At 45.5% G+C, this 284932-nt stretch overlaps 11 protein-coding genes across 35 annotated transcripts; 8 read left to right on the top strand and 3 right to left on the bottom strand.

Annotated features, from left to right (window-relative positions):
* The first annotated feature begins 6345 nt into the window (after positions 1–6345).
* Positions 6346–11490, top strand: LOC146668880 (uncharacterized). Its single transcript, XM_085408149.1, has 4 exons — positions 6346–6468; positions 9430–9741; positions 9905–10037; positions 10538–11490. The coding sequence occupies exons 1-4, from the start codon at positions 6417–6419 to the stop codon at positions 10680–10682; spliced, it is 642 nt and encodes a 213-aa protein (XP_085264275.1). The 5' UTR covers positions 6346–6416; the 3' UTR covers positions 10683–11490.
* A 12937-nt stretch (positions 11491–24427) lies between these two features.
* Positions 24428–27009, bottom strand: LOC146668879 (uncharacterized). Of its 2 annotated transcripts, XM_085408769.1 has the most exons (5): positions 26824–27009; positions 25921–26004; positions 25420–25740; positions 25226–25322; positions 24428–24804 (listed from the first exon to the last, which is right to left on the bottom strand). In XM_085408769.1, exons 1-4 carry the CDS (start codon positions 26849–26851, stop codon positions 25228–25230), a joined length of 528 nt encoding a protein of 175 aa, XP_085264895.1. In that variant the 5' UTR covers positions 26852–27009; the 3' UTR covers positions 24428–24804; positions 25226–25227. The 2 variants fall into 2 exon arrangements, with proteins under 2 accessions (XP_085264895.1, XP_085264896.1); XM_085408770.1 differs by lacking the exon at positions 25921–26004 and having other exon boundaries at positions 26824–26983.
* Positions 27010–30066: 3057 nt separating this feature from the next.
* Positions 30067–34030, top strand: LOC146668878 (E3 ubiquitin-protein ligase TRIM68-like). Its single transcript, XM_085408861.1, has 3 exons — positions 30067–30129; positions 32852–33215; positions 33900–34030. The coding sequence occupies exons 1-3, from the start codon at positions 30067–30069 to the stop codon at positions 34028–34030; spliced, it is 558 nt and encodes a 185-aa protein (XP_085264987.1).
* Positions 34031–43009: 8979 nt separating this feature from the next.
* On the top strand, positions 43010–45772 carry LOC146668877 (uncharacterized). Its single transcript, XM_085408768.1, has 5 exons — positions 43010–43053; positions 43173–43218; positions 43306–43421; positions 43694–43729; positions 44438–45772. The coding sequence occupies exons 2-5, from the start codon at positions 43216–43218 to the stop codon at positions 45504–45506; spliced, it is 1224 nt and encodes a 407-aa protein (XP_085264894.1). The 5' UTR covers positions 43010–43053; positions 43173–43215; the 3' UTR covers positions 45507–45772.
* A 6410-nt stretch (positions 45773–52182) lies between these two features.
* LOC146668876 (uncharacterized) lies at positions 52183–55912 on the top strand. 2 transcript variants are annotated; one of them, XM_085408147.1, is made up of 5 exons: positions 52183–52317; positions 52617–52678; positions 52766–52881; positions 54092–54124; positions 54832–55912. In XM_085408147.1, the coding sequence occupies exons 2-5, from the start codon at positions 52676–52678 to the stop codon at positions 55649–55651; spliced, it is 972 nt and encodes a 323-aa protein (XP_085264273.1). In that variant the 5' UTR covers positions 52183–52317; positions 52617–52675; the 3' UTR covers positions 55652–55912. The 2 variants fall into 2 exon arrangements, with proteins under 2 accessions (XP_085264273.1, XP_085264274.1); XM_085408148.1 differs by having other exon boundaries at positions 52311–52881.
* A 3289-nt stretch (positions 55913–59201) lies between these two features.
* On the top strand, positions 59202–65253 carry LOC146668875 (E3 ubiquitin-protein ligase TRIM21-like). The gene is made up of 2 exons (XM_085408767.1): positions 59202–60319; positions 60863–65253. Exons 1-2 carry the CDS (start codon positions 60221–60223, stop codon positions 62171–62173), a joined length of 1410 nt encoding a protein of 469 aa, XP_085264893.1. The 5' UTR covers positions 59202–60220; the 3' UTR covers positions 62174–65253.
* A 51-nt stretch (positions 65254–65304) lies between these two features.
* LOC146668874 (uncharacterized) lies at positions 65305–87048 on the top strand. 10 transcript variants are annotated; one of them, XM_085408144.1, is made up of 56 exons: positions 65305–65646; positions 68590–68672; positions 68776–68846; positions 69040–69081; positions 70500–70937; positions 72057–72104; positions 72182–72235; positions 72344–72391; positions 72477–72620; positions 72970–73059; positions 73951–74025; positions 74116–74190; positions 74324–74362; positions 74473–74631; positions 74779–74850; positions 74925–74969; positions 76375–76506; positions 76592–76882; positions 76966–77016; positions 77091–77117; positions 77193–77219; positions 77297–77359; positions 77446–77550; positions 77625–77687; positions 77812–77847; positions 77938–77991; positions 78590–78661; positions 79242–79304; positions 79385–79456; positions 79586–79612; positions 79698–79733; positions 80024–80059; positions 80149–80265; positions 80350–80403; positions 80495–80578; positions 80631–80681; positions 80801–80863; positions 80951–81010; positions 81112–81138; positions 81213–81263; positions 81375–81437; positions 81582–81620; positions 82133–82249; positions 83170–83301; positions 83383–83478; positions 83578–83703; positions 83782–83865; positions 84030–84176; positions 84266–84424; positions 84580–84714; positions 84796–84933; positions 85413–85550; positions 85632–85766; positions 85841–85921; positions 86021–86074; positions 86869–87048. In XM_085408144.1, exons 3-56 carry the CDS (start codon positions 68789–68791, stop codon positions 86916–86918), a joined length of 4743 nt encoding a protein of 1580 aa, XP_085264270.1. In that variant the 5' UTR covers positions 65305–65646; positions 68590–68672; positions 68776–68788; the 3' UTR covers positions 86919–87048. The 10 variants fall into 10 exon arrangements, with proteins under 10 accessions (XP_085264270.1, XP_085264265.1, XP_085264261.1 ...); XM_085408139.1 differs by lacking the exon at positions 82133–82249 and adding an exon at positions 65684–65776 and having other exon boundaries at positions 65310–65503; positions 68779–68846; XM_085408135.1 differs by lacking the exon at positions 82133–82249 and adding an exon at positions 65684–65776 and having other exon boundaries at positions 65310–65503.
* A 1397-nt stretch (positions 87049–88445) lies between these two features.
* On the bottom strand, positions 88446–108388 carry LOC146668873 (STE20-like serine/threonine-protein kinase). 2 transcript variants are annotated; one of them, XM_085408146.1, is made up of 19 exons: positions 108094–108388; positions 107481–107989; positions 105859–106023; positions 101808–101856; positions 101401–101550; positions 99801–99873; positions 99496–99690; positions 99179–99260; positions 98334–98465; positions 97162–97911; positions 96953–97083; positions 96688–96811; positions 95464–95643; positions 92459–92588; positions 91512–91636; positions 90093–90284; positions 89888–90013; positions 89696–89809; positions 88446–88995 (listed from the first exon to the last, which is right to left on the bottom strand). In XM_085408146.1, the coding sequence occupies exons 2-19, from the start codon at positions 107628–107630 to the stop codon at positions 88849–88851; spliced, it is 3015 nt and encodes a 1004-aa protein (XP_085264272.1). In that variant the 5' UTR covers positions 107631–107989; positions 108094–108388; the 3' UTR covers positions 88446–88848. The 2 variants fall into 2 exon arrangements, with proteins under 2 accessions (XP_085264272.1, XP_085264271.1); XM_085408145.1 differs by having other exon boundaries at positions 107481–108388.
* A 2170-nt stretch (positions 108389–110558) lies between these two features.
* On the top strand, positions 110559–118212 carry stn1 (STN1 subunit of CST complex). Of its 4 annotated transcripts, none has more exons than XM_085408131.1 (10): positions 110559–110793; positions 113553–113648; positions 113771–113848; positions 114018–114188; positions 114409–114520; positions 115209–115359; positions 116507–116584; positions 117317–117439; positions 117514–117586; positions 117872–118212. In XM_085408131.1, exons 1-10 carry the CDS (start codon positions 110661–110663, stop codon positions 118027–118029), a joined length of 1173 nt encoding a protein of 390 aa, XP_085264257.1. In that variant the 5' UTR covers positions 110559–110660; the 3' UTR covers positions 118030–118212. The 4 variants fall into 4 exon arrangements, with proteins under 4 accessions (XP_085264257.1, XP_085264259.1, XP_085264256.1 ...); XM_085408133.1 differs by having other exon boundaries at positions 114015–114188; positions 117514–117666; positions 117872–118008; XM_085408130.1 differs by having other exon boundaries at positions 110560–110793; positions 114015–114188; positions 117872–118195.
* A 1005-nt stretch (positions 118213–119217) lies between these two features.
* On the top strand, positions 119218–219248 carry sh3pxd2aa (SH3 and PX domains 2Aa). 6 transcript variants are annotated; one of them, XM_085408123.1, is made up of 16 exons: positions 119218–120316; positions 133581–133661; positions 152627–152702; positions 154521–154597; positions 156711–156802; positions 172534–172559; positions 179905–179949; positions 183056–183184; positions 196736–196849; positions 200355–200438; positions 206426–206543; positions 208406–208803; positions 208890–208904; positions 209303–209352; positions 209776–209895; positions 210278–219248. In XM_085408123.1, the coding sequence occupies exons 1-16, from the start codon at positions 120221–120223 to the stop codon at positions 212411–212413; spliced, it is 3657 nt and encodes a 1218-aa protein (XP_085264249.1). In that variant the 5' UTR covers positions 119218–120220; the 3' UTR covers positions 212414–219248. The 6 variants fall into 6 exon arrangements, with proteins under 6 accessions (XP_085264249.1, XP_085264251.1, XP_085264250.1 ...); XM_085408125.1 differs by lacking the exon at positions 179905–179949 and having other exon boundaries at positions 119219–120316; XM_085408124.1 differs by lacking the exon at positions 208890–208904 and having other exon boundaries at positions 119220–120316.
* Positions 219249–226205: 6957 nt separating this feature from the next.
* neurl1aa (neuralized E3 ubiquitin protein ligase 1Aa) lies at positions 226206–275672 on the bottom strand. Of its 5 annotated transcripts, none has more exons than XM_085408117.1 (7): positions 267978–268236; positions 256212–256345; positions 255679–255929; positions 255098–255419; positions 239758–240486; positions 228646–228795; positions 226206–227716 (listed from the first exon to the last, which is right to left on the bottom strand). In XM_085408117.1, the coding sequence occupies exons 2-7, from the start codon at positions 256300–256302 to the stop codon at positions 227475–227477; spliced, it is 1785 nt and encodes a 594-aa protein (XP_085264243.1). In that variant the 5' UTR covers positions 256303–256345; positions 267978–268236; the 3' UTR covers positions 226206–227474. The 5 variants fall into 5 exon arrangements, with proteins under 5 accessions (XP_085264243.1, XP_085264247.1, XP_085264246.1 ...); XM_085408121.1 differs by lacking the exons at positions 256212–256345; positions 267978–268236 and adding exons at positions 261350–261441; positions 261802–261884; XM_085408120.1 differs by lacking the exons at positions 256212–256345; positions 267978–268236 and adding an exon at positions 275462–275672.
* Positions 275673–284932: the final 9260 nt, after the last annotated feature.

The raw sequence follows: 284932 nt of genomic DNA, 5'->3' as shown, positions 1-284932 counted from the left end.
GGTTCACTTTCCCTTTGGTGTCACATGTCATGGCGTCATGGTGAGTTTTACAGTTTGGTCTAGGTTGTGTTAAAACACATGAGGTGGTGTTAATCTGGTTTACCCTGAAAAAGCTCTTCCAGGCTCAGAGGGACTAAGGGCTGTTCATCAGAAACATCAAACACCACTTTGTGCACTTTAACATCTGCGTAATGAAACAGTTTTTCCTTTTTTTTGTTGCATCACTCGTCCGAGGAAACCATGATACCCGAGTGTTTCCTGCCTCAGTGACCCACTGTGCATATTTCCACAGTGGCTTGTTGAATGAGTTGAGGATTGTGGCCGACCTCCCAGCGAGAGCTGGTTGTCTGCACGGCACTTTAAATGCACGCCGCAGACTTCCACAGTTCCTGTCACAGTGCAGACGGGATAATCAGGTCAGTCGTGAATTTGGACCTCTCAGTGTTTTGGCCTTTTAATCCGTCTCAGGTTGATAAGCAGCAGCTAGATTCTCTCAGTGGCTCAGTTTAGCAGTAGGTGAGTGAGTGGAGAGAAAATCTCCAGGAGTTTGGAGTCAGGTTTGTGGCTGCTGGCTGTGTTTTCTATTTGGTTTTTATATCCCAAACCAGAAGCCATGGCTCAACAGTGAGGTGAGAGACCTACTAAGAGCACGTGACAGCGCCTTGAAATCAGGAGACCAACAAGTCTGCAAAGAGGCACACCAATCTCTGCTTAAAGGCATAAAAGAAGCCAAGTGCAAATATAAACAGCGTATCGAGGAACACTTTAACACAAACAACTCCAGAAACATGTGGCAGGGGATCAAGACACTCACTGGCTACAAAGACAGTCGCACACAAACCTCCCAGACATCATCTGACACCCTAAACCATTTCTTTACCTGCTTTGACCAAGAAAACAGGGACACCCATCCTGCCGTTACAAAGAGGGACGATGCCCCCATCCAGCTGGAGCAGCATCAGGTTGGAGCCACACTGTGCAGAGTCAACGCGAGGAAAGCAGCTGGACCTGGCGGTGTAGCCGGTAGAGTGCTTAAAGCATGTGCAGACCAACCAGCAGAGGTTTTCACTGCTACAGTCTGTAGAACCATCCTTCTTTAAGTCAGCCACCATCGTTCCAGTGCCAAAGTGAGCTGCTTGAATGACTATCGTCCATAATACCCATAATTACCAAATGTTTTGAACAGCTCAGTCCTCTTATACTCACTTTTCACCCATGACTGTTCCTTAATCCACACCAGTAACACCATTATAAAACCTGCAGGTCCATCAGGTCGAAGACAAACAGACTCAATAGAAGTTTTTACCCACAGACTGTCAAACATGCCCTTCCTCCACCCTGATTGGAGGATAAGTGCGCTGCCAAAACTCATGGACATTACACCTTATTTATAAAACGTATTTGTATTTATATTTTAATGCAACCAACATCCAACATGGAGAGATGCCAAACTGCCTTTCATTGTTCTTGTAACAGTGACTATAAATAGCTATTCTATTCTATTCTATTCTATTCTATTCTATTCTATTCTATTCTATATGACAGACAGCAACTTCATGTTTTCTGTTAAAAAAGGACCACGAGCTGCTGTTACTGCAAGGTCAGAGCCACACAGCCTGAAGCAGGTGTGGGGAGCTCCAGGCCTCGAGGGCCGGTGTCCTGCAGGTTTAGATGTGTCCTTGATCCAACACAGCTGATTTAAATGGATAAATGACCTCCTCAGCATGTCTTGAAGTTCTCCAGAGGCCTGTTGATCCAGGCCTCAACTGTGATACGATCAGGTGACTGCATCAAGAATATTCCTCTCCTTTGCATGTGCACTGTTGACCCAGGGTGAGAAAAACCTGCAGGACACTGGACCTCGAGGCCTGGAGCTGGGCTAATGGAAGCACAGACATCGTTTCCTGATAGAAAGTGAACATATTGAAATAAAACTGTTTACTCATCTGTCAAACAGAGAGCGTGCCGGCACGAAAGAAAACCACAGACTGTGGAATTCAAGTCGACGAACAACATTATGAAACAAGAAACTTTCATCTTCAGTCAGCTCTGGTTTCAGTTCACGTACACGCCTGGGTGATACTGGACAGACCAAGCATGTCATTGTGTCACATGATTATGGTGCGCTCTGAGGACACCTTTAACTTCGTCCACAGAATTTCTGAAACGTGCTTCTGCGTTTTGTTTCCTTTCTCACTTTTATTTTGAAATTTTCACCGTTTATTGAAACCACTGAAATCATAAACTGCAGTACTGGGATGTATTTACTACTTACATTAACATTTTATTTCAGTAATTACTGCTTTTTTTAGTTTATCTTATTCAAACTTTTAACCATGTTTGGAAATCAGATCAGGATTTGTCTCATTTGTATTTTCTAGGAAGTTTGAATTAACTGCAGCAGGACTTTGTGCTCGCTGTTATATTACAGTGCAAACATGCAAGTCTAATATTACATCTGCAAACTGGTCCCAGAGCTGCTGCTGCTCGGAGGATGAGTCACTGAGACGGTGCCTCCACTCAGGGGATTTTTACACCAGGCAGAGTGCAGTTAAAGCAGCAACGTTAATCTGTAATAAAATAATGTTTCATATTCAAGTTAAAAAAACAAATAACTGTGTGACTGATACTTTGAGTGCGTGCTTAGATTTTGGACTTTTTACACTGTCGCTGCAGGGATAGCTCAGTGCGTAGAGTGGTGGCCCCATGATCGGAAGGTTGGGGGTACGAATGCACTGAACGGCTACCCTGAGGTACCCCTGAGCAAGGTACCGTCCCTACACACTGCTCCCCCCCCAATGGCTGCCCACTGCTTCACTGAGTGAATTTACTGACGAGGCTCAATAAAGTATACATAAAGTACATAAATCAAATGAATCAAATGAAAGGGGAGAGTTTGGGCATCGATGTCAATGACAGTGCTGTAACAGTGCTGCCTGAGCACTGTCTGCTGGCTGAGTTTCTCTTTTATTTTCCTCTGTAGTGCTGTGCAGTATGGTTGACCTTCACAGATAGTCCTGATAGTCCCACAATGTGGTGAACAAACGTGTCACCGGCATTATTATCATTAAACTGCATTCAGATTCAACCACTTGTTAACTGAAAGTGTGGAAACTTTTCCTCTGGTCCTCACATGTCTTGAAGTCGTGGTTGAATCAACAGCGAGCGGTACTTCTGTGAACGGGTCTGACTAGTAACCTCAGAGTCAGCGGGAAGCAGTAACACAGATGTAAGAGAGAACCGCGGTAAAGTGAGCCGTCATTTGTGAGCCGCGGTCAAGCCAGCCGCCTCTTATCCGCCGCATAAATTTCCTTGGCAGCGCCTTTTCGCTTTATGTGCCGATTGAAAGCCTATACCCGCGCACACGTGCACGCGCGCGAACAGTCGCACACGCATGCGCGCACACAAATTACAATGAAACAGCCCGATACAGTCAATACAATTATGGAAATGTCAGAAATTCATTAAAAATCATCCTGAGTAGTTGAGGTTTCAACCCTTTTTCTAGTCAGTGGGTGTGTGGGCAGACAACTCTGGCTTGTCACCCAGTTAGATTTCCTGGTATTTGTAAGATGGCACTATCTACAAATCAGGACACATTAACTATGATATTTAAAAAATGACATGATGACATAGTCCTAGGTCAGTTTACCAAGCATTTCTCAGTTTTGTTCTTTATAGTTCTGTTCATCATATCATTGTTTGTGAGTCCTGGATTATTTGATGATATGTTTACATTATGTATTCTTTTGTTTTCAGTTCCATATTGCTTTTAAGTGTAGTTATTTTTCAGCGTTCCACAAGTGGATGGAAGACTTGTGAAAACACTCTAGTGTTAAAGCCAGTCTTGTCTTCATGTCTGTTTATGGTTTTGTCTGTGTCAAGCTCGTGTATCTTAGGTCTGTGTTTTAGTTTGGTGGCCTCTTGTCTCTTTCTTGTGTTGAGTCTTACGTCCACTGTCTTCTTATTCCCAATGTATCCCTGCTGTGTTACACAGCTGTCTCCAATTCCCCTAATCGCCACCCTATTTCTACATTTTGCCAATCTCCCGGTCTGAAGTACTCGATTCTATTCTATTTATACAGGGAGTGCAGAATTATTAGGCAAGTTGTATTTTTGAGGAATAATTTTATTATTGAACAACAACCATGTTCTCAATGAACCCAAAAAACTCATTAATATCAAAGCTGAATGTTTTTGGAAGTAGTTTTTAGTTTGTTTGTAGTTTGAGCTATTTTAGGGGGATATCTGTGTGTGCAGGTGACTATTACTGTGCATAATTATTAGGCAACTTAACAAAAAACAAATATATACCCATTTCAATTATTTATTTTTACCAGTGAAACCAATATAACATCTCCACATTCACAAATATACATTTCTGACATTCAAAAACAAATCAGCGACCAATATAGCCACCTTTCTTTGCAAGGACACTCAAAAGCCTGCCATCCATGGATTCTGTCAGTGTTTTGATCTGTTCACCATCAACATTGCGTGCAGCAGCAACCACAGCCTCCCAGACACTGTTCAGAGAGGTGTACTGTTTTCCCTCCTTGTAAATCTCACATTTGATGATGGACCACAGGTTCTCAATGGGGTTCAGATCAGGTGAACAAGGTGGCCATGTCATTAGTTTTTCTTCTTTTATACCCTTTCTTGCCAGCCACGCTGTGGAGTACTTGGACGCGTGTGATGGAGCATTGTCCTGCATGAAAATCATGTTTTTCTTGAAGGATGCAGACTTCTTCCTGTACCACTGCTTGAAGAAGGTGTCTTCCAGAAACTGTCAGTAGGACTGGGAGTTGAGCTTGACTCCATCCTCAACCCGAAAAGGCCCCACAAGCTCATCTTTGATGATACCAGCCCAAACCAGTACTCCACCTCCACCTTGCTGGCGTCTGAGTGGGACTGGAGCTCTCTGCCCTTTACCAATCCAGCCACGGGCCCATCCATCTGTAGAAACATAGGTAGAAACATCTGGCAGAAACAGGCTCAAGGAGAGACAGCCATCTACTGTGACTGGCTGAGGTTGATGAAAAGGAGACAGGAAAACATACACACTGTGCAAGAGATACATACTAACTAATGATTAAATGCAGAGAGGTGTATAAACACAGAACGAGCAAAGAAGGAAAAAATTCATACATGATGGGAAGCCCGCAAGAGCCTAGGCTTATTGCAGCACAAATAAGGGAAGATTCAGGGGCACCTGATCCACTATAACTGTATTATTTGTCAAAACTGAGGGTTTTAATGCTAATCTCAAAAGCAGAGATGGGTGTTTGTCTTCTGAATTAATTTAGAATAGAATAGAATTCAACTTTATTGTCATTGCACATGTCACAGGTACAAGGCAAGAAAATGCAGTTTGCATCCATCCAGAAGTGCTTTAGCCATGATATAGATATATTAGAATATATATTAGCAATAATATAGATATGTAAGTATATTACAGAAATGGATCTATTATGGTATGTTACAATGTACACGGTATGAAGGTATGTTATGAATATGCTATAACTATAAGTATAGTTACAGGCTGTAGTGAGTACAAGCTATGTACAGGCTATGAACAGGATATAAATATAAAAAACTATACAGAATATGAGATATACAGCTATACAGAAACGTGAACTATGCAGGTTATAAACAGTTGTAGAATTAAAAATGATCGTATTGTACAGAATGATGTGAGCTGCATCCACAGAAGAGAGGTCTAAGAGATGAAGACTCTGATTACCGTTCAACCTTAAAATTCTATAGGAACCACAAGTACACCTAATATTCCAAAATTAAAATCTGGATTTCAGAGCGAGTCAGTGAAGAAAAGCAAATATGCTGTCTCTTTATAGTCCCTGTCATGACTCTCTCCGCAGCACTTTTGATCCATCAATATTAAACAATTATTGATGCAGCAGATTGAGATGAAACCTGGCCCAGAGGTACAGTAGGTGTCCCAGAGAAGGAATCTGTTGAAAGTTGGACATCAACTATTCTGGATGATTTTTAATGAATTTTTGAAATTTCCATATTTGTAGTGTATTGGCTGTATTGAATTGAATATAAGTTTCCTTTAATTTCTGAGGAATTCTACAGTAAATCTGGATGAAACTTGGCACACAGGTACAGTAGGTGTCCTAGAGGAGGTATGTGTTGAAAGTTGGACCTCAACTATTCTGGATGATTTTTAATGAATTTTTATATAAAGCGAAAAGGCGCTACCGTAAAGACTGGTGTAAAAGCGCAAGGAAATTTATGCGGCGGATAGGAGGCGGCTGGCTTGACCGCGGCTCACAAATGACGGCTCACTTTACCGCGGTTAAGAGACAGTGGCGGTCACACTGGAGGGCGGGTCTTGTTTATAAATAGCCTGCAGGTCTCACACTCTCTCATTCTGCTGCTGCTGCTGAGGAATGAGCTGCTCTCCAATGCACCGCTTCTTCTTCCTCGTGTTTGTCCCTCTGTGTGAGTAATTCTCCTTTTTCATCATCGTTTGCCTTTTTGAATACAAATCTGTGTTTGTCAAACTTAGCGACTTTGTCGCTATATTTAGCCAGTTTTCAGACCCTCTTAGCGACTTTTTTTTCTAAAAAGCGACTAGCGACAAATCAGGCGACTTTTTCTGGTGTTATTGGAGACTTATTTATGACGACTTTTTGACGTGAAAGCGCGGATCGCTCTTACTCTCAACAAGCAGCGGTGCTTTGGCACGGTGCACCTCCACCCGTGCCAAAGCGCTCACGCGGGTTGGTGGAGGATAGTCCTCCCCCAGCTGCTGTCAGGGCAGGAGACGTTCACACCTGTGCGTCCAAACGGCAAATGAATCGCGCACGAGTGAAGCCGCTGCTCCGCACTGACTGTAACGGAGTCACATCTTATTTTACTGTTATGCTGTTCGGGTCACTTTTGCCGGTCCAAGCCCGGGTAAAGGAGCAGGGTTGGAATTGTGACATTAAAAAACAATAATTGCTAAAAGAAACTTAATTTGTAGTTCTAAATAAATTCTAAATGCATTTAGGACGTTTTTCTACTCACTTTGTATTTTCCACGATGTTATTTCTCTCTCCAACAACGTAGGTTACAATTACTTTTAGGACAGCAATAGTGATTTTTCTTACTGAGGAGTTGGCAACACTGCCAGTCAGCAGGTTGAAGGCGCGATCAGCTTTTGACTTTGTTTAGTTAAAACTCCAGTTAAAATTGTCGCTGACATTATAAATGTCTCTCTAAGACAGATTTGGCCCAGAGGAATGTTACAGTAGTTCTGTACCCATATTTTAAGAGGCCAAAAAGAACCGGATTGGTAAAAATGTAGGTACAATATCACAGTTATAAAGATCCTTGAAAAACTGGTGAGGGTCAGGGAGTGTGGGGATCGGGTGGGTGCCGTTTGGGGTCTGCTGTCTCGCTCGTTTGGGGCTGGGTCGTGCCGCCCGGTACCCTGCTTGGGCTTCGGTGTTCTGAGTCCTTCTCTCTACCTGCCCTTAGCAGTAGCGGTTTTTAATACGGGCGACATGTTGCCCAGGGCGGCATCACGGGCATCGGGGGAAAAAAATGGTGCCCGCCCTCATGCTGCCGACGTCACGCCAGCGCATATTGGGAATGGCTTAGGCACCCAGTAGCGGTCCTAGCCTGTTTGGCGCCCCGGGCGAACACTCTCTCTGCACCCCCCCCCCCCCCCCCCCCCACACACACACACACATAAAACATTAAGGATTGTACATGAACATAAAACTGTTGTCGGAACCACACTGAATTTCACCAGAGAAACACACAAACACACTCACGTTTCTCCTCCTCTTCTTTTCTATTTTTTCTAAACTGAGCACCTGATGGCTTTGAACTTTTTGTGTCCATCTTCCATTGGTTTTAATTTTTCACTCCAGTATGAACACCCATCCCCCAACACAAGGATCAGCACAACATAACCTAACACACCTACACCTTAGTTCACAGATTCACTTTGTCTGAGGTGCATTTCTGGGATTTCACACAACCCAGGATTCAAATCATGAATACATGATGGGCTTGGATTTACAACATTATGAATGAAATGTCTTTTTGACGGCTTGTGTGAGACTTTAAATCATCAAACTGTAAATTTTAAATTGTTATTGATCCTTTACTCCGAGTCCTAAAGTGTAGATTTATTTTCTTACTCTTCTTATATTTATTGTTTGTTTACTTGCACTGCTGTAGCTGGAGCCTCGTCGTCTCGTCTCTCTATATGCTGGACTGTAAGTAGCGGAGATGACAATAAAGTTTACTTTGACTTCAGCAGCGCGCAGGCGCACCGAGGGCTCTCGCGCTCACTCTTCGTGTATAGAATTTCGAAAAAACATCGGTGCAAATTATAAGTCTGTATTATGATGTCTGGTGTTTTCGTGTTTGTTGGTTTGATTTTATTTTGTTTTATTTTGCGAGTTGGTTATTAGACGCTGCTCTAGCCGGTCAGAGAATCCCCCGCCGCCCCGCCCTCTCCTCCCTGTGCCGCAAGCAGCAGGCGCAGCTCGCGAACGGAGGGCGCCCTTACTCCCAGCAAATGGGCAAAGGGGCCGGCTGCTTCCAAATGGAGCACATTTCATTCATAATGTTGTAAATCCAAGCGCCGGAGGGAGTGTTCGCCCAGAGCGCCAAACAGGCTAGGACCGCCACTGGCCCTTAGCACATCTGTGGAGCCAGGATGTGCTGACTTAAATTTCCGTGGGAGCTCTGGACACCGGTGCAGTACGCTGCTGTTCTGGTGTTTGTGACCTTGATGGAGGTGGAGATGTTCTCACAGAACAAGCTCCCACACTACCTGGAGTTATCTCCTCCAGCGTGCTCACCATGCCTGCATGTTTGGTGTCGAAGCCTCAGCAGGCTGAACTTTAAAGGATGTGTTTATAATGATGCAACCTCACGAATGTCCATGCGCACACAAGATGTGTGTGTGTGTGTGTGTCTTCTTTTTCTTTAAAAACCATCAGTTTCTGGATGAGATGAAAGAAAGCTTCATGTAGAAGATGTGTGATCTGTTTTTATTACTTATTGTATCATTGCTTCTCATATCAGTATATAATTATAAATGCCTGATGTCTGTTGGTGAAACTAGGTAAACTTTAATGAGTCTTTAACAGACAAAAATAATTTACAAATGATTTTCATCAAACTAATCTGCAGGCAGAGACATGTTGGCCTGATGGAGACCCGGCCTGCCAAAGATTTCTTTTTAAAGCTCACAGTAATATGGTTTCAAATATCACAGCTGAGATATCACAGTTATCGCTCCCCTTCTAGCATTAGCATGGATGAATTGCTCTTTAATGGCAGGAAAAATGTGACAACGTGAAAAGTGAAACGTGTTGCTTCTAAAACAATTCAGATCAAATAAGGACGAAAGAACAAAGGTTTGATTCCCGTTGCCCTGCTCTGTGTCTCTCTCAGGGGCAGCTGTTCGATCTGATGAATCACTGACTGGGAGCTTTGGGGAGACCCTGAAACTCGACACTCCAGATACTCAGCTGATCGGTGAATATGAGATCATCTGGTCTCATGTTCAAGGGGGAACCACTACCGTCTTAATCGACTATGATGCTGGAGAATGGAGAAAAAATGCAACAGACAAGCACCAGCTGGATGAAAAGACCGGCTCACTCATCATTCGGTCCCTCACTGCTAATGACAGCGGACTTTATCAGAGGCAGCTCTTCAAAGGGAGCGAGCTGATCGAGAAAGAATTTAACCTGACTGTTGTGGGTCAGTAGTGAAATAGTCACGCAACACAAACACACTGGGGACATACTCACTTTAGTTAGCATCACATTATTTACCATTATTTCTTCTTATTATAGAAACGTCACATCATGAAGTCACATTAACAACCCTTTCAGCATGCTTGTCTCCTTTTCGTCTGTTCCAGGTCCAAAACCAACTACGCCTCCAAAGAACTGGATACCCTGGATACTCTGGATCGTTGGTGTTGCTGTACTGATTGTGTTGGTCGTTCTTGTCGGCTGTGCTGTGTGGAAATATCGTGAGCGAATCAAAGCTCAGTGTGAGCGTAAAAGTAAGAGTGTGGGTTAGGGTTAGTTTCCTGTGGGGTTACCTTCATCTGTGATGAATGAACTTTCTCACTATGAGACACGATGAGCTGACAGATTCTCAGTCTGTGTCACTGAAAGCAAAACCAGGAAGTCAGATTTCAAAATCCTTTGAAGGTTTGATCATTTCTAGCTTTTATCCAGATATTACAACAAATACCATCACACGCTGTGGTCAGCAGCCTGCAGGCATCAGCTGCAGCTGGTTGTTAATATGAACTTAATGAAGTGTCCACCACACTGAGAGACATTAGGAGTCACAGTCAGCATCTCTTGTGTCCGTAGTTTTCAGTCTGGATCTGTAGAAAGAGCTCGACTAAACCTCAGTGAGATGTTCAGTGTTGATGCATCTGCAGAGCTGCTCTTCTTCTTTCAGACAGATGCTGTGACGTCTTTAACACGTGATCCACTGTCATCAGTCGTATTTTGTGTTTTCTTTTGTTCACAGAAAGGTTTCGGGTTCGGTACGCAGAGTGTGATCAAGAAGATCCTGGAAGATCCTCCGGACAGGAGAATGTAACACAGGATACAGCTGTGCAGATACAGCTGTGTAACGGACCTCCCACAGACGTCCAGCGTTACAAAGGTCATGTTTAATGCTGCGGACCTGACAGCGAGCAGTAAATAGCAGTAAATATGGCCTCTGTCTTTACTGTCTGTCTCTTTAAGACATTTGTCTACAAAAGATCCAAAGAGCAGCTGCTGCACTGTGAACCTGTAACATCCATGGAGAGAGTCGTAGGTTTTTAAAGTCTGGCACATGTATCTCAGTGGACCTGCTCTTTCTGATATGCAGTGCTGCTTTTACATTTTCTTCATCAGGTACTAAATATCTACATGTTGCACTGATTCTGGATGTCAGTCTCTGATAACACCAAAGAGCCACAATATTCCTGTAATTTTACGCATTAATCCTGTAGAAACGCTGAGATGTTCTCCTGTACTGGCACTTCTTCTTCTTCTGTCATGTTAAAATATCTCAGGGATTAAATGTGTAGTTAGCTTCACTCGTCTCGCTCACTTAAGATCAACGTGGGCTGTAAGTGGCCCTGGATGTCAAACCATATGGATATTCCTGGATATTTAAACCAAACAGGAACGACGTCTTTCCAAACAAACCAAAACTGATTCTGAGGAAACTTGAAAAGCTCTGACAGACCGGGCTGTTTGGTGTTTACTGTTGTAATAATATTGCAATAAAAGACATTTCCAGTGTGTGTGACAGACTTTACATGATTGATCTTTGGCAGTTTTTCCTTTTCTTTGATGTTGTTGTAAAAACCACAGTGAGACTGAATGATGCTGATTTACTGAGAATTTCATGTGTTTGTACGGCTGGTGGATAAAATTCTGGTTATAAACTTACATTTGCATCCATTTAAATAAAGACTGTGATTAGAATCAATTCACTTTTACTTCATTTGTTTTGTTTGATCAAGTTGATCCTTGAACATCAGGATTTCTGTTGGCAGTTTGTCAGCTGTCATGTTGTTGATCTTTTATATACAGTCTGTGGTTTGAAGCCGCGGGGCTCACTGTTGTCACGGACCGCAGATGTAATCAGTAATCTGTGTCAGTAATCTGTAATCCTGACTGAATTTGACGCCAGGAGTAATTAGGGCTTCTGCTCTGACAACATTCAGGACATGTAACCGTACACTGGTTGGTGGTCACATACGTACAGCTACACTCTGTATCAGCTGTGGACACAAAGTCTACTGTCATTATAAACACGAAGCATTTTTACAGATGAGCCATCACCAGGAAAGAACTTCCTGACTGTTAGAACAGTGTACGTTTGATTTCTATGAAGGGACCTTTGCATGAAGTGTGAATGATAGTGAGGAACAAGTGTCCAACATTTGGCTCCAGTTCATGGATGAGTGACTCGCTCACAAGTTTGAAGTGGGCGTCTCTCTGGAGATCAGTGAGACTGAGCGTGGGCGGGTTTTTGGACACCTCCCTGATATTCCTCAGGTTGGCAATGACATGTTTACCCTCACAAAGCAGGAAAATCCTAATTCCTTTTATAAAGTCCTGGTAAAAAGAAAGTCCGAACTCTTTCATAGTTCTGTTGCCAGACCTGATTCTGGTTACGTTTTACTGCAGCTGTGAGACGGGTTACAGTTTTATCGCACACACTGATGGTAACTCATTTCTCTTGCTGTGGTCACACTCCATGGCTTCATGTCGTCTCCTGTCTCACTGCTGGTCTTAAACATTTAAATACGATGTGTACAATTAAACTAGCTTCAGGCAGCATCAATCCAAACACTGCTTTCAGCAGCTGATTGTTTAAATATTAACTTGTGTGTAATCTTCATGCTTTTCATACCAGCTCTGTGCCTGTTGTGACCTGAGGCGCACACACTGCTGCAGGAACAATGGATGCCTTCAGTCTGGGTGTGACGGCGAGCCCGGCTGGTGGGGAGCGGTGCACATAATGACGTGACTGAGGAGCTGTCACATCCCCCATGATGTCCGCTCCAGTTTATAAAGCACTGGTTTCAATCAGCTGCTTACTTTCATAAACAGAGTTTACAGAGCAGCCGTGACTGATCTGATCAGGTCACACAAAGTGTAGATGATAAATGTGTCATTAGGAGCCAAGTTCATATCAGATACAGGAGATTATCAGCTGGATAATGAGCCACACACGAGCTGCTGAGTCCAGATTGAAGTTGGTTTAACCACACAGAGCACAGCTCCCTCTTTGCGACACTGAGCCTCTGACAGTGGGTCAGTCAGTGTGGATAAAAATGTTTTAACCAGCTTGTGTGTTGTAACACATGAATCAGAGATGATGACTTTTTTAAGTCTGCACATTTACACGACTGCATGTAAACTGGGTGCAGTAAGAATTCCTATCGTACACTACAGTGCAGGTATAAGCACACTGACCTGTTTTACCTGAATCTCATCATACTGAGTGACGTCGAGAGGCACAGCTTGGCTGAAGCAGACCCAGGTGTAAATTCCTTTGGTGTTTACCTGATATATGTGCTGATCCTAACTGCTGTATAAAGTGAGAAACAATTAGAGTCAAACACCTGTCTGACAGCTTTGAGCACGCGTTACAAGTTTGTCTGTGAAGGAGTGCCTGAAGATGATTGTAGATGTGACGCTGCTTTCTCTGTTCTCCGTCGGCTTCTTGTATCTGGGGTAGATTTCCGATTGGCACGAGGAAACGAGGAAGACTTAGGAAGTCTTAAAAGCTTCCTGAGAGTGAAAGCTGCTGGATCATAAAGGCTGAGTCAGCTTCAGACGATTACTGTGTGCAGCACGCTGACATGCTGTGTGTCAGGGAATGACAGCCATCAAAAAGAGTCTGACTTTATGGCTCAGCCGCTCGGTTTGTAACAGGACAAAGATTCAAATATAAGAGCGCATTATTCCCGGAGACACTGCTGCTTAGGAATCGGCCTCTTTTCCTTCTTTCTTAAACCTGGATGTTTGCAGTGTGGAATCAGGCTGTCACTGAACACCAACCAGTAACTGCTAAAGTTGTGACCTGTGGAAACTGATCACTGAGCACCGCTGAGTAAACCGGTGAGCTGCTGGAGTGATGATGTAATGCTGCATGCTGAGCCTCTTTATCACAGTAACACTCAGGAACAGCAGCAGGCAAGTCGTTTAAATAACGGAGCTTCTCCAAACACAGTGAGCTGTGAGTCTTCATGGTGACTCACTGTGAATATCTGGATATGTCAAACATGTGCAGCAGGTAGGAAATCCTCAGGGTCATTTCCAGCTTTTAACCTGCCTAAAAGCAAAAGGTCACCTACCCAAATACTGCAGACAGGAAGTTCAGCTGTGATTGTGTAACACTGTGCATGCTGCGTGTGCTGCATGTCTGAGTCACAGCACACTTTCTTTTGTGCCTGATTGTTTATCTGAACAGTGCAAATACTTTGTTTGTCTCCAGGTGGTTTCTTGTTCCTGCTGCTGTTCAGGAATAAGTGCATGAATCTCTGTGTTACGCAAAACATGCTCGGGGTATTTCACACTGTCAGAGCAACACTGCAGCAGTACAGCAGTGAGACTCCATCACAGTCCGGAGTTTAGACTGTAAATCACGGCAGACGCCACGTAACCAGACTGTGTGACTGAGACGTTTCAGAGTTTAAATAATAAATTCTAAAGAAACAAAAGCAAATGAAAGAGTTTATGCTTCTGATCCTCTGAGTTTTAATAGAGTTTATAGTTTTAATAAACTCTGAACTATTACACCACAGCCACCGCCTGCCCCCCTCCTGAGTGTGCAGCCATGTTTGCCTGATCAGGTCACACACACACACACACACACACACACACACACACACACACACACACACACACACACACACACACACACACACACACTCTCTTCATCACATTTCTCCTGGAGATCATCAGCACAGTTAACAGCCGGTGAAACTCCTTAAAGGTGAAATGTGTTTGATGACACAGAGCTGCTCTTTTCATCACTCGTGGTTAAACAAGCTCACGTTCTTATGAACAGTTTGACAAGCAGGTCAATGCGACTCATTCAGTGCAGCTCTGTGTGCTCTCACGTGCTCTTGGTCACTATTCAGGTTTCAAGTGTCGACGTCTACGGCGTGTGTGTGTGTGTGTGTGTGTGTGTGTGTGTGTGTGTGTGTGTGTGTGTGTGTGTGTGTGTGTGTGTGTGTGTGTGTATTCTAATGTGATATTTACAGTATATGTAAAATAAGCATATCTGTATAAATATTAATATAAATTGACACAATAGGAGTGCATAATCACAGCCATCAGATAAGCCTGAGTAAGTGTGTTATTATAACAGATGAGTGGATCAGTGAGCAGGGCGGCGCTGTTATGTAGTCAGGCAGGTTTTACTGGAGAAGATTTTTCTTCTGGGTGTGTTTGGTATTGTATGTTCAATATATTATACATAGTTTATTTCAAGAGGTTCGTGGGTTTTTGGAAAAAAGACAGAAAGTAGCAGTAGTATATTTCCCAGCATGCCCTGCTGCTGTTTTGTAGTAAAGGCAGAAACATTTGCAGCTAAAATTCAGCTCACACAGATAAATGCAGACTCTAACAGGACCGTGACTTAAACAAACAATGGGACTCTTATAATCTGTCTGAGTCATTAAACATAGCAAACTGTGATGTGAAGCATAACAATCATGCCAAGTGAGCCACTGGGACCACTGGGACCACTGGGACCAGAGGAATGTCCCCGATAAACTGCTGAGATGCAACAACAGCACCTTTCATCCAACCAGTCGCTGACAGGAAGCTGATGTAACAGTGATGGTGTGGAGTCCTCAGTAAAAGACTTCCACAGACGGACAAACATGCCCCTCCCCAGAGACAAGTGAGGGCAGGGTGGGGTGTACCTTAAATGTGATGCCTCAGGTCAGTGTCGTTGGTGCTGCTGTGTGTTCGTGTGTGCTGTGCTGTGTGAGTAACTCTTCTTCATGATGCTTTTTTAAACTGAAGCCTGTAAACTTTCACACAGAGTTAAATCCAGGTCTGTTTTTGGACAGTAGTGAGCATGAGTCTGGATGTCTAACAGCTGACAGCAGGGACACAGTAACTCAAAGGTCTCACAGGAATCTCTTTACAACCTCGGTTCTTCATTTCTAATGTGAAACACTGATCAACAACGACGCTGGAGTCTCTGTAGAAGATGATTTTGCAGCAGAGCAGAGAGATCAGACGGAGGAATGTATTCAGCTGTTTGTTTAGTTATTGTTCATTTCTCATCATAAAGAGGAAACGTGCTAACAAACCACCGTATGATTCATTCAGCTGCATATTTTGGATGTTTTGCTCTCTGGTGTCTCCTCGGTCACTGTGTGCTCTACAAACAATTAAATGTTCACAACTAAACCACCAACAGTCCTTTTCTCAACAGTCTGTTTACACAGTGATAATATCTCGGAGAGGACACTGTCTCTGAACACAGGTGCTAACGTGTTAGCACGAGTGTGTGACGACATCTGTTCATAGCTTTACATGTAACTCTGTGTTTTTACATATGTGGTAGTTTTCACACAGTAATTTATTTGTTTTGGCTGGGTTGGTGTGGCCTGACTGAGGAGAGGGTTTTATATTTAGAAACCTTCACATCCTCTTAATTATTGCAGTCTTTTCAGAAACCCACGGGTCCTTCAACACTGCTAACTTGTTCAGGAAGAACCTAAAGCTGCTCTGACTCTTCTAGCTCCCTTCCCCTTTCTTTCCCGTGATCTTTTCCACACTGCGTTGTGCTGGCCTGGTCGATGGGCCTCATCATGGTGCCCTTTGCTGGCCTTTCAGAAGTGTGGATATTTTGCAGATCAGGGGCACAACTTCACAAATGTGCGCTTGCACAAAGCAGAGATAGCAGAGAGGGTACTGAGCGCCTTATTCCACTCAAAGATGGCGACGTACTGTTGCTGAGTCATGCTGCTCGTGTTGCCCTGCATTCCTCTCGCCTGCTGTCCTGTGGGGGGAAGTCTGCCGTCTGCAGCTTCACACACATTTCAAACAGCAAAGAACGGATCAACAGATTTTTGTCTTTAGCCCAGAAAATCATTACATCATGCATAACAGATGAGTTTAGCAGCAGGCACACACGTGTGTGTGTGGGGGGTACTCTGGTAAGTGTGTTATTTAAGTCCTCAGAAAGACAGAGGAGGAGCGCAGCAGCCAATGAGGAACACACCAGAAGCTGTGTTTTCTCAGAAGAGTAAATAAAAGAACCCTCAGCAGGCTGATGAGGAAGTGTTTTGGTTTCCCCCCTCATGGCAGCTGTTGTATGTGACCTCTGACTTTGATGATGTATTTTTATCTCCTTTGCTTCCTTTAAAGAAAATCTGCTAAATTGTTAAACTTTAAACAGTGAAGGTGTGAGAGATGCTGGAGAGACTGGTGCACGTCTGACAGTCTGTGGACGTTGGACTGCAGTGCTTCCTTATCGTCCTTTAGTTACTGTGACTTTAATAATCAGAGTACGCATGTGTTCCTGATTCATGTTTCCTGTTGAACGCCTCAAAGATCTATGCTTTAGTGTCCTTCTAAATTTGTAAAACTTTACTTAAACATGATCCTGATTTGTCTTTGGACTCTTTTGGTTTGTGTTTGAACCAAAAGGACTGAATGGATCCATCTCCATTATCCATGGCTCACTGTGAAAGTGTCCTGCATGCTGAAATGTTTAAATTAGCTCCTTCAGAAATAATAAGAACAGCTGTAGATAAGAAAAGATCTCTTTTATTGGTTCTTTGGGTGCAGAGAGCTTTGGGAGGGTTATGATGAGTCTGCCTCAGAGCTTGTTATGCACTCAAATCGTTTACACAGGTTTACACATTGTTTTGGGGGTTTCCACGACACCGCATTTCCCCCCGAGGTCCACAGAGCCGCTGAAAAAGCTCTGGAGGTCCCTGTGTGAGCACGTAAACCTGTGACACAAATTTCGTCCAACTCACACAGTTTTCCTTCGTGATTTGTGATTGATGTGACATTGATCAATCAGCTGAAAGGAAAACATGGGGTCAGTATCCGTACTTGCAAGTTGAAACTCACACAGAGCCAGGGAAGTGCAGAGTTTTATACGTAGTTTTTTCTTTGTATCTGTAACCAGACGTTAACAAAAAGCATTTGTGTAAACTGGTCAGCTCTTTCTTTGTCTGCAGTGTGTGCTGTGACTGATTTCTGGTGTAGTTGTTTCATTTATTTCATTTTTCCCTCCATAAGAGACGTTTTCCACACAATCTGTATCTGCAAAGTTACCAGTGAGACACACACACACACACACACACACACACACACACGCACACACACACACACACACACACACACACACACACACACACACACACACACACACACACACACACACACACACAGGAGACTGCGAGGTCTGACTCACTTCTTCCTTTCTCTGTCTTTTAGCCCCGCCCTCCTGTCACCCTGCTGCTCTCACACACTCCTTGAACACTTTTGATAGAAATGGGTTTATGTGCTACTGCCCTGTTTCGGGGCTTCAGTTGGAGAACTGTTTCAAAGCCAAAGGCCAAAAATACATCAACAAATAACACTCAGTCCATAAGTATTTCCTCCAAACCTGATCCAGGGTAATGTGCTCGAGTGATTTCCTTTGACTGATGTCACAGCTCCAGCAGCAGGCAGTCAAACGCAGATCCTGAAACAAAGCTTGATAAAGGAAATCCTAACGAAGCACTCACAGACCGGTGGGCCGCTGCAGGGAGCTTTAAGTTCCCTCCTCATCACCCACAGCAGCAGCAGAGAGTCACATATGAACACAGCCAAGCTGAGCACAAGACTCAAAGAATCAAACTTCCACACATGTTTTCTATTTTCTACCAGCTCAACATAAGAAACAAGCATCAGCATCCATAATCCCAATAATCCAAAGTAAAGACTGATGAAGAAAATCACTGAGAAAGAACTGCTGGAGTCAGAGGATTTGACATCATACAAGATTTTTACCACCACACTGCACACAGTACCTCTTACTGCTACTGTCTGTCTGTCACTGCAGCTTGTTTGCCCTGTTGTCTGTTTCAAAGAGCCTTTCATCATTTTCATCATTTTCATCATTTTCATCATTTTCAGCTGAAAGTTGTGTCTAACCTTTGTTTTTGCTGAATTTGTGCTGCAAACCTCTCAGAAGGTGAAGCTGAAGAGCTTACAGAGTTTTTCTCACAGTGAATAACTTTGAGCCGAAACGAGTCAGTGCCTTTGAGCAGGGCAGTATCAGACCAGCTGAGTACTTTCAGCGAACAGCAGGATGGCTCTTACAAATATTTGGTTCTACGTTAAAGCTTTTTTCTTTTTCTATGATTCCTCAGAAATAATCTACTGCAGGTCAGGCTAATGCACATTCCAGCATGTAATATGTGTTCATGCAGGGCTGCTCTGGCAGAGGGAACTGTAGCTTTTCTGCAGTGAGGTTAGAAAGGGAACAACGCGTGTGTGATGTGGTGAACCACAGACACGGTTTCCTTATCGAGGATGATTTAAGGAGTGTGCAGTGCAAACACAATCTATGTGTGAGGTTTTTATTGGCTACAAAGTCAAAACACGTACTGTCACTCAACTTTACATACGCTCATTAAACGCTTACAAACTCTCAGACTGCTAACAGTCTGCCTTCATGTTTGGCCTTTAAATAAAAGCTGCATGCAGTCATTGCATGAATGTGATTGAGTGAATAGAGTTTAAACGACAGTAACATGCTGTCTGAATAGAAGCATGGACTGTTGTTTCCAGGCTCTTTATTATGAGGCTACCTCATCTCTGCAGGCAGCCACAGGCTCTCACTCTCTGTGTTCTTGTTCTGCATCTCTGTGTCTGAATCTATTTCAAACAGAAGGTAAATGCAAAACACAAGAATGTGTGACAGCATAAAGTGGACGTGTTGTACTTTTCCTTCTTCCCTGACACATGCTGTGATCCAGCATTATTAGATGTATTATTATTAGACATGTAACAGACGATCAACACAGAACCACATACAGTGGTGCAAGAACTGCAAAATGTGCACAAAAAAACAAAGACAGTGCAACACCAGACAGAACGACACAGACACACAACTGTGCAATGGACATGTGCAACAGTGTTCAGGAGTCTGACAGTTTGGGGGAGAAACTGTTCCCCCGTCTGGCAGTGAGGGCCCGAATGCTCCGGTACCTGCAGCGGGGTGAAGAGTGTGTGAGGGGGGGAACTCCAGCTCCACGTGCAGTTTGTCTGGGTGGAAGGAAACTGAACTGGAAAGCAGGAAGTAGTGAAAGACTTCTGTGTCTGTTATTGTTGTAGCAGGAGCTCTATGAGCTGTGTGAGTGATTCAGAGAACAAGGAGCAGCTGTTTACTCCTCAGGGCTCATTTAATGGTCTATCAGCAGAAACTGGGACTGTTCAATAAGCTGAGCTCATTTAATTACTCTAGTATTCATTTGATCTCTTTCTGAACTGCTCCTGGTAAGAGTCCATATTACAGGTACAGTAAAAACACCAGAGTATTATTCTTTAATCAACATTCCCCTAAAGAACTGAGTAAAATGTGCATTTGTTTGCAAAATTACAAAGACTGAAATTCATACAAAGTGTGATTTTACTTGTAGTTTAATTACTTCATCTCAGAGGTGGGACCAAGTCATTGTTTTGCAAGTCTCAAGTAAGTCTCAAGTCTTTATCCTCAAGTCTCAAGTAATGTCAGGCAAGTCAGAGTCGAGTCTCAAGTCACTGGTGTAAAAGTCCGAGTCAAGTCACAAGTCTGAAACTTTGAATTTCAAGTCCTTTCGAGTCTTTAAAAAAAAAAAAGAAAAAATAATGTTGCAGTTATGCTAAATGTAAATATTAGACCATGTAATTTTAAAATCTGTGTTTTTCTCAACACATGACAAAATAGTGAACTTAGAAAATATACACAAATTGTGAAATTGCACCTCTTTAAAATGCAGCTCAATTAAACCTAGCTCCAAGAATAATTTTCACCGACAGTTCTGAGATAAGCTGCATGTTATTCTTGGATGCGGTTGTAGGACCGGCTTTAAAATCGCATGACAAAAGTATCATACACATTAAAAAAACTGCATCACCAACGTAGCCTGGACAACATTTGCTAGTTAGATGAAGTCAGCTATCTCATCGTAGCATATTTATATGCATATTTATAATCATACGGTTCTTGGAGTGAGTGCATACACTCATGAAGTTTAGTAACTTCAGGTCACTGCAACAAGCCCAGGTACAGTTTACCGACGGATGGGTGCAGGACCTTGAAATGCACCGTGTAGAACGAAAGACCATCGTACGTATCATAAGTTTACCAGTCTCACAAATCGTCGTCATAAATACACATTCCTTAACCGTTTATTAATAGGACCTTTGAGCTCAACGGTAATTAATTAGCAGTGGAAATAATTTCTGGTACCCATCACAGAAATGTAGCAGTGACAATAATACTGTATGCTGTAATCGTACTGGGCAATTAGTGATACAAAAACCCTGTTTTATCCTGTGAATAAAAGTATATGTTTTTGTCAGTGTACCATAATAACAGAAGCGAAACGCAATATTGTGTCAGGACAATTCACTATTTATGCACAATAAATAAAGGAGCATAGCGCGACCATTTCTGTTCAGCGCCAGACTTGCTTGTAACCTATATCACCAATTATGTTATGAAAATGACGTATTAACTACTAAAAAACACTGACCTTCGTGTAAATGCTTGGAGCAGACTAACCTGTGAGCTGGAGTGTTCTGGGACGTTATATTTGATCTTTGAATGGCTGCAATCCAGGCCATCCGTCGCGTCTTTGTTACTTCGGAAACATGGCTCGAACAATTTCTCTTCAACGACGTAATCCGATAACAACCGATCTCTTTACCCGTCGGCTTCCCGTGGCTGTCATGCGACCGGCTATTGCAGTTAATAATACAACAGCTTCTTGACATTTTTGTGTTTCTTTTTATCGCTGTGTGACTGATTTTAATTGAAAGCCTGCGTGCGCTAGTACCGCTTGCCACGAGTTCCCAGAATCCTTTGCGGTTCTACCCGTGAATGACGTCACATTTTCAATCTCTATATAATATGCATGTTAAATTTTATATTTGGGGTAAAATATCAAGTCTTTTCAAGTAAACCGGTTCAAGTCCAATTCAAGTCCCAAGTCATTGGTGTAAAAGTCCAAGTCAAGTCACAAGTCTTAGAACATTTTTTCAAGTCAAGTCTAAAGTCATAAAATTAATGACTCGAGTCTGACTCGAGTCCAAGTCATGTGACTCGAGTCCACACCTCTGCTTCATCTCCTTCCTTTGTCTGTCATTCCCAAATTGTTAGACCTGCGTTTGATTCCCGATAAAGCATGAGGTTCCACCCATCCATTATCTTCCACTTATCTGGGGCCGGGTCACAGCGGCAGCAGCCTCAGCAGAGAAGCCCAGACCTACTCCAGCCTTTCTGGGGGAATGCTCCGGAAATGCACCAGAAATGCCCCAGCAATGTCCATTTATGGACATGGCTATGTCCTGATGCAGTAATGAAATACTTTTCTATGTCTCACCCACTAACACACGTGCAAACACAAGGACAAGCACACCACTACACCCTCCCGACACCACTGTGGCCACATCAGGGGGAAAACAAACACAGCGGGAGCAGCCGCGCCCTGCAGCAGTATGCTCCCAGGAGCAGCATCGCTCAACTAAAGGGCTGATTAATGTCCCCATGCACCATTTTCATGGCTCACATTTAGCTAATTACAGCAGATGGCAAAGATTACCATGAAGTCATCTGTGAAAATACACAGATCAGGACTGACCTTTGGGAATGCAGCTATTCTTGCTCCTGTTAAAGACCTGAGTGTTTCAGTGAGTTCAGCTGAGACATTGCAGATGTCGACTTTGATCAGAGCGTCGTGTGAAATGCTTACACAGCAGATTTAGGAAGTACAGACACCCAGAGAGGCGTCTGCATGAAGCCGTGGCCTGCTGATGTCTGAGCTTTAGTCGTGGCAGCAGCTGGAAAAATCACAACTGAGACTTTCAGGTGAACACGATGGTTCTTCATCGTTTTCTCTCTGATCATCATCATCAGCAGTGAGTCTTTTTATTCTGATGTTTGTGAATGAGGGATTTTTAAATATGTTTTAACATTGAGACAAATGCAGGTGTGTCTGCAGGTGTTCAGCCTCCCTGCTCTGAGCTCTTGTTTTAAGCTGGGTGCAGATGTGATGAGTGAAGGTGCAGCTTTGTCCATGCTACAGCACAGCTATTCATCTCCATGGTAACATTTAAAAATGTGTGTGTGGGCGTGGCACCAGCATGTGAACTGTTTATCACACCACAAACAAATAAAAAGGAGCGACCTGCCCGCATTTACACAAACACTGAAAGTTACTTTAAACCATTATTCACCATTTACATATCCTCAGAATAACATGTTAGCAGAGGCCATGACTGAGGAGGCACTTCCTCTGTGTGTGTGTGTGTGTGTGTGTGTGTGTGTGTGTGTGTGTGTGTGTGTGTGTGTGTGTGTGTGTGTGTCAGGGGAAATCTGCATTTTCCCAGTGTGGGGTGTGTGTGGGGGGGGTGCACACAGGCCCTTCACTGGTAACTTTGCAGATACAGGTTGTGTGGAAAACGTCTCTTATAAATAAAATGAAACAAGTACACCAGTAATCAGTCGCAGCACACACTGCAGAAGAGAAAGAGCTGACCAAAAACCACACTGACATAATCGCATGTCGTTGTGCGACAACCACAATAAGTGGCTCTCTTCATGTTAGTGTGTACACACTGGCACATTAACACCGCAAGCATGTTGGCAAGCTGACCTTCAGTATCTCGGGGAACACATTCAGACATTTTTTCTTCCTATAGATTTTCTTACGCTGACGACACGGCTCAGCTCACCTGTGTCTTTTGTTGGCTCTAAACCGAGACAGTAAAAGGAAGAGGGGGATGGTAAAGCTGAGGCTTGGAGTTTTCTTGGCCTGCTTGTGTTATATTTCCATCTTTAATATTTCCTGCAAAGCGTCTTTATCGGGGAATCTGCAGCCAAATTTCAGCCACACTACACACACGTGGGGCTGAGGGCGAGCCTGTGATGTGCTTCCTGCTTTTTGTATTTTGTGACTCATCATTATGTTTTGCCTGGTGTGAGCGACGACTCGCTGGAATGCTGTTTGAATGTGCACCTAAATGTGCTCATTCGGGCCCAGCAGCATTACAGTGTGAACCCTGATATCACCAGGTGCAGTGCTGTCAGTGTGTGATTGGCTGAAACACCTCAAAGAAGAACGAGATCCATTTAGCATCAAAAACTAGCTGCGACCATAAAAACACGGAGAGCTTTTCCTGACCGAGGACCCACATTCCTCATCCTTCCCCTGAAACTGCCAGTGTCACGGTCTGGGTGGAGTCTGGTGGTGTCGCACAGATGTGGCTTTTATGTGCAGCCCACAAACGTTCAATATCGTGTGGAGATCGTTGTGTATTTGGGATCATTGTCCTGTTAGAGCTGTGGATCTGAAGTGAAGTCGAAAAATTGTGATAACAAAGAGTCTGAGATGCATTTACACAAACACACACACAGGAAACTGTGAGGGGGAATGGCCCCCTTTGTTCCTCTGAGTCTGATGCTGGTCTGACTCACATCTTCCACCAACAGGGTCTCTTTTAGCCCCGCCCTCCTGTCACTCTCCTGCTCTCACCCTTAAACATCCTTAAACACTACTGATCTTATGTTAATGGGTCTGCTGGGAGAACTGGATTTCTGTCCTGCTTTGGGTTCAGTAGGTGAAGTGTTTCACAGCCGCAGACCAACAAATAATAATCACAGACAGGTTCATGAAAGATTGCATAAAATTTATTGCTACCATTGTGACTGGATTGAAGAAGACAACATTTCTCCACCTGTGTACCTTCAGACAGGTGTGCACACTCCATATGAAAGCTGATGAGTTTAAAGCTCAGATCAGGGCACGTTTCACCAACTCTGCACAAACTCACAGCATTCAGTGAGAAATGTTTCAATAATATCACATAAGTTCATTTGCTAGTGTCATGGTCAGTAGCATATCAGCACCGTCAGTCAAACATGGGAATGATTTGAACTGCGGAGTACAAACACATTTCTCCTTATTGGCTCCTTCATCTGGCCTCAGCAGGACTTTGGTGAGATGTGAGGGAGGCTGAGGTGATATTTGGCCCAGAGGTTTGCAGACATCAGAGGTCACTGTGGGAACAAAAAGAAAACATTTTGATTTCACAGAGAGATCTGTGCCACGCTCAGTCAGCTGTAACTGTAGGTTTGCTCCTTTTGCCTTTTTACACCACTGCACTGGGTTTAAAAAGAAGCCGTTAAAAAGTGCCGACTCGGCTTTGATTCGAATGTGAAGAACTGTGTCTGCACAGCAGCCCGGTGTCAGATTGTTCTGGCTATCTGGATCATTTTTAACTGTGAGTCTTTAAAGTTTGCTCAAAGCTCCCTAATGAGAAACACTTCATATGTAACCGTCTTATAGACGTGTAGCTTCCTTTCATTCGTTTCTGATGAAGTCGTTTCTTCAGTTTTCAGCTGCTTAAACCAGACTAAATATCCCTCTGAGCTTCATTATATGCGTCACAGCTCCAGCAGGTGACTTCCTCCTACTGACCTTCAGCTGCCGACCAGCACACAGCAGACAGCGGCAGCTACGACGAGCCCCCAGAGGCTCCCGGGGTCAGCAGCAGAGTTAAAGGGAGCTCCAGCCTCTGAAACAACAGAGCAGGAGGCAAAGTTAGCAGCTGGCACATCGAGGAGCGCACAAAGAGCCGTATGTGGCGTAACACAGCGTATTCTAACACTCACCCACAACAGTCACGTTATAATCAAACACGAGCTTTTTGTTTTCTTTTAACATCTCCCCTCTGTAAACGGCGCTCTTCCTGATGTTGGAAATAGTAAGGCAGCCAGACGACTGGTCAAGCTGGAGTTGTCCAGCATATTCCTCTGGAGGCCCACTGATGTCTCTCTCATCACAGAAGAGAAGCATTTTGTTGGAGCCATACATCCAGAGGATATGCTCACCATTCAGCCCGCTGAGTCCCGTCTGTAGAGTGACCGAGCCTCCAGGCCTCACCGTCAGATTCTGGATTTCCTGATTCATTGCCTCTCCCAGAAAAGTGAGAACTGAAAGGAAAGAGCAAGGAGGAGATGATGGGGGGGGGGGTCATAAATAAAGAGGAAACTAATTACTCGCATGGTGCAAACAGACTTCTGGTAAAGACAGCGTTAGGTGTGACCGCCTGCAGCCTTGGTTTTAAAGACAGTTGAAAGTGGAGTGTGTTTGTGTTTGTGGCATTTTCCCACCACTGACTGCTGCTCTTTTTTTCTGCCCCTCGCCTTCTGTTAACTCTCCTCCCAACCTCTCCTTCTCTTTCCTGTTTCTCAGCCCTGAATAAAAAAATAAAAAAATAAAGGTTGAATAAAATATGACAATAAAGTGGACCAGTATAGCAAATGCTGTAATAGTCCACATGGGAAAATAAATCTGCTGGGCATTCTTCTTGGGTTTAAGACAATAATTCTGGTTTCTCCAGACAGACAAAAGAAAAGAAAAAAAGGATGTGTTGGCCAGAACAGCCAGAAGCTCTAACTCTTTGTCTCTAACTCTCTGAGAGTTAGAGACAAAATCCACAGAAGAGCTTTTGTGGTTTTTGCTTGACAGCGAGGAAAGCCCCACTTGTGGCTCGTGCGCGGATGAAAATCTCTTAACATGAATGGCACGTCGCACTTGATCCTTTGACATGATGCTCCCTCTTCACCACTCTATCACATCGTTCATCTAACATCCTCACCTTTCTGTAACATCAGTGTAACAGGAGGTTTCCCACATCAGTGCCCGGGTTAACAGCCAGGACCTGGTAGTTCGAGTCCTGTTGGAACTTTTGAATAGAACCTATTCTATTCTATTGTACATATTGCATATCTTATTCCTCTGTCTCTGTTGCTGCATTGAGCATGTGTATGACAAAAGAACTTCCCTCGGGATAAATATGGTTCTTCTTATCTTATCTCCGTGTTGTGCGCATCGCTCTGCCCTTCTCCTCTCACTTATATCAGCATAAAGTGAGCAGGACGATCAGACTGGAGCAATGTGCAAAGAGTAACAAGGATCTCTGTGGAATCACTTCATCTCTAATCAAACTAAACGACACAATAAGAAAGATGATCCGCTCATTAATACCGTAGAAAAATCAATAAACTACTTACATGCGAGGGCTGCCACCCACATGGACATTCCCTGGCTGATCGCAGCTGAGTGTCTGCACACCGAGTGAGCTCTGAATGAAATGGCTGGCACATATGACAAAACATAATGAAGAGGTCGCGCCTCTTATCAGCGTGCAGGATTCAATGGATCCCACCTGGTGTCAGTGACCTGATATTACAACTAATCGCTGATTAAGCGAAGCTCAAACCAAAAGAGCATCACTGCAACTTCTGTCACTGAGTGAAACTCTGCATTTAAGACGTTTTATAGAAGGGACCACATGTGATCGTTGTTTCCTCCAATTAAAGCAAAGGAAATGCGACAAACAGACACGAGCACAGACTTTCATTATAATTTTTCCTCAAACTTCATGTGCTTTGTAACACGAATAGTTGGAGCCACCTGGTGGATAAATAACGCAACTACACTGTCAAGGTTCCCCATCGCTGCACAGTGCATGCGACAGGAGGTGGGTGCGCGTGAACGACGTGAATTTCTGTATGCTTCATAGTAAAAACATTCCCTCGATGGTAATGTTTATGTATTTTCATTATAAGCACTGAAAATGCTTATAATGAAGCTGGATACCACCACCGCATGTTGTCCTCTGTATGATTGTGTGACCAATAAAGCTTGTTTCTTAAGTGCACCTGGAAGTTACAGCCATCTCGGTGGACAAACAGTAACTTAATTCTCGAGTGGAAATTTTGATTAGCATGCTAAGTTAATACAGTTAGTATGAGATTGTAACCGTTCTGACACAGATGTGGTCCCCAAACGTTTTTGCGCCACCGACCGGTTTAATGTCAGACAATATTTTCACGGACCGGCCTTTGAGGTTTCGATAAATACAACAAAATAAAATGATATGACCGAGACAAAAACTGCGGTGTTTTGTAAATATAATAATAAACGTGAATTCGCTTTGTAATTGTGTCACTTTATTGGCAGCGTCCTCCTGAAATGCGCCAACAACGTTGAGAGTAAAAGACCCTCTCAACCCTGAAAACCATTAATTTCACACCCGAGCCTCAAGTCTCGCAGCCCGGCAGCAGACGCATTACGGACGCGGGGTTTGGGGCCGCTGCTATAAAACACGGTTGATGATGACTGTGTGCCGTGTGTGTGTTTGTGTGTTTAGAAATAGAAATAGGCTTTATTTAATCCCACAATCAGGAAATTCACATGTTAGATCAGCGCAAGGGACAAGAAGAAAAACTGAATCAGAGATATATTCCAAAAAAAGAAAAATTGTGTACAAAAAAGCCAAACTACTATACTATGTAAAAATGGATATATACAGTAAAAAACACCAATATTTTCCTTTTTATACATAAAGTGCAGTGGGGATGAGGCTTACTCTCGTTCTTTCTTAATGTCTTTGGGGCAAAACATGATCACAAAACGGTGCATAACTGAAGACAGATCTTTAACCAGGTCTTCCCATTAACACCTGACCTGTTCAGAGGGTCAGTCAATGAGCTCGTCAATAGCTTCAATGCTAACATGTTAAATGTAATGGACACTATTGCTCCCATTAAGGTGAAGGTTATCTCTGGAAGGAAGATGTCTCCATGGAGAAACTCCACACTGGTGAAAAATGAAAAAAGAGAGTGTAGGAAAGCTGAGCGCAGATGGAGAAAAACAAACCTCCAGGTTCATTATGACATCTATAAAGAGAAACTTCACAATTATAATTTACAACTGAGGAGTGCAAGAAGGTCCTACTTCTCTGACATCATCACTAAAAACAGCCATAATGCTCGGGTCTTATTTTCTACAGTTGACAGGCTAACAAACCCTCCTTCATTCGACCATGGCCTGCAATGACTTTGCCAAATTCTTCACAGACAAAATCCAAAAGATTAGACAAGCAATTACATCAACAGCAGATCCAGGATATGTACTGTGTCCACCAAAAAACTGTTTAAACACCATGAAACAGTTTCACCCGATTAACAGCAAAGACCTGGAGGACATCTTAGGTCAGCTGAACTCCTCCTCCTGCTGTTTCAAAGACTTTGGAGTCAGACCTGTTACAGATCATCAACGTTTCTTTAATGTCAGCTGTGTTTCCAGAACCTCTAAAAACTAAATAAATAAACTTGCCTTGTAATCTAAAGAACTGTGCTAGGGTGGATGCTGAAACAGTCGTGTGATACCAAACACCAGAAACCAGAGATTTGTTGCCTGACCACAGCTGAGTCACCCTTTTATTGTACTCGGTGTAAAACACTCCTTTTTCTTCTTGAAGTTCACTTAATCGACAAAGAGCGACAAGCCTGGCAGAACATGATCACGCTTCCTGGCACTTCCTGGCTTCCTAAACTTGTCCTGCAAAGGGCAGCCAAAGATTTTAAAAAGGAATGAAACATGAATCTTTTTTCCTCCTTTTTAAAAAGTTATCCATAGAAAAAGTGAAGACTTGTTTAAAAAGTGCCAAAGCTCTGTAAGTAAAGATAATGAGCTATATTGAAATGAATTTAGGGTTTGCATTAGCTCTGTTTGTTTCTGTATTGTACTTGACTTTTAGAAACTTCACAAATATAAAATATCGAGCCCTTAACTGCCTGTAGCAAGAAACGAACATCTTCTTAGTGGAAATACAGAAGCAGTTCTGTGAGCATACACATCAGCACTGTGGGAGGCTGCACCAGTCTGCAGCATCATCGAGCATTAGAAATGCGTTTAAACCCAAACTATCTGATGGCCCGTCTGTGGTAAACAGGTTGAACTGCGACAGTGGGAGTATTCCTGGGCAGATTTAGTAATGCGCTAGAAACTTTGATGCAGACATCTTGAGTTTCTCTGAATCTTTTGATGCAGGTGTACAGTGTAGATGAGAAGAGTTGCAAAGCTGTTGCAATTTGTCTTTGAGGACAACACTTCAAAAACAATCTTCTTACTTATCTTCCTCTGTAAGCCATCTTTTTTTTGTTTCAGCCAATCATGTTACAGACTTGATGTCAGGTAATTTAATTACTTGCTAGAAAATCTCCCAGCTGAATCCTTTTGAACTTTCACCTGTTCCAACTTTTTTGGGAAATGTAGCAGAAATCAAATTTGAAATGAGCTCATTTAGTGGATGAAGTTGTATAATTTCTCAGTTTAAACATGTTGTGCTATTTATGTGCTGTTGTATAAGAAATGTTGTCTCATGTGATTTCAGTCTTTTAGTTTTCATTTTGTTCCAATTTAAAGAAAGTCACAACTTTTATGGAGATTTGGTTCTAAATAGAAGAATGAAAGCAAGGCAGGAGGAAAAGGAGAGCAGTGAAAATGACGTACACGTCCCCTTTACCATGGTGAATTAAAGAGGGCAAAACAGGAAGGAAGTAATGGCAGAGTTACTGTACTGTAGTTGAAGTTATGATTAAAATTATAAAGTTATAAAGCTGTCACTGATTGGCCTGATAGGTCTGAGAGCTGAGTATGAAAGTGGGTTCAGAAGAGACAGGATCACAACAGACTTTCTTCTTTGTCTGAAGAAACAAAAGCTTAATGAGGAAAACTCTCACAGCTGTGGTTTTCCACATGGAAAGCGTTTTACATGCTGTGAAGAGTCGCAGTAGTCCAGTGGGCTGAACAGCCATCACGTCTCAGATTCTGACACAGCAGGAAAGAATTTGCTGATATTCCTCAACTGATAAAAAGAACAACAAACCGAACCCTTAAGATTCAAATTCACTGAACACATGTCAAACCTCTGGGACCAGACAGGAAAATCCCTGTTTGTGGATATGTAGGTCTTTAAAATTGTCTAGAAGATAGCACCAGGAGAAGGTTGGGGAAATGTCACTATGGCTTCGGAGGCAAGTCACAGCAAACTACTGGATAAACCTGAAGGGACTCGACAAAAGTAATTCAACAATAACAAAGATGTTTGATGATTTGTGGGAGCGAGTGAAGGAAGAAAAAACCAGTTTTGGTTGGAGAGACATCAGGATCAGAACATCTTCAACCTCACTGTAACAAGTACAAAGGAATTAAGTGCAGTCGTCAAGTGAAAACGTTTAACTATGATTACAAAAGAATTATATTTAAAAAATGAGGAATAGCACAGTCGTCCTTTGCACTGTCCTCATCAGGCTGAACTGGAGGTGAGTGCGTGTCATTCAGTGCTCTGACAGCTACAGGCTGCTGCTCAGCCTGCACGGACATATTCCTGCTGGGAGCAGCTCACAGTTTAAAGGATGCAGTTTCCCAGGGACACTGTCGTGAATATCCTGTGTTGTTTGGCTTTGTAAGTAACATATAACATAGTTATAATGACTATATATATATATATATATATATATATATATATATATATATATATATATATATATATATATATATATATATATATATATATATATATACACACACTCAACAAAAATATAAACGCAACACCTTTGTTACTGCTCCCATTCCCCATGGGATGGACGTAGAGACCTAAAATTCATTCCATATACACAATATAACCATCCCTCCCAAACAGTGGTCACAAATCAGTCCAAATGTGTGGTAGTGGGCACATCTGCTATATTGAGATAATCCATCCCACCTCACAGGTGTGCCACATCAGGATGCTGATCTGACATCATGAGTAGTGCACAGGTGTACCTCAGACTGCCCACAACAAGGATTTGAGTAATCACCCTGATTTATTCATAAATCAGGGTGGAAAATAAGTATTTGGTCAATAACAAAAATACAACTCAATACTTTGTAACATAACCTTTGTTGGCAATAACAGAGGTCAAACGTTTACTATAGGTCTTTACCAGGTTTGCACACACAGTAGCTGGTATTTTGGCCCATTCCTCCATGCAGATCTTCTCGAGAGCAGTGATGTTTTGGGGCTGTCGCCGAGCAACACGGACTTTCAACTCCCGCCACAGATTTTCTATGGGGTTGAGGTCTGGAGACTGGCTAGGCCACTCCAGGACTTTCAAATGCTTCTTACGGAGCCACTCCTTTGTTGCCCGGGCGGTGTGTTTTGGATCATTGTCATGTTGGAAGACCTCGTTTCATCTTCAAAGTTCTCACTGATGGAAGGAGGTTTTGGCTCAAAATCTCACGATACATGGCCCCATTCATTCTGTCCTTAACACGGATCAGTCGTCCTGTCCCCTTGGCAGAAAAACAGCCCCATAGCATGATGTTTCCACCCCCATGCTTCACAGTAGGTATGGTGTTCTTGGGATGCAACTCGGTATTCTTCGTCCTCCAAACACGACGAGTTGAGTTTATACCAAAAAGTTCTACTTTGGTTTCATCTGACCACATGACATTCTCCCAATCCTCTGCTGTATCATCCATGTGCTCTCTGGCAAACTTCAGACGGGCCTGGACATGCACTGGCTTCAGCAGCGGAACACGTCTGGCACTGCGGGATTTGATTCCCTGCCGTTGTAGTGTGTTACTGATGGTGACCTTTGTTACTTTGGTCCCAGCTCTCTGCAGGTCATTCACCAGGTCCCCCCGTGTGGTTCTGGGATCTTTTCTCACCGTTCTCATGATCATTTTGACCCCACGGGATGAGATCTTGCGTGGAGCCCCAGATCGAGGGAGATTATCAGTGGTCTTGTATGTCTTCCATTTTCTGATGATTGCTCCCACAGTTGATTTTTTCACACCAAGCTGCTTGCCTATTGTAGATTCACTCTTCCCAGTCTGGTGCAGGTCTACAATACTTTTCCTGGTGTCCTTCGAAAGCTCTTTGGTCTTGGCCATGGCGGAGTTTGGAGTCTGACTGTTTGAGGCTGTGGACAGGTGTCTTTTATACAGATGATGAGTTCAAACAGGTGCCATTCATACAGGTAACGAGTGGGGGACAGAAAAGCTTCTTACAGAAGACGTTACAGGTCTGTGAGAGCCAGAGATTTTCCTTGTTTGAGGTGACCAAATACTTATTTTCCACCCTGATTTATGAATAAATTCTTTACAAATCCTACCATGTGAATTCATGGATTTTTTTTTCACATTCTGTCTCTCACAGTTGAAGTGTACCTCTGGTGCAAATTACTGACCTCTGCTCGCCAGGTTCGAGCTGAGGCGGGTCCAGAGCTACGCAGCTACGCAGTGGACGTGACGTTTGATCCAGACACAGCAAATCCTTACCTCGTCCTGTCTGACGATGGGAAACAAGTTCACGATAGTGACGTGAGGCAGAAGCTTCCAGACAACCCAGAGAGATTTTCTTACTGCATCAATGTTTTAGGAGAGCAGAGTTTCTCTTCAGGCAGATTTTACTTTGAGGTTCAGGTTAAAGGAAAGACCGAGTGGACTGTGGGAGTGGCCACGGAGTCGACCAACAGGAAGGCTCAAATCACACTGAGTCCTGGGGACGGTTTCTGGACTGTGAGGCTGAGAGATGGATACGAGTACAACCACAGGTTGATTTTTGGTAACACCAGCAGTAACCAAAAGTTACCGTTGGTGTTAAATCTGGTGCTAACAGATAACTAACAGTTTATGGGTTTGAAGCTTGCAGCATAACTGCACAGGATGGCGTTATGTACAGTTGAGATCTTTAACTCATCTGGATCATAAAGAAATCATTTCCTTTTTTTTTATTTATTTATTTATTTATTTATTTATTTATTTATTAATCCTAACTCTGAAAGCATGTAGTTTTGTGTATATGGATACAATTATACTTATCAGAACTATTTGAAGTCAAACTGAACTACCTATAATTTCCTAGTTGTGCCACTAGAGGGCGTCATTGTTGAAGCTTAAACTAAAGTTCTAGTTCAGCCTGGAAAAAACTCAGCAGATAATCCAGTAAACATCATGTATTTGAATCTTTGTCTGCTACAACAGATAAACAAACATTATGACGATGAACTGTTTCACAGCTGGATTTTATTTTTCTTTGTACAAACCGCTCGGCCGGAGCTGTTTAAAGCTAAGAAGTAGTCCCACCCACAAAGCAGGGTAAAGTATTTTTGGATGTTTTGTGATGTAAATAATTTAATCATGTGTTTTCTTAGGCAGACTGTTATCATGTAACTTGGCCAATCAGCAGTGGACTTCCAGAGACACTTGCTGTTGACCTTGATCATGTGACCTTAATCTGCATGCACAGAATTCATCCTGCTCAGCCGGAAGTCAGGAAAGTCGGACATCTTGTTAGCAGAAAAGCGTCAGCTAGCCGCTAAGCTAATGGCTACAGTAGAGAGAGGACTCGTGCTGGCAGCATTAGTGTGTGAAGTGTAGGGATGGGTATTGATAAGATTTTCACGATTCCGATTCCATTTTCGATTCTATTTAATGATTCGATTCTTTATCGATTCTTTTTAAAAAAGGAGAACACTAAGGTCGATTAGCTTAGAACTTTGTTTTATATCTTCTCTTTGAACAAGACAGACATTTAGGAGTAACATGGCCTTACAAACCCAACAGTGAGATCTTAAGAGATCCAGCCTACGGCTCTTCAATGGGGTGTCACAGGGACCCCAGGAAAAAAAATTGTAAATGTAAAATAATAAAATAAATATTCTTCTGTAGCAATAACAAAGTATAACATAAATTATTCTGTAGCAATTACACAAGAATATCCAGAAATGTCCCTGCCTACAATTAAACACATTCACTTACATCTGCTGTGGCCAATGGGTGCAAGCCTTTGACCACAAACTGAGTCACTGCTCGGTGACATTCGTCTATCCTGCCTGAAAGGAGACGCTACCGGTAGACTGCAGCAAGAACTGCCAGCATCTGAGCCAGAATCGTTTGCAAAAATGGCAAACACTTCCAAGGAATTGAAACAGTGGGAACCGGTTCTCAACAAGAACCTGGTTTCGATACCCATCCCTAATGGTGACCCTCTTGGCGTGGCTGGTGTTGTCGAAGAGGCTGACCAGGCCTCCTGGTCTTGCTGGCCTCCTGCAGAGCCATGATGGTGGAGCACTGGAAGCGCTGGTCGGTCTTGAAGTCCTGAGTAATCTCTTACACCAGGCCCATTAGGAGCAGTTTGCATATGAGCAGCTTGGAGGATTTCTGCTAACAGCAGACCTCTCAGAGAACCACGGGCCAGGGCCTGTAGCAGTGAGGCTTCTGGTCGCTGCTTCAGAGGTGCTTTGCCTCCAGTGGCTTTGCAGTCATCCTTTCTTTATGTCTGCTGTCAATAGGAGAATATGGAGGAAGAAGAGTGCATGCACTGTGTGCAGGAGCAGCTGTGATGCTGTGGATCCTGATTGGTGAGGAGACCCCACCATCTCAGCGTGCACTGCTCATGTATAGCAAGTCACTAGTGCCATATATCGACACATGTCCATCCCGTCCAGTGAACAAATCAGCACTATTTGCTTAACATACTTGTTAAGTGATTCGTTCGACTGCAGTTCCGCGTGGGTCGTGTCCACCGGGGCTAGCCAGAAACGCTGCCCGTGGCAAGGATCATACGGATCATACGCACAACAACGAGGGGCTCAACAAGCTGCTGGGTGGAGTCACCGTCACTCAGGGTGGAGTGTAGCCCAACAAACAGACAGTGCTGCTGCTCAAGAAGACCAACAAGTCTGTGAAGATCCAGGAAGCACAGCAGCAACAGAAGTCCAGCTGCAAACAAACACAAAGACTCTTTTAAGAACTGCACACTGTTCTGTCTCAGCAAACATCGTTACCAGTCTAAACTTATTCATCATTCCTTTTTGTTTTTTCATTTTATACTGTTTTCCAAATAATCCCAAATAGGTAGAAGAAATTAAAAATACATCCCGAAAGTTAAACTGTCACTGAAACTACTTTCAGCAGTAACTGAATGTCTAATAGTGTCATTTAATGATTTATTCATTACTTATTTTGGCGGAGTGTGCCAGGCTCCCGGGATCTATATGCCAGTAAAAGTGCTGTAAAACAGAAAATACAGTTAAAAGAAAACTTCCTTTTTGTTTCTGTGGTTTGGTCCTGGTGTGTTTCTCTGTGGCTGTGGATTTTCCACTTTGTTTTTCAACGTTGCAGGTTTGCTGCAGTGTCCTCGATGCACCTCCTCACAGTTCTTACATTTCCCCTGACATTCTCAAACACAGTCTCCCTGAATGATAAACTCTGTCAGAGAACGTTTTTGGGACGTTTTGGAAAATCAAAAATCTGGTGTCGACTGCTCCATTCTGGATGTGCAAAGCTTGCTCAGTCTCATCATCCAGATTCAAACTGTAACAGGCTAACAGCAGCAAACTCAGCACAGCTTTATCTCTGACATCACTGAGTGAGTCTTTAGACGCCCGGGTCAGCTGATGTCATCTCTCATAAACAGCTTTTCTAAACATTTAGAATAGAATAGAATAGAATTCAACTTTATTGTCATTGCACATGCACAGGTACAGGGCAACGAAATGCAGTTTGCATCCATCCAGAAGTGCTTTAGTGATATAGATATATTACAATATATATTAGCAATAATATAGATATGTGAGTATATTACAGAAATGGGTCTATTATGGTATGTTATAATGTACACGGTATGAAGTATGTTGTGAATATTCTATAACTATAAGTATGTACAGGCTGTAGTGAGTACAAGCTATGTACAGGATATGAACAGGATATAAATATGAAAAACTATACAGAATATGAAATAAATAACTTTACAGAATCTGGGATATACAGCTATACAGAAATGTGAACTATGCAAGTTGTAAACAGTTGTAGGATTAAAGATTATCGAATGTACAGAATGATTATTTACACAGAGCTATACAGTAGTGCAGTTAAGATAAGTGAGGGTGTAGATAGTTTCTACAGAGGCTATATAAAGTGCTAGTGGTTGTGAGTGGTGGTTCAGTCCATGTTATTATTGTGTTTGAGGGTACAGTTGTCCATTGTGGGTGTGTGTATGTTCAGTCCATGAGTTTAACGTGGGTCAGATGTCAGGAGGCAGAGTTCAGGAGTCTGACAGCTGTGGGGAAGAAGCTGTTCCGGTACCTGGTGGTCTTAGTCCGGAGGCTCCTGTGGCGCCTCCCAGAGGGCAGGAGGGTGAAGAGTCCATGTGATGGGTGACTGGGGTCTTTGATGATTTTCCCAGCCCTTTTCAGACACCGCTTCCTGTAGATGTCTTTTATGGCAGGAAGTGGTGCTCCGGCGATGCGCTGGGCAGTTTTCACGACCCTCTGCAACGCCTTCCGGTCCGAGGCAGAGCAGTTCCCGTACCAGACTGTTATACAGTTGGTCAGGATGCTCTCGATGGTGCAGCGATAGAAGTTCACCAGGATGTCTGAGGACAGGTGGTTCTTCCTCAGAGTCCTCAAGAAGAAGAGGCGCTGGTGAGCCTTCTTGACCAGCTTGGAGCAGTTGGTCGTCCAGGTGAGATCCTCGGAGATGTGGACTCCCAGGAACTTGAAGCTGCTCACACGCTCCACAGCCGTCCCCTTAATGTGGATGGGTGGATGTGGGTCAGCATTCCTCCTGTAGTCCACGATGAGCTCCTTGGTCTTCTCGGTGTTAAGCAGCAGGTTGTTTCTGTCGCACCACTCAGCCAGACGATCCACCTCCTCCCTGTAGGCGGCCTCATCGTTGTCACTGATGAGGCCAATCACCGTGGTGTCATCTGCAAACTTAATGATGGTGTTGGAACCATCAGCAGGTCTGCAGTCGTGGGTGAAGAGGGAGTAGAGGAAAGGGCTCATCACACAGCCTTGTGGTACACCGGTGTTCATTGTGATGGTAGATGAGCAGCGGTTATCCAGCCGGACATGTTGGGGGCGGTTGGTCAGGAAGTCCAGTAACCATTTGCAGATGAGGGAACTGATGCCCAGGTCTGTCAGTTTCCTGATGAGTTGTGAGGGGTGGATTGTATTGAATGCTGAACTGAAGTCTATAAACAGCATTCTGGCGTAGGTGTTGTTGTTGTCCAGGTGTGAGAGGACAGAGTGCAGTGCGATGGAGACTGCATCCTCTGTGCTCCTGTTCCGGCGGTATGCGAATTGGTGGGGGTCCAGGGTGGGGGGGAGACAGGATTTGAAGTGTGCTAGGACCAGTCGCTCTAAGCACTTAGCGATGATGGGGGTGAGTGCTACTGGGCGGTAATCATTGAGGCAAGATGGGTTGGAGTTTTTGGGTATCGGGACGATGGAGGTGGATTTGAAGCAGGCCGGTACCACAGCATGGGCCAAGGACAGATTGAATATGTCTGTGAGCACTCCTGCAAGCTCCCCAGAACACGCTCTGAGAACACGCCCGGGGATGCCATCAGGGCCTGCAGCCTTGTGGACATTGATCCTGCTCAGCACCGCTCCTACATCGGTGGGGGAGAGAGTCAGAGGTTGGTGGTCTGGCGTCATGTCTGCTTTGGTTGTGGTTGTGGGGTTCCCTCGCTCAAAACGAGCATAAAAGTTGTTGAGCTCGTTGAGGAAGGAGACATCAGAGGATGCGGGGGAGGGTTTGGTGGTCCTGTAGTCTGTGATGGTCTGGAGTCCTTGCCACATGCGTCGGGGGTTGGAGTTGGAGAAGTGTTCTTCTACCTTCTTTTTGTAATGGTGTTTGGCTTTTTTGATACCCTTCTTTAGATTAGCCCTGGCTGTACTGTAGGCGTGTGCATCTCCTGACCTAAAGGCAGTGTTGCGGGCCTTCAGGAGGAGATTTACCGTGAAGCTGCATTTGTTTGCACATGTGTGTACATGTAGTGTTACCAGAGATGGGCAGTAACGTATTACTTTTTACCGATTACTTTTTTCAAGTAACAAGTGAAGTAAGGGATTACTATTGCAAAAAAGTAATTAGATTACTGTTACTTTTTTATTGCGTTACTAAACTGTGATGTTGTTTGTGAGAGCGTCTCATGACAATGACGTACGAGTGTGCGACGTCCATGGCAGCAACAGACGTGTGCAGATCAACAATGGATAACATGGCGTGATGGAGAGAGTACGACCATGCATCGTTTAAAGTGTGGAAGTACTCACATTACTTTGAGTTTGATTCTGTAAAAAGTGTCTGAAACTTCTTTTTACAGCGAAAAAAATCCTAAACTTCTGACCAAGCAGCGAGCACGCTGCCACGGGAATGTGACATTCACAGAGAAACCCCGGATCCTCCCACTGACATGACCGCTGTGGGCAAACCTCCACCCGCCCCACTCCTGCTAAACAGGTGACAATAGATTAGACAGATCTATGATTTTAATTCTTTTCTGCTGTGTTGTATTTGCATCTATTTGAAAGAGTGTAAACACAAAACATGATTTTATTTTATATGCTGGATTATGCAGGAAATAGGTTTAAATGTTAAACACATTTCTTCAAGTCAAAGACTGTTGCATATAATATAATTGTTGCCTAATGCAATGTGCAGTAAGTTAAAAGATTAAAGCTGATAAAACAATTTTAAAAAGAGATTTTTTCATTTGATTACATTTCATTTGATGATTAAGCAGAAAAAATAGAATGGGGCTGAAAGGTCTGTCGCTTCATTACATATTCAGGTTGTGTATCATATTTAAAAAAAAATACAAAGTAATGAAGCAACTAATTACTTTTGAAAATAAGTAATCAGTAAAGTAATTGGATTGCTTTCTTGGAGAAGTAATCAGTAATTAGTAACTATTTACTATTTTTAAGTAACTTGACCAACACTGAGTGTTACACACTTACTCGTTAGTGTTACTCGTGTGCTGTCGCTCATTGTCACCTGGAAACAGGAAGATGATAAACTATGTGTTGTGTTAGTGTTGGTGAGTTTCTTTAGTGCACTTCTTAAGTTTTTCAAGGTAACACTTCAAACTTCTTCTTTTGAGTTGAACTGTTGTTTCTGCTTTATGGTCAAATGTCTACGGTCATTACTCGCGTCACAATGATGAGTTTAATAATTTAAGTTTTACTAGTTTGTTGAAAATGTGAGCAAGATTTAGAACAACTGAGTTTACACACTGCAGGGACATTTCCAATAGACCAAGTTCAACAAAGGACAGACCTGAGTGGATTTTTACTGAGTGGTACTGGTTTGGGGTAAATGTTACATGTTGTTGGATTTTCATAACATTAAAGCTCTCAGACTCACTACCCGTGTAGTTTATGTGGTGTAGAATTACACCATGTTTTCACCACACAGTAAAGATGTGAGGTGTGGGCTTTCAGCTTTATTCAAAAATGCTACATTACCTGTTTAGGACAGTCCCCTCTATTTGAGAGGTTCAAAAGTATCTGACAAGCAGTTTCAAGGGTGGGTGAGGCCTGTTCTAATTATTCTATCATTTGATAATAATCATCATCATAATAGGGTGCCTTTCTAAAACCCAAGGTCACCTTACAAAGAGGAACAAAATATTATTACTTAAAATATTATTATTATCATTATCATTAAGGATACATCTGTCACCATCTTACAGTGCTATGATTGCAGCCATTCCCCAACTCTCTGTGTGACTGGTACTCATGGCCATTGATCAGTGGTCATGACAATTTGCATATTAATGATCATAACCTGACCTCCCAGCCATTGTTCCATCACTGGGCTGGTTCCAGTCAAATGTGCTGTTTATAAGGTTGGAAACCTGCAGTCAGCTGAGACTGAAGGAGTGGGTGAGTGATGAAACGTTTCTCCCACTGAAAACATCCAGATGAACAGAATCAACTTTTGGGTTATGTGTAGGCAGTCAGGATTTTTACTGTGTCACCAGCTGCACACAAATGACTCTTTATTGGATGCTTTTGTCATCATCAAGACTCAAACGTTTTTCACTCCATAACGATGATTATTCTGACCCTGTTTTGGTCTTTAGGATGGCCTGGTTTATAAGATTGAGTCTGTAACAGCATCATGACAGTTTTATGAAAAAGTAATACATAAGCTTGTGCCCCAGTCACAATTTGTTGTTTTTCTTTATTTCAAGATGCATAATGACCAGAAGAACTAGTCATCCACCAAGCAGAAGTCTTCATCTTTATCTGGTAATGACTAAGAAGGTTACAGCTCGCACAACTGAGGCTGTCGCAACAGATTTATGATCACAACGCCTTTGCTCATCTGCTTCCTGCTTGTTTTCAGAAACCTCTGCTTTCATTTGAGACAAATAACCGAGAGCAGGGTGACTGTTGGGGTGAGAGTGTTAAAGTGTGTTAAGCTTTAAAGCTGTGCTGCTTTGAGTGACATGAGGCTGTCAGCAGCTCCCACTGCTAAAAGTTACAGTGGGGCAAAAAAGTATTTAGTCAGCCACCGATTGTGCAAGTTCCCCCACTTAAAATGATAACAGAGGTCAGTAATTTGCACCAGAGGTACACTTTTTTATTCCTATTTATTCTATTTATCCCCTTCGTATATTTTATTTATATTGTCTCTGTATTTATATATATGTGTGTGTGTGTGTGTGTGTGTGTGTGTGTGTGTGTGTGTATATATATATATATATATATATATATATATATATATATATATATATATATATATATATATATATATATATATATATATATAAAATATTCTGTAACTCTGTAACTTCTGTCGGTGCTGTGCTTTTTTGGAAATCGAATTTCCCAGAGGAACCCACCCGAGGGATTAATAAAGTTCTATCTAATCTAACTTCAACTGTGAGAGACAGAATGTGAAAAAAAATCCATGAATCCACATGGTAGGATTTGTAAAGAATTTATTCGTAAATCAGGGTGGAAAATAAGTATTTGGTCACCTCAAACAAGGAAAATCTCTGGCTCTCACAGACCTGTAACGTCTTCTGTAAGAAGCTTTTCTGTCCCCCACTCGTTACCTGTATGAATGGCACCTGTTTGAACTCATCATCTGTATAAAAGACACCTGTCCACAGCCTCAAACAGTCAGACTCCAAACTCCGCCATGGCCAAGACCAAAGAGCTTTCGAAGGACACCAGGAAAAGTATTGTAGACCTGCACCAGACTGGGAAGAGTGAATCTACAATAGGCAAGCATCTTGGTGTGAAAAAATCAACTGTGGGAGCAATCATCAGAAAATGGAAGACATACAAGACCACTGATAATCTCCCTCGATCTGGGGCTCCACGCAAGATCTCATCCCGTGGGGTCAAAATGATCATGAGAACGGTGAGCAAAGATCCCAGAACCACACGGGGGGACCTGGTGAATGACCTGCAGAGAGCTGGGACCAAAGTAACAAAGGTCACCATCAGTAACACACTACAACGGCAGGGAATCAAATCCCGCAGTGCCAGACGTGTTCCGCTGCTGAAGCCAGTGCATGTCCAGGCCCGTCTGAAGTTTGCCAGAGAGCACATGGATGATACAGCAGAGGATTGGGAGAATGTCATGTGGTCAGATGAAACCAAAGTAGAACTTTTTGGTATAAACTCAACTCGTCGTGTTTGGAGGAAGAAGAATACTGAGTTGCATCCCAAGAACACCATACCTACTGTGAAGCATGGGGGTGGAAACATCATGCTATGGGGCTGTTTTTCTGCCAAGGGGACAGGACGACTGATCCGTGTTAAGGACAGAATGAATGGGGCCATGTATCGTGAGATTTTGAGCCAAAACCTCCTTCCATCAGTGAGAACTTTGAAGATGAAACGAGGCTGGGTCTTCCAACATGACAATGATCCAAAACACACCGCCCGGGCAACAAAGGAGTGGCTCCGTAAGAAGCATTTGAAAGTCCTGGAGTGGCCTAGCCAGTCTCCAGACCTCAACCCCATAGAAAATCTGTGGCGGGAGTTGAAAGTCCGTGTTGCTCGGCGACAGCCCCAAAACATCACTGCTCTCGAGAAGATCTGCATGGAGGAATGGGCCAAAATACCAGCTACTGTGTGTGCAAACCTGGTAAAGACCTATAGTAAACGTTTGACCTCTGTTATTGCCAACAAAGGTTATGTTACAAAGTATTGAGTTGTATTTTTGTTATTGACCAAATACTTATTTTCCACCCTGATTTACCAATAAATTCTTTACAAATCCTACCATGTGGATTCATGGATTTTTTTTTCACATTCTGTCTCTCACAGTTGAAGTGTACCTCTGGTGCAAATTACTGACCTCTGTCATCATTTTAGGTGGGGGAACTTGCACAATCGGTGGCTGACTAAATACTTTTTTGCCCCACTGTATCCTGAAACACAAGTCTCTGTTTGTGTGTCTTCCTCCTCTTACACCCATGGCTTAAAGACATGTTCAAATAAGGGCATGAAGCCATTCAGAGGGTTTGGCCATCATCAGCCTGCCCTCTATAAAGGTGTCTTCTCCTTGTAGCTGCATCCACTGCAGCAGCATCTCGTCCTGAACAGAGCCTCCAGCATCCCTCAGACCTTTCTCCACCACTGCAGGTAACAAAGGTTTAAACTGGCACAATATTGATTAGAATTCAGAATAATGTCTGACATGCTGCAGACTGTGAGAGTTTTTTAGTTTTTTTTATTAAAGACACTTTAAAATGAATTTTTAGACAAACACCTCCTGAAAGAGCAGAGCTGTTAATCTGGTTAATTATGGTGAGTTTTGGAGAATAGTCTGCAGATATTTGGACACTGTTATATATTCACTCATCTAATTTTTCCATCCTTGTTAAACCCACTCAGATGGCTGCTCCTTACTGGGTTTCTGTAGCCGTCCTTGTTTTGATGACCGTTACAAACGGCGAGACTGTTATTGACCCAAACCAGCTCGCACCAATTGTAGATGACATTCTGAACAGGTGAGTGAACGTTCTGTGAAATACAGAAGAAAATCTGATGATGATGATGATGATGATGTTTACAGCAGCTGTTTTTAACAAACAAACTGAGCATACAGAGTAACATGTGACAAATATGCTATTAAAAGTGTATCACACTGGACTCTAACACAGATCAGCCTCTGTTTAACTCTGTCCAAACTCTCAGTGAAACAAACCAACACTGTTGTGGTTTCATGTAAATCTTTCCAAGTGAAATCAACATCAGAACCTGTGTGTGTGTCTTTTGGCAGGTACACACCTAGCTACATTGGTGCAAACAACAACAGGTCAGTAACAAAGGTCACTTTAATCTGCAGCACAGTACTTACAGTGTGCTTTATAGTAACGTGGCAGAAACAGAGATATTTAGAACTACATGTAGAAGCAGAGACTGGAAGAACAAATGCATCTTTACAAACTCACTGTTATTGACAATAATAGTCTCTGTTATGTTCTTTAGCTCTGACACGCTGGGTGTTGGTGAGACGAACATGAAACTGTCGTTAACCACAACCTGCCAATGGAACATGCAGACTTTATAGATCAATAAAACAAGTGTTGATTATTGAAGCAGGAGCATAAACACACAAACACAGCCAAAAGCAGTTTGTGTGTAATGGTGAGGTGCAGGTGGTAGAACACTTTATCCCAAACGTTGATTCTGTTCATCTGGTAGAAACGTTTCATCATCATCCAGCTGACTTCTTCAGTGTCAGCTGACTGCAGGTTTCCAACCTTATAAACATCCAGATGAACAGAATCAACTTTTTGTGGATTTCCTTACCTGATGCTTGAGCTGCATGAAGATGTGTTGCTGTTACACTTTCAAAACAACCAAAAGATTTTAATCAATTTTCCAAAAGTCAGAAAAAGACTGATTTCCTGAGCAAAAGGAGACTAAACTCACTTTGGCTGGTTTAACACTCTGGATACTTTTGTCTTCACGTTATAAAGAAAATGTTTTACAGGTGAATATTCTCTGTTTGCTTTGACAGAAAGTTTCCCATGTTCAGTGTGGCCGTGAGCGTCCCGTACAATGAACAAACAAACACGTTTGATATGAATGGAGTCACTGATGATGATGGTGAAAAAGTGAAGAAGGACATTCTAAACTGTGACGTATACATAGGTAACAGAGTGATGGCAGCCACAGTGCTGAGATGGCCCAATGTTCTCGAGCAGTGTCCTAATGCTTATGTACAGTGGACCGATGTTTTGCGGAAATGTCGTAAACAGGACATGACATGGAATGATGTTAAGTTGTGTCGTAACATTAACATGCGGAATGGCAGAGCTGATCATGCAGAGTTTCGAACCCTGCAGCATGTCAACACTTTGGTCAAATCAGAAAATGATCTGATGGTTTTCTACATCCGTGCCTCCCCATGTGATCAGAGATGTACCAACCAAGATAATCGTCTGAATATTCTCACTAACATAAAAAAGATATGGGGGTGGAAGAATTATGTTGTTGTGTTTTCAGATGTATTTAGACCTCGTGATGGTGGGAACATACCTGAGAATAACCTGCGTGAATCACTTAAGAGGCTTGGGAATGCAATCGCAGATCAAGGGTCAAATGGTCTTCAGCATATATTCCGATGCTACCGGCAGCAAGAAATGAAGTGCTTTAGCTGCGATGACGTTACAGATGGTGATACAGATGGTGTTACAGATCAATGTGTTTCAGATCGTAAGCAACCTGACAGAAAACTATCTGATGTTGGGAAAAGTCAGGAAAGAGGGAAAATACAGAATCAGAGCAAGAATGTTGGGAAAAGTCCGGAAAGAGGGGAAAAACAGAATCAGAGCAAGAATGTTGGGAAAAGTCCGGAAAGAGGGGAAATACAGAATCAGAGCAAGAATGTTGGGAAAAGTCCGGAAAGAGGGGAAATACAGAATCAGAGCAAGAATGTTAGGAAAGGTCAACAAAGAGGGGAAATACAGAATCAGAGCAAGAATGTTAGGAAAGGTCAGCAAAGAAGGAAAAAACAGAATCAGAGCAAGAAGAAGCAGAAGGGTAACATCCAGAGAGGAGTGATGAGAGAAAATCATCAGAATTAACCAGAAGAGGGAAAAAGAAAAACAGAAAATGTAACCCATGCTTTGCATCGTTTTCCTGCATCCATGTCTAACTTTTAAATGTGTGTGTTCGTCACAGCAAGATTAACATGTGCTCCTGAAATCACAGCTGCATCGTGCACTCTGGTCATTCTGGTCCACGATACTGTCGGCGCCTCTGATTGTGTGAACTGAAACACAAACAGTGTGTGTGGAGCGAGTGTAATCCATTTATAGCCTCTGATACTGTCTCTGATTAAAGCTTAATAAACTGCATCAAAACATGTCACAGCTTGGATCTGGTCTGTCCTTCTTTCAAAGCTCGATGTTGTATCTTCTGTTTCTATGATTGAATATGAAGTTTGAGGTAAAGATGCTGCAGGTTTCCTATTCACGGGTCACTCCACAGAAACTCTGTCATACAAACTGTCGGCTCCCAGATTTGAAAGCCAACATGATAACCTCCTCCAGCCAGCGGTGTGGAGATCCAGCCAATTACAATCAAATCACTCAAAAGGATCCTCTGGAAACAGCAGAGTTATTGAAACAGAATAAACAGAATCACATGAACACTGAAACATTACAACACACAGCAAAGCAAGCTGAGCAAAGCCCGGGTGTAGAGCCCGATGTCACCTCTGACCCTCCATACCTCCTGCAGCTGCTGATGGGTAACTTCCCCTCCTTGTCATCCAGACAAAAACAACAGATGCAGGTCAGGGGTTGGGCCGGGCACCATCTTCAGATGGGGCAGCTTTGCTTTGCTTTGCTCTGCCACACAGCCGAAACATGACAGAATGCATGTTTGTAGTGAAGGGCAGATGAAGCTTCATGAAGCACTGAAGCTTTTCATCCAATTGGTTCACCCCAGCACAAAGCTTCTTGAAGCTTCATTTGCTCTAGCAGGACACCTACTGGACGTAAAAATATTAGTTGGCATGAATTTGAAGAGTGTGGCCTTTTGCACACAGCCTGTAAATGTCAACAACAAAAGGAGTGTGTAAAACATCTATATTGTAGTGATGCAGTATACTGTGTATATTTATGCTGGCAGTATGGGAAATGATCGTTTGGAAATGCTTAAAATGGAAACGATCATTTACTGTGAGGTGAGGTGTGGTTGGGGTGTGGACAGTAGTTGTGCTTTTGTAACGTTGAGGTATGGACAGCTACACACTGAGGCTTTGAGCCTCAGTCCTGCCTGTTCACATTTTATTCTGTAAAAACTAAATTTTCACTGCTTTTATGACCTTTTTAGTGGGGAGAGCATAGCTAGAATTTAATGATTTAACACATCTTTTGAATCCTTTGTCCTCCACAATGCTAAATGGCTGGGAGTCCTCAATCACCATGGTAACCAGGTCTTCATCTATTTGAGATTGTTCTCCTGAGGAAAGACAATAAAGACAAAGCACAAATATAAATATCACACACGTAACTTATAACAGTTGTATAATATTGTTATATCATTTAGTAACATTACTGCATGCTATATTATCATGGCATTTGATGGCTCACCTGGTCTTGCTCCACAATCGGTGTCCCCCTTACTCTCATGCAAAGCTCTGTAGTGCCTAAGCATGGATGAGGTGTTGTTGTTATATCCCAGCTCCCTGGCACATAGCAAACACTTCACCTTGTACAAAAGTCAAGACAGCTTAACATAAATTGTATTGCACCATCAGTATTATGAAAATACATCTTCTGTAGAAATTTACATACCTTGTTGGGAGGAATAAGATCAAAATGTTCCCACACAGGGGAGGACATCCTCCTCTTCTTAGCTGGCTCCATTCTCTCCTGACTTTCTCTCCTCACTCTCATAAACCTCCAAACTGTCTCCAAACTCTCACTAACAACTCTCCATCAAACACCCACATTTTGAATAAAGTCTGAGGGGTTTATATCTGTCATAGCTCGCGGCAAAGTTCGAACCACTTCATGAACCAGTCACGTGGTACAGCCGGGCAGCGAGGCTTCGGACGTCATCATTTTCAGCTCCTCCCATAAATAAAGCAAGCCTCGATACGCGCATCGCGGAAACGCCCCCTCCATTACTCGACACAAGCTTCGAAGCCTCGATACAGAACGTTCCATCACTACATGTGTGTGCCTGTTAGTGATGGTAAATTTGATTCTTTTTACTGAATCGAGTGTTAATGAGTCACTCACCAAAGTGAATCGGATGTTTTGAGTCATTTGATTCACTGAGTCAGTTGACCAGAGAGTGCAAAAATTTTACATTTTCACTCAAACTTAATTTGTTTGACTTTTCATGTAAATCCCACTGCTAAGATGAATGATTAAAAACAACAACAACAACAACAACTATTTTATAGAGAACAAAGAGCCAAAATATTTCTAAAATTAAGCAATTTCTTATCAAAATTGCTTAATAAACATTTATTTTGTTTATTTGTATTTTATTAGTATTTTCCTTAAGTGTGTCAAATATATATTTTCTCATCTAAATGTCCACTGCGTTGTGAGCCAGGGGGCGGTAATGCGCCTTAACATTGGTTGCCAACCAAGAAGAAGAAGAAGCTGTGAGCCAGGAGGGGGGGGGGTGAGTGAGTCCTGAGTGATTCGTTCGCTCTTTGATTCAGCACAGTAGCTCAAATGTGCTGTTAGCATGTTAGCAGCACGATGCTACTGTGAACCGAGGAGCTATTTTCTTGATGTGAGTTCAGAGCAGAAATGCTTTTGTTACGAAACTGGCTGTTGTTTCCCCCCCCACAATTTTAATTATAAGCTAGATATATTTCTACTAATGGAATTAGTTTGCTAACAGCAACAGGGATGAGTCAGTGAGTCAGTTGGGCTTGTGAATCATGATTCACGAGTCAGTAAAGTGATTCTCGAGTATTGAACGATTCGTTCATGAATCGAACGTCACTAGTACCTGTTTGTCTGTGTCTATATGTCAGGTCGGGTCTTAGACTCCACCTCTCTGGGAACTCCCAGGCCCTTCTGGAGGCCTTTCTCCCCTCACCACACTCCCTGCCGGTGGCTGATGCCCTCAGAGGTCGGTGCGTTGGTGGTTCTTGGTGTCCGGGGCTGGGCGCTCAGGTATGTACCAGCTCACTCCCGGTGGCTACTTGGCGGGGCCTAGGTGCACACAGGTGTTCACTGTTCGTAGACTTAATAACGTGATGGTGTTGTGTTTAGTATGTTGCTCTGGTTTTTTGTTTTGCTTGTTTTCTTTTGTTTTTCTCTCAACAGGTGATCCAGGAGATTTTTTTTCCCCTTTCTCACTGTCCCTCGTCCCTTCTGTTTTTCTTTTCCTTCATCTTTCTCTCTCCCTTTCCTTTCCCTCAGTCATGTCTGTCCCGTCTGTAACAACTGAAAATATAATAAATAATAAAAACAAAGGTCGATCAAATGGACCAATACGGCAATGCCATGATGATCCATTTGGCAAAATAAATCCATTGGGTCTCCTTGTTGGTCTTCAGACAACAATTCTGACGGCTAAAGAACCAAATGGGACAGGCGAAAGGAAAAAAACAAAAACGAATTGAATTGCATTAAATTGAATTAACGAAAAAGGGGATCCGGCTACTCTGTTCAATAAATGATGTTTTACCCCTTTTTCCCAGAAGGCAGGAAAAGGACATTTCACTGTGTCCTTGTCAGGGGCGATTTTAGCCCCAAAGATTTCTTACTTTTTTGACAATATTTGCTGTTTTTGTGACACACTACTAAAAACGATAACAAAGATGAAGACAACAGACGATGAGGACAGGGAGGAACAGGGGTTTAAATGCACCAAGGAGACAGTCACAGGGAACTCTGGACAACTGGAGACATTTAAGGATGCAGGGACTGACAGAGACGGGGAGGAAGTCTCATCGTGACGTGTAAAGTTTATTTTGCCTGGCTGGGCAGCTCTCTGGGTGCTCAGCGCCACCAAAGCTCTGATCCTAGAATCGCCTCTGGTCCTTGTCAAGTAAGCATTTATAAAGAAAGACCTGTTCACAGGGTGCCCCCTGATGGCAACAACAATTAATCGCTGATAAAGTGGACTAACTGAAGGAGAATAACTGTAACATCAAATTCCTTTAAGGAGTGGACTTCCTTTGTATTACTCACTCGCAGTTGTCAGATTAAATTTTTGTGATGACTGGTTTTTACTGATGGACTGCTGTCACTGATGGTGACTAATGAACTAATGGTGAGCAACCCAGTCTTTAAATCCAGCTGGAACCTTTCTCATGGTTTTTCCACCCACTTTCCATTTTCACAGTGAACGATGACTTTGTTCTCTGGACCATAAAACCAGAGGCTCTGATATCTACGGTGCTGTTCTGTGATTTCACTGACCACAGTGATCTCTAACCTGGACTGAAACATGTTACGATACTGGTCTGAGGGGTTTTTGCACTTCCAGGTTCTTTCACTGTGTTTGTTCTTTAGCAGGAGTTTGATTAGAGGAAAGAAACCGGAGTTGTTTTAATGTGGTCGTAGATTTTTGTTGTTGTGACATCATAGTACAGGTCACCTGATGTGAAAATATTGAGTTTTGCCAGCAGGTGGCAGTGGCGGCTCAGATAAATAAGTAACTGGCAAAGTAATCCCTTATTACAAAAGTAATGCAGGCCAGTCAAGGTAATGGAAACCAACACTAAGACAGAACTGCTATTTTGCTGTTTCAGAACACCTGGACGAACGCTGCCTTCCTTCAGTGTGTAAAACAGTGTTGGCATTATTTTAACACATGCTAAGTAATGTCTGTAAATCTTAATTTGTAGGAGTTCTAGAAACAACAGCTTGATCTCTTCAGAAAGTTAAGACGAACTCTGTCAACTAAACTACTTTCAGCAGTAGCTGAATGTCTAATACTGTCATTTAATGATTGACCTATTACTTACTTTGGAGGAGTGTGCCAGGTCCCGTGGGTGTCTTTGTCAGCAAAAGTGCTGCAAAACAGAAAAATTTTAAACAGTTTTTACAAAATCTGCCTTTTTGCTTCTGTGGTTTGGTCCTGGTGTGTTTCTCTGTGGCTGTGGATTTTCCACTTTGTTTTTCAACGTTGCAGGTTTGCTGCAGTGTCCTCGATGCACCTCCTCACAGTTCTTACATTTCCCCTGACATTCTCAAACACAGTCTCCCTCAATGATAAACTCTGTCAGAGAACGTTTTTGGGAGTCGACTGCTCCATTCTGGATGTGCAAAGCTTGCTCAGTCTCATCATCAGATTCAAACTGTAACAGGCTAACAGCAGCAAACTCAGCACAGCTTTATCTCTGACATCACTGAGTGAGTCTTTAGACGGGTCGGTCTCTCTTTAATGTCAGCTGATGTCATCTCTCATAAACAGCTTTTCTAAACATTTAGAAGCTGCGTTTACACATGTAGTGTTACACACTTACTCGTTAGTGTTACTCATCTGTAGTCGCTGAGAAACTGGGAAGATTTGCTAAACTATATGTGTATATATATCAGTTTTACTATGTAAACTGAGTCGGAGCTTTTTAAGACACCTGGAAAAAAAAACATGTTTAATTACCTCATATTAATCAATATATGTAATTATCAATTACTAAGTAATAGTGTATAGCTTTAGTGCAGTTAAGTTTTTAAAAGTAACGCTTCAATTTCAAACTACTTCTGAAAAAAATCTGTTGTTTCTGCCTTATGGTCAAATATCTATAGTCAATATGTGAGTCACGATGATGAGTTAAAATGTTTGTGGCAGCTGCAAAATAAACCAGCTTCAAATACCATAATTCTGGTAGTTTGTTGGAAATATAAAGAGGATTTAGAACAACTGAGTTTACACACAAAACGTCCCCCATGCAGGACTGAGTGCCATTTTGGGCACATTACTCTTTCTGATATATTTTTTTTAGCATTTTCCACCTTTGGATGGTGTAGAACAGAGACTGCACAGGAAACCAGGGACAGAGTGGGGCTGATTTGACAAGACACCACCTCATACATGAAACAGAAAATGCCGTCTGATCTGGACTTTAGGCCTCGGTTGGTGACCTCAGGAACACAGCTGCTTTCCCATCGTGCCGTTGCTTAGATTTGTACAGTTCCTTTAACTAGTTTACTGTTTTCATTGGGTTTTTTTAACTTGTTCTTTTGTAGAAGTTGTTCCCGTTTGCTTAATTATAGAGGCACCGGCTCACATTATACTCAGCTTTTTACTTCTCTCACTTGTTTTGTTTGTGACTGCGCTCACTACCTGTGTAGTTTATGTGGTGTAGTTTTACAACATGTTTTCACACACAATAAAGATGTGATGTGTAGACTTCAATTTAGACTTTAATTCAAGGAGATTATAGAAAATACTAAGACCAAAGACTTGCATTTTAGGTTAACTTGTCATTTTAGATGAACTTATTACTTTAATATTATAAGCAGACAATCTTCATATCAAATGCAAGATACAGACGCAAAGAATAGCTACTAGTGACTACTCTCTACTCAAATGTATGGTAGTGGGCCTATGGCAATGATAAAATGTAATTTTTCTTGCTACATTCTCTTCCCACAAATATCCTCAGTCACACAGCATGAGGGTGCAATGGATGGTTTCATGAAGATTAAACGCTGTCACTAGAGCTAAATCCAGGTAAACACCTCTGTCAATATTTACTGATATAGATTGAAGCAGCTCTTCCTCCTCTTACACCCATGGCTTAAAGACATGTTCAAATAAGGGCATGAAGCCATTCAGAGGGTTTGGCCATCATCAGCCTGCCCTCTATAAAGGTGTCTTCTCCTTGTAGCTGCATCCACTGCAGCAGCATCTCGTCCTGAACAGAGCCTCCAGCATCCCTCAGACCTTTCTCCACCACTGCAGGTAACAAAGGTTTAAACTGGCACAATATTGATTGCAACTTAGAGTAAACCACACAGAATATTTTTCACTACGTTCAAGTGATGAGTAAATTTGTCTCTCTTTAAAGACAGATAAAGTAGAAAACAGGCAGACAGATTTTTTTCAGTGTCATTCCAGGAGAAAATAAAAGTTCAGTGAAAATCTGCACTGAAAAAATGTTCAGACTAAGACCAAACTCATGTCTGTGAAACTGAGCCTAAAACTCTCATTTAGTCCTGACATCCTGCAGACTGTGAAATATTTTTTGTTTTTTGTTACAGACACTTGAATTTTTAGACAAACACCTCCTGAAAGAGCAGAGCTGTTAATCTGGTTAATTATGGTGAGTTTTGGAGAATAGTCTGCAGATATTTGGACACTGTTATATATTCACTCATCTAATTTTTCCATCCTTGTTAAACCCACTCAGATGGCTGCTCCTTACTGGGTTTCTGTAGCCGTCCTTGTTTTGATGACCATTAGAAACAGTGAGACTGTTATTGACCAAAACCAGCTCGCACCAATTGTACAAGACATTCTGAACAGGTGAGTGAACGTTCTGTGAAATACAGAAGAAAATCTGAACATGATGATGATGATGATGTTTACAGCAGCTGTTTTTAACAAAGAAACTGTAGCAAGGTGTGAAAATGAATACAGAGTAACATGTGGCTAATATGCTATTAAAAGCTGTATCACACTGTGTTGAGCAGTGCAGTGTCAACTCAAAGGGAAAATATTGTTTACTTCTCTGGAAACACATCCATACACAATACATCCTGTTAGAAAGTCCTCCTGTCTGGTCATGTGTTACCTGCATGGGAGGAGCGTCATCCCAGCAGTTGACGGTAGAAACTATCAGTTGAGAGCGTAGTCGGAGAGTAACGCTGCTGCAGGCAAGTTAAGGATGCATAATCAGTGAAAGAGATGTTTATTTTATTTCTTATTTGCACTAATTTCAGAAGCACATCCCTACACACCAGCTAGAGTGTGTGTTCAGTGTGTGCCAGTTATAAATAAAGTTCTTTAATACTGTGACATCGTTCCTTGTCTCTGACCGGGCCTTATTACCAGGGAACAGTGCAGAATCACGTTTCAGAGAGATCCTGTTATGGGATGTTACAGCATCTCTCACGTTAAATAATAAAGAGAACACCAAACAAGATTAAGCATGAGCAGAAACAGATACCATGAAAGGATTATCATAACAACATTACAGGATGGCATAAACAGAATTATAGCCAATTTAGTTTAAATCTCTCATTTGTGGGTCAACATCACCCTCTAGTGGACACAATTGCTCACTCAAATGCTGCTATGGTTACGGGTGCACACTCTGATTGGCTGATGGATTGTTTCTATCGTCATGCTCCTTCTGTGCAGGTAACGCCTGACCGGGCAGGGGGACTTCTTAACACATCGTTTCTTTCAAGGCTACCATTCCTCTGACCGCTCGCTTACTTGATCAGTGGTGTGATGTCACAGCATACGTTCATTCACAGTGGAACTGTGCCCCCTTGTGGTGACGACTAACATACTGCGTCCCAGTTAAACAACAACAACAATAATGCACTCCAACACGTTTCAAAACCTGAGTACACAAATCGAATATCTCATCACACTGGACTGTAACACAGATCAGCCTCTGTTTAACTCTGTCCAAACTCTCAGTGAAACAAACCAACATTGTTGTGGTTTCATGTAAATCTTTCCAAGTGAAATCAACATCAGAACCTGTGTGTGTGTCTTTTGGCAGGTACACACCAAGATACGGTGCAAACAACAACAGGTCAGTAACAAAGGTCACTTTAATCTGCAGCACAGTACTTACAGTGTGCTTTATAGTAACAGAAGCAAGCTGAGATCATCAGAGCTGCACGTAGAAGCAGAGACTGACAGAACAAATGCATCTTTACAAACTCACTGTTATTGACAATAATAGTCTCTGTTATGTTCTTTAGCTCTGACACGCTGGGTGTTGGTGAGACGAACATGAAACTGTCGTTAACCACAACCTGCCAATGTAACATGCAGACTTTATAGATCAATGAAACAAGTGTTGATTATTGAAGCAGGAGCATAAACACACAAACACAGCCAAAAGCAGTTTGTGTGTAATGGTGAGGTGCAGGTGGTAGAACACTTTATCCCAAACGTTGATTCTGTTCATCTGGTAGAAACGTTTCATCATCATCCAGCTGACTTCTTCAGTGTCAGCTGACTGCAGGTTTCCAACCTTATAAACATCCAGATGAACAGAATCAACTTTTTGTGGATTTCCTTACCTGATGCTTGAGCTGCATGAAGATGTGTTGCTGTTACACTTTCAAAACAACCAAAAGATTTAAATCAATTTTCCAAAAGTCGGAAAAAGACTGATTTCCTGAGCAAAAGGAGACTAAACTCACTTTGGCTGGTTTAACACTCTGGATACTTTTGTCTTCACGTTATAAAGAAAATGTTTTACAGGTGAATATTCTCTGTTTGCTTTGACAGAATTCCCCCCATGTTCAGTGTGGCCGTGAGCGTCCCGTACAATAAGCAAACAAACACGTTTGATATGAATGGAGTCACTGATGATGATGGTGAAAAAGTGAAGAAGGACATTCTAAACTGTGACGTATACATAGGTAACAGAGTGGTGGCAGCCACAGTGCTGAGATGGCCCAATGTTCTCGAGCAGTGTCCTAATGCTTATGTACAGTGGACCGATGTTTTGCAGAAATGTCATAGAAAGAAGGTGAAATGGGCTGAAGTTGAAAGCTTGTGCGGTGCTGATACAATCAAGTATGGCAGAGCTGATCATGCAGAGTTTCGAACCCTGCAGCATGTCAACACTTTGGTCAAATCAGAAAATGATCTGATGGTTTTCTACATCCGTGCCTCCCCATGTGATCAGAGATGTACCAAGCAACAAAATCCTCTGAATATTCTCACTAACATAAAAGAGATAAAGAAGTGGAAGAATTATGTTGTTGTGTTTTCAGATGTATTTAGACCTCGTGATGGTGGGAACATACCTGAGAATAACCTGCGTGAATCACTTAAGAGGCTTGGGAATGCAATCGCAGATCCAGGGTCAAATGGTCTTCAGCATATATTCCGATGCTACCGGCAGCAAGAAATGAAGTGCTTTAGCTGCAATAACAATGGTGGTGTTACAGATCAATGTGTTTCAGATGGTAAGCAACCTGACAGCAAACTATCTGATGTTGGGAAAAGTCAGGAAAGAGGGAAAAAACAGAATCAGAGCAAGAAGAAGCAGAAGGGTAACATGCAGAGAGGAGGAGTGATGAGAGAAAATCATCAGAATTAACCAGAAGAGGGAAAAAGAAAAACAGAAAATGTAACCCGTGCTTTGCATCGTTTTCCTGCATCCATGTCTAACTTTTAAATGTGTGTGTTCGTCACAGCAAGATTAACATGTGCTCCTGAAATCACAGCTGCATCGTGCACTCTGGTCATTCTGGTCCACGATACTGTCGGCGCCTCTGATTGTGTGAACTGAAACACAAACAGTGTGTGTGGAGCGAGTGTAATCCATTTATAGCCTCTGATACTGTCTCTGATTAAAGCTTAATAAGCTGCATCAAAACATGTCACAGCTTGGATCTGGTCTGTCCTTCTTTCAAAGCTCGATGTTGTATTTTCTGTTTCTATGATTGAACATGAAGTTTGAGGTAAAGATGCTGCAGGTTTCCTATTCACGGGTCACTCCACAGAAACTCTGTCATACAAACTGTCGGCTCCCAGATTTTAAAGCCAACATGATAACCTCCTCCAGCCAGTGGCGTGGAGATCCAGCCAATTACAATCAAATCACTCAAAAGGATCCTCTGGAAACAGCAGAGTTATTGAAACAGAATAAACAGAATCACATGAACACTGAAACATTACAACACACAGCAAAGCAAGCTGAGCAAAGCCCGGGTGTAGAGCCCCGATGTCACCTCTGACCCTCCATACCTCCTGCAGCTGATGGGTAACTTCCCCTCCTTGTCATCCAGACAAAAACAACACATGCAGGTCAGGGGTCGGGCCAGGCGCCATCTTCAGGTGGGCCAGCTTTGCTTTGTCACAGGTAGGGTTGCCAATTCCCTGAAAAATAAATAAGGGACACCTCGTGGCCAGGGCTGGGCGACCCAGTTGTCTTCACCCTTCCCAGTGTGGTGAATTTTCTAGCTCTTTTTTTGTGTGTATTAGTCATCTATTTGTTGTAATCATCCATCCTTGCAGTTGTTTATTACACAAAATAAATTATATTATCACACTTCTGGCCACATAGCGCTGATATTCACTGCACATGCCCATATTAACCTTAACCAGAGGGTTTAAAATAACAAACCAGTGTTTACATACCATCTGCTTCTGCTGTGGCCTGGTGGACAAGAAAGTGGTTACGCCCCTCATGTTCTTCATGTGCCCACCATTAGAAGCATGCCTATAGGGCTTTGGAGCGTGATGTCACGGGGGTGGGCGTGGAAAGGATTTTGGCCCCATCCGCCATTTTGGGGGTCTAAGCTAGGAGCGAAAGCATAGCTATGGTTCGTACTTGCTGTGTTGTCGGCTGCAATGTTCGATCTTACGACCGGCACGGGAATAAGTTTGGATTGTCTTTTTATGCTTTCCCAACCTGGAAGCAACATGAAGGAGCTCATGTATCGGATATTACCAAACGAAGGCGTCTAGCCTGGATAGAAGCCGTGAGACGAGCTGATATCAAGTTCTGTTACGTCTCCAGATATCAGTTGGTGTGCTCAAGACATTTTCATTCCGGTAAGTTCTAAATATGTTCACATCACACTTTATAGCTGAATAATATCATCGTTGGTGGTCTCGGAAGTTATAGAAATTGCGATCAAACATAGAATGGAGTGACTTGATTGGTTGATGTAAAGACAATAAATGAAATGAGACAGGAAGGACACAAATTGGCGTTAATAATTTACCCGATTATCAATGTGTTAACTTGCATGTACTTTACAATTACGGGCATATAATATGATAACGATATTTTAGCAGTTCAATGATAAATGTATAACATTAATTATGGTGGAGGGTGGAAAATGGCTATTTCACTCGATGCACTCCAGCTGACTTACTTTGACGACGTACTCAGAGTTTGGCGGCTTGAAAATAGCCAAATCTTGCACCCAGCCATTTGTAAATTGGATGTGTGCCTCCAGTGACTTGTAATTACGAAACTGGTTCGCTGTGTAAGCGCTTACTCCACAAACAAGATACGTGAAGATATCAGGGTAGGACAGTGGCGGGAGGTCGTCTGGGTCTTTACTCCACTGCCGTATTTCATATGGGTCCAGATTTGCGATGCACTCTATTTTTTCCAAGTACCGCTGCTTCGCCTCTGGACGCAATCGGTCTCTATACCGTCCGTTTTCTTTTGAGCTGCTTTTAAGCATCTTTCTTGTCGTCGTTGTTCCAACACAGTGTCTTTGTTTTGACTCGTAGACCCCGAAAATGGAGCTGCGCTCCCACAATGCATTGCGGCGTGACGTCAACTCCAAAGCCGTGCAGTGCAGTGCGCGTTATAGGTGTTACCATGCATTTTCCCAGCCAGGTGTTTTCCTTTTCCCCTTCCTCCCTGTGCTTTTGCAGCCTTTTTTTTTCTTTCTCTGAGCGAACAAACATTGCTGCTCTAATGCTGGGCTTACACTGTGCGATTTTTGGCCCATTTTGAGCCGATTTTTGAGTCGTGCGACCGATTTGGTGATCGGCCCGATTTTGGCCTTCATCGTGCATCGTGTAGTATACGTGGGGTAACGAGAAGCGATTAACACCTCGAGCAGCTCCCGATCATCAATCGCTCGTGAGGGTGTCACCGCAGCCGCTCACACTGCTCACGCGCAAACACGTAAACGTCGTGAAAAAGACGGAGCAGCACGGCTGTGCAGCGTGTGATCTGGACACAAGCGATGGAGGCACAACTTGTAGAACTTTGGAAAGCTCATCCGAGCCTTTTCGATGTGGCCCCACAAAATTATCACGACCACAACAACCATGAAAATAGTTGGATTTACACTGCTGCTCAATCACAGCTGATCATGTTTTTCATTAGCAATTTAGCAAAGTTGATGGTGGTGGTGTGTCTGTGTGAGTGAAAGACGGAGAGAGCGAGCGACAGAATTTCTGTTATAACCTTCATTTTATGGAGGCACAGTGTGAGCACTCAGGTCGCATCAGAGCATCGGGCCGTATAGTGTGAGACCTGCATCGTGACCTATGAACTTCTAACCCCTGCGAGTCAATCGTGCAGTTTGAGCAGGAGCTGAATAACGCGACTGAAAAAATCGCACAGTGTCTGCCCAGCTTTAGGTGTACTGTCGTCCGAGACTTGCACCGCAGTGTCGGCGTTTGTTTCCCTGTTGGCCATGCTTCTTGTTGTGGTCATCTGTTGTCTTCCGGTATTTTCTCCGTAAGCGACCTTTCCTCGACCAATGAGATGAGCGGTAATCTGAATTGTCATACTCGTCATAAGTGTGCTGTCAGCTCATTGGTCACAAAGCAGGAGAGGGGCTGGGAATTATGATTTCAAACAAAGCGTTAATTCCATTAACATTTATAGACTACTTTTGATTCTCACTGTATTACGGGACAAAGTGCGTCCCTTATTAGCTCAATACGGACGATTCAGTTTTTCAAGGGACGGTTGGCAACTCTAGTCGCAGTCGGCCATAACACGATTAAAGTTACACATCGGTCCTACTTATTAAATCTCACTACAAACAGTGTACATCACCAGGTGGCATAAACCTATGATATACATGTGAATAATACTTGACCAAAGTTTATGGGTCATGTCACAAACCATTTGATTGCTGTTCCCAGGACTGCGCTCTTCTGGACAGAGATCTCCGATGTTGTTCCCGGGATCTGCTGGAGCCACTCGCCTAGTTTGGGAGTCACCGCACCGAGCGCTCTGATTACCACGGGGACCACCGTTACCTTCACCCTCCACATCCTCTCGAGCTCTTCTCTGAGCCCTTGGTATTTCTCCAGCTTCTCGTGTTCCTTCTTTCTGATGTTGCTGTCATTCAGAACCGCTACATCGATCACGATTTCTGGGTATCAGCCACCTCCTCCTCCTATCTGCTGGTGGTAAATACCTCACAGGGGCCTGTCCTGCCATGTTGGTGCCTCTTCTTCCTCCTCTTTCTTGGACTTATGCTGCCTGAGGTATTCACTGAGCACACGGACGGTCGTGGCCATCTTACTGATGCATTCGTGGATGTTCGTTGTCTCATCCTGGTCTGTGGTGCTGACACTCACCAGTCCCCGGCCTCCTTCCTTCCACTTAGCGTACAGCCTCAAGATGCTGGACTTGGGGTGAAACCCTCCATGCATGGTCAGGAGCTTCCAGGTCATCAAAAAATCCACAACAAAACCTGCTTAAATTGTTCCCTTCTTATAAATCTCACACTTTTCATGGTAACAACTAGCTTCATCTGCATTGATTACATGATTAAATATTTTTCTCACTTTTCTGATTCAAAATAAAACACAACGTTGCTTATTAGCCACACAAGCCTCTCCACCACAGTGAAATAGCGACTCCATGTCCAAGTAGCTTTAGCATGTGTTCATGCTGCTGTTTGTTTGCTGTTGTCCGTGTCAGAGTTTGGGCTCGTCTTTCCTACTGATGCTAACAAGCTCATGACATGTATTTGTGTATCTATGGTGCTGGAGGATATAAAATACTAAAGTTGATGAATGAGGTTCATCTGGTAGTAACTACTTCACTGTTTCTCTGGTTTGTTGGATGTATGATGGCAGTAATGTGGTTTATTGTTAGAAAACTGGAGGCTGGAACAAATTTCAGAGGGCTGAAGCTTCCAGCTCATAACCAGGCACCAACACACAGTCTGATATGAGGTCTCCAGCAGGAGGAGGACAGGACACTAACTTTCACATCACAGGAGCTGCTCAGCTGACACTGCAGGAGGCGGAGCTCCACAGGTTACAGGAAGTGATCCAGAAGCACATTTACTCTGACACACGCTCAGTTCAAACACCTGCTGCGCTCTTCGCTTTCTCTTTTCTTTTCAAACACACCCTGAGCTCACTCTGTCATGTTTGCTTAGCTTTCACAAGACTTGTTGAAACTGCTTCATGAGCTCAATAATACACAAACACTGTGGCAGTCTGCTGTCACACACATTTAGCACAAGTTAAAGGGAAGTAACAATACAACAGAACGAGGAAAGGTTGTTGGATATGAGTCTTTGTGTGGATGAAGTTTCAGAAATATTTGTAAAAATCAGCTGTTAAAAGTCTTATGCAATAATTTTTAGTGTAAGTCTTAAATCAGTTTATTCTAAATGTTTTCATTCAGAGGAAATTAAGCAGAAACATCCTGTCGGCTTCAACAGGTTTGATAACAGGTGTAAACTGGTCGTTCACTCAGATCCATGAAGACGTTTCCAGCAGTCACAAATAAACACAAACATGCAAACAGCTGTGTAAACATCTTAGACACTTTTTAATATTCCTGACATCTTTCCCGTCTCAGTGTCCAAACATGGCTGCTGCCGCCCATCTGCTGACTGAAGATCAGCTTCTGTGCTTCATCTGTCTGGATGTGTTCACCGATCCGGTCAGCACGCCGTGTGGACACAACTTCTGCAAAGCCTGCATGTGTAAATATGCAGATCCTGACGTCCCGTTCCAGTGTCCCGTCTGCATGAAGATGCTCTACCCAAAGCCCGAGCTGCAGGTCAACACTCTGATCTCTGAGATGGTCGAGGCCTTCAGACGCTCAGAGCAACGGCCAGGTAGACGGGTGGAGGTTCGCCATGGGGAAGGCTTCAAACTGATGGCGATTGTCTGCATGGTCTGCCTTTCATTACTTTGGGACTGCGTGAAATTCAATCATCCTCTGGAGGAAATGAGTAAAGGAGAGAAAGTGGTGAAGATGGAGGCTGAAATCCAGCAGACGATCGAGGAGATGCGACTGAAGATTGAGGAGCTCAAACGCTCAGTGGAGCTCGGTAAAGAGGACGCAGACAGAGAGATGACAGATGGTGCTCGGGTCTTTGCTGCTCTGAAGAAGTATGTCGAGAAGCTCACGGAGGCCATCAGAGAGAAGCAGAGACAAACAGAGCTGCAGGCTGAAGGCTTCATCAGAAAGATGGAGCAGGACATCCGTGAGCTGAAGAAGAGGAAGACGGAGGTGGAGCTGCTCTCTGTGCTTCAGCTGGAGGAGCCACTCTCTGAGGAGATGAAGGAGAAAGTACCCAAGATGCTCGCCAGGTTCGAGCTGAGGCGGGTCCAGAGCTACGCAGTGGACGTGACGTTTGATCCAGACACAGCAAATCCTTACCTCGTCCTGTCTGATGATGGGAAACAAGTTCACGATAGTGACGTGAGGCAGAAGCTTCCAGACAACCCAGAGAGATTTTCTTACTGCATCAATGTTTTAGGAGAGCAGAGTTTTTCTTCTGGCAGATTTTACTTTGAGGTTCAGGTTAAAGGAAAGACCGAGTGGACTGTGGGAGTGGCCACAGAGTCGACCAACAGGAAGGCTCAAATCACACTGAGTCCTGGGGACGGTTTCTGGACTGTGAGGCTGAGAGACGGATACGAGTACAAAGCTAAGGCTGACCCTGATGTCGCTCTCTCTCTCCGGTCTGGTCCTGAGAGGGTGGGGGTGTTTGTGGACTATGACGAGGGTCGGGTCTCCTTTTATGACGTGGATACTGCAGCTCTGATCTACTCCTTTACTGGCTGCTCCTTCACTCAGAAGCTCCACCCATTCTTCAGTCCCGGTCTGAATGATGATGGTAGAAACTCTGCACCGCTAATCATCACCCCCATTGATTAGACCGGCCCCACAGCACCAGAGTAATGAGGTCAGGTTTCCCAGCCTTATCCTACACCACACTGTGAACTTGAAGCTCCTGTTGCTCGGTGCATCCTCTGGTATTCCAGTAAAAGAATAATCAGAATCAGAATACTTTATTCATCCCGAGGGAAATTAGGGGTTACAGCAGGCAGCACGCTAATGGCGCATGCGCACTTACAAACCTTCTGACCAACTTTACACAAACATCACATTGGGCAGACATGTCAGAAGGTAGGCTGATAGGAAAAAAACAACGAAAATACACTACATGAGGTAAGAGGAGGAGAAAAAAAACTCCACTCAGACTGAGCTCCTAGTGGGAGAACAGTTTGATAACAGAAAAAACACCTCAGCACAAAAGCACATGACTATCAATACACCATAGAAACACGAGACAAGCAACAGGGCGGGTAAAGGGTAAGAGAGAGCCGGCGTAGACAGCGCATCTGGTCCTGCAGCATCTGTGCTGGTCCAGTTGACTGCTATCATCCCCGGTAGGGCACAAGCATCGAAGGCGTTGGAAAGGGAGGGGGATGAGTGAGTGCTTATCAGTGTAAGTGTGTGTGTGTGCGTGTCCATAGTTTAGCTGAGACAGTGTCCTTCGGCCTATCTGTTAGGTTTTAGAGAACGACAGTGAGAGACTGTTCAAGGGAAAAGTAGTGCACGCGAGACAAGACAGGACACAAGAGGCTAAGCAGGGAAGATAAGGGGAAGGAGGAGAGGAGAAAAGTGCGACCGCCTTCACCGAGAGCCAAGTAAGACAGTGGATTACTTGTGTTTCCTCGAGTTTCTATAAGTAGAATGGGAGGCAGCTCCCAGTTTGGCTTCAGGGGACAGACCCCCTCTCTACTTAAGACTCAGCTTCAAACTTCTCTCTTTCCAAAACAGCTGGGACTGGATCAGGTGACTGAGCCAGCCTTTAGTTTCACTGCCATGGGCTCAGGCCGAGTGAAAGATAAGTAAAGATTATTTGTGAATTATGTAACGCTACTCTAGAAATGCAGAGCTGATTGGGTCAAACCAACTAACTTCTTTTTGTCTTCTTCTTCACATTAAATCAATAATCCGACGCTTCCTGTTTATGTCACTGATTTTATTTAGAGATGTTATTTCATTATTCATGTTTCCACCCACGCAGGTCATGCTACTGCCAGGAATAACACACACCTGACTGATAGCATTTAGCCTCTGGGAGGTTTAAATGCCACAGATTCATTTTCCCCTGAACGGCACATTTGTTAACAGAGGCCAATAACTCATATATTTTTAATACCTGAGCTGTGGGAACGACACTTTAACCTCATCAGCACGGCTGGTGTTAGAAGCCTGCAGCCTTTCTAGTTTGAAGAGCAGCTGACTCAGCTAAGACAGAAACAGTGACCTGAGATTTTATTTAACTTTATTAACGAGCATTTATCATAGCAGAAGATTCCCGTCAGTGAAGAATTCATTCCTCACTCCAGTTTCATTCAGTTTCAGACTTGTTCAAGCAACAGAAGTAAAATCGAAAGATTGCAGCAGATGAGCCAAAATATGACAGGAAGCCTTCCAAACATCTGATTCCTGTCATATTAAAGCTCGTCTGTTCTGCCTTGTTTTCATCTCTGTCAGCTCTGAAACGCTACAGCGGTGGAAGTTCACAAAGTTTGAAATGTGTCTTTGTTAAAGTCATCGCTGTGAGCCGAGAGCTCGGGCTGCAGGCTGCTGTGTGCTGCATCCTGTGATCTGCTTATTAGAATGAAGTCACTGATGGATGCTGCAGTTTGGAGCCGACTGAAAGGTTCATCAGCATTTCCATGTCAGACTCAGAGAGAGTCAGCACACTCTCCCTCCATCGTGAAATAAACTCCCAGGTATTCCCCCTCAGTGTGGACTGTCACAGCAAGTGGAAATGTCCTGTGATAGAAGAGGAACTTTTCCATAAGCAGGTGAGTTAGAAGGAGCCCCTCACTGATAATACACCTGCAGAGCAGCTCGCATCACTGCACGGGGAAACCGGTACTTCCAGTAATGTAAACTGGTTTTCTGTTAGTCAATGGGGGAGGATCCTCACAGGTAAAGGCAAACATTTAGAGCTTTTACACAGAGCACCTTATAGCAACGTGACGCAGCCACGGACATCCACACTTTCTCTTCACACACAAACCCGTTTTTCTTGTGTTCACAGAACAGCTGGTTGTTTATTTAGTCAAAAAGGCTGAACTCATGGAGGAGGCGTCCAAAATATTTTACCCAGTCTGGTGTTTATTCCTCTATCTAGTGGCCGATTAGACTTACTGCAGGACGTTTGCTGGTTTCGACTCAGACTCGTGTCTGAGGAGAGCGAGTCTGGAGTCATTTATGTGAATGATTTCGTTTCCGGCCACTCGGTGCTTTTGGGTCTGACAACAGAAACAAGAGATTTGAAAACCACCTGGTGGGAGGAGTCTTCATCTCCTCTGTGAGATTCAGACGTTCGGGTCAGAATCTGGTGTGAACAACATGAGTTGGTGGTGTTTCATGGGATGGATCTTTCGCTGGAACACTTTGGGCCCTCCAGCACCTCCTGAGCATCGTTTTAACAGCACGACCTACCCGAGTGTTGTTGCTGACCGTGGCCACAATGTAGCATCCTCTGCTGGCTGCTTCCAGGACGGCGCACACATCTCACAGCACCTCAGACGGTTTCTGGAACCTCACGATGAGTTTGCTGTGCTCAGACGGCCTCCACAGTCCACAGAGGTGGAACGACAGCTTCACATCATGTATATCTGTGTGATGGTATCATGTCAACATGGATCAGCGTGTCAGAGGAATGTTTGCAGCACTCAGTGAGTTTGTGCCACGAAGGACTGAAGAGGCTTTTCAAGGAGGGTCCAACCTGGTACCAGCAAGGTGTACCTAATAAAGTGGCCTACAAGCATATACACAAAAATGAAAAGTGCGTGAAAGTTTCTCATAATTCCTGGTGTGAACTGGTGGAGATCATGTTGTGAGCTGCGTTTCTCTGCTTCACTGAGAGTAAAAAGAGTCGGGAGGCTTCACTGCAGCTGTAAGGCCCGCTGCACGAGCACGTAAACGCATGCACGAGCACTTATACGGAGAAGAATTTTTGTTTTATTTAATCCAACATAAAAACTTTCAGTCTGTTCGCCACAAACAGGTTTAATCGCAGCTGTAAGTCAGTGCGTTCGTAGTGTATTTGTGCAGCATGTTGTTGAGCGGCTCTCGTGCGAGTGTGTAAAACTTTGATTCCCGTTGCCCCCGGGGGGCTGTCAGGCGCTGAAATGAAAGCACGTTTGACTTTGTTGGAACTTGTCGGATGAAGCTGTGAGTCACACAAAGCTAATACATAAACTCTCCAGACACACGCATGCATGCACATCGCTCCCCTTCAGCACCTGGACTCCACGTCTTCTTTATTTGTGCTGAGGAGGATGAGACGCACTGGTTTAGCGCAAACGAGCTGAGAGGTAAAGTAAAGCTTCATCTTCATCTGCTTCATTTCAGGTGAGACTGAGGCTGGTGTGAGTAAAGCTGCTGGTTGACCCGTGTGTTCCTGATCAGAGTACCAGCCTGTGACGGAAATATTCTTTTTAAGCTGTAAGGTTTGTTAGAAAGTGAAAAATAACTTTTTAAACTTTAGTGAATGTTTGAGGGAAGCTCAGACCCTCTGTGTACTACAAAAACAAGAAGAATCACAATGTTTAAATACATGTAGTGTTTGAAGAGTTTCATGTGTTCATGTGGCATCACTGTGGCATCACTGTCCAAGTGTAACCAGGCTCTTGTTATGAGCAGATTTGAATCTCGTGTGTTTGCCAGCACTGAGCTGTTAAACTGTGCAGGGACACATGTGCAGCCTTTGCAGGAGGTTTTGGGGGGAGTGTGAGTCACACTCTGCCCCGTTAATAGATTCTCCTGTTATATCAGGATCATTTATTTCCAAAACGATGCCCAGTCATCTGAAGCAGTGGAAACATCTCCCTCCGGTCCAGCGGTTTAGCATCATGTTGGTCTGGGTTTGCAGAAGGCTGGTGCTGAGAGGGCTGAGCAGCACTCAGATATCCAGCAGCTGTTTACAGAAGCTCCTGTTCGGACCAGCCCGTCACTTTCTCTGGCATCACTGAAACATTGTTTTCCAATCAGCTTCACACATCAGCTGAGCTGGAGGCACCAGGTTTTGGCATTAGTGACAAAAACACTTGAGGGCACCATTTTTTAACTTTTCCTTCTTTAAGGCCTACGAGGAAGTGAGGTGTCGGCGCCATGAGGGTATCAGATGTTGTCTTTGCAGGGTGACTGCTGTGAAAGCGTTTGTTTCATCCTGAACTCTGTCGTTTCCTAAATGAAGCCAAATAAGTTTTAATGCTCAGACACAACCAGAGAATGAAAGCTGACAGCGCGATCTCAGTGACGAGGCTGCTAAGGATGTTATTTTCAGATAGGCAGAAGTTAAAATGTCCTTTAAAAGCTCTAAAACTCAAAGTTCTCTGAGCATCTCTGACCCACAGAGGCTGTTTGTTTTGGGTCTGAATTTAAAGATGTTTTTGAGTTGATGATAAAAAAATCGCAGCAGTGAGGAGTTAATCAGTCCAGGTGTTCCTAATAGACCGTCTCTAAATATGTTTTATTCTAATAAAACCTTCAATGTTTACATTTCAAGATTGGGAAGAAAAAACTATCAGCGGTGCTTCATAATTCAGTTTAGGGTTTAATGAACCTGGAGATTTTAAAAATGTGGGTTCAGAAGAACAAGGAAGCAACCAAAGTGGATTATTTTAAAAGGTATATAAAGGTCGTACATGTTGATTCTGCTTCTCTTCAAATGACCCAGAGTTTCCTACGTGTGATCCTGTGAACGTCCCGTCACAGTCGGAGTATTTTTAAATGTTTGGAAACTCACAGGATGAATATGAGGTGCTTTAAAAACGTTTTTACACCAAAGCCTCGAGGTAGTATTTTTATGTCTTTAAAGCTGTTTGTAATTCTTGTGTTTTAAAAACCTGAAGAAACAATGACTTTATGTTGGCCTGTGGAAGAGATAAACAAAGGCTGGACTTTTCTGTAATACCACTTTGTTCCACAGCAGGGCGCAGCAGCTCCGTGTAACCTTTATTTAAACTGTCACAAAGTTGGCTTTGGAAACATGCAGGACGACGGCCAGGAAGGCGACTCTGTTCATCTGGACGTTTTCACTGAGAGAGACATTTGTTCACTCAGCTCAGTCACTCCTTCAGCTTTGACTTGGTTACGTTGAGATGAACAGAATCGACTTTCTGGCGTTTCCTCACCTGGATGTCTGAGCAGCATCAAGACACGTAAAGAAGGAATTCTGGACTTGTTCGCGAAGCAGAATAAAAACTGAGACGTACTGTTGGCCCTTCCTTTTCTTGTATTGTGATATCTTGGGGACTAAATGTGCAGATAACCTACTTTACACTGACAGGAAGTGGATTTTCCCCAGTCTGACCCACTGAAGGTCACAGTGGGCTGTATGTGTGCCTCCGTGTCACGTGAGGTGGCGTCCCGTCCTAGGACCTGGCGTCCACATATGTGGACATCACATCAAATACTACATTTTGCTCTACAAGGGCCTGAAATCCTCTTCATCAGGTCCCAGTCTGATGAAGAGAAATTAAAAATGCATGCATGGAGAGTTCGGGTCTTAGGAGGTTAAAGGCTCTCTGCACTCGTCTCCAAGGTTACGCTGACTCAGGGCGCCGTCGTGTAAAAGTACAGCCCGACCCGTCTTTAACTTCAGTGAACATCTCTTAAACACGACACACTGACTCGCAGTCCTGAGACCTCAGCACTGTTGGTCAAGTTACTTGAAAAAAGTAATCGGATTACAGTAACGCGTCTCTGGTCCTCAGTGAGGTTATGCTTTAGTTTTGATGATGCTGTCAGGGATTGTGTCCTCCAGGTTTCACTTCCTGTCTTAGTAGTCGCTCTTCCTCAAGTCAACTTCCTGTCTTTGGTTCCCTGACTGTTTGTCTCACGGCTCTTCTCCGAGCTCCCTCCCTTCTTTTCTCTGTATGAAGAGTCTCATCCCTGTGCCTTCCTTTGTGGTTTCTGTAGACTTTAAACTTTTGCCTCAGTCCTCGGTTCTTCTCCCTCCATCAGATGACGGATGGGCCACAGTGGTTTGTTTTCAGCATTGATGCTGGAAGCCTTTAAATAATTTCAGTTGAGGAGAATTCAGGTGTTTTCAGTCCATTTGTTGGACTGTTGGAAAACCTTTGATGCCACCTCCCAGTTCACCAGTAAAACCTCAGACCTGCTTCAGTTTTGCTGAGGATTGTTTTTCTACATTCGTCCCATCTGTTAAAAGCAAAGCCACATTTATCAGGAGAACAAAGAGCTGCGTCCTTTCTGCAGAGCTTTCAATCATTCTAAAGAGCTTTTTCCACCAGAGACACAAAGGAGAGAAACACGAGCTCAGAGACATATCGGTGTGCAAACACGGCCTCGGGCGTGCAGCAAAGTCCACTTCACTGTAAGAAAATCAGGCTTTTTACGAGTCGCGCTCTTTCATCTCTCACACAATACGAGAGCTGCTTTGTTGTGGACTGACTGCAGCAGCATGTGTGTTGTTGCAGCAGTTAGCGTTGGATGGACAGGTCGACGGCGGAGAGGACGGTCGGCTCAGGCAGAGGCGCCGTAAACAAAGGTAAGACCAGAGAGGTTTGTTCTGAAATGTTGGTTAAAAGAAACTCAGTTTAATCGAATCACAGCTGAGAATAAATCATGTTTGGACTGAATGTGAATGCACGTTAAAGGCTGTCAGGAGTTTGGGAAACATGGTGGAAAATCCTGTGAGAGCATCAGAGACGACGTATTAACGACTAAATATTTCTTCACAGTCTTCAGAAAACCACCAAAGACTGTTCGACTGACGTCGCCAAGTAAGTTTAGATGTTTTTACTTTCATGTGGATATCAATCAATAACTCCAGGGACATTATTCATGGAGACGAAACAAATCACATCAAACACATTAATCATCATTAGGTTACAGGAATAAAGTTGTTTTCTGAATCATTTTTCTCTCCACTTGGAGACAAACGAGTAAGAAAAACATTTGTATCCTGTAGTTATCACACATTTATCATCATTACATGTTTTTATTGGTTTTGAGTCTGTATCCACTCTTTGCTTCAGCACATTCATCATCGTTTTCCTTTATTTTTGCAGTGGAAACTTGAACATGTAAAAGTGTTAAATCAAAAACTTCCTATGAAGAAACTAAATGTTGTTTGTTGTCTCGTTTATGTCCAAGTGGCCACAAATCAACAAAACCAGGTTTACAGAAATCCATGACAAAGGAGAGTCAGCTCTCGGTCAGTGTGTCGATGATCAGTCATCCAGGAAACCACAGAAAGTTTGTTCGGTTCACCAAAATCAACTTTTCAGACTTTCAGTGAACAAGATTTGCGCGGCTCACGTGGGTTTTAAACCGGAGCCCTGTGACAGAAGCCCACAGGAGGCTCGCGTCTCCGGCTGGAACTGAACCAGACTGAAGATTTAGGAGACAGAAATTTACAACCACATCTTTAACGTTGTTTAACATTCAAAGATCAACCAGCTGAAGGATAAACCTGAACGTCTGGCAAGGTTGGATCCTCTCATTGCACCACAGGTGCCAACACAGAAGCTCTCGACTCATCCAAATCCAAACCTGAGCCTCGGGAATCATCATGTTTGTTCTTGGAGTCGTACCTGCAGAACAGAGCCTGTGTAGCTGCTGCCACGTCAGTGTTGTGCTGCTGAAGCTAAACGCTTCACTTTGCTCTCTTCAGTGTTTTCTGGCGATGCGTTGAAATGAAGAACATGAAGCTGAACCACAGCAGCACGACTGCGAGCTGCGAAACTAAAGAAAGACCTGAAAGGTGTTCAGATGACAGGTCTTCATAACTGGCACCTGCTCTGTACTGAGAGTGATGCCGCTGTGTTTCTGTCTCGTGTGGTTCCTGGCACAGGCTGGCAGCTGACAGCTTATCATTGATAATAGAAATGGAGACGACTGTGGGCAGCACCTGCTGTGTGCCTGGCATAAGTCACACCTGAGGCTGCAGGGCTCACAGTCATAAAGCATGCTGAGACACAGAGAGGCAAGCGGAGGATCATCTGAGGAATGTTGTTACTTTTCTTCTTTTTTAAATTAAAGGTCAAATATGAACTCTGCCAGTTCGGTCTTGCAGTCCTCGCCTGGCTCGGTCGTGGCAGGCAGACAGTTTGATAAATTACTGAACCGATGACAAGAAAAACAAAGATTAAAGAAGGAAAAATATTCATTTGGTTTTAACTAAGCTGTTTGTCTGCAGTCTCTTTGCCTTCAGGTGGTCCATCACTGGGTGTCAGTGGGTCAGGTGGTGGAGCTGCACCAGGAGGCTCTGGAGCGACCACATCCAGCAAGGGAATCAGCACCACCTCTGTAGGAGCTTCCTCTGCTGCATCTTCAGGCGGAGGGTCTCTGGTTTCAGAGGCTTGGGAGGCGTCGGGTGAAGAGTTCAGGGCTGCTGCCGGCTCCTCAAACATGTCCTACAGTGCAGGAAGCGGTGGCAGAGAGGGGGCGAAAAGGGACGGAGGTTTGGGCGCTGTGACAGTTTCCACCGTGAACAAACCCGGCTACAGCTCAGGAAGATCAGGGGAGGCGAAGAGGGGCTCCTCCTCCTCCTCCTCCGTGTTCACTTCTTCACCTGCTTCAAAGGAGAGGAAGAGCATCACCACCATGGCTGCAGCGCTGTCAGAGGCCTTTGACGGTGAGGGTCAAAGGTCAATAAGCAGTAATAAGCCAGCTTTATGTTACTGAGAGACGTGAAAAAATAAGATGCTTAATTATGGAATCAGAACCAGCAAATTACAATCAGCGCCAAAAAAGTAAAAGCAGACATTTTTCAGGAATCGACCAGTTCCTGTAGAAAACATGACGAGTCGTAGTAAACATGTTAAATCACTTTAATGAAATTAATGTTTTTAATAAAAAATCACAGAAATCAGCTAAAGTCATAAACAGCCTGAATCATCGAAGGTTCAACCTTCACACATTAACTGGCTGCAGTTTGGTCTGAGTTGCAGCAGGGGGCGCTGGCAGGCTAATCCTCGAGTCAATGAAGCTAAACAGCTAAAATAATTGTTTACATCATCTACTAGAAAGAATCAAACTATCACATTTATTCTAACCGAACGAGCTTCTCGGGTTAGAGGTGAAACATCTTCAACAAACTCAAAGACGTCCGGTCACTTTCTCTTTAAGCTCCGAAGACTTTTTATTTTATCTTCGTGAACATATTAATTGTTTGTCCAGCTGAAATAAGTCATTGGCAGAGCATTTTGTTCACTGCAAGCATGAAGTGAGTATATTTAGATGCTATTGCATCAGTTAGATTAAAAATATGCAGCTGAAGTCAACCGGAAAACGATTAGCACGTCAGTATCCAGATGTTAGAGGTAAAAAAACTGAACCTCTAAGCTTGTTCGGAAACCTGGAACCTCCATCGAGACCGGAGGCCTCAAGTGGCCATTTGAGGAACTGCAGTGTCGGTGTTTCTGTATTCATAGTTGTAGTTAAAGCCCAGCAGAAGCTTCCACGGCTGGTTGTGGTGATGCAGCTCCCTCTGCTGCTCGGGCTGCTGCGATGACCTTCACTCACAGAAACGAGTTTACATCAGCTCAAACTGTAAAGAAGAAACTGAGCTTCAACTATTGTCTAAAACACGTCTACTGAACCATGATGGACATTTCCAGGAAAACAAAAGAATATAAAATATCTATGTTTGGACTCTTCAGGTTCTCGTTCATGCTGGACGGTCTCGATAGCGCCCCCTGTGGAACAGGATGTCCAGCTTTCTAATAATTAGTTCTTTAATTTTATGTTTCAGAGAGCTCGAGTCCAAACTCCTCTCCAGAGTACAACAGGAAGGATTATGGTGAGTTTATGCTTGAATTTCAGATTAAAAGTTTACACGTGCACTATAACAGATTTTTGGACGTTGTGTTTTTACAGGCAGTTCAAGCGCACCATCCACTTCTGTCACTAGAGGGAGAGCTCAGAGCCGAGGTGACACGCTGAAACCACATGATCAATAAAAATGAAGCACGACACCGTTTTGTTTTAATCTAAAGGTATCAGGTTAAAGGTCAACTGATTAGTTTGGGTTGCTTTCAGAGAGTGAGATCAGAGTCCGGCTGCAGAGCGCTTCTCCTACAGGAAGCTGTGAGTATCGCCCTCCATCACACATCCAGACCGTAAAGCATTCATCCATCAGTTTGGTCCAAATGCACCGGTTCCTGTGCTTCAGGGACGGAGCTGGACGACGTGAAGCGCCTGCTGAGAGGAAACCGCTCCACCGGCATCAGCCCCACCCAGTCCCCTAACAACACGCTGCCCATCCCCAAGAAGGCCAGCGTGGACCCGAGGACCCTGCCTGACAGCTCCGGTGCAGGTTCGGTCACTTTAAAGGCCTCACATGTCACTCGTGTAGCAATTTAAACTCTGAGATGATGCAGAGGTGGACCTCAGGAGTTGCCCACCTCTACACAAACGCTTTAGACGGGCAACAACCATCCTGGATTGAGAAGATTGATCCAGGATGCATCTAACTGCTGGACTCAACCAACAGGTCCAGCTTATATTTGTCAGGTGTGACATCGAGATCACATCGAGTCCATGCAACCTTTGTCAGAGCTGCGACTGAGCAATGAGGGCTGAAAGGAGGCCCAGTTAGGCCCAAACATGTCTGCCATGTGAGAAGGAGGTGAGTGGATGAATATCTCCTCTTTCTTCCCTCTTAGATCAGTACGGCAGCCTGTGGAGTGGCTCGTCTGTGAGCAGCTACATGTGCAACCCCAACCACAGCAACCTGAGCAGCCTCTACCAGCCAGGTCGGTGACAGGAGGGTTTGTGTTTGCCTCAGAGAGGATGGAGGTCGCGAACTTTGTTTGTTAGGCCAAACTTTCTGCTTCACGCTCTGTATGGATCCTCTGCTGTTTTCCTTCAGCAACAGTAAATAAAAATAAACATGAATCCGCACAATTTCAAAATCCTGCTCCAGATCAGCTTGTTACCGTGGTGATGCAGACAGGTCGCAAGGTTCAACTTAAGCTTCAGATCTGATCTGTGTTTGTAGCACAGCAGCATAGAGAAAAGGTTCGTTTACTTTGGTGAAGAAAGACGAAAACTTTCACCATTCAAACAGAAGACTTTGTTTCCTTTAATAAAAAACAATGTTTGTGTAAACACTGTTTATAAACAAACCGTGGGGCAGTTTCTGAAAAGAAAAATCTATAAAAGCTTGTTTTTATTTTATAAATGTTTTAATATAAAATCGTCTTAAATATTGAACATATTCAGAGACGTCATTTTAAATTCACCTCAAACAAAAAGAAAACGCTGCAGACTTTACAAACCTATAAAGGAAGATGATGAAGATGATTTTAACCACAATACTGTGATGCAAGGAAACAAAGACAACAAAGGGAAAAATAAGCCACAGCAACCCTTTGTAAACCTTTGTTTACTGAAGACATGGATAGATAAAGCTGCTGGGCATTAAAACACTGCATATGTTACATGCTGCATGCGTGTCCCTGTTATAGATGAACGGAGGTATCATCGTTTCCTCTGGCAGTAACAGAGTCCTGTGATGTTCTCCCTCAGTTCGCCCTGCACTGCATGTTTCTGCTGTAGACCCGTGCAGGCCTCTGAAGCCTTTTCTTTGCCGTCGGTGGCAGATAATGATGATAAGACTAATGCGGCTGTTCTGTCACGTACAGGAGCTCAGAACAACCTGACACTCGGCTCTCCGTCTGTGAGCGGCGGCCCGTCTCCGGCGCAGAACGGCAGCTCCGGTGAGCCTTTTCCTGCCGTGTCACAGCGCAGCGTTCAATGCTGAGCTTCACGCTGTCACCGGATAACGACGCTGTTTGACTCTGTTTCAGCTCCAGTGTACGGCGTGCAGAATAACCTGACCACTCCCACTGCCTTTTCTCCCACTGCAGCCAACACACACATAGGTGAAGCACTGATCCTTTATCCAGTCTGTCCCACTTCACCTCCTAGACGTGACACTAAAAAGCACCCGCACACATTAGCTCACAGCTTTGCCCTCTCCCTGTTTAATGAGGACGTGTTCCTGTCTCCTCACAGTTTACGGCGTGCAGAAGAACGTGTCTGGAACGAGCACAGGTGAGGACATGAAGATAACGCTCCAGCTGCTGGCTGTGAAAAAGATTTAAGATGTTTAATTAGGCACAGGTCATCACTGACACGAATGTCCCGCTGTCTGTGTCTGACAGTGAGACCCAGCAGCCCCACCGGTGACGAGGCCTCGGGGAAAGACTTTAAGTTTGTGCTCACGGAGAAGGAGAACGCTCCAATCAAGCCGACAGAGCGGCTCGTCGTGGCCAAAGACACCGGGAAGCAGTTCATGTCTGCTGCACCTGCCAGTTTACCCGGTAACACAAACTGAAAATCTGAGCTTTATTATTTGGAGTTAAATTTGAAGGTCTAGAGCACAGCTGTGTTTGGCTCTTGTAGATATATTATTACTTTAATGGTCCTGAAGATCTGATTCTTGATCAGGGGTCATTGATGTGTTGCAGCTTTGTTCTCTGATGACACCCTGAAGACTGAGAAACTGAAATCCTTCAGCACAGTGGACAGAGCAACAGAATGTAGGCCGGATAACTGTCACACAGGTTATACGCCTGGTTTGCACTTATTAATGTCATCTCTGTTTCTGCCGTAGCTTCGACCCTGAAAGCTGGGACTAAAGACAAAGCCACCTATGCAGGTATGTTAACAGTCTTAATAAACTCCTGCAGATTTAGATATTCTGACATATTTAGGGTGTGATGTTACCCACACATCGTCAGCTGTTAGCTACAAAGCGAAACACTTTACATGTGCACTGGGAACTGCTAGCCTGGGTCTGTGTGGAGGTCTCCTAGGCCATCTGAAGTTGATTAATTATGTTTTAATAAATAAGCCAAAAGGAAAAATCGTATCAACTAAACAGCAGCTTTAACGTCGTGAGCAGCAGCCTCTTGAGCTGAACAGTGAAGCCTGCAGGCTCTCAGACTCTCAGGAATCACGCTCACATGTGAGCAAACCTTTGTCCTGTCTTCATCCCCTCACCTCAAACGGTCGTAGCAGATGGCCCCGCCCCTCCCTGAGCCTGGGTGAGGTTTCTTCCTCTTAAAAGGGAGTTTTTCCTTCCCGCTGTCGCCAGCGGGGACCACTTGAAAAATGAGAAAAATCATATTTTGCACGGTTGGATCTTAACAAGGTTGCAGGTAGAGCTTCAACATCCAACAAGAAGAAATGGGAGTGACGCAAAACATTTTCTGAGCGATTTATTGAAAATAACGCTTAAACTGAAACAGGCTGTTGCAAAATGTGGATTCATTGTCATTTTCGGTCAGGTAGTCACACTGCCGTGACGTTCTGGTGGCAAAGCCAAACAAACGTTAGCTTTTAGAACATGGTCGGGTTGTTGAACTGCAGCAGCAGGGTCACGGTGCCCACAGGAGAATAACATCACTCTCTTGGACCATCCTGCGTGTTCCTCTGATCTAAATCCAACTGAGAACTTTCAGGATGGATGGCAGGGGAGGTTTACAGAAATGGACAACAGTTCCAGACAGTAGATGTGTTTGTGCAGCCGTCTGTTCCCCCTCACCTCATGGAAGCGCTTGAATCAAGAAGCCACAACGAATGTTTGAAGTGATCATCAATAACAGTGGAGCTGCTCATGACTGAGTTCATGTTTGATTTCTGTTTTGGGGGGTTTACAGGTTTTACAGGTGTAAAACAGCCTGTTTCAGTTTAAACGCTGTTTTCAATAAATGGCTAGAAAAAAAGTTTTTTCTCGCTCTCATTTCCTCTTGTTGCACGTTGAAGCTCTACTTGGAACCTTGTTACGATCTTAAACTTTTGATCGGGGCTGCATGATGGTATGATTGTAGGGTCTGCCTTACAATAAAAGCACCTTGAGGCAACTGTTGTTGTGATTTCTTTCTGTATAAATAAAACTGATTTGAATTGAAATCACGAAACCGGACTTTTGTAAAAATCTGGCTCATTTTTGCAACAGTCGCCCCCTGCTGGCCGTTAAAGAAGAATGCAGGTTTATTTTTATCTTGTATGTAAAAATAGATCCAATATGACTAAACAACATGAATCTGTTTATTTCTCAGACATCCATATAAAAGACATGAAACAGTCCAGTTTTGGCTTGTGCTCCTGCTGCAGCTGGTGGCAGTGGCTCCTGGGCCTCCTGCTCAGCCTGTTGCTCCTCTTCAGTGTCCTTTTTGGACTCATTGCTTTGGGTAAGATGGAAAGACTTCACCATCACAGGGGTCTGTGAGAGTGATCTGCACAGGTTTACCTGCCAGCCTGCGTCTTGTCTCACAGGTGAAGAAGTCAGACGCCTGAAAGGCCGCGTGGACGTTCTGGAAGCCATCACCAGATCCGCGTCAGTCAGTCACTTGACGTCTTCTGGCAACAAAATCTCCGAGCGGGTGGAATCCACATACATCGAGAAGAACGCCGCTTCAACCCTCATCGACTCCGACAACGGGCTCAACCTGGATGGTGCTGGCAAAGGCGGAGGCACGGGAAACAGCCTGGTCCAGGACAGGGCCACCCTGGAAAGACTCATACAGCAGCTGGTCAGGGATGAGCTCCGCTCAGGATCTGTAAGAGGTGTGAAAATGTAACGCACCGATCAGCTGTCTTCAACCATTTCTGGACATTTAACAAATACTGAAAACTTTATTTGGGTTTAGAAACTCTGGCATACTCACTGAAAGGAGAGAGAGGAGAGCCGGGACCTAAAGGTTTGAAATCATTTAAAAATCGTTTAGAAATTCATGTTTTGTTTGTATTTATCGTCTCGGCTTCTGCATTACAGGTGACCCAGGGCCATTAGGACAAAAAGGTGAGGAGTACTTCTAGGTACACATAATAACGGTGTAATATGTGCAACTAGCTGCTGACACTTGTTTTGTTGCAGGTGATATAGGAACGTCTGGCCCTCCAGGTAAGCCTCAGAACTAATGTGTTTGTTTCCTCCCCGGTGAGCCGACAAACTTCTTCTTTCATGTCTGTCTGCTTTAGGTCTTCCTGGGCAGATCGGGCACCCAGGTTTGGAAGGACCAAGGGGACCAAAGGGAAGTGCAGGTATATTTAATAATTAATATTTAATAACTTTTGTAAAGACAACACTAAAAGGAAAAAAGCCCTGACTCCTCCTCTTCTTTGCTCAGGTGAACCAGGTGCTGAGGGACCACAAGGTCAGAGGGGTCGGGAAGGACCGGTGGGCCCTCGAGGAGAACCTGGATCACCTGGCTTTGGAGCCAAAGGAGACAGAGGTTTGAAACTATACAAGTAAGTCAGCGAGCTAAATACATGAGAGGATTTATTGATTGTATTTTGGCTTTGAAAGGATTCCAGGGTGAGCCAGGACGACCGGGTCCCGCTGGTATTGCTGGACCTGCAGGTCCAAAAGGTAAAGTTAAGCTTGTGATGATCAGACCAGATAGTTTAGATTCAAAGAATCAAAATGTTATTTAGCAGGTTTTAGGTTAAATGCTAATTAGCAGCTACAAGCATGTTTTTCTTGTCTGCTTTAGGTGCCACAGGAGAGCCGGGTGCCGCAGGAAGTCCTGGTAAAGACTCAGTTTCACATCTATATTAAAAGTGTTGATTTGTGTCGACCAACGGTCTTTTCTTCATTAAATCTGTCAAAATGTATCCAGGTGCTCCTGGATCAAAGGGATTCCAGGGGGAGGCGGGGCTTCCAGGAACCAAAGGTAGACGCTTTCTCTTCGGTTTTTTAGACTTGTGTATAAACTGGGATGCTGACACTTCTAAGTGTGTTGTGACAATATTACCCAAAATCCATAGACCGTGTGTACATTCAGTGGCCACTTTATTAGATACACCTTGCTCATACCTGGCTGGACTCCTTTTTGCTGCTTAAATCCTTTGTCTCACTAACATATTGGTCCATGTTAAGATGATAGCACCATGCAGGTGCTATGGTCATAAAGGCTCAGTAACAATACTCAGCTACACTGTGGCGAGCTCAGCTGGTACTAAGGTGCCCAGAAAATATCCCCACACGGCTACATCACCACCAGCAGCCTGAAGCTTTGATCCGATTGTTGTGCGTTCATGCATAGCTCAGTTTTAACGAGCAGTTCTCTGAGTTGGTGCCTTCCTATCAATCAGCCCTGGCATGATCCAAATCACTCGAATCCCCTTTTTTCCTCACTTCTGGTGCTCCGTTTGATCTTCAGCAGCTCATGTCCATGTACCTGAATGCACTGAGTTGCTGAACGGATAAGCTTTTATCCACTTTGTACAACTCTCTGATCACCCCACCTTCTTCCACTGTCTGTGACGCAGGGGAGCGAGGAACACCTGGGCTGCCGGGAACCAAAGGAGACCACGGAGAGAGGGGACCACGTGGACCGGCAGGTGTGTCTCAGCACACGTCTGTGATCCACAAAGGCCACGCAGTCCTTCTGTTGCACATGAAGAGTTCACTCACATGGCCTCTCTGCTGTGGCCACCAGCACATAACTAATATTAAATATTTGAAAATCCTACGAGATTATCAGGCACATTGACCTCTGACCTTGAGGTCAAGGTCACCAGGATTCAGACCTCTCTAGTTATCGTTTTCACAAACTCTGGTCTCCACAATGCCCGCCTGCTGGCAGGCTGACAATCCCATCAACCTTTTACAGCTAAAGGGTAAAAAGACTCTGTCGGCAGAAGGGGGCAGTTTAGTTTTAGATTTTAGCCCCTCCCAGATTCACTCTGCATCTTTAACAATAACTGAAATACAGTCATTTTGAATGCTGATATTTCGCCATGTTTGGCTTGTAGAGATAAAAGTTACCAAAAGTGTGTAAGGACGTGCCACGTTGTCAGCCAATGCAGGCTAGCAGTACATATGTATGTTGGGTTGAGGTTATTCTATTACAAGACGAAGCAAGAAATAACTAGTGAGACTTAAAAATGTCATCTTCAAACCTCAACCCTTTATTTTTAGGTGAACCCGGACAGCCTGGACCTCAAGGACCTCCAGGATTAAAGGGATCTAAAGGAATTGCAGGTGAGAAGTTTGGACAAACACTGAATAACTACAGAACACAGTGTTGTAAATGGTATAAAACATCTGTGTATAAACTGTAGGTGACCCAGGTTCAGTAGGACTTCCTGGTGCCAGAGGACCACCTGGAGTTCCTGGAGATGCCGGTCCCCCAGGTATCAAATGCCTGTCCACCAAAAGTCCTCTGCTGCTACTGGTTACATGTTCGGTTTAATGTTATCTGACTAACCTGAGATAAAAACCTCAATCTCTCTCACGCCTTACAATAACACTTTTTTCCTCAGGCCCCCCTGGGCTGCAGGGACCCCCAGGTATGATAATATACAAAAACTAAGGTACAGATTCAAATGTACATATTTAAATGATCATGTTTTGCTTTTGTGATCTGTTGTTCAGGTATTGCAGGAATCCCAGGCCAGCCTGGTGGTAAAGGTGAGGTCGTCTTTTCTTTCTAGTCAGTTTATTTATTTCCTATGAAAATGAAAAAAGTTTGGACCAACAGGGCAGAAGATCTGGAGCTCTTAACCTTAAAGCATGTGAGGCTACGCTGATGAACAAAACTGGAGCCAAAGTTCCCCTAAAAAACTCAAAGACATTAATAAATACTGTTACTTATTAAAATGTATGAAACACTAAAGAGTGGTTTTCTCAAAAGCTGGTGGCGGCGTTGATATATGTCTAGACTGCATAGGTGCTTGATGAAGCCTAACGCTGTGTTTCAGGTGAACCAGGAACACCTGGTAAAGTCGTTTCTCCAGGTAAGAACAGCAGGATTTGTTACACTCGCTACATGTCGTTCATTTTTGGGCTTGAAAAGCTTTACTTGGTTTTGGTTTATCTTTTTGTGTTGGCTCTGATACTGTGGCCATCCCTGGACCTCCAGGACCAGCTGGACCTCCAGGTCCTGCTGGATCACCTGGTCTGTCGGGTCCAATTGGCCCTGCTGGTATCCCAGGACAACCAGGTAAATCTGCCATCTTGTCCAATGCGAAGCATCTGGATGGAATAAAAATGTGGACTGATTTTTTCCTGTGATAAAATCATTTAGGATCTAAGGGAGAGCGAGGAGAAAAGGGAGAGAGGGGGCAGAAGGGGGAGCCAGGTGAGCGGTACAGCTTTAGTTTCACCAAATCCACTACTGGTTTCAGCAAAAACATATTATATTAACACGTCCTCGGTGTTTTCTTACCTAGCAGACACTTCCTCAGTGGTTGGATCTCGTGGTCCACAAGGACCTCCAGGACCTCCTGGAGTACCTGGTCCTCAGGGTCCTCCTGGTACGTTTAGAGCTATATGTAACACAAATACTACTTTATTACTTTCATTCAGGTGAGTCTAAAGAGGGTCCCCCAGGACCCAGAGGTCCTCCTGGAGAGCCAGGTAAATAAGTATTCTTCTCCACGGACACAAAGATAAATAAATAGATGATCAGCATAAAAGATGATTTTGGCAGCATCAGAATATTTTTCTCCATCTTAAACCGATCTGTGTCCTCACAGGTATCGGCGAACCTGGACCTCCAGGCGAGAAAGGAGCACCTGGGAGCTTTGTTCCGACATCAGGTTGGTAAAAGAAAACTAATTTCACACAAACACACTGTCCTCTGGTGTCTTTGCATGGAATTTGGTGCACTTTACTTTGTATCTCAGAAACCTTCTTTGCTGGACCACCCGGACCTCCAGGACCCCCGGGGCAGAAAGGGTCACAGGGTAGGTGCAGAGGACCAGATGAATATTGACGATTGAATATTTTTGAAAATTAACTGGCCAGTGTTGAAGTTTGAATGTTTTCTATAATTCTTTCGTCTTAGGTGACCCAGGACCACAAGGGTACCAAGGTGAGGAAACTGCGTCGTACTTTAGAAACTCCAGGTTTTCACAGACAGTCTAAATGTAATGGTGGCTCTTCCAGGTGAACCAGGACAACCAGGCCTTCCAGGAAGCCCTGGAGACCCAGGTGTTGGTATGTCAGGAACCTTTTACTGTCTCAATGTGTTCAGGTGCCCCTGAGGTATTTCTGGGGTCAGTAACAAACAGTCGAGCTATGATTGGATATGAATGGTTTTCATTGCAGGTTTCCCAGGTCAGCCTGGAACTCAAGGCCCACCAGGTCCAGACGGGCCACCGGGACCTAAAGGTAAATTCAAATCATTTCTGAGCTTATTGAGCTTTCCGACATTATCTTTTCATGTTTGCACATTGGTTCTTCTTTCTGTCCGTGTGCTTCCAACTCAGAAAAGGCTCTAATTTACTTTAATTTGATTTATGTTTCCTTTCACAGGTGATACGGGAGATCCAGGACCTCCAGGAGTCTCCGCAGGTAAAGTCATCCCTCACATATGCTATATCTGTGATGTATCTTCAAAGTCTCACAGTTTTACATTATTGGAAGTAATTTGTCCCAGGGTGGTGTAGAATAATTAAAGGAAAGCCTTCATTTACAGCCTATTCGTCTCTGCCTGATTAGCTGCTGCTAGCACACCAAACCCAAATTTTCCGAACCCTCGGGCATTAGTTGCTCTGTATCTAGTTTGATCCTTTTTCTTTCTTTAAAGCCTTCCCAGTGTGAGTTTGACAGTGTTAGATTATTAGAAATGTTACTTAAACTGTTTCAAACATGCTTTCCTTTGAACAACCAACAGGGGGCGACTCCTGTGGTTGTAAAGTGTTCAGCACACTATACAACTTGTGGCTGTATAGAAGTCGGTGTCACTGCTCGGCCAGCGTTTGAAGATGTGGATGTTCTTGTCATTAGCAAATATTTTTAAACTGATATTTGAGCTTATTGTCTGCATGTAAATGACATTCTGGGAATTCGTGTTATCGCACCAGGTAGCTTGCTCAATCCTTGCCCCCCAGGCCTACCTGGACCGCCCGGTCCACCTGGAAGAGATTGTCCTGGATCGGGATCACTTGGTTTGACCCCGTGCATTGCAGAATTCCTTAAGAGTAAGCTGTGCACTGGCAAAGCTGCGCAGGCACGCTGCTTCTCCCTTTTCTTATACATCTCCATCAAATTCTTCTTCTTTGAAGCTCCCTCTGGAGTCCATGGCAGACACTAAAACATTAACAAATTTGGCAAAAAGTTCCTGATTTTGTTTTTTTGTGTGTGGTTTTTTTTCCACCAAGCTTCACATCTGCGCCTCAAGCACTCCAGCGCCACCTATGGGCTAGAATTGGACTTGTGTTTATGCATGTAATTTTGAACTGCTTTATACAAATGACGAAACTTGGAATCCTTGGATCGTGTTGATTTTAAAGCATCCAATGAAATGAAATTCGGGATTAAAGAAAAATTCAAAGGTCACAGTTGGGATAAAACTGGGATAGATGATCTTCGGGCCAAGCCTCGCAGATGTTAGGGTTTAGATTTTTCCTTTTTTTAATGTCCTCATCCATCACAGCTAACATAAATCAGCCACAAAGTTGGGAAAATTGGAAGTATTTGTCAAATTCCAATTTGGTACATATACTTGAATCACGTTTTAAGATGGCACAAAACATCGTGCAACTAAAAAGGATGCAGCAATAATTAAAAAATAATTCTTTAAAGACCAAGACATGAAAAGTTGTACCATCAGCTGTCAGTTGTCATGTGTCCACTTTGTTATTCTTTGAGTTTAAATATTTTCCAATCCACGATCTTGGACTTGTCGCCCCCTCATGAGCATCACCTGAACACTGGGAGGTGCTGCGAAAAGCAAAAGGTGCTTTCAGCCTCGCTTTGGACATGGCGCCCTGCTGAACTGTATGGCTGCTTGTAGCTTTCATTCTACTTTGTCGCTGCTTGCAACTATGTTTGAACCTGGTATTTCAACTTGGTATCTACACATGGATAAAAATGTTGAATAAATGTGCTTTGACATCAGGTGGTGGCATCAGAGAGTACTTCGTTGGACCTCCTGGGCCTCCTGGGCCTCCGGGGGCACCAGGCACACCTGGACATGCAGTGGACGGGCTGGTTGATGATGTCGCCAGCAGAGTCATGGCCTACATCCACAGTATGGTCAATCACATGATAATGCTCCACAGGATGGTACACAAGACGTGTGAGTGAAGGTCCGTAACTGTTGCTGTTTCAGGTTCAGGCAGAGGTTATGACGGGACCCCAGGCCCTCCTGGTCCTCCGGGTCCTCCTGGCTCCGTCTCTCTCAGTGACATGATCAGCCTCTTACAGAGTAAGTCTCTGCTACACAGGCAACATCTGCTACAATGAAAGAAATTCAAAATTGTTTCATGAGAATCTAAAAGTGATGAATCCTATCATTTGTTTCCAGGAGAGGACGTGAGGCGATACATTGCTGGTCCTCCGGGTCCACAGGGACCTCCAGGAGCTCCAGGCTATGGCAGCTACAGCTTTAACACACAGGAGGTGGCTGAACGTGTCCTGAGTTTGATGTCTGGTAGGTGTGACAGTCTTACAGGCGACCTACCAAAAAGGTCCTCTGTTGTGTCTGACTATAATCCTGGTCTCTCTGCAGAGAGGGAGGCGCTTGCTGTCCCTGGACCTCCTGGACCTCCCGGACCACCTGGAGCTCCTGGTTTTCCTGGAAACTTTTTACCAGGTAAGAAGCATCACAAATCTCTGCAGTTAGACCAGATGGTTTGGTCTGGGTGAAACAATGTTGACCCACAGCCAGAACCCAGCTGAGTGGGTCGACTTTAAGATACCTCAAGTTCACCGTGATTTAGTACCATTATTAATCCAATAAATATATTATCCAACTAGATGGGTATCAGACTTTAGTTGGCCCTCAGGGGCCTCCTGGTCCCCCGGGTATCCCTGGCTCACAAGGTCCACCTGGCCCGGAAGGTCCACCTGGTCCACCTGGATTTTTTAAATACATCAGCTCAGACATTCGTGACTACCTGCAAAGTGAGTTTGACAGAAATCTTTCACTCCACCTTCTCAAAGAGAGAAACTGCGTCTCACTGTTGGTCTTCTTCTCCACTGCCCTCCTACAGATGTTGCTTTCAAAGGTCCTCCAGGCCCACCCGGACCCCCTGGACCTGAGGGACCCCCTGGACCTGAGGGACCCCCTGGACCAATCAGTGGGTTGGTTACTTTTGCTGACCATCTCAACAGAGACACACTCAAAGCTGAACTACAAGAATATACCAAGAGTGAGTTTAAAGCAATGCTTCGCCCATTTAAAATCCAGATATTCTTTGGTTCTACGTCTTTGTGGGGAATAGATGGTGACAGCTGTTACAGAGAATCGTGGGTAGAGAAGAGGCTACAGTTTAATGAACTTAGACTGTGCTGTGTTTTCCTCCAGGTGATGATGCGAGTGCCGCCATGTTTGGAATTCCTGGTCCACCAGGTCCTCCTGGACCCCCAGGACACAAGGGAGAGCCAGGTTTGCCTGACGACTACTCCAGTATGGCTCTCAAAGTAACTGATTACATCAAATGTAGGTGGCCGCCACGCTTTATAAAAAATATGATTGACTTCAGACTGAATCTGTTTAAACACATTTTCTTAAATCATGCAGCCCACGGTCTGCTCCATGATGCCATGAGCCACTCTGAGCGCGTGGTTCAAGGACCTCCAGGACCTCCAGGAATGCCTGGAGAGGCCCGATTGGTTAGTTCCCAACAAAATGTCATGGATGTGGTGGAATACTTAAAATGTAAGTCAACCTGACCTTTGGTTTCCTTTATAACTGACACTGAAGTGCACGGTTATGTATATAAAATGGTAAATGGACTGTTCTTATATACTTTTTTCTACTCTGATCACTCAAAGTACTTAATACAACACTTATATCTAACATTCACACTCTAATGGATGCATCAGAGAGCAACATGGGGTTAATATCATTCCCACGGATATTTGGCATGCAGACTGGGATCAAACCACCAACTTGATTAGTAGATGAGCTGCTCTACCTCGGGAGATACAGACAGCCCATAAACAATGGTGTGTCCACTGTGATACTACTGGCGGATTTGTGGACTCTTGTGTTGAAGCTTTAAAATGCTAGTTTAATGTGTGAGGCTTTGTTTTGTATCCAGAGGTGCTGCCCCCTGCTGGACGTTTTTTAAATAAACAATGCTAAACACTCTTAAATCGTGACATTTGTATCACCCTGTTTCCTTTGATCTGCAGCTCATGGTGTAGTGCGGGACATTATGAGGGAGTACAGACATGTCTTTCAAGGCCCTCCAGGACCCCCAGGTCATCCAGGATACAGCCACTGGCTTCATTCCCATGGAAACGCCACAGATCTGGTGGAATACATCAAATGTGAGTGACTGTCCTATCGGGCCAAAGTAAAGCACGTCTGAAAGGACTGCTGGTTAACACTTCTTCTCGGTCTGTTTGCAGCTCGTGGTCTCCTCCGTGACACTGAACGTGTCATCCAGGGACCCCCGGGGCCACCGGGACCTCCGGGTCCACCAGGATACAGCAGACTGTTTGGTTCTGACACCAACGTTTCTGATTTAGTGGAATATATAAAAAGTAAAGGACATATAGCAGCAGCATGGTACAGCAGAATGTGGATGTGTTTTAACCACCGAGTGTGTTCTCCACAGGTCATGGAGCCATCGTGGGACCACCTGGGAGACCAGGCCAGAAGGGGGAGAGGGGATTTCCAGGACTGAAAGGAGAGAGAGGTGCAGTAAAAGGAAATCGTGGACTTCATTGGTAGTGTCAGAACATTTAACGCATCGGTTTATAATCTTAAGATGTGTTTTTTGTGTGTGTGGACACAGGTGAGCGAGGCCTTCCTGGACATGACGTTTACAGAGGCCCAAAAGGGGACAGAGGTCAGTGTTGCTCGTGGGAGTTTAAAAGAACAGTTAAAGGTTTTCCTCTGGCCTGTTGTGCTGTTCATCCATCCAGACTCTTCTGATGTTGTTGACATTTCTGTAGCTACTTCACCAAAACTGGCAAAGTGCTCACTTCTCTTAAACGCAACTAAACAGCTCATCAAAGTGAGCAAACAGGACGTAGGCAGCATGGTAATGCAGTAAAGCCCTGATATGAAGCCTCGAGCTGACGGCTGTCAGTGAGGGAGGAGTCTGAGAAAGGGCGGGACTCGACACGCCCTCGGGGTAACAAACTGTCAAACTGGTAACAATGTTCACTGAATGCAGTCGTTACTGCGAACCTTTGCTTCTGCAGCAATAAGCTGTGTGTAAATGTTCAGCATAGCCTTCATCAGCCACTGGTTGGTACTCTAACATAACAAAAAGCCACAAACATGCTTTTTAATGCAGCTTATTTGGCATTTCAGTGGTAGCTGAACTTTTCTTCTCTGGAGGCTGATTGTTTGCAGCTAGACGAGTCGGCCCCTGCTGGTCGTTTGAGAGAATGCAGGCTCAACACGCTTCATGTTTGAGTCAGCAGACTTTCCTGACTCAACCTCGAAGGCATTTGTGTCTCCTGCTGGAATAACGCCAGCGACCTTTTGCTAGACAAGCAGATGTCTAAACCTCTACACCCAGAACTGTTTGTTTTTCTTTCCACAGTCTGTGAAAAACGCAGAATTTTGACTGAAATGTTTTTGTGGGAACGATTTTCTGTCAGTGACGTAACTGAAGGTTTTCTGCTGTTTCAGGAGAATTCGCAGTGACGAGTAAAAGGAGGAAGAGGAATGCTGGTGTTTGACGCCTGAGCTGCTGAAAGTAGTTTCGCTGGTGTTTTAACTGTAAATGTTTTGAACATGAAACACATGAAATCAGGGACGTCGTATTGAATCATGTCATCTGTGACGGTGTTCAGTGGTGACGTTACCATTTCATTTTTTACTCATCAGACCAACGAGTATTTTATGTTTTTTGGAGTTTGTGGTTCAAGTCTTGGGATCCATATAAAGAACGAAACAGCACAACGTTAGAGAGAAAAGTTTATTTACATGAAAATGAAAATCAGCACTACAGGCCTTCTAAAAACTATACATGTTATAAAATGTGATGTTTTTTTTGTTTGTTTTATAGTCAACATTCAGAAGTTAAGAACCAGAATTTTGTAACTGTTTGTGGTGGACGATCAGCTTTCGTACATAAATAACTGCTGAGGCCGTTTTGTAAAAGGTGCACAGCACTCCTTCACCGAGTTTAGTTTTTTTGTACATATGATATGAAACACCTTTGACTAACTAATAACAGCCAATCAAAGAAGATGAGATGATCAAATGAACCAATCAGAGGAGGAGATGGCCTAAACCAGTCAGGTCCAATTTTTTTATAACATTACATCAGATTTAATAATAATAATAATAAAAAAACTGCAAAAAGCTCATGTTGTGCATTTTTTAATAAAGAGCCGTCCCACCTCCTCAATAACTGTTAATAAGCTTCAGAATTCCTTCAAAGGCAGTCGCAACAGGTATGCAGGGTCTCCACGTCTGTAGCATTAAGGCTAGTCGCTAAAACAGTGTTACAGTCCGAACCTGCTGAGCTGCGTGTGGCAGCAAAAATACAGACGAGGCAAATATGAGGTGTGAAGGAGTCATGTGACTTGGTTTGACCGATCTCTCAGTTGAGATCATCTCCTCGTGCACCTCGGGACTATTTTCTACAGCAGTGGCAGTCACTTTGTATCACTGTGCCGGTGTGAAGCGCCTCCATCAACAAACCTGCCGAGGACGACAGGTGGTGAGCTCTGTGAAAGCATCCTTCAATAAATCAATAGCGGAGGAGAGACGAACACTGAATGTGGAAGAAAATAATTTGAGAAACAGGCGAGAACGTGAAAGTCAAATCTGTGTGAAGCAGAAGTGTTTGTGGGGAAACGGGATTTCCATCAACGTTTTAAAACGAGCAGAAATAATCCAGAGCAACACGAGGAGATGACTCTGAAGGGAAGCTCGCTCTAACCCTAAAATCAGATCGCCCTGTCACATCATCGTCCGGTTATTTGTCTTAAAAACTGCAGCTTGTATTCCTTCTTTATCCCTGAATATCATTCCTACAAACAACAACAAGGAAAATGACCCGGCTGACGGGTAAATGCTTTCCACCTGTCACCACAGTGACTTCCTAACAGTCTCCACCTTCCTCACAGGGTTTGTTCCTAAACAACTAATAGTCTTGAGCTCAAGACTGAAGGCATTCTGAAGAAAAACCTGCAGTAAAAGTTCCTAAACGCTGCATTAAAGTCATGCATCAGATCACGAGCTAAGGGCTGATGACGTTCATCAAACGTCATCAGCCCTTCGACAGGAGGCTCCTCTTTTATCTGCAATACATTCTCCTTCATCATCACTTAAAAGTGATGCTTACTGATCTTATTTATTCAGATTTAGTGGTAAAACTAGTTTTCATCATTTCCTTTGTGCAAAAATCTAAATGGGAAAAACGTCGAGCAGCAAATAAAATTGGGAACTAATTGAATTTAAATGCAGACACTCTGCAGGCACTGCACTGTTTAGAAAAATACTTCAGGAAGGTTGGACTGAGCACTTCACACGAACTCTCCTTCAAATGGATCCTGATAGAAAACAGAGGTCAAAGGTCAAAGGCAGCACGGCTCCGTCTTCACCGTCTCCGTCGGTGCGTCCGTTCGTTTGTCCGTGTGTGTGCAGACGTCGTGTCCTCTAGAAGCCGGTGGACTGGACGCTGGGGATCGGATAGAACTTGGAGATGCGGGTCTGGGTGGAGGGATTAAGGCACTCCGACTCGCCGCTCATCTTGAAGAACACTTCCTGTTCCTGCAGCTTCCTGGCGAACTCCTCCTCCAGCGCCTGCAGAGCACACACATGGAAATGCTTCAGTTTCCTTCGTGTAATGAGCCTCAGGTAAACTGTGGGGTCACCTGACTGAGGTGATACGACGCACAGTCTACACCTTTAAATCTTTCCTAAACACATTGTTAGACGTTACGTGTAGGGCCGGGCGATATATCGAATCGATGTATCGCGAGTTTTTCCACGAACGATGGTTAAAATGACGTCATTGTAAATATTGAGAATAGGTTGCCATGCAAATATTAAGCTGTCTGCACAGAATTCACTGAGTTTTGTTTCTCCCGACCGGAAAATGCTCTACCCAGTGTTTATCCTTCCACACAGGGACAAACATGGCGACATCGGGAGTCGTTTGGATTTCAGATGTCGAACAAAATGCAATCATTTGAAACGCATGCCGTAAAACTGTTGCCACAAAAGGCAGCAGAGCCAAGTATTTATTCCAGAGGCTGAAAAGTCATGCACTGCAACATGAAGAGTGTTTTAAACTCAGCACGTGAACGTCACACCAAAGAAACCTTTGAGTAAACCAGCTGTGATACGAGCTGCAGCAGCTCATGATATATATCATGTATCAGGATATAGCCAAATAAAATACTGCGATATTAGATTTTCCTCGTATCGCCCGTGATGTCGCCACCCCAGAAGGTTCAAACGGTTCACCAGAAAACCTTTTGTTTCAGTTTTGTTTTGTTACCTTCTTCCTGGGTCGCAGTTTCTCCCTCCACTCCTTCAGCTCCAGGCTGTGCTCCTCGTCCAGCTCCTTCAGCTTCTGGGTCTCGTGTTCGATCAGCAGGTGGCACTTCTCGTTCTGAAGCAAAAACAGAGTTACGTTATTTTACTGCAGTCTTTTATCAAACGGGACTTTGGCGTGGTTACCGGAGCCGACCTGCAGCTGCTGCAGCTCGCGGATGTTGGCGTCACACTGGAGCTGCAGGTCTCTCATCTGGTTTTCGTGCTTCTGCTGTTGGTGCAGCCGCTCGTTCTTCTGCCTCTTCTCTTCCTGAGCTGCGAACTGGAGACGCGATTATTGACTAAAGGCTGGAATTCTTTGAGGGAACGTTTCACTCTCCGAGCTGAAGGCGGCGGCTCACCTGTTTGACCTTCTCCCTCTCCTGCTCGGGGCTGATGATGGCTCCGGTGATGCGGAGGCTCTTCTTGAACATGGCCATGCGGGTTTTGGCTTCGCTGCGCTGGATCTTGGGCAGTCGGGCTTTCTCCTGCGTCTGCTTGTTCTTCATCTCCTCGATCAGACGCTGGTTGTAGCGCTGCATCTGCTCCATCTCCTGTACGGTCGACGTGAAACACATTCATGAGGGTTTTCATTCAGATAGAATAAAACGTAGCAACAAGAAAGACGACAGAGTTTTGTGCATCTTTCAGTAAAGTTGGCTGGAAAAGTTTGAGAGGAAGCACAAAGAGAAGAGAGGAACAGGCTGGATAAAGTCACGACGGGTTCAGCAGGACGTCAGCAGTTGGCTCAAGAACAATCCTACACTCACTCCAGCGACTCAGCTTCTAACAGAGCTGAACAGGATGTTCAGAGGATTTGATGTGTTCAAAAGGCCAGAGTTTAGAAATCACTGGATTTAGTGGGAAGAGCCACTCGGTGTCTGTGAAGTTTTGTTGTGACCTTCAGCAGAATTTCAAAAGCTGGACATTTAGTCTCTAAGGGAGCGCAGTGTTAAACTGACTCGCTCTTCATCCTGTCCATCCCACGGACTACTCTCAGATCTCGTGGTGATAGAGCCTCACACGTTAATGCCATTTTCATATTGTTAAGCACTTTGTGCAGCATTGGCTGTTTGAAATGTGCTATATAAACAAATTGGACCTTGACCTTAGATGCAGCTCGTGCCGACTAAAAGAGAATCAACGGGATCCGAGTAGAAGTAAAACTCTCGGGGTTCGAGAACAAGCTGAAGGACCGGCTGTGGTTACAGTGGCACAGTGGTTAGCACGAGGGTCCTTCAATCCCACCATCAGACTGAGGTCTTTGTGTGTGGAGTTAGTGGGGTTAGGTTAACTGGTGACTCTAAATTGCCCATAAGTACAAATGTTTGTCTGTGTGCGTGAGCCCTGTGACAGACTGGTGACCCTGCCTCTCGCACTAAGACAGCTGGACAGGCTCCACCCCCCCGTGACCCTGACAAGATAAGCGGAAGAGAATGGATGGATGACTTTGGTTAGTAAATCTGTCGTGTGGGTTTGATGCAAACGTCCAGTGAAGGCGGAGGTTACCCCTACAAGACGAGCCTGACTAGCCCCAGGAAGCATCTGTCCTCCTTTATTCCTTTTTCCTAATAACGGTGTTAAATCATCAGTTTTTCTTACACAGAGCTCGAGTCAAACACTTTAGCTTCTCGACCTAAATGAAAAAACATCAAATAACTAAAAAGTGACTCAATCAGGAGAACCTGACAGATTTTCGTCCTTTTAAGGTGGACGATGTTTCTCCGTGCACGTCTGAGGTCACCTAACAAACTGAACCAGCAGCAGCATCCACGCCGTACCTTCTCGTGTCTCTTCAGCAGCTGATGCCTCTGCATGAAGTACTGGTCTTTGAGCTGCTGTTTGAGCAGCTGGTGTTTCTCCTGCAGATGGCGCTCTTCCAGCTCCCACATGGCGGCCTCCCGTGCTGTACGCAGACACAGATCAAAAGACAAAGCTGAAGCAGTGCACAGAGGAAGCGTTCACAGGCTTCACTACATAAGCAGCTCCAGATCTGTCCTTCTTAGAGAAAAAGGCTCCAGACCTCAGCGTTAACTTTACTAATGACGGTTCACATTTGACCTCTGCTGCCAGCCGGAGCTCGTCCTGAGCTCCTGAAGCACAGCTGCAGCCTCCCGTGACCTGCATTTCTGAGAAGTGTTATTTGTGCCGCTCCTGGAATATTAATCATGGGATTAAGTCCCAGTCTGTGCCAACGGGCAGCCGTCCACCTCGCTCTGACTGGAAGGGGTGACGGTCAGAAACCTCAGTTTTTATGTTCTGAGGTGAAAACAGCTGCTAACATCAGTCTGAGTGCGGTTTACAGTGTCGGCACAGCAGGAACCATCTCAGGGGAGGAATGCTCTTTGTTATATAATACTAACATTCATCTTTCTTGAGTCGGGTTTATTTTATAAACAGTCATAAAAACTAGAAAAACACTGTTGGGGGGGTGCAGCTTATGGTCGCAGTGAGACCTTCCAAGGCTCAGCCATACGAGTGATTTCTGCCGTTATCACGGAAATCCAAACCATCTGGGAACTCAAACCCAGACGTAATCTGCTTAGTTAAGTTTAAGTACTACGTTTAGTTGTGCTTATCATCATAAAACAGGAAGTATTTGTTGCGGGTGGGACGAATTTAACACTGTGCACATGACTCAGACAAGCAGACCGCGTTGGAAAAGACTAAAACTGTTTTTCCGTTTTAAAGTCCATCCTTAGATGGTGATCTGTCTCCGAACGTTTACCTCGGAGCAGCTGCTGCTTGTGGTTGAGGCAGTCTCTCTCGATGGTGGCGAGCTCGTGTTTGTGCTGCTGGATGATCTTCTTCAGGGCGCTGTCCAGGTCCTGCTGCTGCTTCTGCAGAAACTCCTGTTCCTGGATGAGCCAGATTAGAAATGATGTCAGCAAATCACAGAGCATGTGATCATCATCCAAACGCCCTGGACGACTTAAATAGGGAACTTCACATTCACACATGACAGTGAGTGTGTGTGTGTGTGTGTGTGTGTGGACGGGTATTAACATCTTCATTGGGACCAAAAATTGGTATTTTACTATACTTGTGGGGACAAACAGCCCTCGAGCCTCACAAGTTTGAAGGCCTTTTAGTGTCAGGGTTACAATGAGGTTATGGTTAGGTGTAGGGTCAGGGTCAGGGTCGGGGTCGGGCATTCATTTTTAATGGTTAGGGTCAGCGGCCAGGGAAAGCATTATGTCAATGAGATGTCCCCACAAGGATATAAATACACCGCACGTGTGTGTCTCTGTCACAGGCTAAGTGTGGTTTGAACCGATGAACTAGACACTTGCAGCTGTCCTTAGAGGACATTTCACCTGCCTGTCACATTAATCTGACCTACTTGGCCCGGTGAACAGAGAGGAGATGATCTTTGACTCCAGCACGGTGACACACAAACGTTTGAAAATGAGCTGCTCTTAAAGAAAACAGAGCAGACATATTTATGTCTTTATCCATACAGTGGACTGCATTTCATTTTGAGCAATGACACCAGAGTGATTTTATTTCATGTGTTTGTTCCAGTTTGCTCGCTCTAAACGAATAAAATAATTATGTGAAGTTTTAATTCTGATCGAGATGAAAGAAGGGCTTGTTAGCGCCGTTTCCTGTGTATGATACTTTTACATGCACATCACATAATCGGTTCCAGCTGTTTTTTCCCTGAAGTCTAGTTTTTCGTGTTTCCAGTTAGAGTTCGTTTCTCTGCTGTTTCACAACTTCGAGTAGCTCTTCTTCGTCCTGCTCTGAAAGACACAGAGCTGCCACGTCTGGCTGGTGCTGACGATTGTCTGCTTTGCTAACTGGAGTCACTAAACTGGACCTTTCCACTAGGGGTGGTTTTGATTATCGATTAAATCGATTCTAGCTTGGATAACGTGAAATCGATTCATTAAAATCCTGAATCGATTTTTCAATATAAATAATTTTGCCTGAAACGCCAGAATCTCAGGTTAAACCTCACAAAATTTCACCAAACAGCTAAAACAGTAAATGAGAGCAGGAACACGGATTCTGCACAGACAAAATGCGGAGCCGCCGACGGATCAGAATCAGTGAGATGTGACTTTCTCACCCGACGGCACGGTCACGCTCGGGGCTGAAAGCCGACAGCTCGCTGATTCTGATGTTTCGGCGGCTCCGCGCTTTGTGTTCACGCCCTTTTTGCGCTGAGCTGCAGGTTTTTAGTTCCACCATGATAAAAATCACACTCATGCACAGCTCGCTCGCTCTCTGTACTTCAACAAAAGTTTCCAGTCTAAAAATCTGTTTTCTTCATTATTCGCTTGCTTGTTACGCACAAGTCTACCTGTTTACAGGCTGTCGGCCGACGTTTTTTCCTTTTCCTTTTTAAAATTATCCAAAATTGCAAAACACTGTCTCTAATCAAACGTCTGTAACTTTGCTCTGCTTCACTTCAGCAGCATCAGGTAATGTTCATGTGTTGATTCATGGTTTTCTTTCGTTTCTGATCTACTGTAGAATATTTGTATAAATCCCAGACCAGGAAAATCTCCTTCATGTTTTTCTGTGTTTTATCCGCAGCTGCTTTGACACAAAGGCCTCGCTGTGATGCTCACACCTTTGACAAAGTTTCACAAGTGTCAGTTTTCTTTTTATAAATATAAAAATATGGAAATGTACTGATGCATGATCTGAATTATAATATTTCTGACTGTGTGAGGCAAAATTTCCCAGATTCAAATCGAATCGATTCTAGAAATCAGTGACGACACCCAGCCCTACTTTCCACCGTGCTGATGCCTCCTGGTTCATTTTTAACTGAATTACATTTTTTTAACACATTATTACTGTGTTACTTATCACTAATCATTAAGTGACTGCACGCCTGTTACGCTCAGGTTAGCTAAAAACATGGCCAGCGTCTTGCATGACATCAGTTCTGTATGTTGTCTGCAGGACGTGACTTGGTGCACCGTCCTGTGATGGAAGCGTTAGCACAGACTAAAGTCCAGTCCAGCCGCAGCTGAACTTTGGACTTTGAGTCACGTTCAGATGATTGGAGTCATTTTAGAAGATTTAAAACGTTCTTTAAATACAGGAATTTACAACAAGTATCTTTGCCTGATTTGCTTTTCCAAACAGTTTCAGTCGAGTTTTATTTAAATATTATAAGATGAAAGTCCAGAAATGATCTGAGGAGGCCTCAGTGACACAGAGCAATGTTCACATCCTGCACAACGTACACGAGGACATCTGAAAGGACTGAATCACACCGTGAGCCGCTCCCTGTGGATCGCAGCACTCTGAACCCGTGTCAGGTACAGCAGGCTCAGGATTTCAAAGACGAAAGTCAGATATCAACTTCCTGTTACTTTTTTTACTTTGAAGAACAAGTTCAAGTTCAAAACAGCTTTTAAGATTTCAAACTCCACAGACGGGGTTGGATAATATCGTCTTTAAGCTGTTTCACAACCCTTTGGAGAAACTCCAGCTGCGAGGAGCACATGGAAATAAAATTAGAAAAAGCTGCGGGTAGTTTAGGACTCGATGAGAAAGTAAATGAGAGGTGGCAGCGTAGACCGAGTTAACCCTCACCAAGATAAACGCAGGTTACGCAAGCTGTTATAAGACAGATCAGAGAAGTGGGTGTGTGTGCGGGTGGGGGATGGGGTAGGTTGCAAATGTCAAAACAAGCTACTATAAATAGAAAGCTATCCCGTCCTTCTGAGGGCTACGTGTGGAGGTGAAAGGCACGCAGACGCGTCTAACCTCTTTCTTGCGGTTCTTCAGCACGTTCTGGTACTTGGCGAGTTCCTTCTCCTGCTCGCCTTTGATGCGTTTGGCCTCGTCTCTGAGCCGGCTGGTGTGCTCCTGCTCCAGCCTCTCAATCGTCTGCTTCTGCTGCCGCTCCAGGTTCTCCACCTCCTGGTCGTACTGTCGCTTCTTACTCTGGAGGACAGACGGGAACCAGTCACCTCAGATGGAGAATCCAAACGTGAGCGTATATATTACTTACTAAACCTGCAATAGTATCTGCATCAGATAAAAAAACAAAAGACTATCAGGTGCAACACTTCCAGCAGTGAACTGAGCTTTTCCTGCAGCACCTTCACAGGAAGGGAAACAAGCTTTGCAGGTTCTGTGTTATTGCCCCATAAACAGGCCGGGTGGCCTTCACAGAGGAACACAGGTCTAACACAGGCCAATAGTGTGCGACAAATCGTGACTCATTTGAATATTTTCTATGCTGACTATAAAAAAAGCTAAATTTGACTTCACCACACAATGAGCTGGATTTTAAACATACAGGAGAAACGGTGATGAGATGCAAGGAGAGCTCTGCAAAAAGATCCAGATTCCTCTGCAGAGTGTGAGGAGTATCTGTTCTGCTCACACACCACATATTTCACCTTTTCATTCAAAACTCTGGACCTTAAAACATTAATCATCACTGAGCTGTTCGGCGCATAAAGCGAGCGTATGCAGGTTATCAGGCAAACCGACGTCCAAGCACGACTGCAGGTGTGAGGCTGTAAAATGTGAGCGTTCAAACAGTAAAGACAGTTTCTGAAACACTGATGCAGGAAATCCTTCCTCTTTATGGAGAACTCATCAGCGTGCTTGGTCAGATGAGGCCTAAACTTTAACGGCTTTTCTTATAGTTATATCACGTTTAAAGGCAAATTAGATTCAGTTATTTTATTTCTACAGCACCAAATCGCAACAGTCGCCTCAAAGTGCTTTATACTGTAAGGCAGCCCCTACAATAATACATGCAGAGAAAACCCAACAATCATATGACCCCCTATGAGCAGCACTTTGGCGACAGTGGGAAGGAAAAACTCCCTTTTAACAGGAAGAAACCTGCAGCAGAACCAGGCTCAGGGAGGGGCGGGGCCATCTGCTGGTTGTGGTGAGAGAAGGAAGACGGGATAAAGACATGCTGTGGAAGAGAGACAGAGATGAATAACAATCGGCCTACGAGAGACTGACCGTGGTCTCCTGCTCGAAGCGTCGGTAGATCTGCTCCTTCTGCTGCTGCAGCTTGTTGCTGAGCTGCTGCTGGGCCCTCTGCTCCTCCTTCTGCAGGAGACGCAGCTCCCTCAGCTCCTGTCGCCTGAGGAGGAGGGAGGATGTTAATCACGTGTCATTTTTTAGCGTGACACAGTCGGGTTGTGCTCTAAGCTGCCTGTATGACTCATTTTCATAATATTTGCATTGAAGTGGCGCCTGCCGTTTATGCAAAAGCAGGGACTACCTGAGGAATCTCATCTCCTCGTTCTTGGTGTCATTGTCTGTGATGATCTTTGATGTCGTGACGCTAACTTCCACTCCATCCACAATGAATTTGCGAGTCTTCTTCAGCGTCTTCTTCTGCCGCTTGGTGTCCTGAAAGACCCCAGAGGCGAGTTTTTAGATGCCTCTGTGACATTTTGTCATTGCGAGTGTGTGGACTGTGTGCGTTACCTGTATGGAAACAGATCCAGCCTCTTTTGCTTTGGACAGGAAGCTTGAGATGGACAGATTCAGGTCTACGCTGCTGTTATCTGCAGCTGAGCTGTTTCCAGAATCAGAATCTCTCTCTTTGTTGTCCTTCGCTCTGTCTGGCACCGTCTTCTCATCCTTCTCTGTGGGCTTCTCTCCATCCTCCTCCTTCAGGACAGCGTTATCTTGATCTGGTAGTGTCAGAGTCACTTTTAGATGCTTGTACCGATCTTCCTCCTCCTCTTCCTTCTCTGCTGGAGTGTTTGCTTGCTCTGTGATGGGCGTCTTTTCCTCCTGAGAAGCCTCAGTGACCTTTGAGCGCTCCTCATCCTCAGCTGTGTCCACCTCCTTCTCATCCTCCACAGCTAGTTCCAGCTGCTGTAGTTCCTTAGCAGGTGTCTCCGGCTCAGACTCTGGTGGGGAGATATCAGCCAGAGGAACTTCTGGGACTTCTTCCTCTACCGGCTTCTTTTCTGCCTCTTCATCCTTAACTGGAGTGTTTAATGCCTCCTCTGCAGGCTCTGCTGCAGTGGGAGTAGGAGCAGGAGCAGCAGGTTCCTCTACGAAGCTGGTGCTCACCACGTGGTTGGCCACAGGGAGATCAGCAGGTATGGGCAAAGGAAGAATTGGCTCTGCCTTCTCAGGGACTGATTCCAAGCTGGAGGGAGAGAGGGGGAGCTTCTCATCCTCAGAACTGCCGACGCTGACATCAGAAGGAGCGCGTTTATGACCCTAAAGAAGAGGAGGAGGAGGAAATGGAGACAAATTACTGTGTTGGAACTCACTGTGACCGTTCTCCTTATAAACTAAAATCCTGGCTGCATTAGACAACGTTGCAGATTCTCCTCCACAGTCGGTGTGATTGTGCAGACAGACTAACACTAAAAAGAAGGATGCTCACTGTGTTTCACTGCAACAGCAGGACATTAAAACTTGCATGCACCTCTTATCCTTTAAATGCATTTCCAAGTAAGGCACTTCATGCAAGCTGTAGATCAATCACTGGTTTATAACTGAAATAAGTTGCAGTTGCAGCTGTAAGTTAAGAAATGAAACAGCAGGAAGCTCTTTTCTGGCATTAAGCTTCACGTATTTGTCACACCTACAAACACACAGATTCACAGTAGTGCAGCACAGGTTCCATATCCACTCACCAGACGTGCCTCTGTCTCTTCCTCCTCCTCTTCTTCTTTGTGCTCTTCTATCTCCTCGGTGACCTCAGCCTTCGCCTCAGCGATCAGCTCCCTCAGTGGCCTACTGTCCGCCACACTGGACACGAATGAATGCTGCTCGTAAGAGAAAGAAAAACAACACAACAGGAAATAAAGACTATTTAAAAAAGAAGCACCCAGTGGGGGGAACATGTTGTGGTAAACTCTCCATTTTAACTGCCGACCGAGATGCAAACTCTTCACAGTACATCAAAACAACCTGAAATAACCATTTCAGCTTTTACTCTTCACCCTTCTTCTTTCTTGCGGTCCGAGCGCAAAAACCAACAAACAGATCAGCACGCTGTTCAGAGAGAAACGCTACAGCTCACCTTCTTCGGCTTAGAAACCTGCTGCACATATTCGATCGCCGGCCTGAGAATATGTAACTTCTTTGATATCAAAACCTTCATCGGCGGCAGACCGCTATTTTCTATTTTCAAGCCCATTGAGCTCTTCGTCCGCACAGAACAATCCGTTAGCCTCGGCGTGCTCCGGTGTGTACCGACGTGTCCTCTCTGTGAGTAAGTGGCTCAGACGTGGCCGAGCACCTTAAACCCTTTGGAAAAAGAAAAGCCCGCTCTGCTGACGTCAGCTCAAGCACACGGGGATGAGCCTCGCTGGGACAGTCAGTCCGACGCCGAGCAGGTAAACAGATGCCGGCCAGCTTACGCTCTAACGGCAGGTGGGCCGTGGGTAGGGGTTGGGGAGTGTCCAGGTGTGGGGCTTAAGGAAAAGAAAACAAGTGCTCAGGGGTTTAGCTGGAGAGATGTTTGAAACAAAGGTACCTGCAGAAGCTGCATCGCACTCCATCTGTTGTCGATGTTCTTGTCCAGGCAGCGCTTCAGGAAATCGCTAAATTCTGGAGACCTAAAGGTGGAAGTCATAAAATGATGCAGACTCCAGATTTACAGCAGAAGTTCACATTTACAGCCTGACGCAAAAATAATTTTGGTTTCTACAGTTGTGAATTTATTTATTTAAGTGTGTGTGTGTGTGTACTTTAAGAAATAATATGGTTATGGTTTTGTGGTAGCAGTAAAAAAAATCCAACAACATAAATAAAGAAGATGTGCAGGAAGTAAGAAGCAAAGTTGTGTTTTACCAGCGTGACGGCTGCATCAGCGTCGGAGGATCGGCCTTGGCTATTTTCAGCAGAACTCTCATGGGGTTCATCTCATGGTTTGGCGGCTCAACCTGTGCCATCTCGATCAGGGTGACCCCGAGGGACCAGATGTCAGCCTTGTAGTCGTACGGACGGTCCTTGGATGTCTCGCACATCACCACCTCTGGAGCCATCCTGGAGTTAGACACAAGAAGAAAAGAAATCTGAGCTCCCCTCTTTTTAGTGCTGATGCGTGTGTTTCAGTTTTTATAAGCAAAAGCTTTTTTGTTTTACATTTGACTCACCAGTACGGCGTTCCAATGAAAGAGTCTCTTCTCTGGAGTGTTTTGGTGTTCTTGGCAGACACACCGAAGTCCGCTGGAAGTCATGTGATTCAAGCAAAACCAGAAATTAGCCAGAGGAATGTCACTGTCATCACTTATTTTCCAAATGCAGCCTCAAAAGCCAAATGTTCAAAACGGAAAACGGGTCCTGAGAGGTTCAATCACAGATTTCTGGGCATGAACACGACATAAAACCTCATCCTGCAGCTACACGTGCATGAAGGCATCATTCTTTGTATCATGAGTGAGTCACGCTCATCTGCGTCCCAGCAGGCAGATGCACAGGCACCTCTGTGTGTGTTATGTCACTGGACAAAATGCTTGCTGTGTGTCATTTCCCCAGTGACTCATCCCCGTGTAAGTAAGCGTCAGCGCTGCATCTGCTGAGGATGTCGGCCCAGACGCTGAGCAGCTCCAGCGAACAGCCTCTGCTGTTACAAAGGCTTTCCAATTTTTGGTCCCCACAAAGATATGAATACACGCTTAAAAACACACACGCTCACACACACACACACACACACACACACACACACACACACACACACACACACACACACACACACACACACACACACACACACCTGTGAAACTGTTATATAACATGTTGAAGAGTCTGAGCTTGGACAGGAGTGTGAAAGAACTGAACCAGGCACAGTCTTTATCGCAGACTAACAACTTTTGCACACACTCTTCTGTTAGTGTGTATGTGGTGTGTTGTGAGTGGTGTGTATGGGTGTTTACTAGCTGACCTTTGCTGTGCAGCCAAACTACAGCTGACAGTTAAAATGAGAAGTCAATGAGGCTTAAAACAGTCCCTGACAAGTTAATCTGACTCGGCATGAGAACAAATCAAAGCGTTTGAAGAATATTCCCACAGCATGGTGAGTAACCATCAGCCTGTCATTGCATTGATCATATTACTGATGTCAGCGTAACGCTGATGGGAACGGCCCAAATACACCTTCCTGACGTGGGAGTCGACCAACATCATTACTCCCTCCATCATCATCATCGACAATACAAGAAGATACTAAAAGCCAGAAGATATTCAACGAAACATCTGGATGGAGCTGTGCCTCTCTCTGAATCATAAAGATAAAACCACATTAGCAATGAAGCTCAAAGCACCAGCAGGATCGAAGGAGTTTAAACAAATCTCCCTTTAGTTGTGACCATCTCTCCTCCCTCCAGAGACACAAGGTCATCATGTCGTTACCAGCAGAAAAAAAATCAGGTCAAATTTCTAGCAAATATTTGTGTTTCTGGAAAAACTGTTAGAACAAGCTGCACAGAGTCATGAGACAAGTCACGTGATCATCCAAGATTCTTGTATTAGAAAGATTAAAAAGAGGAAAAATCTAGATGATGCCATAAAAAACAACAGTTTTCATGCTGGTTCATCTATGTCAGACTGAACTGATGATTTCTCATGAGAAACAAGCACAAATTCTTTTCTTGGGTTTCTCCCTCTCCATTTTAAACATCCGTGAACTGAGGGTCTGAGTCAGAGTCTCGATCCTGGACTGTTGTTGTTAACAGCTGGGTGTCACTTGGCCCTTACCCAGCTTGACGTCACCGTCCAGCGTGAGGAGGATGTTGCCGGCTTTCAGGTCTCTGTGGATGATTTTGTTTTCGTGGAGGTAGACGAGCGCCTGCAGAGTCTGCCTACACACCACCCTGATCTGAGGCTCTGTCAGGGGTCTCTCCAGCTCTGCGGGGAAAGGGTGAGGGAGTCACATGAAAGCACACTTACAATTCCTCACATACTAATGCAACCTAATCATAGGTGGTAATGAGGGCTAAAGTTGCATTTAGTGTCTTGGAGAAGAACGCTGTAACATGTGGGTGGCCTGCTGAGAAATGTCTCAAGTTTAAAACTGGCTCTTTTCCCTTAGCTGGTTAGCGCTGCCATGAGAGTAGCTTTCTTTAATGTTATAACCCGTGTGCAACGTGGGAATGCTGACTCACCGAGCATAACAGCATCCACGGCCCCTCCTGCACAGAACTCGATGAGTATCTGCCAACACGAGGAAAGAGAAGTGTGAACACATGCATTTGTTTATGTAAAGCACACGGTGTACCAGTATGTGCAGAGAGGACAGTGCTGCAGAACATCTCCAACAGAGTGCAGGTCATTGACGAGGCGGCAGGCTCCGGTCGAACCCGGTCACCTCTGAAATCTGCTGTGAGGCTCTGGAAGCTTCTCATCAGGGGTCCACATAATAAACATTGAGCCGATGGCCCAGGGCCAGCAAAAAGTATGGAGGGCAGTTTGACTGGATTTCCACAACTCACAGCTACGTTCGCCTGTGAAGCTGAGGTGGAGCTGTAGTCAGGGTGAAGGACTCGGTCACTGTAACGAAGCCTGTCTGGGAACACTGTGACTGGTTGGAGAAGGTTTGCTGGCTGTTGCAAAGAGGCTGCTACACTAAAAACCTCCCTGTGACTGCACTGGTTACCAGCAGGTGTCTGGAGTTTGCATGGAACACATTGATAATCGCAAACTAACGATAAGCTGCAATGAAACTTGAAAAAGTGTGAGCAGAGAATGTTCACCTCTAAAGTAAAAGGTGAACAATCCCAAGAGGAGTCTGCATTTCTGCTTTATGTCACACTCCTCACAGTTTCCTCCTCCGTTGTGAGGAGTTTGAAGTGAAGTGAAGAGGCAACGATCACCTCTGTGTGATCAACTTCATGCCAACAGCTCCCAGCAGTGCTGAAACAGGTCCAGCCTGGTTCTGGTTCAGACTTCCACGCCCTCGCCGCTCTCCCGGGTTAAACGGGGCGGTGGTCACACTTAATCATCTCTGAGCTTCACACAGGATGAAGATGAGATTTCCTTCTGCGTCCTCACTGATTCACTTTGACGTTCAGATAGTTTATTGGTTAAGGTGGATTGCACACTAACAGTTATAACATTATTAAATCCCAGGACGCGGCTTCTTTTTTAAATATGAAGACGTCACAGCAATTTTATTCTTACATATAAAACTGAAAGTTTTACATTTACTGTAAATGACTTTGAGGAACACCTTCATGGCCCAACAGACGCTGGCTCAGAGAAATATTACTGGAACATCCACTGTACACATTAAAAACACTCAGCAGAGCTCCTACTCCTCCTCATCATCATCATCATCATGTACCCTGATGAAACCACTGTGAGAATGAACGCCGCCTCCTGCATGAATGAAACACTCTGAGCTCTTAAAGGCATTTAGGAGCTTTGAGTATGGCTGCTGATGTAAGAGGATTGGCCCAGTTGGGGCCACATTGTGGAAAGGCTTCACACAGCTGCTACCTAGCCTGCTTAATCGCTATCTTTCCAGACCTTATTCTGCTAACAGGATTATCTCTGGGCACAGAGGCTCAGGTAGCAATGAGGATGATGTGCAGGAGGTAAGACAAAGCATCTGGAGCGTCTTTTGTGAGCTTAGCTCAGCCATGTGGTGTGACGTTCACTCACACACCTGCGGAGATTTGGGGAACATTTGGCTGAACGCCACACCCACAGAAGAGGAAGTAATGCTGCACTTCTGCAATTTTGGAAACCATTGAGAAACGACTTGTGGTTGATCCGTTGGTTATGGCCCAAACTTTTCACACAGGGTCAGCTCGAGGTTAAAAATGGAAAATCTTTCAGGAAGTACAGAGGAAGGGGGAAAAAAGACGGGTTGTAACGTAAAGTTTGAATAGCCCTCCAAGACAGCTGAGCTTTTCAAGACTGCTCCACTTCCCAAAACAAAGCCCTCACAGGACACACAATGCCTCCAGTATCAGAGCGGTCTTGTGCGCGCACACACACGGTTCTCGTGTTTCTCTGTAGGCGTGTTGTTGTTTTAGTGGCTCCGCTATCACACAATGGTCCTCACAGTCGCGGCGGCGCGGAGAGGAATCGTGGGCCAGGGCTGTGGCTTCCTCTCCTATTTGTTTATTTGACACATACATGAATGCATGGAGAACTGCGCACCCGCATACTTTCTAATCCATTCATGTGGCACAGAGAGGAAGGATGTGATCTCACCTGCAAGTTCAAGGCCGGGAAGCGGCACAGAAATCAAAGCAGAGCCTCGGAAGTGTTCAGTTTAGACAGCGCAGTGAAAGAGAAACAAAGGTCAGCAGGTGGCATCGATTCACGAGGCAGTTATCAAGAACGTCACCTGCCAGCTCCTCCTGGGTTAATGTGGGATGATTCATGCACCTCCTCTGTGCATGAATGTGGCACCTGTTCAGCACCTGACAGACATCAGCCTCCATCAGGCGGCACTTCTTGTTCACAGGACAAAAGGAAGAAAAGGGCAGAACGCTCACATGTACAGGTGAGCGCGAACGCTCATGAAGGCCCAATCTTCCTTTGAAATGTTAGTGCAGACTCACATTTCCTGATTTAAATCAGACGTGCTTGAGCTGTTTCAGTATGAACTTATACATTTCAGGCTTGGTGCAAGTGGCAGGCTACCTTTTCCCATACGTCTGTTTGATTTGTGCAAAAAACGTTTGTTAGAGTATGGCTATATAAGCTCCAGCAGCTCAGGGGACGTGTCTGAATATTTTATTTGGATTTGAAAAGCTCCCAAATGACTGAGGTGAGCCTGCAGCCACAATAGCTGCAGCATGGCTGAACCAATACTGAGGAAAGGTGCTTGTAGTACAGCTACCATCTGTTAATGGAAACACACAATCATAATAACTGACAAGTGACTGAGTTCATCATCAGCAGGCTGCAGTGTTTCAGTGGCTCTGGTGAAGTTGTTGCCTTATGTGCTATAAATAAAGAGCGTTGTTTAGTGTAACCCAATTTGCATTGGTTATTGCGCTCGTGCACACACGCAGCTTAACTTAAACTTCGGTGCTGACTTTGTGCAGTTCCTGTGATGCAGTCTAGGTAAGAGCTTCCAGCGTTTATACTTGTGGTGCGCCTGCTTTGCTCTGCAATTTGAAAGCCACTGGAATGCTAGTTTAGTTAGCAGTGAGGGTTTCTCTTCATCCTTTTCCTGAATGTTCTCTGCTCGTCTGAGGCTGTCTGATAACTTGGCTGTTCATTTGTCATTACTAGTGTATCTTTGTAGCCAATGCCATCGTTGTTCCCTTATTAATGCTGAGGATTTCTTGTTCAGTCTTTGTCTCTGCCAGAGAGTCTAAGAAGCTGGGAAAGAAAGCGACAGGACTTCTTTCAAGAAATGTAAAGAAGTCCAGTTTACTACCAGGACCTGGATGACTGAGAACCTACGCAGACCTGTTAGAGAAGCACACCCATCAGCTACAGCTGATTATTAACGTTTGCCTGACTTTAATCACTTCAGATAGCCAACAGTGAGTCTAGGCTTCCTTCAAAGTAACGATTTGAGCATCAATCCAGCCGTCACCAATGACGTAGGAAATCTTAAAACAACTAGAGACAATATCGGCTCTGATAATCAGATGATTCCCAGTGTCATACTAATGCACATTTTCCCCCTCCAGTACTCTGCATCAGTCATGTGACTGAAAGCTATGAGTCCCCCTCACAAGCAGCACATTTATCCAGGAACATGGCCTCAGTCCTCAGGCTACAGTCACGTGTGCTGCCAGCACGTCTGAAAAGCTCATCAGTGTTTACAGCGATGCATAAATCAGCTTCTATGATGTGAAAATACCTAAATGGGTTTTTTTCACTTGAATTATAAATGTCATCAAAACACACTCATCTGTGTTACATAAATAGCTGGGGAGAAAACAAAGGCATTAAATATGAGCTCATATCATAAGCGGATGGATTATAAACCAGTATGATGATTAACAGCACTTTAGGCTCTTAGTTTCGGCAGCTCGTGTGAACTTTGGCCACACATTTTGATAAGAAAACTACAGCAGCGAATACTGGAAGAGCCTCGCACCGACAGCACGCAGCAGTGTGTCCCAAAAGCTGCACTGACATCTAGCCGTCTCTAATTTGTGATTCTGCAAGCTTTGTATTGGACCCATAATCCCCCTCATCAGGCAGTCACACAGTGATCACACAGCACATCCTTCTACTCACCCACAGTTTGCTCTCGTAATAGAAAGCATCGAGCAGTTTGACAATGTTTTGGTGCTCGCAGGAGGCGAGGATGTCAATCTCCACCATGTAGTCCTCCAGCTCCTCCTCGGTCTTTGTGTCAATAACTTTGGCTGCAGCGAGGACGCCCGTCTGCTTGTTCTGAGCCTGTAAGATTAAAATATTTTTGGAAATTATGAGAACAAGTAACTTTCCACTCCTCTAGACACTTGTCCTAAAGACTCAGGAGGCCAGAGGTGGTTTATATTAGATCTGAAGTGCTGTTGACCCCAGACCTCAGAGAAATACCTCAAACTGAGATCAATGGCTCAACAACCAACAAACAAACACTGGGCTGTGCTGCAGGTCTGAAAGTGTCAGCAGAAGATGTGACACGTCTCGCCAAAGTGGAAAATTCTCCTGTTTGTTTTGGCTTCTCTGCAGACAGGAAGCTCTCGATGAAGTCGCTGTTGCGATATGGGATTCAGCCACTTCCTGGTGACCTGAGTGCCAAACACTGATGCACCCCCTACAATATACTAATACTAATCCATTCTTCAGAATGGAGAACTCGTATCGCTCTATGAATCAGAGTGTGGGTACTGCCCTGGTGATGTAATGCATAACCGCGATGGCCCAAAGCCCAGACGTATAAACATAAAACTGCAGTTTACTATTTGTGGATCTCCTGCAGCTCGACTCTGAAGTGCAGCACAAACATGCAACAGTTCTTTGGTTTGTCTTTCAACAGAAAACAAATGTAACTAATCTGATCATTTAGGACTTTAATCCATCAAAAAAGACACAGCTTTAGTCATATCTCAGGACCCTACAGTATTAGAGACCACGGTGATGTGTCTGACAGAAAAAGACCTCCAACAGAACCTGGATTATGGAGGGGTGGCGACTTTATACCCTTTAAAGGTGTATAATATTAAATGTGCAATACATGTGAGAACAGACTGATGGAAAAAAGGTGGGGGATTACTTGGCATGGTCAAATTTCCATTATCCCTGCAAACTCCTGTAAAAGGAAGTTTGGAAGTTTACAGTTAAAATATCACAACAGCATATAGAAATATATAGATGAGGACAAAATAAGTGATGAAAGGCTTGCGGGTGAAATGCTGGGAAACTAGCAACCCTGAGGCTGAATGTGGAGGAAGATTAGGCTTAACGTAAGTATGATACACTGGCCTGAAGTCTTGGGTAAATCCAACTATTTAAAAGTCTCCAAATATAGCATCCGGCAACAAAGGGGGCAAACAGAACATGCAGACTTCCTGGCGTTGGACTCCTGTGTGATAATATTTACTGTCTGTCATGGTAATGAGGCTCCAGCTAGGATCAAATCAAACCACGGACCTAAACATCCAAACCGAAACCTGTCAGCACAACAGCATCAAAGCAGCACTCTACCTGACACCATCTCTGGCTGTTACAGAGCAGGTGTAGGGGGTGGAAATGACTGAGGTGGCCCTGCTGCTGGCAGGGTGCCCCCAGAACCAAAAGTTCATGCGAGTGGGAAAAACACGAGACACTCCAAAGGAAACATTATCATTAAACCCGAGCAAGAGACGTGTGGCACAGAGCAACGAATGGGTGGTGGAGCACAAAATGCCTACCTTGAAGACTTTTCCAAAGGCTCCATCTCCCAGCTCACCGATGATCTCCCAGATCTCCTCCGGGTTTTCATCCCTGCGGACGTGCTCGTACTGTTTCTTCTTCTTCTCCGCTCCCAATTTGAATATTTTACGAAAATTAAAAAACGACATCGTGGTTTATTCTGCTGGAAAGTTCCTGAAGGAATTCAACTTTAACAGAAGTATGGATTCAGCGTCGGTCTTTGGCTGACCATGTGTGTCATTAGTTATAACGACTATGAAGGCTTTTCTCAGACCTAGCTTAGCCTTTGACACTGTTCTGGACGGTCCACTGAACGCGCTTTCTCACATCACGGGTCATTGTTAACGCCTGAAAACACCAACGGATCACTTAGACGTCTTCTAGTATTTAAAATTCGTCCAAAAAATATTTTCTGTTGCTGTAAAGTAATAAAAGTGTTACTGGAGGCTCGTCGTTGTTCCAACTCCTGGCGACCCACTGGCCCGACAGCCCTGCGGAGCTCTTTCTTCTGCCAAAAGACAAAAAAACACGGGATAAGAGTCCTTCAAAATGACCGAGTCGCTTTCCACGGAGTAATTCATTAGTTTGCTTCAGGGTATAAAAAACACGTACGGTTGGTCCGTGTATTATTATTCGCTAAAACGGTTAAAAACAGTCATCTTTCCCTGGTGTGGGACGGCTTTAGTATTCTAGCGGATTTAGTGTCGGTGCGCGTCCACGAGTGCGCGTGCCGGTGGTCTTTTCTTTCCCAGCTCCTCGTGCCTGAAGGTTGGCGCGCGGATTCCGGTCTCCTGCTGCCCCCGTCTGTCCCAGAGACCGATCACAGCTGACGGTTAAACGGTTCCCGTGCTGCATTCCCACCAGGAAAACAGCCGACACACCCAGCTTTACTCAGTCGTTGTGGTGTTATTGCGTTCAACGGTCTCTGTCATTTCTATAAACGGAACGGTCGGGGTTCTTTGTGTTCGTGGAACTACATTTCCCATCAGCCACTGCAAACGTAGACGCGCCGAATTGGCGAGACAAAATATGCCTTGAAATATTTAGTTTCACACACAGAAATGCTGCTAACGTACCTTTTTTAATACTTTGTACAAACACGAAAGCCTTCTAGCACTTAAGAAAAGTGAAAAAGTTGATTAAAGGTCACGTGACCGAAAAACCGCTATTTCCAGGATTCTAGTCGCGAAATAATCGAAAATGAATTATTTTTTTTTAAACTTTATTTATCACATTATAGACATACAGTGAAGTAAAACAGGGATCACATAAAAGATAACATTGTGGTAGTACAATGAGGAACAGAAAGAGTGACAAGGACAGTAAGACAAAAGTGAGTACAAAAAATTAAATAAATTAAGGGGAACATAAATAAACAAAAGTTTGCAAGAGCCAAAATCAAGTTAGCAGTTTCAATCGGTTACAGATGTTAACAGTCTTGAGAGCCTTCGTGTTTTTTGATGAGGAGATTGTCCTTATATATTGTGCAAGTTCCATTTTTAATACAAGAAGTTCAGGCTTTCTGCCGAGGACTTTGCTTTTGTGTATATGAAATTTTGCCAAAAATAAAACCAAATTTATAAAAAAGAAAGCATCATTGTCCTTGTCTTTAAAATTATAATAGCCAAAGATAACATCCTTATAGTACAGTTGGAGATTAGGAAGAACAAAGTCAGTAATAAACTTGTGGAAATCCTTCCAGAATTTACACGTAAATTTACACGACCAAAACAGATGAGAAACTGTTTCAGGTTGCTCTTGACAGAAGGTACAATTTACATTTATTTCAGCCATAAATTTGGACAAATATTGTTTGGTAGGGTAAAACCTATGAATCAACTTAAAGGAAATCTCTTTAATTTTGTTTGTCAAGAAAAACCTTTGTGGTAAAGTCCAAACTTTTTTCCATTCAATATCTGTTACAAAATTGGCCCAATAAAATATGGCTGATGGAACAGAGACCATTGCATCCTGAAAGAGAGATCTTATTTTGGTATTTATAGACTTATGAGAGGAAAAGCAAACATTGCCAAGAGAAGAATGTAACACATCCGGGGGATAATCGAAAATGAATAACACTCTACGGATTGGATGAATTTCGTAGGGTTAGCACTTTTTTCTGTTAGCGTTGTTTTATATGAGGAGTTTGGACATTTTATTTTGTTTTTAGATTGTGTTTATATATTCTCGTACAGTTTAAAAAAGAAATGAAAATAATATTTATATTAGGGACTTTTCAGCACCTTGTTCCACTTTACGGCACTCGCCATTTTGCTTTCAGGCATGAAGCGAACAGCCGCGGAAAATCAGTAACAGCGTACGCCTGAAACAGTCGAGTTCACCCACCACCACCAGATAACTGTTAACGGACACATGATCGTGTCTGTTGTGGTTGAACTTCACTGATAACGCCTGATTGTTTTTTTTAATTTGGCTGCCATCAAGGTAGTGTGTCCTGTCGTAAATCCTGACTTTGTGGGCAAAAAATCTTCTTCTTTGTAAGAAAAGGGGAAACACGTGTTGTTTTACTGTATTTTGAATGCATTGGGAAATAAAATTTGTGAAACCTAGATTTTATCTTCTGGCTGAAACTGCACATTAACCCTTGTGTGGTGTTCGTATTTTTGTTACTCAGCCAGTGTTCATGGGTCTGGTGGACCCGCTAGAGTTTTGGCTTTCCAAATTAACACTATCAAACAATTTTATGTTAAATTACTCAACAGATGTTTACTTCATCCCAATTACAAGACATATGAACAGCAAACATGGTTAATTTTTTCCCTTTACCTTTGTTAGATCACATTTATGAATTAATGTGCTTCTCGTTTTTCTTTTATATAAAATGTTATAAATAAATCAGTTATAATCAAGTGGAGTGAGTGGAAAGACACAACACATTTACACGTGAAAAAATAATTAATTGTTTAATTTTTCTTTTGAAAAAAACTGAACACGGGTCTCACAGACCCGAACACCATACAAGGGTTAAGTTCGGTCCACTTTTATTCATCGTGAGCGCCCTCTGCTGCGCTTCCGGACGAACTACAGGTTCATCTACCGTGGAATTAACAGGAAGTGACGCCACTGAAACTAGCTAACTTTGTCCTGGAGACGGTTTGTGTGGCTGGCGGGAAACCAGTGAAAGCAGGTAAACCATCAGTGTTTGATCCCAGGATGAAATGCAGACAGCTGCGATGGATCCAGCGGAAGAGCCTCCGTCGATGTTGTGGGGACTGGATCCGGTGTTTTCCGCCTTCGCTCGGCTGTATATCAGAGACATCCTGGAGATGACGGAGTCCACCCAGGTACCAGGTAACAAACTGGACCTGTACCTCACCTTTTACTTGGTCGTCACTCCTGAAGCTCTAATTTTAAATTAGATTTTGTTAAAGCGCCTGTTAGCCTGCACCACGCATTGTGCAGAATTTTACATTTATTGAGCTCCTTTATTTTTATTTTAGCATTTATTGTACTTATTTATACCGTTTTAAATCCTCCGTTATTTCATTTCAACTACACCACCTGATGGTGCCAGGTGTGATGTGTTGTAGTTCCTGTCAGCGCATAAATGTAAACCCTGCAGGGGTGATGGAGTGGACCAGGTACCCCAGCTCAGAGGTCCACGGGGTCAGGCCCCATGTGATGACGTGCAAAAAGACAACAAAGAAACACAAACATTTGCAAAGTTGTGCCAAATAAATCTGTGATATCCAGACTATCACAAAGTTTTTACTGTCTGGATGTATTTTAGAAACCATAGTCTGTAAATCAAAGAAGGACATGAACCATTAAACACAGCAGCCATATTACTGGTCATGTAATTGCATTAAAAATAGTCCAACAGTTAGGGCTGGGCAAAACGATTATTTTCCTAATCGATGAATCTAGCGATTAATTTTTCGATGCATCGATTAATCTAACGATTCATTTTTCAATCCGATTCGATTTCGATTCGATTCGATTAATGATTTTCTCCCCCATTATTTGACTTGTATAGCAATTTCACATTTACTAATTTATGTATATAAATGAAAAACACAAATTTATTCATTTGAAGACCTTTTAATAAAAAAAAAAAATTGCAAAATAAAGTTGTAGAGGTCGTACAATCAATACAATAGAGATAGCATTTAACAAGAAATGAAATGTGCAAACATATATAAAATTAAGGAAAAGTTAACAAAACATTTCAAATAAATAGCAACAATGGTGTCTTTAAACAAACAAAATGTAACATTCACTTTGCTTTCTGCCAAAAAGTGCTCTTCATTCACAAAACAAAATCCACAATAACATTGTACTACAATCTGCTGTTTTTAACAAAAAATTTAATGTTTTGCAAAACAAATATAACAAAGGAAATCATAGCAAAAAATTAATAATATACAAACAGCAGCAATGGCGTCTTTGAACAAATAATGAAATGACAAGCTACCCCTAAGTAGGACTCTGTGACCAGACTTGTCCAAGCATCAGTGGTAAGGGAGATTTTGGATGTTTTGGAGGCTTTTTTTAGTTCATTCCTTAGTTTCTCCACTGAAGTTTCATACTTTCTCTCCATCATGCTTGTAAAATGACGCTTAGACAGCAGAGTGTAACCTGGTTGGAAAGTGGTCAGCATTTCTTTGAATCCCTCACCCACAGCAAGTGGTCTCTTGTCTTTTAAAATCATAGCTAAGACGCTCTCAGTAAGTACAGCCACCTCCTGGGGGGTGCATGGTGTACTTCTTCTCTGACAGTAGTCCTCCAGACTTTTCTGTTTATTCCTGAAATCATAAATCACACACAGCACACAGATGAATTCGAATAATTACTAAATAATTATATGGAAAGCATAATATCAAAATAATCTGATAAGGATCTGGTTGAGATAGATAGATACACACATACTGTTATGCCATGTGCTTTCATAGCATAACAGTAAGAGGTTAATGATAATCCCCAATGTTGAACATATGATATGCAGTAATCATGATGGCTGGAAAAGATAACGTTTAAACACCCAGGGCTGATGGCACCTTTACTGGTGCACTGCTTTCTAGTCATTAGATGGCATAACTTTGACCTATAAGATCAAGCTGGAGAAGCATTATGTATAAAAACAGCGTTCAAATAGGATGAAACGCATTAAATTTGACAAATCAAGAGTTCATTGTCATTTTGCTTTTGCAAGCACTTTAACAATGTTGTAATAGTGTCCACGACGGCTACGTTTAGCAGGTGGTGCATTATCCTTGTTAACATTTCTCCTGCGGCCATTTCGCTGTCTCACATTTTTGTCTTTCGCCGATTCTGATAATCAGCCTGCGTGCATTCCGACTCATTTTGCCAGCATGGGCCACAAACAAAACAACAACAACAACAACTAAACAGCAGCTGCTGTATGTTACTGCTCAGCAGCTTAAATTAGTTTTGTATTTACGGAGGTTGGGTCTTTATCTCTGTGTCTATGAGTGAGTGTACGTCTACGTGGGGGGGGGGGGGTCTGGATGAATTAACGGGTAAAAACTAGCGTTAGTAAAAAAGTTGAAAACTTACGGTGGTTTGTCCTTTGCAGAAGCTGCTCCTGGATGCAGTTGTTTGAGGTGCTGGTGCATAGCCGTCGTGCTTTTATGATAGGCCATTTCCACCTCACAAAGCCGGCAAACGACTGAATCACTTCCTTTTCTGTTAAAATATCCCCATACTGTAGAGCTGCGTGTTCGGGTGGAGTGATTTAAGTTGACTGCAACTGCCTCACTCATGATTTCGCTACTCGCTGCCGCCATGTCTTTTTTTGAAAGTGACGACGCATCGACGCAGATTTTTTTACGTCGACGTATTTTTTGCGTCGACGTAATCGATTATGTCGACGCGTTGTCCCAGCCCTACCAACAGTACAATCCTGGTCCAGAGGACCAGTTCAGGGACTCCAGTTAGCTCAGGTGAAGTCTAGCTAGACTGGACGATCAGGAGCAGCTTTGCTTCAGTGTCTTGCTCAGAGACACTTCAGCACATGGAGAGGAGGACACGCTGCTCTCTCACTGGAGACACACCTTCACCTTTAATTATCTGTTGTTTTCCACTCAAAGGGATTTACTTCTACAACCTGCACCCGATCTCCAAAGTCGACGTGCTGGGAACGGTGGTCTACAAGAGGGAGAGGGAAGACTTCTTCTGCTATGGAGGTGCTCGTCCTCACTCACTCCCATTGTGGAGTTGTGCTCATCACTGCTGTAGTCGTGAGACCTCACGATTGTATTCTGGTCACATGTGCTCTGTTTTTGTCTCCGCTGCTGCGTGCTCACAGTGGATGATGGTACGGGCGTTATAAACTGCCTGTGCTGGAAAAGTGACGTCCTGAAAGAGGAGCGGGAGCCGAGCAAGTGTGAGTTCATGTTTGTATCTCAGTGTTAGCCTGGCGTTGCTTTCAGTTTGTTCAGTAAAATGAAGCGCTCTGCCGCCTGCAGACATGTCCTTGTCCTCCTTTGTCAGCCTGGTGATGCTTCAGATGCAGAATCAATACAGAGCGAGTGTCCTCGTGTGATCTCCAGCAGGGGCACAACTCGGCGCCGTGGCTCAGGGAGGCTTCGACCCGGTGGCGGAGCTGCAGAAGCTGAGACGAGCCCAGCGGACGCGCTGCCGCCTGGAGATCGGAGAGCTGCTCCGAGTCAGGGGACCGGTGAAGACGTCGAGGCAGCAGAGGGAAATCAAGGCCTCCACCTACTGTGAGCGGAGACGGCTTCATCCGCACACGCTCTCATAACCACCATCACTGCAACACCGACTGTCTGCAGCTGTTTATTCCACAGTTAGCCCACAGTCCTCCACAAATAACACAAAGAACCACAAACAGAGCGACACACACACAGAAACACACTCACAGTGAATATGTGGATGTGGGCAGGCTCCGCCTCCGTCCTCACCCGTGTGCTTGTGCGTCCTCAGATAAAGTGAGCGACTCGGTGATGGCGGTGCAGATTTCCTGGATGATGGAGGCTCCTCAGCTCTACAGACAGTGTTACGACAAAGCGCCTCAGCTGGAGCCCGACGCGGCGGGGTACGAGCATCCACCCAACACACCAGAGAGTCAACATTCAACCCCACACACACACACACACACACACACACACACACACACACACACACACACCCCCAGTAGCTGAGTCCACATCAATAAACCACGTCTGACCCAGGATCAGCTCTTTTAAAAACAAGAACTTCAGTATATTTAATGAAGCCATTAAAAGTTTTATCCTCACACTCTGAGTGATTTCACAGCTGTGGGCCAGAGTACACACGGGTGGGTCAACGTTTCACAGTTATTTTTTTCTCCATAATTACAGGAGATTTCATCATCACATTCTCAGGCTCTGTTTGAAGCTGCAGTCTAAACTCCAAGTGTCACAGTCTAAAGCCCAAATCTGTTCAGAGATCAGTGTCACAGGAGTTCAGTTGGTCTGCTTTCTGACGATTCGCTGCAGAGAACTTCTGAACGTCCTCGGAAAAAGAGGAGAAGCTAAAATAGATGCAGATGTTTCTTATTCCCACATCTTGTTGTGCCTTGAAATCCTCGGGCTGTGGTTATTTCAGGCTTACAGTGAACCTGACTAAGTTTTCAGTGGCGTTCTCAGATTTGTTGGCAGGACAGAAGGTGAAAGAGGTCGCAGGCTGCTTACACGTTTGATCAGCTGTTATTTTTTTTATTAGAGCAGCTCGAAGGGTCACGACGAACATCTGTCTTTCAGAGACTCGGCTGTCAGCTCCCTCAGCAGGGCAACAAAGATCTTGAAAGACTTTTTAAAGCAGAAGTCTGTGAGCAGGTTCAGACCCTACGATGTCCAGGACCTCCTGCAGCCTCTGATCTCCAGCCCGCCTCAGGCAGCATCCGCTGACCAGGTATGAACTGGGAGGGGACGTGGGACCAGTCGTCACACCTCGAAGCCTCCTTTTGAAAAACTGAAATAAACACCAGGATTTGATACTTTGCAGCAAAGTAAAACTGATTCTTCTGACATCACATTTTAAGGTCTCAGAACATGGTGTGCTGCATGCTAATACCAGTGTTAGCATGCTAGCTAGCAAAGGTGTGAAGATGTGAAAGCACGCCATCAAACGGCGCGTGCATGTTTGATATTTTCCCCAGAGAGTGTTTCTGATCTGGCACAGAAGGAAGCTGGAGCCTGACATGTTAGCACTGGTTAGTGTTAAAGCCTCGAGCAGGCGTCGGCAACCTTTCTGAGGATGAGTGCATCTAAAATTCCCTCAGAAGTCAGTGTGCCATATGGTTGCATTAGCAATACATTTAGTAATGCTCTATATTAACAGTTACACACTATATAGAACAACTTTATAGAATTATATTAATACAGAGACACACGTGTTAATGTGATCTCTGGTCTCAGAGTGTCCAGCGTTCAGACGGCTACCTGAGGACTCGTGTGAGAGAAAATCTGCTCACACAGACATGTAGAGCCAAACACTGTCAATAAGGCCTCTGCAATGTTCTGAAGACAGTTAAACTTGTCAGGTAGTGACGTCCAGCAGGTGAACATGCAGCTCCATGAACACACACAGCTGTGGATTCCAGCTGCGTTCGTAGTTCTGCAAACTTTGACCCCCACAGAGTCGAGCTTTTCAGTTCAATCAGCTGCATGTCGATGTCCTCTGTGTCCAGCCAGTTAATGCGAGACAATCCAGCTGCTCATTAAAGCTTCTGGTTTGATTAGAAAAGAAAACATTGGTCCAAACACCTCAAAGTCCTGAAAGCACATTGTGAATTCTGTCCTGGTGCTGATGCTGCGCTGAGCCGACAGCTGCTGAAGCTTTTGAAGTGTCGGGACGTGGAAATTTCAACATCGCTTGAAAAAACTGTCAGCTAGCAACGTCCCTCTCACCGGTAGGCTAAGTTATTTTTAGTCTGGTAGTTGGGTTGTTAGCTAAGATACCGTCATTAAGAAGCAGCACAGCTAATGTGTCTATGTGAGCTGATTTGCGATGTGCAGCACTGGCCCGGCCATTTATTTTTTTTAATGCATCTTCTCAGATTGATTCACTGCGTGTCGTGTCCAGGGCTGGACTGGGACAAAAAATCGGGCATTTTGACGAGAGACCGGCCCCCCAGGTATTAAAGCCATGAAGCCTTTGACTGAAAACAGACGCTGCTGTGACAGTGATGTACAGTCTTGTTGGTATATGTGTGATTTCTATACATTTCACATCAGATAAAAACTTTGGTTGTAAGATTCAGATAATTATTTATCAAAAGCGAGAGATTTTAAATGAGAATAAGAAAGTATGTCTTTGTGCCCCACCTTTCCCTGTTAATGTCCTACCTGCCCCCCTGGCAACACTTTGCTAGACCCGCCCCTGCACAGTTACCAGCTGTCAGCTACATAAAAAAGGATCCTGGTGTTATTTGTCTCTCAGAAACTGTTCATAACTTCCCTTCAACTCATCCATGTCACCTAAAAGGTGAACCTGTTTCTCCATCACAGCTCTGATGGTTCAGTAAGGACATCTCCTGGTTTCATCTTCAAAAACCCATCTGCCCATAAAAATGAAAAATCACCATTGAGCATAGACAAATGCCCAGTGGCCAGTCCAGCTATGGTCACCAGTTAACCCTCCACGTGCCAGCGGTGGCACGCGTGCCCAGGGTTACGACCCCTGGCCTACACTAAACCTCCAGCAGTGATTTTAACACGAGTTCCTCGTAGCATTGAAAGGTCTAACTCACGTGGAGGTGCAGCCGGCCTGTAAGCTGAGTGACAAATGTGTTCAGATCTGAAGCAAAATTCCTTCTTTCTTCGTTTCATTGGGTTTTTCTGTCTCGTGCTCCTCTGATGCTGATTAGGAGCCTGTCGCGGGTCCGTCTGCGTGCCAGCAGCTCCGTCAGCTCCTGAAGGAGGCCCTGCAGATCCTACAGGACGAGGGTGCCGTGTACCGCAAGGTCAAGTCCCAGGACGAAGTCTATCTCGTAAGAAACTGCAGACACATTCATCTCTGGGAGCTTTTTGCTGTGCCGTGCGTGACGCTGTTGCTCCTCGTCAGGTGACCGTGCAGGACAAGGACCTGCTCGTGGCCGTCAAAGACGTCATCAGGGAGGACTCGAGGAGGGAGAAGTGTGCGTGGACACGCTCAGTGCAGTACAGACACAAGTTTTGATTAGCGATGCCCTCACAGCTTTTCTGACCCTCCTCAGAGGCACGAATTATTTTTCAGAGGATGTAATTAAGAAAGAAAGCTTTTACCTGCTTGTCAGAAATCAAATGAGCACAACAATTACACCTGTTGCTCTCTGATCACAGCTCCGTTTTCACTGTGGCACAAACCCTTATCGTACTTTTAGATCTCACGTCTGTGTGTGTCTGTCTGTGTGTGCATTCATTTCCTCCTCCTGCGCCTGCAGATGTGGAGAAGGGCTGCCACGTCCTGCACATCCTGTCAGCAGTCAGGCAGCGGTACAGCCTCAACGTGAGCCGCGCCGCTCTGGAGCTCGTCCTCAAGACGCTCGAGTGCAACAGTGACATCATCAGCACCAGCGACAGCCACTACACCGCCATCTGAGGAGCCGCTGCCGAGCATCAGCGCTCGGTGCATAAATCATGTTTAGCTTTTATCCAGCTGCTGTATGAGCGCACAAATGTTAAATATTAAGTTATTAAAGTTTCTAAAAACCATGACAACCACATGTAAACAAACCATCACTGTTATAAATATGTTTTTAAATAAATAAGAAACAAAGATGGGCCTCGAGCTGGCTGAAGTAGCCTGGGGGAGGTTCCCCGGCCAAGTCTCCCGGGCTCCACTCAGCACGTCTGCTCAAGAACATCATCAGATAAGAAGAAACCCCACAGACCATTTCCCCCGTGGCCTCCTCATAACATCAGTCCATTACCTCCTTATCAGCCCGGCTCCCCCCACAAGCTTCATTAGTCATAAACGTTCCATCCATGGAAGATAAACACGGAGAAGATGGTGTTTAAAGCAAAACTCGTGGCTTTATTGTCGCTAGAAGGAGGCTGGAAACACGTGATGACCATGATTAGTCACCTGCTGCTTCAGGCCTTCAGATGCAACACAAAGAGATGTTTAGGCCTTTGCAGCATCGTGTCAGGTGGAGGTGTGGGCGTCTCTACTGCGACCGCTGTGTGCGCAACCAGGACGGAGATGAGAAGGATGGACGGACAGGCGGACCTCCTGCGCGTGAGCCAGAGAATCAGTGTTTCCTGCACCCCACCCCCTCCCTGTGCCACCTCCCTAGAAACACGCCTGACTGAAGGTTGTCTCCTACATTCTTCACTAACTTCCACAGCAGCTCAGAGTTTCAGTTTTTCTGAAACCCTGGAAACATCCCTGTGGCGCCAAAACAGCAAAAACACACAACGGCCTCATTGTCACGGCTCCAGTTCATCATGTGAAACTGGTGAAGCGCTGCTTTCAGCAGAGATGCGTGTTTCTTTCCCACAGACACACAGGTCCTGAAGCCTCCGAGGATTCAAACACCTGGGGCAGATTTGTGCATTTTGCCTGCTTGGTAATCTAGCCTTATAAATGTAATTAGATTACCACGGAGCAGATGACCCTGCAGCAGGAAACCTGCAGCTTCCAGGCAGCTGCCCAGATGTGCTCCTGCTTACGGCAAAGCCTCAGAGATGAGAGGGTGTTTTTTTTAAAGTGATTTCAAACATTTTGAGGTACTTGAGTGTTTTCAAGGGAAATTATTATCTTTAAAAGTAATTTATTTATTTCTAAATACACTGAAACTATCATCAGATTGTGAAAAAAAAATCGCTTTGAGTTTGTCGACGGAAAACTTCTCCGGAAAGCAAACTAGGACCTTGCAGCGCTGTGGTGTAATACCACTTTGTACCACAGGGTGGCGCACACAGTGAGTCAGAGTAACTTATTTTACCAGGTCAGTCTTATTTACACGCGCGGACTGGGGAAGAGCTTTGAGGAGATGTAGGATGTAACTTTTGTAACATCAAAGGTTAAACAGCGCACTCATAAGACACGTGGAGCGGCACCACACCGCCCCCTGCTGCTGGGAGTTGCAGCTGCAGTTTGCAGAGCGGGATCACAAAAAGCATCTTTAAAGGTGCTGCTGCGTGCGCAGGGGGGCAGTGTTTAGTCACTAATTGGCTCCTTCATGTGGAGCAGAGGGGCGGCCGCTGATTGGTCGCCAGTGAAACATCTGTATCCATACTTCCACTTGCGCGTGTCTCTGGCCAGAAAGCTGCCGCTGCGTGGGACAGTGGTGGTTGTGGTGTTTAGCCTGTGACGTTCCCAGCCGCACGTGCTGCCAGATGTCCACAGCATTCCCGGTTCTCTGAGAGGGGGACGCTCGGGGGTGGCCGTACAGATTCCGGTTTCCGTGTCAGGGCAGCGGGATGGAGGCGCAGCCGGTACCGGCTCGTTCTAGTCTTCAGCCGTGAGGACGCGCGTGAAGCCCCGCCCCCCTCCGCCGGCAGCTCCAGGTATGCAGACCGCAGACACAAAGGCAGCCGCCGCACGTCGTTTCCGTTTGTGAGGTGACCGCCCGCCGCCGGCTCAGCCTGTGGAGGCTGCAGGCGAACCCGCTCACGGGCACGCGCTCAGATGGACCGTCGATAAGTTTGGGGTCGGATCGGATGCTGGTTGCGTCACGAGTACGGAGCGCCGAACCGTTAGCCGACACCGGCGATGCGCGCGGTGATTTCTCTGCCGTGATAAGAGTCAGCTGACCGGAGCCCCGCGGCCGCACGCACGCGCCTCCATGCAGAGCCTTTGCAGGGTGAAGATGCAGCTGCGCACCGTGCTGGACGTCAAGGTGGTGGACGTGGAGAAGAGGCGCAGTCCGTCCAAGCACTACGTGAGTCACCTGCACCCCCGCACCTGGTCCCGCTCACGAGTGTGTGTGTGTGTGTGTGTGTGTGTGTGTGTGTGTCCCTGTGTGTCTGTCTCTGTGTGTGTGTGTGTGTGTGTGTGTGTGTGTGTGTGTGTGTGTCCCTGTGTGTCTGTCTCTGTGTGTGTGTGTGTGTGTGTCTCTGTGTGTGTGTGTGTGTCTGTGTCCCTGTGTGTCTCTGTCTGTGTGTGTGTGTCTGTCTATGTGTGTGTGTGTGTCTGTGTCCCTGTGTGTCTCTGTCTGTGTGTCCCTGTCCCTGTGTGTGTGTCTGTCTATGTGTGTGTGTGTGTGTCTGTGTCCCTGTGTGTCTCTGTCTGTGTGTGTGTGTCTGTGTCCCTGTGTGTGTGTCCGGCCTGTTCACAGTCACAGTGTGACTCCTAAACGCAGCGTTTAGCCGTCTCTCCGTGCGGCCTGGCTGCTGGGGGAGAACAGCCGCTAAGCTCGTCTCGAGTTGCGGCTATCAGCGAAGGAGGCGCCGGAGCTCGGGCAGCGCTTCAGCACAGAGAGCACGAGCACAGGTGAGCTGTCACACAGCCAGCCTGCTGCCTCTGCTCATCAGCTTCATTGTTGTTCTGAGCTCCTGACATGCTTTGGTGCAGTGTGGACACACGGGCATCACTGTGGAGACACTGTACCCACAGTTTACCTTCAGGGGGGAGCTGTGCTCACGAGCATGACACATTCACGGTAACGAGTCCGTGTTACCGTCCTTTACAGACAGCTGAGCGTTTCCTCTTACTTCTGTCAAGATTCTGTTTCATTCTTGAGGAAACGATGCTCCAGTTAAAAGAAGTTTCCTGCAGATGTTCATGTGTCAGCCTGATGACTTCCCTGTGGTGGAAGCCCCAAACCCTGGTGCTCCGTTTGAAGCAGCATTTTCCTTCAGAACTCACAGATGCCTTCAAACACACAAGGAAAGGCGAGCAGCGCCTAAACGCTGCAACAGTGAAGACAATACTAATAACACTACAGTAATGTGTCCTCATCGTGTGGGGTTAGGCTGCTGTTGGTTCTTGATGGAGATTTTCTCCACTTAAAGCAATGCAGGGTGTAACATCTAGTCCTTTTACTGAATCTGACTGTTTCTACAATGTGTCCTTTGCCTGTTTCTGAATCTCTTTTTAACGCATATATTTGTGTTTGTGAAGCACTTTGTAACTCTGGGTTTTGTCACACAAACAGCTGTCAGTATTTATTAGAAGTTACTGTAGAGTGACCTGTACAGAGGGTCTCTGCCTCTCAGCCTGTAACAGCTCAATGAATCAGTGGAGGATGATGGTAGATGGATGGGTGGATGTATTGTGAGATGATGTCCAGGCAGGAGCAGCAGGAGACTTTCAGCACAGGGTAAACATGATAATCTGCTCGCTCCATGTGTCTCACGGCTGTGTTCGAGCAGCTGCTACTAGAACAAAACCAGATTCTGTTTAATGCAAGAGGACGGCGATAAAGTTGCTGCTCGCTCTGCTGCGTTTGTGCTGCAAACCTTAAAGCTGTTCTACATCGTTGTGCGTTGGATCCAGGGGTCGGATGGCCTGTCGTGGACTCACAGAGCGGTTCCTTCTTATTTAAAAGGATCTTCTCGCTTTACCTTCTGACTTGCACTCATCAGAAAAGTGCAGGAGGTTATTTCGCCCGTCCCAGGACTCCGGCTGCTGTCCCCAAAGCTCCCCCTGAGTTTGTAGGAGTGTGCTCTCACCGAGTGACCGAATGAGTTTAAGGTGATGTTCGGTGAGCTGTTATTGTCTGTAATCTCAAGTGTAAAGAGCAGAGCGCGTCCTCGCTGACAGGCCATTCGACGTGTCGGACATCGCAGCCGTGATAAAATCTCGTACGGCCGTCACTATCAGCTCCGTCTGGAGAAGAAGCTCTTTTTTAACCAGGAAGCTGAAGTTTAAGTTGATGTCAAATCATGAGAGGATAAATTCTATACATTAAACCTCTTTGTTTGAAAGCTCGTGCCAAGGTGAGATGACCCTGCTCCGCACTGAGCATGTGCAGAGCAGGTTTGTGCACAGTGGCTTGATTTTATTCCTTTGAAAGCCAGATCGGTTCATCCTCGATAACCTGTAATAATCCTTTTTGCAGTCATGGCTGAAAAAAAGCCAGTTGCTGTTAATGTTGTATTTAATCTCTTAAAGGCCTCGTTGCATCAAACCTCTTTCCTGTAGGAATCTCGGTCACTTTATTCTCCACTTTCTGGACCAAGCGAACCCTCGTGACAGGCTCCAGTGGTTATTATTACTTTCCTGAAGCTCACCTCCTGTGGCCTCGCTCATCAATACCACACTTGTTATAAGCGTGACAGCGAGAGTTTGTGCCGGAGCTCTGCACCTCACATCCCCGCTTCAGATCCTATTTCGAGCTCATAAACAAGTCAAAATAAATGACCACCATGAAAGGAACACGATCTTGCTCATATGCAATTACATTCCTGCAGGCCCTTAGGCTGAGTGATATGTGGACACAATTAGCGCACTTATTCTCCTCAGTGTGCCGGGACACAACGAACCTGCTGCAGAAAACGAAGGAAGATAAAAAACCTTGTTTTCAATCATTTAAGGCCTGTTTAGGAGCACGTGACACGTCCAGCGTCGCAGCACAGTTCTGCAGTGCACACAGACTGTAAATAAAAGATGCAACTGCCTCAATGTCACCAGTTGGCTGCCACCGTCTTAGCTTTCTGAAAACCAGGAGTGAGCATGTTTGGAGATGGGGCTGGAATGCTAAGTTAGTACTAATGCTAGCTAAGCTAGGGCTAGCTAGGGTTAGCACGGTGCAGAGAGCTGCAGTGATGGTTTGGAGACGATGGAAGATATTCAGATGTTTACTGGGAGTGAGCAGCATGGACAGGGTTAGAAATCAGTCCGTCAGAGTGACTATGAGTGGATATACTGGACAGAGGACGATGAAGGAGGAGCTGCCAGGCAGGAGGAAAAGAGGAAGACCTCAGAGGAGATTCGTGGGCTGGACTGACTGAGGAGGACAGTAGGGATGGAGGGACGAGCGACGGCTCTGCTGTGGTGACCCAAAAGAAGACGACCACCCTGTGTGGAGCCATCCGTTGGACCTGATTGGAGCGTTTTGGTTGCTTTTACCTGCAGTGACACTTCAGTCAAAGCAGCCACATCTCCTCATATGGATGAGTTTCAAAAACACACAAAATATTCCTTTACTTCTGTTCTGTTGGGATAAGGTAGAGCTGGGCGATATGAGATTTTTTCATATCACGATATGTTTTTTTCATTTCAGGCGATAACGATATCTATCACGATATAAGCCAAATAACTATATTTGTAAGATTTAAATGTGCCGTTGCTCACAAGTAAAATGTGAAATAATCAGCAGCTTGTTTTTATTTAAATATTTATTTCCCATAATAAGTTCAACAGGGTAGATGTACTTAAGGAACATGAGACTTTTTCAGATAAATAAAGGCAAATATTGCAAACTACACAAAAGGCAGCCGCTAAAGCGTTTAAGTTTCAAAATAGAACAAACGAAACAGACTAAATTGTCAATTCCACTTAGAAACAAAATATTAATTCTAAAAATAAATCTTAGTTTGTTTTACAGAAGAGTAGACAAAACTGACTAACTTTTGTCAATATCAAATAAACTGAGAACTAAAAGGAAATTCTCAATCTCTCCTTGTTGCATAGCTGAGCTTTTCAAACAGTTTTAACAGTTACTTTAGTCTGACAAAAGCCGAATGACGAATTAGCGCTTCCAGTCAGAGACTGAGGCTACGTCCACACGTCCACACGTATTTTTGAAAACGGAGATTTTCCGTTTCTGTTTTAAAAAATAATCCCGTCCACACATAAAGGCAGAAATGAAGGAAAACGCCGCTATGAACATGCCAAAGCAGCAGGTGGCGCTAGATTCCTAACCGTACCGAAATGTTGGCCAATCAGAAGTCTAGAAGCCTCGGTGGGAAAAAGTAAACAAAGCTGGGGCATAGAAGCAGAACCGAGTCGTATGTGTGGAGGGACAGTAACTGTGTGTATATGTAAGCATTTAAACACTGCAGAGAGTAGAATTAACAGTAACAGTATTGTAGAAATTCATTTCACCGAAACAATAACGTGGCGCACAGTGTGACGCATGCACCAGTTTATTGTATTTCCAGACTTGCTTTCGGCACAATTTACAGTGCAGCTACTCTGTTTTTTGTCAGACTTGAAATAGCCGAAATACCTTCAAACTACGGAGCTTCTATGGCTCTTCCGTTCGACAATCTCTCCGGCGTTGGAACCATCATCTGTTTTCTCTTCGGTCACGCTCGGTTGATTTTTCTAGTCGGCACACTCATTTCCTCCATTACCCGCTGGCTGCTTCCCAAACAAACACACGTGCAGCTTGGCACTTGTGCTGCACGTAACAAGTCACGCGACGTGACGCTGCGGCTGTGATTGGTTCGGCTCTGCGCTACTTAATTTGGATTGGCTGACCTTTTTTTTTTTTTTTTTTTTTTAAGAGGACAAGAGCGGCGAGGTCTATCGCGATAGCTTAATTTCTCTATCGAGTAAAAGTTATATCGCGATACATATCGTTATCGTTCTATCGCCCAGCTCTAGGATAAAGGCAGGAAAACCAGGTGGTGCAGATGTAGTCAGCTGTCACTGCACCAGATCTTTGCCCTGTCCTGCCTTATCCACTAATACATTAAACATAGAAGTGACAGATTAAGAAGCAGGGATGGAAACCACTATCTTAGCTTAGTTTACGATATTAGGATGGTAAAAGTCACCGTCTCCTGTGTCCCGCTGCTTTTGGACGGAGCTCGGCTGGCCGGTTGCTCCTGTCTGCAGTGTTTGTGCTCATTAGCATGAAAATAACTGGAGCTAAGCTGATCTCTGTGCGCCTCCAGCTCCATACTTAATACACAGACAGGAGATCAGTCTTCTAAGCTCGCTCTCGGCAGGAAAGCGAATAAATGCACTCCTCAGAACGTCAAATTATTCCTCAAAAACACACACGGAAAGCAAATAATTATTCTTAGCAGGCTAATTGAAAATACACCCACGGGCAGGTGCTCGGAGACACTGAATTAATGGTCTACTGTTGATAATATAGACACGGTTTCAGTGCAGCGCGGGCTCTTTCTCCCTTAGAGTGGATTAGTCGTGTAACACGAGCTTCCCAAATCGGTCCTGCTCTATAGGAAGGCTTGCTGAGCGCGATCCAGGCCACTCGTGTGTGCAGTGAAGGCGTAAGAGGAGCTTCTTCTCAGAGCCGTACTGTGTTTGGAGCTCCACGGTCTCAGCGGGCTAGTCTGTGGCCTAGTTTCCCTAGCTACCCGGTCTCAAGGGACGAGGCGAGTCACTGTGAGGAGAGAAAAGTGGGAGGTGGGGCGAGAGGGAAGCGGAGAAGACGAGAGGAAGACACAATCTGTGGAAAACACTGAATCCCATTTGTAATGTTTGTGAAACCAGCTGGAAATGCTTATCCTGTGGGAGGGGAGGGGGGGATTACAGCCTGGCTTTTGTCAGAGGGGAAACTGGACCGCTGAGTCGCAAACACGAATCAAACACACACTTTTTTTAAAGGGTTTGTGTACTTGCAGCAGGAGGTGATAAAAGAGAAAGCAGGCCGGGCACGGCCATGTTTACTTTAAGCTTCTGTTTCCCTACAAGTCCCAGTCCCATAACGTTTCATTTTCCAGAGACTCCTGCGCTGCGCCGAGGCCCAGGCTGGAAGACGCTGTTATTTGGCGCCGTAAAACATCTCTTCAGAGGGCCGTCCACACTCGCATGTTTATTGGCCTATCAAACACAGGCTGATATCTCAGTAAAAAGAGCGCCTTTTTCCAGACTCGCCTCTAACTGGGAAGACGACGGTTTACGAGGCCGCCTGCTTTTGCTGGTGTCAGCGCGTTTGAGGCGGGCGCCGTCATGCCGTGCTGATATCACCAGGACCTCAGGTCGTTTTCGTGCGTTTGATGATCGAGGAAAGAACGACGACTGTGTTTTTGGTGAAGGCACGTGTGTGAACACCTCCTGGCGATGACGTCATAACTGGAGCTGATGAGAGATGGCGTGCGTGTGGACATCATGTGTGGCCTGCACGGTGCTGGCTTTGGTTTTGTTGTTTGGGAAACGGTTGGATCTTATGTGAGCGAGCAGGCGGAGTGATGGAGGGAGATGGAGTTGGCTTGCAGCTCTTTTCATGAGATTAACAGATAGTCAGGGAAACTGGTTAAAACATTATTAGAATTAGATGCTGCTTCTCTCCCAAAGCACAAGGATGATTTACGAGGAATATTTGAGCGCAATCAGCTACAGTACAGCAGCAGTTAGACTCAGTCACACGAATACGTCAGTTTAAACAGTTAATCCAGTGACTTAGACTGTTGCTGTAGCCGGCAGTTGGAAGATAAACTCCCATCAGTTTGGTTTCCAGAGGCAGCGGTTAGCAGCTATCAGCAGGAAGCTGCAGACAAAGCCAACAGACATCACCTGTCAGATTAAAGCGCAGGTGTGCTGGTAGTCTGACGTGCACATCCCTGGGAATCACTACTGTGATTGGCCTGTTCAGTAACGTTTGGCTCCTCCTCAATTCAGTTTTATTTATACAGCTTCAAATCACAACAGCAGTCGCCTCAAGGAGCTTTATATTGTACAGTAGAGCCTACAATATCACCCAACAATCATATGACCCCCTATGAGCAGCACTCTGGCGACAGTGGGAAGGAAAAACTCCCTTTTAACTGGAAGAAACCTCCAGCAGAACCAGGCTGAGGGAGGGGCGGGGCCATCTGCTGTGATTGGTTGGGGTGAGAGAAGGAAGACAGGATAAAGACATGCTGTGTGTTTCCTGCTCCTATTTCTCTGCTGTTTTTGAATTTATCAGGAAGCAAATAACAATCGTCAGTATGAGGAAGAATAGTTGTAATATAAAACACATATATATGATATAAAACACCAGGACGTGACAGTACTGCGTCTGCACAAGCATAAAGCTGAGCAGTGATGGCGGCCTCTTACGTGGGCTCTGCAGAGACGTGCTCCTCACAGGTTACCTCCAGCGCCTGCAGACGCTCTACAGCCCTGTGCCACTGGCGTCTCAGGAAGCCCAAAGCAGGGAGAGGAGGAACATGATTGGACTCGTGCTGCTCTGTCTGTTCTTCGTCTTACGGTTTCCTGTTGATGTGCTGAATCTCTTCAGGCCTCAAATGAAGGCTCGGTGATCTTCCGTGGAAACAGCGGCTCGCTCCGTGCTGTCCCTGCTTTTAGTTTGACCTCACGTGTCTCTGCCCGTCAGGCTGCACAGGTTGTGAAGTCTGCAACTTGTGTTGTGGTGCTGTCAGCCGTCTAACGTTGCTCTGGGTTTCTCACACGAGCGCCGATGTTCAGACTCAGACCAGCTAAAATTCAATAACCGGGAATCCGCCGGGCAGAGCCTGCCTTTGAAGCGGCGTTGGCAGAGTGATTTATTTGAGCGCACGACCTTGTCTGCTTTTTCACTTCGCTGGAATCTAATATGGAATAACTTGAGAATTGTTCTTGTGTATTGTGCAATTGTATGAAGGAGGCTTCAAAGCTGCACAGGACTTTACCTGCTGAGCAGACACTCCCTGCGGCCGCAGCTCGGGCACGCGAGGCGTGACCGGGCCCCTTCAAAGCGGCTCGCTGACAGTTTCGAAGCATCGCTGCGGCGTCCTGCTGCGTGGCTGCTAAAGGCCACAGCTTTGGCTGCATCTGTGGAGGGGTTTCCAGAGGCTCGAGAATGAGCCTGTCCTACAGTTCGCGTCGCTGCTTTGACATTTTTGTCAGCAAACAGCTTTAAAGCTTTACCGTCAGTTGCTAACCTCTCGACTAAGTGACCCTATTAGACTCGAGTATATTTAGACCAGCTCCATGTGGAAAGACTTGACTTTTTCCAGCTCGATTTTTTTCTTTGATGGTCTGAAAGCATGCCGCCCGTCTGTTTTATAAGTTCCTTTAAATATAGTTTAGGCGGGGTTCAGCGCATTTAGTGGCTGGGCCCACATTCAGGGCCCCACCAAGAGCTCGGCTCCTTTGCCTTCTTGTCCTGGAAACGGCGAGGCTGGGTCCTGGCTCTTCTCCGACGCTGTAAGTTTTGTTTTTGTGTTTTTATACGTTCTCCGTGATCTGCGATTGTCGATGAATTATTTTAACGTCCTGGTAATTAGAGGAGCGCTCTACAGAGGCGAGGCGGGGGGAAATAAAGCGAGCTGTAAGCTCGGCGTGAATATTCATAACCGGTTCAGACAAACACGATGAAATAATCAGAGGTCCAATTTGTTCAGTCGTAAGAACTCGTGTTTCTGTCGTTGCTTCAGAGCATGAATAAAACTTTTGTTTTCAAGCAGCTCTCCCTCTGTGGGATTAGCAGATGTGTGAGTGCTTTTCTTCCTATCTGGGACGTGCTTCCCTCCCAGGCCTTGTTTTTTGGGAGTTTTTTTCCCCGCGTTGTTGTTTACGCTCTTTGTGAATCTTTTTTTCTGACTGGTTTGAAGGACGAACACGTCAGTGCTGTGGCGCCTGATGAGAAGCTTCTATTCTTACATATATATCTTATGTATTTCTCCTATTCTGTAGCAGCTGTGGGCTGTTTCTCACGTCAGTCTCATCTCATTGTTTCCTAATCTCGTGGTTTTAGCGTCAAACTCCTTCCTGTTTCCAGATGCAGGCCTGGTTATTCTCAGCTCACTGTCAGAAACCCCGAGATCACGCAGATGTTTTAATGTGGCCTCCTCACACAAATCTCAGCCTCGGTTTTGGCCTTGCAGCAATGCCTGGTCCTGCTGCTGTGCAGCAATCGCAGCTTTTTTAGCTCCCTGTCTGTGGTGATGAAAAATGTATGCGAGTTAATTTGCAGATTTGCATTTATTTAACAGGCAGACAGATTATTTCCTAACTGACATTTGAGTGAGTCAATCAAACAGTTGATTCGGGGCATTTATGCTCTCACGACTGGGCGGACTCGAGCTCTGAGTCATCTCAGCTCGCCTTATTTTAGTTGCATGAGTGTCTGGAAAATGCAGCTACCATGTAAAATGCAAACAGAAATGATACAAATGTAATTAGCAGCCAATCAGACGATGTTTGCTGCTAGATTTATCCTGAGAGGCGGCAGCGGCGGGGCCGAGCGTGTGCAGTTTATTCCAGGGAGTGGGAGGGCGTTCGGTTAAAGCGTGATATTTTGGGCTCGAGCAGACCCGGGACCTCGTCGGTTGTGTTTTTCACTGCGGTTGCCATCACATGCCCATCTGCTTCTGGGGTTTGGATCCTTTCACTGAGTCCACGTCCTCCCGCCTGGCTCACGTCTTACACTTAAGCTCAGCACGGATTTTCATCCGAGTCGAATTAAGTGGTCCAGATGCATGATGGGAGGATGATAGTCTGGCATGCCATTAAGGTCAGAGGAGTTTATAGAGCACTCATATACACACAGCCACTTGGTAAAATTGCACTGCTGCGTGCTGTTAGATCCAAGTCTGTGTTGGCTGCTTCATGTCGAAGTACTGCTGCAGAGACATGACAAAGACTCGCTTTACGCACACAGTTTGCTCCCACACTCGATCATCCAGGCTGATCCTCGTCACATGGTTCTGTCTGACGTCAGCATGACATCAGCATGACATCAGCATGACATCAGCATGCCAGCGCTGCAGTTTTCAACTCTGGAAACAGAGAAAAGTCCAAACTCTATCATGAGCTGTTTTTCTAGGACTTACCTGACTGATGTCAGCCCATCTTTAACCTCCACACTACAGCCTGACAAGCCCGTCGGCGTGACATCGACCTGCACTGATGGAGGACAGGGCAGCTCCCTTACTTAACCCACTCAACAGTGGGAATGCGTCCACAGCAGACCGTGTCCAGCTGTGTCCTACATATTAGACAGTTGTGGAAAACATCCCCAAATTATGCAAAGTTCATGGGAAAAATGTCTTTTGTAGCCTAGAGGAACGTGGAACTCTTTTTTTTTTCCCTGGAAGTTTCAAAGTAATTTGAGTTAGAAAAGGTCGTGGAGGAATCGCATTTCATCTTAATTAAACTTAAACCTTTCAGTACGCCTGGAATCAGATTTGAGTTCGTAGAAACTTCATTAATGGCAACGACTTCATGTCTTTAGGCGTGTAGGTCGAGCTGACCTGCTGAAGATCAAACAGAAAGTCAGGATGGAGAAAAAAACGACGATCAGCAACTCAAATGACTGCTAGTTACAGCTACGGTATCTCTGAACAGCACAGCAGATAAGAACAGGAAACTGAGGCCAAGCTTCACGCAGACTCCTCTAAATCAGAAACCTTTGCCTGGTCTGATGAGTCTCAAAGTTTAAAGACGGGAGGGTCAGAAGTCTGAATGTTGTTTTTATGGTCTTTATCATGGCTGAATCTGAGCCACGGGAATGAAGCGATCTTCTTTGGTGACCCCGTCATCCAGGTTCAGCATCACGTCACTCTGTAGGTAATCGCATAGACAGCGATGCCGTAGTTATTTAGACGTTTTTACATTCAGCGCCTCGTCGTCTTCATCGTGCTGCTCAGCTGTTACTGAGCACAGTGACTCTGATGAATCTAACAGTGGTACAGATATTTGAATCGCACCGGCTTAAACACAGTGATGGCACTGCTGTTATAAACTGCTTAAAAATAATCGTCATTCAGCAAAAATAAGCTGTGAGAAGAGCCGGGGGCAGAACCTCCATCCTCCCTCAGGCCAAGTCTGATGTGAGCTGCCAAGAGCACGTTTGTGTTTCTGCTTCCTTATTTATGATCACATGAAGCTTTGAAGGGACGAGGCCTCGTGTTACCCGAGGACACCTCAACCAGCAGCTGATTTAGTTTCAGAAACTCTTTTCTTTGATATTAAGGAGCAGTAAAACGAGCTCTTTGCTTCTTCTCACAAATGCTTGTTACGCTACAGAAGTCACACAGACACTTGGATGTTGCTGACGGTGGCTGGAGCCATTTTTGGGACTCAGCGTGACCCCGGGAGCACATTTTCATAGCAGTAAATGCCAGAGCTAATCACTGTGGCGACACCCCACCGTGCACGTTTGTCGTGTGACAGTTGCAGCTTCTGCATGCCAGCAGCCGTGTTTGCATGAGAGTGAACGTACCGCAGCGGCGAGGCCTTTTAACCCTCCGCCTTTGTTGTGGAAGTTCCTTTGTTCGGGCTGTTGCCCTTCCTGCGTCAACGTTGAGGCTTTTGACTCAACCTCATTCATCTCGCCGCTGCTCTTGAGACTCTTGGCAGGTACGGAGGGTTGGAGTGACGGCGTAAGATCAGTCCCAAAAGATGGCATCTGCTGAAACAAAGAGCAGCAATGGCTCACCGGGGAAACGCACACCGCCTGTTTGATGCTATACGTGAGGCAAAGGCAGTTGTTTGCGCTGCGTCTAGGCCACTTTACTGAAATGCTTTGGCTGGGTGACAGTGCTGTTTTACTTGTATGTAGCTTATAAGTACAGCAGCAGCACCACAAGTGAAGTTTGGATCGTCTCTGGCAACAGCAGAGGGAAAAACCTTCATCCTAGATTTGAAACCACGATAAACGTCAGTGTCTCTTCATCATAGTTACCATCGTTACCTTGACTTCAGCAGCTTTAGTTGCCTCAAACCTGCAAGAACTAAAGTCCAGAGATGACGACCACGAGGATGACCGGGGGTTCCTCCCACAGCCAAAATACTTTAAGTGTCTAAACGTAACAAGAACTACAAACTGAAATTCCAAAAAAAGTTACAAACCTTAAATAAAACCAATACTTTTTTCCCACTACGACACAGAAAACATGTCAACGTCTAAACGCACGTTTGAACTGAGACGTTTTAATGTTTCATGGAAAAAAAGAGCACATTTTTAATTTGATGTCTCAAAAACGTCGTGATGGGGCGACGACTGGAAACTGAACCTGAACTAAAAAGAAACAAATCAAGTTAACTGGTAACATGTCACACGATCGGGTACAAAAAGAGCATCTTTGAGAATCAGACTGTGCATCTACAAGCTGTGGAAGACTTTCAGTTTTGAAGAATCAAAGTCACTTTTGAACCACGAAGGTGAACTTTTATGTAAAAATGAGCCTTTTTTCTGTTAAGGAAACATTTGTAATGAAGGTTTGTGTCTGACTTGCTGTCCACTGTATTTCCATCCATCCTGAATATGTGTCCTCAGCATTTCTGTATTTGCATTTAGCGTGTTTCATATTCGGCCTGCACAGAACAGGAAGCACTTTGTGCAGCCTTACGTGTTGCTTGGTGAACAGCTGTTTCACATAAATTGCTAATAAAAACATTCAGAGATAATTTTAATATTTATTCTCACTTCCTGTCATTTTGGCGGTGGCGTTGTTTTAACCTTTTTTCTCGGGGCCGACTAAAACCTCTTTGGGCTGCGCCAAAAACTCCTTTATGCGGGAAAAAACGTTGTTTTATTGACCATCTTCGATTGTGCCCACGGCAGCTCGAGCTTGCAGTCTGTTACGTAACAGCTTATCCACTCGAGTAATTTCACATCCAGGTCTTCTCTGAGCGCCTTTATAACAGCAATTGAGAGATCCCACCTGCTCTTAACGTCTCTGATGAAAATTTCCTGGCCTCTGGATCCGTTACCTTGGTTATCTATGTTTCATTAGATTAGAGATGATGGCAGCTTCACTTAGCTCCTCTTGACAGATAAATGGACTCTATCTCAATCTTATCAGGCCTCTCAGGGCTGCAGCGTGGCTTCATCTGGCAGGGTAAAGGCCGCCAGGTCAGTGTGCGGGGAAAAGAGGGATGATGTCACCGTCCATCCTGTGGCTGGATGGCGGTTTTATGACCGTCAGCTACTGTGATGCATCAGTGCTTTAGGCGAACGATTGCGAGTTTGTTTCCAGCAGAGCAGCTGGACAGACAGAAACCATCACGAGTACAGTTATTGATGATGTGTTTGCCTTTACCAAGCGTCCCTCTATCAGCCCTCAGCCAGGCTGTTGTTGTTGCATTGAAACCCAACCTTGTGCAACTTGAAAGAACCTACCACCGTAGGTGCATCTGTGTGTGCATCTGTGTGTGCATCTGTGTGTGCATCTGTGTGTGCATCTATGTGTGCATCTATGTGGTGCTTCGTTTCTGTCACATGTGCTGCGTTTGTGACTTTCGCAGTCCAAGCTTGTGCGCTTTTGTTTCAGGTGGAAGTGTTGAACAAGTCTTCTGGATTTAAAAGATTAAACCAAGCTGCAGTTTTAACTTTGCCTTCTTTGTCTTTGCAGGTGTATCTCATCAATGTCACCTACTCGGACAACACCTCCCACATCATCTACAGAAGATACAGCAAATTCTTTGACCTACAGGTAATCCCCCATCAGCCTCGCCCCGCTCTGCTGCCCTGTGTGGGCCGTGCTTGGATTGAAGTCCCCGACGCTGCCGCCGCTCGCTGGTGTATTCTTCAGCAGGTCGAGCGTGTGAACTTGCAGCATTGTTTTGTATAGATTAATGTGTAAACCTGGCACCCGTTTGCTGCTGCTGCCGTGTCTCTGGCCGTGTTCGCCACACCTCGCCGCCTCAATGAATCGATGTGTGAGTTAGTAATTGGCGGGGGAGCGGGGGAGACGTGGCTTGTATGCCTCAGCCTGCACCTCTCTCTCCTCCCGCTCTTCTTCCTTTCTCGTCTCGTCGCTGGCTTGGCCTCAAAACGTCAGGGAGCTGACAGGCCTTTTTTATGGTACAAGCAAGAAAGCCACATGGAAGTCAAATTTAATGTACCAGGCTTTGCAGTGGCTTGTCGTTAGATGCTACGCGCTGCTCTGATTGGTGGCTTCTTTAAATAGAGCCTCGTACGGAGGAGGCTTTTTTCTGCTTTGCTGTCTTGGCTCAGACGCTTTACTCCCTTGTTTAAAATGTTGTTGCGGTGTCTCTTTGGGACTATTTATTTTGGAATGAGGCAGGAGTGGGAATGAAAACCTTTCCTGTATCTTTCACATGGACTCTTCCATACTGGGAGAATGTTTATGTGCACTCCTTCAGCCCCCTCGCACCTTTGCCCTACTGCAAGCTGATACCATATGTAGAGTGCACCAGGGGTCTACCAATAACTAGTAAATATAACAGAGCCACAGTGTGAGAGTTACAGGGAGCACATCTCAATAGCTCCAGTGTGCTCGTCCAGCAGGGAACGATGTTTCAATCAGCAGAGGAAAAGTCCTTTCTGAAAGGTCCCATTGATGACCAGTGAAAAATGGACCCTCACCCCTACTGCAGCTGATTAGTCCCAAACTGGAATAAAGAGAGAGGTAGAGTAATAAACACAGAACAGTATGAATGCTTCATACACTCAGAAAGAACAAAGTTCCTCATTGTAGTGGTTGAACAGCGGCCCTCTGAGGCACTACTTTGTGTAGGTGGACTTATTCACACCTTTGTGGTTTGTACTCGAACCTCTGGTGACAGTTTTTTTGGTTTGGTGGCAAAACTAGTTACAGTCTGTGATTAAACCTGCAACTCTAACAGTGAAAATAATATTTATCCAATGTCTTTGTGTATTTTGCCAAACACAGAGATCACAGATTGTGCAAGATGTGGTGCAAATACGCACCTTTTTAAAAACGTGTTCCTTTCTGGTTCTTAAATGTCCACAAATGCCATAAGTAGCCTCAGACGGCACATTTGTGGCGATTGTACCTGTGGGGACGTGAGTGGACTGTGGATTTATCACAGCTAATTGCTGAAATATCAGAAACAGATTGCATTAATTTCTAACTTGGCATCATTCAGCAGTAGATTGGCAGACTGAATGCAGACTGAATGCAGACTGAATGCAGACTGATGGCAGACTGATGGCAGACTGAAGGCAGACTGATGGCAGACTGAAGGCAGACTGATGGCAGACTGATGGCAGACTGAATGCAGACTGATGGCAGACTGAATGCAGACTGATGGCAGACTGAAGGCAGACTGAATGCAGACTGATGGCAGACTGAAGGCAGACTGAATGCAGACTGATGGCAGACTGATGGCAGACTGAAGGCAGACTGAATGCAGACTGAATGCAGACTGAATGCAGACTGATGGCAGACTGATGGCAGACTGAAGGCAGACTGATGGCAGACTGAAGGCAGACTGATGGCAGACTGATGGCAGACTGAATGCAGACTGAATGCAGACTGAATGCAGACTGATGGCAGACTGAAGGCAGACTGATGGCAGACTGATGGCAGACTGATGGCAGACTGAAGGCAGACTGATGGCAGACTGAAGGCAGACTGGCTCCTTCTTATGGCAGCATTTATATCAGGTCTTAGTGACAGTGAGAGAAGTTTTCCTATTTTCTAAAACAGTTATTAATGATAATCATTTTGTACTGATGTGGTGTTTGGTGATTCATGCCTCTAATATTCACCTCGCCTTCTACAACAGCGAGGTCCTCAAATTGCCTGGGAGGAAACTAATGAGCCTTAATGGTTCCTGGATAGCTTTGTACAAAATGACTCCGTCAGCAGCAGCACGATTGATTTTGTTAGGTATGTGAGATGTCACGGGGGCAAAGGTCGTCTAACTCGGTTCCTTCATTGAGTCAAATAAAGTCGTGTCAACAGAGTTTGGCTGCTTCTCAGTCAGCTCTGTTGTGAAGAATCTTCTGGTAAATATTTCAAACATTTACCAAATGCCGTCTTTAAATCACACTGCAGTGCATCAGCTCCAGCACGGCTCCCCTCCTGATGTTTCCATTTCCACGGTGACATTCATGAATAAAACCACCGCTGGCAGCAGTGACAGGCCAGCTTTCTAATCCTCGTCTCTGTCGGTGTTTGCACTCAGAGTGAAGTTCTCCCTGCCGGACTTTGATCTCTCTCGGTGGCTTTGATGGAGCTTTTTTGATCTCATTGTTTCCAGTGAGACCTGGAGCCTCTCCTGTCCAAACATTTATCTGCTGCGGGGTCCCCGCTGCTTTTAAGCCGCCTTGCTGTAACCGTAAGGGAGAAAAACACAGACTGGAGCTCTGAAAACTGCCGGAGAGCAGTTTAACCAAATCCTTGGCAAACACCGCTGGGATTCCAAGACAGTTTCCTAGTAATAACCAGACCGGGCTGTGTTCCTGGAAACACTGGCCCCGCTTCCAGGCTGCCATCCAAATGAGAGGGACCACAGATGTTGCTTTGACTGACTTTGTATAGGATGAGTCACGGAAACAGGCTCTTTATGTTGTGCTGAATGCACGGGCAGTGAAGCTCACCTGCTTTGATATTAGACACATGGAGAGTGGTTTGAATGTAGCCAAAAACTCTGAGAAAACTGAATCTGAAGTTCACAAATCCTTCGGTTTCAAAGCGCTTCTGTCTGCACAGCGCAGAGAATGTGTTAAGGTAAAAATAATAGGAGCCATATTCGTGCTATTTTGTGTCCCTCTGTGAAAAAGGAAGTCATTTACGGATAATAGAACGAATATATTAGTGCAAAGTGTTGCCAGAATTGCCCTGGAGGGAACCATTTTTTCTGCACTTTCACTCTGTTAGGAGTGTGTTGGATCCCACACTCTTTAGAGAAAAGGTTTTACCTCCGTCTGCCACCTCGTCCATCCAGTGTCACTTTATTGGATGGTGTTTTTCTTCTGGCTGGAGCTTGGCGTTTCCCAACATTTCACTCGATGGCGTTTATGTTTAAATAATGAAAAGAGTCAAAGATAAACTGCTGCTGATGGAAGTCACAGACGTCACTATTGATTTGCCATAGCATTTTAATCTAGCTGCCCTCACTATCTGGAACCAGTTTGCCAAACTGATTAATGCTGTGATTGGTGTCCAACCAGTAAAAGAGCAGGGCTGATGTGGGCTGTCAAACCAGCATCCTCCCAGTGGTGTCTGGGCCGACTCTCAGAGATGGAGAAGCTCCGTCATCTTGAAAGTAGCAGCTCGCATCTCCTTCAGTATGATTGCTCGATGTCCCGGTGAAGCTTGTTGCTGTTGCAGACGCCGACGCCTCAGCTTCGACCAGCTCACATTCATCAGGACGACTAAAACCCCAAGTCGTCATAAATAGTTGGGCTAAACTTTGTGTTTCACAGCTCGCTGGGCTCTGCTTGGTGGCAGAGTCATTGTTTCCACTCGTCCTGGTCGGGCGCAGGGCTGTGATGCCACATGCGTTCACTTTGAAGCCTCCAGCACACATACCTGAAGCATAAGCACATACATGTGCACCAGTCCTCCTCACTGACTGGCTCTTGCTGGCTGCACGGATGTGGTTTTGACTCAGACCTGACTCGTGAGCAGCTCTGGCAGAAGTGCCCGAGTTAATCATCAGGAAACCGGGACAGGGAGCAGCCCGGGTCAGCCAGCGGTCCCGGGAGGAAAGGTGGAATGATGATGACGAGGTGATGAAGCAGTGGAGAGCTGGAACAAAAGCTTTAACGGTAAGTGACGGTACTGACGCAGTGATGCAGACGGAAGACATGAGTATTCTGATCATCTGCGTTTCTTCGAGGTCACTTTTTACAAAGCGGCCTTTTGTATTCCAGGAAGCCGTGAGGAGCGGGTGATGGCGCTCCGGGTGTCCTTGGGCCTCTGCTGAAGTTTGTCTATTTAAAGCTGTGGCGTGGCTCTCCATGTGAAAGGAGGCCTCTGACTCACGCCTTTACGAGGCTCTTCATTTGTACTCTGTCGGCACGCGCCTTCACAAGCACTCTTTTTCTTCTTCGTCCGAGTCCGCACTCGCACGAGCTTCCCTACAGCTACTGAATGTGCGGCTCAGGGAGGTTTTCATGCTACGGCTTTCCAAAAATCCCTTTTATTAGTTGCTGAGTCTCAAGGCTGGAAGCAGCTTAACAGATGCTAGCAGCAGGTTTCTGGTAAAACGGCAGCGCGTATATATTCAGCACAGCAAATTACACAGTCGCTGTGGTCAAATCGCTTACAAAGAAGGTCACTGACTCGTGAATCTCTAACCTCTATGTGGGCCGTTTGATGGAAACGTGTGTCTAGACCGCGAGGCGTTATCGGTATGCCATCCTCGAGGACAAACTGCTGAATGGACAGAGCGCTAGCTCAGCCTCGTTGTCCTTGAGGTGCTTTGTGGACGAACTGTAACTCAGCCCATTGTTTCAGGTCGAGGCTGCTTTATTTTATTTATGGGCGTGTGCGCCTGAGAGAAAAGAGAGAGGCAAAGGAAGGACACCTACACGCCAAACACTGGACGTGTCCCTCTGAGTTACAATCAAGCAGTTGAGAAGACGGCTACAGGCCGGGTCCTCACTGGACCCAGAGCAGAGGGGGGGGAGTATGCAGCGTTTCCCACAGTCACAGCGAAGCGGTCGGGAGAGGGGCTAAATTTAGGATGAATGAGCACAGTTCATTTGTTTGTGGGACGTTTCCGTGGCTTGAAAAAGTCAGCAGTGTGACTGGAAGTGTTTCAAGGAGCGAGAGAGGCGGCAGAAGGAAGCGCGACAGTCGACTTGAAACACGAAGCGTCCGTGCTGAGCAGAAATGCTCCGCGTGGTTAAGCTGAAGGCAACGTGAAGTAGCCTTTATAATGAGCACAAAGCCTCCCAACGCCAGCGTCTGTGTGTCGTCACCAGCAAACAGCCGGTTAACTGTTTCTGTGTCCTCACTCGCTTCTGATTGCTCTCGCTCCCAGACACTGGCAGCATGAAGTGCATGCTGGGAGTTGATGGCTGCACGTCTGTCACTTATTCTGTTTTCATGCCATTTTGTGGCTCGACTCAGGGGTCAGTGCAGACGTAAAGCTCTGTTTTTACAGTAGTTTTGTGTTTCTGTGCAGCGGTTTGCAATATTTGATTAGATACGCAGGCAGCCTGCAGATAAAGGCCTCTGCACGTTCCTACAGTGTGCTTCCTCTGTTTCCTTTGCTGCCTGTTACCTGCGATGTATGTGGTAGCTGACAGTCGGCTGTCTCACTCTGCTTTTCTTTCCTCTCTCTCCTCCACGCTCAGCTGGTCAGGTTTGTGTTTCTTCTCCGCCGCTGAGCTCGGAAGGAGACTCGATGAGAACTCGGGAGAGCTCCGGCAGCTTCACGCTGAGCTTTGAACAAAGAAGTTGCTCAAGGTTCTTTTTGCTATTTCATTACATTTTTGCCCAAGAATGACGAGCATTTGTTCACCGTTTGGTGAATCACACAGTATTTATTTTACACTCCTGCGGCGTCTGTTGTTCAGAGAGGGCGGGTGGCGTTCTCTGTATGTCCGGATATTGTTGAGCACAGAGCAGCTTTCACTGTTCAGTGACTGAACAACATGTTATCAGCAGTGGGGTGAAAAATAAACACATGAAGTATAAAACATGACTCCGGCTACTGGTGAGACTGAGACGTGGAGGAAGACGGTTTGGCCCATCTGAAGCAACGAGTGTGTTCAAACAATCTGGGACTTGGTGCCCAAGCAAGAAGAACCAGGAGCTGGTGGAAGGAGACTGGAAAGTGCTCAGAGAGGCTTTGCAGGAACGCCATTCTGCAAAATCCTCCAACGACTGAGCCAATCAGGGCCTCAGTCTGTGAGGAGACTTGATCTGTGGTTGGTTGCTGGTGGGATGCAAGCCGGGGCTTGATTAATCCCGGCTGGGTGTAATGTTTAAAGACACTAACCCCCCCGTGACCCCACCACCGCAGATCACTGAAGATGCATCCCAGAGAGATCATCTAGAAGATGGATAGATGCATCTTTCACGCGCTGCCGGGAAGCCGCTTCGCTTCAGGAACCAGATGGTGGGAATGTTTGCAGGAACGGGTCCCAGCTGAGTTGGGGGAGAGAGAACCGACGTGCAACCAGATGTTGTTGGTTTTGGTGGCGATGTTTAATGTCCACAAGCAAGAAGGGGACAAACTGAAGGGCCTGAGAGTGCTGCTAAATCAAAGACAGGAAGTAAAGCAACCAGCTCACAGGATGACTAAACTACAACCTGCTGACTCCTCGCCAGGAAGAAAGCACCACTGCCTTTGCTCCTGGTGTGTGTGCAGTGTGTGTCTAAACCTGGCCCAGCCTCAGGCAGCAGCGAGTAACTGCTCCCAGTATCTGCCTGTTAGCAGAACACATCCTCCCAGTGTCTGCCTGTAGCATTTATGAACTGAATCACAGGCAGAAGGTGCACTGCTCACATTAAATCACAGCCCACCCTGAGTCACAGCCCTGTTGGGCTTAAATAGGGCAGCAACTAGGAGGACCCACTGATTGGTGGGTTGGACTCGGCTCCCGTCCAATCAGTAATAAATGCAGCGAGGAAGCGGAGCGACTGGCAGTAGCGTCACCGGGGCCAAAGGACGGCACGGTAACATCTACACTTCAAATCGCTGTGATAGTGGACGATTCCCCAGAAGAGATATGAGTGGAACTGTGAGCCAAACTAAGAGACTGAGATCTTATTTAAGGTTGAACCAGTGAGCACGAGGCCCAGCAAGGCTGGCGCAGGACTGCACTTTGTGATAAACTAGGCCCACGCATAAAAACGATGCACCACTCGTGGTCAAAACGTCACTAATAACACTTTGCAGCCTGGAGATGCCGTTAGCATGACTTAACATCACGTTCTTCTTAATGGCCACCAGGGGGCAGTACCTGCGGTCCTGCGGCGTCACAGAGCAGTGGAGTTTATGCGCCCGTTTAAAGTCGCACTGAATAAAACATTAAGCACATTTGTAAATTATGATAATTCCAAGAGTCAGAAAGGAGATTATTCAGGATTCATACGCTAACGATTTATCACTCACGACTCATTAACCGAGGACTGTGCTCAGTCTCTCATTTACTCAGGAGCTCATAGCAGGAATGTGCATCCATGTGCCACACAGTGTGTCCTGCAAATTAGTGACATCAGGCCTCCTCAGTTGTTACTAAGATTCGCTCTTTTTAGTTTTAAAATGTGGGCTCAAATATGCCCGACACAGTCTGCTGTTTGCCCTTTAATGCTATAAACGTGCTAAATGGTAAAAATGGTAAATGGCCTGTATTTATATAGCGCTTTTCTAGTCCCTAAGGACCCCAAAGCGCTTTACACTACATTCAGTCACACACACATTCACACACTGGTGATGGCAGCTACATTGTAGCCACAGCTGCCCTGGGGCTCACTGACAGAGGTGCTAAAGGAAACCTCAGCCCAATCCTGTGTATTTGAAAGTAAATCGAGCGTGCTTCCTTAATCTGACGCCATCTACGCTCTGCTAGCGCCTGGAACGTCTCCCATCAGTCATTCCAAACACAAACTTGTGCTGAATCCAGGACTGAAGTTCTCACAGTGCTCCTTATCTGCAGTATCGGTGGCCGGTCCCAGCACAGCTTTATCTCGCTGCCTGTAGCTTAATAAACAAGGACTGAGTAAACAGCAGGCAGGATAGGACACGTGGGAGAGGTGGAGGTAGAGGAGCACAGAGATAACAGAAAATCTCTCACGCCGTCGTCTCCCTTTTTCGTTTGCCTCACACTCCTCGTTCACATCAACTTCCTGCGACTTGTCGATCTGCGTCTCTGCCTGCACATCTGTTTTCTTCACCCGTCTCTGGCTCTCTGCAAAAACGCCTCCCTGGCTTCAACCTTCACCACCTGTGCACCCTCCTATCTCCTCCCCAGCCGATCCAGCGCAGCTTCCAAACTCTCGGGGTCGAGCGCTTTGGCCAACTCGGCGCACGTCTCGTCAGTTTGCGTGTCCGTGGACGTGCATGCACACGTTTGCATGTGGGTGTATGCGTGACGCCTGAGTTGCTGGCGTTTTCTCCTGATTACCCAGGCAGTCTTTCTGTTACGGCGTGATCCAGTTTAACCCCGCGGGGAACTCTCCATCTCAGCCGGATTACATTTTATAGTGCAGACACAGGAGGAGCTTTAAAGGAAATAAAAGACCTTTGAATTAAAGCCCTTTAGCAAACCATGATACCATTTACACTTGGAAAGTTGGCCTCTGGAGGCTGACCCTATGGACTTAATTATGTCCCTAAAAGGAAATAGTAAAAATGTGAGCGTGCAAATGAAACAGCAACGCAAAAGTGTTACCGCTGCGTAATAACAAACGTTTACATTTTAATGCACGGAAATATGCATGCACATTTTTGCAGCTTTGGCGTGATGGTCTCACCTGTTTGAGGATAGTAAGTTTTAGTATTCATTGATTAAACGTTTCACTATTGGAAACCTGATGTGGTGTGCTGCCTCTTCTATGGTTTAAGACACACAGCTACAGTACTGTGCAAAAGGCTCAAGCACCTCTAATTTCTTTATATTTTGCTCTGAGCACGAGGCATAGGTGCATGGATGTGCTGAAACAGGAGCAAATATATATGAAAATCCACTGTTAGAGGCAAAAACAGAAAAGTCGATATTTGGTTTGAACGCCTTTATTCTGCAGCACAGCTGGAAGTTTCTGAGGACGCCGTGGAAGGAATAGTTAGGAGTAGTTCAGGAACAGTTTTGGACTGACGTTCTTTGGATGTTTCTGCCTTCTTGTTCTGTTCTCTGTCACGATGATCCGTCACTGCTTCATGATGCTGAAGTCTGGGCTCTGACGAAGCTGATCCGTGACTAGTATGTGTGTTTGGGATCATCGTGATGAATTTTATGCTGGATCAGAATCTGATGGTATTTTCTCAGGTTCATGATTCCTTCAACTTTAACGAGCTCTCCAGCACCTCTGGCTGAAGTGCAGCCCTGCACCGTGACCGAGCCTCCACCGTGTTTCAGCGATGTCTGCAGGCAGCTGCTGCTGTACCTCGCTCACGACCCTCCTTACATGTTGATTGCTCCCTCAGTTCTTGTGTAAGTTTCATACTTCAGCCTTTGCTCTCTGTGTCCAAGCCACGCAGACATTTCTGTTGAGGCTTCAGTGAGCAGTAGATGGATCAGCTGAAGGAACAGATCAGTCGTCAGGTCTCTGTTTTCTTTATGATGTGATTTTTAGATATTATTCATGTGCTGTAGTTTTTTGTAGCTCTGTCACTTGTTCTGTTCTGTATGGACACGCTGCACACCGTGCTGAGACCAAGTTTGCAGCTAATAGCACTTCTGCAGTCACCGTGCTTCTGCAGAAATGCTATTTTATGCCTGTCAGACTGTGTTATCTTTGGCATTTTTCATAGTTTCAGCTAAAGAAATGGAAATGAATGATGTGTTTTTGGCTTCTCGTAACAAAGAGCCTAAAGATAGAATTAAACCTTTGCCAGCTTTGTGTGTAGACTCGTTGGTTGATCTTCTGAGTTGGAGCCTTTTTATGGTTCGAGGACTCACTGAGTGAAAAAGCAGCCAAAGTCCAGAGAAAACCGTGACAGACCTTCAAAAAACCTCCAACTATTACTCAACACCACAAAAATTATGCAAACGATATGAAACCTTGCCCAGTTCTCATGAATGGGAGCAACTGGTTTTACAAGCACAGTTATAATCCTGGTCTCAGTGAGATTTGTTTTCCGTTGGCGTGCTGTGCGTGACCACTGGTGGACATTAGCAGCAGGGTTGGTATTAGTTCACGGCACCAAGTCCACGAATGTGTAAAACACAAAGTTTGATTTCACATAAAACGGACTTTTATCCTCTCCACGAGTTCCTTGTGTATAAATAACTTGGCACCAATCAGGGACGGCTAATTCGAATCCACATTTTTCTGGTTTCTCCCACTTGGTTTCCAGTATTTTCTGCCTCCTGCTTCTCTCAGCCCACTCGTGGTTGTATTCCAAACCTCACGTCTCATATACCATCCCCACCCTCAGCCATGGAGTGCACTGAGAACCAACACACACCGATTCACCCCGTAGGGAGGAGAATGAGGTTTAGCCACGCCGCCCGAGGTCGGTCCTGGCTGTCAGCACGGAAACTCTGGAGACCGCCAGCACGGCTAAATTAGGTCCTCAGCTGCTTTATTAGCGCTGAACTCTGGCTCAGGTGAGGGCCTCTCCTCTCTGCCTGTAGTGTAACTGTAAGCTGGCTGGCCTACTTTCTTAACCCAAACTAAACACGCCCATGTTCTTCGTCCTGGACCGAGGCTGCAGCTGCTCTAAAGAGCAAAGATATTGTTGGTTTACTCCGCAGGACTCAGCCAGGCTGCTGAAGCGATGACTGGCCTGAAAATGCCACTGGAGCATTTAGCCGGTGCCTCTATTAAATGTGAAAGGAGGTTAAACTGCTGGGTGCAAATAAAGGGCAGAGCTCGCAGGATAAAATAGTCACTCTGATTAATTTTGCCCTTCAAAACTGCTTTTTATTATGGATTAAACGTCAAGTCGTCGCAGCTCAAACGCCGGTAAAATAAACCCTGTGAGGGGGAAAGCAAACAGCTTCTTTTCATTCTCCTTCGCACTCAGCGCACCGACTCGGTCTTCAGAGGTTTTCACAGCAAATGCTGTTTTATGTCTGTGATTAATGTATTTTTAATGGCCGTTTGTGAGCGAAGCACCCACTTCTCTGAACCTTAACACCGCTACTCGTGCCGAACTCTTGAGATCGACACGGAGAGGCGTGCGGATTGTTCGAGTGCCTCACAAACCGCATTTTTCTGCCAAGCTTCTCCTCCAGCACAGAGTTGACACAACTGGCAGTCAAGCTCACGAGTGCTCGGATGATATTACCCACTTCATCTTCAGAGTAAAGTGCGCCGAATAGTCAAAGTTTCAGTCGGAATTTGTGGCCGCACGTTCACCTGCTGATCTTTAAAACCAGCTAAACCAGTAACTACTGGAGTCTGACGGATAGCCGATGTTTTTAGGCCGATACCGGCATTCAGTGATTTTAAAAAGGGAAGCATTGATATATGAACCAGTTACACGACGTCTCCACAGCTCGGAGGTCACATGACCAGACAAACTCCTGGCTGATTAAAACTGCAGAGATGAAAGCTTTAAACCTCAGTGGGCTGTCCTCTTCCTCTGGATTCTGACAAAGCTGACAGCTGATTATATTTGGCCCTACATCCCGACTCTGGGTGGCTTTACCCCAGCTTCCAGGAACACTGGGAGGAACCTCGGCGACTGGGATATGTCCTTCAACACGTGCATTAAACAAATGTAGGACCGCTTCCAATCATCGACAGGATGATGCTAAAATTAGAAACATCTGCTCTCAGAGTGACTCTGTCGCCAAACGCTGATTGTTGGCGTGTCTCTCAGCGCTGGGTGCTAATAAGATAAAACTGAATTGAGCTGATGTTGATTAATTGCTAAAAACTCATAGAAACTTAGTCTGTATGCTACCTAAGCTTGGTGAGGGACCTGCAGACGTTACACCTCGCACAGCTTCCTAAAACTGCAAACATGCTTCAGCGCAGCGTGCAGGAATATGACTCAAAGCTAACATTTTTATATCAGCGTTATTAGAGACACGATGCTTGGTGCTCATGTGAGACTACAGAAGAGGCAGAAAGATGCTGTCTGAAGCCCTTTAATGTTGCAAAGATTAGAGGTCTTCCTGTTGGTCTGATTGTGAGTATTTGTGTGACTGCAGATGCCACAAGGAGTTGAGATAAGCTGGAATTCCGGTTCATCCTCTAGAGAAAACAGGATCTCATTCCAGTGAGGGAGTTTCCCGGTCAGAGTCCATTTCTCGAGCCTTGTTCCAAAGCTCACAGCGGGCCCTGCAGCCCGGGGTTGGGCAGTGATGACAGAGCGACTGCAGATGGACGAACATCAACACACGTCTGCACCTGTTGTCGTACTGAAAGCGAGGGGAGCCCGGCTCGCCACGTGGGGTTAAACACCCTGCGGCGTCGACATATTCATGAACAGAGCCTCAACTCTGAGACAAATCCAAGCCCCCCGCCTTACTCCCACGCATGCATTCGCTGCTTAAAGCGTTCAGGAATCCAGCATATCATGTTCCGACCTGATCTAATGCGCCCACCGCGGGCAGCGATCTGTCCGGATCTGCAGCCAGGGTGCCGGTCTAAGTTTAGAGACACAACTGTGAGTGATTGTGGTTGGAAAGGAACGCCTTCCCTCCACAATCGGAGACATCTGCCTCTCTGAAACTGAACACTGCTGGGTGCTAATGCATGCTCATGCTTGATTCATGTGCTCCATTAGTTTCTGCTCGTTGGATTCGAGCTGTGATGAAATAAAGATTTCAGGAGGCTCTCTAATGGAGACCCGCCATGTTTCTCCTTGTTTTCTGTCATAATGGTGAATCTTTTTATTAAACACGTCCAGATTTTCAATTAATGAGGTCGACATTTGACCCAAAAGCTCAGGTTACACACTGCTCGCTTCTGTTTGGGAGGGGCAGCCAATCAGAAGAGGGTTGGCTTGAAGAAGGAGGAGCTTGTTTCAAACAGTTAAACAAACAAAGTGTTGCATTCATGTACATAAGGATTATTTTGAACTGTGAGTCATGGCGAGCTTCTCTGGTAGCGTCCGAGTTATAAAATCTGGGAATGAGCAGAAGGAATCTGACAGCTCCGGGGTGTAAAAGCGAGCGCCGGCATGTTGACTTTGTCTGTGACGGGATGTTTGCATACTGACACGACAGCGAGGGCAGCGACCTTATCGTGCGCTCGCCAGTGAGGAGAAGCATGCTCGAGCCTGCGGCCTCACTCAGCAGATCATATGGTTGCTTTGTCAGGACAGTCATGAGTTGTTCCAGAAGTTCGTGTGTGTGTGTGTTTCCATTCCACTCTGTTCCACTCCTGCAGAGCTCGGGGTAAACCCACAACAGGAAGTGAGGCATCAGTTGGCTGTAATGGCGCTGTGGCATCCCCCAAGTTTGTGCCAAGTGACTCTCACAGCTCCTTACAGAGCGGCTCTATTCTTAGCACATGTGCATGAAGCAGAGCTGCTGTTAGTCTCTGAGCCCCGTCGTTCCTCAGTGAAGCTGAACTGAGACTAAAGCGCTCTTATAATAACTGTGTCGCTGCTAAAGCTACGTGGACCAAACGCTGAGCTGGAACGTTCTCTTGAAGGTGGATGTTTCCATGTTTTCAGAGACAGACGTCTTCAGGTTTCATGTGGATAAGATGAGCGACCTCTGCTGGTTACAGTTACATCTTCCTGCTTTGTCTCTGTTTTAGTCACAAAATGATGGAGCACATTATATGATTTTTTTCTTTAGTCGGCTACATGAATGAATAAACAGTTGAATCATGGTGAAACAAATGTATTACTGGAGCCTTTTCATCACTGCCCAGTTCATTTTCGAGAACAGTCCAGTCCTGCGTCTCTATGCCAGCCACAGAGGCTGAAGTGCATCCAAATATGTTTCTAAATATCTCGATTTTCTGACTCTGTTTGTCAGCTGTAGAACAGAATTGGGGGAAGAGGACTGAATTCTCCTTTTATAGGCAAAGTTTAATAAGCTACACTTCCTCAGTGACTGTGTGGAAATCAAAGATGGACAGCGATGTTTGCGGCTCTACAAAATTCAAACTGCCTTCATGTTTTTATGAATTCAGCCATTGCACGTGTCAGCCCTGTGGGTCCCTGATTGGTGGAAATTCTCGTGCAATCAGCGCACACAGACTCTCCTGATTATTAGAGACTGTTGATGATAAATGTTAGTTTTCTATATGCGTTCTGTTTGCCGTCATCCTAAAAAGAGGCAAAATAACTCAGTGGATATTTCACTTACCCACAGGTGTAGTCCGGTGTCATTAATGGTGGACGGTTTACTTTCACTCACGCACAGCACGAGCCGTCAGCGTTCACGTGTGTTAGTTAAACATGTCTAATATTGTGGCTGTGACCATCAGTGATTAGGTTTTAGATTTCACCCTGGGTCAACACACCTGACTCACATGATTAGTTCATTACCAGACCTCTGGAGAACTTCAAGACATGCTGAGGAGGTCATTTAGCCGTTTAAATCAGCTGTGTTGGATCAAGGACGCATCTAAACCTGCAGGACACCGGCCCTCGAGGCCTGGAGGTCCCCACCCCTGCTCCAGCCGATGTGCTTTGTCCAGTGTTTTCCTGTGTCAGTACAGAGTCTTCCTCCATGGCCTACATGCTCGTCGTGGTATGAGAAGTAGCCACACCCTCACACACACAAACATTGGTAAAGCCGTTCAGCATTGTTGGGTTTGGAAGGCAGGAGTCTGTCTTTTCACATAGATGTATGAAATGTCTTTTAGAACGCCTGACGTTAAAGTCACGATGGGAAACACAAGCAGAGTCATTGATAAAGGCTTTCTGTATAAAGTGGGACTGACCCCACTCATGTCATTTACACTTGATAAACAAGTGTCTGCTGTTGTCAGATCCAGTTTTTACCAGCTTCGCCTTATTTCTAAGGCCAGGCGCTATATCCCGTATAAAGACCTAGAAAAGCTCATCCACGCCTTTGTAACGTCAAGGCTTGATTACTGTAATTCACTTTATTGTGGTCTCCACTCTTCCCTTTTACATAGATTACAGACAGTTCAGAATGCTGCAGCACGCATTCTAACTAAAACCAAGAAGTTTGCCCACATTACTCCTGTCCTTGCTGATCTGCACTGGTTGCCTGTCAAATATCGTATTCAATTTAAAATTTTGTTGTTTACTTTTAAAATTACCAATAACACTGCACCAAGCTATCTTAAGGAACTTTTAAACCCATATGCTCCTGCTAGGGCTTTAAGGTCATCCTCACAGTTGCTGCTGGTTCAGCCCAGATCTCGACTGAAATCTAGAGGTGATCGATCGTTTGCTCTAGTTGCACCGGAGCTGTGGAACAATCTCCCGATTGGCATCTGAGCGTCTGATTCTATTCATTCTTTTAAATCACAGCTAAAAACATATCTTTTTAAACTTGCCTTTTCTACCAGTTAAATGCTGGCTTGCTTGCAGTGACCTATTGACCTATTGTATTAAATTCTCTGCTTTCTTTCCATTATTGGTGTCTTTTATCATGGTGGTACAGTCTTACCTTGCTATAACCTATGTGCTGCAGTTTACTCTTATTGGTGGCTTTATCTGTGAACATAATTCGTTACCTTTATGTATTTGATGTTAATGTGTGAACTGTTTTATTTTTTATTCTTTTATGTAAAGCACTTTGGTATGCCCAAGGCTTTTAAATGTGCTCTATAAATAAAGATTGTTGTTGTTGTTGTTGTTGTTGTCATCATGTCGTCGCTGAAGGAGCTCGGCTGCTATTTTTGTGCTGCTTCATTTTCAAGGTTTTGTTTTGGACTCTAAACCCAGAGCTGCTGAATCGTAGTCCCGAGGCCGTCTCAGGACTACAGACCACCTTCCTCTCAGTACCTACACTCTGATCACGTTTATGCTTTTAGCTCATGTGGTAATGTGGAAATAAGACTAGCGTCAGCGCGAGCCGGACAGTAAGCATTACATCATCGCATCCTGGATTCACTCTGAGGGGAGACGAAGAAGAATCTTTTTTTTTTTTACCTGACTCCCAACATTTACACCAGTGGTCCAGAGCTGCACCGCATCATCCAATCACATCTCTTCACAACTCTTCTTCACACTCTCTCTCTGCTGGTTACCAAGGAGACAGTGGAGTCTGAGAAGTGGAGCGATGGTTTGGCGTGGATGTGTTTCTTTCTTTCCTTTCTCTTTTGGCATCCTCAGAGTGGAATTTTACCACCTGGACTCCTGATCGTCTGCTATCGTGCTGCAAACGAGCACGCTCGCAGGCCGTGCACGTGCAGCCTGTGTGCATGCATCCATGTAAAAGAGCAGTTGCGCCTGTGGCTGTGTCACCTGATCCCCGCCGTCCCACCTGTTCTCACCATTCTCTCTCCCTCGGTGATCCTGTAACTCCCGGCAGGTCGTGAGCACGCTCTCTCCTGCCAGGAATCTGTCAGCGGCGACAGGAAAACGTGTATTTCAGGACAAGCTTCGACCAGCCGGAGAGTGTCTCGAGTAATGAGCTGACCTTGATCCGAGTGGATCAGTTCAGGCTGCACCGGCAGAGTTTGAAAAGGAGGGTGGGGGTGTAATTAGTTTGTTGAACTGAGAAGGAAAGCTGACATGACGAGCCTTACGGTTACGTCTGTCCTCTCAGTGTGTCGCACCTGCACGCAGGTGAGCACCTTACAACTTTGCCTTCATTAAGAAAGTGGAAACGGTGGCACAGTCACACTTCAAACCTGCGAGTTCGGCATCGGTGAAATGTTTGGGGGCCGTCCATCATCCATCCGTGTGTCACGGACACAGATCCTGTGAGCAGGATCCAAACCGTTTAGTGCCGTGGCAGCGTTAGAGGAAAAGAGTTGGGTATGGTCATTGGATGAGTGGGAAAAAATAAGACAGGAATTCAATGAAAAGGTGGAGGCAGACTGACAGATGGACGGGGGAAATGGGATCAGGCGACGGATGTTTCCGGAGTGGGCGCTGGGGATTAGTGCGAGTGTTTTCTGGGTATCTTCTTGCATCCAGACCCACCCGGCTGTTTGCTCGCTCGGTTCCCCGAGGTCTCTTACAGCTTTCAGCCATCACACACAGACACGGCCGACAGCTCCCATCGCCTGTTATACGTCTTTATGGACTTCAGCCCCCTACACACACGTGCACACATGCTCCGTGCACACACACACATGCACACACACATGTGCACACATGCTCTGTGCACACACACACATGCACACACACACGTGCACACATGCTCCTTCCGTCTCTGATTCTGTAGGATGTTTGCTGCAGTGCTGTGCAGCCTCCTCACCCTCTGCATCTGCCCCCTGCTGTTTTTGCTTTCTCTCTAACCTTGATTGATCTATTTGAAGAGTGGAAAAGAGCAGGAATCTGCTGCGTTCTCCTCTTTCTCTTGGCTTTCTCCTGTTTTTGTTTTTTCTTTGTCTTAATGCTTCGCTCTGCACGCTCCCTCTCTCTGCACCTCCTGCTCTGGTGTCAGCACTTCTCTCGCCGTCTTCATGTCGTTCATGCTGGTTTGACCCCCGTGAACCCCCGGCTCACTGGACTTGTTTTTTTTATTGATACCAGCGTGCAGCTTTGGGACTGAGGTGTGACGCTCGATATGATGCACAATCACCCCTGAGCAGAAAAACCGTTTTGTGATGGTAAAGAAGCGTTTTTAGTAGATTAAAAGGTAGTTACTGTTTTGACTGAGACTCTCTTACTTCATATTTAAGAGTTACCTTCATTCTTTTTGTTTGGGAGACTCAGAGGAGGAAGTTTGGTATCCGCAATAAGTTTGCTGCTAACATGTTCCAGCAGCTAACCAGATACAAAGAGATGCTTAATGTGTTGAACAGACACTACTGTGGTGATGCTAAGCTAACTGCTGCTGGTCTTTTTCTTTTCTTAAACCTGATTGGTTACCAGCCCTGTGGTAGCTGGGATAGGCTCCACCCTGTGCTGTGGGTGTTTATGTTAGCTTAGCTTAGGTTAGCATAGCATAGAAACAAAACAGAAACTTGGCAGCGTCAGGTCTTAACCTACATCTGCACTTTAGCTCACCTTCATATCTTCCTTTTAAAAAGGAGTTTTTTCTCACCACTGTTGCCAACTGCTTGCTTGTATGTTGCTGTAATATGATTGGAGGGTCTTCACCTTACAACAAAAAGCACCTTGAAGCAACTGCTGTTGGAATACAAATAAATACATTTATTATAAATAAAAGTGAATTGAATTCATGTCCAGGGTTGGTTTATAGCGTTTACCTTTTTGTGGCTGCTGTGACAGCATTGCATCATTTCCCAACTGTATGGTGTTTGAGAGACTGAGTGTGCACACAGGAGTGTGCACCTCGTTGATTTCTTTGATTAATAAATATTAACTTTGTGACAATAAATCAGCTGCCTCTCCACTTTCTTTCTGATCGTGTGTCATTGTCTTGGATAACTGATCTAAATCTTTAAGTTCAGTTTTGCGTTACTCTTTATCCCCCAGTGTTCCTCCTACATGGTGTTTTGTCTTTACATCCACACATGCACAGCAGATCATGTGCATTTCTACTTGTATGAACACACGGCTAAAGATTTACTGCTGCAGAGGCCTGAGGCTGAGCCTAACCCATTTTTCTATATAAATAATTAATGACAGTCAAACATTTTTGAATGTTGCTCACAAATAAGGAAACAGTTTATGTCTCTATAACTAGAGCCAAAAAAGTAACGTGCACACAAGCTGACGTCTAAGACGTTTTGCTTTTAAGGAATGCCATCCTGGAATGATTTCATGCAGGGTCGTTTATCTTTGGTTTTTCTCAGTGTCGGTGAAAATGATCTCTGAAGCTGCTCTCAGGAATATATTTGAGCTAAAGAGCTTGGCTAGCTGTGTTTATGCTAAGCTAATTGCCTCCCGGCTTCAGGTTTATACTCGACATGACACACGAGATTGATATCGATCTTTCTTATCTCGCGCCCAGGAGAGACGCAGATGATTCCTAAAACGTGAAGCTGAGCCGAACATAAAACTAAAGCCGTTTCCTCTCCTCGTGTTTCCACAGATGCAGATACTCGACAAGTTCCCAATTGAGGGAGGGCAAAAAGACCCGAAGAAGAGGATCATCCCATTTCTCCCAGGTGATAGCCTGCTCCTGAGCTCTCGTTATCTGAACAGGCTCCCATATTAATAATGTATGACTGGCACTCGCAGGGCATCTGTGTGTGTCTGTGTGTGTGTGTGTTACTGCTGATGAGGCATTATCTGTGACTTTCAAATCTCAGCTGTGTTTTCGTGCCTGTGCGTCTGTGTGATGTTCATTTTTGGATGTGGAGAGTGTCTGAGTCACATTATGATCGTGCATGAATGTGATCACTGGATTATGCTGTGCTCGCGTGTCTGTGTGTGAGAGATCGACAACACGCACACACACACCCCCGTCACATTCAGGTTGATGGTGACCTGCAGCGGTGGGCACGATGCTGCCTGTGTGTGTCTGCCTGTGTGTGTCCTCCATGTAGATTCTCCAGCTCTGTGTGTGCTCAGGCAGTAAAAGGCTTCTGTGTGTTCACAGCAGTTTATTTTGGTAACCGCTCTGTTTAAGCTCCGCGGCCAACACGTGGTCCCAGCATCAGCTTTATAGCCCCCCCCCCCAACCCTCCTCATCCTCATCCTCACACTCACAAACAAAACCAATCTAGAAACCCACCAAACACAAACCTCCCACTTTGCTAGAAAGCCAGTGGCGCCACATGCAAACATAACCGACTGTCTGCGGATGCACGCTCAGCTCGGACTCTTAATGGACTCTTTCAGTCTGAAGTTGCAGGACAACGTTTAAGTTTCAGAGCTCGGCAATAAATAAAAAAAAATCACCAGGCGTGCAGTTTTTCTACTGTTTTGTGTATGGAAGCCAAAAAGCGCCAAAAAAGATTAGATTATTAAATAAATGTAAAAACAAGAGTGTTTGGGAGCCCACACGGTGAGTGGGTTTAAATTAGTTTATATTCAAGAGGAGGCTCACGGCCCCACAGCAGGGACTGTGGATACGTTCAACATATAAGGTCCACTTAGCTTCAAACCATTCTCCTGTCGCCACACTGAGCTCTGAGATCTTCTCTAATGATCACGCTGTTTCCCTGAGCCGATTGGTCAGTGAGCGGCTGTTTAATGTGTGCTGAGCTCCTCGTTGGCTCAGAGGCAGCTCAAGCTCAAACACCTGCACAGGACCAGAGACGGTAACATGGAGGCTTCAGGTTCTGTAGAGAGAATATGTGCAGTTAGATGGTGTTTAAGGTCAAACTTTTCAGGCTGCAGTGAAACAGTCATGTTGTTGTGGCCTCTGGCTCATTTGTCTGGGATCAACTGAAAAGGATCCTTTACAAAAGTGCGACTGAGTGAAAGTTACTGTATGATCTTTGCATTTATATTCTGGTATCACTGCATGTCTTCATGCAGCATTTAGCATTTGAAAATGTCTGCTTCTCTTTACTGTGTGTGTGTGTGTGTGTGTGTGTGTGTGTGTGTGTGTGTGTGTGTGTGCGCGTCACAGTGTTGACTGAAGCCTCGTTGCTGTTGTTGCTGTAACATCACATTAGTGCTGCTCCAGCTCCAACGTTGCACTGTTTTTGTAACTCACGGGGAAAATGGGACTAAAGTCTGTGCTGGAGGATTCCCCTTTAAACAGTAATTCCAGGGTTCCTCACACAACAGAGTGCACGACCCCGGGCCTGCCGGGGTGGGGGGGTGACACAGCTGGAGTGTGGGCCTGAGATGTCATTCATTACTGACATCTCCTGACAGGTCTGAGTATTACAGGAAGCTTTGGCTGCTCTGCAGAATCAGCTAAATGTGTATTTTTAGGGATGCTGTGCATGTCTCCAGTATTTACTCTCCTTTCCTCTGTTGGCCGTCACCTCCATCCTTATTATTTTTTGTCCCCTTTCCTCCCCTTCCAGGCAAAATCCTGTTCCGGAGGAGTCATGTGCGAGACGTGGCCATGAAGCGGCTGCGTTTCATCGATGACTACTGCAGGGTAAACGTCCCTCAGCTTCTCGTCTGTCTGTGGGGGGGCATCCCCGAGCCTGTCAGGGGTCAAGGGTCACGATCCGTGCTGTCTTTCACACGCTGTTCGGGGGGGGGGGTGCATAAAACTTGCACACCTTAACCCTGGAGAACCCACTGGGTCAGAGCCGACCCCATTGGTTTTCTAGGCAACCCACGGGGTTAAATTTGACCCCGTGGGTTCTCCAGGGTTAAACTGACCTCCATTATTTTAAAGTCCATCTCGCTAACGACCTCCTCCCCTCGTTTGCTGGTTTTGTTTCCAGCAACAAAATCAACATAAAAGCGACGAGCGTTTGTAGTCCTGCAGCTCCAGAGTGACTTTCCTTATCACTTCTTGTTCCCACTCTTATTAGTTTTTTTAATCCTCCATCGTGCCCTCCCCCTCTTCCTTCCTTCCTTCCTCTTGGCTCAAAGCTGCACGAGCAGAAGGGAGATTCAGGCTCTGATGTTTGTCTCACGCATAATTATGCAGCAGTATTCCTCGCCTGTGTCAGGCAGGGTTACCCACAGCATTAGCTCAGTAATTGGGACTAGTTTAAGAAGCAGTTCCACACATGTGAAGTGAAGCTGGTCCTCAGCTCAGCACAGGCGAAGGTTCACACAAAAGCCTTTTCATTATCCAAATCAGAATCAGAATCAGAATACTTTATTGATCCCTGGGGGAAATTATTTTTTGTTACAGTGCTCCATTTTAAACCAACATTAAGACAAGACAGACAATACGCTAACTAAGAATAGTACAATATATACATATATATACATACATACATACATACATACATACATACATACATAAGTCACTTATAAATAAATATTTGGAAAAGAAACATGTGTAGTTGTAGCAGCAAACAGTGTGTTAAGTGGATGCGTTGTACAGGGAGATGGCCACAGGCAGGAATGATTTCCTGTGTCGTTCAGTGGTGCTTTTCGGTAATCTCAGTCTCTCACTGAACGAGCTCCTGTGACTGACCAACATGTCATGGAGTGGGTGGGAGGTGTTATCCAACATTGTCTTTATCTTGGACAGCATCCGCCTCTCCGACACCACCTTGAGGGAGTCCAGCTCCATCCCCACAACATTGCTGGCCTAAAGCGCTCCAGTGTTTACAGTTGCTACAGCGAGCTGGTGTTTTTCAGCCAGCACGCCGAACTGTTTACTTCCTGCATCCTGTTTATGAGGCAAACACAGAGGAAGAGAAATTATTCTCCAAGGATGGGCTCCCCGGAGCCTGCAGGGTGGAAACCCGGCCGGCTGCGGGTGCACGTGGCCTCTACTGTGGATAATATAGGATCGGATGAATGAAACATGAAGGCAGCTCAGACTGTGGCAATTTAAATAAAAAGCCTACGCCGTACATATGTTGTGTATATTTCACGGTCCAGCACGCCGAGCTGTACGAGAGTCACTCCTGCAGCTGGAGCCAGTCCCATCATTAAATATAGATATTTAGACTGACATGTGATCCTGTCTCTGACTGCGGGCTGCTTCTGTGTATGAACAGTGATTGATTGTGTGTTTGTGTTCTGCAGATGTGTAGCCAAGCACACACATGCAGTAGTCTGCATCATTCAGCTTATATTGAGTAAATATAAAACAGAAACAGAGATCTAAATTTAAACTGATGTTATTTTTATTTATAGCACTCAGTGGGAGAAATACAAGCTGCACATAACTCTGCTATATTTCCGCTTTATAGAGATTGAAGTCCAACAATCTGCTGTATGTCTGAGAGCTGGTGCCTTAGACCTGCAGTGTCTCTACTGACCAGCAGGGGGCGCTGGCTCTGAATGCCGATGATTCTAACTCTACTCATTATTCTGATGAGTTTATTAGCTCGAGCACTGTTTTCAAGTCTTGCTGAATACAACATAATGTGCGTTTTGTAATTTATTGTCCCGTTTAGAGCTGAGAAAGGAGGAATCAGGGTTTGCTTTGAAGTCTCTCCTGTATGATTCTTCATTAATCGTTTCTATACAGGTCATGGTTTAATATAATAAACTTATTTTCAAGCTCAGGTAGAGTCTGAGGATGAAACTGTGGAGCGTCTTCAGAGAGGCGCTCACTGTCACTCTCTCTGCAGGCACTGGTGCGACTCCCTCCTCAGATTTCTCAGAGCGAAGAGGTGCTGCGCTTCTTTGAGACGAAGGCTGAGGACGTCAACCCCCCCGTGGAGTGAGTGAAGCACACTGTGGACAAACACCGCACACACAGGTTCTGTATAGGCTAATCCGCTGGCTAATTTCTGTAGCTGAATCAGCTTGACACACCCTTCCAGGTGAAAGTGGGTGTGGCTTAGATTGGCATCACTTTTAAAGGAGGGCTATGACATCAGCATTATAGAAACTTGAAGTGTCGCTCTTCCTCTCAAAGGTGAAGAGTCGAATGTAAAAGCATTTAAATCCACAGCTGCTCCATGTTTCAGGGGTTTAATCACATGACCAGCTGGTGTCATGTGTGGCGCCACTGTTAGCTGAGCGTAGCTAACATCAGCTACTGTTTGCTAGCTTTACTGTATGACAATTCCATTGTTTGTCACTAAGCTAAATGTGTTATTAAAGCAGCTGAATAACTAACTTTGTTGGCAAAGTGAAAATGTGTCGTTTAATTAGCAACATTTTGATAACCATCCGCTGCATTAGCATGTAGCTAACTGTACACACTTCATGGCAAAGGAAGCTAAAATCATTTAGATGGTCATGCTAATTAGCGTGTAGTTTGTCGTAGAAACACTCGTGTGAAACAGGAAGTTTTTACTGTTTCTTGGTCAAATAAACTACAAATCCACACAGGAAGTTGAGCGTAGCATGTTGATTAGATTGCACAGGTTTACAGCCGAGATGCCGCCACAGGAAAAGCAGCTTGTTTGCTCTGCCTCCAGCCTGGATTAGTCTATGCAGTACACACACACGCACACACACGTGCATGCAGACACTGTAAATTGCTGGCACTAATTGCATTGCATGCAAACATGATGCTAAACGACGGAGTAAATCTCGTGTGTTGATTGATAATGTTCAGCTCAGATGTTCCAGTACTCCCAGCACTCACTGGCTCAGCTCATTGCCTCTCTCTGTTCTCGCTTTCTAGTCTATTCCCAGTTCGGCTCTTTCTCACTGAGTTCGTTAAAACCTCCTAGCAGGCCAGGCGGAGAGGGAGGGAGGGCTGTTGTAGGGAGAGCAGTTGATGGATGTGAGTGTGGGAGGAGGAGAATGACTGGTTTCATAGCAGGAGATGGCCCCTTTGGGTAGTTGTTAATTAGAGAACACTCTCCTCTCCAAACCTCAAATGTCAGTATCACAGTATTCACTGGTAATGTGCTCCTGTGTGCACTGAGACAGCTGTGCCGCTCCTGCTCCATCCAGGCTCCTCTTCTCTGCACGCCTTGCTCACTGACCTCTTGCTTTCCTGTGTTTGCCAGTAACGGAGCGTCTCTCCTCGCTCATTTTCCTCCTCCTCCTCTAACTCTTTGTGTCTAACTCACCCTCGTAAATTCAAGTGTGCTTAATTGACGAGACGGCTCAAGGTTACAAACAACGGCGCCGACACAGTCGTTCTTCGCTCAGCTTTGGTCCCCTCGCCGTCCACACTCTGTCACACCTGCGTTCTCATCTCTCCCGTTTTTCTCATTTGACTTCTGCTCCTCCTCCTCTCTCCTGTATGCCCAGTGCATTAAGAAATCCCATTAATCTTGTTGCCAGAGTATGTGGGAGATGAAGTCATACATGTGGAGCATCAATAATGTGTGCAAGCACTGGCCTCATCACACGCAGCCTGTTATCCTCCATCTGTTACACACAGCGGTATGCAGAATTACTTTGAATACTTAATTTAGCTCGTCTGAAACTGAACGGATGCCAAAACAAGAAGCAGCGCATGAAAGTTGTTAAAGGACTTTCAAGGATGTGCGAAACACCGACTAACAAAGAGCACCAGGCAAAGTCTGTGCACACAGAATGAACGGGGGTACAAAGGTTGACCCCTGAGGAACGCCATGGTTAAGGGGAGCACAGGCGTGCTGCAAACCTTTGCTTACGTAGCGTGCATTTCAAACCTACTGCTGCCACTGAGCAGAGCTACAGTCAGACAGCAGCAGGGGTGAAAGATGACGTCAACGTTACAACAGCTGCAGTTCCTCCAGTGGCCACTTGGAGGTCAGCTCTAAAAGTGAGTCAGTCTTCATAGACTCCATGTATAGATTTCCCCCTTCATAGCAACCATATAGATGATTATGTTTATTATTTTGACTAACTTGTCTGTATTTTGTTAAGACTTAAAGTTGTTGTAGTCCCACTGAGTGACAGGTGTAGCTGCTAGCTCTCTGCTAAGCTACACCTCAGCTAACTGGGTCCCTGAACTGGACCAGTTCACGTGTTTGTGCTGTTGGAGCCTTTTGGAGCATTTTAATAACACCATGTGACCAATAATATGGCTGCTGCGAGGTTACTATAGTGACAGACCTTTACAGAAACCTGTGCTTCAGTATTGGTGAGTGAAATTCAAGGATTTGAATTGGATGTTACAGAACACTAATTAACAGGATTTGTTATTATTATTGGAGCTAGCTAATAGCATAGCAGTCCAGCCTCCTCCAACATGGTCAGTGATGTCTTTTAAAAAAGCCACATGGCTGTTAGAGCTGAGGATAAAAGAAAGAAACACCTGCTTTGTTGCTCTGCATGGAGATTCGGTTGGACTTTAAAATGAAAATGTGATTTTTATGGCAGCTCTGTGTTTACAGGAAGCGTAGCTAGGACAAAAATCTGAAAAGCACTTTTCTTTCCTGCTTTCACAGCTGTAAATTAAAAGGAAATGCATTTCCCATCAGAGAAGAACATCGCAGCACAGTTTCCCTTTTATTTCATCACAAGATGAAGTTAAAGGGGAATTTAATTGTAACAACCAGCTGTTCATCCTTACAGAGGGCTCTCTTTCTAATCTCCCTGCCTTTTACCAATTCGGGGCGATCGTGGCTCAAGAGTTGGGAGTTTGCCTTGTAATCGGAAGGTTGCCGGTTCGAGCCCCGGCTCGGACAGTCTCGGTCGTTGTGTCCTTGGGCAAGACACTTCACCCGTTGCCTACTGGTGGTGGTCAGAGGGCCCGGTGGCGCCAGTGTCCGGCAGCCTCGCCTCTGTCAGTGCGCCCCAGGGTGGCTGTGGCTACAATGTAGCTGCTATCACCAGTGTGTGAATGTGTGTGTGAATGGGTGGATGACTGGATATGTAAAGCGCTTTGGGGTCCTTAGGGACTAGAAAAGCGCTATACAAATACAGGCCATTTACCATTTATTTATAAGTAACCATTTAATTTGGGTATTTCATAAGAAGAAAGCCAAATCAATACATTAATATTTAAAAACAATCAATGTGCCCAGCGTCAGGGCAACGAAACCCACATTTGAACTCATTTTCCAGTGAAAAAAGCAAAGTCTCATTTATATTCATTGATCACGCTCAGATTGAAACCAGCTATAAATCATAAGTGAATCTAAATGGAAACACACGCTCATTTAAGGTTTATGCATGAAATTTCTTGAATGTGGCTGTGGAACGACGGAGCTCGCAGGATGTGAGTAAGCGCTGCACTTCGGGTAGATTTGGATTAAATGGAGCTCCAACCTCTCCTGGCTGCTCGGTGTCCCTGCAGGCGCTCGCGCCGCCTTAATAACAGGAGGAAATACTCAGGAGGGTGAAGCGCCCGCCGTCTGCTTTAACAAATAGCTCTGCTCGGTTAGTTAGACGTCGTGATCCAGACCACTCGACTTGTGTCTCGGCTAAATTGGATGGGCTCCTTTCATTCCCTACCCATAATGCATCTGCTAAATGAAAATAAACCATGGGGGGAGGGGGTGTTTGGCAACCAGAGCGGCCATTGATTCCAAGCCATGATTGGATGTGTGTGTTTGTGTGCCACAGTGAGTGCTGTGGAAGAAGAAGAAAGGCGGCCGAGCAGCCGTGTGAACACACCCTGCTGTGCGTGTGTGTGTGTGTGTGTGCGTGTGCGTGTGTGTGTGTGTGTGCGTGTGTGTGTGTGTGTGTGCGTGTGTGTGTGTGTGTGTGTGCGTGCGTGTGTGTGTGTGTGTGCGTGCGTGCGTGTGTGTGTGTGTGCGCGTGTGTGTGTGTGTGCGCGCGTGTGCGTGTGTGTGTGCGTGTGCGTGTGTGTGTGTGTGCGTGTGTGTGTGCGTGTGTGTGTGCGTGTGTGTGTGCGTGCGTGCTTGCGTGCGTGTGTGTGTGTGTGTGTGCACTTTCACGAGTCAGGTTTTTAGATCAGCTTTGGACACTCTTTGTTTTCACTGCCTGCTTCACTCTGTCGTCGCCCGGAGCTTTGCAGAATTAAACGGAAACCTCACCAGCAGGGGGCAGCGCTTTACTAGTGGATATTTCTTTGTACCTGCCCCCTGCCTGCCTGTAAATACGAATGTGTAGGGATACAGTGACTCACTGCATGACACAAAAGTACCGTCTGGTTATTTCAGATCTGTTCAACAGGAGTCACAGACTCTGGGACATAAAGTCACATTTTAAAGGTTTTCAAACTAATTTAAACACATATGTTTAAAATTGGGACTTCCGGGCACCTGTTGGCAACTTTTCTGCCAATCTGTAGTCCAGCAGGACCCAAACATCCTCAGCTGATCGAAGGCGAGGCTGCCTGGTGGAGCAAGGTGGCCTCATCCATTTTTATATGGTAGCACCTCTGCAGACTATCGAGTATTAAATAACAAGCAGCAGGAATAAACCACCAACACTCTCAACTAAAACTCTCACACTGGGGCTCTTAGGAGTCGAAGGTTCAGGTGTGATACCTGAGCAGGTCCTACAGGTGTGTACAGTAGTGGTTTCCTAGCAGCAGCTGAGACGATGTAATGAAGGGTTTGATGCTTTTTGCAGCTGAACTTGAAGAAACGTTTAAAGTCGTTGAGTTTTTTGGGACCTTCATGTCTTAAGTTAAAGATGGGCTGTTGCTTCTCGCTATGAAATGGATTCCAGCAGTACCTGAGCAGTTTGCAAAACCAGCTCATTACAGCAGAGAGTGCAGGAAAGCCCACAGTAACTATTGGCTCCTGTGGTGATGGTCAGATTTCAGACACTGCAAACCTGCGGTGAAGGTCAACGATGGCTGCTCGGAGGAATCTGAATCATCTGTTTGTTGTGTTATTGCTCAGTTCGGCTTTCCTCTGATCACTCCCACAAAAACAACAACAGGACCGAAAAGGCTTTGAGTTTGTCCAGACTTTAGTCTGCTCGTCTACTTCCTGTCACTTTCACACATTTATTTCTTTAAAGCAGAATTTTTGAGCAGTTTTATAATATTTCAGAAATTGTAGCCAAAAAATGTTAAATGTTTCAAATCACTGGACCAGCCAGCTTTGATGCTTCATTTTTCATGACCTATTTAATCCAAATATGAGAGGTCTTGAACTGTTTGTTAATAGGCCTAAAATATTGATGTGGATTAAGCGGAGGATTCTCCACTGAGCAGCATCAGCACCGCTGCTTCCCCGGCTGCTGACGAGAGCGTTAGCGTTACAGCCGAGAGTTATTTTAGCCTTTTGTCAAGAATTTGCGCGTGATAGGATAACTACTGAAAATGTTGACCTAAACAAGCGAAGCATCCATGGAACTGGAGATCTAAAGTTTATTTTCTATAAAATTCAAATATAAGTGCACTTCATGTTATATAGATGTGTCAGTGTAGCTATTAATGTCCTCGCTGTGGAGGTGAGTGTGGTGACTAATTCTGTGATGTCACAGGAAACTGTATAACGGCGCTCTCTCTTGGTTGTAGATGCTGCTCTCTGCTTTTATCCAAGCTGTGAAATACGGTTGGCGTGCAGACGTCCTCGCTGCCTGGTGCTTCTTAAAATGCTCGACACGCTGCCAGAAGGCGCCACTAATCTCTGAACACTCTGAACGCCCGCACGTGTGTTTATCTCCTTCCCCACTTTTCCTCTCACCCCGCGTAACGAGGCGGCGTTTTGATGAGTCGACATAATTTGGTACCCGAGTGCTAATTGGAAAGAAAGTGAATGACGACAGTTTCTCATCAGCTTCCAGCCGCAGAGAAAAGAACGAGGAAGGGAAGCTGACGGGTGCACGGGCCCCGCTGTGGGGAACTGTTCCCCAACACTGATGAAAGGACCTGATGTTTCGCTCATCATCAGAATACTTTTGATCAGACTGAGCTTGGAGCTGATTATTAGACTTCTGTGCTGCTGGACCTGTTTGGTAGACACTGTGTATCTGAGCGAGTTTGTCAGGTTTTCGATCACATATGGGCCGACAGGTTTGGAGCATCATGATGAAAACTGCTCAGATACTGGGTGACAGCATCCTGTGAGGGGCTTTGAAGAAGTTTGGACGATATCTCTAGACGTGGCCGAGGGTCCAGAGTGTCGGCGGTCTTGTGGATCGTGTTGGTTCGTTAGCTTGCGTCGAGGTCGTTCACTGGTCTGTTTGAAGCGACGCAGATGAGAAGGAATCTCAGCTGGGTGCAGGGTGGAGTGCCCACTCTGGGAGAGGAATCGCGTCCCGAGTGATGGAGGTGTAGTATGTTCAGGTCTTGTTCTCAAGTGACGGCAGAGATGGATGCCACGCTGGCCTGTTGCAGTAACCAGAGAGGCGGAGCTGTCAGTTTACTGGAAGGAGACCAGAGGACAGATCCAGGACATGAATCTCAGACCTGGAGGAGGTGACTGGGGAGAGCGAGGTGTGGACATCTCTGCTCCCATGTCCTGGGTGGGTAGCAGAAAGCAGATTAATGGATGGATCCGAAACCATGTTTATGTTTAAGCAGAGCTGTGTCCTCGTCCTGCAGTCTTTCTGCCATCCAGGAAGCATGCGTCTCCGTCCTCTCGTCCTCCCAGTGTCCCGTCTGCTGTGAGCAGCAGGCAGGCGATGTGCTCACTCACCCGTGATGGATAAGCTGCTTCAGTATCAGGGTCGACGGGGGTTAAAGTGTGTCAGAGTGGCGAGGAGCGGTCAGCTGAGCGTGCGTATTTATTGATCCGTGCCAGAAACGGTGACCTCGTGCACCTCACACAAAAAGACACGCAGCATCATCAGAGAGGGTTTTCTTCTCCACGGCTGAATTTCCTGCACGTTTGCAGCTACGTCAGCGCGCCTCTCGTCTGCTCTCGGCTCGGTTTCTTTCCCGCCGTCACCCTTCACGGATGCACTCGTTCACCCAGATGCAGCGTCTGACTCACGAGCACTCGCACACTTACTCGCTGGGCGCTGTCAGCCGGGGGAGGGAGCTTCCTACCGTAATAGCTTTGGGAGGGCCTGACTGCACGAGAGTGTGATGAATAGAGCGGGCCGCGGCAGCTGAAGCTACCCTGGTGATGAAATGTGTGCACTTTATCATTTCCTGGAAAATGAGGAAGGAGAGCAGGAAAGGAAAGGGGGATGTCCCTCGGGGGGAGGAGGAGAGCAGGTCAGAAAGGAGGAAGGAGGGACGTTATGGATCCGCTCGTGACGTCTTATTCTTTATTGGTCCTTCATAAAAGCTCATTGCCTTAACTGTAGTCGTTGTGCTTCTGCTATGAAAGATGGAATCCTGTGATCTGATTAGAAAAGGAGCCGCATGCCTGGCAGGGCGGCGCAGGAACCAGCGCCATCAATCAAAGCTCCAAAAAGAGCGGAGACCCCGAGCGAAGCCCGCCGTCACGCTCTCCGCGTGTGAGCGTCTAAGCAACGTCGACCCCTGCCTGCAGAGGAGCGTACTGCAGCGCGGTCACTCTGAGCTGATGTCACTCTCCTGCAATCATCAGCTGCTCCTTTTTGAAGTCCGGCAGCCTTCATAATAAATGAAGTTTTAATGGAGCTTTAGTTGGATCGCCGCTCTTCTTTTTTGTTTGCTTTTTGATGCGTCGAAATGCCCTGAAAGAGAAAACCGCAAACATGTTTCTCTCCTGTGATGCAAAAGCCCGATATCAAAGCAAAGGCTTTGTCTTTGGAGCTTTTATGTCTCCAACACATCATTTTTACAACTACACGTTTTTCACACACAGGCAACGGCTTAACTCCTCCGAACATCAGACTGACGCCTCTGCTCTGGTTTCCAGTCTGTGTGCTAACGATGCTAAATGATGATTACTGAGGTAGAAAATCAGATTTTTCTTCATGTGACAGGAAAGTTTTTGCACTACAGCTCAGCTCAGAGTCACGAAGAACAGAAGAGTCCACCTGAGGAGCCCTGATGCTGTAGATCGTGGCGGTTTGAGCGCCGGCAGGGCTGACGTCACTTTTGGTTTAGTGTTTAAATGTGTGAGCGGCCTTTAGGACAGTAATCTCAGAGTCGTTCACTACTCCCTAAAAACTGGCCACACGGTGGCGTACTCTGCATCACAAACCCACCCGGTGGAGCCCACGCCTCCCCGGGCTTCATGTATAAACGTATCGAGCGTCTGGCCTCGTAGCCGAGCCTCTCTCTGTGTGAGATATATTTCCACCGTGTGGAATTTCTCGGCCGGCCAAAGCTTCCTGCCCTCCTCTCCGTCTGTTTTCCCCTTTTTTCTGAGACATATTTTATTTCCTCTTCTCTTACTTGGCGTTTTTCTCGCAGATCTTGCATTTTTATCGAGTCAATTTGCATGGCCGCGGGCAGCGATTTGTTTTATCTGTCGGGGCTCACGGTTGGTAATCGTATAACTATCAGCTTAAATGGAGAATCCGTCCTCTGCGGACCATAACGTTGACAAATCACTCTGTTATTATGCGCATGCTGTATTTGAGCCACGGTGAAGGCATCGCCCGCCGCCCTCCTATAGGCCGTGGTGATGCTGTCATCGATCATCGTGCCCCTCGCAGCCCTCTCTGTGAATACCAATAGGCTTTGACCTTGGCTTGTGTCTGGCGGGGAAGAGATGCTGCAAGATTATCAGATTATTGCTGGATAAGGCATGAACTCGTGTGATTGGTCAGTTTTCGGGCTCCCAACAGGGGGCTGCTTAAGCGGCAGCGTTACCCCTGGTGATGGGGCTCGTTGGGAATAGTTGTGGGCGATGACATGTTGGTGTAACGCAGGAGGTCGGCTCTATCACCGACAGGAGACGGCCTCACATCCAACATGCTGGTTCACACCATGTTCATGACATTCTTCTTTTATTGAGGTCAGCGGGGTTAAAAGGTCGGTCTCTGTTCCCTCAGAGGAACGTCCGGAGTCACAGGCTGAGCTCATCTCCAGATTAAAATGATTCTGCAGTCCAGCCTGAATCACAAAGAGCTGTTGGTACAGGTTTCCATTTAAACTTCATTCAATAACTGAATTCTGTGAAGCCCTGGGTGGACACACAAACCCACAGTGGTCACTGAAATATGGGAAAGTGAGCAAAAAGTAAAAATGTGCTGCTGGTGAACTTCAGGCGTTGCTTATGAATCGTGATTCATCAGAATCATAAAATAAATAATGAAAGCAGCCTGAGCAGAAATGATGGCGCACAGAAAATGTTAAACACAAGTCGATGATAAAGTGGGCGTGTCCTTAGCATCACAGGTGTGTGCCGTCTCAGGAGATGGACACAGAAATGTTAAAGGTGAAGGCGACGAGGCCGTGTCCGAGCAGCTCGATGTTCCTGTGACGACCCCTGACCTCTGACCCTCATGATCCAGGTCATGATTTCTGAGCTTGCTGCTGAGGCTGAGCGCTGAATCGCTCTGCAGAGCGTGTTGAGGGGTTTTTAAGATCCAACATGTGAACCTCAGGCTGAAACACTGACCTCGAGTCTCATATTTCATTCACTCGTTCATTTTTCTTCCATGTGCAGTCCTCACCTGTCTGCTGCTTTTACCATATTATTACATGGTAACGTTACAGGACAAAATCAAACATGAGATGGTGTCAACTTGGAAAAAATGATGGAAAATTCATCGACGGATAATAAAGGAAACACTTTTGAGTAAATGATTTTGCTGTTTTCCCGATAAGTCACTGAGACGCGTGCGGTGGAGAGGATCAGGAGGAACCAAACTGAGTGCTTGAGCCTTCAGCTGCCTGCTCCATGCCACTACGTGCATCTCTTCTGTGCTCGCCAAGTGTGACGGCGCTCCCGCGTACAAAGCGGTTAATTGATTCCTCCAAACCCATCTGGACAGCTAATGCCCAGAGTGAGCCTCAGTCTTGTTGTGGCCCCGAGCGTAATGAGGGGGTCCTCGGGGGGCTTAGAGTAGGCGGGCTCACGGGCGGGAGGTTGGAGCTGAGGTCTGGATTTGACGAGGCTTAGCGATGACCTCGGCGGGGAGGGAAGCAGCGAGGGGCTGAGGCGATAATCTGGGGAAGTGTTTATTTACTGGTGGTGCAGGGCAGCCTAGCAGGAGGCCAATGAGAATCATTAAGTCGCATCCATTATGCTAATAGTGGTAAACACATCGATTAGCCCTCTATCTGCCAGCCCCACTCATACGCTCTAATTAGGAAATCCATCGTTTCTCATCCACTAAAAAGTTTCTTTTGTAAACTGAAGCCGCTGAAAATCAAACAGCAGCTTTAGGACAAGACTTACAAGCAGATACCAGGCACCTGTGACCTCTGACCTCACTGCGCTGGAGCTGCTCGTACGTGTAATTCCTTTCATAACACGAGGTCGCGGTGCTAAAGACGTAGTATTTGTTTAGCTCCTTTAGTCATGATGGTTTTCTTTAACGCCCTGAAACCAGCCTGTTGTTGAGAATTCGAGCGGAAAAAATCGAATATTCAGCAAATCTTTCACCCTGGACTGAACCTCTCAGTCAGCTGACCGCGTGCCACACGGCTCGCGGCGTTTTTTACACGTCTGTTTTGTTTCGACAGTCGATGCTGAGCGCTCAAAGCTCTGGAAATGATAAGAAGTTCCCTGAAGTGCTCGTGCTGTCCTGTGACTTCTGGGCAGTGTGCTGATGTTTCTGTTCTCTCTCTGCTTACCTTTCACACTGAACGCCGTCATTTATTTTGACTGTCGCGAAAACACCGCTGCTATCAAAACAACATCCATTTTTAATGATGCATGACTGATCGCCGTGAACATCTGTGCGCTCAATGATCTGTCATCACAGATAGTTTGTTACAGAATCTCTGAAAGCTCATCAACAACCTCTGTGAACTCTGTCACAGGGACCAGATGAGCATTTTCTCCCAGCACTGCTTCTACACATGACCTCTCACCTCCTGCTTCCTCCTCTTCTCACCTCCAGTAGATGTGAGTAGAGAGCTGGCTGCTCCAGGAAGTGTTTGATTTCAGCCCCGGGACTCTGGTCACTGGCTAAGCTCTGGAGCCTGTGTTTCTGTTCTCCCAGCGTCTCTTGGTGCTCTTCCCCTCGTTTGTGGCCTAACACTTTACAGATGCTTCCAGATCCATACCTCAATAAATAAAGCAAAACTAGCCAGCAGCGCTCCCGCTGGCACGTCCTGGTTTAGTGTTAAATGTTAGCTGTTCAGCCAAAAAGACTCTTTCTCTGATTCTGCTGCAGACTCTCTCTCTTCACAGTAGTTGATGTTCTGCTGCTGTAATTAACATCTCTGTGTCAGTAGTGCTAATCAGTTTGTATTTGGAGTAATGTGCCTGTTGAGCTGTTTCATGCAGGTCTGAAAGCTCACACATGATACCAGCTCACCTTTATTTTGACGGCTGTGAACAGACATGCTGTCAGCAGTTACTCTGTTAGGATCTGATGGTTTAAGAGGCCTGTGCGAACGTCTACAGCTGGACCAGGACTCGCTCACGTCGCAGCTTCTCTCCTGATTGGAACTTGTTGTTTAGAGCGTTTCAAGGTTGTATTTGCCTTTCGAACCGTGCACAGCGTGAATAGCTTAACAGGCTCCCAGGGAGCTCGCTAAAGCAAAGTACTTTTCATTCTGCTGCTGTTTTCCTCGAGGAAAACCCTCATTCACTGGCCCTGTCCTCACCTCCTTCATAAGTTACAACCAGCCATTTCCAGGTCTCACACTTGCAGCTATTGTGCTGCCACTCGGTGGAGATCGTTTACCGTTAGCTTGTTCAATTAACCCAGCAGGCATCCAGCATGTGTATGAAGCTTGTGGCTGATGGAAAGGTGATCCTTTTACATACTGGGCCGTTTGGATTTTGCCACACAGTTCCTGTGTGAGTTTGGCCTTTCAGTACAAAGGGAGACCTGTTAACCTCACCCTGACTCCAATGTTGTGAGGCTTAAAAACATTTAACGTCCAACCCTTCATCAGACATTTACGTTCTCACGTGCACCTCTGTTGAGTAACGTCCAGAGAAGTGCATGGCTGCATGGCTGCATGGCTGCAGAGCCGCAGGGCATGTGTGAGAATGATGTAAGACTTGGGAATAAAAATAAAGGTTATTTTAAACCGCTGCAGATTAGGTGGCTAAAAGAAGAGCACCGTGCATATGGAAATATGAACACGGCACTTAACATTCCCTGGAAATGTAAAACATTCCCTCGCACCCCAACAGAGGATATCGGCATCTTTCAAAGCCACGACGGAAAATCCTGAGTGAAAAGGGCAAACATCTTGGCAGATATCCTGCCCGCACTGAGGCTCGGTCATTCCGAGGCATACTTTCCACTTAGACCCATCCAGACACTCTAACTGGTTGGCCACTGGCAGAAACGATATCCGCTCCCCGTGTTTTAGAGGTCGTGTGTCCCGTGTAGCCCGAGATGGATGGGATGAGATGAGGGGTCAAGTCCTTGCTCACTCTGTGTCCCACTTTGGTGACAATGAAGCATATTCTGGTTGCTAGCACGCAGCGATCTTGGTGGAGATAAAGGCTTTATTCATGTGCTGCGGACGGTCACAAAGAGGCAGATACAGCTCATCAGATCACAGGGGACTGGAGGAAGGGATGGAGAGAAGAGAGCGCAGTGACACGACGAATCAGGAGCTGCTTCTTCAACCAGGCGTTTGTGCCTGATGTGTCCAGCCGGGACCCGAGTGCAGCCGAGAGAAGGTGCTCATTAACCTCGTGCAGTGACGGGCATCGCCTCCACCGCCGGCCACACCGGCCCCCCTGCCCCGGGCTGCTTCTGCCCTCGTCAGTGTAATCAGCCGTGCTACATGACCAGATGAAGCCCCTCATTAATGAAGTGTCACAGGGACCGCCCACGCCACCTGTCCAAGTAAAGGACATCTCAGAGCTGCAGCTGAACCTGAGAGTCGTTCATTTGTGTGTGCATACATGTAAAGACCACACATGTGCCCACATGCACTTATGCACAACATACTGGGACCAAAATCTGCACCAGCTGAGCGCCGTATACTGGTCAATACTGGAAGATGGTCCAGTGCAGTGACGGTTATGACTTCAAGACTTCTTGAGCTGTAATCAAGGTTCAGTTGAGCTGTGTGTCTGTGAACACAACGTGTTGTAACATAAGCAAACGTCGTCTCACCTGATGAGTGAAAACGCTGCTTTGAGTCACTGGTTTGGCACCAGTGGGGTAAACACCAGCTCTTGAGCCAAGTTGGCCAAAACTTGGTGAGACTTGGTTTGTAGGTGCCGAAGAGTTTTTATGGACAGAAGAAATCTGCTGGACATTAGCTGCTTACTAAAGAGCCTCACACGAGGTGCCTAAATCAGCCGTCCCCAAGCCCCGAACCACGGCCTGGAACCAAACTGCTCACGGCCCGGAACCAAGTGACTCACGGCCCGGAACCAAACCAACCATGGCCCGGAACCAAACGGCTCACGGACCGGAACCAAACGACTCACGGCCCGGAACCAAGCGACTCACGGCCCGGAACCAAACCAACCATGGCCCGGAACCAAACGACTCACGGCCCGGAACCAAACGACTCACGGCCCGGAACCAAGCGACTCACGGCCCGGAACCAAACCAACCATGGCCCGGAACCAAACGACTCACGGCCCGGAACCAAGCGACTCACGGCCCGGAACCAAACCAACCATGGCCCGGAACCAAACGGCTCACGGCCCGGAACCAAGCGACTCACGGCCCGGAACCAAACCAACCATGGCCCGGAACCAAACGGCTCACGGACCGGAACCAAGCGACTCACGGCCCGGAACCAAACGGCTCACGGCCCGGAACCAAACGGCTCACGGACCGGAACCAAACCAACCATGGCCCGGAACCAAACGGCTCACGGACCGGAACCAAACGACTCACGGCCCGGAACCAAGCGACTCACGGCCCGGAACCAAACCAACCATGGCCCGGAACCAAACCAACCATGGCCCGGAACCAAACGGCTCACGGACCGGAACCAAGCGACTCACGGCCCGGAACCAAACGACTCACGGCCCGGATCCAAACCAACCATGGCCCGGAAACAAACGACTCACGGCCCGGAACCAAACCACTCACGGCCCGGAACCAAACCACTCATGGCCCGGGCCGTGAGTGGTTTGGTTCCGGTCCGCCAGAGCTGATGCTCAGGTGTGCAATTTATGGTTTTCAGGGTTTTTATTGTTAACTCTGTTTCCCCGGGTCTTTTCCCGTGTTGTAGTTGTGTGTCTTATTTTGAAAGAAATGTTTATGCGTTACCATAGCGATCAGAGAGCCAGAGAGGAGGATGTTACTCTCAGTGTTGTTGGTGCATTTCAGGAGGACGCTGCTAATAAAGTTACACAGTTACACATTGATTTCATGTTTATATTATATTTACAGAATACCACAGTTTCTGTCTCGGTCGTATCATTTTATTTTGTTGTATTTATCCGCGACACCTTAAAGGCCGGTCCATGAAAATATTGTCTGACATTAAACCGTCGGTGGAGCAACAAAGGTTGGGGAGCGCTGGGCTGCATGATTAAACATGCAACACAAATTGATGAAACTTCTTAAAATTCCTTGAAGAGTTTCAAGGAAACTCAAAGTAAAGCACTTTGTGACTGTCTGTGAAAAGCGCTTAATAAATAAATTCTACTTACTTACCAACGCTCCAAAAACACTCAAAGCTTTGGCTCCTGTCTGCTGCAGGCACTGCTGAGTTACTTGTTTATGAAATAATGAATGCAGTGCATAAGTTTGTCTTTGTTCAGTCCTACTTTTCATTTATTTATTTCTTAAAATGCTTTTTACTTTAATAACCCTGAACGTGGTTAGACCAGGCGCAGGTATAAGTCAGCTTTGTGGTTTTCTGTCAGCTGATACTTCAGCGCAGGTTTTAGTGGGATTCGTCTCTTTGCTGCAGCACCATGCAGTAGTTCTACTGCCTGTCTTTGATTTCCAGCTGAACTGTAGCAGGGATGACGTGGCTGAATTTGAGAGTAGATGAGGGTTTTATTTGTCCTCAGCAAAAGTTGGAACAAAAAAGAAAAAGAAGCCTGGGAGGAAGGAAGGAAGGAAGGAAAGGAGGGGTGATGGGAAGCGTGGATGGACAGGTTTTGATCAGGCCTGTGTTTCTATAAATAGCTCATTCTGCCTTCATCTGTCTGTTTTCACCCAATCACCACGCTGCCTCAGTCCAAAAGTCGCTATTGATTAAGGACAGAAGCAGACGCGCTCTGCTCGGCGAACCTCGCATACAAATCTGTGACTGCCGATTTATAGCTTAGGCTTGTCGCATAATCCCATTAGAGTCCTTTAAGCAAGGCATCTTCAACTGATCCTCCTGCTTTGAAAAGTGGGGAGAGGTCTCCTCCTTCTCTGACAGGGAGGACGAGGAGGAGGATGAGGAGGAGGAGGATGGTGGTGCCGCTTTGGAGTCACATGACTGATTTGTGTCTGTTGCGGGGAGTGCAGGCAGCTGGCCAAAGTCGTCCCTCCCTCTCTCTCCATCCTTCGCTCTGTCTCGCACTCTCTCGCCCTCGAACACACGCGTTCGTTAGCGCGCTACAGCAGATTGCATGCGTGTGTCCGTGCATGAGTGCTGCCGCCAGCTTCTGCAGATACACATGTGGTGACCGTGTGCCGTGCTGTGGCCCGAGCTGCCCGATCACTAACCATGTCCCTCTTGTGTTGCTTCTCTCTCAGGGACTATGGCTCCAAGCGCAAGTCGGGTAAGTCCAACGTTTTTCTTCATAGCTCTTCCTAAAGTTGACTTTAACCTTCCTTCTCTTTCCACTTGTTGCTCCTTGAGATCCACATCCAGGGGGGTGGGGGGGGTTGTGTCACGTACGAGTCTTAAACAGGACTGCGGATTGTCTGCCGCTCATGTGATGTCAGTGTGTGGTTTGTAAACTAGCCCCGCTCTGTGCTTTGGGCTGGGTTCAAACAGCTGTCAGGCTGTTTCCTTCTGGCTGCAGATTTGCCTCACAGCCCAGGGTGGGGTTCAGAAATATCTAGTAGCTTTTTGGCACGTCAGAATAAAGTCGTTAGAGATCTGATGCGATCAGAACGACTGGATTGTTTCCCCGAGTCTTCAGTCGAAGTGGCAGGCAAAGCATTCTGGGTGACACACGTCTAGTTTCCTTAATAATTCAACATGAAGATGAAGGGATGTGTCTTTGTCAGCACAGGTGCGTCTGAAGGTACGGAGATCAACCTGATCATTGGCTGTCACACATGGTTGTAACAGAATAAGGTTAATAGCATTCAGTAATAAATGTCATGGCTGGGCTAATAAGCAGAAAACAACCATCTGACTGTAAAACCGTGACTGTGAACGAGCTTTAGCCTCATTAAGAAGGTATTAGCTACAGAATAGCTGCTTAACAAAAGACTGGTACATGTGAGTCCCTCATCTATGGGAACCCTGCATGTTTAAGGCTGTAGAAATGCCTCCTTATGAATTATTGAAGGGAAAATGCAGGAAGTAGGCTGTGGATATCGGAGACTATGGTTCTCTTGGCCTACTTGATGTCTTGATTTCCAAGCAGCTTGAAGGTTGTGATAGGTGATTTCCTCTGAGAAGAACACTCTGGCAAATGATCGTGAGTTTATTTTTGGCCTGAAAGCACAGAGCTGCGAGAGACGGGTTATTATTCAGTTACGTCCACGTACCTCGCAGTGATTTGATTTCTCGGAGGCTGATTGCTTCTGCGGAAAAGCAGCTTGTGATTTTTCACTGCAGGCTCTGAGGCAGGCGGCTCCTGTAACATCCGCGTCTGCCGACGTAGTCTTTGGGATGCTGCCCGGTTGGACGGCAGCCCACTGACCCACTCGTCTCTGCTGCAGCACGACCTCAAGTATCATGAAGTCAGTCAGTGTTGCAACAGGGTGTCTGAACTTCTACTTTAAATTTCAGAGAGATTACAAAACGTCTGAAACATTTCAGTAAGTGCAAAGTAAAGGAACAGTATCTGTTAACGAAGGAAAGGCAACACACTTCTTCTGTGGTTTGGTTCTGGCAGAGACCTGGAAATGGCAGAACCAGTTCGAGTCCTTATATACCAAACATGTCAGAGTTTACACGCAGAGGTGGTGAGTTACGCAAAGCTGATTAAACCGTTTAGCTGTCGAGCGTTCAAACCGTTCACTATCTGCTGTACGCACAGAGAAACCCCCACAATCCATCCTGGTTGCTCCTGTTCATTTACCAACATTTACAGTCACAGCTGTTAGTCTCACTGTTCATTCTTCTTCATACTGCAAGTCATCATCGTCTTCTCCGTACTTCCTTGTTGAAGTTTGAAGGGACGGTCCAGTTTGGTTTAAACGTGACCATTAAAGCTCATCACAGCTAACATCCAGCATGACCTTTAACCTTTCACATCCACACTGCAGAACAGCGTCTTTGTGACTCACATGTCCTTTGAAATAATTTCACATTATTGATTTAATAATGAATTATGGTCAGCTAACTGTTTTAGCGTCCATCAACAGCTCTGTGCCAAAACGTAGGCTGCGTCCTCCTGAGGCCGATTACGACGCGACGAAGATTTGAAGGATGGGTCGGGTGTGTCCTTTGTGGCCCACCATATCCCAGAAGTCATAGCGTGGCCCAGCCAACTCCAGTTTCCAACAATGGCAGCTACTCAGTTTAAATATTACTCTTATTAATCTTTCTGGGTCACAAAATAAACTTTTAAGATATTTTCAGGCGAGACTGTGGCTGTGCAAACTTCTGTTTGTCAAGACATCACATACTTGCAAGATTGGTCCAATGTTTTCGGAGACGCCTGTTACCCACCCGCTCGATAGCTGACCGGGAGGTCAAGGGTCACTCGAGCCGACGATAACAGCCGGGGGGCTGTTATCGTCGGCCCCGCGCTCTTTCCCTACTCAGGTTTAGCGTAATATATGAGTCACTTAGATAATTTAAAAATGTTATTGTTTGGCTTTTTTCAGTGTTTCATTTGTTCCTGAGTAGAGGGACAAGAAGGCTAGACCGTCCAGTTTCACGGCCCACGTAGACTGCGGAGGCCGGGGCCACAGGAGGATGCGGCCTAGGAATTGGGACACTGCTAATGTTAGCTTACTGTTAGCATTGTACTCCCGACTGCTGGCTAACAGTTTAACAGCTAGCTATACCTTCAGCTTAACACATTTTGTTGATTATTAGCTAACAATATATTCATGCCTATAGTATTAGTCGATACCTTTGGCTAATTTAACACTTTACTTTTTGAACGGTTGCTTATTTTATTATTATTATTATTATTATTAATCAAGTCATTAATCAAACTCCGGCTCAGACGTGTTCAGCTCAGTTTTTTCTTCCCTGGTTTTTCATGTCTGACTCCTGCAGGGCTGTTCGGCTCACTAAATGTCATATTGAACAAATCTCTGACCTGACAGTTCTCCACCAACACCAGGCGTCTGCAGTAACTCCTGTTTTCTGTCGTCTGCACTAATTAGCCTGATTAGGAGACCCTGGCTGTCGCTGTGCTGCGCAGACGACACGGACGATCTGCTGATGCTTTCAGTTTTCCTCTTCCAACAACACAGGACATAAAAATGAAGAACTAGTCCTTCATTTATTCCACAAACGAGACATAAAGCACAGCTTTGTGTTGGCAAAAGTAAAAATTGGTTTCTTATCATTGTTGTTTAATCGTTTATAAGATGAAAGAACATAATGGAAAGAGAACAGCTGATCACTGGTGACAGCTGCAGATGCTCATCTGTGATGGAGGGTTTGTGCGTCGTGAGGCTTACAGGAAACCAGTCTGAGTGCTGGTTATTATTCTCTGGCCTTCACATTGTGAAATCATAGGCAGGTTTAGTCTGTTGCCACATTATTGTGTTTGGCCTTCCTTTGTTTGCTGTGCGCAGAGATGATGTTGGTTGCATCTGCCAACAGCCGTCCTGTTAATTTGAAACGAACCGTTGGTGGCGGTGCATCCGTCACTTCCCCCGAATCAAAACACTTTTCGCAAAAACACGAGATGTTTCTCACAACAGACGTAAACTGATTGTGTAACTACACAAATTCACAACAGATGAGATGGAAGTTGTGTCGCTTGTTTAGCGCACGTAATCCCCCACGATGAAGGCCAGACGCCATAGACGTGATGAACAGTCAGCGTTTGTCGCTGACGCGGTCGTTTGCAGGTCTCTCGGACGTCAGGCGGACACGTGTGAGTTAAACATCGTCAGTTTGAGGGGAGCGCGGCTCGTACTCCTCCGTGTGAGAGGAGCGGGCGGAGGAGGGAGGCGCAGCTGTGCGGCAGGAGCGTGTTTGTTTACGTGGCGCAACAGATAAGATTTCAGACGTGTGTGTGTGTGTGTGTGTGTGTGTGTGTGTGTGTGTGTGTGTGTGTGTGTGTGTGTTACAAGCTGTACAAAGTCATTTAGCAGTTTTACAGTCAGTGTTGAGCAGTTTGCATGTAAGCTGTCCACCTCAGGCTGCTGTTTGCACATCAGGAGCTCCTCTGTCAGCGCACACACACACACACACACACACACACACACACACACACACACACTTTCATGCTCCATCAGCTGCCACTTTGTAACGATAAAACTCTTGTTTTTGTTGACTCCTCCTCTAACGTCACTCTGAGCACCTGTTTGAAGCATGATGTCAGCACAGTGCTGGGTCGACTTCAGCTGAAAATGATCATTGTCTTCTCGAGCTGCATCCACGAGGCTTTGCAGTAATACGGAGCGGCGCGAGTTCGTCCCAGAGGAGCGCTCATTTAAAATTGGAGGAGGTGATGTTTGAGATGGAGGCGAGCCGGGCTGGATTGGGGAGAGGTTGGACTGAAGCGACGGCGTCCTTTGTGGGCAGATGTGATTTGAGCTCCTCGCTGAGATCGGGGGGGTTTCACTGGAGTTTGACCTTCACGCGTCTCCTCCTCGTGTTGTTTGCACACAAATGTCGTTTGTCTCTGATGTTTGCGTCGCAGTCAGACTCGGCGTCTCTCCTCGCTAAACGTGGCATCAATGCGAGTTAGGTTTTGCCCGCGGTTTGACATTGTTAGTGTCCCCGTCGGCCGCTGTGCTTTTTCACGAGCGCTGAATCGATGCTGGTTTCTGTGATTTGTTACTGGTCCCTTTTGTCTTGGTGACGGGGTGATGGTGTATCCTTCTGTGGTAGCGCAGTGTTGGCTGGCTGTGTAATGACCTTTCAGAGGTAAGGCTGAAGCTTCACTTTGACATTTTTAATGGGGATTAATGGACTTTGCTTATCTGATAAATATTTAAAAGTGCAGAGAAAATGCTCGCGTACTCCACCCAAATTAAATATTCTATTATAAGTGTCTTTGGCTCCGTCTCCCCCCGACAGGCTCAGCCTGCTCCCCACTCTGTTCAGCACCAGTTCAGCACCAGTTCAGCACCAGTGGGTCCCAGCTGTGTGCAGTTAGGTTCATGCTCTGTGTCTGACCCCAAAGCTTGGACCTCCTGATTAGATAATGACTGACTGAGACATTAATCGCTTACACATTCTTGTATTCAGTTGTGCTGTGTGGGAATTTAGCTGTAGCTTTCCTTGTGCTTTCTTCTGATGTTGAAATGCAAACGTTAGCATGCTAAACTGCAGCGGTGCGCATGCCAACCATTGTAGCTGCTAGCATTGTCACATCAATGGCTAACTGACATTAGCACTTAGCACAAGGTACCACTGTGCAGACTCTCAGAGCTAGCGTCGGTGTTGACGCCACGTGCAGCTTTCAGCAGGTGCTGCTACTCAGACGTGTTTGGTTGACTGATGGTGAAGAAGCGTGACGATCGCGGCGGTTTTGGTAGTTTGCTGGTCTGAAGCATTCAGGTCCAAGGTCAGAGAAACTCCTCACACCAGCTGTCAGTGGCACGGTGGTGGAGGGATGATGGTTTGGGCACCGAGCAGTCGCTCAGTAGATGCTGAACACTTCTGTTTACCAAAGTATGACACAGATGTGAAGCCGTCTGTCTGTCAGCTACACGACGGCGATCACAGCACAGCAGCGAAAACACTACGTCCAGATGAACTTCACCATTCATTATAAGATTATTTCCTGTTTTCACTCTTGTGGCAGATCATGTTTTCAGTCCATTTTCTTATAAATTGGTTGAAAATCTCTCTGATAGTTTCATGGACACTACAAACATCAGCAGCAAATCAGACGCTGATTTTGGGGGAATTTAAATGCATCATATTGAGATTTCAAATCAAAGCGTTCTTGCTTCCTGTGGTGCTTCAGAAAAGTCGTACAGATATGCACTCATGCTGGATGTCGTAGTCCTTACAGTCCTCAGGCAACGCGTTCATCTTGTTGATGGACTGATTTGTCAGGATGTGCTGTACTGTCAGCAAAATCAACTTTTGTACTTATCATCAACTTGTTGACAGAAAAACTGGACACAGCTGATAGGCCCCTCCAGTCCAAGCACAGAGAAAAGTACCTCAGAGACGTCACTTCTGACGCTTAATTGCTGGGTAATGTAGATGTTTGGGGTCAGAAATGCAGGAAAATTACAGAGGAAACGCTGCCGGGTCGGCTGGTGTGTGGCATCATCTTCCAAGCCTGAAAAGAATTAAGTGTCCGTGTGCGTGTTTGTTTGAAGGGGGAGAGGGTTAGGGTGGAGAGCAGAGCTAATATCATTCAGATGTTGCGAGCGGCTCTGAGAGCGGCGGGTGGGGAATAATAACGGTAGACTGTCAGTGTGTAGGGTTTGACCCTGGCTGACCTGGGACCAGCCGTATCCCACCCTGTGGGGCTAACTTCAATCCACCGGAGCTCCCGAGGCTCAGGAGGACGACGAGAGGGGATTTAGCTTTTATTATCTCACGTGAGTCCACGGAGGAGAGCCGCGGCCTCACGACAGGGACGGCGCCCAGTACAGCCGCGAATCAGAGCGTCCGTTTACCTCAGTGCTGAATTTGAATGTGGACTCTGCTGTGCTTTATTTGATAAAGACCTGCTTCTGATCATCTTTGAACTGCTGTTCGCTCAGAAAACATGCGCACAAACCTTTTTTCTGTTTGGCTTCGTTTTTGTTCCAGTTTAGATATTTAACACTTCTGGCTTTAAGCTTTTCCCATCTTACAGAAGTCTGAGAACCTGCTCAGCCGCCTGCTGCCGTCAGCATTGTGTGCTGCAGAAAACAGATGATGTGGTTGGAGTATTCACTTCTCGTATGTGTGCTGGTGTCCTGAACGACTCCCTGTAGTGCGCTCCACACTCACTGTCTGCCGTTTTATTGGAGTGTAAACCTGTCAGAAATGCTCGTTTGATGCTCGTTTCCACAGCTTTGATAGAAACACTGTTTCGTCAGACTCGTTTACCCTGTTTGATATTCAGCTTATTTATACTGCAACGCTCCACATACATAAGTTTATCCTCGTGTTTATTCTTTAGTGTTCAAATGAAACATTTTCACCGATTTGGCCCCGAAACAGAAGACTGCCACCGGCCGGGTCACCAGCGATCCGCTGGGGTCGGGTTAGGGCTGCGTCTCAGCCGCACAGTCGCTGTTTCCAGAACTACGAGACGCTTCAGATGAGGTGCTGTAGATGCATTTAGGCCTCTGCCGTTGGGTTAAATAAGCTGCGTCATTTCTAGTGTTGTGGAGGCGCCTCCACGCTTTGATCCTTGCTATGACTTTGACGTGCTTCTTTGAGTTTGGTCTGGTTCGAGACAACGCTTTAAGTCATCACAGTGTAGTAGCTGTGTCATGCTCGCACCTCCCCGTCTCCTCTGATGCATTGCGTTTAATTTCCTGGTTTGGGGCTGCTGGTGTTTTCGGTGTGGAGACGGGAGCGTCTTTAGAAGTGGCTCACGCCCCTCAGACATTCCTCACACAGCGATGGAAGAAATGGAGAAAGATGAAACGGGGGTGGGATGGGTGTAGCGAGAAGTGGAGCTGGTGTGTCATTCCTGGATCCGGTGCTAAATGTGAGAGGATCTTATCTGTGGCACGTTTTATTTTGTGTTCAGTGGGTGTGAGAGCGGCGTGCTGCAACATAGTTTTGCTTCTGCATGCCGTCAAACTGAATAATCTCTCTCTGCTTCTTTCCTTCCTTCTCCTCGTCTGCAGTGTGGATGTACGGCTTTACAGACAGCCCGAGGAAAGAGGCCTCAGGTAGATATGCATGCGCTGCTGTGCTCGCGCGACATGCTAGCTGCATCCCTTTTAGGTTTTCGGTTTATTTCTTTTCGCACTTCAGCTTTCTCTCAACATCTGCTTTGCATGCTCCCCCCTCTTTCCCCCAACCCATCCGCTTAAATTCAGCTTCTCTGTCTGCAGCGTTCTCATCCATCTCCGGGTGGATAGAGCTGCTGGAGCCATAAAGCAGCTGGCTGCAGAACGTGGACTTCAGGCCTGCATGTGGTGCATGAAGTGCATTGGTGTGAAATAAGGTGTCAAGTCTGATCTTTCACATTTGTTTTGATCGCTGCCGCTGAGCTCCGTTAACTGTGGGAGTGCAGGAATGATGAGTGAGGGCGACCAAAGAAGAACAGCTGATGTTCCAGCTGAGAGCATTTCTCCTGACAGTATACAAGCGCGTAGCTTCGTGTAGCTTCACGTATCCGAGGCTCAGATATCAAAAGTTGTTCCTTAAAACTGTCAAAGTGCTGCTTTGGGACAAAAAGTAATTGTAAAACTTTCTCAAACATTATTAACTTAGACAAGGAATGTTTTGCAATCGGTTCTGGAATATCGAAGAAGAAAGAAAGCGGTCTTTATTGCTCAGCAAAGCGTGGTTGCCATTACCGCAGCGTAAAGCTTTCAAATAGCTGGATCTGTGCTGCTTTATTACTTCAGGCTGGCTTTGACTGCGTCCTCCACGTACGCTGCTTACTCACTCACACATTAATCCTGCTGGAGGAGATGCTAAAGTGGAATTCCCGCCCTCACCCAGTGGTGAAGTAAATTTATGAGCATTCCAAGGTGTTCGATGCCAGTCCTGCTTCACATGCGAAGATGCTTAACTGTGTTTTAGGCGTACTAAAGCACTAAATGCCTAACATTTTCCAAGATGCTTCAATGCTAGCTGCATTCTGTGTACTGCAGGACTAAAGACAGTTAACCTTAACAGTGGGGTGTCCAGACTCTCCCCCAGAGATAGGGTGAGGAGTTCGGCTGTTCAGGACAGGCAGCGAGCAGCGTCGCTACTCCATCATCTGACTGCCTCCTGGACTCCTGGGAGGACACATAAACCAGGGGTGGGGACCTCCAGGCCTCGAGGGCCGGTGTCCTGCAGGTTTAGATGTGTCCTTGATCCAACACAGCTGATTTAAATCGCTAAATGACCTCCTCAACATGTCCTGAAGTTCTTCAGAGGCCTGCTAAGGAACTAATCATTTGATTCAGGGTGATATCTAAAACCTGCAGGACACCGGCCCTCGAGGCCTGGAGGTCCCACTCCTGCTATAGACGGATTATAGGTGGATCTAGCTGGTGTGATACCATCCACTGGTTTCTGAAGTCTCGGTTTGAAGACTCAACGTGAGTCTTTTCAGAATCGTCATCGTGGGGTTTTAAAACCAGACGTGATGGGGGGGGGGGGCACTCAGCACATCCGGTTTCAATCACAAGCTGTTTGCCAATGTCAGGATTAATTAAGTTTTTTATTCAATATGATCCCAAATACGTGACCATAGGCTCAGCAGATCAATGGTATCGCCCCCTGGTGGTCATTATAAAGAAGAGGAGTTTGAGTCTGTTCCACATTGATGTCACCTTTGAGATGTAGAAGCGGTGTCCAGAGACCCCGGGACAGACCCCGATGACGTCTCTCGACTGGCTCGTGTCTCATCTCCTCCCAGAGGAGCTGCTGAACCACAAATCACACATGTGGCAGAAATGGACGAATTTTTCATTTTGTTCGCTAAAATCTAGTGAAATCGAGGGTTTTGGAGTTCAGGGTAGGAGTTATGGCCTGTATTTATATAGCGCTTTTCTAGTCCCTAAGGACCCCAAAGCGCTTTACATATCCAGTCATCCACCCATTCACACACTGGTGATGGCAGCTACATTGTAGCCACAGCTGCCCTGGGGCGCACTGACAGAGGCGAGGCTGCCGGACACTGGCGCCACTGGGCCCTCTGACCACCACCAGTAGGCAACGGGTGAAGTGTCTTGCCCAAGGACACAACGACCGAGACTGTCCGAGCCGGGGCTCGAACCGGCAACCTTCCGATTACAAGGCGAACGCCCAACTCTTGAGCCACGATCGCCCCCGATCACCAGTAATGACCTCAAAGGGTCCGGTTATTGGACCAGTTTGGAACGTGTGTGTTTTATAGCGTTTTGGCCCCACAGCAACTGTTTATTTTTACTTCCTGCATTAACGTTCGGTTCCTGAAACTCTCGCTAAAGCGTCTCTGTGAACAACAGGATGTGGAGTAATTGCTAGTCAAGTTCATCTGAGTCTGCATGGGGTCACCTCCCTGTGGCCAAACAGGCAAATAAGCGTTTCTGATAGGCAGCATGTGACTTCAGCAAAGCGCTGGCGTCTAAGAGGTTAAACACTGGAGCGGAGGGAGAAAACAGAGCGGGTTAACCCAACTGCAACTCTTTCTTCTTTTGTTTCACGTAAACATGGACCCAGCCTCCTCCTCTGTTTCTCTCTCTCTAGTCGCCTCATATGTTTCTATTTAAGGCCAGCAGTGCCGACTGCTATGATTGGTGTGCTCACCCCCCCCTCAGACTCCCCCGTCCAACGGCTGGCTCCCAGAGGCGGCGGAGGGGAGGCCTTTCCTCTCAACCGCACTGTTGATTTTCCACAGGGAAACTTCACCATTCCTCCACTCATTCGTTCCCCAGTCTTCCCTTCAGACCGTTAGCAGCTCTGCTGTTTCTCCTTTTTCTTTCCCCCCTTTTTTCTCTCTCTTTCCTTTTTGGATTTGGGAGTTTGCCTCAGGTCATGGATCTTCTGTAGATGTCAGATGGAGCGCCTACAAACTTCTCCCTTCGCTTCTTCGCTTGTGTTTTGACTCCTTCCGATGCTCCTCGGTCGTTCGCTGCGGGCCAAGGGTCGACTCAGCTGTATGGCCAGACGTTTGGGACTATGCAGCCAAGTCGTGTGGTCGCATTCTGATTGGGCAGGGACGCACAGCGGCGGGGAGCGGGGTTCGGCCGATGGAGACGTACCGGGCGCGCGGCGGCAGCGCGGTTGGTTGCGGCGGGCGTTCGCGGGGTGCCACGGCGGGCAGGTGGCTGACGGCCTGTTTCTTCCCCTCAGGGATTGACAGCTCGGAGCCCATGGTGCTGGAGCAGTACGTAGCCGTGGCCAACTACGAGCGGCAGGAGAACTCTGAGATCAGCCTGAAGGCCGGCGAGACGGTGGACGTGATCGAGAAGAGCGAAAGCGGTGAGTGGATGTTTTTTTGCTCTCAGTTTACATGCCGAGCATCAAGTGCTGACTTAGATCTACAACCAAACATCGTAGCTCACAGGTGTTGTGTTGAAAACAAAGGAAAAGTGCGTTTTCTGCACACGCTTTGAACTGCTTGACATGTAGTTTGATTCTTCCTGTTTGTACAGTGGCATAAACACACAAAACCACGCTCACTCAGCGCCTCTCTGGATGCTGTCTCCTGTCCTCTTGATTATGTTTCCTCCTTTTAAAACCCCGTCATGTACACACGGCTGCCTCCTGCGTCTCCTGGCTGGGCTTGGCACCACCTGGAGGTGCTGTTTGGCTCTGAGAAGTCGGGTTTGTGGACAGGAATGTCCAGTAATCATATGTGTGCACACACACCACCTCGACAGAGTTTGCTTCATCAGCAGACGCTCCACGCTCTACCTTGCCTTTCCCCCGTTGGAATTCTGTTTAGCGACCTCGGAGCTGGATCTGATTTTCCGTGCTAACAGCCACTGACAGCCAGCAGCTTGCACAACTCACAGCAGAAACTCTGGCACAGACACAGCACGTCGCTGCGTCTCTCAGCTCTTATCTGTACTCTGATTACACATGAGTCCATACTCTTCGAGATATCCGGAGCTCGCACATCTGTGATTACGTGCACTATTGAGTCCGTTTAGGCTGCAGCTCAACATTTTTCACATCTTTGTTTATTTGGCGTTTTGTTTGTTTGCAGTTTGAACACATCAGCATAAATGAGACGATTTTTTATGGGAAGTTTAGAGAGAGCGAAGGCGTCGCATGGGAAGCTGGTCCTGTCTCGATGAGGAAGACGAGAGAACTGCAGCTTTGTTTATGATGTTATGAAATATCGTGTAGGACGAAAACAGTTTTACTTTTTGAAAACATGACATTCCTTTGAACTTGAAAGATAATGTAAATACATGAAAGCAAGTAATGCTGGAAAAGGTGAGCGTGTGGTGGGACACGGGCTCAGCTGACTGTACAACCCCTGCAGCGACTCGATGTTTCCAGGTCGTACAGCTGGTCCATACGTGGGTGGCGTGCGGTGAAAATCTCACCTGATCAAACTTTTTATGACTTTTTCTAAAAGTTTTTGAGTAAATGAACGGTTTAGAGTTTAGAGGTGGGTGAAACATTTCATCATCATCCAAATGACTTCTTCAGGTTCCTCCAACCTTCCAAAGAGCTCATTTGCATAACGAGCGCACCGCAGACTTGTAGGTCAGCGATGGTCGTTCCTTTTTATCACCAATGGCTCCTTGACTCCTCGCTCACTTGATGCATATGAAAGAAAAAAGGACTCATATAGTTTGTTTTTGTTTTCATAATCGTTCAAAGCTGAAACTGTAACAAGAATAAAAACCAGTTATTAATGTCAAGTGTTCTTAGAAACTCTCGACTCTTCTGATATAACTTTGATCGCAGGCACCGTTTGGTGTTAGGCGCACGCATCGCTGAACGTTTTATGTCATGAATATTCATGTTGGCTCAAGTTGCACAGTAGTTTCTCCCTGTGATCCTGTTTCTGTGCATGAGGCCTGACAGCAGCTGCTCACCAGGCGTGTTTAAAAGCAGCGTGGATGCAGAACTCGGAGCGATAGGAGCGGCTTCTGAGCTCTCGGGAACTCTCGTCTCAGAGCTGGATGTGTGCGCTGTCGTCATCGGACGTGGAGCAACGGTGATGATGATGATGGTGACATCACTTGGAGACTATGCCAAGGCAAACACATCTGAGAGCTCGAATAATATCCCACAACCCCCTTCCTGCTTTTCAAGGCTTTCCTGCAGCCTCCTGGTCCGATGTGCTATGTTCTGTCTTCAATGCAAAGACACTGACACTGGGGCTGTTAGTTACAGCTTATTTTCTTTTAATGCGTGGAGTGGAGTGGTATTTTATCCTCTGATCCTCTCCAGGAAATGTTGAAATCCTTTTGTGTACCTGATCTTTTTCATTCACATGCACATTTTCTTTTCTCTGCACACTCGACACACATGTTGTTATGCATTTGCTTTTATTTATTCCAGCAGAGAAGAGTTCAGTCGGGTTTTTCAAGTGTCTGCAGGCTTGACCTGACATAATTACGGGTTCAACCGTGGAGCCGGATGTCGTTTATTTTTGCCTCTATGAGAAGCTATTGGCCTTACAAGTCAAGACCCAGCTGTTTCACTGCAGTGTCGACAAGCTCCGTCATCAGACTGGAAACTGGTTAAGTCATGAGCTCTGTGAGGTGGTGTGCATGCAGCTCGCTTTGTGTATCACTGAACAAGTATCTTACAATTTAGGAGCTGCTAATCTAGTAAAAATAGATTTATGAAGCATCAGGGGGATGGGGCGAACCAGAATCGGTCTGGGCCACCATCCGGGATCTCTCCCTCTGGTCTGGACATGGGAACCATTCAGTGTCTGGAGAGGCAATGTTCCAGCTGGAGAAAATAAATCTGCATATGTGACGAGTTAAATTATATGATGTGTCGGAGTAAGAGGAGGCAGTGATGTGAAGGGACAGAGAGGGAAGGCTGGTGTTTTTAATTAGTCACAGACCTGCGTTATAGCTGGTGCTTGATCAAAAAAAGTGGTCCCTGTTCCACTCTCCTGGTCCCTGACCCACTCTCCTGGTCCCTGACCCACTCTCCTGGTCCCTGACCCACTCTCCTGGTCCCTGTTCCACTCTCCTGGTCCCTGACCCACTCTCCTGGTCCCTGTTCCACTCTCCTGGTCCCTGGCCCACTCTCCTGGTCCCTGGCCCACTCTCCTGGTCCCTGTTGGTTATGATGAAGCATGTGTGGCCTGGAGGGATCTCAGGGAATTTGATGAGGATGATCGAAACACCAGCTCGTCCTGCCACAGCAGTCCCAGAGAGTCACTGTCATGGTGTACTCAAGTGCCTCTGGCATCCTGTTCCACTCTCCTGGACTTTGCCATGGAGATTAAGCAGGTATCTTCTTATCTCAAAAAGACCTTGTAATGCAAAAATGTAGTTTTTACTCAGCGAGCATATTGACATGCTCGCTGTGGCAGTGTTTTAGCCACCTGCTGCCACCAAAAGGCTGACGGGGTATGCTGTCTCCCAGCATGGGTGGTGTGGGCACCTAAGTTTGTCAATGTGATAACTCGAGAACGAGGAGACACAGGAGCTTCAAACTGATGCCAAAGTGTATCTACTAAAATTCTCAAACGAGTTTGAATCTCAGTGACTTTGACCTCAACGTCAGCGTAAACCGACGTAAAAACCTTGTGAATGTCACAACTTGTAAGTCATAGATGTGTCGATCTTGCGTCATGGGGCTAGAAGAGAAGTCGAGGATTGCCTAGATTTGCCAGATCTAGTGACAAACATCCCTGCAGTCTGTTTATCTGCATTTTATATGAAACTAGGGAAACAACATGGAATTGATTACATTTCATCACGACGCTGAGACATTTCACAGCAGAGTTGGAGTTTGGACATTTATTGTTGCCCGTGACAACAGTTCAAAGCATTGCTAAAGAACTGAGGATCCGTCCACTGGTGCTGTGGACGTCTGTAGCAGACTCCGTCAGTCCAGCAGATACAAAGAGTCAACGAGTTTCATTTAAAACCACAGGAGGAGGCTAATGAGAACACAGCAGTCATTATGGTCCATTTTGAGGAGACCACAGTTCAGTCTGGTCCGTAATGGTAGACCAACAAACAGCTTTCCTCCAGGCACCTCTACAAAACGAGTGCCTGCTTGGCAGACTTTTTATGACTCCACAGGTTAATTGTTTCTGGTTAAATTATGCTTGGATCTGTTGGTTTCAGGGCTGACTTTATGTCTTCTAAATACCAGGTTTCTGCATCAGGCTGTTCTAGATCATGGACTTGATTTCAATGATGGATTCACATTTTTTTTACCCAAATCCAGCTACATGTTGGCGTAGGGTCTTAAACATGACCGTTGCTTCGTGTAATCCCTCCCATTCTTCTTTCATTTTCTAATTTCTTTAAGGTCTAATGGCCAACAAGTTCAGAAATGATGTGAAAATTGTACAGAATAAAGATAAAGAGTGTTCAGAAGATTAATTCGTCACCTTCTGAGATCTTTGACAGTGAATTCTGAATCGCAGCGACTAGCCTTCCTCTCTGTGGGCAGACAGAGAGTATATGGAGAAAAACACCCCTCTTCCCCCTGTTTCATCATCCGAGACTAATGGATGTACCAGCAGGACCTTGACTCTAAACTGCAAACAGGATTCTTTGGGTTAGTGTGCCGCCCAAGCCCCACCAGCCGGAGAAGCCATTTGCCCAAATATCTTGGCCTTGCTTACTGCCAGGGTTCAAGAACATTTTGTCACAGTTGATTTTAAGAGATTAGACAGCTTTGCTTCTTTTTCTCTGGTCTTGACTCAGCACCTCATAGAGTATGACGTCCTGCTGTGTTCCCAGATAATACTAATCCTCCGTTTAAGAAAGTTACAGCAGTTTCTGTCATAAAGCTGAAGTCTACATGGAAATACTGATGCCACATCTTAGTTATGTTGAATTATTGTCAGCTGCTAAAATTCTGTTGGACGGAGAGTCAACGCCAGAAGTTTTGGCACCATTTTCCCACCACACCTTTCCGTGTGCCCAGGGGAGCTGGTAAGAATGGCAGCACTTAGACTAGCCCATGACGCCTTTCCAAAGCCCTGTCCTCAGTGAGGTTCATAAAGAGAGAGCCATGAGCTAACACACTGAGTGAAACCTCAGCATTAGATCATTTACATTAAACGCTCCTGTTAACTCGGGGCAAGTCTTAACTTTCGGCTGTGCAATAATTTATTAATTTGCACCGGACTGCTGGATGAAAAATGTCTCTGAATGGATTTAATTTCTTCTTCTCCTGCAGTTGCCAGAATGGCGCTCCACCTGCCCCTGAAGGCTCTGCTCCTTGAATAAGGATACTGTATGTTTACTCACAACTGTGGTTTAGATTTATGAGCAATTATAAAAGAAACGCAGCTTTCAGAGCTGCATCAATAACCCCACTGAAAGTACAGGAAAGACACAGTAAATATATCCAATAATGTTACGCTGGAAATATTGAATGTACCACTGTGGGTCATAAAAATCACCAAAGTGCCAAATTGTGAAATAAAAACTTTATGAAAGCCTCTTAAACATTCTGTATTTAACCTAGCTTGACATGTCCGTTGCTTTAGGCCTTCAGTTGTAGATTATGTTGTTCATTAAGATGTGCCAAGGCTAACTCGGAGGATGTTCTGGATCAGAAAAAGGCTGTTTCGGACAGCACGCTGCGGGCGAGCATTAATACTGACAGCCAGCATTAAACAAGGTGGTTTATCCAGAAGATGGTGTGCTATCATCTCACTACACCCTAGCTTGGCTGCATTAGCTAGCTTCACCCTCAGGCAGTAAAAAGGCGCTAAAGTGCTTCAGTCACTTCTTAGAGTCGAGCTCAGAGAGGCTGGGGATACTGGAAGCTCAGAGGAGCTGCTGTACTTGAAGCTGGCCACCTTCAGGGGGTGGAGGTGAACACATGCTAAGTGCAGAGGTTTAGCCTCACTCCACTGATCGTGATGTTTGACCAAAAATGGTTATTGAAGTTCCTGCTGCCAGCTATCCCCTTTCACTTGTAACAAGTCGGCTCAGTCACAAGACCCCCAAGTTTTATGAAAACTTCCAGGAGGTAACATGAGCTTCAAACTGGGATGTAATGCTTCCACCGTTGCTCATCAGTAAAGACCAGAACCTTGACATTTGTCACTAAGAGGATTGGGTGCCCTTTTATAAACTCTTTTTGAGACTAGCTTTGAAGTGCTTTAAAGTGACACACCATGTGAAATCTATGCTTTGAATATGAAACATTAATCCCGTGAAGGTTTGAGAGCTGGATGAATGATGTAAGCCTGTAGATTGGGAAAGTAGGTTGTAGTTATTTCCATAGCAAAGTTTCAGTCTATTAAATGTACTGTGCTAAGTCATTAGTGAGATGGGTGGAGGGGAAGTTTCTGGAAGGATTTTACTCCAGTGTAAGCTGACTTTCAAAAGTTATCATGATAACCTTAATGTTGTTCTTGGAACAGACAATAGTAGGCCGAGTAATCAAGTAACTCCGTGAAACAAGGAAAAACGTTTCAGGTTAAAAAGACCTTTCATACAGAATTAAATAAGAAGCTGGCGAGTGAGGAAACACTGGCCTACTGAATGCTGGGACACTTCTGCAGGTTGTATAATGACAGGGTGGCTTAACCAGGCTAGACAAAAGCATAGATAATTAAAAATAGCATGTTAAAAGTATGGCTAATCAGTTGAAAGCTAGCTATAGCCTTCGGTCCCAGTTGAAAGCTAGCTATAGCTTGTTAAAAGTATGGCTAATCAGTTGAAAGCTAGCTATAGCTTTCAACAAGGTATGTTTTTGTTTTTTAGCTAACCAAACCCTAACCCTATGTGTAGCAGTTGGGTTGCTAGCTAGCAGGATGGACAAACATGACATTTTTGGCCTAAACATGCTGGATAAACAGTTAAATTAGCTAGCTAAAATTATACATAAAAAACTAGAAACAGTTAGCTGTCGATGAAGGGGCTCTCTGCCTGTGTGGCTGGGCTTTCAGAAGCTCTAGTTTTACAGGCAGTACTTACTGCAGTAGTTTTGCCACCAAGCAGCAGAGGTAGAAGTAGCTGCATGTTTCCAGCAGGCAGTGATTTTGGTCAAGTCTATTGAGCTGTTCGATGTTGAGTCGCATCTTGGCAGTTTATAAAGGGGCCGAATGAAGGAGCCAAATTAGAGCTGTTACACTTTCAGAACGCTTTATTATCCCAATCAGTAACAAACCACAAAAAAATGACCCTAAAACCAAAATCAAATGTATTTTATGTGCTGAATGCTAAATGCTGTGTGTAGCTTGAGCTCACTGTTGGCGCTTGAACTAAAGGAAGTTTTAAGGATACTGATCAGACGCTTGTTACAGAAATGTTTCGTGCTGCATTTCAGAGTTTTTGGATAAAGCAGCAGGTATTAACACTGATGATTCTTGGCACTGCTCTTCTCTTCACTCTTCTTCTCTCTTTAACGACTTTTATAGCTTCACAGAGTTCAGTCTGTGGAATCCCAGCTTTGTGTAGGTACACAGGTTTAACTGAGGACGGTCTGGGTTTCAGTTGGAAACATTCAGTCACCAACATTTAGCATGTCGACCGGATCAAAAGGATATTTTTGGATGATGATGATGAAAATCTCTGGTAGAAAAGCACTGCTTCAGGCTAATCTCATTTATGAAGCTGCTGCAGTTCACGGTAAAGATAACACTGTGGCTAATTGTGCAGCTGGTTTGAGGCAGCGAGAATTGTTGTTCTCCTATTCTTTGAATCTCTCCTCCTGCTAACTCTGCAGAAAGATAAGCAAGTAGTTCAATGCTGAAAAGCAGCACTGCGTTCCAGTCCTCGCCGCTCTCCAGGGGATCTGTTCCCAATTAGAAGCTGAAGGGAACGAACAAAAATGACAGTCATCTCGTAGGTAACCCCTGCATATCACATTAATAAAAGACCTCCCTGTAGAAGCTGATGAGCGTTCAGCGGTCCAGAAAATGAGAACGTGAGAGGAAAGTGTGAGGTGCTGTTTTTGGAGGGGAATTAGCATGAAACACTCGAGCTTTGAAGCTCCAGCCAAACATCTGCTCCCCTCCTTTGTCTTCCCTCGGTCAGTCTTTGCCCATACCACCCTTTTAATCTCACTTTCCTCCTCCCGCTCTGGCTCTGTTCCTCACCTCTGTCTTCTTTTTATCGCGTTTGCTCTTAAGAACTTTGTGTATCTCCTGTTCCTCCAAAGCACCCCCCCCCCCAGGCCTGTTTCAGTCACTGATAAGCCGGCTCGTCCTGGTTACTGTTCCACTATGTTCACTGTGACCTCCACTTTCCCTCTGTGGGGAAAAAAGGCAATTATTGCCTGCCAAGGTTTGGTGTAGTTAGAAGCTCCAATTAGAGCCCAGCGCTGTAAGAGACGCCAATTACTGCCCCTCTGCTGTCTCCATATTTATGCTTTGTGCTGTGTCTGTGTATAAATGTGGCAGCACAATCTATCTATGTGAATATTAGTCATTAGTTTCTGAACGCTTCATAAATCCCCAGAACAGTTGGGTGTACTTTGTCAGACAGACGCTCAGGAGCGTGTAAGTGGGCGCAGAAACGAGAGCGCGGCTGCTGCACGGGTTCTATTTTACTGTTCGGGTAAAGAGACGGCACACGCTACAGCTGTCGAGAGGACTCGGGGAGCTCTGGGATTGCTCTGCTCATTGGTGACACAATCCCTGAATCCCTGTACAGTAGGCAGATTTAAGAAGAGGGCGACAGCTCCGTGTCTCTCCAGAAACGAGAAATGAATCTATTTATTGAAGGTGCAAACAAAAGTTCTGACGCATAGAAAGAATAATAACCACCTGCTAGGCCTGGGTTTCCTGCTCTGAGCGCTTGCTCGTGCATTTCAGCAGTTTAACTCTGGACTTCACACTCGCTCAGTGTTCGTGGGTAAACCTGACCCACATTTCTGCTGAAGATCATCCCTGTTCATGAAAGTCTTTAATGAAAGAACCTGTGCCGTGTCCGAGCCCAAAGGCAGCGCGTCAGGTCAGGAGCACAACCAGGACATGATTAGTCATCGAGTCGGAGGGTCAGACTGTCACACAGAGTTCGACTGAAGCATCCCGAAGAGTCCGACATGCCGACCTCAGCCGTGTTTATTCTGAACTCACAGCACTCATAGCTCACTGTTGCAGCCGTGGCTTCATCCTCTTCTCCAAGGTTAAATTCAAGTTAAAATGTCACCACCTGCATCCTTCACGCAGTGACGGACAAGCAGAAAGCACGTGTCACAATAAACGTTGGATTAATGCTAGAGAAGACGAACAAATTTTGCATTATCGCTTCCACAAGTAGATGTCTGGGGATCATTTTCAGTGGCTGGTCTTGTGCGTTGGCATGAACATCCATGACTTTGTCTCCAAACTGGAAGAAATCGTGTTCTGACCACTTAGACTCTGCATCCTGCACCGCTGACCTCTCTGAATATTTAACTCGACTTTTCCTGAAAGCTTTCTTTGTACAGCTCTGTGCAGCATCAGGAACGACTTTCAGGAGATAATTTTCCACAGTGTGCATCCTCACCTGAATCCACTTTAGCCCTACTTTGAAGTATTTCCATTCTAAAGTAGCTGCCAGTACTTTACTCTTTAGGTGTCACAGAGGGTGGGATGCTTGGAGGATCCAGGCGATGCCAGCACGAGCATTTAGCCCTTCTCGAGTGTTTCGGCCCTCCACACACAGACGTGGACAGTTTAGTCCACACATATGCTGGGACAAGTTCTAGTTTGCTTTAACTGACTCTGAGAACAGTTTCTCCGTCTGGCTGCTGATCTCTGGTCCAGATCTCCTCCTACGAGACAGATTTTCAGTGAAAACTAATCTGTCCACAGGCGGCTCTCACGCGCTCAGGTTTACCGCGATACCAACTGTCTGTTTTTGTCCCAGTCTCTCTCATTTGGTGTCTTATAGTCACATCTGTGTCTCTGTGTTGTTTCCCGTGCTCTGTCTGCAGGCTGTTCAGCACTTTGTGATTGCAGAGGGTGTGTGTGTGTGTGTGTGTGTGTGTGTGTGTGTGTGTGTGTGTGTGTGGGCGGGCAGCAGTGTTTCTGGTCCTCATTTATCTGTTTTTACTGTGCCCACTTTCTCCTGAGCTGGATTTATTAGCGAACTGGACCCTGTCAAAAGCTTGCCTTATGATAGCATGTGTGCACACGATGGAGGCCGGGCCTGCTGCATGTGTTTCTGCCCTTTGAGATGTTTTGTATTGATGTGCATGTGTGAGACGGGCTGAAGAACCCCAGAACTCTCCCAGCCTGTTCATATCTACGCTGTAGTTTTCATTTTTCTTTGTTTTCTCTTTAAAACCTCGAATAAACGTTCTAACATCAGCTTTGATCAGCGGTGCTGCTAAAGAGTGGTGGCGTCTGGCTTTCTTCACTGGGCCAGTTTTTATTATTTAGCGGTCTGGAGGAAACTTTTCATGCTTTTAATTCCCCACATTTGGCTCCTGCAGTCCTCGTGGTTCTGGCATCAGTCGAGCCTTCCATCGTCAGAGATGTTCATGTTGCAAAGCTCTTGCGTCTTATCTGGCAGGTGTTTGATTAGTTTTAGTGTTCAGCCGCCTGCTTTTTCTGTCTCTGTTCAAACTCCTGCTTCTGTTGGCTTCAGTTACTGGAGGTAGGATGTGATATGCGTCAGCTGGGGCGCTCACACATGCCACCGTTGATGGCAAACAGTCACCTCGGTCTCTTCTGCTGGCGTGGGAGATTTATGATTCTGTTTTTCCAGCAGGTACAGGTGGCTCCAATTCTTCTTCAGCTTTTTAAAAGTCGCAATGAATCAGCCTATGAAAGGCCTAATGCGTTTCATATGGCCCAAGCTATTCTTTCTGCTAGGTGGACCTTTCACACTGCAGCGAAAGAGAAAATAAAACGCACAACATGACACTAAAATGGACTTTCTTTGTTTGAATACATCAAACAAAGAAAGTCATATTTAAATTCAAATTTTAAATCTTAATCATCCCAAGGTTTTGCAACACTGACCATATATGGTATCAGATTTATTTAATAGGATTACATATGAAAGCGATTGCTCCTCATATCAAGCCCTGTCAACTCCGACCTCTCCCAAAGTCACACTGCACTGCTGTGTGTTTGCAGGAGTCAGAGCATCAACAAACAGCCAGTGTGACTGCGAGGAAGCTCCGGCTGGATGAGCTACACTGGAGCTACCATAAACTTCACACCCGAGCCTCAACTCTCGCGGCCCGGTACAGGTCCGTGGCCCGGGGGTTGGGCACCGCTGGTGTATATTTATCAAAATCGAGCAGGTTGACCTTTAACCTGGACTCATTTCCTGCAAGTCGCTTTGCAACCCCCATTAGCTTCTGCTGCTCCTCCATCCATTCATGCTGTTCTGACTTAAACAGCATCATGTCTGCTCTGTTACGTGAGACGATCATTTAAATTCAAAGTGCTGCACTGGGTATTGATTCTGTCACCGTGCTTCCTGTTGTCTGTATAAAAGAAAAGCTGTGAGTATAATGTGGTCTAATATTAATTTATTTTACTGCTAAAATATAACATAAGGTAACCCAGTAATTTCCAGAAGACTGTATCTTTATCATGACTTAATCCCATTTAGCCTGAAGTAGAGGAAAATGCATTATTTTTGTCATAACTCTACAACTAAGAGCGGATTTTCCCGGCAGTGGCGACGTGTTTTTCCATTAGTCCAAATGATGTGACTGTAGGCTCAGTTTAATCGTTGAAATGATTTGAATTCTAGCTGTGACTATTACTTCCTATCAGAGCTGTGAAGTTGAAACCAATGCTCACTCTCTGTTGCTGCGAACACACTTCTACCACCTACCTCTCATTGCCATTACTGCTACTTTCCCTATGATACAGCTCTATGTTGCGTTCATATTTTCCGCATCATTCATAACACGTATTATTGTGATTGGTGTCGTGCCGGGTAATAAAAAAAGGGCGTGATGAATTGATTCACCCAGGCTTCTCCAACCGCATTAGAGAGCTGAGCCATATGGCTGTAAATACAGCGGAGCAGCGATGACTTAATTGCTGGACTCGTTTGGGAAAAGAAAAACAGTTTGTTGCTATTAGCTCCTTTATAACCACTGCTAACCACTGCTTTTACATTATCACTTCCACTGCATGCGCACACTCACATTAGACCAGACAGACCCAGGACATCCACACTATTGTTGTACTTTCCACAGTAAGGAGTGAAATGCTGTCACGTATGACCTCACTCTTGCCGTCATATCATCCCTGTATAGGCTGGAAGAATGTGTCACACGTTGGGTTGCAGCCATGCAGCACACTAACGAAGCCACGTCTCCTCGCTTTTTATGGCTAACGGGGCTTTGGTGCTGTCGATGTCGTCACTACAGCCTGACGACAGCCTTTGCTTACAGACGCATGCTAGCTGTCAGACTGTGATCTATGTAAATGGATTGGGTTCTTTTGGTTTTGGTCGCCACCCAATGTGTCATGTGTTTCTGCAATTGTGTCAAGTCAGCTCAGCGAGCGCTGTAGCAGCGTAACGTAGATGTGACCACAAACTTCTCCTTTGCCAGTAGCAATCAAGACGTGATCTCTGCTGTGCAGCCACAGGGTGTGGGTGAAGAGGGGAACGCCACGGGTGATGTTACGCCATGATTTAGGCCATTTGTGAGTGGAAGCCTTTCAAGCCTCAGAAGGAAAGCGAGTTAAACGTAGATAATCAAGTTTCTGACCTCGTTCTTGGAGGAGGCTGTCCTCCTGTGCAGATGGACCAACCAGGGTCTGTAAGTTTGTGACGTTTCTGCTGTGGCTTTAAGTGAAGTTGGGTAAATGTGGTGAACTTCACGGAGGCATTGGTGATGAATTGTGTTGGCTTTTGTTGTTTACCACATATGTACACGCCCACAAAGGCCTGATTGGCACAAAATTTGGCACCAATGTTCCCAGTTCACAAACGCTGAATCCAGTAACTCCTGATTTATCAGGACCAAAAGCAGCTTTTTGTTTCACCTGAAATATTTCACAAAGTCTTCCAAATATAAATTGGAAAACCCCCAAAAACTTTCCCAGTGAAATCCTGTCCAGCGTTTGTTTGTAAACACCAAAACGGAGCGAAGGCTACAAGCTAGCTCGTGGCAGTCAGCTCGAGCGGCATCGTAGACGCTAACAAGCCACGAAGAAAGTAAAGTTCCTCTGGCACCGGTGCTCAACACGAAAGTAACAGCTCATCTCATACGAAGCTTGACTTTTCTATCACACAGTGAACCTGTGATCCAAGTTTACCTCACAGGGTTAAAGCCTCCTCTGGGGGATGGTCACCGGGTTTAAACTCCTGTTTACTGTTGGAAATCCTGCTTTTCAAACCAAACCTGGAGGTGAAAGAGAAGCTAAACAGCAGCTGCAGGAACAAAGGGGAACTCGGGAGGTGCACACCGCGGTGTCCTAGCTCATAACCCAGGAACTCTGACTGTGCTGTACAGTGTGGTTGAATCATCAGTTGGAGGAACCAGCATGGACCAAACATGGACTACAGGCGACTGCAAAACAACAGCAGCACAGCATGTTTGACTGTGAGTCAGTGAAGGGTAGCAGTGTCTTTAAAAGCCCAACACGTCCTAGCAGGTTGATCTTCAGCAGCATCACCGAGTGCTGTTTTAAACCACCGGTGATGAGTTCCTCCTCGCCCCAGCACTCCCAGCACTCCCAGCACTTCTGTGTCTTTCAGTGTCTGGTTTAGTAATGAACACCACTTTCCAGGAAGGTGAAACTCTGAGCTGCCACGAGCTCCCTTTAGATGTCCCTTTGACACTCACACAGACAGGAGCAGCCTATTAGACGTGCTGTTCTCCCACCCCTACGTGGGCTGTATCCAGTAACGTCTCTTTTTTGGTGCAAATTGCCCCCGAGCTGGTGTGCTCACCGACATCCGTCAGGCCTAACTGACAGCACTAATGTGTTCTCCTCAGGTTGGTGGTTCGTCAGCACAGCGGAGGAGCAGGGCTGGGTCCCGGCCACATACCTCGACTCGCAAAATGGAACCAGAGACGATTTGGATCTGGGAACATCCAGGACTGTCGAAGGTTAGTGCTGACACAAACACGGCGTTGTTACATTCATAAAACTTAAAGACATAAACGTCAGTCTGCGTGTGCAGGGGGCAGCCCATCCTTTCTAGTTTCCTTCTGTGTTCATTCTCATCACATCATCCACAAGTTAGTGCTGAACACACAAACACATTTCCAGTCACACATTGGGAACCTTGGAGACCACAGTGGCGGCAGCAGCACGGTGAAATGGTACCAGACTGCAGCCAACGGGGTTGCAATATTTTGGCACCACAGAAAATTCCTTCCAGCTCCCCCGGGACGCCACGGCTCTCGTTTTGTTGCGACCCTTTCCTCCTGAATGTTTAGTCTGCCTGCTGGGACGGAGCATTTCCTCACTGTGTCATCCCCCCCCCCCCCCTGAGATCTGGAGCGTGCAAACGCACAGACGCATGCGTGCAGTTTATTTGCAGATGCATGTAGCAGTTTATGGGATGTAGAATCCCGCTGGATCCTCCTGCAAACACTTTTCCGTCTCTGTTGCGACACATGCTGGGCTCCATGCTTCAGTGGGCAAACAAACACAAACAGCTCAGTTGCTGTTACTCGCTGCTCCTTTTGAGGAGGTGGCAGCGCCCGTAACAAAGATTTAGTGTTGTTTTGTTACATTGTGACGTGCCGGAGTGTTTGCTGCCTGTTGATTGGATGCATGTGTTGTTAATGGTGTTTCTGTTTGTTTTTGAGTTGTGCTCAGAACTTGTTTGACATCTGCTGCAGATTCCCGAACACCAACACCCAGCTCTCGGGAATACGTTAGGCTTATTATATCTTTGTAGCTTTGCCCGTTGATTCTGACGTCTGATTTATTCAGCTGAACTGAATGGATGTTGCATCACTGAATGAAACGGCACGCACGAGGCTCGTGCTCTGACTTCGTGCAGGTTGACCGCTGCGCTCTTTTCATTGGCCTCGCTAAATTTACTACTGGACACTTTCAGTTGAGAAAAGTGGAGCTAGAATTTTAACAAAAACAGGAAGAGAGGGCGAAGCATCTGAATGATCTGGTCACCTGTTCATCTGCTGGAACCTCAGCTAGAAACAGCTCCGCTCACATTCACGGTAGCTCGACCATTATCATCATTATTGTTTTTATCGTTGGTCATTTTTATTTCTTTTGGTTTTAATGTGACCTCTGAAACACCTCGATTGGCTTCCTTGGATGTCGGACAGCAGCAGGTGTTGGTTGGTAAGCCTCTAAAAGCCCTTAGAGGAGGCCTGTGTGTGTGTGTGTGTGTGTGTTACATTTTCTGTCATATACAGCGTACTTTGACAAACAGATCAATGATGTCATCACAGCTCGTTTCTTTCATTTCCAGCTGCTCACAAAAGTGAAGCTATTCCTTGAGAGAGCTGTCCATGCCTTCGTTTCATCTTTACTCTGGTGTCAGTCTGTTATCAGTGAGCCGACTGCAGCAGGTCCAAAGCGCTGCAGCACTGTTACTAACCAGCACTCGAAAGCGAGACCACATATTTCCATACTAGCATCGTTACTGTCACTTTTTGAACTGGCTTTTGTCCGGCATTGCACGAGTTCGCTGTCCGAGCTGTCCCGAGGTCCTTTGCTGTGACTGCTCCTAAACCGGGAACCTCCCCTCCACAACATTTGAAAACCCAATTTTATTCTATTTTTAAACCAGAATCAGTTCAGACTAATTTTATTTGCGTTATTTCTCATTTTATGTTTCTTTTCTGTCTTTTAATCTCATTCGATTATTTTAGAGGTGCAACACTGTGAGCCCCAATCTTCAGGCTGCAGTTCTTTCCTTTACTTGTGCCTCGATATGATGCCAGTCAGAGCAGATCTATCAATACAGCCACGTATCTCAGGCATGTAGAAAGTTGTTTAAAGCCTTTTGTGGTTCCAGAGTAAGTGACTGAACACCAGGTAGAGGAACCGGATTACAGGAGCAACGTTGCGTAAGAATACTCTGTTAAAAAGCCTCAAATAAACCAGAGTTGGCATCAGCTGGCATCTGAGGCTGACATTAACTGCACAAAGCTCACAGCTGCACATGCACTCTCTTCCCCCTCATCCTCCGTCAGTCCCATTTTCCCGTTAGGCCTGGTGTCTTTGTGTTTGCACACATTGTCACTTCTCATTCCTGATCTCTCCCTTCCTGCTTCCCATCGTCTCTTACGTCTCATTATCTCCGCGTGGTCGGTAACCTAATTCCACTGACAGCTCAGCTCGCTAGGGAGGAACCGACAGGCACGCCCAGCCCTGCTGAAATTACCTCCAAATAACATTTCCCTGTGTCCCTTCCTTTAAGCCAATATATCAATTAAGAGGTCAACGGGAGCGGGATGGCGCTCGGTGGGATGGAAGGAGCGCCGGAGAGGAATCAAAAGGGACAGCGAGTGACAAGGAGCAGAGTCAGAGGAGCGATGGAGAGATGAGCGAGGACAGAAGACGGAGAAGAAATGAAATTACTGCAGGCAAAAGAAAGACGGAGGACAACTGCTGTTTCCCTCCATCCTTCCCGTCATTAATATTTTTCCCTCAGGAGGCAGCAGAACAGGAAACCGGCTCACGATGTTTGATCGCTGCTTCGTCGTACAAGCTTCGAGGTTAAGAGTTCGACACACGGCAGCCGCATAATGTGTCGAGGCCCTCGGAGATCCTGGAGCTGTGTCTGTGATTGGTGTTCTCGTGTGTGCGATAACCGCAGACGGCATAATAACCATGAACGTAACCACGGTGACGTCCTTATCGGCTTTTGAAGCGTCAGTGTTAGCAGGATTAAACGTGGTGTGCATCTGCACCGCCGCAGGTCACACTGGACGTCAGAAGCACTTCAGTGAACTTGTTTCAGATTTGAGCCTCTGATAGCTGCGCCGTGTAGCTTGGTATGGATCCTGCAGGAAATCGAGCCGGTGCTATTTTAAGCGATGTGGAGCAGAGCTTCTGGGATGCTCCTAAAATAAGCTGCATTGTGTTTGTTGGAACAGCAAGCAGGAGCTTATTAGCTCTGACGATGACATCGGAGCCTGAACGCGACACCGCTGTGTTCCCGGCTTTGCTGATTTGTTAAGGCGGACGTGTCCACATTTGGAAGAGTGCTAAATTATCAGCTGGTGCTAACAAACAGCATGTAGCGTGCTGGTCACACTGGTCCCTGATAATCAGTGTGGTGGGGTTTGTAGCTTACACGCTGGTTCCTCCAGCCATGCCATGGTCTGCTGTTCCAGGCAAAATACAATTACTGTCCTCTTAAGTCCAACACAGTCAGTTTGCACCAAGCAGTCCACCTGCTCCCCTCATTTCGTTTCCGTGGTACTGCAGAGGATTTGATGGCTGAAATGACTCGTCCCGCTTCGTTTCTCACCCAGTCTTTAAAACTCACAGACACACTTCCTGTAAGAGAAGCAGTTTGAACGTGTTCATGACGACTAACAGCTCATTTTGCTAAAACGTGCTTCTTACACTAACTCGTCTGTTTTGTCTTTTGGTTGCTGCTCCGCCCCCCCTCCCCCTCATCAGTTACTAAGAGACGCAAAGCCCACCTGAAGAGGCTGGACCGCCGCTGGACCCTCGGCGGTATAGTTAACCGCCAGCAGAGCAGAGGTGAACATGAAAACACACAAACACACACAGAGACAGACACACAGAGACACACACACACGCACAGACAGACACACACACAGAGACACACACACACAGAAAGACACACACAAACAGAGACACACACACAGGACTTTTACATTTTGCAGTTTTTGTCATCAGATGCATGTTTCTCTGGTGACCCCATCTGATCTTGTGTGTCCCTGTGTGACCCTGTGTGTCCCTGTGTGTCCCTGTGTGACCCTGTGTGTCTCTGTGTGTCCCTGTGTGTCTCTGTGTGACCCTGTGTGTCCCTGTGTGACCCTGTGTGTCTCTGTGTGTCCCTGTGTCTCCCTGTGTGTCTCTGTGTGTCCCTGTGTCTCCCTGTGTGTCCCTGTGTGACCCTGTGTGTCTCTGTGTGTCCCTGTGTCTCCCTGTGTGTCTCTGTGTCTCCCTGTGTGTCCCTGTGTGTCTCTGTGTGTCCCTGTGTGTCCCTGTGTGTCTCTGTGTGACCCTGTGTGACCCTGTGTGTGTCCCTGTGTGTCCCTGTGTGTCCCTGTGTCTCCCTGTGTGTCTCTGTGTGACCCTGTGTGTCCCTGTGTGTCTCTGTGTGTCTCTGTGTGACCCTGTGTGACCCTGTGTGTCCCTGTGTGTCTCTGTGTGACCCTGTGTGTCCCTGTGTCTCCCTGTGTGTCTCTGTGTGACCCTGTGTGTCCCTGTGTGTCTCTGTGTGTCCCTGTGTGTCTCTGTGTGACCCTGTGTGTCCCTGTGTGTCCCTGTGTCTCCCTGTGTGTCTCTGTGTGACCCTGTGTGACCCTGTGTGTGTCCCTGTGTGACCCTGTGTGTCCCTGTGTGTCTCTGTGTCTCCCTGTGTGTCCCTGTGTGTCTCTGTGTGTCTCTGTGTCTCCCTGTGTGTCCCTGTGTGACCCTGTGTGTCCCTGTGTGTCCCTGTGTCTCCCTGTGTGTCTCTGTGTGACCCTGTGTGTCCCTGTGTGACCCTGTGTGACCCTGTGTCTCCCTGTGTGTCCCTGTGTGACCCTGTGTGTCCCTGTGTGTCTCTGTGTGACCCTGTGTGTCCCTGTGTGTCTCTGTGTGTCCCTGTGTGTCTCTGTGTGTCCCTGTGTCTCCCTGTGTGTCTCTGTGTGACCCTGTGTGTCCCTGTGTGACCCTGTGTCTCCCTGTGTGTCTCTGTGTGACCCTGTGTGTCCCTGTGTGACTCTGTGTGACCCTGTGTGACCCTGTGTCTCCCTGTGTGACCCTGTGTGACCCTGTGTGTCCCTGTGTGACCCTGTGTGACCCTGTGTGTCCCTGTGTGACCCTGTGTCTCCCTGTGTGTCTCTGTGTGTCCCTGTGTGACCCTGTGTGACCCTGTGTGTCCCTGTGTGTCTCTGTGTGACCCTGTGTGTCCCTGTGTGTCCCTGTGTGTCTCTGTAGGGGCGATTGTGGCTCAAGAGTTGGGAGTTCGCCTTGTAATCGGAAGGTTGCCGGTTTGAGCCCCAGCTTGGACAGTCTCGGTCGTTGTGTCCTTGGGCAAGACACTTCACCCGTTGCCTGGTGGTGGTCAGAGGGCCCGGTGGCGCCAGTGTCCGGCAGCCTCGCCTCTGTCAGTGCGCCCCAGGGTGGCTGTGGCTACAATGTAGCTGCCATCACCAGTGTGTGAATGTGTGGATGACTGAATGTAGTGTAAAGCGCTTTGGGGTCCTTAGGGACTAGTAAAGCTATACAAATACAGGCCATTTACCATTTCTGTGTGGCCACAAAGATCTGTGCAACAGTTCAGGGTAAATGAGATGTTAGAGGTTAATAATTTGGAGACTGTTTAAGATAAAATGACTCTTTGATGTGTGGTCCTGTCTCAGCAGCATTAAGTGGGAGCTGTTGTGTTCTTCTTTATTTCCTGGATGTGGATGTTTGTGTTAAACGTGGCCAAAGTGAACGATTAAGTCAAGTAGGGCGCTCGGTGTTTGTAATCCCTGTGAGTTAGAAGCTCAGGCTGTTCTAACACGAGTCCTTTTGTCAGGCTCGGTCTGCTGCTCGATACACTAATACAGTGTTTTTAATCACACAGCTGTAGCTGCAGCTCTCCTTTCACGTAATCTGCATCGGTGAACAACTAACACAAAAACAACAAGTGGCCCAGTATCTGCAGCATATTGGGTGGCCATGAGTCAGCTCTGACAGTAAAATCTCAAATCTTGCTCCCTCAGACGTGGAACGCTCCCCGGCTCTCGCTGAGAAGCAAAATAATTGGACCGCATTAAACAGATTTAGATAATGAAGCGCTCGGCACCCGCAGCACGAGCGCCGCGACCTCGACGGCCGCCGAGCCCCGTCATGTAAATGGTTGCGTAACAGTGTTGTTGCTTCATTAGCTTTGAAAGGCTGTTTATGACTTTCACATTTCAGTTTGAATTTTTGGATACTTGTGGTTTTGTCGAGTCATTTTTGCGTAAATGCTGAAACGTGAGAGAAACAAACAAGCGTCTCTTTGCTGAGGAGCGAGCCGGCGCTTTCTAATCCAGACTGTCGGTTTGTCGCCTTGTAGCTGTGCCGTGTTTACGGAAGCTCGTCCCGAGCCCAGAAAACAAGGGAAAACCTCTAAGAACCATCTTTGTTTCTCTTTACATTCCCCGACTGAAGCGCTGCGTCCACTCAGTCCTGGACCAGCAGGCAGCAGAGCACTGATTAATGGTTAATCCGACCCGGCTGATCTACAGAGTGGGCTCCTGATGGAAGTGTTGAAGTTGACCTAAAGCGGGCTGTAAATGAGAGCAGTATGATGGAGATGGAGTTGTACGTCACGGCCACGTTAGAGAAAGGTGGAGGTGGTACCTCGGGCTGTGGGTGGACAACAACCTGGACAACAACCTGGACAACAACCTGGACTGGTCATGCAACACAGAGCACCTGTATAAAAAAGCCCAAAGCCGACTGTACTTCCTCAGGAGGCTGAGGTCTCTTAACATCTGCAGGAAGCTGCTGAGGATGTTTTACCAGTCGGTGGTTGCTGGAGTACTTTTCTATGCTGTGGTGTGCTGGGGGAGCAGCACAGCAAAGAAGGACTCATCCAGGCTGGAGAAACTGATCAGGAGGGCTAGCTCTGTGGTCGGCATGAAGCTGGACACTCTGGTGACAGTGGCAGAGAAAAGGACATTAAAGAAACTGCTGGACATTATGAACAATGCTGGGCATCCTCTGCACACGGCCATAACTCCTCTCTGGAGGGGAGAGGGAGGGGAGACAGGAGGACAGAGGAGGGGGGAACAACTAAGCTGTAGTGCCTCTTCACTTCACTGTGCAATACTTTTTGTTAATATCCAACAGTGCAATAGACTTCAATACTTGAAACGTGCAGTTCCCTTGTATTCTTGTTCCTATTTATTCTATTTATCCCTTTCGTATATTTTATTTACACATGTCTCTGTATTTATATATATGTGTATATATAATATTCTGCTCACGTTCTGTAACTTGCTGTGCTCTTGGAAACAGAGGAACCCACCTGAGGGATTAATAAAGTTTTATCTTATCTGAAATGTGGTTGAGAAGCAGGGGGGCATTACTCATTCACATCTCCCACTCAGCTGGTTATGAATTCAGAGTGGGGACCTCTTTGTCACCAGCCGTAGTGGCTAATGTAGAAATATTAAAGGTTTACCGCTTCGTTCATGGAATGTGACCATACGGGTCGGCCATGTCCGCGGGAATGTCGCCTGACTACAGCTGCGTCTCCCAGAACGACCCAACGATCCAATGGAAAGTGTGAAAGTGGGGCAGCGGCCCAATCTGTAGCCTGCTTTTAATCACACAGACCTCTGCAGCGTGGATGAGTCACTCGACTAGCTGTCGCCACCAGAGAACCAAGCTGCTCTCTAATTCCTGCTGTTTAAGACACCTTAGCTTTTTAGCTTTTATTGCTCGGTGGTGTCGTTCCAATTTTGTGATGTTGGTACACACCGTGCCTCCATTAAAACGTTTCTGGGTGGTGAAAGTAAAATGTGAAAGTCCCAGACACACAGTGAGGCTGCTGGTGCGACGCTGGTTAGAAAGTTGTTGCTTGAACTGTGGAGGATAGTGTGCGAGCAGGGCATGTTGGAGCTCTACTGCTGTGAAACGCTGCGTTTACCTTCAGGGGCGGGCTTTCCCAACCACCATCAGGCGCATTAGTGTGGACGTAGCCTCCGTTCAGCTGTTAATCAAGGGCCCTGATGGAAGCAGCTTTTGTGGTGTTTGTCAGCGACTGTGAAGATCTGTGTTATCAGTGAATCCCAAGCTTTCAGGTGTTTACAGGGCATTAGCATTGCTAATTTGACATGACGGGGCGACCTGACCCGTAAACCCCGTCTGTCACCCTACATGAACTGGAGTAACCACAAAAACATCAGAGCGATGGGAACAGCAGGTTTTATATGAGAGGCACACGACCTGTTCCCAGCATACGGCCCAAAAATATGAGAATTGAATCAACATCGATCCGCTACAAAGATGTTTTTGATCTGTCCTGCAACATATTTAGTAACGGAGGCAGAGAACGAGCCTGCTGAGGTTTACTGGCTGAAAAAGTCGTCCCGATGACGTGAGGTCACAGACGAGTTTCACGGCAGCGAGTGCTCCTGGCTGCAAACAGGCTAAAGACTCCTGGACCGGTCGCCTTTTTTCCACCATCAGAAACAGTCTCAGCATTAAAGCTGGAGCAGTGCTCACTGTAGTCATGTCAGACTTCAGCTCTCGTGGCTTTTTCGTCCACCGCCGCTCTCGACTGCGGCCCAACGTCCTAGGCGCTTTATGCTGCCTGGCAACCAGATGGTTTGGGTCTGCTACCAGGAGCTGCAGAAAGCTGAGTGAAGCAGAGAAAAGTGTGGAAAACTTGGGTTATTCCACCGAATGGAGCCCCCACCCCCCCGTCCCCGGCTGCTAATGCGTTCCTGAGCTAGAGCTCCATGCAGACGCTTCAGATGTAGTTTGATTTAGCAAAGGACAAAAACAAAGACTGATCACAGGAGATTTATGTTCTCTCAGGATACAATTTGCTAATGGGAGAACAGTCGCTCTCACACCCTGCTGACACAGCTTCACTGGAGACCTTGACTCAAATTCAATTACAGCACATCTCCTCACGTTGATTCATCCTGACACAAAGCCAGGTCAGGGTGTCTCGACCTGTCGGTGGTGGTGGATCAGCTGCTGACGGCAGGGGTGGGGCGTCCCTGAGGTTTATCACCGCGCTGTTGTTTGCAGCACTGATTTACAGTCCCGCCCACTCGGCTCGCGGCTCTGTGACGCCAGCAACGCGTGAATTCGGAGACGGACGCACGTGTACAGCTCACGAAAAAACAAACACAGATGAGATTAATTGAATCTTTCATCTTTTCTTCCAGATGAAAGAATTAGAGACAACAAACTGATGCACACGCTCGGCTCGAGACGACCATAACAACATTTATCAGATGCCTCAGATCTGACTCTTGCAGATGGACAGAGAATAACAAGTGCTCACCTCCACACCCAGTGTGTTTTTGAGTGCAGGTTCTGGGTCAGTAATTCCACTCTGCTGCACATTAGTGGACCAAAGACGTGAGCTTTAAAGGGAGCGCTCATGCTGGGTGAAACAGGTTTTAATTGTAGTAAAATACTGTAATTCTGTAATTATTAGGAAACCGTGATCTGCGTTACAACAGCTGCCATTTGTATTCATGCATCAGACGTGCAGCAGCCTCGTGACCACCATCAGCACCAGCTGCTGCTTCTGCATCTTCTCTCTTTGAGAGCTGCGTGGTAATGATTCTGAATCTGGGTTCATGTAGCCTGAGCGAGGCCTAAAGGTTCCGCCTGTAGAGGGCGCCGTTTGCTATTTATGTGCAGGTCAAAGACGAGAGGTTCGTGTTTCTGTTGGTGTGCAAATGGCGTCTAAAGTGGGTCACACTGACCGTTTTCTCCCTCTGAGATGGTGTAATCTACAGCAGTGTGAGACTTTTCAATGATCTTGTTTCCTCTCTCCTTTACCCCCGCAGAGGAGAAATATGTGACGATCCAGCCGTACACCAGCCAAGGAAAAGACGAGGTGAGCTTTGAGAAAGGGGTCACCGTGGAGGTCATCCAAAAGAACCTGGAGGGCTGGTGGTACATCAGGTGGGTAAACGGTGCACGCCGAACCCACACATTTCACCGCGAGGCTGTTGCTCGTCGTTGTCTCGGCGATCAGAGCAGCAATTTCCTGGAGCTCTCATTTGCATAATGGCGCCGAGAAGAAAGCGTTAACATATGGTGGCGTCAGGGCCGCCTGCGTGTTTGCACGTGTGTGTCGTTTACTCAGCCGGTGTGTATTTCCTCACAGTTGTTCAGTTCCTCGAGTCCCCGGGCGCTCCGCTGCACAGCTGATTACTATCACATGACGCCTTGTGGAGCCTCACATACCAACGCGTACACAAACATGGATCCAGAGCTCCTGTTTGAGGCGCGTACGCGAGCTGCCGTGTGTGCACTTGTCATGTACACTGACTGCTTTCCTAACAGCTTGTTCGCTCTTTGGCACTCCCTGCAGTGCACACAGAGTCATTTCTGAGCACCGTGTCCAACAGAAAATAATCCTGCAGATGCATGTCTGAGTCACGCTGCTCTCAGTGGGCCCTTCTTTAAACAGCAAAGTCCATGCATGAAGCTTTTTTAGTTACGGGGACTCCTTGTGGTCGCAGTTGGGAGTCGTGAAACGGAAAACAGGGAACAGTCGCGTCTCTTCTGTGCCGGGGAAATGACTCGGAGTTTCATTTGGAGCATTACTTATTGTTTCACTAAGCACTCTGAAATTACTCGTTTAGCATAACAATGTCTGCTTAAATGTGGGGAAGCAGCATCTCTTTGCATCTATTATGCATTCTGTTTACTTGCCTTTGGCTACTCACATCACCAGAATTAAAATTGTGCCTTTATTGCAACACACAGGATCTGACTCGGTGTGATTTCGTGCATTTTTAAACACTCGAAATTGTGGAATTTTTCAGTTATTTATTAACTGTACGTATAGCTCATAGTGGCATCATGCACTAAGTTAGGATGGTACTCGAGTGCATTAAAGCTCTGCTGCGATACATTCAGTCATTACTCAAATCACACGTTTTTTTCTGAGTGTATTAAAATGCGCTAAATGAAGCTCCCATGCTGAGCTCATTACACTACTGTTACTACACAGCTGCAGTAGGAAACAGTAGCACACACACACACATGTATGTACCAAGGTGTACTGAATGCTGGCTCATTGTTGGGAGCAGAGCAGTGATGGAGAGGGAAGACCTGGATGTCAGCTGGAGTTTTAAAAAATGGCTTCAGCGAGAGATTCAATCAGTGTTAAAAAATAACATCATGATCTAAAGTCTAAATGAATTCAATTAATTTCAGTTTTATTTACACAGCGCCAAATCACAACAGCAGTCACCTCAAGCTGCTTTATATTGTAAGGTAGACCCTACAATAATACATACAGAGAAGAACCCAACAATCATATGAGCAGCACTTTGGCGACAGTGGGAAGGAAGAACTCCCTTTTAACAGGAAGAAACCTCCGGCAGAACCAGGCTCAGGGAGGGGCGGGGCCATCTGCTGTGATTGGTTGGGGTGAGAGAAGGAAGACAGGATAAAGACATGCTGTGGAATTCACTCCCGAATGCAGGCTCAAAGTGCTTTATGTTGGAAAATTGCAATATTAAATAAAGAGAGCGCTCCCTCCACCTGTGAGCAAGAACCTGGCAATAGCAGGAAGAAAGAACTCCCTTTTAGCAGGAAGAGAACCAGGATCAGGGAGGGTCAGGGGAAACTAATAAGAGTGAAACCTGAGATTTTGCAGTGGGACAGCAGGTCACTCCTGGCACAGTCTACTTCCTGCTCTGTGCTGTATGGAAAGGGCAGCTTTACCTGATCCTGAGTTCAATCATAATAATGAAGGGAACATAAACTCGATGTCATATTAAACGTTCTGTCTTTATGTGTTTGGGCTGCAGGTATTTAGGGAAAGAGGGCTGGGCCCCGGCCTCCTACTTGAAGAAGATTAAAGAGGATTTCTCCCCACGGAAGAAGACGCTGACGGGCCCCGTGGAGATCATTGGAAACATCATGGAGATCAGCAACCTGCTGCAAAAGAAGTCTGTTAGCGAGAAGGACATCCAGACAGACGGAGAGGGCGGAACCACGCCGGAACGCCACTTCTCCAAGAGCGAGATCAGCCTGCCGATGCCCTCCGAAATCAACGCCGCGACAGGCCGCAGGCTGAGCGCGGGCCGGGACACCAACAGCCCGTGTCTCGGAATAGCGGCGAGCGCCGCCCTGAATGAGAATAAAGCGAGAGGCGAGCCGGGCTCCCCGGCTGTTGCAAGAGTGGCACCGCACAGAGTGGAAATCGGTGAGAGAACGTGTTGTGTGTAAAGGTTAAAGTTCAGCCTAAAGCTTGAATGCAACATTAAGACGTGCCCCTTTCCATTTGTGCAGGATTCGGCGCCGTAGGTAAGCTACACGGCTGCTGCATCTAACCGCGCTCTGTCACACTAACCTTTGATGTGATAACATGCTCGGTGTGTGTTTCGGCCTCGGTTTCACTCACAAACTAAGAACCTGTGGTCAGTTTGTGGTTACTAAGACATCGCTCGGCTCCACCCATCCATCCTTTGGGACGAGCCCATTTTTTAACAAGCCGATGCTCCACACATGGCGTCCAAAGCCAGGACAAAATTAGTCTTTCAAATCTTACTTTTGCTTGTCTTTAAATATGTTGTCCTTTCCAGTGTGACATAATTCATCTTAGAACTAAATGTTTGGTGTTTGTTTGTTACAGCGAGTGTCAACCTTTTACTTTGGTCGTTTTTCTGAATTATTCTTAATAAAATCTTATTATTTTTAATCAGGGTCTCCTAATCTGCGGCAAAAACCTCCCCCCAGAAGAGACGCCAACTTGGTAAGACTCCAGTTTGGCTTCTGCTTACTGACAAACCCAGAGCGCCTTTCCTGCGTGCTCACTGATGTTGCCATGCTTCTGCTGAAGTACACGTGATCACAGTCGAGACTCTTCTTGTGTTTAAGAAGACAGCTGCAAAATCTTTCAGTGCAAGGATAAATACCAATAAATAATATAAAAAGAGAAAAAATCTAATTGGCTCTCAGACTACTGCAGGAGTTGCATAGCAACCATTGAGGCACATTTACACATTTTCAGCATGTCTGCGATTGTCCCGGTATCGCACGTGCACACCTTACATTTACCCTCATATTTATATATCATGATTGCATGCAGTCATAAATCACATCTTATGTTTTATGTGTGTCAGATACAGGATGGCTCAACGTGAGCGGCTCACTTCTCTCTCTCTTTGCTGTACAGGGCTTCCAGTTACCCAAGCCACCAGAGCCCCCTGCTGTGGAAGCAGAGTATTACACTATAGCAGATTTCCAGTCCTCGATCTCTGATGGCATCAGTTTCCGTGGAGGACAAAAGGCTGATGTAAGAGGCCAGATCTACAGTGCTGTCGCTCAGATGAGACGGGGCCTGTTGAATACGTATGCAGACTGAGTGCTCCCCCGATAGGCAGGAAAGCTGAGGCACAAAGGAGACGACCTTGGATACTGTGTGTGAAAGTGATGACGTAGACAGAATTCACTGTGCAGGATTCAGGATGAGGGTGGAGATAATGACAGAGATTCCTTCAGGGTTTTTTTATTAAGTTATACTGAGGTGATTCTTTTAACGACTGCAGTAACAGATGCATCATTGATCTTATTACAGTATTACTCAGTCTTTAATCACTAGTATGTAGCAAACACATATATATATATATATATAAGTGAGTATTTGTTCCAGTAACTCTTTACTCCTTGTTGTGCAGGTAATAGAGAAGAATCCTGGAGGCTGGTGGTACGTGCAGATTGGGGAGATGGAGGGCTGGGCCCCCTGCTCCTACATCGACAAGCGCAAAAAGCCCAACCTCAGTCGTAGGTCCAGCACACTGACCCGCCCCAAAGTCCCTCCTCCAGCTCCACCTGTCAAAAAACAAGAATCTGAGGAGGCTCCGCCTTCTGCTAACTCTTCCTCCAAAACCACAGAGGTGCCTAGCAGGGCTGTGTACGAAGAACCTGAATATGATATTCCTGCAGTCGGATGCGAAGGTGAGCCTGAACCGGATCCCCTGAAGGACGAGCGTTCCCGCGATGTGAAGATCAACAGTGTGGTCAGCGACAAGTACAGCAGCTCCCCTCCATCCTGCAAGGCCTCCCCTCCCGTTTGCAAGGCCTCCCCTCCTTCCTGCAAGGCCTCCCCTCCTTCCTGCAAAGCCTCCCCTCCTTCCTGCAAAGCCTCCCCTCCCGTTTGCAAGGCCTCCCCTCCTTCCTGCAAGGCGTCCCCTCCTGTCTGCAAGGCGTCTCCAGTTTTCGCCCATCGAAGAACCTCCTTCAGGTCTGTAGAGGAGGTTGCTAAGGAGGAGTGTATCTATGAGAATGATGGCTTCAGGCCGAGCGGCGGTGTTGAAAGAACCCTGACTAAAGGTTCCAGTGAGCCTAACTCCCCACGGAGCTACCATTCCTCCACAGTCCCAAGAAAACCCTCCGGATCTTCGCCTCTACCTGGCAGGCCCATGAAAACCATGACACCAGAGATGAGTCGGAGAAGCCAGACCCTGGGCAGACACATAGATATCAGCTTCAGATCCCAGGATAACAGCCCTCACTCGTCATCAGATGAATTGAGCAGAGGCTCCAAGAAAGGCCCTGTCTTCAACCGGGAGGTGGAGCAGAGAATAGGCCAGAGCCCCTCCACCAGGCCCAAGCCTTCCGTCAGACCTAAGCCCCTTTTGACCAAATCAGAGCCCCAGAGTCCAGAGAGGATGGACATCACCTCTCTGAGACGACAGCTGAGGCCTACGAGTCAGTTTAGACATAGCCTCAAACCTTCTCGCGGGGAGGACTCTGAAACAGCTTCTGTTATATCATCAGAGGACTCGGTGTGTTCACGCAGTACCTCAGATCTCTCCTCTGTTTACTCCAAAGGAAGCCGTGGTGACTCCGATGTGGAGGGCCCCAATCTCTACCGCTCCGTGGACGCCTATAAGAAAGTCCAGGACTCTGAGATCAGTTTTCCAGCTGGGGCTGAGGTCGAGGTTTTGGAGAAACAGGAGAGTGGTTGGTGGTACATCCGTTGGAGCTCCGAAGAAGGCTGGGCTCCCTCATACTACCTGGAACCTGTCAGACAAATGGGCGACGGTGGTGGCTTAGACGGACACGGGAGTGGTGGGAGTAAGTCCAACAGCCTGGAGAAGAATGAGCAGCATGTTTTGGCCCTCAATAACATTAATATTCAGGGCCTGACGCAGCAGCATCAAGGCTTGAGGAGGAACTCCCCACCGATTCCTTCCAAGCCTCCCGGCGGCTTCTCGAAGCCATCTGGGATGGTTAATGGAGGGGTGAGGATGAGGAACGGGGTACGCCAGGTGGCGGTGAGGCCTCAGTCTGTATTTGTCACCACTACGCAGCCAGCCAAGGACACGCACTACACAACAGGGTCCTTGAGAAGGAACGAGTCGCTGGGCAGGAGCGATCACTATGGTTCTGGTTCTGCCACTCTTGGAGTTCGCCGAAATGCCTCATTCAGCACCGTGCGGCCACACGTAGTTGTTGAAAGCCAAACGAGGCCTGCCGAACGCTCCAGTCTGTCTTCGGGGAGCGCGTTCAGCACAAGCAATGTCCAAGACGCCCTGAGCAGAGTTAACCAACGCAACGGTATCCCCGTGTCCACGGTCAGACCCAAGCCCTTGGAGAAGAGCCAGCTGATCCACAACAACCTTGGCAGGGATGTGTATGTGTCCATTGCCGATTACCGTGGCGACGAGGAGACCATGGGGTTCACAGAGGGAACCTGTCTGGAGGTGTTGGAGAGAAACCCCAATGGGTGGTGGTACTGCCAGGTGCAGGACAGCCTGGTTCCCCGCAAAGGCTGGGTCCCCTCTAACTACCTTGAGCGGAAAAAATAAAGGCAAGCCTACATCCGTAGCCACGCCCACCCCCAGCCCCCATTCCCCGCTCTAGGCCCATGGGCGGCGGCATCACTCCTTGAGAATGTTACCCGCAATCTCCCTTAAGCAATATGTCCTTGAAAATTGACATACGGTCAGACTGTGTAAGGAGAAAGATGTTTTAATCTGATAAAAAAAGGACACTTTTAGTGCTGGTTTACTAAAATTTATACGAAAGGAGTGGGAAGATTTTCAATATTTTACCTGGAAGCAGAGACAGAAACATGGAATTGGCCACACTGGTTGAGGAAGTTCAAGGTGGATGCTGTGTCTGACACGTAAACTGGTCTAACTGGGAGCGATGACCTCTTAAAGAGGTTTGTGTCATGTAACACAGAAGCGGAGAAGAGTAGTGGCTACGCTCATCCTGCCCATCACTGACTACGATGGCCAATAAGTGCCTTTTGTATTTGGTCACCTGAACGAAGGTTCTAAATGGTGGATGGCAAACCAGTAAATCAACCAAATCTTTACAGAGTGCCATAGTCCTATGAACACCACCGAGAGCGTTTCTATACAAAGTTACGAGTTCGAAGCGCAAAGTTTGGATTTAGACGTCTTCAGTTCGATAAAGAAAGAAAAGCACGAGTGAAGGGACTCAAGTTCCCAGAAGATTTATTTGTTTTAAGCCACAAAGTCATCAAACAAAGACGATAGTTGAATCTCATCATCACAACTTCTCTTTAGTTTGTTTCTGTTAACGTGTCTCGTGCTGATGCAAGTCTTCCTTAGAGAATTATTTCTGCTTTCTTGTGACATCTGTTTTCCACCGACAGCCTTGAATTGGACGAGCCAAAGCTCGACTCTGGCAGAATAGACGGCTGACGCTCGGTTTCTGTAAACTGTTTCTATCAAAGATACCACAGAAATATCTTAGTGTCATTTTTCCTGGATGTAGTCATCTGGGAGAACTAATTTATTTAAAAAAACCAACAAACCTGTGAAACTTGAAAAATACAGAACAAGCAACGGAACAATGAGACCTCATACAAGCGTAAGGATAACCTCATTGCACAGCTTTTAGCTCCAGGAACTAATGATTTTGTGTATATTGTGTTGTCATAATGCAGCTATCGAGGTGATGAATTGCAAGCATACTGGAAACGTAGTGAAATAACTTTAATCCAGGGATTTATTTGAATAGATTAGAGGCCAAAATGTGATCGAACCAAAGAGAGATATCACTTCATTGGCAGTTTTGGGGATTTTACCGTTTACTTACGGTACAAATGGTAACACACTTTCACCAAACTGCCTAAAACGAGGTTTCTATCAGTATCTGGAAGCACTTGAAGGAAGTGAACAGTTAATTGTAATATCAGATATTGCTGTGCAGTATTGGGATTTAAACAGAGACTAGAGTAGCTATTTTATTGTTATTAGCGACTGTTTGAAATGTGACGGTAGAAATAATTCTTCCAAAAGGAGTCAAAGTTCAAAATTCTGATGGCTGATGTTCAAGACTGCTGAAATACATTTTCTAACGAACACAAACTTCTCATTATGTTCCTGCTGGACAGTATCATAGTACTAAACAAAGTGCAGTACCTGCTAGATCGCAGTTATCTATTTTAACAAAACCATATTTGTGTTTTTGTGGTCTCTCTGTGATCGCACACCGACAATAACGAGGAACGAAGTGGTTCTGTTTTGTGAGTTAGTGCACTTTAAAAACTGCTTTTATGGTGCATTAATGTAAAGATGCAGTAAAAACTCAGCATGTTATTTATTGAATGTTTTTTTGTAATTATTTCATATTTTCCAAACAGGAGGATGAGTTCTGCTCTCAGTGGCAGGAGATTTGGTCAAATTGGAGACCTCTTGTGGTAATTGAAAGGTACTACAACGTGACTTTGAGGCTTTCCTGCAGTCCTACCTCAGTGCAATAAGAAATGCGCTGCTGGTCAGTGAGTCTCCACAAAAACTGTTTTGTTTTTAATCTTAGTGCAGCTAAAACTGTTTTATTGCACATTTTGTTTCGCATTGGGCAAGAATTTAGTTTCTGAAAAGTGATTTTTTTTTTTTCTCGATGCTGTTTGCTGCAGCTTTAGCAAATCATGGGCACTTCCTTCATCTTTATTGTGCTTTACATAATGCCTGATAAAAGCATATTTATAATGAATAGTATTATTATTTCCACAGTTCCCCTCATTCAAACAGAAACCATCAGCGTGTCCTGTGATGGTAATAAAATCACTGATGTATGGACCTATAAATAAAACCAGTAACCGTCTGGGTGCTGACAGGCCCCATCCTTTGAGACGAAGGCATTATGTAAATGTGTCGAATCACTCTGAACATTTCGCTCCAGCACATTCATTATTATTATTATTATTATTATTATTGCATATCGCTTTGTTTGATTGAGCTGAACTTACTTGTAAGGGAATCGTTCTGTGTCGAGCCTGCGTTTAGCTGTGTAGCATCTTTATTCATGCTTTTACTTCGTTTTTCTTATTTCCTCTTTTTTTCTTTCGTTCTGAACCCACGAGGAAATGTGCAATAGATTAAAAAAAAGAAGAAGAAAAAAGACAAAAACGCTTCAGCGAAAGGAGGAAGGTCATAGTGGGCCGGGAGTAGATGTTCCCGGTCAGGCTGCCGGTCACGAGGCTTTTGCCGTCTTTTCCAGTGTGTCATGTTTAAGTCTGTTTTCAGAGAGCAGGTGTGCGAGGTCCTGACGTCAGAGCACTCGTCGGACCAAAGCAGCGACGTGATGAACTAACACGAGGATGTCTGCTCCCGCGACCTCCGTCAGCTGACCCATTCTGTAGTGACATTACAGCCATCTGGGATCTTCGTCACAGACGTAGAGTCGCTGGCCCACCATCATCATCGTCATCAGCTGTCACGTTTGTGCCTGAATGGAATTCTTTGATTGTTTCTGTGTTGTTGTTTTCTTCCTCCTCTCCCTCTGGACTGTGTCCTGCTTGGATGCCTCTTTTGACATTTACCCCCACGGCTGTCAGACCAAGTCGGGCCTTTTCGTCAGCGATCACCGCGGCGATGTTGACCTTTGGGACCGCCGGCTGGCAAAGTGACGTCGACGCCAGCGTCTCGGCGGTAAACAAAACACCGGGGAGACGAACGCTCCTTCAGGCCGTTTCAGTTCAATCCATCAACTTCCAGGATAAACACCAAAAAGAGAAAATCCTGTTTTTCCCCCCACGCTGTCTTTGCAGAGAGATCGTGCTGTTCGCAGAGGCCGACGCGCAGAGCCCGGTCCTTTTTGGGGGTTGGCTGACTTTGTGTTTAACTCCACGTTTAAATTCGCAGATTTCTGAAACTCGTTTTCAGTCAAAGCTGGAAGCCAGTTCTGAAACCTTCTTACTGTCACTGCTGACCGCCGAACAGACACGCCCGTCTGTGAGCCGTCTGTTTTCAGCCCGTTGCCTCCGCTCACGTTGGGTTTCTGACTTTTAGACGAAGAAACACAAAAACTGAAAGAGCTCAAAGCTGACAGCTCCGAAACTCCCAGATCAGCATTTGTTTGCTGAAGATGAAATTTCTCAGCAGGTCACTGGACAAGAAATAGTCCCTTTAAATCCCTCATCAGGGCTAAATCGCCAAAAATGTTTATCACGATATACATTTGAAAATTTGCAATAACGATAACTGGCGATATAATTGACGCGAGACAAAATACTTCACAACTCCACAACTTTGATGGTTTTTTGCACTAATAATGTGTTTTCACTTAAACAAGCAGCTGTTTTTCATCTGCATTAAAGCTACATAAACATGTCACAGTGCAAACTCCTCGCTGACAGTTTAACCAAAAGGCGTTTCCAGTGGAAACTGGCCGACAGATCCTCAGCACAACCATGTATAACATCCACAGAACTTAAAAAGAGGTTATACACACGATACGGTAACATTATGTTGAAGCGCAGTACTGTGCTAAACCAGTTCCACCACTGGAGTTGCAGCATTTTTATAAACCAGTTCTGGTTCAACTGTTTCATTCAACGATCCGCTTTCGCCCTCCTCTCTCCGTCGCCGCCGTGCTTTTTCCGCCATGTGCGTATGAAAACAGGCACTGCGCATGCGCGTGTTACCCACGTTCTATCGCCATATTTTCTTATCGTTGCCCAACGTTATACCGGTATTACCGTGAACGGGATGATGTGGCCCAGCCCTGTCCCTCACTTCCTGCTTTTCCAGCGTTTCATCAGTGCTGTCAGTCTGCTTTCACTCTCAGCAGCAAAGTGAAAATAGTCAGAGTATAATACGTTGGAGTTTCGCTCTTTAATAACAGCTCTGTTACCGTCCGCTACTTTATGCCTTTCACCTGCAGAGCTCAGCAGGCGTGTCCACGCCAACACGGTTTCCGCGAGTCTTACAGGAAACGCTCGAGTTTTCCATCATCTTCCCGGAGGTCAGCGGAGCGAGACGGCTCCGCTTGGCCGTCTGATTCCTCGCTCTCTCTTTTTATTCTAACAAACGGACAGCGCCTCCCGGGCGCCTTTCCAGTTTTGTGTTTTTGATTCACCTCCGTCTCCTTCCTCGACACAGCCGAGCCGCTGAGATCACAAAGATGCCCGACAGGGTGGAGTGTGTGTATGTGCGTGATGAGATGGATCGTTTGCAGGTGTGTTGGAGAAAAGAGAAGTCGGAGGTCAAGGAGGGGTTTGTAGGATGCAGGCAGACAGACGACGGATCAGATAGCGGATCCGAGGAGACGAGGCGGCTGGGAGGTGAGAGGAGCTCTGCTTTGATTGGAGGGAGATGAACAATGATGTCTTCAACAGGAAGTCCGTTTTATCAAACTCCTTCTAACCTTTCTAGAAACCTCACACCTAATGAGCTCCTCTCCTGAGCCGAGCTGTGAAGTCTCATTACGTCAAACACAGTTTTAATTGAGCCGCTTGAAGTTTCCAAAGTCTGTGAGAAACGACTTGATGGTGCAGCAGCTTCTCTCGGCCTCCCCGCCCGTCTCCAGGTGAACTTCAGAACTGGTCCCACCTCTGATATGAGCTCCTGCTGCTCACATCTCATGCAGCCCCGAGGGTGAGAGCTGAGCCGGCTGGTGGAAAACAGTTTTCAGAATAAGACAAAGGCTTCATGTTTTGCTTTATTCTCTCGTGTTTTTGTTGAGAAAATAATTGAATGTTGTAAAAAGGGTGAGGCGGGATTTGAAGGGCTCGCTGGCTTCTAATGAAACGCCTTTAAGCTGTAAACGAAAGACATAAAAAAGTTTCAGAAGTCGGCGGCAGGCAGAGCGATGGTGGAGGAGATGAAGGCAGGTTGGATAGGAAAGTTTCAGTAAGTGTGTGGGAGCAGGTGAGGTGCATGTAAGGGGGGCTTTGTAGGTTTTTAATTAACGTCTGGTTGCTTGTTAGAGCGTGAGAGCAGAGATGAGCCGCGGATGCTGAGGGCTCATTCTCAAGCAGGTAAAACAGAAGTGCAGAAAATCAGGCGATGCAGATTATTTATGTCACTCTGAAAACTTCCTCATGCAGTCGCAGCCGTTTGAGATGCCAGCAGGCATCAGCAGGAGCTCCAGAGGAGGAGGCTGTGTCGAGGAAGGAGGCGCGCCGCTGTGCCTCGGCGGCGCTTTCTTTGTCTCCGTTTGAATCCCCGTTTCCAGTTAGCACAACAGTGTGTCTTAATTAACCTCAGCCAGTCTGATAGTATTTCAGCACTAATGGCTTCCCAATAAAGAACGCCGTGGCTTCCTGCGTGGGAGACGGCGCCCAGCGCTGTGGCCGAGGCGAGCTGTCACAAGTGACTGATGCTGAGTGACAACTGAAGTAGTATTTTAATGGCAAAGGCGGTGCCTGTTTTTCTTTAACTCACCGGTGCATTTGTAGAGTAGAATCTGTCCCCACCCTGCTGTGGAAAGCAGTGTGCCAAAACAAAGCGCCCGTGGAGCTCGCGATCTCGCGATCTCTTGATTCTGACAAAAACAGTTCGTTACCAGCACGTCAGTAACAACTACAGGCCTCGAGTTGGACCAAAGGAGGTGCTACTCTTTCACTCTCTCTTTTCTTTCTGCTTTTATTGCCATGTTTTTAAGCAGGTTCAAACTGTAGCGCATGACTTTAGTCGCCCCCTTCTGGCAGTGAGAGTAACTGCACACTGACAGAAGGAAAAGTTGCAAACGACAAAGATTTTACTTTGTGCGTAAAGGCTTAAAGGTCCTTTTTGTAACTGCTCTCTTCAACTGTAACTAAATGTGTCACCACCAGGGGGCAGCATTTAACAGCGCACGAGTTGAGATGTTTCCAGATGTTTGCTGCTGTTTCATTGCTGCTGTTGGCCTCCCACTAGACCACCATTGTGTTCCATACGCTGCACCACCCCGTGGAGGGACACGCCGCCCTCGTTTTCCCCACATTTCATTGTGGTTAATTTTGGAAGGTTTTAAATTGTATTTACTCGCAGGAATTTACAACAAGTACCTTTAATGAGTGCGCTGTGACGTCTTGGATTTATAACAAAGTCGTGCACTGCAGCTTTAAGCCCTGCAGAGTCCTTGTTTTCAAAAGATATGCCATGAAGAGCCAAATGCAGCTTTATTCAAGACCCCCCCCACACACACACACACACACACACACACACACACACACACACACACACACACACACACACACTAATGAGAGCAAACACAGTCCAGATCCCTTCCTGATTGGAGACCTTCTGCACATGTGCATTACTTGTGAAAACAGGACATTTTCTTATCTACGGTCTCATTTTGACGAGTCTTGTTCCTTTTTTTGTATCTTGTACATGTTTACATTGTATCTCGCATTGCCCAAAAGAGAAACAATATTAAATGTATAATCTTTGTTGTTTTAAACCGCCTCCTGTTCATTTGTCTCACGTGTTTCCACAGATAAGCAGCAGCAGACCCCCCCCTCCCCTCTACAGAGTTTGTGACAGCAATATTACTGATTGAGACATTTATCTCCATTCGCCTTATTGTGCAGGCCAGATTAAATGAGTTTAGATGTGCAGGAGCAGAACGATGCAGCTGGTTATATATAGCGAGAGTTGTGAGGAGGCTGAGAGCGGCGAATGAAGACGAACGAGCGCTCGCAGCCTCAGTTCCTCGCTAAAGAGCGGAGACACAAATTTTTGTTCTCCTGCATCCAAACGTGTGCTCGGAGAGATTTATCACTTCTATCTAAGGGAATGTGAAATATATGCTCACACCTCTGTGTCGCAAATCTGCACCTCTTATAGGAGAACACAGGTGTTCAGCAGGAAGTGCAGGTCAGGCCGTCACTCAGGAACATGAAATAGAAAGTTCAGATCTCTCCCCTCATACGTTACTGCTCACTGTCAGCTGTTACATTGTAATAAGCGAGCTTCCTCACGCTGGCTACACCACGCGCCGTTTTTAATAGGGGAACCTTCCTCCTGACAAGTGAAGCCTTAACCCTGCGGTCTTTCTCATGCCCACCAGGCTCGTGTTACTCACATATAGTAGCGTCTTAGCAGGGTCCCCGGGGGGTTTCGGATCCACCCCTCAATGCATTCTGGGTAAAAGACAAATTGCATAAAAAGCTGTGCTGATTTATGTATTTTGGGGGTTTTTTTTGACACTTTGCAGAGCAGCAAGCTGGAGATATGAGTTCAAATATTTACATAAACATACATACATACATGTGCATGTATGAACATGTATGCTACATATTTGGGAACCCGTGACCTCCACACTCTTGATTTGTTCCAGTTGTAAATTTGCAGCTAAGCTAATGTGGAAAAAGTCTCAGTGCTGCAGAGATGTGTATCATTTAGAAAAATAATCCAGCTGGTTGGTTTTTAAATTACACACCTGGGATCCAGCCTCCTCTGTTATGTCTCACCATGCTTTAATTGGACCTGTTTCCACTGCTTCGTGCACATATTTCATAAAACTGGATGGTAAAAAAAAAAAAAAAACTTGGAGTTTCCATTGTTCTGTAAAGAATCGCATTTCTGGGCAGCACAGACTGTGTTTCACCAAAGTACAAACAGTACCAAACAAAGCCGTGTAGCCTGATTGTGGCCACAAACTCGCCAAAAGCCAGAAAAACATCAAAATGCTCCGACAGATCCTCCAGGAAGTTACCCAGAGACGCATCAGCGCTGACATCTGGAAAGTCTAGAGGCCTTAAATTTAAGAGGTACTGCAGTCGGGTGATAATTCAGTTTATTAGTCATGTAAAAATCATCTTTTGTACGCTTAAACTAAAATCCTTCGTGGACACTTTCATTAAAACATTTAAATGTATAAATCTAGATGTTAGGATCTATTTACTCACCTTTTATAGACTCCATTGTCGTCTTCAGCAGATGTTATCACTTGACCTAATTTGTCAAGGTGATGCAACTTGTCACAGTTTTTACCTGAAGTGATTCTTCTAGTCCAGAGGTGGGGAGCTCGAGGGCCGGTGTCCTGCAGGTTTTAGATCCAACACAGCTGATTTAAAGTTCTCCAGAGGCCTGGAAACGAACTAATCATGTGATTCAGGTGTGTTGACCCAGGGTGAGCTCTAAAACCTGCAGGACACCGGCCCTGGAGGCCTGGAGTTCCCCACCCCTGTTCTAGAATAGCCCACGTTTGCTGAACACACTTCCCAAACATCTCCACTAGATGGCTCTGTTGATCCGGCCTCGCCTCAGACATTTTCATATGAATAAAGCTGCAGATTCAAACTCAGTATTTATGCTGAGATTGAGTCTTGAAATGAAGTTCTATTATGATCAGGCCTTTTTAGCTATTCTATACATTAAACCTAATAATGCTGGATGTTAACATCGACAGACGATGATCTCTGACGGAGTTATGAATGCTCCATTGAACAATGATCAGTATTAAAAGTGCTCGTCTGGTTTATTCTTTTCATGACATTATCACTCATCTTCTTTATATTCCCGACTCGCTTCTATTATGCGGAGATGTCTGTGAATCGGATGCAGACAGATGCTATCTGGCAGCTCTGAGCAATACATCTGGATGAGGTGCTTCATGAATTTATAGTGCAGTCGTTTTGGTGGAACAACTCGAGTTTTAAAGTAGATCTGCTGAATCCCCAGCCTGTCGCCGTGAAGCTCCCCAGCAGCTGGGCCCGAGGCAGAGGCCGAGGAACACGAATCCACAGAGCGCTGGGCCGGTAACCGGCTTAGCCCTCCGAGAGCCGAGGGGAACACGGCACCAACATCTGTGCCCGAGGCCAAGCCATGAGGCAGGATGTGTCAAAGGTCAAGTGTTCACAAACACTACTAAAACTCCACTTAGAAAGTCCGGTGTTACCTCCAACTTTCTCTGGAGCTTTGGACCTCATCCCACAGCATCCTCCGGCACATATAGAGCTGTAGTAATACTTGAGTTTCCTTATTCCTACTTTCTTGTTATTATTTGACTGCAAAAGAACTACAAGGAAAGGACTGCTGGCTAAAAGATGATTAAAAGGGCCCAAACAGAGTTGTCATCGGTGCTGTAGTAATGCAGGGAAATCAGTCTTTTATTTTCCCATCTGAGAAGGGAAATGCTCACGGAGCACGAGCGTGCTTTTAATCTGTAGCCTCGGCATGTTGACACAGGTTTTATCCCCAGATGTTAATGAAAACTGCTGAGGCTGTTGGCTAAAGTAAACCAGATCATCTCCACGTTGCATTGCTTTTCATTTCAACGCCACTTTTAATGCTCAGCATGCAAAATCCACCTGATTTGGCAAAATAATCACAGTATTGAATAATCAGGCCCCATCTTATCTTAATGACCTTGTAGTACCATATCACCCTATTAGAGCACTTCGCTCTCGCTCTGCAGGCCTACTTGTTGTTCCTAGAGTATTTAAAAGTAGAATGGGAGGCAGAGCCTTCAGTTTTCAGGCCCCTCTCTTCTTCACTCACTATGACCGCTCTGCACTGGTCGCAGCAGATGGCCCCGCCCCTCCCTGAGCCTGGTTCAGCCGGACATTTCTTCCTATTAAAAGGGAGTTTTTCCTTCCCACTGTCGCCAAAATGCTTCCTCTGTATAAATAAAATTTAACTGGCCAAGTTTTACTGTTTGCTAGCACGTTAGCCAAAGATCAGTTTAGCTTTAGCACACATAACTTATTAGTTACCTCCAAAAATATGTTCTTATTTTTCAGTTCCATAAAGGACCATTTCAGTTTCGACACCAAAACATTTTTAATATATAACAGGGCTCTAGAGTGCCACCAATTTGGTCGCAAATGCGACCAAATTTTTCAGTGGTGCGACTAAAAATATATATATATTTGGTTGCACCTGTGCGACCAAATGTTAGGGTGGCAAAAAAAAAAAAAAAAAAAAAAAAATCTGCAACCTTCCCTGTGGTCAACAACAGACACATTTTGCCCCTATCGTGGACTAAACCAATCAGAGATAGTCAGGGGCGGGACCTCTCTGATGGGCCGTGGTCCAGTTGAAAGTGCAGGTGGAAGTGGGAGGTGAGTAGCTTGAATAAAGCGATATCAATTCATTAAATCCTGAATCGACTTTTAAACATAACTGTGTTTTGCCAGAAACGCCAGATTCTCAGATTAAAGCTCACAAAACCATTTCAACAACAACCAAACAGCAGATGAGAGCAGGTACACGGACTCCACACAAAGACGTAAACACAGACCGACGCATCAGAATCAGCTTTGTCTTTCTAGGCTTTCTCACCCGCCGGCCCGCAGACGGACACGCTGTCGGAGCTCAGCGATCCTGATGCGTCCGGTCCGCGCTGTGATTACGTCTTTTTGCGCTGATTCTGAGCTGCAGGTTTTGTCTCTCCAACCAAAATTCACCGAGCCAGCAGCAAAAGAAGCAGCAAACTGCGCTTCACATTTGATCAATGTCGTCATGGATTTTGCTGTTTTGCTTCCACGACTATTAAAATCACACTTCATGCACAGCTCTCTCTCTCTCTCTCTCTCTGTAGTTCAAGAACAGTTTCCGTCTCCAATCTCTGTTTTCTGTATTATTCATTGGCTTATTACCCACCAGTCTACCGCTGTTCACAGCGCTTTTTCTTTTTCACTTAAATGACCTCGGACAAGAAAGCCTATTTTTTCTGTTGTTCAATACTGAAGAAATTTAAACTTTATATGCAGAACATTGTAGAATATTTTTAAGGTTTTCTGCTATAAAAAGCCAGACCAGGAAAATCTCCTTCATGTTTTTCTGTGTTTTATTCTCAGTTACTTTCACACAAAGGCATCTGCTGTGATGTTCACAATTCTGATGAAGTCAGTGCTGATAAATGATCAGAATTATAATATTTCTGACTGTCTGAGGCTAAGTTGAATCGAATCGGGACTTTGAAAACCGGAATCGAATGGATTATAGAAATCAGTGATGATACGCAGCCCTAGTGAGCAGCCTAGGCAGGACAGACGTGGATGTAGCTGTAATAGGAAAAGAACTATTGCTAACTTTTCTGTTAAGGCCTGATCCTTCTGAAATTCATAGCCAGTGCTCTGACACGGTGTCATCAATCTTTGAATGCTGAAAAAGCACAGTGTATCCAGAAAAACACATTATATTATATCAATTATTATAAAATTTGTGTGCGCCTAACTTTTGTGCCAGTACGCCCAACTTTTTAAAGTTGGGCGTACCGGCACGCCCATGGCAAAAAGTTAGTCTAGAGCCCTGTATATGCAGAATTAATCGTTTCCAATATTCTGACTCGTGCTGAGAGAAGCATTTGGCAGCCAAGAACCAGCTGATGCTTCTTGCTGGCTTTGTAAACCAGAACACTTTTTCTATAGCATTTTAATCCTGCTTTAAAAGCTTCACGATTACACGTGTCATTGTTTGCAAGCTTATTATCCATTGCATCTTTATTAACGCTCTGGTTTGCTCAGCTGTGTGTAAAGAGCTTGAAATGCTAAATGGTTTCAGCTTTAAGTCGAAGGACCTCACACACACTCTGATTTTGTCTCTTCATGTAAGAAAAATCAGTCACATGATTAAATAAAGATGAGACGAATTTCTGCTCAAACACATCTGGAAAGTTTATTAACCACAATCGTCCGACTCACACTGGACAGAGCTCACAAATGAACACTTGTAGCTTCAAATCAAAAGGAAAAAAGAAAACACAGGTTTGCACTTTCAGCTGCTGTCACAACAACAGCCAAACTGCGTTTTTCTAGCCACTGGTTCCAGTCTACACGAGCACTGACAGCGTTCCACTCCGATGCTCATCCGCTGTTGGTCCCGATGTTCACGCTGGGTGAACGGAAAACTCATGCATGATAAAAAGATTTACAGAAAGTAAATGCGCTGCGGACACAGAGGAGCCAGAGGAGGCAGCAAACACGAGAGAAAGCAGGAAACGTCCACGCGTCGGTGCTGGACCAATAAATAATACATTAGAGGATCAGGGACATCCTGTGGGGCGTGTGGAAAAAAAACAACAACGAAATATTAAATTAAAGGTGCTCAAAAAACTATTTATAGAAGAAAATCTTTTGTGGCATTTATCAATGTGGTCCAAAAATCAAATACAAATCAATGAATTTAATTGGGGGGGGGGGGGTTTGCATCTATAGACTTATATCTTAAAAAAATAGATCAGTGATCATTTCTGGATTTGGTCAAAGTCTCTGCACAAAGAAAAAAATGCCACGGCTGAATCTCAGACGTACAAGATTACAATCAGTAGCTTTATAAAGTGACATCATCATCATCACCACAGCGATGGCTTTGAGACCACACAGCCCGAACGAGCTAAAGATACAGACGGGCTGTTGGGTCGTGGACACGGGCGCGCGCACAGGAAGAGAAATCACTCAAAAGAACACGTGACGATCAGGGAGCGCAATAAAAGCAGGAGCTGGCGCGTCGCACCTCACGGCGGTCGGGGTTTGATTGTGTACTGCGACATCTCTGCTGCGAGGTGCGACTAACTCGACCTGCTCGCTGCCGGACACAAATTTAGATTCTCGCAGTTTTGGATAAACGAGGTGAAGAAAAAAGAAAACGCGTGATTATCGATCCAAACAAACTTTAAAAGAACACAAAAGTTTTTTTGTTGGTTTTTACCCCAATTCAAGCACATCAATAAAAATCTCTCTAAATACATAAGTTAACATTCAAATGTGAATTAACACTTCAAGCAGTAGCGTAATCAAACTGACGTGGGAGGAAGGACGTGTGCAGCGTCACCGTCGGCTGGCAAACACCGTAGCAGCATAGGTCTGATCCCCGTTTGTTGATTATCTACAAAATCTAAAAACAGCCTCTCAGCTTCCTGCGAGGACAAAGCTCATCTGTGAAATCTGAAGGGGACGAAGACGTTTTATACTCAAGTTAGGGGACAGAAATGATACAAATACTTAAAATCGGAGCTTTTTCTTTTCCCCTGAAGAGATTTCTGTAGAATGTCTCTGCTGCTGGTGTCACAAAGCGTAGTATACATTTTAATAATCAAATACTGGAAATGTTGTGCATTTCTATTAGAAAAATAGTTTGAATGTGTGCTTTTTCTCCTCTGAGTGAACATTTTGTGACAGTCTGTGCCACACAACAGCATTATTTGGTAAATCATCGGGGGTTTGGGGGAAGCACAGAACGCGGTCCATCTACGAGCGAACCTTCTGTGAGATAAGGCAGGAAACCATGGCAACAATCCTTTGATTTTTTTTTTTTTTTTTTACGTGGTGTTATGGGAGCTGTTTGTGAGGACTTGTCAATTTGTCGTGAGCACTCACAGTGTATTAGGCAGGGTTATATAGGTACAGTTTGGGAGGATGGTTCTTAAAAAGATAGCAGGCCCTGAGGAGTATCCAAATTGCTGTTTATTTCCCACTTCCTGTTTCCTTTCAAGAATTCAGAGCTGCCGAGTCTGCTGGAGGCAGGTTGGCAGCATAGACTGTATATAAAAAGATGCATGTAGCGTGCAGGTGTTAAAGTAAAGCCACTGCAGAAGCGACTTAAACCTGGCACAACAGGGGCGGCAGATTAAAATCCTGATGAATTTATGTTCTCAGTAGTTTTATGTCAGTGCAAAAGGCACCATATGGGCTAAAACAAAACAGCATACTATACATGAGGGCGGGTCCAGTTCACGATTGACAAATCATCAGTGAATGAGCGCGTGTACTCTGGTTTCCCCCACTCTGCTCAATTTTTAAAGTTAAAAACAAAGCTGAAAACGCTGACGCCGAGGCTTCAAAACTGAATTTCACACAGTAACCTGGCTACGTCCCTCTTTTATATACAGTCTATGGCTTGTAGATTGTTTCAGCCAATGAGGGTCTTGGTCCTCTCGGTCAGTTTTGGGGCTTTTCTGAGAGGATGATGCAGATTTCAGTGCAACAAACCACATTGCAGAGCAAGCAGCTAGCTAGAACAACAATATAGCTACCACCAACGTTTGCAGTAAAACTACCAGAAAGGTACATTAGATTATACGAGTACAAGAGGTCTTACAATCCTACCGGCTTGCGTCGCTAGACACGTCACTCACTGATAATCACCACAACACTAACAGACGTCCATCACTTCAGCACTGTGATGCAGACTGAGCTTCCAGTTCTCAGTAACACACAGACACAAGTTGTGACATACTGAGATGATTACCTGCAGCGGGTGTGCGTTTTCTGAGACCATTTAAGTCGTAAATCGCGTTGACGGCATATTTCGGAGCTTCGGTCATCCTCGAAAAGATCTATTGAGCATTCAGACCCAAAGGGACTCATCTGCTTTGGCGCAAATGGGCTATAGTTCCTAAATCTTACGACACGGTTCAACAAATCAAAGAATTTTGAAGCCGGTTTGGTTTTTTCCCCTCTTCTTTCAAAGTCTTCCACGAGCCCCGGAGAAAGCAAACACTTCTGGCAAGAATAGAGTTTGGACGAACTTCCTGTCGAAGGCTGTGACTCTAAAGACAGAGAGACCTCCCCACTGAAGTGGCATTAACTCTGGAAAAGGTCACGTGAGAAAACCAGCCACCAATATTTGTATGAAAATACCAAATCAGAGTACCAGAGTTCATGTTCCCTGAACCTAAACCTTTCTTTTTGTAACCCTGGGTTTTGCTGAGGTCGTCCTGTCGCCCGTTCCCTTACGTGCTGCGATAGGTCTTGATAATGTCTTTAATCTGCCTCCTGCAGATGGGGCAGCAGGCGTTGGACATCTTCTTGAGTTTGAGGCCGCAGGTGTAGCACAAGCACATGTGCCCACAGGCGTAGATGACCGTGTCCACGGTGTTCTCGTAGCAGATGGAGCACTCGTCGGACCACGGCCCGCGGCCGGACGGGAACGTGGGGGACTTGGGGAGGCTGGCCGGAGAATTCGGAGTTGTTCCTGTTGCAAAGACACAAAGACGATGCTAAACAGGTGTTCGATACCCCAATGCATCAAATAACCTGATGTCATACAGGGAAACTACACTGTGTGTTTATACACAATCACAGCATGTCTTTTATCTCATCTTCATCCCCTCGAGCAACCGGTCGCAGCAGATGGCCCCGCCCCTCCCCGAGCGTGGTCCTGTCTCAGTTTTCCTACCTTCCTACTGGCGCCAAAGCAATTACTCACAGGCAGTCGTATGATTGTTGGCTCACAATATGAACCTATAATCGAACTGAATTAATGGGCAGATCCACACGGGGTGAAACAGAGAAGCTGCTGGTTATGTTGGGATTAGCAGCTAGAGATGCGCGGTTGTTCAAGCCTACGATGAACTTTGCAGTTCTGTCTTTATGCCAGACTCATTCACTGCTGTGTGCTGGCTTTACTTTAGTTAGTGCTTTAACCTCCTGGCTTTTGACCTTAACTTCCAAAAAGTTTGCTTTTCTTGCTGAAGAAAAGAACATTTGCTGAATTTTGGTTGGTCTAAGATTTATGGATCACAGAGGCTAAATTGCTGTCTCAAAATCCTCCCCAGTGGTGTGCCAGTCATCACTTCCTAAAGATGCTCTACATAAAAATCTTTGCAGCTTCTGACTTTGAGTATGAAGCTAAAAGATTTTTAAAAACGACCCCCCCGTGGGTACAGGAACACATTGCATCTGTCCCATTTACATAAACGGAGTTATGTGACATAAGAACACGTGCCGAAAACATTTGCCTACTTCCAGCTGCAGCAGCAGAACCATGAAGTGCTGGCCATTGTTCCAAACTACTGCAGGATGACATCTGCTCACTACCCTATAATGGCTTCCCCAGAGTCCCCTGAGGGGTGATTGATTGTCTACTTCTACAGTTGCAGTTTCCTGTCTGGGTATACGTACCCCCTGCTGAGCTGCAGTAAGCGGCTGAGCACAGACCTCCGTTCAGGACCGGATCAGAGATGCCACTTCCCAGGGCGCTGGGGGTGTGCGGAGAGGAGGAGGGCGAGCTGGGATTCGACGTGGCCCGCGGATCCCCGAGATGCGTGGAGCCTGGTCGGAGAAAATACAGCCAGGGTGTTGGATGAGTGAATTTAGCAGCCAGTTACAGCAAAAACACTAGAATTTGTCTTTTCAACACGATGCTGCTGTCTGTCGTGATCATCAGACGACAGAGTGACACCAGCAGTGATGTAAACACAGGAAGAAAAAGCAGCCCAGACGTCAGAAAGACTGGATTAGTACACTGCACATCAAATAACTCAAACAAAAGCAGATTTTTGCACCAGAGATAAAAGAACCAAAGACACTACATCAAATTATCTTCTCATGCACGACTGCGCTTCATTTCTACCTTTCTGTGTTTTGCTTTTGTTTCATCTTCATGTACAGGAGTACAGACAATGAGAGCAGGATGAGCTTCTTTCCCACTAAACGGGCAGCGCTCGAACGCACAGAGAGACGACTCCAATTTGCATTTTAAAAGTACAAACATATTCAACATCGGAGAAAAGAGATGCTCCGTCGTTTCCTCTTGAGAAAAAGAGGTTTGAAAAAAATAGTAGGCATCTTCCTGTATCTGCATCCTGGCTGAAGGAAACAAGTGGAAATTCCTAGTGCAAGGTTAGGGAACACATTTCGGAATGCTGGTGACTCACGGATGGACAGATGAGGTGCAGGTGTGCTTGAAGCTGTGCTACATGTTCCAGTAAAATCTGTGTGGAATGACTCTTACATCCACAGAAAACCACTTCCAGACACCGGCCTGTCTCTTTAAACTGATTTTAGCTCCTTATTTTGGCTCTTTAGACGTTACTTTCATTCAAAAAAAGAGCACAGGTGATATTAGCAGCTAGCTAAGGAGACCAGACTCCAGCCTCTTAGCCACAGCAGCCTGATGGTCTGATCGTTATTTTACTCTGCAGTAAATTCAGTGCATTCATAAATATTCACAGCACTTCACTCTTTCCACGTTACTGCATTTTTCCAAAATTACAGCCTCAGGTGAGTATGATGCTACGAGCTAGGCTAACCAATTTTGGGGCGGCTTCATTGTAGAACCTGTCAGCTCCATCAGGTTGGATGTTGAGCATCTCTGCGCAGCTGTTTTCAGATCCCTGCACAGATATTCAGTCGGGTACAAGTCTGGGCAAATTAAAGGTTGTTCATCAGGGTCGTTGTCGTGTTGGAACCTTTGCCCTGGTCTGAGGTCCGGAGTACCCTGAAGCAGGTTATCATCAAGGATGTCTCTGCATTCATCTTTCCTTTGCGCCCGACTGCTGTCCCAGCTACTGAGAAACATCCCCACAGCATGATGCTGCCACCGCCATGCTTCACTTTAGGGACGGCATTGGCCTGGTCATAAGCGGTGCTTAGTTTCCTGATGCTTGGCATTCAGGATAAAGAGTTCAATCTTTATTTCATCAGACTGGAGGATTTTGTTTCTCATTGTGTGAGAGTCCTTCAGGGCAAACAGGCAACTAAATATAGAGCATGTGAAGCTGTGAATATCCTGAAAACGGACCAAAGTTCGGAATGATTCATCCGCAAATCAAGGTTCGTCATTAATATGTTGCTGTATGGTTTGCATTACTTTCTTGATCCTGAGCTCAACGTCCAAACTGAGATCTGAGTCGACCTGATTCCTTTCTGAGTGCACTGGGAGTTTTTCAAGAACTTAAACTAATAAAAAGTTGGCGAGACCTGAGAACGACCACTGAAACGCTTTTGGGGTCTTTGGGCATCTGTTCAAAAACAACAAGAGACAAAGCACCGCAGCGCTGTTTCCTTGGACAGGAAACAGAGTCATTTGTCTTGGAAGAGAATTCATGTGGGTTCCTTTGTCGTTTAAAATAACTAATAGTGCAGCGTCACAATAAATGCAATGACACTAAAGAGTGCAAATTATGATGCAAATGAGCATTCTCGCAGAGCAAGCAAGTAATCGCCCTCAAAGAATTCCCATCAAATGCTTTGCTGCTTCAACGTCAATGCAGATTACTTTAATTACCTCGTCTGAAGCTTACTGTCAGAATATAGCATACTAACAACTGCATCACAAGTCAGCTGCTGTGTGCAAAGATATGTAACGATAGCATTTCAGCACGTCTTTGTTTTAAGCATCACTCCACTGCAGTGAGTCTCAGTGGGGAACGGTTCACGGTGTTCTCCTGGACAGCGGACAGAAAAAAGTGAAACCAGAGTCATCTGTTGCGCCGTCAGCGCTGAGCAAACATCACGATGACAGCCCGCCACTAACGCACGTCCCAGCGGGCATCGCTCTGCTGCCATCTGCACCGGCGGCCTGATCAATCCAACCAATGCCCCGACACGCCGCCACACGCAGACCTACTTCACTTTGGAGCCAGTCCAATCATCAGAATGTCGCCCCCCAACAACCAGCTGCTTATGTACAATCATTTTAGCGTATTTAATGAAGCTATGCTAAATTTAACCTTCATAGCAAGAATATTTTACAAGCTACAAGAAAAGCTTTTTAGCTCAAATATCATGAGATGTGTCATCCTGAAACCCAGTGTTTGATATGTTTGATCGTTCTCTGATAATCAAGCGTTTTCTGACGTGCAGCTGGTCCAAACTAGCTGTAGCATATGAACCGTCTCATTTCCACACCACGCCCGTCTTGCAGCCGTGGTTCCTTCTGCATCAGGTAAAAGGAATGACTGTGCTGCACGTGTCTGCAGGACGATCTGTCTGAGGTGACGTTGGCAGGGTTGGGTTTACACAAGGACTCTCTTCTGTTTGCATAGCAGCCGCTGCCCCGGTGCTCCTGTGGAATTTGCACGAGTGTTTTTGCACTGTATGTACAGTGCGTAACACGCTGTAGCAGACCATATTTAGCAGCTTGAGTGAACACATTTGTTTCTAAGGGGAGGCCTCGGGCAGTGGTCACACTCCTTATCTTAGCAGAATGCTCGATTCGTGTACAGGATCAACACAAAAGCTGCACAAGACATTGTGCAGATTCCTCCTTCACTTCTCTGGGACCAAAAACTGCAGTTCTTAAGCTTTGCCACTTGAGGCTCCAGCAGTGAGTTAAACTATCCAACTCTGCAGCAGAAATAAACACATTTACAGCCTGAGACACTCGTCCACTCCTTATTTTTTTGTTAAATGACAAATGTATTGAGTGTAGGGAGCGGTGGACAGCCCGATTACCTGCAGAGAGCATGTGCCACCAGATGGAGGCCGTGTTCAAAGTATGCGGTACAGCTGATCTGAGCCTCTGCTAGAAACCAAGAGCTGAAAACAGTGAAAGTGTCCCCTGCAGCCACCTGCAGAGCTCTCCGTAGCGTATTTATTGAGATTTTTTAGTGCTTCTTCCGTTCCTGGTGAACTTTGTCACTACGTTTTCCAGCCGTTTCACCTGTGTGTATTCGAGCTACCCACTATCAGATATTTGGAGGTTTGCACAGGATGTTTGCATAGATTGAAAACCGCTCTGTGCAGGCTAATACGCATGCAAACACAACCATGGTACCATAAAACAAGCGTTAGGAGCCTGACTGTTACGGCACGTTAGCACGGGTGGATGTCGCTGAGCCTATTCAGCGCCGTCTGAGTCACTTCTATTCTTTAGAAAACAAAACAATTGGTGACAGCCCAGTGCCAAACTGGGTGACCTCAAGGTAGCAACGTTCATCTGTCTTTAGTCAGTGGGACAAATCTTTATTAAAGGCTTCTTCTAATGTTTAAAAATGCAGGTCAAGCCTTCCTGCTGCTTCATGGGCTGTTATACAGGCTTCATCTGAGCTGTTTATGGTGGTTAGACTCGGTCCAACATGGGGGAGAAGGTTATGCATGTTATGATGAAAATCATTTCAAGAAGCATGAGACGTGCACACACGCAGCCAGGCGCTGTTTGACCTTCACATGAACATCCTCTGTGACAGGATGAGCAGCTAAAATGTACTGGAATGTAAAATGTGTCCAGACCTCAGAATCAAACCCTCACGCTGCGAGTGCCGCTCGGCCTACGAGGTGCTCCTGCACTCGTCAGGTTCCACCCTTCATCAGATTATTTGAGCCTGATCACCCTGCGGCATGAGCGGTTCCTCCGCGGGGCCGAATCCTCCCTCTCTCCCTGTTAATCCCTCTGGCAGGCGGGCAACTCCCACCCAGGGTAGCTGAGGCAGGATCTGCGGTGCCCAGCCCTGATCCTGCATGCTCGCCGATAGATTAAAGCGTCCAGCGCGAACAGCTGTGAGAGGCGGGGCGGCTTTCTGTGGCCACGTCTCTGCTGTAGTCTACATCCAATCAATCAACCGTCCGTCTTTAGCTCATATCGGAGCATCTGTGGACAGATCCTCTCGCTGTCAAAGCACGGAAGGCACGCAGGGCGTGCGAGGGGAGGGATGAGGCCTGCAGAGGAGGGCGAAGGTTTAGGGCTTAAGTTCCCTCTGAAGGGAGGGAAGGAGTTAAACTCTGCAGGCATGTTTATAGACAGAAAAAAAGCAATCAAGAGAAAGAGCGGAACAGAGAGAAACAGTTTACACGAACGTTTCCTCTGCTAAAGCACTATAAAATGGGTGGGCCTTCATTTAATTGCAGAGAAGCTCTTGTTCTGAGCTGCTATCGGGACAAATGCTCACTTAGGCTCGGATGTTTTTTAGTGCGTGTGTTTGGATCAGATGAGAGGAGAGCAGCTCGGTAGATACCAGTTTAAGGTCACGGCTTACCCCGCTGCATGAAATGTTAATAGTCTCTTTCTATCTGTGGAGGAGATATTATCTTAAGAGACAAAGGAGCTATTTTGGAGGGACGACACAGTCATACATCCCGGAGTTGTTTATCTCCACATCAAGCACAGAGCGGAGTGTGTGAGCACCCATACATATGTATGAATGCATGTATCTGTGTGCATGATTAGATGCAGGTCTAAAATAAATTTTAGAAAACACTCCAGGTATTAAAAGTGATCATTAGGAGCAGCTTGGTTAGGAGTTTGAATTTCTCTGCAAAAGTTCTGTCAGAGCAGCACGAATGAATAATAAAAACAAAGAACATTAGGAACAAAAGTGAGACGCCGAGGTGTGAAGAACGGCCGCTGCAGTTTTCCAGGAGTGTGAAATAAATCAAATCTTGTTAAAAGTCTGTCCGCCTCCCTCTCATAGCTCCATCTTATCGCTGAAATCTCTGTAAACACAATCTTCAGACTGTCCAGCTGTCAAAATCCAGAGGAGCTGACAGAAATGTTCATCTTTAAGTATGCATGTGCGCTGCATTCTCAGTGAACGTGCTTTACAGGGAGGATTCGAGTCTAACGGGCTGCTTAACCTTTGGCTGATGGGTAATCGTACCTGCAGCCTGAGAAGAGCCCGTCTGAGCCCACTGCAGGAAACTCCTCTGCCCGGTTTCCTTTAAAGAACATTTTTATTTGAAGTCTCTATGTTAATAAAGACACAAACAAAGGGGTATTTATCTATAACATAATGAGCATATCACTCTTTCTGTGTTAGGGTCACACTCTGCCCACTTTAAAAAGTGAGGAGAAGAAGCGACGATGAGGAAACAAAAAACAAAGATCTGAAAGTCAGGGAAGGAGCAGCTGGGCCGACAGAAGATGAGAAGAGGAGGAGAAGGGGAGCGTGGCAGCTGCGAGGATGTGGGCGGTGAGACGCTTCAGTTGAGCGCGAGCGCGTTGACATTTTAATGGAATCTATAATACATGCGAAGTGGGTCACTGGATGGGTGTCCCATTTCCACGCCACGAGGCACAAGGTCCCCTCGCCGCCCGTCTCTCTCTCCAAGTTCAGCTGTCAGCTGCTCAAGTTTTCAGCTCTTTTCTGTGGAAACACACTAATAAGTGATTGGACAGAAAAATACTGAGTATCAAGTCAACCTGCAGATGGTGTGTCTTTGCAAACCCAGACGGTTAAGTAGAGAGTAAAGCACCAACGTGGAAGTCGGCCATCACTCAGTGAACTGCTTTGATTTAGTGTTTAATGTCTCGACAGGCGTTTCTCTCCCTGTCAGCCCTCGATTCAGAGCAAAACCACATTTTTCTCACCGGAAAATGACAAACACGGGGTTTTCAAAATCAGCTGCACGGCTAAATCCTCCAAGTAGTTTTTGCAAAACATGAGGAAACCAGGTAGCGTCAGGTTCTGCGTGCAGGTAAAGTTCTCTGAGGTCAACAATGTTAAACGCTAGCATGGATCAAAATAATGTTGAGACTGATTAAGATGAATTTGTGATAACCATTTTCTCGTCAATTAGCTGGAACCGAAACAGCGCCTGACTGCGGGTAATATGTTTTTCCATGACTCCGCACATAAGCGTTCATATCTAATTACATCACAGCTGTGGTCATTAAACAGAACTCGTGTTTATTTCATGAGACGACACTTCAACCGTGAAATAATAATTCGGTCAGATGTTCGTGTTCAGTCAAAACAGGATGAAGATTCTGGAACAATCTGGAAACACTAATGTGTAAATTGTTCTAACACAACAATCATGTTTGTGTGTGCACACATTAGTGTAGGTGGAACACGAGACTCATTTCCTCCCATCAGCCCAACCCTGAGCCTGGTTCTGCCCAAGGTTTCTTCCTGTTAAAAGGGAGTTTTTTTGTCCCGCTGTCACCAACTGCTTGCTCTGATTGTGGGGTTTTCTCTGTCTTTCTATATGGTCTTTACCTTTCAATATAAAAAACCTAGAGGTGACTGTTGCTGTGAATTGGCGCCATATAAATAAAATTGAATTGAATTTGAGCCTGTGAGCCTGACAAAATCGACTTAACTTTGTTTTAATTCAGCATTCCAAGATTGTGTCTCAGTGCTGGCACTAGCATGTCGACACTAGCATACTTGTGTAGTGCATAAATTTCAATAGTAAAAAAAAATATTTGCTACCGTACACCATTTAGACACCTATAACGCACTGCATGTGCCCAGACTTGACACTTTGGTTCTCAAAATAGCAAGGCACATTATTAAAGACCGCTAGCAGGACTATAAGCAAATGTTTCATCAAGTGGCTCACTGATTCATGCACATTTGCACACATTTACCTTTGGCAGAATTCTGACATAGATTTAGCCATGTCACGAAACGTGTGCTAGCTAAACTGCTAGCTAGCAAATGTGCATGATTTAAAATCCTTGCGGATGACTCAGCCTCTGGTCAACGCATGAGCAGAGGTTGTCATTAAGTGGCTCACTGATTCATGCACATTTGCACAAATATACCTTTGATAGAATAAAGATTTCTGACATAGATTTAGCCATGTCAGGAAACGTAAATGATAAATGGTCTGTATTTGTATAGCGCTTTACTTAGTCCCTAAGGACCCCAAAGCGCTTTACACATCCAGTCATCCACCCATTCAGACACGCATATACACACTGGTGATGGCAGCTACATTGTAGCCACAGCCACCCTGGGGCGCACTGACAGAGGCGAGGCTTCCGGACACTGGCGCCACTGGGCCCTCTGACCACCACCAGTAGGCAACGGGTGAAGTGTCTTGCCCAAGGACACAACGACCAACACTGTCCAAGCTGGGGCTCGAACCGGCAACCTTCCGATTACAAGGCGAACTCCCAACTCTTGAGCCACGATCGCCCCAGATGTGCTAGCTAAACTACTAGCACACCTAAACTACTAGCTAGCACACGTGCATGATTTAAAATCCTCGAGCATGATTCAACCTCTGCTCAACGCACGAGGAACCGTGAGGAAGTGTGCATTCAAGACGATGAGAATGTCCACTGTGGGCTTCTGTGAACAGCGCTGAATGTAGACAGCCTCGTTTCTGAGGAAATTCCACAGAGCACCTTTAAATATCAAGACTGATATGGAAATCTTCTGACAGAGAGAGACACACACTGATGCACATATACAGTTAAACACGGCGTTCTTCAAACTGTAATGAGAAACTTCTAAAAGCCTCCTGTCGTTAAGGCTAACAGAACTGATTCAGTATTGATTTCATCCTCGGTGTCATTACCCCGTCTGAGCTCTCTCAGCTCACCTCACATATACTCGTGTGCCTGTTTGACTACAGCTGTCGCTTTCACAAAAGGTCCTTTACTTCACGCTTTGTTTGAAGCGACAACTGTTTGATCCCGCCGTCCCGAAGACGAGGAGCCCGCTGGGACACGTCTCTCCCTCTAGCAGGCGTGGTTTGAATTCAGCTTCAACTGAGAGCTAAATTGCTCTCCAGTAAACACAGAGCAATAAATCAGGCCGTTACAACTTTGAGATAAGAGGCATTTCCTAATTCAAAGCAGCTGGAAAGTAAAGATGATTCGCACCTCGGCGGGACTTCCGAGATGGGCCTCGATAAGAAAACGCGCCTTGGACCGCTTTCATTGTTCTGAGCTTCCTGTTTTGATGCGCTGCCAAGGCTTTCCGTTTTCAGTAAACGATTATTGGAAGTCCACACAGACCAACCAGATGGCCTGCGGTGCAGATAGTCGTAGTCAAAATGTAATTTAACAGTAAAATCTGTGACCTCCTGGTGTAATAAGAGCCGATACAAAGGAGACATTTAGATGTGTTTGGAATGAAAAACAAGAGCCTAACAGCCAATCAGCTGGAAGGAAAGGGGCTTTCTACACAGAGCTTCACTGAAGCTCGCTGTGATTCGTATTGACGTAGCTGTCACCGTTACTCTGGGTCAGGCTAACAGAGGGCCACATTAGCGAACATGCAGAACTGAGATTTCAAAGAGGCTTTTGATGATGAGCTGGTTAAAGTGCAGGTTATTCCCCTCTAACTTCTTTTAACCTCGGCTTCCTCTTCCGCTGCTGGTGAAGAAAAGCAGCAGGTATTTATAGATGCTCTTCCTCCACACAAACACTCGTGACACCTCTGAAAGGTCGTAGCTGTTTGGGCTGCCACGCCTCTTAACCGCTGCATTAATAGCAGACGGCGTTCACACGCACACGCACCTGTAGGACAGGCAGTATATGTTTGGCAGGGCAAAGTGAAGTGCACACACTTTCCTGTCATTATCAACCCATAAACAAACCTCCGGTGCCCTGACGCACAGGCGAAGTGTCCGGCCTGCTGAGACCACACGTCGTCTCGGTCACACCGAAGCCTCTCGTGGCCACTTTTCCACCTTTGCTCGCTCTCTTCCTGTTTTTCGTCTCCTCTGAGAGTCTACTCCTCTCGCTAATCCTATGACTGTGTTTAGAGTCTTCCTGCTTTATGGGACGTCTGCTATAAATATTGTGACAAACAAGAGTAATAGAGCGCTCTCGCTAACTCTTGACCCTCTGGTGAATAAAGAGTCATGACCGTGACTGAGAAGTTGTTTTCCTCAGCCGCCTCACTGTCAGAGCGTTCAACACTTAACACAAATAGATTTGGACCCCAGGGAGGAAGTGGGGAGCCGAGACAAATTAAGATCAATACACTGATCTGTAAGTTCTTGACCTCCGGACACATCGCTGAGCTAAATGGATGGCTATTCTCACCATCAATTACTCTTCCACGGAGAATAGAGCGTGCAGTCAAAGACAAAAGGTGCTCGTTGCTCCACATACAGGAGGCGGAGCACTAGTGACACTTGCAGATATGTCTTAAAATAATAAATTAAAAAATAAAAACTGACCGATTGGCACCAGGGCCACCACTAGGGGGGGACCGTGGGGTGCCTCGCCACATTTGGACATCCTGACGTATAATGGAGGAATAAATCTTGGAGCATTGTAACTTTTTCTTTTGTTGTGTTGCACGTTTGTTGTGTTGCTAAAATCTGGCCCGTTCTCATCTCCTCATTAACAACACTGTCCCCTGTTAAATAATAAAAACTCAAAGAAACTCCAAAGAGAACATGGTGAGATCATTAGGAGTGTACACGTCCTAAATATCTGAGTTTCGTATCAAAGCTCTTGATGCTGCGTTCACAATATATTAGCTTCGTTTTAAAGCGTTCTGCTACGAGCGCCAGTAAGAAAATGAAATCCAGAGCAGAAAATCCACAGTTAAAGTACCAACAATCAGCCGAACCTCTCATTTGGCAGAGGAAACGCAGACAGGAGCTTCCATATATTTGACTGATTCCTACATCGAAGGTTGATTCGTGTTCAGTGTTCGACTGCTCTGCTGGCAGCACACCTTTCACCGATGTTGTGCTACTGTGGTTCTGAACGCAGGCCAGAGTTTAAAGTTTTTTTGGGACAGGTGATCAGTGAGATTACCTGTTAGTGCTCTGTGACCTAGTTTCTTACGGACTCTGTTTCCTGTCACAGCAAACACGTATGTTCACACGTCAGAGGGTCTGAAAAAAACAAAAGGACCAGCAAACAGACGCTTGGTCACCTTTTTCAGATGCAGGGACCAGTGTTGTGAAGCAGTCCTTATGCAAGACCTGAACTGAGGAGCCTTTCTAAGAGTTCTGGACCCTCTTAAATACTTTCTGAGAATGTTATTTGTCTTGATGTTCATTCGCTGGGTGGCAACCCAAAGGTGGGGAAGCAGCAGCAGCTACAAACGTGAGGGAACACGTGAGGTGGGCTTCAGTACAAAGCACCTCACAGATGTGCTGCAAATGTAGGCAGCTGAAGTCTCGCTAACTGGATGTGTAGAAGGATAATCAGCTGAGCCATCAGCTGATGTGGGACCGTGGCTGAGCTTGATTTCTCACCTGAACAAATGCTATGTTCAATGAAACCAGGACAAGGACTGACAGCAAACCTGCGTGATAAATAATTCAGCTTTACTTTGATCAGGAGAGGGTGGAGACAACATCTGGGGAACAACACTCGGAAAACAGCCCGAGGTGCTCAAACCTGGGCCTCTGCCTCTTTTAGTGAAACTGGTCACAAGCCGGGTGGCAACTAAAGGCTCACAGTTCAGCATCACCGTCTTAGAGCTGTTCAGTCCTTTGGAGAAGTCCAATAATATCTGTTATAATGGAGCAGTTTGTTCCTCTGATGTGTAACTTTCATTTGCTTTACATTATAAGATAAAGACCTACAATCACACAAAATGCCAGGGGCCTAAAAGTAGTTTAACCTTTGTTATTATGGTAACCTACCCAGAATCCTCAGCTGTGTCACTGCACCATGCAAGCCGAAGAACATCCACAGCGGGCGGGAGTTGTCCACGCACACCTGCATGCCCACGTTGGCGCCGTTGTGGCTGAGGATGACCTCCCCCTCCTGGTTGACCAAGAAGCCCAGGATGTCACTGCTCTGTAGAGGCGTCGGCACACGGCACACCGCCCAGAACTCCTTCCTGTCCACCAGGGCCTCGGGATTGTAGGGTAAGTCGCTGGGGCGCAGCACCGCCGGGTCGCAGGACGTCACACCGTAAGACAGAGAGCCCGAGCGCGCCGGGCTCGACTTGGTGACTTTGATGAACACTGTCTCGCCGATGCGCAGTGGCCGGTTCGTGAAGACCAGCGTGCGCTCTTCACGCGCGTGCTCGGATCGCGCCACCGTCTGCTCGTCCAGCGTCTTAATGTGGGCGCCGCGCAGCTGGTGGAAGTGGAGGTCGCTCTCCAGGGTGGACGGTAGGAGGGAGGACTGCTGGGAATTGAGGGAGTTCTGCGGGATGGGGCAGCTGGAGGAGGAGGAGGTGGAGGCCAGGTGGAGGGTGTGGCGGTGGGAGCGGCTGTGGGCTGGGCCACCGTCCTCCTGCTGCAGGTTGAGGTCGCACAGGCTGACGGACAGGCGCGAGTCGTCCGCTTCACGCCGCAGAGAGGAGGAGCGCACCGTGGTGAAGGAGCGTGGACGCAGGCAGTCTGCAGGAACAATCTCGCTGTCTGGAAGAGGAGGAGGAGAGGACAGCGGTTTAAATCAGCACTGCTGAGTTTTGCTCTGATTAGCAATTTTCCTAAAGCCTGCGGGAATGAAGTTTGCAGCTCACCAAGTCTGAACAGCACTAAGAGAAGGGCTGAATCTGCAGCTGGTCTGACAACATGATAACGATAATAAAAGAGCAATTTCATTTCACTAGCATGAGCTGGTAGCAAGGTAGGGGTGATTACTCGGTGCTGAGGCAGAGTGTCGGGAAGTGTGTTTAAAGGAATTAAAGACAGTAGTGGGTCGCTCCTGCATCTGCACAGGTGTACAATGCTGCACGGTGTCAGAGAGCAAGGAGGCTGTGTGTGTGTGTGTGTGTGTGTGTGTGTCAGTCAGCATGTTTACATATCTATGTGGGGACCAAAATCCTCCCCAAAATTATTAAGGCTCAAAATGTGGTTTTCTTGTCAGGGTTATGGTTATGGTTAGGGGGTTCGGGAAAGCATTATGTCAATGAGATGTCCTCACTAAGATATGAAAACAAGTGTGTGTGTGTTGGGGTGTGTGCTGGCTGCATTCCTTGCACTCCATAGTACAGTATCACTCCACAGACATCTATTAATATATACCAATACATGTCTTTAATAGCAGTGTAGTGGCCACATACAGACAAACGCACACCTCTGATAAACTCTCAGGTTGCTTCCCATCCTATGCGCTGACTCAGCTGCTTAAAATAACATCCTTAATGTGCCCTCCCACCTCGCCCCTCCTGGCCTGGTGGTAGGGGTAAAATTAGCCCAACACGCTGACAGCGCCCAGCTCCTCAAGCTTGGGTTTGTGTGAGATGTATTTGCAGAGCTGAACGCCAAACGAGACCAAGACGAAAAAAGAAAAAAAGAAAATGACCTCCTGTTCCTCTTAGATGATACTGAGAGACCCTCAGTCAAAACAAGAGGCACTTATTAAAACAGTGGGCTGGGGAGGTGCAGGAGGTCCAAGGATGAGAAACAGCCACCGACGGTCTCTGGAGAGTCTCGAGTCCTGGTCAGCTCTATCTGTCCAGGACCTGAGAGCTCTGACTTCAGATAAACCTCTTAGCCCTAATTACCAGGGCCGCAGGACGGGCTGCTAACTGTGAGCTGCAGCGGGGAAACCAGAACAGCCAAGCTTCTTATGATCCCACAGCTGACAGGGACACAAGCCAAAAAGGAGACAGAGTCAGGACAGTCCCATTGACAGGGCCGCCCGAAGCAGGAAGCCTCCATCATCAGGACCGAGTAAATTTGAGATTAGCTTCAAATTGTGGAATTAATTTAACTGATTGAATCAGGTTTCAGATTTACAACTGTTCATACAGAAGCGTAACACCGGCAGTTAAAAGCAGTCTAAGGTACCGTGACATACAACACACAGAACTAGGGATGAGACTCAACGTGCTGTCAAGGATAGAAACGGTGTCTTTATGTCCTTTACGTCCTACAGCGGACTCTGTGTGAAAGTGCCAACACAAAACCTCTCTTTCAGTCTCAAAGCTGGTCTCATCCTTGTCCTCCACTTTACTGGAATTTTGTCCCAATAAAAATGGAAACTGGATGTAAACAAGTCTAAAAAGCAGATCTATCCTTCAGGTTGATCAGGCCCAGTGTACATGGAAGATGGACATCACCAGTTGGTTTTTCCTACTGGAAACTGGAGCATTGAGGTTACCCTCCAAAGTCTCGCTCCATTTGAAGGTCTATTTCATTCTAAATGTTAAAAACACATCAGATTCACAACAGAGAGCAGAGATCAGAAAAGTGTTTAATGAGGTCATGAATGAAGTAAGAGATCATTTTTGTGCCTCCACACCCAGAAAACCTGCCCTCTGCTGACAGGGTGAAACCATCGCATTGGCTCCACTGTTCAGGCTGCGCGCCTCTGTTTCATACAGCCGATGCTGCTGGAGTAAACCGACTCATCCCCATCAGTCACTGACCTTTAAACTCTACTGCTGCTGGCACAGATGAGATTTTCAGATCAGTTTTCAGGTCAGCGACCAAGATTCAGACGACTGGATCACGGCATCATTGCATACTCTGGATATTGTCCAAATAAAAAGGTGGAAGCAGAATTCGTCCGTCTTCTACCTCCTTTGACTTTCATTTGAATCTGTTGTTTTGGATAATCACTGACACATTTCAGAGTTTTCCTCATTCCCTGATCCAAGCTCCACCGTCACACCTTAATAAAACGATCACCTAAGAGGATATCTCACTCATCTACAGAGACGCTGACTGGCATCAAATATCAGTCTGTGATATGTTGGAGTGAAGTGGAGATGACAGCAGTCTGCTCGGCGCTCCATCCTCTGAGAGTTACACGTCTGATTTTCTGCATCATCGCTGAAATGCCGTCTGATGAGATCGTGCGCTGTAAAGCCGAGACCGTCGTGTCAGTCGTCGATTAAAGCTAGCTGCTAACTCAGACCGTGACGCCCTGTGATTAATGTTTAATGGGACTAAGGCCTTGTAATCGTGCTAATTGATTTCTCAGCGAGGGATAAAACGGAGAGGACAGTGCCTTTGGTGCACAGGGCGACTCCCAAAGACTGCTAATCAACCATTAAACACCTCTGCTCAGAAGCGTGCAGCAGTTTCCCCAGAGTCCCCGAGGCTAGCTGTAGATGACTAGCTTGAATTTTATCTACTTTCTCAGCTATCAATCCCACACTGATGGACTCTCAGCCTCCATGAAAACCAGGGCTTAGAGTAGGGCTGAACGATATATCGCATTTGCGATAATATCGCGACATGATCAAGTGCAATTTTCTAACCGCAAAGGCTGCGATTATACTGCGATTATATTATACAATTCATGGGCTGCATCCTCCTGAGGCCGCATTTGTAGACCGATTACGTCACAGCGACGCGCCGAAGGCTGTCCAAATTACTACCATATCCCAGAATTCATAGCGCGGCCCAGCCAAACTCCAGTTTCCAGCAATGGCGGCCGCTACTAAGTTTTAAAATTACTCATACTAATCTTTCTGGGTCACAAAATAAACTTTTAACATATTTTCAGGTGAGAAAGTAGCTGTGTAAACATCAAATATCTGCTCGGTTTATCAAGATATCCCATATTTGCAAAAGTGCTTCGACGTTTTCAGAGGCGTCTGCTACCCACCAGCTCGACAGCTAGCCGGGAGCTCGAGGGTTACTGATGCGGCCGAGAACGGCACAACTCCCGGCACATCATTTTCAGATCACCGCGGAGTTTCGCTGCTCGGGTTAAACGTAATATATAAGTCACTTAGACAACCTAAAAATGTTATTGTTGGGCTTTTTTCAGTGTTTTGTTTGTTCGTGAGTAAATCGGTTTGGCTGAGATTAAAGTTATTAGATTAGATAAAATAAAACTTTATTAATCCCCCGGGTGGGTTCCTCCTTGGTTTTCACACAGCTGACTAAACGTCAAACAGAAAACTTATTAAACAGAAGTATGAGACAGTCGAGAATTTACGCCAGTGTCTGGTTATATTTTAGATAGCAAGAAGCAGACGGCCGAGTTTATTAAACTCCACCGAGACAGCGGTGACGCTGATCAGAACTAGACCGTCCAATTTCACGCCTTTAAATTTTAAAGGCGTGTTTGTGTGTGTGTTTATACAATTGCTATTATGTTTGCACTTTATGTGTAATGTTACTGACTGCAGAGATCAGTAAGATGTGTGTATTTTTTATTTATTAGTTTTATTTATTTAATATTATTTTTTAATTGAATGACTGTCTAGTAGTTCACAGATGTCGAAAAACTGAGTGTGGTAAAGCCACTGATTTTTTTTTATGTATATTTCTGCAATCTGCACATTGTACTGACTTTCATTTTAATGTTTACACCAGGGTTCCTTGTCAGCACTTTATGCTCAGATGTTTGTAAGCTAAAAATAAACTATTGTGTATGTTCAAATATACTGTTGTGATTGAAGAAGTTAAAAATGTCAGTCATCAATTCATGCATCACCTCATGTCATCATAACAGAGGTCTGTCTTCCAGGAAAGAACAGTTTAAAATTAATGTAATATAGTATTGGCCATACTATATGATGTATTGCTTGTCTTTGTTTAATAATACAGAAGACAAATACCTTAAAAAATAATCGCATATCGCATCGCAATCGCAATATTGGGGCAAAAAAAATCGCAATTAGATTATTTTCCATAATCGTTCAGCCCTAGCTTAGAGGAGATTCTGTGCAAATGAACGGCCTGACGACGTGTGGATGTTGGGATGTTGGGTTTTAATTGAACAGCTCAATCAGCCACGTAGTCCATTTCTGGATTTTATGCAGTTTCCTTGGAGCTTCATTTGCTGAAGGGAGACCTTTAATGAAGCAAAGACTCCTTGATGAAGCCTTACATTTCACTCACTGATGATGAGGGAAAGCCTCTCCTTTTAGGCATGCCGCCCGGTCGCTCTGACTCAGTGGGGGATGTGAATGACATCACCAAACCAAATTGCGTGCCTCTTGCAGTTATCTGCTGCCCATCACTCTGTCGCAAATTGGATTACGATGGGACAGACTTTGTTGCAAGACTTCCGGGACTGGAGCTGATGATGGCATGCCTCGAGGGAGGATAACAGCGAGAGGAGCAAAGCCGGCAAAGGAGGGGGTGGTGCTGCCCGTGACGGTGCTGGATTTGTGTAGAAAGGAATTGATGGAGGCTTCCAAAGAGCCGCACATCATCTCCCTCTCTCGCACCTTCAGTGTCGCGCTGATGCAAATGCAGAATGTGTGAACATTAACCCATATACACGGGAAATTTATTTCTCTAAAAAACTCATCTTTTATCAGCTTTTCCCCTGTGAAGCTCCTCTCAAGGTTTATGTTCCCTTTTACGTCTCACTCTCTTCCCCTTCCTCCCTCACTTTTCAAAGAGCAGTCATTTCAAACTCATACCAGATTGGGCACAGTGTATTCTTCTCTCTGCTTTTTTATTCATCAAAGGCTCAAAGGCCGGAGAGACGGAGCAACGCCGTACCGCATGTGCTCCTAATGCTTGTTGTTAGCTTGGGAGGACAGAGAGAGCTCTGAAAGGACTGCAGAACATTTACTGTGTGTGTGTGTGTGTGTGTGTGTGTGTGTGTGTGTGTGTGTGTGTGTGTGTGTGCGTGCCCAGCATGCGTTTGTGTGCCCGTGTCCGTTTGCGACCTCACCAGCTGCTGCCCGCTAATCATGGTGCACCTGCGTTTTTAGTCGATACAGGCCTTTTGTCCTATTGGTCCCTTTCAAAGCCGCCACTCACAGATGCTCTCCTATTGGCCGATGCCACATTTTCTTCACTTTGCATTAAACACTGCATTTGTGTGAGTGTGTGCGCTCACGTCTCTCTAACACTGCAGCTGCTGACTGTGAGCCTGGAGGAGCTGGAGAAATGAAGCAGAATCACCTGATTCTTCACTTCTGAGTGAGCTGCAAACCAAACGTAGCACCTGTTGGGCTGATCTATCGCGAGTGCATAGACGGGAATCGGCGGGGTGGGCGGGTCAGTGGAGAATGGCAGCGTGCCCGTTTTGGCCCGCGCAGGCTAGCACCGTAAATGTTTTGAATTAGCGAATAGCCACAAAGCAGGTTAGCTAATGCTGCGCATGGGGAGGCGGATAGAGGGAGAGGCTGGCTTAGCGGCTTTGCTAGCCTGAGCAGAAGGAACGTGCCAGGGGTTTGAGCCGGTGTTGGAGAGAGGGTGTGGGGGGCTGGAGGTGGAGGATTTACTCTCTCTCACGCACACAGTCTATCTCACAGGGCTTATCTTTATCCACAGTCTGTGGAGGGTTTCATCTGATGTCAGCAGAGATGGAGAGACTGAGAGGGAGAGCTGGAACTCGGAAAGACAATGAAAAGAAGGATCCTGAAGAGATTTGAAAGCGAGAGAAGAGGACTCGGGGAGGGTGTCTGCAGATGTGAAGGGAACTGTCCAGCTGGGATCAGCTAAGAGGGCTGGAAGGTATAGCTGGATATCCGGGAAGCTTTTGTTATGAATAGATAAAGCGGAGTGAGGGAGACAACACAGAAAGAGGCAGCGTGGAGCTCGGCAGTGACCGACCTGGGGATTAAAACAACGCAGACCGACTGGCCAAGCGAGAGAGCGAGCAGGATATAAAACAAGAGCAAGAGAGGGACAGTAGAAGGGAGGGATGGAGTCAGAGGGGTCTTTGTGCTAGATGTTTGGGAGTTCTTTATTCCCTGGCACTGGCCCAATCCCCAGTCCCCAATCGGGCTGGGAGGCTTTGAACCTGGGGCTTTTCGAAAGAGCAGCATGCTCTCAGGGCAACACATGGCCATAACAAAGAGCCGGGCAAAATGCCCGGTAAGTCACAAAAGCCCCGTCCCTTAGGTCATCGGCAGAATTCAGCATGTGCCGCCGTGTCTCTGCCAATCGGCATGCCAAGACCTCGGCGCTAATAACCTCCATCATAAGGTTCTTATAATAAAGCCCCCCAGTTTTATTCCCGTGCTCGCACACGGAGAAAGGCTAATTATTACTGCGAGGAGACCGACAGCCCCTCCACAAACATCCAGCACTCTGCTTGCACACATATGGAGGAGAGTGCATTCATCACTGTTGGAAAATGAACCGTCTAATGTGAAAGGTGCTTCTTTCAGACCAGCTCACAGGATTCATGCATAGCTCTGCTTACTTTTAGTGTCTTTCAGCTAATGTTTAGACTCACAACTCGTTCACACGTCGTTTCCAGCCACACAAAACATAAATGTCTGTCGGGGTCACTTCCTCTATGAGTTTAAAGGTTTACTTTATGCTTCTTGTATTCTGTGAAACCCTGACGAGGTCCACAGCTCTTAAAATTTACGGGTTGTCTATTCTTAGACCTGTTTTTTGTTTTATTGGTGCATTTCCTTCTTTTGGCATGTTTAAAAATCTAACACTTTAAATAAGCTGACAGTCCAGGCTCTGTCTAAATGCTGGGACATTTGTCCTTTGAGTTTTTCCACTTCGTCCTAAATTTGTTCACATCCATTCTGAGAGGAAACTCGGGTTCCCGTCGTCGGCTGTTTGTAGTGTTCTCTTTCCTTTTAAAATGCATATTTAAAAATGTTTAAGGTTCATTTTCAGTCACCATTATTTTTGGATTATATTTCAACTTACTGTCATTTTTACTCTCCATTTAGATTTAGGCACCCAAACTGTTTGGTCAGGGCTTAAAACACCTTTTCACAGACCAAATACATAAATCCTATTTTTAAGTATATGTATAGATTATTCCGACTCATGTTGTTACAATGACAACATTAAAGGAAATGTAGGAACATCTAAACATGGAGAACAAAACGAGAAACATCAGCACTCAGATAAAAAACAGTGACTTATATCAGTTATTTTGGAATAACGATTTTCATTGCTAATTAACTAAATGGTAAATATATGGAAAAGCAGTAGCAAAGAAAAGATATCACTGACAACACCTGTGACACTGATGAAGTCAGTGAACTTAAAATAGAGACAAATTTGACATAACAGTGTGAAAACTATCCAAGCGATCCTAGTTTACCTCACAGGGTTACCGTTCAAGCATTAAAGCCTCCTCTGGGGGATCGTTACAGGGTTTAAACTCCTGTTTACTGTTGGAAACTGTGCTTTTCAAACCAAACCTGGAGGTGAAAGAGAAGCTAAACAGCAGCTGCAGGAAAAGGAAGTGGGGGAGTGGTGGGCTCCAAGGTGGCTTGCAGATGTGCCGTAACTGCTTAAACAGTACACCCACTGTGAGATGTGTGGAAGAGCGAGCCGAGCCCAAAGTAACACTACGCTCGATTAAGATACCGATTCCCCAAAAGACTCGGAGGGCGACTGAGACTCTGGCAGCGTCTCCACTGAGCATCGCGATCTGAACTCTGTTTGGTCCGATTTTACCCAGAGTTGAGAAGAATCAGTCGACATGAATCTCGATGAGTCACCGCTACTTTACCCCTGTTAAAAGTTCTCTGCTGGACCGCTCAGCGCTTACAGAGAGCCCGACTCAGCCAAAGCACGCTCATTTGAAACGAATCGTAAATGCCAAATCATACAAATCCTGTTTACTCTTCTTAGCCTTTGAACTCTCTCACCAACAGCCATCATGAATTATACGCAGCTCGGTTTAGCCAAGAAACACAGCGTTGCTAAATTTGCTTTGCTTGGTGTCTTGAGGTCTTTACAACACTGAACCCACTACATTTCCTAAATGAGAAGAGAAAAAGAGCAGATTTACACCATCTTTTCTGCTTTGTGTATTTTTATTGGAGGGCCTGTGTGAAGCGTCAGGATTTGTAAGTGCCGCTATTAACTGGGAGGCTGAATCCTGCCAAGTCAAACACCAGCGCCAGTCAAGTGCTCGCAGCAATCAAATCATCATTTCACTGAAAGCAGTCGGTTTCTCCCAGAAGTAGGGGAACCCGCGCCGCAGAACTCAAACACAGCTAATAGACTCCTGTCACTCCAGAAGTTGGCGGAGTTCCTGCGTCGGTGCCAGAGTACAGTACGGAGGGAGACAGAGGAGATCAGACTCGGTCGCTGTGTCCGAAAGAAAAGAGTGTTTATTATTCTCTGAACACACTTTTGGACTTTAATAATTAAGATTTGTCACGTCTCATCACGCGGCGGTCTCATCTCGTCATTCGATGTATAGAACGTTTTTCACTGCAGATAGTGTGTGTGGCTTTGGCAAAAGAAACCAGACTGTCTTCTTTATAGACTCACTCGGTGAGTCCCACTTTCTTCCCACTGTGACAAACAGACCCTCATGCAAAGCCAAGAATCTAGCCCCGCTTTCATAAACTTCTTCTAGGGACCAAATTCTAAGAAGACGACCAGGACGAGGAGCAGGGAGGTTTCTGGTAAAAGGCTCGAGAGTTTCCGAAGAAAAAACAAGAAATATTCTTCTACTGCTGAATGACAGCAAGTTAATGAAACATTAGAGATTTGACGGCACAGGGTAATGTTGTCAGATGATATCATTAGAGCAATGCAATAGAGCTAAAACAGCAGAGATCACAACACGAGATATCTGGAAAGTGGTGAAAGCTGTTTTTAGCCCACTGATATCAAACAGACTGAAACAGTAAAACTACCAGCATGTTCATTACGCCAGTTTGCAGGGAAACTCTTTAATGTCACATTACTTCTCAGAAGTCTTGAGTAAAGTTGACGACAGCGTCTGAAGTTTATCCGTGTTTTGCAGTGACTAATCAGGTGTCGGATGTCAGTGTTAAACGCTGCCAGATGCGAGCTGCATTTTATTTTGACAGCTCCAAAAAAAAAAAAAGACAAATATTGTGCCTTATCACCATTTCCAACATTTTTAACATCAGTCAAGGGAAACCTGCTTTCAGCTGCTCTTCCACCTGCTTTCCGAAGCAAACCTGCTGCAAAGCTACCCGGGAGCACATGAGCGATGCAGTTTCTATCAGAGGTGGCATCGCTCACTTTAGCCTCACCGAGGCTGTCGTGTTGCGAACGGTTCAGAACGGGACGACCCCGCCTCGCACGCCGACACGCTGTCAGAGATAAGCTAGCTCTGACACATCTCGTGAAAGACGTAAACAAAGAGCCGCTCCTGCTGCGCCTTCATCTGTCAAAGCTTCGCACATTGTTTTACTCTCGCTGCACTTCTTTACACCTCGTGCACATCTGTCATCTTTGTACAAAAGCACAGCTCTGCGGTCTCTGCGGAGTCGTCCTGCAGAATAACACGAGGTTACGTAAGCGAGAGGAGCGTGCGGCTTTCAGCACGCCACTGCCCCACGTTTCATGGTTTAGAGTTTAAAATCGGCGCCACCTTCATAACTGCAAGTGTTTTGAGTGACAGCAAGTGTTTTTGCTTCCTGTTGGCTCAGTGGGACCTCATTCTCCAGTCCAAAGCTACCCCGTAATTCAATCCATCACTTGAGGAAAGCTGAAAACACTGCAGATATCAGAGGCTCTTTGGAGAGTGTAACTACAGCTTTCCTCCATTCCTCTCTTCCATGTTTTGTATGAACTAAATTAACTGCTGTGCTTCTTTGGGGTGACAGCTAGATTGGCCAACACCTACTCTGAGTCAGCCCGGTCGAGAGGTGTTAGCGGCCTTGAGGCTTTGCAATCAGACTTTATTCTCTCTCGTCCTTCAGGGAAGTCCCACAGAGGGCCCGTCTTGATTAAAGCTCCACAGTGACTGACTCATACAATCTGAGTCCTGCTGGCTTCACAACAGCTGGAATTACTCAGATACTCAACCTCCTTCCCGATGTCAAGTAAAGTCCTGCTGTGTGTGTGTGTGTGCGTGCGTACGAGAGTGACGGCTAACCCTAGGAACCGGGAAATCAGTGTATATTAAACTGCCTTTGTGGCTCGTTGGATTTCAAGCCTGTGGGGACGGCTTCGGTCTGCCCAAAAGATTATCCTGGCAAACCTCCACAATATTGTGTTTTCCCCGTTCGAGCCAGGTGCAGTCAATCACTCGCTACCCCAGGCTTCTAAGCGGAGAAGTAACTATATCTGACACCTTTCTCTGCAGCAGGAGCCTAAAATACAGAGATGTTTGTATGCTGCGAAGGCTCCAAACTTTCCTGGCAAAGCAGACTGACGTGAAAAGAAATCACGTGTATAACAAAGCTGCGTGTGTGTACACGTAGTGGAGTCGCTCCATCATTTTTATGGCCCAGCTTCATGGAAGGTGACAGGTGAAAATCTTAAAATTGCTGTCGTCGCGCTCGTGGAGGCGTGAAAGCACTAAATCGCCCCCCCCCCCCCCCCCCGGACTCTTCATGTGTGGTGTCGCCCTCGTGGTGATTACTGCGGGGCAGACTATCGTATGACACGGTTCCCATTTCAATCGTTCTACATCAAAGTCATCCTAAATGTCACCTGAGGTCATCCTCCGATCCTGAGCAGACCTCAGAACAGCCTCGAGGTGGTGAACAAACGACAACTCGCAGCCCACTGAGGCTGCTCGACACGCTGGCCTGGACGTGGTAAAAGAAACGTTTTTCTAACAGTGGGATCAAATTATGACGATTAAGCTTCTAAAATCTCACTGACTGAAAATAGAGAAAAGATGTTTTGTATTAACATTAGGTCAGATGACCTCGTTTAATTTTAATAACAAACTCACATCGCAGTGTTTTGCCAGATTGAACATAAAGTCAGAGTTTTACACTTATGTTACTGAACTGCTCCCAAAGAGAAGCACAGCGGTCTCAGGACAGAGAAGTGTCTGCGTGACAGAGGAAACAGGACGATACGCACACTCTGCTCCAATAATTAAAGCAACACTTTCATCAGAGCATCAAGCTATTGATCTGGTATTTTATGAAGTAGCAGCACGGGCTGTAAATCAGTTTGAGCTGAAGTTCAGTCAGGTTCCCTAGAGGGGCAACAATGACACAGGATGATTTTCCAGGTGGATTTCACGGGCACTTTTCCCCTTCTCATCTTTCCTGACTCTCTTATCACTAGTTTTGCATTTGCCTAGAGTCCATGTGGTGATACCAGGACCCTACAGCTCCTCCGGGATGGCACATCAGCAGCAGGCTTGCTGTGCCCCCCAGTAGAGTCTCAGGAGCATGGAGACAGGCCCTTAACCCATCAGCAGACACAGCATCTGCTCCTTTGTGCAAAGAGGAACATTATGAGCACTGCCAGAGCTACAAAATGACCTCCAGCAGGCTGCTGGTGTGAATGGCTCTGACCACATGATCAGAAAAAGACCTCATGAAGGCGGCCGAGGGGCCGAAGTCCATTAGTGGACGCTGTGTTCAACACCTGGCATCCTGAATTGTCATTTACGATAAAATACCAGAATTGGCAGCCCTGTGCTTTTCACAGGTGAGAGCAGGTTCACCCTAAGAACATGTGGCCAACGGGAAAGAGTCTGCATAAGCCTGCCTGTAACATCATTCAGCATGCCCATGGTCTGTGGAGGCATACAATGTTAACCTACGGGCAGGGACGACATTTTTAGACTCATCGTCAGGCCCTACGCAGGGGGCCCTGGGTTTCCCTCGGTGCTCCACAATGCGCAGCCCCACATGACGAGAGTATGCAGGCAGCTCCTGGAGGATGAAGGAACTGATACCATTGACTGGTCCTCACACCTGACCTAAATCCAACAGAACTCCTCTGGGATGTTTCAGTCCATCCATCACCACCAGGTAGCACCTCAGACTGTCCAAGAGCCAGTGATGCCCTGGAGCAGATCTGGGATACTGTCCCAGATCCCTGATGATGTCAGGCACGCATGTAGCCACTTATTAAACGGAGCAGCTAATATTAATTGTCTGTGGGCTGTAAGAACGGCAGGTGAGAGCACTGAGCTGCAGAGCAACAACCTGGGAGCACCTGAGACAAGACCAGCCTTGCACTTGTTTTACCATTAGTCACAATAAAGCAAAGCACCTGCCTAAGGTAAGCGTTCAATAAAGGAAAACAGCCCTCCAAATATGAACTGACAGTCAGTAAATGCATCAGAGTCATTAAATAAACTGGGTGCCAGTAACTGTGCAGCGTAATGAAACAGCTGGAAGAAGAAGCATGTAAAGTGCTATGAAGACAGGCAGAATGGGTGATTTGGAGAGATACTGGAGGCTTTTCAGTGCGTTTGAATCACTGTCCCCACTGAATGAACACACGACCACAGGCTGCTGTACGTTATGAAACTGTTGCGCTGCATAAACAAGCTGTACGGTTAATCCACCACAGAATTTTAATTCATTCTTTATGTAGCGAGGATTACAGCATTTCCAAGCAGGCACAGTGAATAATCTCACGCAGTGCTGTTAGAGACGGACGTGGAGAGAAAATAAATGTTATTGATCTGAGAGGGGACTCTGGCAGGTGCACTGTAGCTTGGTTACAACTGTGAACATCACAAATTAAAATAAAAAAAGGGGCTTAAAGATAAAATGTACACAACTGCCAGACCAAATTGATCCAAGACAGCGATTAGAGTGGCGAGGACTACAGCTACTACTGTAGCTGCTCCATAAATAAAGCCTCGGATGTGGCCTGTGCAGTAAAAAGGTTCCTGAAACGCACAGAAACGTGATGCACAGAGCTGACACAATTGGCCTTTCACCATCACAAAGATGGTGTCTGGTCTGGGTGATGCATTTCTCTCTCTCAGCCTTTGGTAGTGCCCCCCCCTCTGAACAGGCCCCCGTTTATGAGGGCAGATGTCAGTCTGTAGGCCCCCTGAGACTCACTCTGTAGGCAGCCCTGCACATGGCCTGACAGTAAAAAGACAGTAAGGATGACTTAAGCAGAAGGCTTAAGGGGAGAGGACCAGTTTCTGATTAAAACGGTGCTTGAAGCAGTGTCTTCGAGGGTCAGGCATCTCAGAAAGATGTTGGACAGAGAGTTTAATCACCCTAAAGCTCCGGGTGCTAAGCTCAGCTTGTGCATTTGATGTGCATGAACCCTTTTTTGAATGTTCCTTTAAAATGAAACAACCATTAATAACCATTTTTCCTCCCTGCAAACACCGACTGAGTAGGAAAAATGTTGCAAACGGCAACGAGACTTTTAGCAATTATGGTGTAAAAACAGAGAAAACAAAGAATATGGATTCCCCTCATGCTCGGGACACTACACATCCGCCGCTGCCAGCCTGGAGGAGATATTGTCAACCAGCACAAATACAATCAAACATGGGACATGTGACCCCTGGTGTATTTTTACAACACCATCCGCTCTGAAGGGGAAAACAAGAACGAGCACACAAGTTCCCACATCAAAGCCACGGCCATACTATCCTGTGCTATGTACGCAGGGTATGCATGCTAAGCTACGTAGCATAGCTGGATAATGCACAACAGTGTGCCTCCGCTGCTCTGGTGTAAACATGTGGGCCAAATATTTCTGAGGCTGGCCGAAGGCTTTACTGCACACAGCAGCGGGGTGAGTAACCTGTAGACATACAGTAAACAAAAGGAGAACTCACTTTTTCAACAGCAGTGATGTTAAAAGTAAAAACACCAACATGAAAGGTTGTCTTTACACCCGGTTACTTTCTTATCACTTTAGAGGTTTTTCAAAGTGACGAGAAAAGAAGGTGACCGTGGCTAAGGTAGATACAGGTGTGTCATCCACCAATCAGAAGGTTGGTGGGTCTCCGTATTGCTCCCAACACATTCACCTGACTGTGTATGACATCTAAAGCAATATGTATTGGTACCATTCTCCAATCCTTATCTTGGATGTTGATGCATGCAGGGCTAAGATGTACAAATTAAAGACTCTGAATTGAAGATTTTTGGTGATCAGCTGTGAAAGAACTTTTCTTCAAGGTTATTCTAGAAGGACAAAAGCTAATTACTCATGAAACGCAGCACTGGGGCTGGATTAAGCTGCCTGTGGGGACCGGTGGACAAAGGCAGCTGGGCGCTCTTATTGAACACCCACCATTTTCCAATTAGTTTGGTAAATCTTGACTAAATAAAGACGGACTAAGGTAAAAGCGCCATGTTTGAATTCTATTAACTATATTTAAATATTCTGACACAGAGCCCTTCTACATGGCAGGGTGGTTTGATCTTTTATAAACAGTTATTTACTTTGTTATTGGATGATATGCACACCAAGCCCATCAAGACACGCCTCATTCCCTCCACCATGTTCTTACCTAGCAGCTGCACGCCGCGGGTCAGGCCGTAAACATCAATGAGGGCCCAGAGGGGCTCGGCCGTGCGGACCCCGCTGAAGAACAGCATGGGACTGGACTCGTTAATGCGGTAGAAGACTCTCCCTTTCTTGTCCACCCAAAAGGCGATGACGTTGCCCTCGTTGGCAAATTCCTCGGGCAGCGCCTTGGCCCAGAAGCCACTCTGAGACACCAGGTCAGGACAAGCGTACTTGGGAAGGTTGTCTGGGTTTATTCTGGAGGGGTCTTTAGCAGTGAAGCCCAGACGCAGAGCCCCACTCCAGCAGCACTGCTTTTTGGTAATCTGCAAAGAAGAAAACTTGTTGGTACGTGAAAAATATCAAATTATAAAAATGTTTCCATGAATAGAAACGTCTGCTTTTTGAGGCTTTAAATCAATAACTGCATCACGTCTATCCAACACAGACAGCGAATTTGAGTTTACACTGGGGGACAAAACCTTTTAACTGTCAAGCTAAGATAAAACTAAGACAACAGTTTTGACAGTTTAAAAGCTCTCAGACACTCGAGAGGAAAAGTGCTCCACTCTGTGAAAAATGTACCTTGAGGCGGACTTGCTCATAGAGCGTGATGGGCCGGTTGCTGAAGGTGATGGCATTGCAGAAACTGGCCTGCCTCTTTGCTGTCTTCTGGGCAAGGTCCATGACAATTTGGGACCCCTTGGCGTTTGGATGGAATAGAAGTGGGCTGATGGGGAGAGGCCCACCGACACTGCCACAGTGGATAGGCAGGCACCTCTTGGGTTTGTGGTGACATCGATGTGACGTGGACGGGAATGGGCCACCAAGGGAGTCTAATAAGGCAACGAGAGACAAAAGAGCAGAACAAAGCCATGAATTTCATTGAAAACAAACCAAATAAACGTCCTAATTAGGAGCAGGAGGTTAGGTTCCAGCAATGCAGTTAGCATCTGATGTGACATCAGATAAGGAAATATCATCTAGGATTTGGTTCTTTGTTGATTATCTGTGAGTAGAAGAGTAATAAGCTAATCAGCAATAATCACACTGGGCCTGCAGGCTGAAAACTTTCAAAAACACATGTCCAAGACAAATGATGCTCTTTAGTTACTCACAAAATGAGCTGTTCCCAGACAAACAGCCATTCTGAAATCTAATGGCTGCATTACATGGTCCGCGTTGGCCGTGAGACTCTCTGTTGGACATCTGTGACCACAAATTCTCAGTAGAAGCCGTGTGAAGTATGATGCTGTTTGAACATATTGCATATACATTATTTGACCCAATTAACACTGACGTTATGGTATAATTCTTGCAGTCCAATAACCAACCAAACAGGTCAATTGCAAGTTTCTAGCAAGACTAAATATCACATATCGCGCTTGGTCATGCACTTCAACCCAAAACCCGGCAGTTCGATGGCTGCTTTCCGGTGGTGAAGAAGACTCGCAGAGGAAGGCATGACTGACTTGATAATTAAATGCATGGGCAGCAGAAGTGCCTGAATGGAGTCCGAGTGAGAGGAGTGTGACCGCAGCACTTGAGCAGCTACTAGAAACATGCACTTGAGCAATTTTCACAGATTTTCCACGGCCACTAACCGCCAGGTTAGAATGACTAAATTAGTATTCTGCAGCTGAGCTGAGAGGAAGTTTTTAGCTTTGAAGGAGAGAATCCTCAAAATTCGACTGATCTGATATTCAATACGTTACCATTCTGAGATGCTAAATGCCTTCCAGAAGTTTCTGTATTTGTGTTTAAACATTCCAGTATTTTGTGGTTATGGGGTATAATCCATCTTCCTGATGTACCCGCTTTCCCTCGGCTTGTCAGGCCCCCGCTTACATCAGTTAGCGATTAGCGTTTTCCTCACCTGACCAGCTGTATCTACAAAGACTGCACTTGTATCCTCTCACAGCAATAATTCAAAGCAATACCAACTGTGATTGTAAGATAAGAGATCTATTGAGAGTCCTATTGCAGACTCAAAGCACTACATGTTTCATAGCTGTGTTGCATTATGGACTACTCGAGCTACTGTCAGCAGAGAAATTGGTCTGGCTGTCTCTTCTTTCATAGATTTCTCCGGGTATGATTTGCCATCTAGAAAGAAATTCCATCTCCTCCGGTCTGAGCGATTGATACATCACAATAAACATCAGCAAATCCTGATGTTTATGCTGAATGTTTCAGTTTTTCCCCACCAAACTCCAGTCAGCTGTGCTGAAAATGTTTCAACACAGAAATGCCTGGCTACATATTAGGGCTGCCACAAACGATTATTTTAATAGTCGACTAGTCACCGATTATTTTTGCGATTACTCGATTAATCAGATCATCATCCATTGGACGTAAAACATACAGCTTATTGAACCAGCAGCATCTGCTCTTATATAACTATCATTAGCTTACAGCTTTAAGTGCTTAAGGTCTGTGCTAACTAAAAATAAAGACAAGATGATAGTTTATTAAATTTTAATGAAATTTGCAGATTGCTCCTTGCTATCTAAAATATAACAGGACACCGGAGTATATTCTCGAGCATCTAAGTGACTTATGTATCATGTTTAACCTGAGTAGCGAAAGACTGCGGTGGGTTTGAAAACGATCTGCCAGGAGTCCGGTGTTCTCACGGCTCTAGTGACCTTGCCCCCGGCTAGCTATCGAGCTAGTGGGTAACAGACGTCTCCGAAAACGTCGGAGCGCTTTTGAAAATATGTGGTGTCTTGATAAACTGAGCAGATATTTGAAGTTTACACAGCTACATTCTCGCCTGAAAATATGTTAAACGTTTATTTTGTGACCCAGAAAGAATAATAAGAGTAATATTAAAACTAAGCAGTTGCCGCCATTGTTGGAAACTGAGCTGGGCTGCGCTATGAATTCTGGGACACAACTTCTTCTTCTTCTTCGGGGTTTAACGGCAGCTGGCATCCTTGTACATGCTGTGCTGCCATCTTCTGTTTCAGTCCGTTATTACACTCTTAAATCCTGCTACTTATTCCTGCGTCTTTTGTGATCTTACAAAGCTTCAAACGACGCGTCGACTATTAAATCAGTCGTCGACGATTTTGATAGTCGACGTAATCGTGACTAGTCGACTAATCGTGGCAGCCCTACTACATATTGATAGGAGAAAGAAACTGTAGTCCATCAGTCCACTACATTAAATGTACAGTGTGATTCTGCCTCTATTACAGCGTTTGAATATGAAAAGAAACTGTGGCAGGTGCCTCATTACAAAAATTGCCAGAATTATATGATTAACATTCAGTTTTACAGAGGCCTGCCTGATTTGACCAGACCCTGAAACAATGAAAGCCAACTCAAGGGCAGCAGCAGATGTCCTGCAGAGTCCTGATAAGTCCACATATTTAGTCAAAGACAACAGCACGCTTTGTAGTCCGTCTTTGTGTTTGTCTGTGTTCATCTTGTAATAACACTACAGTTTTACACAGCATGTCTGCTATTCTATCTGGCCCCGAACTTAAGAAGACGGCTGAGGCCTTTTGTCTTAGGCAGTGCTACAGAGGAGCGGCTGTTGAATGTGGTTCACGTGGTCCTGGGCAGTTTGAGCTGAATGAATTAGCGGGCTCTAAAGAGGCACAGCTGCTGCAGAGAGAAGGGGCTACGTGTGAATTCATGTTCCTTAGCAACCCGTGGTATCTAAAGGTCTTGATCGGCTCACTTGGCAGCCATCAGTGAGCTTACAACAGATGCCTTTTGTTTATTGAGACACAATAAAGTTATATTTATAGTCTTGCTTGGTTGTGTTTTTCCAGTCAAACAAACAGGAGTACTAGTGAACACAGAAAAAAAGCATCCATTTCAGGTATCTGTGGGTCAACGGTTACGTTTTGGAAACGCTGAATTCACAGCTGGTTTAACTTCTGAGCGAATATCAAGACTACACGGTATCCAAGTATCTCTCCTCTTCGTGGTACTTCTTCCTCTCCAAGGTAACATGCGCAGCACTCGTTTAGGCAGCATCATGAAGTCAAGCTCAGCTGTAATCCTGGCAGATCAGCTCATCTCAGTGCCAGCCCACATCGGCTGATGTCTCAGCTGATAAACGTCTATACATCCAATTGGCAAATCCCATACAGGCCATAGTATTTAAGCTGCTTCTGCTGCTGCTGCAGAAGAGCAAACTCAGGTAGGCCGGAGTGTTGCGGTGGTTAACACTGTTGGTTCACAGCAAGAAGGTCCTGGGTTTAAATCCACCACCTGGCCAGAGTATTTCTGTGTGGAGCTTGCACACCCATGTTTGTGGGTTCTCTGCAGGTACTCTGGCTTCCTCCCACAGCCCAAAGACATGCAGTCGGTGCAGCAAGGTTAACTGGTGACCCTAAACTGCCCATAGGTGTGAATGTGAGTGCAAATGGTTGTCTGTCTCTGAGTGCTAGCCCTGCAAGACACTGATAACCTGTCCAGGGTATATCCTCCCCTGTAATCCTGAAATGAATGAAGCATGGATGGATGCGTGTGTGGGTAACCTATCAACATACTCAGGATATGTACTTTAATGCAATTCTTAGATAGTTCATGAAACACAGTGATGGCACTGCTTTAAACACAGCAGCAGCATAAATATTGCCTTCACTATAGAAAGTCTTAAGGTTGCAGCTGGCTAAAAAAATGTTTCTTGTACCAGCTCCACTTAAAAATGCTGAAATGCATGATAACTTACTGCTAGTCCTACTTGATTTGGATACCAGTCGCCTGCTGTTCAGATAGCTTCTTTGCAGAAGCCCCCCCCCCCCCCCCAACATTGGCCACTGCACTCAGACTATATGGCTTAAGCTTTGAATTTACTTTTGACCAAATATCGACTATTTCCCCACTTAGTGGGCTTTGTTTAAGGCTTGCTGTTTGTTGAAGCTATCAGAAAAACAAAGCTGCCTCGAGCAGCCCGTCTCAGTCGTCCAATTACCTCAGGAACACAAATCCTGGAGTATGTTCATGTCCTCAGAGCCCGAGATGTGACCCCTCAATGTAAATAACTCTTGTTGACTACAGTCTAACAGCTGCCTCCGCTAAACCCGTTCTTGTGCACACAGCTTTATACTTTTGTTATCAGTGAAGAGGTTGTTTTAAAAGCCTCATAGGAGCCATTTTGCCAAAGGTCAAGGATGTCTTATTATGAACAAACAGGGTGAAAAGCTTGTATTCCTCTGCCCAGGAGTGCAGAGGGTTGTTTATCCCACTAATGACAGCACATGTGTGACAGGTCCGATCGCTCGTCACAGTACACAGACAGATAATACCGTCATACTGCAATGAACATCTCTGCGGTCTCATCATTTCATTCAGGTGGATGACGAGAGGTTTTTTGTTCAACTCAAGCAGTTTCCCATGCTAATCGAATTTTATGTGTCCAGAACACTATTCAAATATTTGCTCCGTGTCTAGTGGGTACATCACTTCCTTGTTCTGTGGAACATCCGCAAAAGCTGTTCTTCAAATGAAATGTTCCTGTGAGGTAACAGCTGAGCTGTATTGTGCCATATAACCCGCCACTCGCTGGAACCTCGGCCGTTCATTCAGCTGTGCAGAGATTTTGAACCATGTGCTGCATAAAATGATGAAGACTAATATCCAGGCTATACTGCTTCATATACAAAGGCAACATATTGCATTAGCAGTGTGTGCAGAATCACTTTTCTGCTGTGATACACACTTTGTGTCCAAAGCCTCAGACCCATCTCCAAGGGGGACTAAAACAAACCCTGACCGGTGTTTGCACATGTCATTGACCCAGATCTCCACTGATACGCCCAATTTTAGCACCATGGAAACACGATGAGGCTGTATCATTCAAAGCACAGGTAGCCCACATACCAACCCACTCTCTGCACTTGTTGCCATGTGAAGTCCAGCTTGAAGCTCATCCTGGGAAACATTAGAGAAAACACAACCTCGCACACAGAGTTACTTTTGTGACTTTACGATAGCCCATCAAGCCTTTAAGCAATGTGGGAACATGGGAATAACAAACATGCAGACTGGTGTAGGGTGTAACGTCAAACACCAGATCCTTACAGGTTTACATTTCCACTCAAGCTTATCACAGTTTATTTATGCACCTATTAGAAGTAAATGAGCATTAATGTACTGGTGTACTTTGGATCACTCACCAGAATCATTTGTTAAGAAAACACAAAGTGGACTGTTTAGCTTCAGCTCGTTCTCTCGGGATAACTGCAAACATTACCAACACAGGGCGGATAAATAAAATCCATTTCATCTTTACCAAAACTTCACAGGTGGAAAACGCTTCTCCTTTTTCAGATGTTTCTCTCTGTAGATCAGCTGACAGCGTCATTTAAAACACTGCCAACAAGCCTGGAGGGCAATGACAAACAACTTCTTAATGATGTTTACATAGCAGTGTCTGGATGATGCATTTAATCGCACTGACTCATGACAAAATGCCATTTCAGTCTAATGTAACTGCAACAGTGAAATGAATCACACGATAACGGCGACAATTAATCACATGCATTATCATTTCGGCAAGAAGGCTTTACGCGTTACAGTACAGGTACAAGAACAACATGCTGTGCCTCTTACAGAGTCACCCAGAGTGTTACGTTTCCTCTTATTACTCATCTCCAAAGTTGCACACATGTGTGACAGATGCAGTCAGATCATATAAAACTCAACAGGCACCGACTGCTACGGTAGCTGTGGCTGCTACTCTACCTGAGGGCAGGTACCAGGAAGTCACTGCATCGCTGGTGGCGACCAAAAGATCAGAAATGTTGTTAAGGAACATCGTGAGAGATCTGTTGGTCTGTGACTGCTCAGATCAGTGTCAGGTGATCCCGTCCAAAAAACAATTTACTTTGGATTAGCTCAGGTAGGCTTTTTTCCCTCCTTTAGCTATACTACTGACCGCTAAACACTGAGCAACGATTACCATCAGTGGCAATCGTATTTTCACTTTTGTTAGAGAAAAAAACCTTTTATCTTAATGAAGTCTACTAATAACAACTTGATTGATTCTTATCAAATTAAGAAACAAGTATCAGAAGAAGCTGATAAAACAACAAGTTCAGTTTCCACGGCACACACACCACACCAGGCTGGACTGCTATTTTCCACGTCTCTTTTTTTTAGCTGATGTTTTATAAGGTTTAGGCACAAACACTGCTAGATTACAAGAAAAAACGATCTAGGTTTGGGTGAAATGCACCCTTTCCCGACACAAACCACATGCTAGAAGTTTAACTTCTTCCATCTAAGAGCTCCTTCTTCATTTTCATCAACAACTCCTGCAAAGATGATGACTTTGACTTTGCTCCCAGGGTCTTTCTCTGAGGGACGTCCACTGAGTCCACCAGCCTACCTTTGACATTGACGACGTCCAAGAGACGCACAGAGGGTTAAAATGTAACGTCGAGGGTTCCTGACGAATGTTCAGGACAAAGTGGGAGAGAGACCTCATTCGAAGGAGTTTGGAAATAATGCCTTTCTGAGAGCTTGCTGCATTATGTCTGAAAGCCCCATAATACTAATCCTGTCAAATATTGCCTGAGTTTTATAGCACCAATCAAAAAATGTTGGTCACTCAAAAGTCCAAGCACATTTCTAACAGCTTACTTGCTTTCCAAGCGGCTCAACAAACTGTAATACAATAATGTAACTCACCACCAGTTCTCCTTTTTAACTGAAATACTGATTGGCTTCAGTATCAGTTTGGCAGATTTTTATGCTACAGAGGAACTCCATGTTTTCAACCTTGTGCAAAGGTAGCTTTCCATGACCCCTTCACATGTTACACTCTCTGAAAGAAGACCTTCCCCCTGGCTTTAAGCTAACTTTCTTCTGATTAGCTCCCCCTTGCAAACAGAAGTAACAGAAACGGCACACAGCCAGGTCTTCTGCTCTCATAGCCAGCAGTTGGTGCTTTAGACGACCGCATGTTTTAAAAAAGGCCTGAAATCAGTGAGTTTTGAGCTCTTGGGCCACAGGGATTACTTCTACAGTTCAGACTCTTATCTCATTATTTAAACTTAGCCCATGTTTAATATGTGCAACCACCACTGAAACAGTTTACAACTGGTCCACTTAGAAAGCCAACCTGAAGCAAATAACGATGTTTTTAAACAAGAAAATGTGCATCCAAACTGGTTTCCACTGAAGGAAATAGAAAGTGCAACTACTGGACCCCTTGTGATTTGTATAAATGTATAAAAAAACTGAACTGAATTGACAGGACAGGTTTCATAAAATAAAAAAAATAAAAAAAGAGCGAGTGAACAAAAACTATATGAAATATTCATTCCCCACCGAGTCCACAGTCATGTCTTTATAATGGCCAGCAGATTGGACAGAAACAAAACGGATTAAATTTGAAATTACATTAAACGGAATAAAGTCACCTGCAAATGAGAAGCTACAAATGATCATAACATAACTACCAAATGAAATGTGCTCAACAGCTCAGAGCTTAACCTGCTGCAGAGCGACGCCTAAATAATTCACACTGGGACGGCCTGGTAGTGAAAGGTGAGACGTGGATAGGATGAAGTCTGACTGACGTCATCCACTACGGCCCACTAGTCTTACCACATTCTCTTCACGGAAGGGATTACACAACAGTAATCAATAAATAATAATATCACAAGGCTGCGCACAGCGGAGCACAATGCTGTCCCACGATGCCTCTCTGTTAGAGAAAGAGAGCAGGCTGGTGGAGAGGCGTAATGACATGCAGCGTGTATTGACTGAAGCATGCGAGATGCTATTCAGTACTGACTGGAAGTCATCGTGTGGGCGCTGCCTTGAAGGTGACCTGTCACGAGAGGGATAGCTCAGTAGGTAAAGTGGTCGCCCCATGATCGGAAGGTCGGCGGTTCGAATCCACTTAACGGCTACCCTGAGGTACCCCTGAGCAAGGTACCGTCCCTACACACTGCTCCCCGGGCGCCTGCTTAGTGGGCTGCCCACTGCTTCACTGAGTGAATGGGTCAAATGCAGAGAAAAACAAGTAATTTCCCCATGGGGATCAATAAAGTATCCATTATTATTATTATTATTATTATTTAAGTTAGAGGAAGCAACAGCTATGTGTGCGACACTGATGCACGCTCTCAACAATGCCACCTGACCCAGAGACATACGTTCCTGTCACTATACTCTCCTACACACAAAAAGAAAAAAAAAAAAACAGAGGCTGCTGGTGCGTTCAATAACCTGAGGCAGATCCCGTGACATTACCGAGCCCCAGTCCAATTCGACAAAGTTACGAATCTTTACTTTGTGATATAGCTTCTCTTTGCATTCGGATACAGAATCCAATTCAGCTCGAATGCAACCAGACGCTGCGTCGAATCAGCCGCAGACAGTGGCCCACTTTCAGTCAATCGGGAGCACAGAAGTGGAGCTCCCACACACTCGGCAGACTCAATTACGCAACCGACTCAGCAAACGCTGTTTGGATGTGCTCTGGTGCTTCACACCTGAGAACAGCAGCCTGCAGAGATTCAATTTTAGAAAGCATAATCTGTTCCCCAGCAGCTCTCGCTGTGCTCGTGCAAACACGTAAACAGTGAGAGACGCAGAGCAACGATTTTAACTTTCTTTTTTAAACAGGCACATTTTCCAAAAAGGCTCACATGCAGAAGAAAACATCACTGCAAAGGTTCAGAAATTAATGCCTGCTTTTTCAAATTTAGAAAGAAGCACTTTCTATCAATGGCTGTGGGTTGTCATGGAAACAGTTATACTTTGATTGGGGGGGGGGGGGGGGGTGTACCCATAATGCTTTGGACCGGCCTTAACTTGCCTGTCATGACTAAGTGTCGGCCTCTGAGGCTGAAAGATGAAGCCACCACAAAGACTCCCACATTAAAATTCTAACTTTAGCTAATTTCCCCCCCTCTCAACAGTTCCACCATTAGAGGAACGCTGACACACACACACAGCTGTAGCTGCGAGCTCTGTTGGGCCTCACAGACACTTCAAAAACTCACTGCCATGCACTTCAGGACCACGTTTGTGAATTTTACAGCATTTTAACTGAGTTATCAGACAAAATGATGGCTTTCGATGTGGTTCTGGTGACTAAAACTCTATTTTTTATTGTTATTTGTAAGGTGTAACCTGTGTTTGTGTGGATGAAAGCTAGCATCAGCTGCTCCTTCACACGTGGAGACTTCTACCTCCAAAAACCAAGATGGTGGTGGCAAAACAGCTGAAATGGAGGTCTCGAAACAGGATGTCGCAGTGGCTATGATGGCAACCTTTTTCTGTACAGTCTGTGATTAAAGCTGAGGTTATGAATCACTCCCAGTTATCATATGCTTGCCTCCTGTACTCACTCAAACACTGCTGTACCTGCAGGTTCTTACTAGCAAGCAATTTGCAGTTTTAACTCAACTATGAGGAACATCGAGGACAGCAAACATCGTCGCTGTTGGCAAAACAAAGGCAGGCGTGACTGCAGACGAGAAAAAGCAGTTACAGTGAAAAAAGATGACAAAACTAAAGTCTGCAGTTGAAGGTAAGACCATAAAATACCGAGTAACAGCTTTGGTCATTATTACAGTTAAATTATTTCAGATGCACTGTGAAAGCAGTTTGTGTGCAGGACTCTGCACAACTGTCAGAACTGCTCCATGGTCGTTTAAAGTGATGAGATCCAGGAATAAAATCACTCAGTATCCTTCTTAAAACATCAGAGAATTCAGTATTTATTGTTAAGAACAGTTTTGATCTGTACAGGCATCTTTGAACAAAAGAAAACTAGACGTAATGTCAAACGAGTTCTGAGTAAAGTTCAAACACTGAATAGTCCCAGAGCCCTGGGACATGAAATCACACAAACGCTTTCCATGGGTCCAAACGTTTGCTAGGGAAAAGTTCTGTTGGAGAGTTTTCTAACATCAACCATGAAGAGGAGACTGCGAGCTTTATAAGACGTGACTTAGCTCACATTTCTGCAAGAACATCACACACGTGAGCCACGAAACAGCCTTATGTTTACAGCAGAACATTTGTTCGACTTACATATTTGATAATAACTATATTCAGATTCCAAATTCCACGACTATATCTGTAAATTTGGGTTAGACGTGGTTTTTACCAAAATGTTATGCAAACCTGGTGCATGTAAAGCCTAAAGCAAACAAAAGCCACCCTATCAAAACAAACCTCTCCCATATGAAAACTGACGTGCTGTTTTATTCGAGTTGTTTCTAATTTACAGTTGATTACCATTTTGTATATTTTGTTGCCATCAACACACAGAACAATGTTGTAATGCACAAAAGAGCAGCCATGCTCTGAGTCCGTTTTATTAGTAAAACATGTCGAGAGATTTAATTTTGCATTCAAACTTCACACTGAAGAAATACACAAAACTTTTCAATAAGTGATTTAAAATTCACAAAACTGAATTTTATGGACAAATATAATGACGTGTTTTCCTTTAACAGGCTGTGTTAGTAAAAATAATAAGTTGGGCCTCTTTGTGAGTCCTGATGACAGCCTTGCTAGAGACTAACACCAATACCAGGTAAGACTGCATTCTGATCGCACAACAAGAAAAACGCCGTGTTCTAATTTTCGGAGGCGTTTGACCTTGATCCCAGAGAAAAGGAGCTCTTCCTGCTGTCTTAGCTTGTCCCTCTTTAAGTAATTGGATTAATCTCAGGGCTTTAATTAGAACGATCAGGTGGTCAAAACCAGAAGAGGCTGCAGGATCAGGGACACAGCTTAACCCCCATAGTAACACATAGGTATATATACACACACACACCCAAACACGACACACCATGCTAATAATAATTGTGCAAAGACGAGGAACGAATTCCTCATCACACTGCTGGCACGGCTCACTTCCTCATTTCTTGCTGTTGTAGAAAGGAGGGGGTGTGGGGACGTGGATGGGTGGGTTACTGTCATCTTATTGTTGTTAAAAACTCTGCCTGACACCACACAAGCACTGAAGCTGGCCTACATTCAGAGTATGAACCTATACAGAAGCTCCACTGTTTATTAACAGAACAAAAGGTCCCTGGGGTCTCGTGGAGAGAACACTACACCACCAAAACACATCTTTGAAATTCAGCCGGCCTGTGCGTTTTGCTTATAGCCAGCAACCGCCCTGTCAGATGGATGCTTTGCCCCCGGGGGGTCTGTGCAGGATATTTGGAATAGTGTGGCACGTGGAGCACGAGAAACCCAAATATCTGATCAGATACAAACAGTGTGTAGAAAACAAGTATTTGCACACCTGCTTCGAGTGTATTTGGATACGTTTGTACTATTACTAAAGTACTTCAGGCACTGGTAACAGTACACAGAATTCAAAATAATGCAGAATTATGTTTTACAATCTGGAAGCTAAGAAGTAAAGCTTTAAGTGGACAGTATGGAGCACAAGCTACAATATTTGCCAAATTTGCCCCCCCATAGAGATACCATCTATGGGGCCTGGTGCCACCCCATGCCCCATCCTTTGGACACGCCCCTGGTGGGACCTTAGTGATGGCATACAGGACAATACAAAAGAAAAAAAATCAATTCATTGATTTCTCGAGGCACAGCTGCACGCTCTGTTTAGTAATGAGGGGAAACCCCACAACTTTCCTCTCCTCCAGCTAAGCTGCTCCCAGTGCAAACACCTCCCTGCAATTTACTGCTATACAGGGCGCAGGTCAATGCGCGAGGAGCCGGGGACATCCTGGTTGTTACGTCGTAATCAGAAGACACAGCTGCGCGTCTCGAGACCCCTATTCTAATTACAGGAGTGACGTAACTGTGAGCAAAGAATAGGCTGGTACCTGATAACAGAGCGTGAGCAGCTCACAGCCAAAGACCTGAACAAAGGCGCCGAAACATCTCAGATATGACAAATGTTTGCTCCTTACCGTAAAAGGCATTTCGCGTTATCTGGCCACCCATCGCTTCAGTCTTCTGCCGTGCGCGTATGGCCGGTGTGGATTATTCAGATGCTCTCGTGGCACAGCCCAGCGCTCGTGACATGATTGCATCCAAAAGGTAGCCTATCGCTGCTCTGCTCCGGGTACATGCAAACAGCAGAGAGCGGACCCACACCTCCTTATTATTGTGAGCGCACACACACACGTCCGTGAAGGCAACTCCCCCCGTCCCCGTCAGCCTCATTCAGTAAGAGCTCTCCGCCTCGGGTCCCACTCACTCACGCTGTCATTTACATAGAAGGTGGAGACTCGGACATGAGCGGTTTTAACGCTGTCACTGCCGCACAGAGCTGCCATTTATGGGCCACGAGGCTGGAATAAAACATGGGGGGATATAAGGGTGAGCGGGAGGTAAGGCGCGAGGGCACAGTGTGACCACACAGGGTTTATTTCCTCAGCTGATGAAGGAGAAAAGTTTCCTTTAAAAACAAACAAACAAACAATGAAAAGAAATCCATCTTAACCGCATAATGACATTTACACATCCCCATTGGTGTGACGAGGAAAGTGTGGGTGGGGCAAGGATTAAACAGGAAGTAGACCCTGACAAACACAGGCTGAGCTATTGTGTATGTGATAAGGTTAAAAAATGTCAGGTAATATTTTGCATAAACCGTTAATGATGTCAGACCACGTGTTCACCTCTGGGAAAAGCTCGTTTTTGGACTGTTTGGGTCCAGCACCCGCTCCTGCTTGTGTGTGCAGATGTCTAATCAGCTACAAAGTCTTCATGTGCTGTATGAGTAACATATCAGTAATCCTAACCCTCTTTGACCCACGATCCACCAAACCCACACACCTGGAGATACTACACATCAGACTGGGTCACTTCCCAGATGGTGAATGTAGTCTCCACTCAGGTGTGCCACGATTGTCCTCAGCTACCAGTAAGAGAGTTAATGCGAGACTAAAGAACAGAAGTTTCTATTCATGTTTAGGAATTTTGGAGAGACTTCAATACATTGAGTAACAATGTTTAGCAGAAGTGCAGGAAGTCTGGATTTCTAACGATGATTGGGGAAGTTGTGTTACGCAATGTTCTGCTGGGAAACCTTGGGTCCTGCCACACATGTGGGCGTTACAATGACACGTACCATCTACCTAGGCATTGTTCCAGACCATGTAGGCTCCTTCATGGAAACGGTACTCCCTGATGGCTGTGGCCTCGTTCAGCAGGATAATGGTTCAGGAATGGTTTGAGGAGCACAGCAATGAGTTCAGTCCAATCGAGCATCTGTGGGATGTGCTGGGATGTGCTGGCCTCACCTCACAATTTAGGGGACTTGAAGGATCCGTTGGTAACATCTTGTTGCAGATACCACGGCACACCTTCAGGGGTCTCGTCCATGCTTTGATGGGTCAGGACTGTTATGGCAACAAAACGGGGGCCAACACAGTACTAGGCAGGTGGTCACAATGTTATGCCTGATTGGTGTGTAGTAAGTTATGCAGCATATGTTCTTTGGCTAAATCTGTGATAAAGTTTGCAGTCCCAACCTCTAAGAGGGTGTGCCGTGCCTTCCTATTAAATGATATAATCTCCACTCTTAATTCACCATATTAGGCCATGCACTGCAAGATGTTACTGTCTGACAGGTTTAGTAATTAAATAAATGAACTAGATAAGAGGAGTAGCCTATGGCCTATCGTTCCACATTTCATAGTTTAAAAATAAGAAAGCGATACACGTCTGAGGCTAAGTTTGGGTCCAGAGGCTCACAGAGCAAGTGGCCACATTCTTTACTCTCAGCACTCAGTCTTTCACCTTCCATGCTTCCTTATGTGCCTCAGGCCCCTGGCAGACAGACTGGGTGACCCCTCAAGAGTCAGTCCTCTGACTTCAGCTGTCATCACCTATCCACGGTGACCTCGCAGCCCTCAGTCCCAGACACCAGTGTTTACTCTGGGCCTGAAGCTGCAGGCGTTTAGATAATGGCAGGACAGGGTGAGAGAAATGAGATATATGAACCGGAGTCTAATAGGTGAATGCCAGGAATTCATCATTCAAGGGTATCTTGGATTTTTGTTCATTAACACTTTCCACCCCGGAGGCGGCTGTATCTGTAATTAAAAGACAACCATTTGCCATTTTTAGCACGGCAGTGAAGACTTCAGCCAGCCTTCTGATCCACAGAGCTCGAGGCTGCTCGGTTTGGCCTCGTATTTGCAGAGCTGTTACAGACTGAAATCGAGGAAGCTTCTGAGGTGGAAATAACCACGGTCCAAGCTCCAACAACACCTTTAGTACACAGACCACCGGTATCAGCTGTTTGCATTCTTCATCAAAATCATTTGGCCCTGATTAACTCAAACACGCTGCCTGTCCATCCATTTTCTATTGCATGTCTATGCCTGGGTCACACGGGAGGCAGTGTAGGGAGAGATGCTTAGACCTTCCCGCTCCCAGCCTCTTCTGCCTGCTCTTCTGGAGGAACAACAAGGTGTTTGCAGGTCAGTCGAGAGTTGTAATCTCTCCTGTCCTGGGTGTGACATGTCCAAAACCCCTCACTCAGATATCCAGGAGGCACTCTAGTCAGAAGCCCAGACCACCTTAACTGGTCCCCTTTGATTTGGGGGAGTCGTTGCTCTGCTCTTTTTCACCCTCTCAGAGGCTGAGCTCAGAAACCGTTCAGAGGAAACAAGCTTCCTCAGAACGGTGAAGTTTGGTATTAATCAAAAGAACCAGAAGAGTGTTTACTTCCTTTACACCAGTACAGAATCAGTGAATTTCCATCATGTTAAACATTAATTAAAACATTTTATTTCTCTGTGAAATATTAAATTACATTAAGTGATGCATTCAGGTAGCCTACTAGCTGTATAGCACGAGTGAAATATTAAGCACTCGCTATGCTTAATGTCACAATTATCATTGTGGATTTGCAGTTTAATTAAATATAAAGATTTATTCTCCTTTTAAATGCTCAAGCTCGATGTCAGAATTAAGGACAGTGGAGGAAAACTCATTTCCAGCCTGAGTTAGAAGAAACACTTTTTAAACACATAACAGTTTATATGTAAATGAACTGTGTTAAAACATCGCTGGAGTTTGTAAGCAGCATTTATTTGACACTGTTCTTTGTGAAAAATCTATAATTTTATCAAGAAAAAAAACAACTTTTAAACCAACTTTTTCCCAGTAAGTTGCAAAGACATGACACAGATGATCCTTTTGGCTCGCTGAGCATAAAACAACTGTCAGCAAAATGCTGTACGTTGTTGTTTATGTTTAAAGATTACTCTCTAAATCACGCAGGTAATAATATTTACATGTCCCCGTTTCCCCATCATTTTTAATGATTACCACCACGTAACCATAACAAATACTAAGGCCTGCCTGGGCGGTTCATCAAAATAAAATCAGGACCTCAACCTCAAGGTTTAGTTTTCTAAATGAGATGCTGGAGACGCACACATGGTGTGCACATTTGAGGTAAATACAGTTGCTGGAGAGTATTCGCAGCACAATGAGAGGCCAACCACATTTGGTTTCAAGTATCACCTCTGCTGACAATTGCAAAAATCTGGATTTTAAAGAAGAACTCAGCTAAAGAAAGACTTCTTTCAACAGAGAGAAAAAAAAATCTCTGAGCTAAATCGATAGTTATAAAACAGATCAGGGGACAGAAAATGACTGTATTTCACTCAGATAAGTGGTGTCTGTGGCTCAGGACAGCAAGTTAAGAGAAAACACATTTCCTCTATCTTACAAATATCCCTGCAAACCCAGCAATAAAAGTAACACCCACAAGTCTGCTGAGTTTTAAAAGTCCCAAGGGATGACATCATCGCGCTAAGGTATAACAGCTATTTGTCACGCAAGGGACATGGCTGTGAAAAGAGCGGCGACTGGAAGTTGGCCAGATGAGTTTCAGGAAGAAACGTCAGACCAGCGCTTCGTGTAACCTCGCAGATACACACCAGAGGAAAGGCCTGCAGAAAAGTGCACTTCCTCACCTTGTTTGACACCGCTGCTGTACACGAATGCATTGCTAGAACATCCTTCCTTTGTACAGTAACTCTTTCTTCCTGCAGTCACTGCTCTGTCAGCCTTAACCTTTAGAAAGAAAGCCTCCTTTGGCCCACAGTCCTGTCTGCAACAGGGTCGAGGTGCATCTTTGAGAGTCTGTACATAAACTTGCATTACATAACTTGGACTATGTGGCGATTCACGGTTCGCTGCACTTTAGTCGGCATCAGATGGGTGTGTGCGTACAGCTACAGCTGATATTTACGGCCTATCTGATGAGAGGCATGTTTCATGTGAACCTCATGAATTCTTCGGGCCTTATTAACACTTCTGTTCTGTTTAGGTTTGGTCTGTTTTTTAAATAACTCAGAAACAGGATGATTCTAAAGTGAAACAAGAAAACGGGTACTTGGATGGATTACTCGTCTTCATGTGTTCCTGATTCTGTGCTGGATGTTTTCACTTTTAGAAGTGCAGAGTCAGCATCTTCAGAAGCCACCAATGACATTGTTTATGAACATTAATACCACAGATGGTTTAAAATTAAAGCGTTTTAAACCTGCATTCTGTCTTATGACCAGCAGGGGGCAGCTCCTCTGGTTGCCAAAAAAAGTACAATTAGATGTAAATTCATGAGAAAACAACCCAATCTCTCACTTGATTTGACGCCTCAGTAAACACTTATCACATATGTTTATGCTCTCTCTTGCTAGTTTCAGGTTTTATTTAATATAACAAGATACTGAACTGGTTAATTCTGGTCCCATTTAGAGGACAAAAGACCAGAAACCAACACCCTTCATTTCTAAACCAGATCCAGATCTCATCAGGTTTGGTGTAATAATCCTAGATGTTTTATGGCTACCAAAACTTGAGATTTCAGAATGGGATACAACATATGGTGATGCCCATATTTCAGCTTTGGATGCGTAACAGCTGCTTTGTGGCATTATGTTTGTTGCTTCAAATGTTCAGATGATCACCCCTTTTAAATGTAAGATGTCCACACTGACTAATATGCTTTTTGGTTATTGTTTCTTGAAGAAATGGTAGATATAAAATAAAGGTTTGTTATTTTTTACTCTGCACCTCAACAGGATTAAATGGAGTGAAAAAAAAGCCTCGATTGAATTTGTTTGTTTCTCTCATAACAAAAACAGAAAAATATGTAAAGAGCAGCATCATTATGACTTTAGCTACACCGAAACACACTGCTGAGATAATCAAGAGCAGGATGGACCCGAATTAAGGTCTCTTTCTCTAGTTTCTTGCTTTTCGCCTTCTTTCTGCGTACATTAACCAGAAATTAAAGGATTTCTGGTTAATGTACTAAGGACTTCCTTACAATAAATACAGGAAGGACTCCAACGTCCAAGTTCTAGCCAAAAAGAGTCGGGAGAACTACAACCTGCTGAGAGCTATTTGACAGGTATCTACCAATGCCTGTATAAAATCTACATATGATATTGAATACATTGTGGAAGCCTCACATGTGAAATTCAAGGACAGCTGTGGAAAGGTCATAGCTCCCCAACAAAGGGCTTCATTGATTGTACTGCTGTGTCTGTTATTAACAGACTGGCATGCATATAGACGTTGTTTGTGGGTGTTCATTTGTTTGGAGGTTGTATCAAATTCAAACATCCAGCCCGAGTTACAAAGAACGAGGAGTCCTGTGACAGATGGTGTGGCCCGCTCAGAGCCCTGGGGCCACATTCTTAAAGCTTCCCATTACAAAGAGCTGCTGCTTGGGGCAGAATCTGGAAAAAAGTCTTAAGCAGACTGGAAATGATTCACTGGTCAAAGCTGACGGCTGGTCGTTTGCTCCGGTCCGGCCTAGGTAACTTTTTAATGTATTTACTACCAGGTCAAATGTCTATCACTTGTACTTTTCAGTCGCATGGGTAACTGCTTCAGTCGCTCACCTGGAAGTTGAGAAAAGTTTATCTTGGGCCCCGCCCACTTCCTGTTGCTGGTGGATATTTCAGGTGTAGTTGCTTGAAACTGCAGAATGCTATCAACTTTGCGTGGTCTCTGGTTGCCACGTCAAAGCAAACTATTTGTGTTGTGTATGCAGCTTTAGATTTATGATGTTTTATAAGAATTAACATTTGAAGTTTATACTAGATTGTGGAAAAACTGCTATCAGTAGGAAGGAGTGCCTTTTTAGAGGCTTAAGAGTTTCCTTTGCTTTATTAAGCAGGAGAAAATAGTGGAGAGACAAAAGGTAGAGGAAATACCTCCGAATGACAGTGAGTTAATGAAACAGCAGATTAGATGGTGCGGGGATAATGTTTGTAGCCGATCTCATTAAAGATACGCTTACATCTCCCATCCAATGCAATGATGCCAGAAATGAATGTGATTACAAGGCTGAATTACTTGAAAACTGGCAAAAATGTATTCTTGTTAATCGGGTCAGCCGCATCGCCTCGCTGAGGTAAAAGGTTTTGTTCACTTCTTGCTCAGAGTTACTCTGAGAGCTTCCTAAATCACTCTTAAGTGAGGACTCCTTTCTATAAATGTTTATAGTTTATATGTCTACATTAGGAGAACTCTGCAAGAGCTCCCTGAATGTTTGTGAATACAGCCCCTGATCTGAACATCGTGCAGTCAAACTGACATGAAGAGATAGCACGAATACATGCACAAGCTCTGCATGTATTCACGTTCTTCAGCATAGTTGGCTCAAGCTACCTGCTGTAGTTAGATTAACTGTGTGTAAGTGCACCGGGGACTGGTGCTGTTTTAAAGATCCATAAAGTGTAGGGATACCATGCAAACACACAAATGTACTTATTAGTCTATTAAAATACCAGAACTTTTCCTGAAGCACAGGCAGCAGCACACAGCAGGAGACATTATTTCTCAATAGTTTCATTAAAAATGCTCCAAAAGGCACAAAGACCACAAAACCTTTTAGTTTAATAACTGATTTTTACAGCAGAAGTGAGGCCAAGCAGAGCGTGATCTAACTTTAACCTTCACCAAAATCCATCCATCCATCATCCATCCATCAACTATCCACAGTGTTGGGAAGGTTACTTTTAAAATGTATTCCATTACAGATTACAGAATACATGCCCCAAAATGTATTCTGTAACGTATTCCGTTACGTTACTCAATGACAGTAACGTATTCTGAATACTTTGGATTACTTAACATATTATCATGCTGTTTACAACAACATGAATGTACTATTGCTGTGTGATTTATTACTATTACTGAAGGTCCGCGACTCCGAACTGTAGTAAAGGGACCTCTGACTAATACGTTGGTTCCGTGTCGGCTCGTAGCCGAAAAATAGCTTTACTTTGTTGTCTGGGTCAACTTTTCTTGTAAGAGACAGAGAGAGGCGTTGAAAGGCTGCTCTAACAGAACTTGTCGTTTTCGGAGGAAAACACGAACACGGTGTACAGTCGAGTCTTAATAGCTTACTTACAGCTGGGCTCGTCAGGCTCTCTTCTTGGCTGCAGTGGTTATTATTATATTTACATGCTTCCAGCTCCCGTTTTTCCTCGATGACAACTCGTACCCTTTTCTCCCTCCTCGCGCTCACAGATCCATAACGAGTATGGCAGTCCATTCTCCCTGCAACACGGACTACACTGCCCATGATGCTACATTCTGCATTCTGCCTGTTAGCTTAGCACAACAGCAACAACAAAAAGGCGCTCTCTCACCCAGGAAACACGCAGAGCGAGAGCGTTACCCTGTAACCATGGCAACCGCAACGCTGCCGCCTGGAACAACAGCACGTAGCTGTCAAACAAAACCCAAACAGTCCTGACCCGCGACAAAATGAAACAGGAAAGTACCGCAGTGTAATCCATTTATTTCAACAAAGTAACTGTATTCTGAATACCACCTTTTTAAACGGTAACTGTAACGGAATACAGTTACTCATATTTTGTATTCTAAATACGTAACGGCGGTACATGTATTCCGTTACTCCCCAACACTGTCCATCCATCCATCCATCCATCAGCTATCCATATATCATCCATCCAGCCATCATCCATCCATCCATCCATCCATCCATCCATCCATCCATCATCCATCCATCCATCCATCCATCCATCCATCCATCCATCCATCCATCCATCCATCCATCATCCTTCAATCATCCATCCATCCATCCATCCATCCATCCATCCATCCATCCATCAACTATCCAGTGACCTCACGTGGTCACTTGAAAACTGCCGGTTTAGAAGAAACTTTTTGTTATAGGAGTAAATTTTGACTATTCATAACAGGGTTTTTTAAATCATGGTTAAAATCATTAATAGTTTCTTATTTAGTTAAGCATTTAGGTGATGGTGTGTGGCACCCTGCACGCCAACTACAGTACATTTGCACTGGGCACCATTTTAATTCTGACATCTGAAGCAAATGTATTTCTTTTTTTTAATAAAGTGTTCGTGGTGCAACCATCAGCACTAACGTGGCCACAGATCTGATATAGTGGCTGATGATTAACCAGCCCTCATTGCCACATGTCCCAGCACGCTTCACTGTTTAATGGCAGCTGGAGACCAGACCTGACCAAGGTTTCCACGGCAACCACTACTCGAAAGGAATTGCGCATTTCTTACCGGGAATGCATATGTAAGTGCACGGGGACACACACAAACACACCCACAGCCCATTAGCCCAGCTCGACACAGTTTCCATCAACAGTAGCGGTGTGGGGAGACAACAAAACAAAACAGCAGTTTAGTGGTGCGAGCTGTGCACCATAACATCCTGCCAGCAAAACAGAGCTCGCTGCCTCTTTCTAAGTGATTTGTACAGGACTGAAAGGGAATCTGGCAGCAGATGCCAAGAAGCAGAGAGGTCAGCAGAGTGGCTCTCCTGCAGCCGGCATTGTCTGCTGCACAGCACGTGTGTGCAAACAAAACCTCCCATTCAGCGCAGTCTCATATGGGATATCAGCGGAGCCCTTAGAGCGTTCAGGAACAGGATACGATAAAAGAGAGGAGTGGAAACTTCACAGAGCTGTGACACCGTCTAGATCTCTGTGAAAAGACAAAATGAGAAATGCGAAAGCAGACGGGGGGGAAAGGTGAGAGATAGGGGGCATTTGCACAGTCACTGCAGCAAGAGCTGGAATAATGACAGTCTTCCTTTCATAAATTCAGCCTTGTTGCAAATCTCTTTCTCTCTATTCTGAGACATGCCCTCAGCAGGTATTCCAGATAACTACACTCTTAGTTATTAACAAAGGTGAAAGTTAGTTTGAGGGCATAGGGTGTCTGCTGTAATGTAGTACTTTTCATCAGAGTTGGAGCAGAAGAAGTGGGGAGGTGATAATTAGATCTGTCACTCTGCTTTAATATCTCTCAGAGCTGCTCGGCCTTGGGCTGGATGGTTGCAGAGAAATGCCTTATTGTCTCAGGTGCCGAGGATCTGAAAATACTTTGCCTGATAACGCTGCCCCAGAATGTGCTGGTGAGGAGTGATGGATTTCAGTGGGGCATTGCTGAAGCTGTCAAAAGAGCTGAATTATTAATAATCCGGTAATTTAATTTAATACAATATAACTTGTTTTGTACAGTACTACTTATGGACATCTGACAAATTAAAGGAAAAAGGCTTGACTGCTGGAGTCAGGAAGATCGGTAACGCTGGAACGCTGGAATGCCTCCTTATTCCGTGTTAAAACTGAGTCTTTCAGAACATCTGTGCAGATCGCACGCTTCATATTTGACTTCCTGGACTGAGTGACATAGAGAAAGCTGGAATTTCCCGATGTGAGGGTTGCCCTTTCTCCCAGTAGCCAGATATTCTGCATGAAAGTAAAAAACGGAAAGGCAACATGTGATGCACCAGTCTATCTCATTTCTCTACTAAGGCTAAAGCTCCTCCCCTGAAAAACAAGATGATAAGACTTCATGAGCAATCTCTGTGTTCCCTGCAGCTCGCTCACAGGCAGGAGGACATGTGGTTGTAATTCCTCGCAGAGCAGATCCCCGAGACTTTTAAATTGCAATTCCGATCATGACGGGGTGTTTATTGTTAATTACATTAGATTAATACGGGGCAGCTGCCGCATAAGGAAACATATGAATCCATTTGCATGGATTTTCGGCGCCATCAATCAGTGCGCCTGCTGGTTTTGTGGTTTCCCAAACCATACCCTCTGTGAATCAGCACAGTGTATCCCTCTTGGCATTCGCTGGCTCATGTCATGTTTGGAAAATTATACTTCCTGACACTGAGACAGATTACGGGGGCTTTCTTTTATCCATTTACGTTGCTCCCGCTTTATCATTCCTCTCATTTGCCACATTTATAACCTGCGTAAGTATGCTCTCTCTAGGCTTTTCTCCTGCTCTTTAGATCCTCCAGCAGCTGGGCTGAGCAGAAATCAGATCAAAAGAAGACAGAGTTGTTGAAAGTGTTGTGACCGTCCCACAGAGCAGACACAGCTCTGAGGGAAAATCACCTCAATCACTGCTTTATATGTACTCACTAAAACGATAGCCTTTTAATTAGACACTGGAGAGGCCACCAAAGATATTACCTGGGGCTAATCTGTTCCTCTTCTCATGTGGGACCATAACAGAGATAAGCAGATTGAGCTCCTTTTTTTAAGGCCATGTTTTCTTCTTGTTCCCACAGCTCAGACCTGAGTATCACTTTCTTTCCAGGAAGAAAGAAAAACGCATGAAGATATCTCGCTTTGCCTGAGCCTGGATGGAAAGAGGAGTCACAGGATCCAGGCAAGATTTGGAAGCTTGAGGGTAGAGAAGAATCTCAAAGTCATGGAAAAACGAAAGTGGATGTGCTACAGTGAGTCTGAGGAAAACATGCTCAGGTTTCAAATATGACCTGTGGAGGATTCACAGGGAGTGGGAAAGAAGATTTAATTAACAGCACATGAAAAACAATCCTTTTTAGAAAGTAAGCAATGCTGAAAACATACATGCTGAAGATGAGAGGGAGATTTGGAGGTTATAGCTATGCACTGATAATTTAGTCATATTAAAATGTGCTTGGGTGGGTTTCTGAACACAGCTGCAGTATATATGTAGCAGCAGTGTGAGCGATAATAAGCTGCAAATCATAGCTGTGATTATTTGTGAACTTATTAAAAATATGCATAAAGCTACAATTTGTTTCAAGGAGTTCCTGTTTTAATAAAAGCATTGCTCAACTTCTCCTTTTATAATTCTGAGTATGCACAGTGTTGACAGCCTCACCAGAACAATCAAGCCAAGAGCTAGCATCGATGCTGACATGCTAATTTGTTAGCATATTGCAGCTGCCGCCTGTGTGAGCACCACAGGTTTACAACAAGATTCAATAATGACAGCATTTAAAAAAATACTTAATAATTCACAGTATTAATATTAATAACAATTATGATTACAATCACTGAGCAGGTATAACATTATGACAGGTGCAGCGAATCATACGGATTCTCACTGAATTTTGTTTGCGCTCATATTATTGCTAGTAATAACACTAATAGTATTGCTGTAAAAATGATTTGAAACAAATGTAAAGTAAGATTATTTAAAACAAATGAGACCAATTTACAGGCTGTTAATGTTGCGAGCAAACGATACCAGCGCGCACTCTGTGTTTGGACCTGTGGTAATGAAACGAGATGCTACGGCCAGTGAATACACAGAATTTACAGAGAACAAACTAAAACATGGACCGAGCCCAGCCTGGGTACTGAGTCAGCGCTTGAGTTCTCAGAACTGAATTTATGATCTGATATTCCTCTAGACGTTAAATTTGAGCAGCTGGAAGTCTTTAGCCCGGCGACAAAACCAATAATTATAGAAAATTTCTGCAATAACAAAAATGAAAGCCAGAATTCTTTTAAAGATTCTTCACTGTGTGGTTTTTAATATTAACAATTTCATGAGTCATTCAACTGCATTACAATAAAGATAAATGAGTAAAGAAACCCTGCAGGCTGGTTAAGAACTTTACTGCGGCTTTCTCTTTGCTATTATACAAATTTTCCCAGAACAGCTGGGTCATGAGCGCCTTTCTGTTTCCCTGTTGTCACAGTACAAGCAAGACGAGTATGCAAGGCAAAAAAGCAAAAGCAAAACTCTCTGCATAATACTGGAAATAAACCAGAATACTTTATTTTTTTTATCATTTGGATAAATCGAGCTTCAGTAACAGCTGCAAACCAGAGGTATTATTACGGCATTTAGTTTTAAAGCTGAAGCTCCAAACATACACCCGAGTCATTAAAAACACAATCTGGGGGCCTGTTTCTTCTGAAGGGGCCACGCACCGGGCCAGCCCTCGCCGGTGAGGTCTGAGCGTGACTTAAATTACATGCCAGTCCTAATCAAAGAGCATCTCTGTGATTACAAACAAGGAAGAAGAAGAGACATTTATTTAAAAATTATTATTATTATCATTACACAACCAAATAACCAGTTACATGATTCTACCTGTGAATTATCTTTAGTTGCAGAAAACAATAAAAGGTGGAAATGAAAAACCACTGCAATGTTCAGCATGCAGATCAGTTCAGCTTATTTTGATTTACACCAAATCAAGCAACAGTCACCTGGAGGGGCTTTTAGTGTAACATACGATGCAGACGACTGCAAAGAGCCAGGCAATGGTAGGAAGGCGTAGGTGTCACGACCCAAGTGCAGGACTGAAAACTCACATAGACAGAACTCAACCAGGAACTCATGAACTAGGCTGAAACACAGGACGATGGAACACACGGGGACAAAGACTCGGACAATATATGCACACGGGTGACAGGAGACAGGGGAAGCAAAAGTGAACAAAACACACACGGGATGAAGGGCTATCAAAGTGAAACAGACAGAGAAACACCAGGAAGCAGAAAATACACAACCTAACAACTAACATAGTCAAAGAGCTAAACTAAGAACTAAAGGCAAGACTACAAGCAAACAATATAGGATAGAAAGACTTATCCAAACTAGAGAAACCCTGGCCCCAAACCAAGGCACCATGACAAGGAAGGAACTCTCTTTTAACAGGAAGAAACTTTCGCAGAAGCCGACTCGGGAAGGGACAGCCTCGGGGTGATGGGAGAGAGAGGAGTGCAAGGAGAGCACAGGGAGACAAGACGAAATTCAGACTATGAAGCTGAGAAGATACAATTTAATGTCATGCAGCAGTGAAGCAGTGAAAAGAGGTGAGCAGAGAAGAAGAAGTCCCAGAGGAGCCTGAGCTTTTAGCAGCATAACTAAAGGATGCTTCAGGGTCACCTGATCCAACCCTGATGATAAGCTCTGTCAAAGGAAAGTTTGAATCTTAAAAAAAGTTTCTGTGTCCTGAATCCAACGATTTCCTTTTCTAAGACAAAAACAAGCCAGAGAATTAACACATTTTGATTCAAGCCATCTTGAAAATGTGCAGCAGAGACATAAAGTTCCTGCTTAATATTAACAGAAGGAGGCCGTGTGGAGAACAAAGACACTGCACATTTGTAGCAGGAAAAAAACAGTTTCTTTAAAGTGATAATAGAAAAATTAATGAAATGGACTTCTTCCTGATATTCAACAACTGATTAATGTAATCACCATTCAGCAGGTAATTACACACAACATGTGAAAGAGCAGTTAATGAAATACAGACACATTTCATTAAGTCTGAAATCAGAGAAACTCTGAAAACCAGGAAGAACTTTGCTGTTGTTGTTGTCTCATTAAGACAAAGTGTTGATACACCAGTACAAATCCCTGAGCGATGCACTTGGTTTTTGGCTGTTCCAGCAGTCTTATGGTATTTATTTATTTATTGCTTTCCTGCAGCTCGTCCTTACAGGAAACCAAGCTGCACATTGGACCCACGGGGAAGCTGTTGGTCAGGACTGAATATGAGCGGAGACACGTACAGAGAGATGCTGTGTGAGAGGAACTGCAGGCATCATGTCCTCAGGTGGGAAACAGTTATGTCCCCAGCTTCAGACTTACAGACAAGAATGACTATGAATCAATCTGCAGCTTAATATGTTAACATTAAAATATCAGACATATTGGCATGCAGAGCATTTTAGGATTTTTCAGCTCATTGTTTTGGATTTATAAATAAATAAATTTCTTGCAGATACAGCAAAACAAAAAACGGAGCAGACAGAGACAAAGACACACATCAGGAGAACATGAACATCAGGAACACAAGAAAAAGGCAAGTGCATCAAACAAATGACCAAAACAAATAAAAATACTTGAGGAGAGCAAATCCAGTATTTGTGTGCTGCAGTTTTTGGTTGTAAAAGCTGAAGTAAATGTTGATTTTGTACCGTCAGATATGCAAATAAGGAAACGGTCAGAAAAATATTTCCCATGTGAAAGTATGCAGAGCTTTTAAAAAGTACTATATTTAAAAACTGCTAAATACATGCACTTGGCCGTGCGGGCAGAGGAAGAGGAGGTGGTAGTGCGAGTGTTTGTGAGTCTTTTTGTGCACATCCCTGTCAGAGGCAGGACGTGATGGGTCCTTTATAGTGAGGAAACGTGAGGCGACTGAGTCCTGCAGGGAGGCCGGAGAGCAGCCGACGATCGCCTGAGCCGTGCCGATGACCTGCTGCCTCCTCCTCTCTGCTTCAGTGCAGCTCCTGCACCAAACCGTGATACGATGTGTCAGCACGCTCTCTGTGGAGGAGCGGTAAAAGGTCACCTGCAGCTTTTGACCCAGGTTATTCTCCCAGGAAGTGAAGCTGCTACTACGCCTGCTTGGTGACCACTGAGGTGTTTGCAGTCCAGGATTGGTCACGAGAGGTGAAAGTGCTCAGGAGTCTGCAGGCTGGGACCCTCTGCACACGGTCACTGTTGATGTAGAGGGGGGCAGGTCTGTGCTGATCCTCCTGAGGTCAGTCTCAGGTTGATTACTGAACTATAAGCTGACTATTTCAGGATCTCATCTCATGAATCAAATGCAGTGTAACACACACACACACTGGCCAAGTGAACTGACCACCCATCAGGTTGCAGCTGTAATGTATGTGACAGGACGTGGATTATGACATCAGCACTGAGTTGGCTCTTAATCACCCTGGGACTAAAAGAGGAACTATGAGGAGACCGCCCTTCAGAGCATGGGAAAAAGTCCCAGTGCTGCTGCTGGACTTCACTGAAAAGCCCCCAACTTTTGCTTTTTTTAGATGACACGGGGGATTTTGGTGCTTCTGAATGTGCAGGTGGTTACTTCCTCCCTTTCTCTCTGAGTCACACACAACCACCCGTGCACAATCTCTCCCACTCACCCACTCTTATCCTATCATTCCACTATAAAGCTGTGGTAAATGTCCCACGGCCACACTACTGGTGACAGATGGTAAAGGCGGGATGAAAACTCCCCAAATAAATATGTAATCCCTCCCTCACATGGGCCGCAGCACAACACGCAGATTATTCCATCAGATACACTAGAGCAGCTCTGCAGAGCAGCAGGCCGTGGGGAGAGCCCTCTTTGTGCACGCATATAAAATGATTGGAACGCAGCATCTGTGTGTGTGTGTTTTAATAGCAGCGCACGCCGTTAAAGAGGCGATGAACGGCAAATGAAGTCGCGTGCGCCACTTCAGACTTGAATGAAATGTATTCACATATGAGTACTTACTTATAACGCCACCATCAGTGGAATAAAGTGCTCCCATCTCGCCATTCGCACAGCAATAACATTAAAGATGTATTCATTTCAGTTATTTACAGTAGATTTAGAGACGTCCTTTTGGCACCGAAAGCAAGAAAGCACCTGAATTTTCCCACGTGAATTACAAGCGGGATACAATTACGTTTATAGTCACATGGCTTGTAACTATTGTCCAGGCACAAAATATGAGTCGTCTCCATAAATACAGGAACATTGCCTGCTTTTACACACACCAGCAGATGCGTTTTAATGGCATCGTTCTGTGATATGGGAACAAACAGTCCACTGTGCGTGTTCAGCAACTCCACAGAGTTTATAAAAGGGGAAGCTGAGTAAAAGCCACAAATATGTTACAATTATTATATGAATATATGAGGTTTGAAGCGTGTTTATCAATAAACATGGTTTATGTCTAACATTTTGGAAAAAGTTGCTTTCAAGCACCTTCACGCCTTTTTAGACCCACGTCTGTGAGGTTTTCCAGTCTGGTTTTAAATCTCGTCACTGTGCTGAGACGGCACTTTTAAGAGTTTCTAATGATCTTCTTTAACCGTCGACTCAGGTTGTTCGGTTGTTTTAGTCCTTTTAGATTTGACTGCAGCCTTTGACACAGTTGATCATAAAATACTTTTATTGAGACTTGAACACATTGTTGGTCTTAAAGGCTCAGTTTTATCATGATTTAAATCATATTTATCAGAGAGGTCTTTCTCTGTAGCTAATGAGAAATACTCTTCCTGTTGTGGTGTTCCACAGGGGGCTGTTTTGGGTCCAACTCTGTTCTCCTTAAACATGCTGCCTTTGGGATCTATTTTCAGGGAATACAACATCCCCTTTCATTGTTATGCTGATGACATCCAAATTTACTTCCCCTTGAAACTGGATCTCCCTGTCTCACTGCAGCCTCTGTTTGACTGTCTACACGATGTTAAAGGCTGTTAACACTGAATATTCTCACCATAACAAAGTTATTATTTTTGGAAGTCATGCCCCTAACTTTGAATAAGTTATTACCTCCCTGTGTGCTTTTGTGTGCTATAGAAATAAATTTGATATTGACTGATAAATGGTTATTTTTCTAAATGCAGGTAGTAAGCTGAAGTTTAAACACCTACGAATAAAAAAAGACCCAACAGAAAGCACACAAATGTAGTTTTCACATTTTTTTATGTGTAAAAAGAAGAAATCAAATTGTCCTGGGCATTTTTCCTTTTCCAAAGATTTCTAGAGCGCGTTACCAGAACAGCCGTTCATCACAAGCTGAACTTTGTCATCATGTTATCTGGATGAA

This window comes from Rhamphochromis longiceps, linkage group LG6 (assembly GCF_057381845.1).
Source record: "Rhamphochromis longiceps isolate RC_006_pf linkage group LG6, R_longiceps_female_GT1.1, whole genome shotgun sequence".
Taxonomy (NCBI): domain Eukaryota; kingdom Metazoa; phylum Chordata; class Actinopteri; order Cichliformes; family Cichlidae; genus Rhamphochromis; species Rhamphochromis longiceps.
This window is presented reverse-complemented; position numbering and strand designations above follow the sequence as displayed.

Coding starts and splice junctions, on each gene's coding strand:
- LOC146668880 (XM_085408149.1), top strand. CDS start 6,417: ATGAGCTGCTCTCCAATGCACCGCTTCTTCTTCCTCGTGTTTGTCCCT. Junction 6,469..9,429: donor CCTCGTGTTTGTCCCTCTGT/GTGAGTAATTCT, acceptor TGTCTCTCTCAG/GGGCAGCTGTTCGATCTGAT. Junction 9,742..9,904: donor ATTTAACCTGACTGTTGTGG/GTCAGTAGTGAA, acceptor CGTCTGTTCCAG/GTCCAAAACCAACTACGCCT.
- LOC146668877 (XM_085408768.1), top strand. Junction 43,422..43,693: donor GTAGATGACATTCTGAACAG/GTGAGTGAACGT, acceptor GTCTTTTGGCAG/GTACACACCTAGCTACATTG. Junction 43,730..44,437: donor ATTGGTGCAAACAACAACAG/GTCAGTAACAAA, acceptor TTGCTTTGACAG/AAAGTTTCCCATGTTCAGTG.
- LOC146668876 (XM_085408147.1), top strand. Junction 52,882..54,091: donor GTACAAGACATTCTGAACAG/GTGAGTGAACGT, acceptor GTCTTTTGGCAG/GTACACACCAAGATACGGTG. Junction 54,125..54,831: donor TACGGTGCAAACAACAACAG/GTCAGTAACAAA, acceptor TTGCTTTGACAG/AATTCCCCCCATGTTCAGTG.
- LOC146668873 (XM_085408145.1), bottom strand. CDS start 107,630: ATGTCGTTTTTTAATTTTCGTAAAATATTCAAATTGGGAGCGGAGAAG. Junction 106,024..107,480: donor CCTTTGGAAAAGTCTTCAAG/GTAGGCATTTTG, acceptor TTAATCTTACAG/GCTCAGAACAAGCAGACGGG. Junction 89,810..89,887: donor GCGAGCTGCAGCAGCTGCAG/GTCGGCTCCGGT, acceptor TTTTTGCTTCAG/AACGAGAAGTGCCACCTGCT.
- LOC146668875 (XM_085408767.1), top strand. CDS start 60,221: ATGAGGTCTCCAGCAGGAGGAGGACAGGACACTAACTTTCACATCACA. Junction 60,320..60,862: donor AGCTCCACAGGTTACAGGAA/GTGATCCAGAAG, acceptor TTCCCGTCTCAG/TGTCCAAACATGGCTGCTGC.
- neurl1aa (XM_085408117.1), bottom strand. CDS start 256,302: ATGTCCAACAGAGAGTCTCACGGCCAACGCGGACCATGTAATGCAGCC. Junction 255,930..256,211: donor GTCTGGGAACAGCTCATTTT/GTGAGTAACTAA, acceptor TTGCCTTATTAG/ACTCCCTTGGTGGCCCATTC. Junction 255,420..255,678: donor ATGAGCAAGTCCGCCTCAAG/GTACATTTTTCA, acceptor TCTTCTTTGCAG/ATTACCAAAAAGCAGTGCTG.
- stn1 (XM_085408130.1), top strand. CDS start 110,661: ATGCAGACAGCTGCGATGGATCCAGCGGAAGAGCCTCCGTCGATGTTG. Junction 115,360..116,506: donor AGGCAGCATCCGCTGACCAG/GTATGAACTGGG, acceptor GCATCTTCTCAG/ATTGATTCACTGCGTGTCGT. Junction 117,440..117,513: donor CCCAGGACGAAGTCTATCTC/GTAAGAAACTGC, acceptor GCTCCTCGTCAG/GTGACCGTGCAGGACAAGGA.
- sh3pxd2aa (XM_085408123.1), top strand. CDS start 120,221: ATGCAGAGCCTTTGCAGGGTGAAGATGCAGCTGCGCACCGTGCTGGAC. Junction 179,950..183,055: donor CCCGAGGAAAGAGGCCTCAG/GTAGATATGCAT, acceptor TCTTCCCCTCAG/GGATTGACAGCTCGGAGCCC. Junction 209,353..209,775: donor CCAGAAGAGACGCCAACTTG/GTAAGACTCCAG, acceptor TTTGCTGTACAG/GGCTTCCAGTTACCCAAGCC.
- LOC146668878 (XM_085408861.1), top strand. CDS start 30,067: ATGAAAGCAAGGCAGGAGGAAAAGGAGAGCAGTGAAAATGACGTACAC. Junction 30,130..32,851: donor TACACGTCCCCTTTACCATG/GTGAATTAAAGA, acceptor TCTGCTCGCCAG/GTTCGAGCTGAGGCGGGTCC. Junction 33,216..33,899: donor CAACCACAGGTTGATTTTTG/GTAACACCAGCA, acceptor CTGCATGCACAG/AATTCATCCTGCTCAGCCGG.
- LOC146668874 (XM_085408144.1), top strand. CDS start 68,789: ATGGACAGGTCGACGGCGGAGAGGACGGTCGGCTCAGGCAGAGGCGCC. Junction 82,250..83,169: donor CATTGCAGAATTCCTTAAGA/GTAAGCTGTGCA, acceptor CTTTGACATCAG/GTGGTGGCATCAGAGAGTAC. Junction 83,479..83,577: donor CATGATCAGCCTCTTACAGA/GTAAGTCTCTGC, acceptor ATTTGTTTCCAG/GAGAGGACGTGAGGCGATAC.
- LOC146668879 (XM_085408769.1), bottom strand. CDS start 26,851: ATGTCCATGTGGGTGGCAGCCCTCGCAT. Junction 26,005..26,823: donor GTGGGTGGCAGCCCTCGCAT/GTAAGTAGTTTA, acceptor TTTTTTATTCAG/GGCTGAGAAACAGGAAAGAG. Junction 25,323..25,419: donor TTATAACGTGACTGTTGTGG/GTGAGTGTTAGA, acceptor CTGTTGTTTCAG/AGGCTGGAGCTCCCTTTAAC.